At 40.2% G+C, this 228426-nt stretch overlaps 5 protein-coding genes across 30 annotated transcripts in view; 2 read left to right on the top strand and 3 right to left on the bottom strand.

The window, feature by feature from the left end:
* Positions 1-37206: 37206 nt before the first annotated feature.
* LOC128695799 (trichohyalin-like) lies at positions 37207-157053 on the top strand. 22 transcript variants are annotated; one of them, XM_070092937.1, is made up of 30 exons: positions 90307-90443; positions 90771-90968; positions 103461-103515; positions 110138-110360; positions 111344-111379; positions 113959-114000; positions 115119-115166; positions 118898-118948; positions 122484-124400; positions 125415-125459; positions 125819-125905; positions 126234-126284; positions 128561-128725; positions 130442-130492; positions 130946-131002; positions 132559-133404; positions 134066-134167; positions 135254-135301; positions 135527-135583; positions 137846-137902; positions 139313-139369; positions 140990-141037; positions 141491-141541; positions 141860-141904; positions 142549-142590; positions 142753-142794; positions 144799-145005; positions 152877-152966; positions 153541-153661; positions 154206-157053. In XM_070092937.1, the coding sequence occupies exons 3-30, from the start codon at positions 103469-103471 to the stop codon at positions 155777-155779; spliced, it is 6207 nt and encodes a 2068-aa protein (XP_069949038.1). In that variant the 5' UTR covers positions 90307-90443; positions 90771-90968; positions 103461-103468; the 3' UTR covers positions 155780-157053. The 22 variants fall into 22 exon arrangements, with proteins under 22 accessions (XP_069949041.1, XP_069949039.1, XP_069949038.1 ...); XM_070092940.1 differs by lacking the exons at positions 90307-90443; positions 90771-90968; positions 103461-103515 and adding exons at positions 37207-37419; positions 42272-42382; XM_070092938.1 differs by lacking the exons at positions 90307-90443; positions 90771-90968 and adding an exon at positions 42272-42382.
* Positions 90734-96753, bottom strand: LOC128695801 (uncharacterized). The gene is made up of 3 exons (XM_070092959.1): positions 96618-96753; positions 91376-91598; positions 90734-91068 (listed from the first exon to the last, which is right to left on the bottom strand). Exons 1-3 carry the CDS (start codon positions 96684-96686, stop codon positions 91037-91039), a joined length of 324 nt encoding a protein of 107 aa, XP_069949060.1. The 5' UTR covers positions 96687-96753; the 3' UTR covers positions 90734-91036.
* Positions 157054-158812: 1759 nt separating the features above from the next.
* On the bottom strand, positions 158813-180113 carry LOC128695803 (mitochondrial carrier homolog 2). Its single transcript, XM_053786660.2, has 7 exons — positions 179956-180113; positions 178159-178243; positions 176987-177108; positions 171491-171669; positions 167555-167741; positions 162652-162719; positions 158813-161579 (listed from the first exon to the last, which is right to left on the bottom strand). The coding sequence occupies exons 1-7, from the start codon at positions 180061-180063 to the stop codon at positions 161384-161386; spliced, it is 945 nt and encodes a 314-aa protein (XP_053642635.1). The 5' UTR covers positions 180064-180113; the 3' UTR covers positions 158813-161383.
* Positions 180114-192363: 12250 nt separating this feature from the next.
* SmE (Small ribonucleoprotein particle protein SmE) lies at positions 192364-203925 on the bottom strand. Its single transcript, XM_070092935.1, has 3 exons — positions 203746-203925; positions 199525-199693; positions 192364-192881 (listed from the first exon to the last, which is right to left on the bottom strand). The coding sequence occupies exons 1-3, from the start codon at positions 203794-203796 to the stop codon at positions 192811-192813; spliced, it is 291 nt and encodes a 96-aa protein (XP_069949036.1). The 5' UTR covers positions 203797-203925; the 3' UTR covers positions 192364-192810.
* A 14796-nt stretch (positions 203926-218721) lies between these two features.
* LOC128695760 (PDZ domain-containing protein 11-like) overlaps positions 218722-228426 on the top strand; it is a 15260-nt gene continuing 5555 nt past the window's right edge. Inside the window, exons 1-2 of one of the 5 annotated variants that reach the window (XM_070092931.1) lie at positions 218722-218785; positions 227061-227160. In XM_070092931.1, the coding sequence (XP_069949032.1) occupies positions 227092-227160 (69 nt within the window). In that variant the 5' untranslated portion in view covers positions 218722-218785; positions 227061-227091. Of the gene's footprint in view, positions 218949-227060; positions 227161-228426 lie in introns of all 5 variants that reach the window. The other 4 variants (XM_070092930.1, XM_070092934.1, XM_070092932.1 and 1 more) reach the window with 4 other exon arrangements.

Below are 228426 nucleotides of genomic sequence, written 5' to 3'. Positions count from 1 at the left end.
AGCCACATGGGGGTCCCGAAACATGGAGAGCCAAGATGATGGATGTGGTACTTGAAAACCTCATGCATCAACATGTCAGGGACACAACCAGAGAGAGAGGGGAGGATGAGCCAGCAAGACTGGATCTTGTGTTCACCCTGAGCAGTTCAGACATTGAGGACATCACTTACGAGAGGCCCCTTGGAGCTAGCGATCACATGGTTCTGAGTTTTGATTATATAGTAGAGTTACAAGTGGAGAAGGTAACAGGAACTGAAGGGGACAGGCCAAACTATAAAAGGGGGGACTACACAGGTATGAGAAACTTCCTGCAGGAGGTTCAGTGGGACAGAGAAATGGTAGGAAAATCAGTAAACGAGATGATGGAATATGTGGCAACAAAGTGCAAGGAGGCAGAGGAAAGTTTTGTTCCCAAGGGAAACAGAAATAATAGGAAGACCAAAACGAGTCCTTGGTTTACCCGAAGGTGTAGGGAGGCAAAAACTAAGTGCAACAGAGAATGGAAAAGGTACAGGAGGCATAGGACCCAGGAAAACAAGGAGATTAGTAGAAGAGCCAGAAACGAGTATGCACAGATAAGGAGGGAGGCCCAGCGACAGTATGAAAACGACATAGCATCGAAAGTCAAATCTGACCCGAAACTGCTGTATAGCCACATTAGGAGGAAGACAACAGTCAAGGACCAGGTGATAAGGCTGAGGAAAGAAGGTGGAGAACTCACAAGAAACGATCAAGAGGTATGTGAGGAGCTCAACATGAGATTTAAGGAAGTATTTACAGTAGAGACAGGAAGGACTCTGCAGGGACAGACCAGATGGGGACACCAGCAAGGAATACACCAACAAGTGTTGGACGACATACATACAGATGAGGAGGAGGTGAAGAAACTGCTAAGGGACATCGATACCTCAAAGGCAATGGGACCGGACAACATCTCCCCGTGGATCCTTAGAGAGGGAGCAGATATGTTGTGCGTGCCACTTACCACAATCTTCAACACGTCCCTGGAAACTGGGCAACTACCTGAGGTATGGAAGACGGCAAATGTTGTTCCCATTTTTAAAAAAGGAGAGAGAAAAGAGGCACTAAACTATAGACCTGTGTCATTGACGTGTATAGTATGCAAAGTTATGGAGAAGATTATCAGGAGGAGAGTGGTGGAGCACCTGGAACGGAACAAGAGTATAAATGCCAACCAGCACGGATTCATGGAAGGCAAATCCTGTGTCACAAACCTTCTGGAGTTTTATGATAAAATAACAGAAGTAAGACACGAGAGAGAGGGGTGGGTTGATTGCATCTTCTTGGACTGCAAGAAGGCCTTTGACACAGTTCCTCACAAGAGATTAGTGCAGAAGCTAGAGCATCAGGTGCATATAACAGGAAGGGCACTACAATGGATCAGAGAATACCTGACAGGGAGGCAACAACGAGTCATGGTACGTAATGATGTATCACAGTGGGCACCTGTGACGAGCGGGGTCCCACAGGGGTCGGTCCTAGGACCAGTGCTATTTTTGGTATATGTGAACGACATGATGGAAGGGTTAGACTCAGAAGTGTCCCTGTTTGCAGATGATGTGAAGTTAATGAGGAGAATTAAATCTGATGAGGACCAGGCAGGACTTCAAAGAGACCTGGACAGACTGGACACCTGGTCCAGCAAATGGCTTCTCGAATTTAATCCTGCCAAATGCAAAGTCATGAAGATAGGGGAAGGGCACAGAAGACCACAGACAGAGTATAGGCTAGGTGGCCAAAGACTGCAAACCTCACTCAAGGAGAAAGATCTTGGGGCGAGTATAACACCGAGCATGTCTCCGGAAGCACACATCAATCAGATAACTGCTGCAGCATATGGGCGCCTGGCAAACCTGAGAACAGCATTCCGATACCTTAGTAAGGAATCGTTCAAGACACTACACCGTGTATGTCAGGCCCACGCTGGAGTATGCAGCACCTGTTTGGAACCCGCACTTGATAAAGCACGTCAAGAAACTAGAGAAAGTACAAAGTTTTGTGACAAGGTTAGTTCCAGAGCTAAGGGGAATGTCGTACGAAGAAAGATTAAGGGAAATTGGCCTGACGACACTGGAGGACAGGAGGGTCAGGGGAGACATGATAACGACATATAAAATTCTGCGTGGAATAGACAAGGTGGACAAAGACAGGATGTTCCAGGGAGGGGACACAGAAACAAGAGGCCACAATTGGAAGTTAAAGACACAAATGAGTCAGAGAGATATTAGGAAGTATTTCTTCAGTCATAGAGTTGTCAGGCAGTGGAATAGCCTAGAAAATGAGGTAGTGGAGGCAGGAACCATACACAGTTTTAAGACGAGGTTTGATAAAGCTCATGGAGCGGGGAGAGAGAGAGGGCCCAGTAGCAACCGGTGAAGAGGCGGGGCCATGAGCTAAGACTCGACCCCTGCAACCACAAATAGGTGAGTACACCAGGGCCAGGAAACTGACCCAACCCCTGCAACCACATACACGTATAGGTGAGTGCACATGCTCACACACATGCAGGGGTACAACATTGATTTACCAGCAGCAGATTGTCTGGCACCTCTTTTAGACCAAATAAAATTACAAGACTATTTTTTTGTCAAAATGGTTTACTGGGCAGCCACAGATAGTATTTTATGCTCACTTATATTGTGTACACTGCTGTGGTGGTTGTGATCCCTTGATTTTGTGCAATTCTTAGCTAGGGTTAATTGTTAGTAAAATATGCAATGTCTTGGGTTAATAGTTATGGCTGTTGATAAGTTAATCAAGCTGTCAGGTGTGAATTAATCAAAGGGCTAGATTAATGTTCCTTTATGACGGAACGAGATGCGTAAAAAATTACACAGAAAAATCAAAGCACACGAAGGAAACAAACCTACCATGGGCGGGGTTAGAACCCGCGATCAGAAAGTCTCAAAAGTCATATTGACGGTTTTGAGGGGACTTGAGCTAGAGTTTGTCACAGCCGCGCTAGCTGGAGATTCGTCTGTAAAAACTTGCACTTGTGGTCACAGTGATGCCTATGCTAACCTTCCTATGGTGTATAAATATATGTAGTTGGATTAATCTTATTGTGGCTAGCTGGCCCAGTGGCTAACGCTGGAGTTTTGAGACACACTGATCGTGGGTTCTAACCCCGCCCTTGGTATGGTTTGTTGGCAATTGTGTCATTGCGATTTCGTGAGTCACATGAAGGATCTTTGCTTGGATGAAATATTTAAAATGATAACCAAGAAGAATGTGTCATAATATTAGCCTTTATCTAAAAATCCTGTGGCTTCAACTTCAGGTAGCCCAGATGTCCTCCCAGTAACATTACAGGTTCATTATGAAATAGTCAACTAGGAAACAGTAATCCTGACAACTCTCAACTTCCAGACCTTTGTGATTAGTTCAGTAGTTCCATTAAAATTCTAAAATTTACCACTATGAGCATGGTAGTACTGCAACATTTTAAGTACAGTAATAAACATGTTTCATTTATGCTGATATTTAAGTTTCCAGCAGACTATGGTGAGTCAGAGGTGTATTGTGTTGAACTATTGTGTGACCTCTGTTGGTCTGGCAAAATTTATATACTGTACCAACAAAGCTTAGTAACCAAGGGTACTGGAAAATCAATGTTGCACCTGTTGGTATATAACAGTTTGTTTGTGTGCTTTTATTTTGCAGAATTATATGTATGTTGCAAGACAAATTTATCCAAGACGTGGTTTAAACAGTTGCTAAAGGCCCAGAATATGACTTAATTTGAAATATTATTTAGTCTCCATTAAAGTATCATTTGCAGTTTAAAAGTTATGCAACTACATATAATGTACACCTTTGGAGTGATTAAAAAAGTAGCAGTTATTTTTTAAATTTAATCACATAACACATTTGTTTGAAAAGCAATGTTGTTTTAGTTTGAAAAGTTTTGATGTAACTGACAAGCTACAAGCTCTTGAAACCTACCAGCTACACAAATTTAAACTTATAGTGGTATTTTTCTTGTAAAGGGACTTATTTTAACGTCCGAGTAGAAATTTCAGACACCAGCTTTTTTTTATTAGTGTTGTGTTAAGAAATTTTCTTGTCATTGTAAGGTACAGTATGCCAAATCAAAGATCTTTTTGTCATCCTTTAACATCTGCATATAACAAAAAACAAGATAACTACTGTAATTTATACTTTGTGTATTTTGAGTCTTGTTTATGAGAGGTGAGGGCAATACTTTGGATACTTTTCGTAATAAATAGTATCCATGACTACCTCTAGGTAATGTGTTGCACAACCGAGTGAAAGGCTTATATGTATTCTTTAGCTTTCCACATTCCATTGCACTAATTTAATATAATTTGTATGCTCTTAAGGTACGAGTCTTTACACAGGCATTCCTCACTTTATGCAATAAATGTGAAATCACACAGTGGCTAATGTAATACAGTACATGAAATGTGGGGATTTGGTCCAAGACTTTGCAAGTTCCACATATTTTTACTAATGCTTCCCACTAAAACAATGCACTTACTACACATACATCGGATGGACATGTACAAGAAAATGAATTTGGTCAAAAAAGGAAAAAAATATTAAATAAGAACATAAGAAAGGAGGAACACTGCAACAGGCCTACTGATCCATGCAGAGCAGGTCCATGTCTCCCTCCCCCCCAGATTAGCCCAATGACCCACCCAGTCTGGTCACCTCCACTCAAGGAAGGAGCATGGCACCAGATCCAGCAGCACAAGCTAGTCAGGTCCAACTCACACCCCCTCATGTATTTATCTAACCTATTTTTAAAACTACACAACGTTTTAGCCTGAATAACTGTACTCGGGAGTTTGTTCCACTCATCCACAACTCTATTACCAAACCAGTGCTTTCCTATATCCTTCCTGAATTTGAATTTTTCCAACTTGAAACCATTGCTGCGAGTCCTGTCTTGGCTGGAAATTTTCAGCACGCTATTTACATCCCCTTTATTTATTCCTGTTTTCCGTTTATACACCTCGATCATATCCTCCCTAATTCTACGCCTTTCGAGAGAGTGCAGATTCAGGGCCCTCAGTCTATCCTCATAGGGAAGATTTCTGATACATGGGATCATCTTTGTCATCCTCCTCTGTACGTTTTCCAGAGCATTTATATCCATTCTGTAATACGGTGACCAGAACTGAACAGCATAGTCTAAATGAGGCCTAACCAAGGATACATAGAGTTGAAGAACAACCTGAGGACTTCTATTATTTATACTTCTAGATATGAAGCCAAGAATTCTGTTAGCTTTATTGCGAACACTAATGCACTGTTGTCTTGGTTTTAGATTACTGCTAACCAGAACTCCTAAATCCTTTTTGCAATCAGTAGTATTAAGATCTACATTATTTAGTTTATATGTGGGTTGGTTATTTACCTGTCCAACATTTAGAACTTTGCATTTGTCAATATTAAACTACATCTTCCACTTCTCCGATCATTGCATGTCTATTCAAATTATCCTGGAGTGCTCTAGTGTCCTCATTAGAACGAATTGGACGGCCTATTTTGGTGTCATCAGCAAATTTGCTTATGTCGCTATTTATTCCCTCATCTACGTTGTTTATGTAAATTGTGAACAACGGGCCCAACACTGACCCCTGAGGAACACGGCTTGTGACGTGCCCCCATTATGATTTCTCCCCATTTATGCAAACTCTCTGCTGCCTATTTGTCAGCCATGCCTCTACCCAGGAAAAAATTTCTCCTATTCCATGTGCCGTAAGTTTCCTGAATAGCCTCTGGTGTGGAACTCTATCGAAAGCCTTACTGAAGTCCATATGCACAATATCATATTCATTACCATGATCTACCTCCTCAAACACCTTAGTGAAAAAAGTTAGTAAATTCGTAAGACAGGAACGCCCCTTTGTTAAACTGTGTTGAGATTCATTAATCAATCTGTGCCTATCAAGATGGCTACGAATTGCTTTGGCAATTATTGATTCCATGAATTTTCCAACTATGGAGGTAAGGCTTATTGGTCTATAGTTCGAAGCCAAGGACCTGTCACCTGCCTTGTAAATGGGTATTACATTTGCCATTTTCCACTTATCAGGCACTATGCCAGTTTGTAGTGATATGTTAAAAAGATTAGCCAAAGGTATGCTAAGTTCCTCTTTACATTCCTTTAACACCCTTGCAAAGTTCATCAGGACCTGGGGATTTGTTAGGTTTTAGTTTCTCTATTTGTCTGAGGACCATGTCACTAGTTACCGCAATCATGCATAGTTTATCATCCTGTTCTACATAATCTATTATTTCAGGAATATCGCTAGTATTTTCCTGGGTGAAAACAGAGGAAGAAGGTATTGAGAATTTCACATATATCCTTATCACTGTCAGTGATCTGACCAGATCACTGACAGTGATAAGGATATCATCTGAAAGAACCCTTTTGGGTTAATCTTTGAATCCCTTGCAACCTTAGCCTCATAATCCTTTTTTGCTTTTCTTATTCCTTTCTTTATTTCTCTCTCTAATTGAATATATTGATTTCTTAACTGCCCATCCCTTCTTTTGATACGCCTATATATGCCTCTCTTTTGACCAATGAGATGTTTTAATCTATTGTTCATCCATTTGGGATAATTTTTGTTAGATCTAATTTCCCTACTTGGAACAAAAGTTGTCTGGGCAGTTAGAATTACACTCTGAAAAATGTCATATTGACAACCAAGATCACCTACCTGACCCATAGTCAGGACATCCCAATTTAGCCCACCCAGGTAATTTTTCAGTCCCATGAAGTCAGCCAAGCGAAAATCTGGGACAGAGATTTGATTGCAGTTATCTGGGTAATTCCATGATATATTGAAACTAAGTGATTTGTGATCACTTTCTCCAAGCTCATCATTAACCTCAAGATTATTAATTAGTGAATCTTTGTTGGCAAGAACCAAGTCAAGCAGATTGTTTCCTCTAGTTGGTTCTGTCACAACCTGTTCTAAAAAAGCAATCCTGAACCATATCAAGAAAGTCACTAGACTCAAGATGTCCTGTCATATTGTTCCAATCAATTTGTCTAAAGTTAAAATCTCCCATTATCACAACATTTTCATATCTCGATGCCTTATGAATTTCGTCCCATAACAGCTTACTGCACTCCCTATCAAGGTTTGGGGGCCTATAAATCACACCCAAAATTAATTTGCCGCATCCCTCGAGAAACTGTAGCCAAACAGATTCTGTGTTCAATGTTTCTAATCTTATATCATATCTAAGACAACAATTTAAATTTTCTCTGACATACATCACCACCCCACCATCCTTCCTGTTGACCCTATCAGTGTGGAATAGTTTATAACCCTGTATGTTGCATTCAGAAGGCATTTCTCTATCTTTCAGGTTGAACCAGGTCTCTGTTATACCAATAATATCTATACATGTATTACCTACACTTCCAAGTAATCTTAGCTCATTTATCTTATTTCTTAGACTCCTACTATTTATATAGTAAACCTTAAGGGAGCTAGTTGCTCGTTGCCCTCTACTATCTTTGTTTGTTGATCAATTGATTTGCCATTACTAGCAACTTTATTTTGAATATTATCTTTTAAACATATCCCTGAGGTATCCCGGTAATAACTGCTGTTTTTAACCCTAATGCTGCAGCCTGATTGTTTCTCACAAACACCTATACCTCTATAATCTATCATTTTAAATTCCTAGACAAGTCATCAATTACCCTCTCAATCAAATTGGCTAATGCAATCACTCCATCCCCAGAGAGATGAACCCCATCCCTTGCATACATATCACGTTTGCCAAAGAATAGGTCCCAGTTATCAATGAATGAGAATGCAAGTTCCTTGCAGTACCTGTCTAGCCAGCAATTTATACCAATTGCCCTAGACATCCATTCATTGCCCACTCCCTTTCTAGGCAAGATGCTACATATGACTGGGATCCCTCCCTTAGACCTAACTATTTCTATGGCTGACCTGTACTTATCCAGCAGCTCCTCTCTCCTGCCCTTCCCAATGCTATTACCCCCAGCACTAAGACAGATAATGGACTTGTTCCCATTACCTGCCATAATATTATCCAACCTGCTGACTGTCACCAACACCAGCTCCTGGAAGGCACACACACTGTCTGACCTTTCTGTCTCTGTTACAAAATGTACGGTCCATATATCTTACCTGAGAATCGCCTACTATTAAAATATTCTTACCTTGATTAGCAGGGGAATCAGTGGTACCTTCAACCTCACTAACCACTGAAGTACACTCGTCTTGGAGAACAGAGAATCGATTTCTTACCTTCACATCTTCTCTATGAACTCTCCTCATCTTCCTTCTTCCTGAACTGTGAACCACTTGCCACTTAAAGCGGCTGCCACCATCACTGCTGGTGACCATTTCCTCCTTACCAGCTAAATCCTTATCACGCTCACTCCCAAACTCATGTGTGCGAAGCTTCAGCCTCCTATTTTCCTCCTGAAGTAGAATCTCCTTCTTCAACACTTGAACCTGAGATTCTAAAACACTACAACAAGACATGGTGCTTGGTAACAGCCCACGCTAACTACCAAGAGCTTAGGCAGGTATGACCACACGTGACCACTGACCTCAGCGTACTGACCAATGATCTCGGTCACACTTCCTATACAATTCAAAATTAGGGACAAAATCTACATCTTTATTTAATTTTACCAAAAATACTGCCATATACCAAAAATAAATGCAGTTGAACAAATAAACGAGAAAAAATAAATCTAAAATTCAGTCATAATCCCGATCCCCTTTTATGTAAATTTCCCTCCATCAACCAACCAGCCTGTCTTTGTTTGGACTGAAATGCACATGTTATGAATATTCATCCCCTTATTACTACTAGTCTTTCCCCATCCCAAATTCTGACCTTGTCTGTGTAGTCCAACATCACTGCCTAGCTAGTTCATTTTCTTTCAACTTTGTGTAAGACTCTGAAAACCAACCATAGGATTGTGCTCAAAATATGTTCGGTAAATTTCCCAACCCTAACTCTATATACTTTCTCTTATTTCTTTCTTACTAATGTCAGTATAAACCAGTTTAAAGTGATATTTAAGGAGTTAAGATTAAAATATTAAGTGGTGTTTTGCTTAAAAGCAAAACTGCATAAAGTGAAGGAAACCTGTACTATACTCTATATTAATTTTGAAGAGAGTTGTAACATTTTGACTTCTATCCAGTATTGACTAATTAATTTGAGGTACTGTATGTATCATTGTTTACCAGTTCAGTATAAATTCCATATTACTGTACAATATATTTTACTTGAATAATGTTGAATACTGTATCTTGTTATTTAAGGAACAAACACTGCCAGTGTGCCAAATTACACGGTTTTTAAAGTTATTGGGCAAAATGAATCTTGATTTATTAACATTGTTATAAATATTTAAATGGTAATATGGCTTGATGACAAATTTCAGCGCGTTAGTTATTTTAATTAAAACAGAAGATTGATTTATAACATTATTTGATAGCAATGTATACAGGCACGAGTAATTAGCACTTGTTTTTGTCATGGTTGTCATTGGTGAAATATAATGTTAGTGATTTTCTTAAGAAAAAGCATAGGGTGCATCATTCAATGCTTTTATATAAAGCACTTTTTTTGTACTGGATAGTATAAATATCAGCGATTCATAGCTGTAGAGAATTTTATTCAAAATGGGAGAATTATGAATTGGTTATTCATAAAGCCTTTTTACCCTGTGGCTGCCTTTCTCCCTCTGGTAGTTTTCTCAGCAACAGCCTCACTGTGAAGGCCACATTCTATGTTCCATTTTCTCTACATTACTATATGTTTTCCTACAATTTTAATCTTGCTTTCCCCATATCTTAGTTATATCAAATGCTAGGTGTTTTAGTTATGTAAGCAAAATGTATCTTCAACCAAATACATGTACTTTAATAGTTGCTGTACTTTTTCCTGTAATATGCAGAAATATGCTTGGAATATATTACTTATATAAAAATGGAACTTATTTATATTTAATTGTGTAACATAATAGCTAGTCACCAAATACGTGAGTATGCCTATAATTCTCAAGGTAATTTGTTCACATAGTTGGAAATATCAAAGAAATTTTTAAATTAATATATTCATAATATTCCTGAAGAAGAGCTAAACCTGCACCTTGGTTTCTAAGGATGAGTAGGGTAGCTCCGGTTCCTAGGATCAGTAGCCCTTCTTTATTATTAAGGCACCCCTTGAAGGATTTGAATTGAAAAAAGTTCAATTACAGTATGTATATAATCTACAGCATATATAATCGTAAACCAATATTTGTATTCCAGATTTTGTACAACAGTTTTTTTGGGAGTAATGGTGTACATATACACTAATGAGAAAACTAATATACAGTAGTTAATCAAAAGGTTTACAATACTTTGTATTAAGACTCAAAAGCCTGTGGTGTTTGATGTTATATATAAAATTTTAATTAACTACTTCACCCATAAACAAATTGTCAAAGTAGGCTGTAGTTCTACATTATAATTCAAACTATTATTATTAATAATAATGAATTATATTTAAAATATATGCTATACCCTTATGGGTCCTACAGTGCTGCAGTATGTAAACTTGACAAGGCTTAGTGTTATTTGGGCTCAGAAGATGTATAAGGTTGTGCTGAACTTATTTCTGGTCCACTCCTTGTAGGAAAGCCCAAAACCATTTCATGAACTGACATTATTATCAATAGTAATTTGATATGACAGTACTTACAAGGGACATACTGGATCCAAAAAGGGGGCCTCTGTTATTATTATAAACAACTTGAATTCTAAATTTGTAAGGGTCATTCAGTGCTGCAGGGAGGGATGTGTGAAGGTTAAAAGTGAAGGATAGGGGTGTGTGAAGGTAGGGATTAAGGGAGGCTGGAGTTAGCGCAAAAAATTTAAATCAACATTGGTGCACTAGGTTCGTTTCTGTTAAAAAGTCAGAGTGCACACGTCATAGGTAGGAAGAGGCCCCAGTGTTGTTCTAAGCAAATCACAATGGTAATTATTTATTATAACAATTGTAACTATTATAATCAAGGCAAATGCTAAACCTGAAAGGATCATACAGCACAAACAAGTGGTAATGAAACAAGATACAGTGGAACCTCAGTATGCGATCTTAATTCATTCGAGAAGACTGTTCGAGTGCCACTCCGTTTGAGTATCGAACAAGTTCTTTCCAACGAATTTTCTGTTTGGTTGGTTGTTATCACTTATCTTCATAGGCCCCATGGTGACTTATTTATACAAATACAAAAATTGTGAAGAAACATGAAATAGTTTACAGCAAAGTTCTGGTAATTTGTATTTGTTTGGTTGAGTGCTGAGCTTTGTTCAAGTAGGGAGCTGGTTGTATACTGAGGTTCCACTGTACTTTGCTTTTTTCTTTTTAATACTGTTTTTATAACTGAAATATTGGGACATTTCTTGAACATTTTGGAAGAAATTTGCTTTATACTCTTGAATTTTCTCTTGCTCAAGTACATAATGATGCAAGCAAAAATAATTATGATGCTTACATATTTGTTATTCACATTAACTTGCAGTTCAGATGCCTAGTAACCTAACCAAAGGTAGATACTAGTAATCTTAGAACCTGCTGGTTCTGTTGGAGCCATAAACATGGGGCTCTTCTTGAATGATAGTAACTTATGTTGGGTTTCTTTGTTGCTTGTGGACAGCTCAGAATTATCTTCAACTTTCCTTGAGAGTATATACTTTCACCAAATTGTCAGTTCTGTAATTTCTTTGATGGCCAGGATAAAAAAAGAATACATATAAAATGGACAGATTCATACATACAGTGTATGTCTCTCTGACTTTCATTTAATGAGTTCTTTACAATTGCTTCCTTATGATTTCACTAGTCATACATTATATCTCAGAGTGGGCAACTTAATCCTTATTAGTGGATTTAAAAAATCTGTATACACATACTAATACAGTGGAACCTCGGCTTACAAATTTAATCTGTTCTGTGGACTTGTTCGTATCCTGATTTGTTCATATGCTGGGTCAATTTTCCTTATTTAAATTAATTGAAATGCAATTAATTTGTTCCAGCTGAATTCCTGTTCTCAGGAGGCATGACAAAATAACCCTATTATCAACTCTATGGTTTATTTGTCTGTCACAATTCATCTGAATTGACATAATAAACAATATAAATAACATAGAAACCTGATATACACACTAGAATGAATAAAATATGTCATTAAGTGGACAGCAGAGGGAGGAGGATTGTGGTCGCGAGAATGGACGCGCATTCTCACTATGAAAATGTCAGAGGTGTTATTATAAGAGAAAACGGAGTTTGTGAGGCTAACTGATTTAGATCTGGTGTACATACAACATTTACATACCTTGGAGAAGAAATGCAGAGTGGCATATCCTGTCAGGAATTCACACGTTTCTTAAGAACTGCTGTGTACAATTTTTATGTTTATCTCACTACACTACGTATTGCCTACGAGGTGTGTCTCCGTCAACCATGTCAACAGCAGCTTTTCCATCTTTTCATTGACAGAGGTCTGCTGCTTAGAAATTACTGTAACGCCCTTTGCTGGCGCTATAGCCTTTATAGACTCCTCCTGCTTCAGTATTGTACATATAGTAGAGGGGCTACTTTGTACTCACTTACCAAGTCCTTAACCCTCGTACCTAGTCTGTGCTTATCAATTTCTTGCTTTAATTCCATGCCAATCATCCTCTTTTTCTTCTCTTCATTGTCCTTTGCACTTACTTTCTTAGGACCCATGGTTAGAAAGAAATCTGGCAAATTAAAAAGTATTAGTCAGAGGGGTTGTTGAAGTGGTTTGGTCATTTAGAGAGAATAGATCAAAGTAGAATGACATGGAGAGCGTATAAATCTGTAAGGGGAAGGAAAGCGGGGTAGGGGTTGTCCTTGAAAAGGTTGGAGGGAGAGGGTAAAGGAGGGTTTGTGGGCGAGGGGATTGGACTTCCAGCAAGTGTGCGTGAGCGTGTTAGATAGGAGTGAATGGAGACAAATGGTTTTTGGGACCTGACAAGCTGTTGGAGTGTGAGCAGGGTAACATTTAGTGAAGGGATTCAGGGAAACCGGTTATCTTTATATAGCCGGACTTGAGTACTGGAAATGGGAAGTACAATGCCTGCACTTTAAAGGAAGGGTTTAGGATATTGGCAGTTTGGAGGGATATGTTATATATCTTTATATATGCTTCTAAACTGTTGTATCTGGGCACCTCTGCAATAACAGTGATTATGTATAAGTGAGGTGAGTGTTGAATGATGATGAAAGTATTTTCTTTTTGGGTCACCCTGGCTTGGTGGGAGATAGCCGACTTGTTGAAAAAATTTTTATTAGTATTTTATTATTATATAGTATTACAGTGGACCCTCGGCTAACGAACGCATCGCATAATGTTAAATCCGCCCAATGAAGCGTTTGAACATAAAAATTTTGGCCTGGCTAACGATAAAAAACTCGCCCAACCTGATTCGTCCAGTACACGTCCACTTGTGACCTGAGCGTGCCTCAGCTGTCCCGCGTGTGTCAGTGTTTACAAGCCAGTCAGTGAGGTCACATCTATGCATACATTTGGTACATTTCATATTATCAGTGTTTTTAGTGCTTGTGACTGCAAAATAAGTCACCATGGGCCCCAATAAAGCTTCTAGTGCCAACCCTGTGGTAAAAAGGGTGAGAATTAGTATGGAAATGAAGAAAGAGATAATTGCAAAGTACGAAAGTGGAGTGCATGTCACGGAGCTGGTCAGGTTGTATACCAAACCCCAATCAACCATTGCTACTATCTTGGCCACCAAAACGGCAATCAAGGAAGCTGTTCTTGCAAAAGGTGCAAGTATGTTTTCGAAACAGAGATCGCAAGTACTCGAAGATGTTGAGAGACTGTTATTGGTGTGGATAAACAAAAAACAGATATCAGGAGACAGCATCTCTCAAGCGATCATGTGTGAAAAGGCTAGGAAGTTGCATGATGATTTAATTAAATAATGCCTGCAACTAGTGGTGATGTGAGTGAATTTAAGGCCAGCAAAGGTTGGTTTGAGAGATTTAAGAATCGTAGTGGCATACATAGTGTGATAAGGTATGGTGAGGCTGCCAGTTCGGACCAAAACGCGGCTGAAAAATATGTGCAGGAATTCAAGGAGTACATAGAAGCTGAAGGATTGAAACCTGAAACAAGTGTTTGTGACGAAACAGGCCTGTTTTGGAAGAAAATGCCAAACAGGACCTACTTTATTCAGTAGGAAAAGGCACTCCCAGGACATAAGCCTATGAAAGACAGGCTTACTCTTTTGTTGTGTGGTAATGCTAGTGGTGATTGCAAAGTGAAGCCTTCATTGGTGTATCACTCTGAAACTCCCAGAGTATTCAGGAAAAACCATGTCCTCAAGGCTAATTTGTGTGTGATGTGGAGGGCAAACAGTAAGGCATGGGTCACTAGGGACTTTTTCTATGACTGGTTTCACCATGTGTTTGCCCCCACTGTGAAAAATTACCTCCTGGAAAATAAATTGGACCTTAATTTTCTTATGGGGAAAATTAATTCATTTAACGATAATTTCGTCTAACGATGAGCTCTCAGGAACGAATTAATATCGTTATCTGAGGGTCCACTGTATATTATGATTATATGTAATTATTATTACAAATCATTATTATTAGTATGTACATATAATTATTATTATTAATTAGGGACCTGGGGCACAGATCCACTTCCCTAGATCAAGACCCCCCCTCACCACGTACGTACTACTACTAATAATAATAATACGTAATAATAATTATTATAGCAATAATACAATATAATAGTAATAATAGTAAGGAGAAACTTCAGAAGGCTGCAAGTAGTTGGCACTACCATCAGCAAAACATTGGTAATCACTACTAGTACACTTTTCACTTGTCTAGACTTAAGTAGTCTATTAGTATTAGGGTAAGTCTGCCTGAAATGCCTCAGCATGATAGTGGCTTTCTTTGCTCCAATCATATTACAGTGGTTCCTCGTTTATCGTCGTTAATCCGTTTCTGGAAGTGCGACGATTATCGAAATAGACGATTTTTGAATCAATTTTCCCCATAAGAAATAATGTAAATGCAATTAATTCATTCCTGACACCCAGAAGTATTAAAAAAAAATTTTTTTTACATGAAATATAGATGTAGTACATAAACAATACAATGGGACATGATGAATGAAACATTAACAGCATAACACTCACCTTTATTGGCAATTCTTCTTAGTGTATGGAAGACTGGAGGAGAGAGATTGGATTAGTTACTGTTTGGAAGGGGAATCCCCTTCCATCAACACTTCAGGTACCAAGTCCTTTTCTGGGATTACATACTTCTCTTCTCTGTTTCTTAATGCCACTAGGACCAGCCTGAGAGTCACTGGAGTCCTGTCTCGCAAAAAAAGTGTCCAGAGAGCTCTGTTTCTGGCGTCTCTTTAAAACTTCCCAAAAATTGGCCAAGACTCTGTCACTGTACAAGTTGCCAATAAGGCTTGCAACATCCTTCTCAGGGTGATGTTTCTCCATAAATCTTTCCATCCTACCCCACATTTCAAAAATCTTAATTTCTGAAGAAGGCACCTTCTTCCATCTCTCTTCTTCCTCCTCTGCAGCAAGATTCTGAGCTGCGATCTGTTGCTGTTCCTGCGGAAGCTCTTGCAGCTCCTCAGTGGTTAGCTCTTCATTGTGGTCCTCCACCAACTCTTCCACATCCTCCAAACTCGCATCCAACCCCATGGAACTCCCCAATGTCACAATAGATTTCACAACTGACATAGGCTCATCAGGGTCAGCCACAAACCCTTCGAAATCCCTCTTGTGGACACAATCTGGCCACAATTTTCTCCAAGCAACAACAGCTTCCTTGATTTCCTTTTTCTTTGCCACGATGGAAGATATAGTTGTATGGGGTTTGTTATACATCCTGGCCAGTTCAGCCACACGTACGCCACTTTCATATTGTTCAATGATTTTTTTCTTAAATTCAATCGTATTTCTCACCTTCTTTACCAAAGGCTTGGCACTAGGAGCTTTCTTTGGAGCCATGGTAGCTTATTTAGCACTTGCAAGCACTAAAATGAATGGAATACAGTGGACCCCCGGTTCACAATGCCATCGATATCCGATAAATCCGGTAATCGATGCATTTTAATGCAAAAATTTTGCCTTAGTTCCTGTTAAAAAACCTGGTATACGATTCGTCTGAGACGTGTCCACGTGTGTGCCAGTGTTTACAAGCCAGCCAGTATGCTCGCATCTAAGGATACATTCGGTACATTCCATATTATCACAGTGTTTTTGGTGCTTGTTTCTGCAAAATAAGTCACCATGGGCCCCAAGAAAGCTTCTAGTGCCAACCCTTCAAGAAAAAGGGTGCTAATGACTATTGAAATGAAGAAAGATAATTGCAAAGTTCGAAAGTGGAGTGCGTGTGTCAGAGCTGGCCAGGTTGTATACAAAACCCCAATCAACCATCTCTACTATAGTGACCAGGAAAACGGCAATCAAGGAAGCTGTTGTTGCAAAAGGTGCAACTGTGATTACAAAACAGCGACCGCAAGTGATAGAAGATGTTGAGAGACTGTTATTGGTGTGGATAAATGAAAAACAGATAGCAGGAGATAGCATCTCTCAAGCAATCATTTGTGAAAAGGCTAGGCAGTTGCATGACGATTTGGTAAAGAAATTGCCTGCAACTGGTGGTGATGTGAGTGAATTTAAGGCCAGTAAAGGTTGGTTTGAAAGATTTGAGAATCATAGTGGCATACATAGTGTGATTAGGCATGGTGAGGCTGCCAGTGACTCTCAAGCTGGTCCTAGTGGCATTAAAAGAAGAAGGGAAGTAACCCCGGAAAAGGACTTGTTACCTCAAGTCCTATTGGGAGAGGATTCCCCTTCTAAACATTAAACAACTCTGACACTCTCCCCTCCTCCCATCCCATCAATCATCACCAGATCTTCATTAAAGCTAAGTGTCATGTATTCTATTGTCAGTAGAGTACTACAAACTGTACATGTCTTCTTCAGTTTATGTGCATTAAACTTAATATTTCATGTGGTAAATTTTTTTTTTTTCATACTTTTGGGTGTCTTGCACGGATTAATTTGATTTCCATTATTTCTTATGGGGAAAATTGATTCGCTTTCCGATATTTTTGGTTTACGATGAGCTCTCAGGAACGGATTAATATAGCGAACCGGGGGTCCACTGTATTATGAAATATTTCATATGAACAAGTGAGGGGCCCGTCGCTCACTGGTAAACAATGGCACACTGGCTGGGAAGGGAGGCCGAGGCGGCTCAGAGCCGTGAGTATGCGTCCAGGACGAACGACGATTAGCGAGTCAACCGACCATTTGCGAGCCAATGTTTGGACGGCAATAACGCGACGATTTCCGAAAAGGACGACTATCAAGCCCGACGATTATCGAGGGACCACTGTATATGTAAGCATGCATTGCAACCTTTGCAAAGAAATAAATATTTTATTTATTTATTTATTTATTTAAGGAGCCTCCCTCGAGGGGGAAGTTCGCATCCTGAAATTTCGTTCGTATCCGGAAGCAAAAAATTGACCGAACGACGGTTTGTATCATGAAAAATTCACATGGGGCATTCATAAGCCGAGGTTCCACTGTATATTTATAGAGGCAACGATATGTTTATGAGCTTCTGCAATGATAAAAAGGAAGAAAAAAATATGCCAATTACAGTGGAACCTCGGTTTTCATTTTCCCTTGATTTCATTTAATTCGGTTTTTGATGACTTTTCATCAAAATTTTGTCCCAGTTTTCGTTCAGCACCTCTGTTTTCATCGAGCTGACAGTGGTCCACAGTACTGAACATGGCCACCATACCGAACATGGTCGCCCGCACACACACAATGCATCCCACATGTTCCGAGTCAGTCTGGCTTTGTTTCTCGTTGGTAGAGGGTGGTAGCAATGGTAGTAGATAACCTCTCCTCCCTCTCCCCTCCTAGCCATCTTCCATACGCCAACGAGTCTTCAATGAAGGTAAAAGTGATGTTAAATTTTCATTTATCCATTTCATTAGTCTTTTATATTTCTCATTGTTTTCTGTATGTAAAACTATGGTTATTCTTTATAAAATGTATTTTTTGTTACTACTTTTGGATGTCTGGAATGGAGTAATTGGATTTTCATTATTTCTTATGGGAAATATTGCTTCAGTTTTCGTCAGACTTTCTGGAATGAATTAATGAAAACCGAGGTTCCACTGTATTAAGAATGTGAAATTTGTGGGGAAATTCAGTGGTGGTATGAAATGCACAAAATGATTAAGCAAAAAATATATCAGTTTATTAAAAAATGTCACCGACAGAAATGGAGTTGGGCAAGTGCTTATCATAAGATGCAAGGAGATTTACAATGTTTAGTTTGTAAGAGGGAACCTTGCATTGAAGAACAAAATTATATACTGTGCATATGGATGATACAGCACTGCTTCTGTTCATCTAGCAGTATTATTATTAAAACTAAGCACTAAACCCACAAGGGCCATACAGTTAGTAGTAAGTACAGAGATACATGGATGATAGCTTGTGGCTTGCATATTGGGACAGAAGACCAAATGTCCCTAATGGAGATAACTCATGCAAGCAGGTTGTGTGTGGTTTAAGTTACTGGTAATAGTCAAGCTCTCCCCTTCTATTCCTTATCTCTCCTTCCTTGTCCTTCCCTTCTCTTACCCTTTTCTCTCATTCCATTTCTGCCTTTTCTTTTTTGCCTCGCCTTCTTTCTCCTTAATCACCTTTACCCTCTTTAAATTTTATTTATGTTTAATACAGTAAATTTATTAGATATTTTGTGTGGTCATTGAAAATTCAGTCTTGTTGGTCTTGCTCTAATTAATGAGCTTGTGTAGATCTAAGTTGATGAAATAAGTACTGTACCCAAGTGTGTGCATCTTACATCTAGGGTTAATAATGCTCAATTTATGCCTTTTTAACGGAGGAACAGCTTTGGATAAACAAAAATTAAGCCTGTGGACCATACTAACCAGACTTGTACTTCTGAGTGAAACACTATTGTTAATTTTTCCATTATAACTTAGTATTTTAATTTTATAAATCCTGCTTTCTACTCACTAATCTACACTGGGTGCACAGTCATTTGCGACTTTGTACAAGTATATATCATACTTGTTATTTTAGCTTTTAGTTCCATCTGCTTATATCTGAGTTGCTGCATTGTTGTACATGTACAATACTGTAAATAAGCTTTAAAGACCTTCCTCATATCATACAAACCGTAATGCAAGTAGGATTGAGAATATAGGGTTAGTTGGAGCTTAATTTTTGAGTAGGATGAGCCTCATTCAAATATGTACTGATGTAATGGAGTATCACATATATGAAATTACAGGCACTCTGGTATAGAACAGAGTTGTCAAGTTATATAAATATAAAGAGTTTTCTTGAAGTCAGAAAGCCTAGGTAGGGAGTAATCTCTAAATATTCAACATACTCTCACCTTTTGTAGTTGGGAGCACATACAGTATATGAATACTGTATTGAAGTTCTTCATTAATGTACTGTTTAACAAAAATCTACACAAAGCTTTTTTAAGAATTTCTTTTTAATGTAACTTTTCAAAGAAAAAGTGCCACCTCTATTTGACAACCTGTATGAATGGACAGTATGTGTAAGGTGAATTTGGCTCGAATATAATCCTAGTACAAGTGCCAATTCCAAAAGCATTACATGTCCAAGCAATATATATTTAGAATTTTCTGTAAATAGCATTACCCATTTGTTGTAGAATATACATTGTGGTAAAGCTTATCTCTAATTTCCTTTGTATAAAACCATGAGATTGCCTTGTTTTGTATATTTTTATTACTGTATTGAAACCCATTAGCCATTTATAAAACCACCTATATAATGTTTTGAGCTTTATCCAAATTACAGATACGGTGTACAATATTGTTAGATTTAGTTACTGTATAAGCTATTTTATTAAGGTTAGGAATGGTAGGTGATGTAGCAGAAAAGTTCGAAATCATTTAGATGAAATTTCTTTTATTAGTACAGTTAGGTGGCAGTGTGGCATAGGTGCCACTTGATCTTAGAATACTTCATATGTTGGGGCCTTACTGTCAAAGAATATGGTCTTTTTTTTTTTTTTTTTTTTTTTTTTTCTTTTTTTTTCTTTTTTTTTGAATACTCGTGCCCTCTCCCAGTAAGGAAGGGCGACCTGACAAAAACAAAAAACAAAAAAAAAAACTTTGCACTGTTACTCATTCAACCACTATCTAGCCAGAAGGGCACTGAAATCACAATTCAGATGACCCACCAAACCTCAACATCCCCACCCCTTCTTCACAGTGCAGGCACTGTACTTCCCACCTCTAAGATTTAACTTCAGCTAACCAATTTCACAGACTCCCTTCATAAATGTTACCTTGCTCACACTCCAACAGCACATCAAATCCTAAAAGAATCACTTGCCTCTACTTGCTCCTATCTAACAGGTTAACACAAGCCTATTGGATATTCAAGCTCCTAGTACTCAAGACCTTTACCCCCCCCCCTCCAAATAGTGATTGTCAGATTATAATTCTTGCTAACAATATTTACAGATTGTCACACAAGATAAACTTATAACATTTAAAGAATATGGTGTATAGTGTTATAAATTAAAATTTGGCTCTAAATTAAAAAAATTCTAATTTTATTACTAAAAGTTAAAATTGTTGACAGTAAAATGATATCCAAAGCTTGAATATTTTGTGTACTGATATAATTATAATATAGTATATTTATTATAGTCATGAGGTAACAGTAAACCAGTAATGGCCATAGCGCGCCTGAGGAATGAAGGCATACCCTCGAGAGTTATCATTAAGAGTAGCATGGAGAAACTTTCAAGTAGCAGTGAACTTGTTAAGTGTTAATAGTATGGGTGTATCACAGTAAACAGAATGGTAGTAAAAAAATACAGTACAGGAGTATTTATTCTAAAACTGATGTACATTTAAGGTAGAGTACATTAAAACAATTACTGTACAGCCTCTCCTCACTTAACGACGGAGTTTCGTTCCTAAGACCTCGTTGGTAAACAAATTTGTCGCTAAGTGAGGAACATACTATAATGGTAGTGGGTTTGTGTCGACCATCATTGATAATGTTTTAATGTTGCCTTTGCACCATTTATAACATTTCTGGTATATTTTTAAATGTTTATAGAGGAGTGTACTGTATATTGTAATAAACAGAATAGAGGAAATCAGCTCTAATATACATTATTTAGGTATGCATACCGGTCAGAGAGCCCATCGTAAGTCCGAGTAGTCGGTAAAAGAGTACATTGCTAAGTGAGAAGAGGCTGTATTCACAAAAAAAGCACCAAGCCCATATGGGTCATTTAGTGCACTTTAAATTTATATACCAGCTCCTTGGAGCACTATACAAACAGAATGTCTGGTCGTGATAGATTTGTATTTTTTTTTTTTAAGTATTGAAGCTAAGTTGAGATTTATTTGTATATGTAAGGTTGCTTTCACTGTACCTTGCATTCAATGTTGCCCCTTAGAATCTGTACAACATTCTGTATTGAAAATTACAGAACAAACTTTAGATTTGAAATGCAATGTGTTCAGTGAACACAGAATAGTATAAGGCTACAGTTTTGCAAGTTGGGAAACTGTTCTCTCGTAATGCTGAGATTAAGCTCTCTTGAATGGAAATTCATGGAAGCTAATCTTAGCAGTTTTATTATAAAGGTTTTATATGCAAGTAATTACTTGCATCCAGTACCCAAATTTATTATGTTCTTGATGTTTTATTTTATGAGCTTAGAGTTGTACAGTCTTTATTCTATATGGTTTATGTAATTTCTCTGTGAAACTGCATATCTTCCAAGATAGATGTCATATCAAATTTAGGTTTTTAGTTTGACAGGCTTGATGTGCAATCTCTGTGCTTCATATTATTATATTCATGGAGAAAGTGCTAATTCCATAAAGGGTCTTACAGCATCTAGGGAATGGGAGGTAATCATGCTTAATCCAAGGAGAAGGGTTGCTCCAGTTCCTTGGATAAAGATAATTTTACCAGGATCAAGGCACCCACCTTGAAGAATCTGTGTTACATGTTCATGTGCTCTTCATGTACTTCAGTTATTTGCACCTACAAGTATTTTTTTTAAACCAAGTGGTTTTTCATTATACAATATTCATAAATGTTCACATGTAATTCTATAAAAAAAATTAAGCAAGGAATTTATATATGTAATGTTAAATAAATATCACATCCAGTAATCTGATTTGTTTTTGTTGGTAGAAGCTATAATTTATTTGGTAATGTGACTTTGGGATCACTTTTATCTTGCCTGCCTTCATATTTGTAGTACAGTATAATGGTACTCTGCAGAAGATTGTATAATTTAAAATTAGTTTGCATTTTACTGTCAGTTTTGAAATGTAGATATATAAAATGGCCATAATATATTGCCTTTGGTGTAAATATGTACATTGTGTATTCTATATATTGTAAAAAGATTGTAATATATGTAATTTATTAATAAAATATATCTAGCATTTGTCTTTACAATCCACAATACAGTATTGCAGCTGTATATATCACTTCCTACTTCCAATCTGATGTTCACTCCAAGCTTTTTTTGTGTGCACTTTAACTTTCCTTTTTTACACACCTTCCCGTTAGGCTCTACCCTTTCCCCTCTTCAAGGGGGGCTCCTTGGCGTGGTGAAGAGGCTCTTGGTCTGAGGAATTAGACCTGCCGGTCTCCTTCCTCAGACCGAACCTAATTACCCCCCAATCCCCCGTTCCCTATCCCATCCTCCCCTTTTTCCTTTCCTCCTCCCCACCCCTCCCTTTTGCCCTTTTTTTTTTTTTTTTTTTTTTTTTTACCCACAGGCACGCTAGTTCCTAGGTAGGGGAAAGGGTACCGGGGTCCATCCCATTCCGTTGAGGTTCTTGGCGGTTGCGTAGTTTGCCCTGGAATCTGGATTGCCTGGGGATGTCCCGATCCCTCTCCGGTATCCCGGAGGGTGGCTTTGGGTGTCTCTCTGGAAGCCACCTTTCGGATTCCGGGGGTGGTGGCTGAAGGAGGTATGCTTTGTGGCGGATTTCCGGCCGCCCTCTCTTTTGTCCACCAAGGTAGCTCAGCAGATGTGAGGTTGCTATCCCGGATTGCCGGTTTACTGGCATGATGGGTAGGGTATGGCACGGGTTCCATGCTGCATCTGCGCTACTTGCGGTGCTGAGGTCCTCTTGGGCGCGGAGGGAGATTTCTGGCCCTTTCATTCCTCCTAGGAACTATCCCTCCCCGGTCCCCCCTTTTTTTATTCTTTTTTTTATTTTTATTTTTTTTTCTTCTTTCTTTTTTTTTTTTCTTAAAAACAAAAAGAAAGAAGTAACCTAACCATGGCAGCCCTAGTCCATGAACCTGCTACCCCCGGGCCCCTTCTTGATACCGCACCCCGTTCTGACCCCGCCTCGTCTTTGGACCACTCTTCGGACACTCCTCATGCCTCTGTACCTCTTGGCGGTGCTGTTTCCTCACCCGCTTCAGGTACTGAGGCCTCGACTGACTCCTTCGATTTATCTGACCTTCGCTCTCCTCTGACTATGCTTCCGGCCTCTCCCTCTACGGTGCGGCAATTTTCGAATCGCCGACCCGTTCCACGTCCGACCAACTCTGGTCCCACGCCTAAATGCCAACGACAATTACCTGCTGATGATACTTCTCCACCTTCTCGTTCTTCTCAGAAAAGATCGACACGTCCTTCACTACCTTTCCACGCTCAGTTTCAGACTGCACAATGGACTAAATTCTTCACTTTACGACCAACTTCCTCTACCGCCTATCTTTCTGACCACAGTATTGCCAAGGCACTCCTACGCCATGTTGGTAAAGATATTTCTTTTCATGCTCTTAAGAGCGGTACGCGCATCATCACCGTACAGAATGCTACCCAGGCTCATGAGCTTTCTCGTCTTTCCCATATCAATACTGTTCCTGTCACTATTGAAAAACATCATTCCCTCAATTCTTGTAGTGGTACCGTCATTCTGCCCCATACCATAGTTCAACAAAATTTCCAGACATGTGGCACTGACATTCTTGAACAGCTGGAACTCCAAGATCTCCCAATCCTCAAGGTAGACACTTATGTTCTTCCTGCCCGTGGGCGGAGACGATACCCTAGCAATGTGGCTCGTTTAACTTTTGACAGCCGTGAACTCCCATCCTCAGTTTATGTAGCAGGACATCGGTTACAAGTTCGAAAGGTGATCCCTACACCGCAACAGTGTAGAAATTGCTGGCGATTTGGCCATCCAGCGAAATATTGCAGATCTATCGCCGAATGCCCAGTCTGTGGTGCCCATGACCATTCTAATATGTCTTGCAATCGACCTCCCTCTTGCCTTAATTGTCATGAGGCTCACCCTTCGTACTCTTGCTGTTGTCAAGTCTACTTAAACGAGCGGGAAATCCGTTACCTCAAAGAGGCAGAAGGTCTCCCTTATGCCATGGCAGTTTCTCATCTCCGCCTCCAAGGGAGACTACCTCGTGTTTCTTATTCCCGTGTTTCAAAACGTCCCCCCACTTCTGGTATCCCATCTTCTGCACCCACCTCTGTGGTTACCTCTCCCATAGTCACTCCTGTATCTAATTATTTTGCTGTCCTCGGCTCAGACGTCCCTACTTCAACGCCTCAGTCTGATCTCGCTTCTTCGTGTTCTCTCTCACAAGCCTCAGTAGCAACGAGATCTCGTATGACACCTCCTCCCAATCATCCGTCTACTTCTCAAAAGTCAAAAAAAGGTCCGTTAACACCTCCTACCCATCTTCCACCTCCTCATTTTACCTTCCCTGTCTCTGTACCTGGTTCTCCCCCTCTCACTGGCTCTGTTACAAGTGTAGAGGTTCACCCTCCTCCTCGTACTGTACCTTCCTCCCCTGTTCCCTCCCAAGTTTCTTCCTCTTCTGCCACATCCCAGGTTTCTGCCTCTTCTGTCCCCTTCCACGCTTCTCCAGTTCCCTCCACCCTTTCACCCCCCCCCTACCTTGGTAGAGTCCAATACAGTTCCAATCTTTACTCATCCTCCCGCTACCATTTCCAATATTGTCTCCCATACGACGTCTCTGAATTCTGAAACACTTGAAGCAATCTCTGAATATATTGCAGAGACCAAACCATCAATGGACACTGATCCACCCTCCGCTCCTTCTCTCTCCTCTGCTCCATCTGCGCAACTCCTTTCTTCACAACGCACCGTTCCTTCACTGCTTGAACGTTTTCCACTGCCTCCGCATGTGGACTTTTCTAACCCCTCTAGTCTGTAGGAACCCTTACCTGCGGATTTCAGGTATCTTTATCATTGCCAATCATGGCCTATTTACAGTGGAATATACGCGGCCTCAGGGGTAATTGGGGTGAGCTTCAGATGTTACTCCCAGTTTTCCCCTGTTGGTGTTTGCTTACAGGAACCAAAATTACACTCTGCTGTTATCTCTCCCATCTCAGGCTATAATTTATTGTATTCTTCAGATCCTTTCCCTGATGGGACCTTTAATGAAAGTGCCCTTCTTCTACGCACTGATATTCCGTACCATCAGCTATTTGTTCGTACTTCGCTGCATTACACAGCAGCCCGTATCCACTTGCATAGGTGGTATACACTCTGTTCTTTATATCTCTCTCCTTCTCGGGCATTATCTATTCCGGATATTGCCTTTCTTGTTTCGTCATTACCGCCACCGATTCTGTTACTTGGTGATTTTAATGCCCACCATTTCCTCTGGGGGGGTCTCACTGTGATTCCCGTGGCATTCAGTTAGAGGCTTTTCTTGCCACCCACCCCCTCCATGTTTTAAATACAGGTACTCACACCCATTTTGATCCTCCGACTCGCACTCTCTCTTGCATTGATCTCTCAGTCTGCTCTTCCTCCGCCGCATTAGACTTCACTTGGTCTGTTCTCCCGGACTTACATGACAGCGATCATTTCCCAATCATTCTTACTTCCCCTTCATATTCACCACCTCTTCGCATCCCACGCTGGCAATTTGATCAGGCAAATTGGAACCTTTACTCACACCTAACTGTTTTTAGAGAGGTTCCTTCTTCGTCCTCCATTGATGAGCTTTTACACCTCTTCTCGTCCTCCGTTTTAACTGCAGCTTCTCATTCTATACCCCAAACTTCGGGCAGGCATTCTCAGAAATGCGTGCCTTGGTGGTCTCCTGCTTGTGCTCGTGCAGTACGTTTGAAACGCGCTGCATGGGGCAGGTATCGGTACAATAGAACCACAGAGAGACTTCTTGATTTTAAGCAGAAGCGTGCGATAGCTCGCCGTGTCATCCGTGACGCTAAACGCACTTGCTTGCGAGATTGTCTCCACCATCACCTCTGCTTCCTCTATGAGTGCAGTCTGGAAAAAAGTACGAAAACTGAGTGGTAAATATTCTCCTGACCCGGCTCCTGTTCTGCGGGTTGCCGGTGTTGATACAGGAAACCCACTAGATGTTGCCAATGAAATTGGCAATCATCTGGTCTGCATTTCTCAGGGACTCCATCTATGCCCCTCATTTCTTTCCTCAAAGTCTGCCAGAAAGTTAGCACCCTTGGACTTCTCTTCTCTCAGAGAAGAACAGTATAATGTGCCTTTTACACTTCAAGAACTGGAGGCAACACACTCAGCTTGCCGATCATCGGCAGCTGGGCCCGACGACATTCATATTCGTATGCTACAACATTTACATCAGTCAGCCCTTGCAGTCCTATTACGCCTTTACAATCTTATTTGGTCACAAGGGGTTCTTCCACAGCTGTGGAAATCCGCCATTGTTCTCCCTTTCCTCAAACCAGGCACTACGGGACATGAAACCTCCCACTATCGTCCCATTGCTCTTACCAGTGCAGTTTGCAAAGTGATGGAACACCTAGTAAATAGAAGTTTAGTGTGGTATTTAGACACACAACAGTCTCTCCACTCGTCAATATGGCTTTCGTAAGGGACATACTACCATAGACCCCTTACTACGCTTGGATACGTATGTTCGTAATGCCTTTGCGAATAACCACTCAGTTATTGCCATATTTTTTGACCTTGAGAAGGCATATGACAACTTGGAGGTATAATATTTTAGCCCAAGCCCACTCCTTAGGCCTTCGAGGCAATCTACCATCCTTCCTTAAGAACTTTTTAACTGACAGGCATTTCCGTGTTCGGGTTAATAATGTGCTCTCCCCGGACTTTATCCAAGCTGAAGGTGTCCCCCAGGGATGTGTTCTGAGCACAACACTTTTTCTCCTTGCTATTAATGATTTGGCCTCTAGTCTTCCATCAAATATTTGGTCATCACTCTATGTTGATGACTTCGCTATTGCCTGTGCAGGCGCTGACTGTCACCTCATTACAGTTTCTCTCCAGCATGCAGTCGACCGTGTTTCCCATTGGGCCACCACACGTGGGTTTAAATTTTCCAGCACTAAAACCCACCAAATTACTTTCACTAGATGCTCTGTCATCTCCGATCATCCTTTGTACCTCTATGGCTCCCGTATCCCTGAACGTGATACAGTCAAGTTTCTGGGCCTTCTCTTTGATCGTAGGTTATCCTGGAAACCTCACATTACCTCTCTGAAGGCAACTTGTCACAGCCGGCTGAACCTTCTTAAAACCCTTGCTCATCTTTCATGGGGAGCTGATGGTCGAACCCTCCTTCGCCTACATTCCACCCTTATTTTATCGAAACTTGATTATGGTGACCAGATCTATTCAGCGGCATCTCCTGCTACTCTCTCTAGCCTTAACCCCATTCATCACCAAGGATTACGTTTATGCCTTGGTGCTTTTTGCTCTTCCCCTGTCGAGAGCCTCTATGCAGAAGCGAACGTTCCATCCTTATCCGATCGCCGTGATGCCCATTGCCTTCGCTACTATGTACGCTCTCATGATCTCCGCAATCCTTCCATTTATAGAATGGTCACTGATATTAGTAGACATTCTTTATTTGTTCGGCGCCCCTGTTTACTCCGTCCCTTCTCTCTTCGCCTTCATTCGCTCTTGTCTTCTCTTCAATTACCACCTTTCTATGTTCATGTAGCATCTCACTTTTCCCTACCCCCCTGGGAAGTTCCAGCTGTTCGAGTCTGTTCTTTCTCTCTCCCTTGCTTGAAAGCCCAACTGTCTACGGTCGCTTCCCGCTCTCTTTTTCTTGACCACTTTCACTCTCATTCTCATGCCATTGCTGTGTACACAGATGGCTCTAAGTCTTCTGACGGTGTAGGATTCGCAGCAGTGTTTCCGGACAGCGTCGTACGAGGGCATTTACTATCTTCGGCTAGTATTTTTACTGCTGAATTGTATGCCATCCTTGCAGCACTTACCTGTATTGCATCTATGCCTGTGTCATCATTTGTGGTTGTTTCAGACTCCCTTAGTGCTTTACAGGCTATACAGAAATTTGATACACCTCACCCCTTAGTCCTCCGTATCCAACTTTGGCTACGCCGCATCTTTACCAAGCATAAAGATATTGTTTTTTGTTGGGTCCCTGGTCATGTTGATGTACAGGGCAATGAACAGGCAGACACTGCTGCGCGGTCAGCAGTACATGACCTACCAGTTTCATATAGAGGTATTCCATTTATGGACTATTTTGCTGCAATATCTTCCCACCTTCACACCCGTTGGCAACACCGTTGGTCTACTATGCTCGGCAACAAATTTCAATCTATTAAACCAAGTATAGGTTACTGGCCGTCTTCTTATCACCAGTGTCGAGGTTGGGAGACTACTCTCTCCCGTCTTCGCATTGGCCATACTCGTCTTACTCATGGATATCTCATGGAGAGGCGCCCTGCTCCTCTTTGTGAGAATTGCCAAGCTCCATTATCAGTCAGCCACATTCTGTTGGACTGCCCACTTTATCAACGAGCACGCAGAATTTACCTCCGTCGTCGTCTTCGCTCCGCTGCTCTCTCTTTACCTTCCCTTCTCGCTGATGAACCCACCTTTTATCCAGACTCTCTCATTGACTTTTTGACAACAACTGACTTACTTCACAAATTCTGATACCTTCAGCCCTTTCTACTTCAATCTCTTGCTGCCCTCTACCCCCGTACTATCCCCTGCCCCGCTGTTTACTGTAACCTACTGATCATCCCTCCTCCCTTCTGCCATCCAATACCCTCGCTTCCTTCCCTACCCTGCAGCGCTGTATAGCCCTTGTGGCTTAGCGCTTCTTTTTGATTATTATAATAATAATCTACCCTTTCCAGTTAAGACTCCACCCCCCCCCTTCATGGTTACTCCCCACCTCTTTCCAGCAAAGCCCATCCTTTTGGTTTTACACATTGCCCCAATCCTTTTGAGAATATAAGAGAACATAATGGAAACTAAAAATGTGACAGATTTGTCACAATGCACTAGTTTCAGGGTAGTTAGGAAGTGCATTATGATCTGGATTAGGAAGTGGTGAATGTGAATTCTACATGCTGCTTCACTCACAAGTTTTCACCTATGCATGGTTTGTCTTGAGTTTGGTGTGGGTTCCAGGTACCACTAACTGTAAGTGAATGGTTCACTCTTAGTATGAACAAGGAATAGGCTAATAGGTACTCATTATCGAAGAGAAATTGGTAATTTAAAACAGTTGAGGGCAGGCAGACATGTGTCTATTAAGACTAGAACCTTTCGAAAGAAGAATAAGCATGGGTACAAGCTAGCAGGAAGCTGTTCAGTCAGCGTCTGGTCAGGAGATCACAGCACATGTAACGTGCGAAATGCACACACACCCATCCACTACTTTAGCGCTGTATAGCCCTTGTGGCTTAGCACTTCTTTTTTATTATAATAACTACTTTTCACACTCAGACCCCCACTCATACACACCCATGCTCATAGACACACAGTGAAGAGGCAGGGCCAGGAGCCATGAATCGACCCCTGCAACCACAATTAGGCGAGTAAACCCACACAATGTACATAAGCTTTACATTTTGGGGTAACTAGTGAAAAAAATGGGATCCTAGAGTAGGATGAAAAGTCAGGATCCAAGGAAGAATCTGGGAAGGATGGACAGCAGAGCTCATGAAAAGGGAACAAGAGTAGGAAAGGCTAGAGGAGCTTAGCAATAAAGATGGAAGAGAGGATGGCAGCAGAGAGCAAGAAGTTGGATCTATGTGCTGCAGCTGCAGAGGCTAGGTTACAGAGCTTAGAAGAACTGAAAATGCTGAAATGGGTTAAAGAAATGAGTAGAATGGGCATAACATCAGGAACAAAAACATCAAACAGAGAGGGGGACCAGATGAAAGGAAGAATACAAGTCATACAAAGAGGCCCTATCAGATCACTGGGGGGCCTGTTAAAAGTTGAGTGAAAATGGCAGGCCATTGGGTACAGGGACAGCAGACAGAGAGGGGGCTGAAGGAAAGAGATAGGTCCCCTGCAGAGGTTATATTAGACCATCGAGAGATCCAGGAAATGTTAAGGAAAGCAGTAACCGAGATACTTAAATTGGATCATGAGATATGAAGGGAAATGCAATGGGAGGATGAAAGAGAGGTCAACCTTTGTTCATGGGCTTCAGGAGGCCGAAGAGACAATTTACAAAGATGACAGAGGGAGGGAAAAAGGATTGAAAATATCATAAAAGAGATAGAGGAAGGCATGACCCAGGTCACAAATTTTCAGAGAACAGGGAAGGGGGGTTCTCAAGGGAAAGAAACCATCCAGTCATTGATTTTCAAGTCAAAAACGGTGCAAAACAGGATCCTATAGAAGAAAGTACGACTAGGGGTCTCTTCAAATTACCTGCCACAGACCAGGAGGCCAAGACAAGAATATGATGAGAGCAACAGAGCTGTGTCCAGAAGGGCCCATATGGTTAGGGCAAAGTTACTAGCTGTGGGTGGTTTCAATCACAAGGAGACTGGAAAAACCTGAAGCCACATGGGGAACCAGAAACGTGGAGATCTATGATGATGGACGTGGTACTGGAAAAACCATGAGGTTAGTGGAAAAGAGAACTGCTGGGAAAAACAGTAAATGAAATGATGGAATATGTGACCACAAAATACAAGGAAGCAGAGAGGTTCGCATTCAAGGGCAACAGAAACAATGGGAAAACCAAAACGAGCCCTTGGTTCACCCAAAGATGTAGAGAAGCCAAAACTAAGTGCACTAGAGAATGGAAAAAATATAGAAGACAAAGGACTCGGGAAAGTAAGATTAGCTGAAGAGCCAGAAGTGAACATGCATAGATAAGGAGGGAGGCCCAGTGGCAATATGCGAATGATATAACATTGAAGGCCAAATCTGACCCTAAGTCGCATCAGAAGGAAAACAATAGTCAAGAATCAGGTAATCAGAATGAGGGAGGAGGGGAGATCACAAGAAACAACAAAGAAGTATGTGAAGAGCTCAAAGCTCAACAAGAGATGCAAGGATCCAGCAAACCGGGATGAAAGGGTATACCAATGAGTGCTGGACACACTACACACAACTGAAGAACATAAGAACGAAGGAACACTGCAGAAGGCCTACTGGCCCATGCGAGGCAGGTCCAAGTCTCCTACCGGCTTAAGCCAATGCACCCAACCTAGTCAGGTCAGGTCACATTGACTTAAGGGAGGAACACGGCAACCGACCTGGTAGCACAAGCTATCAGGTCTAACTCACACCCACCCACATCTACTCATGTATTTATCCAACCTATTTTTAAAGCTACACAACGTTCTGGCCTCTATAACGGTACTTGGGAGTTTGTTCCACTCATCCACAACTCTATTACCAAACCAGTACTTTCCTATATCCCTCCTGAATCTGAATTTTTCCAACTTAAAACCATTGCTGCGAGTCCTGTCTAGGCTAGATATTTTCAGCACACTATATATATTTTCAGCACACTATAGATATTTTCAGCACACTATAAATATTTTCTGCTAAATAAGCTAGACACCTCTCAGGTGGTGGGAACGGACATCTCTCAGTCCCGAGAGAGGGAGCAGAGACAGTGTGTGCCGCTAACAATATTCTTCTATACAGCTATCGAAAAAGGGAAATTACCTGATGTGTGGAAGACGGCAAATGTAGTCCCAGTCTTTAAGAAAGGAGACAGGCAGGTGGTATTAAACTACAGACCAATGTCACTGATATGCATAATATGCAAGGTCATGAAGCTGATCAGGAAAAGACTGGTGGAGCACCTAGAAAGGAATGAAATTATACACGATAACCAATACAGTTTCAGGGAGGGGAAATCCTGCATCACAAACCAGGAGTTTTATGACAAAGTGACAGGAGAGAGACAGGGGTAAGTAGACTGCATTTTCTTGGGCTGCAAGAAAGCTTTCGACAAAGTTTCTCACAAAAGATTAGCGCAAAAGCTAGAGGAGCAGGCAGGAATAACTGGAAAGGCACTGTAATGGATCAGAGAATACCTGATAGGAAGGAAACGAGTGATAGTATTTGACGAGGTGTCAGGGTGGGTGCCTGTGACAGCAGAGCTCCACAAGGGTCAGTCCTAGGGCATGTGCTGTTTCTGGTACATGTGAATGACATGACAGAAGGGATAGATTCACAGGTGTCCCTGTTTGCAGACGATGTAAAGCTAATGCGGCGAATTCAAGTGGATGAGGATCAGGTGGGACTACAAGGGGATCTGGATAAGCTGCAAGCTTGGTCCTACAACTTGGCTCCTGGAGTTTAACCCTACTAAATGCAGTCATAAAGATTGGAGAAGGTGAAAGAAGACTGCAGACCGAGTACAGGCTAGGGAGCCAAAGACTGCAAACCTCACTCAAGGAAAAGGATCTTGGGGGGAGTATAATACCGAGCACATCTGAGGCACACATCATCCATATAACTGTTGCTGCATAGCAAAGGCAAACCTAAGAATAGCGTTTCGACACCTGAGTAAGGAATCATTCAAGACTGTACACCGTGTAATCTTCCGGGTTTGGCGCTTCCCCCTTGATTATTATAATAATAATGTACACCGTGTATGCCAGGCCCATATTAGAGTATGCGGCACCGGTATGGAACCCACACCTGGTCAAACACGTCAAGAAACTATAGAAAGGACAAAGGTTTGCAACAAGACTAGTTCAAAAGCTAAGTGGTATGTCCTACGAGGAGAGATTAAGGGAAATCAACCTGATGACACTGGAGGACAGAAGATAGGAGGACATGATAATAACATAAAATACTGAGAGGAATTGACAGGGTGGATAGGGTCAGGATGTTTCAGATGGGACACACCAAGGGGACACAACTAAAAGTTGAAAACTCAGATGTCACACGGATGTTAATAAGTGCTTCTTCAGCCACAGTTGTCAAGAAGTGGAACAATCTGGAGAGTGATGTAGTGGAGGCAGGATACATACATAGCTTTAAGAAGAGATACGACAAATTTCATGGAGCAGGGTGGGAGTGGACCTAATAGCGACCAGCGAAGAGGCGAGGCCAGGAGCTGTGAATCGACCCCTTCAACCACAAATAGGCGATTGCAGAGGCAGGCAAACTTAATTAAGATGACCAGGATCAAGGAGAGAAAAAGAATCTACAGACAATGAACAGGGTGGTTGAAAAGTGAAATGACTTGGATGAGGCACAGAGGCAATGTTAATACACAGCTTAGTGGATGTGATGGGGCCCTGACAGAAAATCAGTGATGCCAGTCAAAGTAGTCTGGGATATAGGAATAGGAGCAGCTTTGATCCTCATGAATATAAGGATGTGCGTATGCACATGTGCGCGCGCACAATTTTCTGTTAAGCCCATGTGTGGGTTTCTGACCATTTTCCCACCAGTCGGATTTGGGAGACTGAACTCTCCTGCTTACATATCAGTCACATGCGCCTCATAGACACCTCATTAGAAAAACACCAGCACCATACCACAGACTGTCAGGTTGCAATATCTTAACACTGTCCTGTCTATCAGCAGGCACACACAATTCACTTCTGATGTCTCCACCGCCCAACACCGCCTTGCTTAATGTTCCACTTTTGAGGCAGACAAACTTTTTAACAGAAACTAACTTATTGCACTATATTTTGTTTTACCTTAGGCACTCTGCTACCCCCACTAACCCTTACCTTTGCACACTCCTGCCCCTTACTCCCTCCTAACCTCCGCACATTTCTCCTTTACCACATCCCTCCCTGCATGCAGTCCTCTATGACCCTTTCAGGTTTCGCTCTTAATTTATTACACACACACACATACACACACAAACAAAATGTTCCAGAGATGGGACACAGCAACAAGGGGACACAGTTGGAAGTTGAAGACACGGATGAATCACAGGGATGTTAGGAAGTATTTCTTCAGCCACAGAGTAATCAGGAAGTGGAATATTTGGGAAGCGATGTAGTGGAGGCAGGATCCATTCATAGCTTAAAGCAGAGGTATGATAAAGCTCATGGTGCAGGGATAAGATAAGATTTCGTTCGGATTTTTAACCCCGGAGGGTTAGCCACCCAGGATAACCCAAGAAAGTAAGTGCGTCATCGAGGACTGTAACTTATTTCCATTGGGGTCCTTAATCTTGTCCCCCAGGATGCGACCCACACCAGTCGACTAACACCTAGGTACCTATTTGCTGCTATGTGAACAGGACAACAGGTGTAAGGAAACGTGTCGAAATGCTTCCACCCGCCGGGAATCGTTCCCGGGCCCTTCGTGTGTGAAGCGGGAGCTTTAGCCACCAGGCCACCGGTGACCCAGCAGCGGCCAGTGAAGAGGCGGGGCCAGGACCTATGACTCGACCCCTGCAACCACAACTAGGTGAGTATACACACACCTACCTCTATTTCTCCATCCACCTGCACACGAAAATCACTCCATATGAAAGCAAAAGACTCCGCAGGAGATGCAACATTCCCCCGATGAAAAGCAGGTGTGCCACGAGTACACAGAGACAATACAATAAGTGTCCAGGGCACAAGACTGTTCAATTGCCTCCCAGCATACATAAGGGGGATTACCAATAGACCCCTGGCTGTCTTCAAGAAGGCACTGGACAGGCACCTAAAGTCAGTACCTGACCAACCGGGCTGTGGTTCGTACGTCGGCTTGCGTGCGGCCAGCAGTAACAGCCTGACTGATCAGACCCTGATCCACCACGAGGCCTGATCTCAGACCGGGCAGCGGGAGCGTTGACCCCCGAAACCCTCTTTAGGTAAACCTTGGGGTTCAACAAATTGAGGTTTGCTCATAAAAACAATGGCCCCAGGACTAATAGATATATGCAAATGACCCACCTCAGTGGAGATGCCAGACCCACTCATTCACACATACCAGTCCTGAGTCTCCCACTTGACCAATATTCTCTCACCGAAAAAAAACATTGCCCACTCAAGGGTTTCATGTCCACTTTCAGGCTCAGTTTTCAGACAGTGGAAACATGGAATTAACGGGTCACACATAAGGTAATGTTCACTTCAGTCGACTTGTCATGGCCATCATGAGGAAACCTAAGGGTCAGTTGAAACCCACCCAGTACAGCCAAGACAGTGAAGACTAACCATCTCAATGGATATGTAAGGAATGTGCCACTTGGGGGTCCCACGAATGTAATAAAACATAACTTTTGATGAATCCAGCGCCTACAGAGAAGGAAAAAGGCATCACTCAGTATGCTTAGGTAGCTTCTGTTAATACTGCTGTGAAGTCATATAGTGCCTGTGAAATGGGAGGCATTCAAATTCGATCAAAGAGGAAGATAAATCCAGTCTCTTGGATTAAGAGCGTCACACCAGCATCAAGGTAATGCAATAATTTAAAATAATACTATACCATTTTGAGATTAAAAGGGACAAAATGGTATCTACATGCTACGTTAAATATACCAATCTTCTGGGTAAGATACGTGTTGAAATTTTGAAGCCTATCAGAGAAGCCTGTCTCCATCTATTGCACTAACAAAATTTGGGAATGGCCTATGTATCACTGTGCGTATATGCCCATGAATCTTGTCCAAGATACATTGTAGAAGCGTTTAAAATTTGAAGTCAACTGAATAAGAGATTCTTGAGTAATAAATTACAATTTGTGCGAAAGCAAATGAGAATGTTACCGAAAATGTCCTAAAAAAAAAGGAGTCTCCGTCATTAAACTTAAAAACACCATAAAACCACGGATTTTTATTGTTCCAGTTTATTTGTTGTATTTACACTTGAAATTCCTCTACAATCCCTCAAGAAAAAAATATTTGATTCTATTTAGAAAAAATCAATAAAACTGGCAAAGATTGGTGAGAAGTTTGAGTGAAGGGTTCTTGTTTGAGTGTATGTTCTATGTATGTAGTAAGCACAAGAATAAGTATGGATGTTCTTTACGGTGAGTAGTTTTAGACCCTTGAATATTGGTAGAGTATGCTGTCTGGAGTGGGAATTTATCATCATTCTGACTGCAGCCTTTAGCTGGGTTATTAGTGGTCCTAGGTGATTTAATGTTGATCCCATGCACAAATTCCATAGGGGTATATGAGTGAGTAATACAGTGCAAGGAGAGCTGATTGTGGAACATAGTGCCGTATCTTTGATAGTATACCTACTGTCTTAGAGATTTGCTTGGAAATTTGTTGTACTGGATCTACTTTGATTTCAGTTTTACTTTTGTACTAACTCCCTCCTCCACTTCTGCCTTCACACACCCTTACTTCTCAACCTTCGCACATTCCTACTTCAGTACATCCTTCCCGCAGCGTTGTACGATCCACATGATTCCCCATAACACAAAATTAGTATTAAGGAAAAAGGCCTACAGAGGTGTGTGCCTATCCGAGACTTCTGCGACTTCTACGTTTCTCAAAGTTTCTCACGTTATTAGTTTTTAAAGCATCAGAAAGCACAATGAGGCTTTTTATATTGCTGTCATGAATCAAATATCTATGGTGATGAGGCACCTCAGTGATGGGGAGGGGCCAGTTGGCCCTTCATACCTCACATATATTCTCCAACTTAATTAACCATTAGTCCTCGTGCTATTCAGAGTTGTAATGTTCAGGTCTGCAATTAGGCATACGTTTGTGAGGGTTGGGATGTGTGGTACAGAGTCGTGCCTAGGAGGTGACGCAGACCTTACAGAAATAGCGTGATAGTTGCTGGCAGTGTGCCCAGCCTGCTGACTCTTGCTGCCTGTTGCTGAAGCACTCACCCACCCATCCAAGCTTAGTCTCCACCACCACTATCACCGCCCCAACCACCATCACCACCACAATCCCCACCAGCGCCACCCCACGAGACGACGCCACCGCCCTGCGAAGCACCCCACACCTGGCTCAGTACCCCAGTAGCATACCTGTGACAGGGAAGTCCAATCGGAAGTCCACTTCAACACACCTACACCACCACCCAGTGAGTTTATTTTTTTTTTTTTAATATCTTTAGTAATCAAGGTCGGGTTCAACTGTGAAGGGGAGAGAAATGTGTTGGTGTTTCCCAGCCAGATAAACTAAATGTTTTAACAATTTAAGGAACTAGTATGGCAATGACTGTTGTGCTTGGAACGTGTTGTGACAGCGGAACAGAGACAACTTACTCACACTAACGGTAAACAAGAAGTATTAAGAAAACGAGAGATGCCGTAAGGAACCAATTGACCTGTGATGCATACTATTACAAGAAACACGATTTTCACGAACGTAGGACGGAGCCTCCACCATTAAACACCTCAATTACTGGGAGCGCTTGAAGTTCCTGAACCTGTACTCCCTGGAACGCAGGCGGGAGAGATACATGATTATATACACCTGGAAAATCCTAAAGGGACTAGTACCGAACTTGCACACGAAAATCACTCACAACGAAAGCAAAAGACTTGGCAAACGATGCAACATCCCCCCAATGAAAAGCAGGGGTGTCACTAGCACGTTAAGAGACAATACAATAAGTGTCAGGGGCCTGAGACTGTTCAACTGCCTCCCAGCATACATAAGGGTGATTACCAATAAACCCCTGGCTGTCTTCAAGCAGGCACTGGACAACCACCTAAAGTCGGTACCTGACCAGCCGGGCTGTGGCTCGTACGTTGGATTGCGTACAGCCAGCAGTAACAGCCTGGTTGATCAGGCTCTGATCCACCAGGAAGTCTGGTCACAGACCGGGCCGCGGGGGCGTTGACCCCCGGAACTCTCTCCAGGTAAACTCCAGGTAAGGACAGACGGAGATCTGCGATACAGTCAGAGGCTGATTATTCACGAAATCATTTGGCCCAATACGGGCTAAATTTCGGTAACTCTGAAAAAAATGGACACGATTAGTTTACTTGTAAGATCCAGATGCCGTTCAATCTCAATCTGACAGTTACTGTATGCTGGGGCGTTGGTGGCATCGCGCACGCGTTCATGCATTCAGTGCGTGCTTGGGTGAGCGTGGCTTTAGCAGTCAAGGAGTCGATTCACAGCTCCTGGCCCATATTGGTCGGTACTACGTCCATTCTCTCCCGGCTCCATGAGCCTTATCATACCTGTTCTTAAAGTTGTGTATGTTTGTGTGTGTGTGTACTCACCTAATTGTGGTTGCTGTGTGTGTGGGTGTATTCTTAGCAAGAATGTTCATCTGAGCGAATCTGCTGTGATCTCTTAATCATTTCTGCAACACTGCAAGCTCCTAATGTACTGATTTCTACACGAAAGGCCTAGAGCTATCATTCAACTCCCCAATGGTTGTTTTGCATCCTGTATCGCTGGTTCGCGATTCTTGTATATATATATACATATATTACCTCACAGGGAGAGTAAGCAAATGTATAAAAATAAGGTGTGGGTGAGGAGATGCATCAAGATTGGATGATGGAAGCAAAGGTGCAAACCCAAGTTTCAAGAGAAGGTATGATAAAATCAAAGTCAGAAACTAGTAATGCCAGCGGGTTTTACTCATAATCATAGAAATTTATTATTATTATAGCTATTGAAAGTGCTAGCCTGTAGTGGTCATACAGTCTCTGGGAAACAGAGGTAATCATTTTCGATTTATGGATGGGGAGAGCAGGTCCAATTCCTTAGATCAAGAGCCCTGACTCACACCAAGAAATTTCTTACGAGGAAACACAAAATACTGTCATCGGAAGGTTACACTAATGTAAGAGCGAGACACTCCTGCTACACTGGAAGACTTCAAAAGAGCGAAACAGTTGCTTTAAAAGGCACGTCAGGCCAAACCTAAAATATGCAAAGAAATTTTGTTGACAGTACGTGCACAGTAAGAAAGGTGTAGGTGGCTTAACGTACACAGCGTTCCACTACTACTGTAAACGTCAAGAGCCATCTTGATGCATGTGGCTCGGCAGTAACAAGTGTGCTTGCCAACAGACGAGTCACAGGACTCATCCTCACTAGGACTGAAGAAGCCCCTGGTGGCGAAACTTTTGCTTAATCTGTGCATAGGTTGCCTACGAGGCTCCTGATGTGCTGATTGCAACACGAAAGGCCTAGAACTATCATTCAACTCCCCATGTGGCTTTGTGTGTGTGTGTGTACTCACCTAGTTGTGGTTGCAGGGGTCGATTCACAGCTCCTGGCCCCACCTCTTCAACTGGCCGCTACTCACTCTTCCCGCTCCGTGAGCTTGATCATACCTCTTTTTAAAGCTATGTATGGATCCTGCCCCCACTACATCACTACCCACGCTATTCCACTTCCTGACACCTCTGACTGAAGAAATACTTCCTAACATCCCTGTGATTCATCTGAGTCTTCAACTTCCAACTGTGACCCCTTGTTGCTGTGTCCCATCTCTGGAACATCCTGTCTCTGTCCACCTTATCTATACCTCTCAGTATTTTATATGTCGTTATCATATCCCCCCTATCTCTCCTGCCTTCCAGTGTCGTCAGGTCGATTTCCCTTAACTTCTCCTCGTAGAACATACCCCTTAGCTCTGGGACTAGTCTTGTTGCAAACCTTTGCACTTTCTCTAGTTTCCTTACATGCTTGGCTAGGTGAGGGTTCCAAACTGGCACTGCATATTCCAATATGGGCCTAACGTAGTGTACAGGGTCCTGAATGAGTCCTTATTTAGATGTCAGAATGCTGTTCTTAGGTTTGCCAGGCGCCCGTATGCTGCAGCAGTTATTTGGCTGATATGAGCCTCAGGAGATGTGCCTGGTGTAATACACACATCAAGATCCTTTTCCTTGAGTGAGGTTTGTAGTCTCTGGCCCCCTAGACTGTACTCCGTCTGTGGCCTTTTTTTTTTTTTTTTTTTTTGGTGTGTGTGTGTATTCACCTAACTGTACTCACCTAATTGTAGTTGCAGGGGTCTCGAGACTCAGCTCCTGGCCCCGCCTCTTCACTGATCGCTACTGGGTCCTCTCCCTCTCTGCTTCCCGAGCTTTGTCATACCTCTTCTTAAAACTATGTATGGTTCCTGCCTCCACTATTTCACTTGCTAGGCTATTCCACTTCCTGACGACTCTATGACTGAAGAAATACTTCCTAACGTCCCTGTGACTCGTCTGAGTCTTCAGCTTCCAGTTGTGACCCCTTGTTTCTGTGTCCCCTCTCTGGAACATCCTATCTCTGTCCACCTTGTCTATTCCCCGCAGTATCTTGTATGTCGTTATCATGTCTCCCCTGACCCTTCTGTCCTCCAGTGTCGTCAGTCCGATTTCCCTCAACCTTTCCTCGTACGACATTCCCCTGAGCTCTGGGACTAGCCTTGTTGCAAACCTTTGTACTTTCTCTAACTTCTTGACGTGCTTGACCAGGTGTGGGTTCCAGACTGGTGCTGCATACTCCAGTATGGGCCTAACATACACAGTGTACAGTGTCTTGAACGATTCCTTATTAAGGTATCGGAACGCTATTCTCAGGTTTGCCAGGCGCCCGTATGCTGTAGCAGTTATTGTGTGTGTGTGTGTGTGTGTGTGTGTGTGTGTGTGTGTGTGTGTGTGTGTTTGTGATTTCTTTCTTTGGGGGTACGTAAAGAGCAGTTTACGTACCACCACTACCTGCAAAAATTGGAGGAGCTGAAAATTTCGATCACTGAAGCAGTTCGCCTAACACCAGATATGCTGCAGAGCGTCTGGACTCAACTGGACTATCACATGGATGTTTGCCGAGCAACCAGAGGGGCGCACATTGAGTTCCTTTAATGCTACCCTATACCACATGAAACTGAATGAAATCCTGCATCTGAAGCTAACTGTGAAAGATTATTACAATAAAGTTACATGTTATACCTGTTTGAAATCAGGGAAAGTTTTAATGGACACCCTGTATATATTATAATTATAGAAAGCGAAATACTGTTACGCTTTTCACAGTGTAACGTAAATAAAAGTCCTGGTTCCTAGGGGTAAACAGCCTGCCTAATCTAAAGGCATTTAAATTACTCTACATAAACCAACCTAGGGCCAGCCTGTACCTTCACATAAAGTGTGGAGTCAGTAGTTAATATTAAAAGTAAACCTACATATACAACATACTCTAGATACAAAATCACCATATACCTTTACTCAATGACATAAGCTCACTGCTACTAGTGGTTAAAATAAATATTTATAAACTGGGAGCCTCCATGACCCCCCACCCCCTTTTGCTAGCCTCTAAGCCTGCAGGCAACACACTACACGATTACTCTCTCCAAAACTAAACAGGCCTTTACTCACACTAGGGCCTTCCAGATAAACATGAGAGCACCAAAACCAACAAAATGCCCTATGGTATAAAATTACCCAAACTTACCAACCCTACTCACACCAACACAAAACCATGAAGACTTGCTCCAGCCGCCGCTGTTCTCCTACAGTAGTACTGACTCAAAAACACCTCACCTGCTCCTGTCTTGTCCTGTTCTGGCTACTCTTCAGGACTAATACGTGTCCGGTTTCAGAACAAATCCCGGAAACTGACATTATATATGGAGCGTTTTGTATACACATATTCAACAATACACTGTGCAATACTAACATTTGGGTATCCATTTGGTGTTAGGTGAGCAAAGATGTTGTCTATGTGTCAGCGTTAACTGGGAGGGGGAGGGGATCCAACACAAGTCCTTTTTATCGAGCCGAAGAATCTAACAGTTAAGTGGACAATAACGTCATTTGGAACATATTTAATATAACCAAATAGTAACATTTTTAAGGTGTTCTCGGAATGATAACATTTAATTAACGCCAATATTTAAATTCTTGTATCTCACGACGAATGTAGCATTCTTTGCATCCTATACTGAATTATAATTTTTTTATTTTTCCCTGCAGAAACAAGGATTGTAAACGTAGTAAACAGGAGGCACTAAAGAAGGCTCAGAGTGAATACGGACAGCAGCGAGAAGTGCACACAGATATGTTCCCCCACATGTACAAAGTCAGGTAAAATTAGTGTACCTAACAAATATTTGTGTGCATCATGGTTAACCATTTACAAGGTTACTTTACAGTGTCTGGTTGCTAGAGCTAGTTTTTTTTTCTTCCTAATTAGCCACTAATATTTGTATTACTGACAATTTCGAATCTGGCCTATTTTTTTTTTTATCCATGGACGACTAAGGAAATTATCATATGAAATAGATCAGTTTCGAATGATGGAATGCTGCAACTCATATCCTTAGCTAGTGCGTCAATGTGATTAAAATTCTCTTTGACGTAACGTCAGTACAAATCATTTTTTTATTTGCGAAACCAGAGCTCAAAAAATGACGAAAGAATACGTTAGCAACGAAAACACTGCGAGTAACATGTAATTTATGGTTATTACTCTTAAATCACTGGTCTATGACTAACCTGTTACAACACCGGCACTCTCAGATCGGGTAAACCAGCGGTCACTGCTGCCCTGGATCTCCACAGTGCCATTGGGTACACCACCTTTGTGCCGGCACAACTGAGAGGGTCATCTCATGACAACGACTCTCAGGATTTCTTCCTTGATAAATAAACTACCACGTTCATAACTTTCCACTGGCTAGGAGCATCAGAATCTGCCAGCTTCAGTTTTTTGTTCTGTTTTCCATCCAGTAACCAGAAAGCTTAATTAATTACATCAATAAGGGGTCACTGACCGGGCTGAAGCTGCGGCTGAATGTGCGAATGCTCATTATTATATTCCAGATATCCAACAGTCTCACCTTGTTGCTTGTCTTCCTCACTTGATACACCTCATCCCTGTAAGCTACCTTTGTCCTACCCCTCTTTGCCACCTCCTTATAATTATTATAATCGCGGGGAAGAACTAAACCCATAGGAGTCATACAGCACAATCAGACTGGAAGGCAATGAGGTTCGATCCAAGGATCAAAAGCCCTTCACAATAAGATACCATTTGCCCTACTTCAACAATCATTCACATTTAGCGAACTAAAGCTATAACGCCATCTTGAATGATCATCAGTGCCACACGAGAGCAAAATGGCTTGTAATAATGGCAAAATTACCGACAAAATGCTAGATAAATAGACAGAGATTCAACTAATGCGACATATTATGGCAACCTTTCGCTCTCCAGGGGCTCTGTCAAAGCTCCTGGAGAGCGAAACCTTGCCACAATAAAATGTCACATTAGTTGCATCTGTGTTCATTCACCTAACAAAATGGCTTGTGTTACGTGTAATTTTGGTGTAAGGTTGTGTGCTGTTAAGTCTTCGTATTAATGTCTTTCTATGAAAAAGGTTTACAAATTATAGGATAGTAGAACCAGATGGGACACGACAATGACGTACATAATACTCAGAAGACCTGACAGGATGGAGTGTGAAAGATTTTTGGAGGGGCAGGGAACGGGTACACGAGAGCACAGTTCCAAGTGACAGGCATATACGAGTCACAGGGATGTCAGAAGGTACTTCTTCAGCCTCAGGGTGTCAGAAAGTGGAATGACCTGGATGAAGGTGTAGGGAAGATAGCCTACATACATACGAAATTTTAAGACTAGGTATGATACGGTCCACTAAACTAGAAGGGAGTACGTATTCTGCAAATTAAGAAACAATGCCAAGGGCTGAGACTCGACCCCTGTAGCGACGAACAGGCGAGTACAAATAGGTGAGAACACAACACTACGTTATAACACTAATTATCAACCCTCCCCCCCCTCTCACTCGCTCTGTCTCGCAGTCTCCCTCGCAGTCTCCCTCGCGGTCACCCTCGCGGTCACCCTCGCGGTCACCCTCGCAGTCTCCCTCGCAGTCACCCTCGCGGTCACCCTCGCGGTCACCCTCGCAGTCCCCCTCGCAGTCTCCCTCGCAGTCTCCCTCGCAGTCACCCTCGCAGTCTCCCTCGCAGTCACCCTCGCAGTCACCCTCGTAGTCTCCCTCGCAGTCACCCTCGCAGTTTCCCTCGCAGTCACCCTCGCAGTTTCCCTCGCAGTCACCCTCGCAGTCACCCTCGCAGTCTCCGCAGTCCCCCCTCGCAGTCTATCTCGCAGTCTATCTCGCAGTCTCCCTCGCAGTCTCACTCGCAGTCACCCTCGCAGTCTCCCTCGCAGTCACCCTCGCAGTTTCCCTCGCAGTCTCCCTCGCAGTCACCCTCGCAGTCTCCCTCGCAGTCTCCCTCGCAGTCACCCTCGCAGTCACCCTCGCAGTCTCCCTCGCAGTCACCCTCGCAATTTCCCTCGCAGTTTCCCTCGCAGTCACCCTCGCAGTTTCCCTCGCAGTCACCCTCCCAGTCCCCGCAGTCCCCCCTCGCAGTCTATCTCGCAGTCTCCCTCGCAGTCTCCCTCGCAGTCACCCTCGCAGTCACCCTCGCAGTCACCCTCGCAGTTTCCCTCGCAGTCTCCCTCGCAGTCACCCTCGCAGTCACCCTCGCAGTCACCCACGCAGTCACCCTCGCAGTCTCCCTCGCAGTCTCCCTCGCGGTCACCCTCGCAGTCACCCTCGCAGTCCCCCTCGCAGTCACCCTCGCAGTCTCCCTCGCAGTCTCCCTCGCAGTCACCCTTGCAGTCACCCTCGTAGTTTCTAAACAAGCTAACACATCGTCCAGACGTCCAAGTAAATGTTTATTTACCAACTGATTACCCACGAGATAATTATTATGGACAGAGTGTGCAGGCGAGCAGGAAGCTCAGGCAATCAGGAGGAAGGTGGGCGCAGGTATGCACAACCTGCACTCATTATCACCTGGCAAAATTAACCTCGTGACTCAGGAGGGAAGCTGTGAGGGTAAGGAGGAACAGGTTTGAGAGGCAAAGAGACTGAAGATTCATACGAGGGGTAAATGTTGGGTATATCTGGTGGCTGGTGTGGAGGCTGACGAGCGCTTGTTTATCACGTTAAATATTACTGCTAGAGTGAAGGGAACAGCTGTTGCCTCAATACTGAGGCGCCCAAGGATTGTGTGTAAGAAGTAGGCGAAATTATTATATTAACTTGAAGCGTTAAACCCATAACGATTATGAAAAAACCTCATCTATAACTGCCCATCAGAATCATCATTAAATCAATGTATTGGCAGAATTAGACTATATAAACCCGTAACGATTATGGATCACCCTCATGTGTAACTGCCAGTCAAAATCATCAGTAAATTAATGTATTGACAGAATTAGACTATTTCGGTGTCCCGTCTCGCTGGTGTTTCTCTTCCTGCTAAGTGCGATATCAGTTGGTATTTTAATGATACCCAATGATAAACAACAGTCGGTATTTTTGGTGGACTTGGATTCATATTTACAATTTTACAGAACGTCGATGAACATGTTTGTCTCAATAAATAATTAGAGAATGTAAAAAGGCGGCATATATATATATATATATATATATATATATATATATATATATATATATATATATATATATATATATATATATATATATATATATATATATATATATATGATAGAGAGAGAGAGAGAGAGAGAGAGAGAGAGAGAGAGAGAGAGAGAGAGAGAGAGAGAGAGAGAGAGAGAGAGAGAGAGAGAGAGAGAGAGAGAGAGAGAGAGAGAGAATGAAATGCTTATAATCATAATGATAATTTTTAAATGGGTGGACCGGTAAGCTAGCGGAAGGCCTTGGTCAGATGACTAAAAGCTCCAGCGACGGGTCATCATATGAGCAAGTCCAGCGTCAGAAAACGCTTATCCTATTTCTTGACAAATCTTACCTAACCTAACCTTTTGTATTTCTCTTATTGGCGTTGTGGCATTGGAAACTACGTGAGGTTATGCTAAATTCATTCATACTAGAATGAAGCACTTGTGTAGAAATTTGTTGTTGCCCGAGATCAGTATAGGCAGGTTTGAGCACTGATAAAGTTATAGTGGTGGTAGGAATAACAAGCTCTGAAGTTAATTGTTTATTTGGCTGAGTGAAATTAACATGAAAGTGAATCACTTCACTAAGCACGTTATATATATTTATATATATATATATATATATATATATATATATATATATATATATATATATATATATATATATATATATATACGTATATATATATATATATATATATATATATATATATATATATATATATATATATATATATATATATATATATATATATATATATATAGATATAGCAGGCTTTGATGTCAGCTATTTTTGAAGCTTTGATGTCGGCTATTTTTGAAGCTTTGATGTCGGCTATTTTTGAAGCTTTGATGTCGGCTATTTTTGAAGCTTTGATGTCGGCTATTTTTGAAGCTTTGATGTCGGCTATTTTCAAAGCTTTGATGTCGGCTATTTTTGAAGCTTTGATGTCGGCTATTTTTAAAGCTTTGATGTCGGCTATTTTTGAAGCTTTGATGTCAGCTATTTTTGAAGCTTTGATGTCGGCTATTTTTGAAGCTTTGATGTCGGCTATTTTCAAAGCTTTGACGTCGGCTATTTTTGAAGCTTTGATGTCGGCTATTTTCAAAGCTTTGATGTCGGCTATTTTTGAAGCTTTGATGTCGGCTATTTTTGAAGCTTTGATGTCGGCTATTTTTGAAGCTTTGATGTCGGCTATTTTCAAAGCTTTGATGTCGGCTATTTTTGAAGATTTGATGTCGGCTATTTTTGAAGCTTTGATGTCGGCTATTTTTTGAAACTTTGATGTCAGCTATTTTTGAAGCTTGGATGTCGGCTATTTTCGAAGCTTAGATGTCGGCTATTTTTGAAGCTTTAATGTCGGTTATTTTTGAAGATTTGATGTCGGCTGTTTTTTGAAGCTTTGATGTCGGCTGTTTTTGAAGCTTGAATGTCGGCTGTTTTTTTGAAACTTTGATGTCAGCTATTTTTGAAGCTTGGATGTCGGCTGTTTTTTTTAAACTTTGATGTCAGCTATTTTTGAAGCTTGGATGTGCCCTGTGTTTAAGGCTTCCATATACACGGTGTTTTAGGCTTAATGCTGTTAATACCTGTCAGATATTCACTTCACGGCTCCCTAAAGAGTCATCCATTTGACTGTTCTGCCAACAGTGAAATCCTGTCTTATTATCATGGACTGTATTCCCTGAGGGGGGAAATTGTGATGCACTGAGTCAGGACTTCTGTGATGAATAACCTCAAGTATTCAGCCAAAATACTGCCTCTTTCATCCCGAACATTACCTGTTTCTTCATAATCCGAATGACAATGTTGCGGTAACTATTTTTAACCTGATATAGTAATGCGTGTATAATTTTTAAATTACAGGAATTGTGTATCAAAAGAGCATTTTTTAAATAGTAGTCACATTTTTCATGAGCACTGTCTCCAGTTGTTGTGCGATATTTAACTAACCTGAGTAAAACGCTGTCTGCTGTCCATGTTTGCACTGATTTGTTGGTTTATGGGGTTTAAAGTCTATCTAGTACAAGAGGGGGGTTGCGTGTAAACCATACACCCCAGTAAGGATATTTTAAACCGTAAAATATGGATGAAAGTAAACTTTTAAGTGTGTATACACAGAGCTCCACGCTTCTCCATGCATGTCCACAGATGCACACCTCTCCGTGCATGTCCACAGATGCACACCTCTCCGTGCATGTCCACAGATGCACATCTCTCCGTACACGTACACAGATACACACCTCCGTACATGTACACAGATGCACACCTCTCCGTACACGTATATAGATACATACCTCTCCGTGCATGTACACAGATGTACACTTCTCCGTGCATGTACACAGATGCACACCTCTCCGTACACGTACACAGATGCACAACTCTCGGTGTGCATACACAGATACAAAACTCGGTGTGTATACAACATTCTATAACTGTTCAGAGGAGGTTAAGTAATTGTTGGTGAATCTCGTCTATTTTCATGGTGGGTTATTTAGCAGATCAGGAAGAGAAGGCGACAATTTTTGGCTGAGTTAATATCTTCCATATTTAACTCTCACCATCATCACTCCCTCATTCCTGCATTCCTTCCACTGATATTCTGTGTGTGTGTGTGTTTACACAAGTGCACTTATGCACATACGTGCGTGTGTACGTAAGTACTTATGTGCTTATTACTTATTTGTATTATTATATTCAATAGAAAGCGATAAAGCCGTAAGGGTCATACAGCTCCTGAGGGGAAATGAGAGGCAATCAGGGATCGATAAAAGGGACAACAGATCCAATTCCCTGAATCAAGAGGGGACTGCCTATTGGTAATTGCCTGTTTGTACGTAACTTTAAAAAATCTTCAAAAAGCTTAAATTTTACTAAAAATAAACAGAAGCCAGGGGCAGTTTAAATATGTTCGACAGTCATCTGCATACCCCAAGTCACACGCACAGGAACATCCACAAGCATATGGCTGTGGGTTAGGTGCATCTTCCTGATCCCTCGTCTACAGAAAACCATCTCAAAGTGACAGTGCCTCTTGAAGGAGGACCAAGCATCTAAGTCTTGTCAAGCCTTTATAACTTGTTGCTCGTCTGTAGGACCCACTGAGCCCGACACTGACCATGTGGCCCTTGGAGTCACTGAGGCAGGTGTATCTTATAGAGTAAGCTCGAAACAGTAGCATTCACCTTCGCATCTACTCGTTCATTTCCAGAGATCCCAACATATCTCAAACACCAACAGAACTCTGTATCCTTGTGCTATGTGTGGACACAGACAAATCATGCCTGGAGCTTCGGGGCTAAAAGATGGGAAGCACACTGGGCCAGAGCCAACAGAGAGCATTTGGAATCTTGAGTTGAGAGTGAACCATGACCCACCAAAGCTGGCCACGAGGACGAGAGCAGCGAGAAACCCTTGAAGATCCGCAACTCTCACGGTAACTGCACAGTTTAAGTCTACATCGGTGTTCACTATAAAGCCAACATAACTCATGACCTTTAACCAGTCAGTAAAGTCATTGATCCTCGAAGCAGGAATCGAATCATGCTCGAGAGAAATAAAGGTAATTAATGGAGCCCAGTATTTTGTAGTCCCCCATCAACTTTCTACAAAGATGTACCTCATCACCATCCAGGATGAACCCGAAAGAAGTAGCCCAAAGCCCAGCTCCTCACAGGAGAGATTCAGGGAACTCTCACCAGGCTTGACATAACGGCTCTCAATATGGTAAGTACAGAATATCTCAGTACAAAGCAATATTCCTAGGTGATGAAATGGATCCAGCTGGCGCAGTACAGAAAGAGAGACCTGCCGTACTCCGGTTGGAACTGCACAAGCCACAGGCGGAAGACTGTCTACTAATCCGTAATAATGTACGGCGTGAGAGTGCCATCAGAATCTCAAGCGCTCGGGAGCACCCACACTGAGCTGCTTCAGATGAGGCATCGCCACTACTGAAATATCCACATAAAAAGAAAGATTCCTATCATGGTTCGTAGTTTCTTCTCAGTCTATCATCCACTGTATTTTATCTTTTATTCTTTCTATGCTTTGTAGTTTCCATATTCGTTTTTCGTGTGCGCACGTACGTACGCGTGTGTACGTGTGCGCGTGTGTCGCGCGCGCGTATATTTTTTTCCTTTTGTCTTCTTTCTTACGATTCCCTCACATTCTTTCCCTGTCGTTTTCCCATTTTCAAAGTTATCACTCTCAGCTAAACATATTTTATCACTCATTCACTATCATCACCTTATTAACGTCCTTCCACTATTCTCCCTTTACCACGCAGGAACTCGTTCCCTCCCCACCAAATGCTTCTATTCCTAAAGCCTAACTTCTCTTTAATCTTTCGCTCATTCCTTGCTCTCCCTTTCTCTCCCTCACATTCTTTCCCCCTCCCCCACCTTCTCGACCGTTCTTCCACCATGGAGAATGACGTAGAATTGGCTCTCTCCCAGGGCTCCCATTCACTCACTCTTAGCCAAGGACACACCATTGTAGTTCCCTGCATGCTCCCATACCTCACCACAAGTTTCCTCTACGTATTTTTTAAGCGTAGCACTAACTTTATTTGGGCTCTCTCAATGTATTTTTTTACGTTAGTTATTATTATTATGGGGGAGAGTTAAACCCGTAGGGATTATACAGCATTTGGGGTTGGGAGGGGGTTATGGAAGGCATTCAGTCTGAATTCGGGGAACTGGAGAAGATCCAATTTCCTAGATCAAGAGCCCCTCACCAGCATCAAGGAACCTCCCTTGGCGGGACGTTATAGTTATACAATGATTGCAATAAACAAGTTTTTGGAATACTTTACTGGTAAACTGTCGATTTATACAAGGATAATAAATAAATTTGTTTAAACCTTCAAAAATTCAAAATATTTTTTCTTTCAAATTTTTGTTAACTTCAGAATTCTGCTGTAAGAGTATTAAGAAAATATAACTGTAACTGTGTTAAGTCTCATCAAAATGAATTTGTTGTCAGTTTTAAAGTGTATCGACTGAACGTGGGATTATTAAGGTTGCAGTTTCCCTGTACATTAGTATTCAAGAACACTCGAAAGCCAAAAATTCGGATTAGGGTCAGCTGTCAATGTGCATACACCAAGAATTGAAAACCACACCTGATAATGCATTCCAAAAAATGGTTCAAAGTGCAAAAGTTCGCAACGAGCTAAAGGAAGTTGCATATTATTCACGGAAAAGCTTCAACCCATTAGGGTCAGAGTCCCTCAGGAATGGTAAGTAATTAGGTTTCATACGCGGCAGGAAAGGGTAATTCCATTACTTTGGATTAGAAGCCCTTCGTATAAAGGCACAACTTTCCCTCCTGTAAGTTAACCAGAAAAAAAAAACAGCACTAAGTATAACATATCTCCCCCTTTACTGCGAACATACGTTGTTTGTACATATATTCAGTAGATCTGGGTGTCAACACATATTTAAGACAACAAAACGTTAATCCCACTGAACTACTGTCAAGGTTGTGTAGTCGGATGAAACACACATACTTGACACTGTCTGGCACAGATACGTGAGGCGTACTGAGGACACAGTCGTCTTACTGGATATTGTTCTACTTACGAAGAAATATTGAAACCGTAGGAGTTATACATTATTATTAATATAATAAAAAAGAAGCGCTAAACTTACCAGGGTCACACAGCGCTGCAGGAGTTATACAGTCTCTGGGAGGAGAGGCCCATTCCTTAGATTCCTTGGGCCCTTGAGAGTTCCCCTTTGAAGCATGGACGAGGATTTGTTCACGTGGAGGAATTTTTTTTAGCTTCCGTTGCTGGCACTCTCGCCAGATTTTGAGGGATGGACGAATTCTAACACAACAGGATATTTTAACAATGAACCTTTCTCTTTGTCAAAAAAGCGAAACGTGATCAGAAACTCCACAGCATCACGATGATCCAAAGTACACACACAATTCTTTATTATTTTGTATTTGTTCTAGTGGTAGAAAACTACCTCACTGTTGACTATACTGTCAACAGTATGTACTATAAGCAAGCTATCCAACTGACTAAACACTGGCAGCTCAGCGGCTCTGACGTCAAAACAGATCTCTTCTCATCTTCTCGGGAGACAAGCTCTAGTTTCTGGATCCCACATCTTAAATACTCATGTACAGGGTATTACACCTCTCTCTCTCACCCCATTAATTCACAGTGGGCAACCCAACTTCATTTTACAGTGCTCGTTACCTTAACTCCCCGCGTCAATTACTGAACGTTCCCTGAACAGATTGTTTTTATAGGGTACGGTGTAGCGAGAGGCGGTGAAGGCTGAAGTTAGTTGGTCTGTGTTTAAAACCTGTGGTTCCATATGTTACCTGTACTTCACCAGTCAAGGATACTTTACCCTTGTGTGTGTGTGTGTGTGTGTGTGTGTGTGTGTGTGTGTGTGTGTGTGTTGCCGAATACGTAAAACTGGTCAATTAGCAAAAAACTCATTTAAAATTTTGTCCTTTCCACAATTTTTTCTTATAAGTTTAACATATTTTTTTTAATTTATGTTATTTTAATACTTAATAATTTTGTACCAAAAGAACCTTAGAAAACTTACCTAATCTTATTATAACAAGCCCAATTTACTTCAGCCTAATCCAACTAAATATATTTTAGATAAGTTTTCAATAATTTAATATTAAACAACACAATGAAATTATTTTTTTTCGTTTGGTTCTGAATGATTTTTGCGAAATTGTTGCATACACAAATTTTCGCTTGCCTTATTCGGCAAGAAAAATGTTGCTATTTAAGCCAAAATGGCAAGTTTTACCTATTTGGCACACACACACACATTATATATATATATATATATATATATATATATATATATATATATATATATATATATATATATATATATATATGTGTGTGTGTGTGTGTGTGTGTGTGTGTGTGTGTGTGTGTGTGTGTGTGTGTGTGTGTACTCACCTATTTGTACTCACCTATTTGTGGTTGCAGGGGTCGAGTCATAGCTCCTGGCCCCGCCTCTTCACTGATTGCTACTAGGTCCTCTCTCTCCCTGCTACATGAGCTTTATCATACCTCGCCTTAAAACTATGTATGGTTCCCGCCTCCACTACTTCACTTTCTAGACTATTCCATGACTTGACTACTCTATGACTGAAGAAATACTTCCTAACATCCCTTCGATTCATCTGAGTCTTCAACTTCCAATTGTGACCTCTTGTGTCTGTGTCCCATCTCTGGAACATCCTGTCTTTGTCCACCTTGTCTATTCCGCGCAGTATTTTATATGTCGTTATCATGTCTCCCCTGACCCTCCTGGCCTCCAGTGACGTCAGGCCGATTTCCCTCAACCTTTCTTCGTAGGACAATCCCCGTAGCTCTGGGACTAGTCTTGTTGCAAACCTTTGCACTTTCTCTAATTTCTTGACGTGCTTGACTAGGTGTGGATTCCAAACTGGTGCTGCATACTCCAGTATGGGCCTGACGTAAATGGTATACAGGGTCTTGAACGACTCCTTACTGAGGTATCGGAACGCTATCCGTAGGTTTGCCAGGCGCCCGTATGCTGCAGCAGTTATCTGATTTATGTGCGCCTCAGGAGATATGCTCGGTGTTATACTCACCCCCAGATCTTTTTTCTTGAGTGAGGTTTGCAGTCTTTGGCCATCTAAACTATATTGTGTCTGCGGTCTTCTTTGCCCTTCCCCAATCTTCATGACTTTGCATTTGGCAGGGTTAAACTCAAGGAGCCAGTTGCTGGACCAGGCTTGCAGCCTGTCCAGGTCTCTTTGTAGTCCTGCCTGATCCTCATCCGATTTGATTCTTCTCATTAACTTCACATCACCTGCAAACAAGGACACTTCTGAGTCTATCCCTTCCGTTATGTCGTTCACATATACCAAGAACAGCACAGGTCCTAGGACTGACCCCTGTGGAACCCCGCTTGTCACAAGCGCCCACTCTGACACCTCGTCACGTACCATTTATTTATTTATTTATTTATTTATTTATAATTTGAGCACACTTACAGAGGTACAAAAAAAAAATACAGATAAGAGCAGCATGCCAAAGCCACTTATACTATGCATAGCATTACGGGCTGGCTTAAAATTAACTTAAGATTAACTAAGCAATGATGAAATCAGTGAAAAACATTAATGTAAACTGATTACTATAAAGCACAAGTGAGTATTACAAAGACAGGTCATATGGTTGCATGCATTGTTGTAAATTCAGTAGAATGGAGTATTCTGTTAGGTAGTGAATTTAAAAAATAATAAAGTTAGATTGGGTTTTAGGTTTAACATGACTCGTTGTTGCCTCCCTGTCAGGTATTCTCTGATCCATTGCAGTGCCTTTCCTGTTATGTGTGCCTGATCTTCTAGCTTTTTCAGTAACCTCTTGTGAGGAACTGTGTCGAAGGCCTTTTTGCAGTCCAAAAAAATGCAGTCGATCCACCCCTCTCTCTCTTGTCTTACTTCTGTCACCTTGTCATAAAACTCTAGTAGGTTTGTGACACAGGATTTTCCTTCCCTGAAACCATGCTGGTTGTCAATTATACACTTGTTTCTTTCCAGGTGCTCCACCACTCTCCTCCTGATGATCTTCTCCATGACCTTGCATACTATACACGTTAGTGATACAGGTCTGTAGTTTAGTGCCTCATGTCTGTCTCCCTTTTTAAAAATTGGGACTACATTTGCCATCTTCCATACCTCAGGGAGTTGCCCAGTTTCAAATGATGTGTTGAAGATCTTTGTTAATGGCACACACAATATCTCTGCTCCCTCTTTAAGGACCCACGGAGAGATGTTGTCTGGTCCCACCGCCTTTGAGGTGTCAAGTTCGCATAGCAGCTTCTTCACTTCCTCCTTGGTTATATGTACCTCATCCAGCACTTGCTGGTGTACCCCCCTGTTCTGATTTCCTGGAGTCCTACTGGTTTCCACTGTAAATACTTCTTTTAATCTCGTGTTGAGCTCCTGACATACCTCTCGGTCGTTGCTTGTGAATTCCCCATCACCCTTCCTCAGTCTGATTACCTGGTCCTTGACTGTTGTTTTCCTCCTGATGTGGCTGTACAACAGCTTCGGGTCAGTCTTGACTTTCGATGCTATGTCATTTTCATATTGTCGCTGAGCCTCCCTTCTTATCTGTGCATATTCATTTCTGGCTCTTCGGCTAATCTCTTTATTTTCCTGAGTTCTCTGTCTTCTGTACCTTTTCCATTCTCTAGTACACCTAGTTTTTGCCTCCCTACACCTTTGGGTGAACCAAGGACTCGTTCTGTTCTTCCCATTATTTCTGTTTCCCTTGGGAACAAACCTCTCCTCTGCCTCCTTGCATTTTGTTGCCACATAGTCCATCATTTCTTGTACTGGTTTTCCTGTCAGTTCCCTCTCCCACTGAATGTTTTGAAGGAAGTTCCTCATGCCTGAGTAGTTCCCCCTTTTGTAGTTTGGTTTTTCCCATCAGTTGGTGGCCCGGTGGCCTGGTGGCTAAAGCTCCCGCTTCACACACGGAGGGCCCGGGTTCGATTCCCGGCGGGTGGAAACATTCGACACGTTTCCTTACACCTGTTGTCCTGTTCACCTAGCAGCAAATAGGTACCTGGGTGTTAGTCGACTGGTGTGGGTCGCATCCTGGGGGACAAGATTAAGGACCCCAATGGAAATAAGTTAGACAGTCCTCGATGACGCACTGACTTTCTTGGGTTATCCTGGGTGGCTAACCCTCCGGGGTTAAAAATCCAAACGAAATCTTATCTTATCTTATCCTGCTACTCTCTCCACTTGGAGCTCAACTATGTAGTCGAAGCACAGAACCACATGATCACTAGCTCCCAGGGGCCTTTCATACAAGATATCCTCGATGTCTGAACTACTCAAGGTGAATACAAGGTCCAGTCTTGCTGGTTCATCTTCTCCTCTCTCTCTGGTAGTGTCTCTAACATGTTGATGCATGAGGTTTTCCAGTACTACATCCATCATCTTGGCTCTCCATGTTTCGGAACCCCCATGGGGCTCCAGGTTTTCCCAGTCAATCTCCTTGTGATTGAAATCACCCATAACTAGTAACTTTGCTCCCCCCACGTGTGCTCTCCTGGCCACCTCGGCTAGTGTGTCGACCATGGCTCTGTTGCTCTCATCGTATTCTTCTCTTGGTCTCCTGCAGTTCTGTGGTGGGTTGTACATTACTGCAATTATCACCTTATGTCCCTCAGACTGGATTGTTCCTACTAAGTAGTCCCTTTCACCCGTGCCATCCATTCCTTCCATTTTCTCAAAACCCCACTGGCTTTTAATGAGCAGTGCAACTCCTCCTCCCCCTCTCCTCCCTCTGTCTTTCCTGAAGATTTGATATCCGGGTGGAAAGATTGAATCTGTTATTATTCTGGTGAGTTTTGTTTCTGTGAGTGCTATTATGTCTGGGGATGTCTCCTTGATTCTTTCGTGCCACTCCTCATACTTATTTGTTATTCCATCTGCATTTGTATACCATACCTTCAACTTCTTTTCTAAGACTGTGGTCTGGGAGGTGTATTGGGGTTGGGGAAGTGGGAGACCTGATAAGGAACTATGGGTGGTTGCTGTGGGGGTGGAGTTTGTAATGTAGTGGGTGGGGGCATTGGATATGGCATGGGTGTTGTGGTTTAGAGTGTTTGGCTGCACTGGGGTTGACCTGGTTGGGAGGCTTCTATAGGAAGCTGTGAGGAAGGTTGTATTTGATCTTCTTCCTGTGTCTGGGATCTCCTGTCTGTCTTCTCCATCCCCTCTCTTTCCTCCTTTCGCCTTTGTACCATCTCTCTCAGTTTCCGCCTTTCGTCTTGTGTTCTGTCGCGGTCGAGATACACCTTCCTGTATCCCGGCATGTCCCTTAATCGTGCTTTTTCCTGCAGTATCCTGTTCCGAGTCGATTCTGCCTTGAAGGTCACTTTCACTGGCCGGTTTCTTTTTTTTACAAACCCCCCTATTCTCCGAAAATTTTCCAGCTGGGTCATGTCGTCTTCTCCGATTACTTTCATGATGCTTTCAATTGCTTTTTTTTCCCCTTGTTTTCTTGCTTCATATGTTTCCCCTTCAACTTCCTGTAGCCCATACACAAAGACTGACCTCACCCTTTCATTCTCCCACTGCATATCCCTGTGTATCCCCTCATTCAATTTGATTTCCTCCATTGCAGCTTTCCTTTCTTCAGTTTCACTAGCTACTATACATGGGCTCAGTGGCCTGTCATTTTCCCTTCTCGGCTTTCCCTGGGCTCTGTTGTGGTCTTTCAGGACCTCCACATATAGCTTAGCTCTTTCATTTACTACAGTCTCCACTGATAGAGCTTCTACATGCAGTTTTGCTCCTCCTTTCCCTACAGTCCCCTTATTTGTGGCTGAGGTAGCGGTCTCTGTTGTCAATCCCATAATGTTCTTTAGTTCTTTAGGCTGTTTCAGATTTTCCAGTTCCTCTTCTAAACTCTGTATCCTGGCCTCTGCTGCTTTGACTTTCACCTCCCACTTCCTGCTTTCCATGTCTATCCTCTCTTCCATTCTCATGCTAAGTTCTTCTAGTTTCTTTTCCCATTCTTGTTCCCTTTTTGTGAGCTCTGCTGCCCAATCTTCCTTTGCAGTTTCCTCCTCCTGTCCCTTGGGTTTTCTTGTTGCTCTCTGGCAACCCATTTTTGTTTTATCCTGATTGCCTCAGAGTGGGAAACCTATGTAATTCTGTATGTTAGGTTAGTATTGTATATGTCAGAGTGTGGGGGGGGGGAGGTAGAAGAGGAACTGTGGCTATATGGGAGAGTAGTGGGGAAGGGGAGTGGGAAGGAGAGTGAAGCAAGTGGGTAAGTGGGTGAGGGAGAGGTGGGGAGGGGGAGGGTGAAAGAGGGAGGGGAGGGATCAGGTGAAGGAGTGAGATTTCGGTGGGGGAGGGGGGAGTGTATGTGTGAGTCTGGCAATATGTGTGTGTGTGTGTGTGTGTGTGTGTGTTGTGTGTGTTGTGTGTGTGTTGCGTGTGTGTGTGTGGGGAGGGGTGGGGGGGTGGGGGGGGGGGGTGTGGGTGGGTGTGTGGGTGGGTGTGTGTGGGTGTGTGTGGGTGTGTGTGGATGTGTGTTTGTGTGTGTGGGTGTGTGTGGCTGTGTGTGGGTGTGTGTGTGGGGGTGTGTGGGGGGGTGTGTGGGTGGGTGTGGGTGGGTGTGTGGGTGTGTGGGTGTGTGGGTGTGGGTGTGTGTGGGTGTGTGGGTGTATGTGGGTGTATGTGGGTGTTTGGGGGTGTGTGGGTGGGTGTGTGGGTGGGTGTGTGGGCGGGTGTGTGGGTGGGTGGGTGTGTGGTTGGGTGTGTGGGGGGGTGTGTGGGTGTGTGGGTGTGTGTGGGTGTGTGTGGGTGTGTGGGTGTGTGTGGGTGTGTGGGTGTGTGGGTGTGTGGGTGTGTGTGGGTGTGTGTGGGTGTGTGTGGGTGTGTGTGGGTGTGTGTGGGTGTGTGTGGGTGTGTGTGGGTGTGTGAGTGTGTGTGGGTGTGTGGGTGTGTGGGTGTGCGTGCGCACACTAGGCTACGCTACTCTTTTGAAGATTATAAAAAAATTTTCACAATCAATTCCTTATTATATGCACTAATATATACTATATAATATTAATTGCGTACACTTGTGTTTGTGTGTGTGTGTGTTTACTAGCTTGTCGTTCTTTGAAAAAGAGGGGGGGGGTCACGTTAACACTATTTGTTATTGTTGTTGGTTCACCGGTACTCTCCCGGCCCAGATCTCCGCACACTAGGCTACTTTACTTTTTGAAGATTATAGGATTATTTTTTCTCACTCAATTCCTTATTATTATATACTAATGTTTGTTATAACAATAATTACGGGTGCACACGTGTGTTTGTATGTGCGTACTTGTTTACTAGCTTGTCCCTCAGAAAAACGGGGGGGGGGGGTTCACTAGGCTACACAACTCTTCTGGAGTTTACCTGGCGATATTTAGATAATTTACTAACCACTATCTATCTCCTGGTACTGAAATAGGGAGAGAGAGATGGTATAGCATACAACCAGCAGGGCGAGACACTTGAGACTTTAGACACTAACCAAAATTAACCACAAATAGGCAAGTGATGTCGTCTGCACAACAATGGAGGTTCCTGCTGGTCGTCTATCAACTCCTTCAATTTTGTAACTCCTTCAGGAACTTTATCATGCATTCAAGTTTTTATTTTCTTTTTCTTTTAAGACTTGGTATTCCCTCTTTTTTCTTTAGTACAGTATTATGGTCATAACAAGTCTGATGATGTTAGCTACATTCACAACACCAACAGCTGGGGATTGACTAATTTTTCTTACTTTCAGTATTTACTTAATCACTCTTTTATGACCTTATCACTACACTGCTGCTATAATCAACCAACATATGTATTTGTTAATATTTCAGATCACACCGTTAACCCAATTAACTGTTTGGATATTTTGTGTCAACACTGCGGCCAGTAGCCTGATCAGCTGACTGCTACCCTCCCTCACTCAAATTTCATTCAAATTTAAATTGTAAAATTCTTGATCCTATCACATTATTCGCACTCTTGAAAGCTATTACACTCTTGTAGGTATGTTCACTGATTCACTCACGTACGATGACCGCTAATAATATCTTAGGACAGCCACTAGAACTCTAAATCCTGGGAGCACTATTTAGCGATACTGCTTCACGTGTGTGTGTGTGTGTGTGTGTGTGTGTGTGTGTGTGTGTGTGTGTCGTGCCGAATAGGCAGAACTTGCGATCTTGGCTTAAATAGCAACGCTCATTTTGCCATATAGGACAAGTGAAAATTTGTGTATGCAATAACTTCGCCAAAATCATTCTGAATCTAACGAAAAAAATATATTTCACTGTGTTTGTTTAGTATTAAATTACTGTAAACAAATCTAAAATATATTTAGTTGGGTTAGGCTAAAATAAATTGTGCTTGTTATAATAAGGGTAGGTAAGTTTTCTAAGATTCTTTTGGAGCAAAATTAAAATTTTTTACATTAACATTAATGAAAAAAATATATCTTTAAACGTATAAGAGAAAATTTTATTAAGGACTTAATTTTAAATGAGTTCTTGCTAATTGACCAGTTTTACCTATTAGGCACGACATATATATATACATGTATATATATATATATATATATATATATATATATATATATATATATATATATATATATATATATATATATATATATATCCTCCTTGGGCACTCGACTAGACCCACAGGCCATTCGGATTGGTGTTGCTCTTCGCCTAGCCGCCCCCATCCTCACCGAACACAGGTGTATTTGCGGCAGGGCGACAACTGATCAATTCGGACTTCATGGTCTCGTGTGTCACACAGCAGAAGGGAAGTATGCCAGGCATGAGGAGGTCAATGACATCATAAAGAGAAGCCTCGCCACAGCCCGTTGCCCAGCTCAACGGGAACCCCAAGTGCAGAGGTCTGACGGAAGTCAAAAGCGTCCTGATGGAGCCACTATGCTACCTTGGAAGGATGGAAAGCAGATTGCCTGGGACTACACATGTGCCGCCACATTAGCAGACACCTACTTGCCATACTCCGTAGTGGAAGGGGGTGGAGCTGCCAGCCACAGGGAGACCCAGAAGATCCGCAAATATGAAGACCTTCCCCCTTGCTATAACTTCATCCCAATAGGGTCGGAGACCCTTGAAGCATGGGGCAAGTGTGCTCTAAAGTTCCTAATAGAGCTGGGTGAAAAGCTCATCATAGAAACCAAGGACCACAGGGCGACCAGCTTCCTCTTTCAGAGACTCAGTGTTGCAATCCAGAGAGGAAATGCCTGCAGCATTCTGGGCACGCGGCCCACCACCGGGGAGCAGGACGAAGTATTCGAGATGTAGCTCTGAGTCACCTATGTTGTTTTACTTTCTATCGTATTTTTGTGAATGTTTTGTCTATATATATATATATATATATATATATATATATATATATATATATATATATATATATATATATATATATATATATATATATATATATATATCGTGCCGAATAGGCAGAACTTGCGATCTTGGCTTAAATAGCAACGCTCATCTTGCCATATAGGACATGCGAAAATTTGTGTTTGCAATAACTTCGCCAAAATCATTCTGAACCTAACGAAAAAAAATATATTTCACTGTGTTTGCTTAGTATTAAATTACTGTAAACAAATCTAAAATATATTTAGTTGGGTTAGGCTAAAATAAATTGCTCTTGTTATAATAAGGTTAGGTAAGTTTTCTAAGATTCTTTTGGTACAAAATTATAAATTTTTATATTAAGATTAATGAAAAATATATATGTTTAAACGTACACGAGAAAATTTTAGAAAGGACTTAATTTTAAATGAGTTCTTGCAAATTGACCAGTTTTACATATTCGGCACACATTATATATATATATATATATATATATATATATATATATATATATATATATATATATATATATATATATATATATATATATATATATATATATATATATTATATATTATTTGTGAGTTACCACCTAGCAGCCTCACAACCTTGCCAAAACTAACGCAAAATATTCCGGCTTAATCCGAAGCAACTTACCTTAGGTCAGCCTGAATTTAGTAAGAACCATAAAACAAAATAATAATTATAATAATAATAATAATAATAATAATAACTATTTCTACAGTTATATGATACAGCTTGTATACATTTATAATAGTTTCGTGGTATTCAGACTGATTTCTAATGTAATATTAAATTAACACGGGTAAAAAAAAAAAAATATGGTTTAAAAAAAGATTCAAGTTACAGAAAACCGTTTTCAAGGGACAGCCACACAAACTAAAACGTTGTCCCTAAACGAGTTTGCCCCGAAACGTTGTCTTTACCTTCACACTGACGAGCGATACGTTCATTCAAAACAATAGTCTGTTTACGAGCCAGAGCAGAGGGTGTAGCTAAAAGCAGGACATAACCAGCAACGAGAAAAAGAGAAATACCTGAGTTATGTGTCGGACGGCATAATATTAGCAGCGTGTGGCTATATCAACCCTGTGACCACTTCCTGGCTCCTGCTTGAGTGGCGGGGGGGGGGGGGTGAGAAGACAGTGGTGGGCGTGGGGAGGACAGCGGTGGGCGTGGGTAGGACAGTGGTGGGCGTGGGAGGACAGTGATGGGCGTGGGGAGGACAGTGGTGGGCGTGGGGAGGACAGTGATGGGCGTGGGAGGACAGTGATGGGCGTGGGGAGGACAGTGGTGGACGTGGGGAGGACAGTGGTGGGCGTTCGGAGGACAGTGGTGGGCGTGGGGAGGACAGTGGTGGGCGTGGGGAGGACAGTGATGGGCGTGGGGAGGACAGTGATGGGCGTGGGGTGGTGGGCGTGGGAGGAGTGATGGGCGGTGGGAGGACAGTGCTGGGCGTGGGGAGGACAGTGGTGGGCGTGGGGAGGACAGTGGTGGGCGTGGGGCGGACCGCGGTGGGCGTGGGGAGGACAGTGGTGGGCGTGGGGAGGACAGTGGTGGGCGTGGGGAGGACAGTGGTGGGCGTGGGGAGGACAGTGATGGGCGTGGGGAGGACAGTGGTGGGCGTGGGAGGACAGTGATGGGCGTGGGGAGGACAGTGGTGGGCGTGGGGAGGACAGTGGTGGGCGTGGGGAGGACAGTGGTGGGCGTGGGGAGGAGTGATGGGCGTGGGGAGGGCAGTGATGGGCGTGGGAGGACAGTGATGGGCGTGGGAGGACATTGGTGGGCGTGGGGAGCACAGTGGTGGGCGTGGGAGCACATTAATAAGTTAATAAATATTACTAAGATGTGTCAACATCAGAACGGCCAACAGACGTCACAAAGTTATATTGAGAGTCGGGGGATGGGAGGGGGAGGAAGTGGGCGAGACTGCGGAGGATGAGGGTGGGAGACACTATGGGAACAGGAGGTATTAAGGACCCTGGGGGGGGGAGAGCTGGGAGACACTGTGGGACGAGGAAGTAGGAAGGGCCGTGGGAGGGAGTGGTGTCAGGACGGGCTGTGAGGATGAGGCTGGAATTACTGAGGATAAATAAGTTTATTTAGGCACAGGTACACGTAAGTACAATCATCATACACAGGTACAATCATCATACATAGGTACAACCATCATGCATAAGTACAATCATCTAGGATAACCCAAAAAAGGTCAGTGTGTTTTATTTCCATTGTTGTCCTTGTGATTGCCATTGAGGGTTTTAATAAAATACTGGTTACCTCTACCGCGCACTATTATGCTAAGCGTATTTATGTTTCAATATTTAATAGTTAACACATTGGGCAATCATGGTTATAACTATTTTTTTAAAGGGTGGGGGGGTGGACCAGTAAGCCAGCGGAAGGCCCCGGTCAGATGACCAAAAGCTCCAGCTGCGGGTCATCATATGACTTAGACCCGCGTCAAGAAACAATGGTCTTGTTTCCTGACTTACCTAACCTAACCTGTCGTCTGCTATTGCTGGAGGGATCTACCTACCTGGAGGTAGTTCCAGGAGTCAACGCCCTCGCGACCCGGTCCCCGACCAGGACTACAGTTGAATCAGGGCTTGATCAACCAGGCTGTTACTGCTGAATAGGCCTCAGGGGCAGCAGAATGGATACCTAATGTATTTCTGGTTGGGGAAGTTCTAAACCCATGGGGTAATGCAGCGCCTGGGGAATGAGGAGCAATCATACTCGAGTGAAATGTTTTCTTCATAACCTGGCATGAATTAAATAATTAACTCTATATACTGGACTTTTCTATTTGACCCATCGTTCAGACCCTTACTTAGAAAAATCTCCTCCATCACTACCTGCTGGAGACCTGTACTATCAGCTGCTAGAGTCTCTCACTAACTGCTGGGAACCTGTACTATCAGCTAGGGTCTCTCACTACCTGCTAGACCTCCACTGTCAACCAGGGTCTCTCATTACCTGCTGGAGACCTGTACTATCAGCTAGGGTCTCTCACTACCTGCTAGACCTCCACTGCCAACCAGGGTCTCTCATTACCTGCTGGGGACCTGTACTATCAGTCAGGGGTCTCTCATTACCTGCTGGGACCTGTACTATCAGCCAGGGCTCTCTACCTGCTGGGGACCCACCACCTAGGCAGTATACACACACACACACACACACACAGACACACACACAGACATCATAGCAGTCACAGAAACAAAACTCGCTGAGACAATAACAGACACAATCTTCCCAACAGGATATCAGATCCTGAGGAAAGATAGAAGGAGTAGAGGGGGAGGAGGGGTTGCACTGCTCATAAAACACCGATGGGGATTTGAGGAAATGGAAGGCATGGACATGATTGGAGAAAGAGACTACATTGTAGGTACAATTCAGTCCGGAGAACATAAAGTAGTCATTGGAGTGATGTATAACCCACCACAGAACTGCAGGAGGCCAAGAGAGGAGTACGAAGAAAACAACAGGGTGATGGTGGACACACTGGCTGAGGTGGCAAGAAGAGCTCACTCGAGCAGAGCAAAGTTACTGGTAATGGGCGATTTCAACCACAGGGAGATCGACTGGGAAAACCTGGAGCCACATGGGGGTCCCGAAACATGGAGAGCCAAGATGATGGATGTGGTACTTGAAAACCTCATGCATCAACATGTCAGGGACACAACCAGAGAGAGAGGGGAGGATGAGCCAGCAAGACTGGATCTTGTGTTCACCCTGAGCAGTTCAGACATTGAGGACATCACTTACGAGAGGCCCCTTGGAGCTAGCGATCATGTGGTTCTGAGTTTTGACTATATAGTAGAGTTACAAGTGGAGAAGGTAACAGGAACTGAAGGGGACAGGCCAAACTATAAAAGGGGGGACTACACAGGTATGAGAAACTTCCTGCAGGAGGTTCAGTGGGACAGAGAAATGGTAGGAAAATCAGTAAACGAGATGATGGAATATGTGGCAACAAAGTGCAAGGAGGCAGAGGAAAGTTTTGTTCCCAAGGGAAACAGAAATAATAGGAAGACCAAAACGAGTCCTTGGTTTACCCGAAGGTGTAGGGAGGCAAAAACTAAGTGCAACAGAGAATGGAAAAGGTACAGGAGGCATAGGACCCAGGAAAACAAGGAGATTAGTAGAAGAGCCAGAAACTAGTATGCGCAGATAAGGAGGGAGGCCCAGCGACAGTATGAAAACGACATAGCATCGAAAGTCAAATCTGACCCGAAACTGCTGTATAGCCACATTAGGAGGAAGACAACAGTCAAGGACCAGGTGATAAGGCTGAGGAAAGAAGGTGGAGAACTCACAAGAAACGATCAAGAGGTATGTGAGGAGCTCAACACGAGATTTAAGGAAGTATTTACAGTAGAGACAGGAAGGACTCTGGGGGGACAGACCAGATGGGGACACCAACAAGGAATACACCAACAAGTGTTGGACGACATACATACAGATGAGGAGGAGGTGAAGAAACTGCTAAGGGACATCGATACCTCAAAGGCAATGGGACCGGACAACATCTCTCCGTGGGTCCTTAGAGAGGGAGCAGATATGTTGTGCATACCACTTACCACAATCTTCAACACATCCCTGGAAACTGGGCAACTACCTGAGGTATGGAAGACGGCAAATGTAGTTCCCATTTTCAAAAAAGGAGACAGAAAAGAGGCACTAAACTATAGACCTGTGTCATTGACGTGTATAGTATGCAAAATTATGGAGAAGATTATCAGGAGGAGAGTGGTGGAGCACCTGGAACGGAACAAGAGTATAAATGCCAACCAGCACGGATTCACGGAAGGCAAATCCTGTGTCACAAACCTTCTGGAGTTTTATGATAAAATAACAGAAGTAAGACAAGAGAGAGAGGGGTGGGTTGATTGCATCTTCTTGGACTGCAAGAAGGCCTTTGACACAGTTCCTCACAAGAGATTAGTGCAGAAGCTAGAGCATCAGGCGCATATAACAGGAAGGGCACTGCAATGGATCAGAGAATACCTGACAGGGAGGCAACAACGAGTCATGGTACGTAATGATGTATCACAGTGGGCACCTGTGACGAGCGGGGTCCCACAGGGGTCGGTCCTAGGACCAGTGCTATTTTTGGTATATGTGAACGACATGACGGAAGGGTTAGACTCAGAAGTGTCCCTGTTTGCAGATGATGTGAAGTTAATGAGGAGAATTAAATCTGATGAGGAACAGGCAGGACTTCAAAGAGACCTGGACAGACTGGACACCTGGTCCAGCAAATGGCTTCTCGAATTTAATCCTGCCAAATGCAAAGTCATGAAGATAGGGGAAGGGCACAGAAGACCACAGACAGAGTATAGGCTAGGTGGCCAAAGACTGCAAACCTCACTCAAGGAGAAAGATCTTGGGGTGAACAAGAGGCCACAATTGGAAGTTGAAGACACAAATGAGTCAGAGAGATAGTAGGAAGTATTTCTTTAGTCATAGAGTTGTAAGGCAGTGGAATAGCCTAGAAAATGACGTAGTGGAGGCAGGAACCATACACAGTTTTAAGACGAGGTTTGATAAAGCTCATGGAGCGGGGAGAGAGAGGGCCTAGTAGCAACCGGTGAAGAGGCGGGGCCAGGAGCTGGGACTCGACCCCTGCAACCACAAATAGGTGAGTACAAATAGGTGAGTACATACACACGCACGTAGTGTAGTGGGTCACAAGCGCCAGGCTCCGAGAATCTTAGTGCTTTTAGGGCGTGTTTTAGCAGCTAGAAGCAACCAGTGTTAGTGACAACGTCAGTGAACAACCCTACAAGTGATAACCAAAGTATTAGCAAAAATAAATAAAGTAAAGGCGAGAGAAAGCCTGAAATTATACAACAAAATTTCAAAGTGCCAGTTCGTTGAGGCCTAGTTGGCACTTGTTGCCACATTGTTACAAATATACAAAGTACAAAGCGAGTGACTAAAGAGTAAAGCCCGTAATGCTATGCATATAAGTGGCTTTGGCATGCTGCTCTTACCTGTATTTTTTGTACCTCTGTATGTATGCTTAAAAAAAAAAAAAAAAAAAAAAAAAAAAAAAAAAAAAAAAAAAAAAAGATCAAATAGAATTAAGAGAGGTTGGCTAACGACAAACTGTTATGTAGCACACAGCGTGAACAAGCTAGCCAGAAAGGGGATATATATATATATATATATATATATATATATATATATATATATATATATATATATATATATATATATATATATATATATATATATATATATACATACATATACATAAATATATATAAGCAGAGGTGGTGGCAGCAGTAGGCCTGAGGAAGTAGAGCCGCCATAACAGGTTGGGTGTCATCACAAATAAGAAGTGTACTTACCAAAAGTGAAGTGTAAATTATAAAAGTAGCAGTATACAAGTGATAAGTGTGGTAAATGAGGACTCAAAAGGGCAATGAGAAAAGAATAGGTGAAGAAGTCAGCGGCGGAAGGGCGAGGTGCACGAGTCATCGTACAGCGAGCATCGTACAGCGAGCATCGTACATCAGGCATCTGGATGGACGTCCCCTCTGAGGAGTAACGTACAAATCACCTGTTTGTGGTTGGCGGGAAGTTTTGAGTGGTAGAGCCGGCCCTACGATCACTGGTAACTGGCTATCACAAACCCTGCTCCAGAGCGATTATCATACACACAACACCTAGCAGTAGTAGGAAGATAAAATTTGTAGGAGCAAGGAATAGGCAGGAGGATTAAGTCGTGGCTAATGGGACTACAGCCCTGACAACAGTTTCGAGAGATAATGTTTTAGGACACAAAGACAGTACAATCTGAGAAGCAAGTATTGGGTACACATGTAGTAAAAGGTAGTACATAACTGGGTGAAAGAATGACTTGTTAACACACGCTAGTATTATAATTATTAGAATTACTCTCAGTGTTAATGGTATCTTATTAGTATTACGGATACACAGAGGTGAATTGTATTTCTGGGACATATAAACAACTGACGTGCTCACACACATATGCGCGCACACACATACACTCGGGGCCAGGAGCTGAGTCTCGACCCCTGAAACCACAACTAGGTGAGTACACAGAGCTGATCCTTGGAATTTGACCGCGTCCCCTCACCCCCACACACCTTTCCCTCCCCCACAGACCTTTCCCCTCCCCCGCTCTTGCCTTCACTCCCTCCTCCCTCCTATCTTTCCCTCTCCCCCTCCTTTGTGTTTCTCTCTCATAGCCTTTTTCCCTCCCCTTCCCCCTACTCTTTCTTTCTCTCTCTCCCTCTCTCTCTCTCTCTCTCTCTCTCTCTCTCTCTCTCTCTCTCTCTCCCTCACTCCCATAACCCTATCTCTCACCCTCCTCTCTCTCTATAGGCTTCTCTCTCCATCTCTCCATTTCTCTCTCTCATAGCCTTTTCCCTCACCCTCCTTTCTCCCTCTCTCTCTCTCTCTCCCTCTCTTTCTCCCTCTCTCTACCCTTTCTCTCCCCCTCACATTTCTCTCTCTCCGCCCCCTCTTATCCCTCTCCCCCATACTCTCTCCTCTCCCTCTTTCTACCCTTTCCCTCTCCTCTCTCTCCCTCTTTCTACCCTTTCTCTCTCCCCCTCGCACCCTCTCCCTCCTCTAGCCTTCTGTCTGTGGTAAAAAAAAAAAAAAAAACGGAAAACCAGAGATCTGGTAGACGAACCAGGGAGGAAAGACTGGGAGTTAGAGCTCCAAAAAAGGGAGGAAGAGTGGGGAAGGAAGATAGTAGAGCTTGGTAAGAAAATGGAGGAGCAGATAGCTGAAGAGTGCAGGAAGTGGGAAGTACAGGTCTTAGCAGCAGAAGCTAGGATACAGTGCTTAGAAGAGAAACAACAAAGCCTGAAACAGATTAGAGAGACAAATGACAATTCAGATGTGACATCAGGAAATTCAATGTCAGGTGCAGACAAGGGGACGGTAATCAACAACGGAGACATGCCGTACACGAAGGCCCTATCAGACCCACGTGGGGCCAGGGAAAAGACGAGGAGCACACTAAGATCAAATGACAGGTCCGAAGACAATGAAGGTATGCTATATGCAGAGATTCTAACAGCCAACTGCAGTAGAAAGGGACAGCTGGTCATGAAAGACAGTTCACTGAGAATAGAAGTTTCAGATATGACAGGGACTGAAGGCAAGAACATGTCAATGGAAGGAAATAAAATGCCTCAGAGGAAGCAGATGGAGACTCAGTGGGAGGAGGAAAGGGCGAGGTCAGTTTTTGTGTACGGGCTCCAAGAAGCCAAGGGGGACAACTTTGAAGAAATAAAACAGGAGGAGAAAAAAATGATTGAAGGCATCATGAAAACAATAGGTGAGGGCGATATGACCCAGGTGACAAATTTTCAGAGAATTGGGTGGTTTGCGAGTGGAAGGATACGGCCTGTCAGAGTAACTCTCAAGGAAGAATCAGTTCGAACCAGGATTCTGCAAGAGAAAGCAAGACTGAGGGACAAACAGGGGTACCAGAGAGTATACCTCGACCGCGACAGAACACAAGAAGAAAGGACTACACTGAAAGAGAGGGTACAGAGATGCAAGGAGGAACGAGAGGCAATGACGAAAATGAGCAGGACCCAGACACAGGAGGAAGGGCAAACACACCCCACAGAATCTCCCACCAAAAGACTCCAACCGCGACATTCCCAACGCAACTGAGCAACCTATACTACAACCCACTCACTGTTCCCTCTGCCACCAACCCCCATATCAAAAACCTCACCCCAACAGCTGTCCCTTATGGGCATTCTGACCCCACCCCCATCATCACAAACCCCACCAACACCACAGCCCCATATAGGCCCCCACCAAGGCTCTCGCTCCCCCAACCCCAATATTCTTGCATGACCACAATGATAGAAAAGAAACTGAAAGTTTGGTACACAAACGCGGATGGAATAACGAATAAACATGAGGAGTGGAACGAAAGAATCAGTGAAAAATCCCCAGACATCATAGCAGTCACAGAAACAAAACTCGCTGAGACAATAACAGACACAATCTTCCCAACGGGATATCAGATCCTGAGGAAAGATAGAAGGAGTAGAGGGGGAGGAGGGGTTGCACTGCTCATAAAACACCAATGGGGATTTGAGGAAATGGAAGGCATGGACATGATTGGAGAAAGAGACTACATTGTAGGTACAATTCAGTCCGGAGAACATAAAGTAGTCATTGGAGTGATGTATAACCCACCACAGAACTGCAGGAGGCCAAGAGAGGAGTACGAAGAAAACAACAGGGTGATGGTGGACACACTGGCTGAGGTGGCAAGAAGAGCTCACTCGAGCAGAGCAAAGTTACTGGTAATGGGCGATTTCAACCACAGGGAGATCGACTGGGAAAACCTGGAGCCACATGGGGGTTCCGAAACATGGAGAGCCAAGATGATGGATGTGGTACTTGAAAATCTCATGCATCAACATGTCAGGGACACAACCAGAGAGAGAGGGGAGGATGAGCCAGCAAGACTGGATCTTGTGTTCACCCTGAGCAGTTCAGACATTGAGGACATCACTTACGAGAGGCCCCTTGGAGCTAGCGATCACGTGGTTCTGAGTTTTGATTATATAGTAGAGTTACAAGTGGAGAAGGTAACAGGAACTGAAGGGGACAGGCCAAACTATAAAAGGGACTACACAGGTATGAGAAACTTCCTGCAGGAGGTTCAGTGGGACAGAGAAATGGTAGGAAAATCAGTAAACGAGATGATGGAATATGTGGCAACAAAGTGCAAGGAGGCAGAGGAAAGTTTTGTTCCCAAGGGAAACAGAAATAATAGGAAGACCAAAACGAGTCCTTGGTTTACCCGAAGGTGTAGGGAGGCAAAAACTAAGTGCAACAGAGAATGGAAAAGGTACAGGAGGCATAGGACCCAGGAAAACAAGGAGATTAGTAGAAGAGCCAGAAACGAGTATGCACAGATAAGGAGGGAGGCCCAGCGACAGTATGAAAACGACATAGCATCGAAAGTCAAATCTGACCCGAAACTGCTGTATAGCCACATTAGGAGGAAGACAACAGTCAAGGACCAGGTGATAAGGCTGAGGAAAGAAGGTGGAGAACTCACAAGAAACGATCAAGAGGTATGTGAGGAGCTCAACACGAGATTTAAGGAAGTATTTACAGTAGAGACAGGAAGGACTCTGGGGGGACAGACCAGATGGGGACACCAGCAAGGAATACACCAACAAGTGTTGGACGACATACATACAGATGAGGAGGAGGTGAAGAAACTGCTAAGGGACATCGATACCTCAAAGGCAATGGGACCGGACATCTCCCCGTGGGTCCTTAGAGAGGGAGCAGATATGTTGTGCGTGCCACTTACCACAATCTTCAACACGTCCCTGGAAACTGGGCAACTACCTGAGGTATGGAAGACAGCAAATGTTGTTCCCATTTTTAAAAAAGGAGACAGAAAAGAGGCACTAAACTATAGACCTGTGTCATTGACGTGTATAGTATGCAAAATTATGGAGAAGATTATCAGGAGGAGAGTGGTGGAGCACCTGGAACGGAACAAGAGTATAAATGCCAACTAGCACCGATTCATGGAAGGCAAATCCTGTGTCACAAACCTTCTGGAGTTTTATGATTAAATAACAGAAGTAAGACACGAGAGAGAGGGGTGGGTTGATTGCATCTTCTTGGACTGCAAGAAGGCCTTTGACACAGTTCCTCACAAGAGATTAGTGCAGAAGCTAGAGCATCAGGCGCATATAACAGGAAGGGCACTGCAATGGATCAGAGAATACCTGACAGGGAGGCAACAACGAGTCATGGTACGTAATGTATCACAGTGGGCACCTGTGACGAGCGGGGTCCCACAGGGGTCGGTCCTAGGACCAGTGCTATTTTTGGTATATGTGAACGACATGATGGAAGGGTTAGACTCAGAAGTGTCCCTGTTTGCAGATGATGTGAAGTTAATGAGAATTAAATCTGATGAGGACCAGGCAGGACTTCAAAGAGACCTGGACAGACTGGACACCTGGTCCAGCAAATGGCTTCTCGAATTTAATCCTGCCAAATGCAAAGTCATGAAGATAGGGGAAGGGCACAGAAGACCACAGATGGCTAGATGGCCAAAGACTGCAAACCTCACTCAAGGAGAAAGATCTTGGGGTGAGTATAACACCGAGCATGTCTCCGGAAGCACACATCAATCAGATAACTGCTGCAGCATATGGGCGCCTGGCAAACCTGAGAACAGCATTCCGATACCTTAGTAAGGAATCGTTCAAGACACTGTACACCGTGTATGTCAGGCCCATACTGGAGTATGCAGCACCTGTTTGGAACCCGCACTTGATAAAGCACGTCAAGAAACTAGAGAAAGTACAAAGGTTTGCGACAAGGTTAGTTCCAGAGCTAAGGGGAATGTGCTATGAAGAAAGATTAAGGGAAATCGGCCTGACGACACTGGAGGACAGGAGGGTCAGGGGAGACATGATAACGACATATAAAATACTGCGTGGAATAGACAAGGTGGACAAAGACAGGATGTTCCAGGGAGGGGACACACAAACAAGAGGCCACAATTGGAAGTTGAAGACACAAATGAGTCAGAGAGATATTAGGAAGTATTTCTTCAGTCATAGAGTTATCAGGCAGTGGAATAGCCTAGAAAATGACGTAGTGGAGGCAGGAACCATACACAGTTTTAAGACGAGGTTTGATTAAGCTCATGGAGCGGGGAGAGAGAGGGCCCAGTAGCAACCGGTGAAGAGGCGGGGCCAGGAGCTAAGACTCGACCCCTGCAACCACAAATAGGTGAGTACAAATAGGTGAGTACACACACACACACACTGCACCTGACGTGGGCAGCACATGGCTAAACTTTACCCAAATTATGTTTACTGCGGCGACCGCACGTTACCCTGCGCCACAGATTACCGCATTCCTTACTCTTCTTTTGCTCAGCTCTTGACACTGGCACCGCCACTGGCAGCTTGACGCACGCACGCACGCACGCACGCACGCACGCACGCACGCACGCACGCACGCACGCACGCACGCACGCACGCACGCACGCGCACACACACACACACACACACACACACACACACACACACACACACACACACACACACACACACATACACACACACACGGGCGGGCCAAGTGGAGCTTACTCAACCAGCCGTAACAGTCGAGGTTTCAAGGCTTCAAGTGCACAAGTGTGGGCGAGTGGATGGATGTGTGGTGGTACATGTAAGTGTGGGCGAGAATGGGTGGATGTTTTATCTTACATGTGAGTGTGGTTCATACGTATGTATGTGTTGATATGGTTCCTGCATATACGTTGCTGTATGTGGCTCCTACGTACGAATACGTTGCTGTGTGGCTCCTACGTATGAATACGTTGCCGTGTGTGGCTCCTAAATACGAATACGTTGCTGTGTGTGGTTCCTACGTATGAATACGTCGCTGTGTGTGGGTCCTACGTACGAATACGTCGCTGTGTGTGACGCCTACGTACGAATACGTCGCTCTGTGTAGTTCCTACGTATACCTCGCTGTGTGGCTCCTACGTACGAATACGTCGCTGTATGTGGCTCCTACGTATGAATACGTTGCTGTGTGTGGTTCCTAAGTATGAATTCGTTAGAGTGGGTCAAACATCTTCATAATCTAAATTCATCACCAGTATGTGCACTCATTTCCCAAGATGCTGTATGACCCGTATGGGTTTAGCGCTCCGCCATGAATGTAATAATAATTATAATAATTTTAACCATGTGGATTGGTTTGTGTCAGTGTCTTTGTTACTATGTTTGATCTTGGACAATGTTTATGAGGTGTGAAATTAAAATTCAGAGCTTTTGCTTTGTTAATGATAATGTCAGAAGTTGAGTTTTGAAAAGATTATTAAATATTTACTGTTTTAATCAGTGAAGAACAGTCGCTAGTCGATGAAGACCCTACTAGGGCCCCGCTAGGCAATATTGTCTTCTTTTGTTCTGCATTCATTTGCAACTTATTTTATGTTAGTTGCCAGTCATGTACATGCTAAATATACTTTTGGTACACAGTACTTTATAACATGTTCTAAACAGATACTGATTTAAAATATCTTCACCAGCATTGCTGAACGATCCTCTCCAAGGTTAACACCTGTAGCGATAGTACTACACCAAGAACTTAACAGATAAACACCGACTTCTGCTGCCATTATTATTATTTTAAGAGGGAAGTGTTAACCCGTGCGGCTCCTACAGAGCCTTGGGAATGGGAGGCACTCAAATTTGGTCCGGAGAAGGATAGTTTAACTTAAATTCTTTGTAAGGAGTCCTACACAACCGTAAAGGCTTGTGGTGGGAGTAGTTGTAGGATGACAAGTGGAAGGTGGAAGGACAAATTTCTACACATTAACTCTCCACCTTACCTACACACTACACCTGCCACTGAACAAGATAGTTTAAAAGAATTTTCACATTTTTTTGCTCGTCGTCATTGAGTGTAAACAAAAACTTCGTGGGATCACTTGTTTACTCATCTTTCTGTATCGGCGATGATTTTCCTACTAGTTTATCAACATGTTTTAGCTCCAAACAAGATAGCTTTTATTTAGGAAACATTTCACTACAACACGTTCTTTCCTCCCCAAGGAAGCCAATGAAAACCAGTCTTTTTTTTATGACCTGCCGTGTATAAACATCGCGCTCTCGTACGTGTGTACTGTACTATTTGTGGGTTACAGGGGGTCGAATCTCGGCTCCTGTCCCTGCCTCTTAATTTGCCGCATTCTCTAGCCTTAACTATGCATGAAGCCTGCCTCTACTACAAGGTCATTCCCCTTCCTGACTATCCAGTGACTTTGGTAGATTTTACCTTGTGGTTCAGTGTTACCATGGATTCTGCTGCTACTCGCAGAGTCCATGATAACACTGTTGAATCACACTGTCCTGGATGTATCCAGCTCACTTAAAAGTTTGTTCACTTCTGTCCCTGTTTTGTGTATGTCCAATATCCGCTAGTGTACCTTTTCCCTCTGACTCTAGGTTTGTTCCTGTTCCCTCCGAGAACACACTATATTTCTCAACTCCTCACATACTTCCTTGTCATTTCTCGTGAGCTCTCCTCCAGTTCTATTATATGGTATTTTATTGTAGACTTCTTTCTGATATGATAATGAAGCAATTTCGGTCCAGACTTGGCTATGTCATTCTCAAACTGTCACTCAGCTTCTCTCACCTATCACCACCTCCATCATCTTAGCCCTCCATGTTTCTGGTCCCCCATGTTGGTCTCAATTATCACAGTATATTTCTGTGTGGTTCAAATGTCCAATCATCAGCTGCTTTGCTGTTGCTATATTGGCTCTCCTCCTTCCTCTGTCATCCACTGCTTTATTGTTGTCTTCGTATTCTTATCTTGATCTCATATTTGGTACTGAGTTGTATAACACTACTACATTGAGTGCCCTGTGTTGTGTCCACTATGTAGTAGTCTGACTGATTTGTATGTATCTCTCCTGAAAAATCTGCTGGTTTCTGATTAGCAGTTTAACACCCCGTTTCCTCTTTCCAAGGAAGATTGTACTTTTTCATACATTGTTGAATTTACAGGCAGGGTGCTACTGTCTTTCCGTAAATCATAGTCCCCAGTTTACCACCCGCAACAATCGTTTAACACCCAGGTACCTATTAACTGCAAGGTGAATAAGAGCAACATATATAAGGATTTTACCCATGTATCTCAGCGCACCCGGAAATTGAACACAGATCCCTTCTGCTGTGAGTCGAGCACCCTAGCATTGAGCTACAGGTCAACTGTGTGCTAATGTATGTGAGGGCTTGTGTGCATGTTTACACACGCACACGTTCCAATACCAGTGGCAGCACTCCAGCAAAGCCCGCCTTGTACAAGTAAACAATTTGTCTAAATAATCACAAAATGACCATCACCTCAAGAAGGACCAAGTGTAACAGGTGGTGGTGGTGGTGATGCGAGGGAGGTGTCACCACCACAACTACCAATCATCCGTACCACCATCAGTCGCCATCTCCATCATGGTCCTGACGTTGACAACACTGACGCTTACCCCACCAGAAATACACCAGATGGGGAATCCCGCCTCGCAGTGCTGCCAATGTCTGTTTTCTTTTCTCTTACCCCTACCTTCTCTTCCCCTTTACTCCCCTTCCTTCTACCGTTTCCCCTTCTCCACTACTTTCTATCTCTACTAAGGAAATTATTGTCATATATTGGAGAGGAAGGGGAGAATGTGTTTTGGTAATGTATTATTACCTTTGATTCCCCACAATTCGCACCTATACTCACCCAATTGACTATAAACATAGAAATACGTAATACAACTATTACCTAACGAATCTTAACTAGTCATAAGTTTGCTTGTGATACTCCAATATAAGAGCTTCAATAGAAACTATGTACTGTACCAAAACAAAAGCATTCACATTGCTAAATTTACGAACTGTAATGTAGTTAATTAGCCTTAATTCCAATATGCTCCATAATCTGTACCAATATAGAGTTTTGAATTAATCTTAGTCTGCCCGAAATGCCTAGTCATGCTAGGTGTGATAGTGGCCCCCTCCGTAATTAGTTTTATATAATATGTAAACCACACAATATCCTATATGTAAACCACACAATATCCTATATTTAAACCACACAATATCCTATATGTAAACCACACAATATCCTATAATATGTAAACCCCACACTAATCTTTATAGAGAATAAACCTGATTTGATTTGACTGTGTTCTGTGTTGCTGCTATGTATGATATTCTATATAACTGTATTTGTGTATACCTGAATAAACTTACTGTAGGCTGACATCTGTGTTATTACATGCTAAGTTTCAGTGATGAGTTCCAGTTCTCGGGTCAGCCTCTGATGTAGAATTTAGGTTAGGTTATTTAAACTGGTCAGGAAACTGGACAAGCGTTTCCTGACGTGGGTCAAAGTCATATGATGACCTGTGCCACTGCAGCTATTGGTCCTGACAGAGGCTTTCCACTGGCTTACCGGTCAACCCCTTATAAAAGCAAGGTCATTAATAATCTAATAATGTAGAATTGGCTGACATGATCTTGATTTAGCAGACTTTACTTTTATATCAAATGTTTCTGCTTCCACAATGTTACTCTACGCTTGTATGTTTCCTAATGTATTTGCAAGTCTTCTAAGAATTCTGGTGCCATCTGCGTTCCTCGTTCTAATTCCTCTCATGCCTAGCAATCTATCTTAGTCTACCTTAAATATTTCTGAGCATATGTCACAATCGTGTATTGTACTTCTTTCACTGGTCTCCTAGTCACCATTCACCTTAATGCAAATCTTCGGAGAATTTTTTTTTCAACTTGGCTCCACGTAGGTGCCGCATTATTCAACGTAAGTCATATATTTGCAAGTTCTGTGCACACGTTTACTGTTATTCGTTTTGTGTGCTGTCTGTGATACGATAGTACTGACATCAGACCTGTCTCTCTATTTCTGGATTTTTCATTCGTGGCTTTGAAGTTTTTTTTTTATGCTGATATTGATACTGCAATTCTTACTCCATCCATTCAGCATCATGTTTACCAAAACGTGGTAATTTAATTTAATCTTTTCCTCTTTCATCCCTCTTGGCTGCTGCCATTTGTAAACAAACAGTGCTGGCAGCTGCACCAGATAATGTGAGTCACTAAAATCCCTCTTCCTTGATATCTACTAAATTACCATTTTAGCTAAGGGGACACCTTATGAATTACCCCTTTTAACTACGGGGCCATCTAAATTAACCTTTTAGTTAACGAGACATAATAAAAACACCATTCTAAATTATCATTTTAGCTAAATGGACGCGACTCAGGTAGGCTCTTCACATTATCAAAAAGATGCGCTAAACCAGCCTCTTCACAGATTGTACCCATCAAGATAGTTAATAAAATGTGTTGTCCTCTTGCATTTCGTACTATACACGTCAAATTAGTTACGTTTCTTTTCACACACGCAATGCAGCTTTGTAGTGCCGCATCATTAATTATTAATACAAAGCGTCTTGATGTTCAAAGACCTTTTACGATAATGGAGCAAGAGTCCAAGTGAATAAGATGACATTATTATTATTTTTATAATCATGGGGGAGCGCTAAACCCGTAGGATTATACAGCGCGTGGGGAGGGGATGGGAGGCATTCAGGATCAATTCAGGGAACTGGAGCACAGATCCAATTCCCTAGATCAAGAGCCCCTCACCAGCGTCAAGGAACCTCCCTTGAGGGGATGAGATGACAGAATTAACTAGACAAACATAAAATACTCTTCTTTAACTCACTTTCAAGAGTTATTTGCATGAAACTATTTAAAATTTTGGTCTGGGACAATATCCCGAGTCCACAGCTATGTAATTTAGTTACACAGTATCGTAGGTTAAATAAGTACGGCGTACGTTAGATAAATATAATTTCGTATACAAACTATTGTTCATTATGAAAAAGTATCGCACCTGTGGCAAACGTTCGGGAAGCAATACCGTACATTAGGTCAACAATATCAGAAAAGAATTATTCACACAACATAAGATGTGCCCTTGACTTAGCATAATAAGCAACACCTACTTGTACCCAGTGTATACTCACGTAAATAAAATATTTAAGTCGCACCCATATCCAACACATAACCAAAAAAGTATCCAAAACAGTTAGGATCCTCTCCAAGATACGATACTACGTGCCGCAAAATGCCCTTCTCACACTATACCACTCACTTATTTATCTATACCTCACCTATGCTATTAGTGCTTGGGGATCAACTGCAGCAACACACCTAAAGCCAATAATAACCCAACAAAAAAGCTGCAGTAAGAATAATCACTAAATCCCATCCCTGGCAACACCCCCCCCCACTCTTCATAGATATAAACTTACTCCCTATTCAGTACATCCACACTTACTACTGTGCAATCTACATCTACAGGATCTTAAACTCCAATATCAACCTTGACCTAAAACGCTTTCTTGATAGTTGTGACAGAACCCACAGGCATAACACCAGACACAAACATCTCTACGACATTCCCCGTGTCCGACTAAACCTTTACAAAAATTCAATGTATGTCAAAGGCCCTAAAATCTGGAACACCCTTCCTGAGAACTCTAGAACTACAGACACATTCATCACCTTCAAAACTACCATTAGAAAACATCTTATCTCCCTGATACACCCCATCAACTAACTACACGAATACCACCTGGTGGTTCACACTTACACTCACTCACCCATTTGACCATAAACAGAAATATTAATCTCAATCTTAAAATAATGAATCCTATGATACTCCAATACTGAAACTATGTACTGTGCCAAAACAAAAGCATTCACATTGCTAAACTCACAAACTAGTATTTAGTCACTTAGCCATAATACCAACTTATCTCATAATTTGTAATATTTTAAAATAAAGAATTAAACTAAGTCTGCCCGAAATGCCTAGCCATGCTAGGCGTTCTAGTGGTACACTCTGTAATTATTATTTAACTACATGTAAACCACACAACAACCAAATTCTGTAAATTTAACATTGTAATCTTTATAGAGAATAAACTTTGAATTTGAATTTGAATTAAAACTTCATCTGTGGAAAATTGCATTTTATCTGAATGTAACTAATTATGTACATAACAGTAAATGATAACAAAGATAATTATTATTTATCAATGTTACATAGACAAGTAGGAATTTGGGACACCTAGGTCGCAAAAAATGTCCCCCTTCGATACCTACCACTGTCATAACCACAAGTTGCTCTGGACCTATTAATTACCAATGAAATATGTATAACCAGGAATACTGGTAAATATATAAATTTTGTGGACTGTATATTAAAAATAATAAATGGTTATATATATATATATATATATATATATATATATATATATATATATATATATATATATATATATATATATATATATATATATATATATATATATATATACACACAGTTACATAACAGAAGGAAAATATATCTTAATATCACTCACCAATTTGACTGGAGATTAATGTGTATCATACTCAGAAAACCTCACTCTAAATCTATGAAAATAATGCTGGCCAGAATTACACACAAATCTAGAGAGCTTATCTGAGGTTCCTGGAGCTGTCTTGTCCAGTCGTCTGATATCTCAAGTTATGCAGAATTGCATATCCACCAATTTCGCCTCCTATTTGAGAGGTGTCAACACAATTTTAACCTCTAGAGCACGAAAAATTCTTCCCATTACACCAACGTTTGTACAAAATTCAAAACCAAGATGGCGAGTCTCGTCTGCGCAGACGCTGGCTCAGTTTTCGATAACATACTTCTTTTAAAAATACAATATAGGGCATCTATTTATCTATAAATTACCGTATTTCCGGAAAATATACAGTAATTTTCCACATCATCAACCATTTATCACCAGCTCGGTTTACTCCGAATTTCCTCCTGTCATTCACAGAATAAACTTTTACCATTGTTTATAAAACTTTTAAAATTTCTGGCAAATTGTTACATAAATGAACACCACGGAGGCCAGCACTGATGCCTGACGTACTCTGCATATATTTTATGTACAAACTTTGGAAAGTTACTGCAAATCTCCCAGATTATTAACACTATCCTATTTTTATCTTTCCCTGTTGTATCTGACAGCGAGAAATATATTAGTTTTCATATTATATTAATATTCATAGGAAACCGAGCCCTGCGTATTTAGCGCTTTGGTTGTATGACCCAAAAAGGTCACAGCTGTTAGTTTTCATAAAAGCGAGAAATATAAAAAAGGGGTGCTTTAAACGATACTTCACTAATTTTTATTACATTCATGGGTAAGAGCTAAAGGCGTAGGGGCTATACAGCATCTGGGTAATACGAGTTCCTCAAAGATCTTAAACCTTAGCTGTTAAATGAGGCTCCCTGCCCTCGTCTTCCTAGAAGGTGAAGCAGTTTATTACCCTCGTGTGACAGTTCATTTACGAAAAATAACCAATGCTATCTTACCTTGGGATAGAAGAAACATCATTAAATTGCTTTTGTTGCAAACTATAGTATATATGAAAATATTTATTCGTAGAATATTTTTTAAGTCTATTATAGGTTTGATTTGCGGTTGATGTAAAAACTCCGTGATACAACTACTTATAAAAATCATATTATCACCGGTACCCTATTTGAGGGACCTATATAAAAATAAAGGTATTAGTCTACCAGACTTCAAATTATTCGTCATTATTATCATAGGGAAAAGCTAAACCCTTGAATGGTCCCAAATTACTTTAATTCTATACAGCCCAGCACACCTGACCTGCTGCTTTGCTCTCCATGGGAAACAAGCAGATGGTTTCTAGACTAGAGGTAATAGTTTGTTGTGTAATATGTGTAGAATACTGGAGCAGCAGGTGTACACGTCTCGCTTCCGTCACCACTCACAAAACCACTGACAATATGGCGCAGCCGGAAATGATGTTTTTTATATTACAGTTGACTATTTTCTTGATTTATTGTGCCTCAACGAGTAGAGGTTATTAACATGGGTCTGCGTAAATTGAATACTATCAATTAAGAATATTTAATTCCCGAAAATGGGGGTCAAAGGTGTTTAAAGCCTATCGACTACACAAAGTGCCTTAAAAGCTATACATAACCTGGTCACCACAATCTAAAGATAATTAAGTGTCTAAAATAGAGAGTAAATGAATTCTTGGCATATATATAACGTGATATACATAAAACTCTGGGTGTACATAAATAACTCGGTTGTTTTTCCTGATGACACAATTTAAACTAAGGGCCCATACTGCTCAAGCCGTCATATACCTTATAATCGAATTAATAAACTTGTTAATAATTAAGCTCGTATTCTTTAAATAGGAGTTAAATATTTCTTAAACACTAGTCTAATGCTACTGCATTAGACTAATGTTTGTAAGTGATGAGCCACACAACCTCTACGCTAAACAACAAATACGTACTAGATTCAACTATCACCACTTTACTCAGCTACGTTCAAAAACTACCAAAGCACTAAACTGATCTACCACCACTCAAGTCAGCTACAAAAATAGCAATTGAAAACTTTTAGATTATACTGGAAAAAGCCTGCTGCACAGGCGGAAAGTTGTCAGAATAGTTACCAACTATTGCTCATAAATGGTCTAATGCTAAGAAAAAGTATTCTGGCATGTCTTTAGAGAAGGTACATTAAAGCTGCGTCAACCTTCGTCTCGAATTTAGACGTTGCCTCTCGTTTTGATGTGTTTATATGTGACAGTATAAATGGCTTACTCACCTTGGGATTAACTTCAGTAAATGCCTTAGATGACATGCTTTCCAACTGTTGTGGCGACTGATGACTGACTTGTAGTGATTGATATCTGCCTGCCGTGGCAAAAGATTGAAGTTATGACAATTGAAGTTTGACGGAAACTGTGGAAAATACTGTATATATTTTCCAGAAATACAGTAGTTATATGTAAACAGATGGCCATACTGTAATAAAAATTATATTATGAAAAATGGGAAACTGTGCCTGCACAGAAGAGACTTGCCATTGTATTTTAAATTGAGTAACAGACGTTAGTTAATATTGAGAAGAATTTTCGTGCTCTAGAGGTAAAATTGGGCTGACACCTCTCAAATAGGAGCCGAAATTGTTGGATGTGCAGTCCTGCATAACTTGAGATATCAGGCGACTGGACAAGACAGCTCCAGGAACCTCAGATAAGTCTGTTTGTTTAATTCTGGCCAGTATTTTCATAAATTTAGACAGTGAGGTTTTCTGAGTATGATACACCTTGATCTCCGGTCAAATTGGTGAGTGATTTTAAGATATTCTCCTTCTGTTATGTGTATGTGTATCTATAATCATTTTTTAATTTTAATATACAGTCCACAAATTTATATATTTACCAGCATTCCTGGTGATACATATTTCATTTGTAATTAATAGGTCCAGAGCAACTTGTGGATATGACAGTGGTAGGTATCGAAGGGGGACATTTTTTGCGACCTAGGTGTCCCAAATTCCTACTTGTCTAACTGATAAATAATAATTATCTTTGTTCATTTACTGTTATGTACATAATGATACATTCAGATAAATGTAATTTTCCACAGAAACCTTATGACCTATTGTTTTGTACTGTGAATGAAGAGAGAGGTTGGAAGTCGGATAAGAATTTATTGTAAGATTCGATCAACAGAAGGGGAGTACAGATCCAATTCCTTAGATCGAGAACACCTCACCGGCATCAAGAATCTCCCTTGAGGGAGGGGTCAGATCAAGAGAAGGAATTAAGTGACAGCTATAATCAGGTCGTGCCGAATAGGTAAAATTGGTCAGTTAACAAAAACTCACTTAAAATTAAGTCCTTTCTAAAACTTCCTCTTATACGTTTAAAGATATATATTTTTTTCATTTATGTTAATGTAAAAATTAATAATTTTGTACCAAAAGAACCTTAGAAAACTTACAAAACCTTATTATAACAAGCGCAATTTAATTTAGCCTAATCCAATTACATATATTTTAGATAAGTTTACAATAATTTAATAATAAACAAACACAATTAAATATATTTTTTGTTAGGTTCAGAATAATTTTTTGGAAAATTATTCCAAACACAAATTTTCGCTTGCCTTATTCGGCAAGAAGAACGTTGCTATTAAAGCCAAAATTGCAAGTTTTATCTATTCGGCACAATATATATATATATATATATATATATATATATATATATATATATATATATATATATATATATATATATATATATATATATATATACATACAGTGATGTCAATACACTGACGCTGCGTTTATATAGATGACACTGACATCACACTGATAGATGAAGACAGTGACGTAAGTTTACTTCCTGCCTGACTGATTGTGTGTCAAGCCCAACATTAACTCGAGAGCTCTGATTGATAGTCGCAATCAGGCCAAGCTCAAGGCCCCTAGGCTCATCAAGTGTGATAGTTCGCAGCTGAAGATCTGAGTGGGTGAGTAAATAGGTTAGAGTAAGAGTGAGAGAGTGATTTTAGCAAGCGAGTGATGACCACTTTCATAAAACCAAAAGCAATGGTGAAAAGAATGTGTAACAGAGACTTGCCTCGACACATCTTATTAAAAATAAGCACATACTTAATGGTAAAAATGAATAGTGGACTACATTACATATTAGTTGACTATGATAGTCGCAGTAAAGCATTTTATAAGATGGTGACACCTAATGTCCTGACGCTACCACATGTGATAGCTGTGAGGAAACTTTAAACCTTCAGGAATGGGAGGCACTCTGATTCTATCCAAGGAAAGGTAAGGTAATTCCAACTTTTTGAATCTGCCCTTAAATTGCGTGGGGGCTCATAATAGCACCTGGAGAATGAGAGGTAATCAGATTTGATTCGAGGAAGGGGAGGGTAGCTCCAATTAACTGGATCAGGAACCCATCATCAAGGCACCTCTCTTGAAGGATGTAATAGCGTGCATGGGGATACCAACGTTCTAATAAGTGATGGAATGTCCCGCGTTATTCCAAATCGCTATTTTATGCCGTTTCCTTATTGTGGGTTGACTATAAGTAAAATATTGCTTAATTAATGATAACCTATCTTAACCTAACCTAGAATAACAAACGTATAAGTATCAACGTTATATAGATCGAGATAATGTACACGAATTGCAACTCTGTAAAACACTGGCAATATCTGAAGGACAGATGTGACTAGTAACTGGTCAGTGTCAATGAAGTCAGTGTGGTAGCGTTATTATTCGAAAGACAAAAAAAAGTTAAAAGGCTGTGAGAAATGGCGATGCTGTTGTTGTTGCTGTTGTTAATGTTGTTGTTACTGCCGCTGTTGTTAATGTTGCTGCTTCTGCTGTTGTTACTGTTGTTGCTTCTACTGTTGTTGCTATCCTTTCTGCATCTCTTGCTCATGAAGATGTTGCTGCTGTTGTTTATGTTTTTGCTGTTGCTACTTCTAGTTCAGCGTTACAGCTGAAGATTTTTATATTATCCACTTGGGACAGTTTGTACGATAAGCTCTACAGTGCACCGCAATCATGTAGGTGTGAAATCTCTCTCTCTCTCTTTCTCTCTGCAGCCCTCTATATGCTTATTCATGGATAACCTGCACAACCTTGACATGAGTTTAAGGAAGAGATTACGCAACTGGAGAGCAAAATATAAGTGGTGGGAGTGGAGGCGTGTGTGAAAGGTGTGGGATGCTTGTGTTGTACCGCTGACTCACTTTCCTCACAACACCACATTCCTTCTCATCTCAGCACACCTGGGCACAGCCCCCCCTCTCTCTTTCTCTCACCCATACACCATCTTACATCACCCATAGAAGGCCGCTGTTCACTTAATCCCAAACACATTATAAACCACCCCCCCTCCCCCCTCACCTTATGAATCATTCACTGTAGACCTTAACATACATTCTTCTTAAGTAAAACACGCTAAACAATCGAACATGAATACAGTAGACAAGGGGGGCTTGGGCGGCCTTGTAATGAATAAAAATGTCAATGTTATGGCTGCAATATGACCCCCAACTGAGTATATGGAGGATTTAAGGCAACCAGGCCATGGCAGTTCATCCTTTTCTTTCCTTGTCATGGGTGAGGTACTGGTGGCCAGCACTAGTGGTTCACATGACCCACATGTGTGGATGGAGGTCAGGAAGTTGCTGCTGCTGCTGCCACCGCGGGACGGATATAGAGGTAAATGTACGAGGTATCTAAGTCAAGTGTTCCGCACTCAACCTGTTGCTTTATCGAATCCAGGTAAAAAAGTCACAGGAAAAAAAGTCACATTTGGTTGTAGTTATAATGTCGGCAAACCTAACTTAATCTAACGTAACCTAATGTAGTCTAATCTAACTTTTTTATGTGACTTCCTTGACTTTTATTTTTGTTCAAGGCTTTATCATGAGTGACAACCCTAATTTTTTTTTTTTTTGGCTAGTCCATATGTTCGATGACAAGAATGGGGATTAGAAAGAGTGGGCCAGGATACAGCAGTTAAAAAATGGCTGTGGATAGACAGAAAGAGAGAATTAAGACAGGTTAAAGGTTTCTGACCACTTGGGTTACTGTAGATTTTATTTTAATCAAAAGGAAATGTTAAACCCAGAGGGGTCATATAGCGTCTAGGGAACAGAAGATAATCAACTTCGATCCAAGAAAGGGGACAATATGTCTAATTACATGGATCAAGGGAGTAATTTTTGTCACATAGTGACAAGTTATGTTGTAAGGCCCTAGGCGACACGCCTCCAGCCTAGCTACTTCCACAAATTCATTTTGTTTTTTCTTATCATATCAGCCATTTTCCACCAAAGTAAGGTGACGCAAAGAAGGAAACATATTATACAAATAACCTGTACATAGGAGGATGAAACTTATGGACGACTAGTCAGACCGAAACGTCGTTATACTTTTCATTCTTCTATGTGTGTATTATTTGTGTATTGTTCCAGTCACGGTATTGTGCAGTTTTATTCTTTAAGGAAACATATTCGCCATCATTCACTTAATGATGATGCCAGAAGTGGACGATCATCACAGTTCTAATGCTCACCGATTGTCATAACATCCATGTTAAACACGTACGGGGTCTTAAAGCGCCTGGGGTAATGAAAGGCATCAGGCTTCATTCAAGGAATTGCAGCACAAGACAAACTCCTTAAATCAAGAACCCCTCACCAGCATCAAGGAGCTTCCCTTGACGGGATTTACTAAAAATGACTTAAAGCTGTACGTACGGGTTATATAATGCTGCTTCCTACCTCCAAAACTATTATTATTATTATTATTATTATTATTATTATTATTATTATTATTATTATTATTACATGGAAGTGGTAATCAGTTTTGATCCGGGGAAGTGGTCGCTCTACTTCCTTGAAACGAGTTTTTCACCAGCATCAAAATACCCCTCCTTGCTGAATGTAGGTTAATAACATGATTTAAAGTCAATTTTTCAGTGGTAATGTATCCGCGTACGAGCTTACCACTTCTCGCGGATTAAAATAATTCTCTCTCTCTCTCTCTCTCTCTCTCTCCCAAACAACAACATATCAGTGTTTCCAGTATCACAATGAAAATATAGACATATGAATTTAACGTTTACAAGGACAAATTACATAGTCTCCTCCAGCAGACTAGTGCAAAGATTTTACACAGATGGCAAAAGTCAGGGTTGGGAAGGTTCCAAAAACTTGATGTCAAGGCTAGAGTAAATATATCACACCTTCACGAAGGCTGAGAATTATATAAAGGTGGTAGTAAAGCATTCATCGTAGTAAACACAGAACACACCTTGCCCTCATTGCTATTGACACTGTCTCCCTATAATATCTCTGTAGTAAATTGGGAAAAAATTGCGAAACGTCTTCTTAGTAAAGATATCCAGGTGCTGCACACGTGTCTTATTAGTAAAGATACCCAGGTGTTGCACACGTGTATTAAGAAAGATACCCGGGTGTTGCACACGTATTAATAAAGATACCCAGGTGTTGTACACCTGTCTTATTTATCTGCTTGTCTGTATACTGCGGTATTATATTCATTATTATAAAGATTCTACCACCTCACAATGTCTGCCTCTTTATCTGCTTGCTCTATTGTTTGATATCCTGCCTACTTACACATATGAGTGCCTACCGGCTTGCTTGTCAGTCCTGTTTGCCTGCCTGCCTAATCTTCCCTTTGCCTGTCTGAACACCTGCCTGCCTTGTGTGTGCCTTCTTGTCCAACTGCCTGCCTGCTAGGCAACAGCCTTGGCGGTACCTCTCCTGCGGCTCAGAGCTGAGTCATTGTGTTGACTGCATTCGTTGCATTATATACTCTTAAGCCTAACCATTGCATCTCTGAAGTAATGAGCTGGTGCACTTAGTAAAGGGATATTCCTTTGCATCAAGAGGAATGCAGCTTTTTGCTTACATTAATATAGCTTTCTTGCTTAGGTCGCAAGACCGAAACGTCTTCAGTAAGCTGTCCTAAGTGAATGTATTTGTGTCCATTTTCCTCTGAGGTGCGTTCGATCCCACGGTAAGACAGCCATAAAAGTAACGAGCTTGAGTTGTTTACAATCGTTCATAAAATTTACTGGAAGCGTACAAGGATGAGCATAAAAGCAGCAAGCCCGTGAACCGCTCCAACATCCCTGAAACAAAGTGGGTCAAGACTAGGAAGAATCCTCAATTTGTTCATGTAAAATCCCTGGTTGGCCCAGGCCTCACTGGAATGAGAAATGTCATATTCTTCAGACGTTGTTTCCACTGAGCATTTTCTGCTTCCCTCACGCGCTGACATATTTATCTACCATTATCTCTAACGGTCCCATATCTGTAAATAGGTCATGTCCATAGGTTGGACGAGCGTTGAAGAATTCTTTGTATCAAGATCCCAAGATGTTGCAATGTCTGGCAATTGAGATAAATTGTTTAGAAAACCTACAACATTTGGGAATCTTCACCGAGGAAACGTTTTGCCACACAATGGCTTCATCACATCTGTCAGACACTGCAACACCTTGGGATCTTGATACAAGGAATTCTTCAACGCTTGTACAACCTATGGACTAGATCTACTTACACTGGTGGATGGTTCCACTGTGACTCCGCCTCCTCCTGGTCCCAACTTTCTTACAGACTCAGATTTGCCACCGACAGATTTTCTACGTCACCAGTGACCTCTCATCCGTTCAACCGGTATAGAATTCCACCCTCGTCTTCCCCACCAACACTTTCGCCTTTGTTCTGCAGCGCTGGATGACCCTTACGAATTTAGCGCTTTCTAAAAAAATATATAATAATAATTATGCTTAACTATATCAAGATGAATTTCATTATGATAACATAACTTCATTTCCCAAGACGATACATCCGATTTACAATAGTTGGCGACCCTTTTGGACGGGCGTTATCATTTTATTTTGAGACAGTCGGGAAAGGTGTGTTCTTCAAGAGATTTGTTGAAAAGTATTGAAATAGGTACAGATAACACTTAAGAATTAATCTCTTAGAAAATAGTGGGTATTTATTCTGTACTACTAGCTGATTTATTTTTGTGAATAACATGCAAACACCAAGTTTTCACAGTAGGATGAGATGCGTAATCATAACCAAAACGCCCTTCAAGGGGAGACGTTGACTTGACGGTGCAGAAGGGCTCTTTATCCAAGGTCTTAGAGATATTCTTTCCTTTCCATGGATCAAACCCGTTCCTCAGACACTGACTATTATGAGATTAATGCTCCTGTATGACAATAATTATATCAAGTACTGAGATGGGAGAGCAGTTGTGGGAGAGCAGCCACACTGCACCGTAACATGGGTGAGTGAGTCAGCCTGGTGGAACGATCTTCAGCAGTATTGGAATCTTTACAAGCATGTGTGTGTGTGTGTGTGTGTGTGTGTAAGTGGACAGGTGACAGCGCAACACTTTGTCTCTCGTGAGCACTGCAGGAACCTTCCTGTAATCCTCATACTTTGTGTCCATTTAATACCCACTCAAATACCTAACCACTGGAAGAAAATACATATATATTTTTTTTTCAACGAACGGGCCATATCCCACCGATACGAACGTGTTAGAAACATTATCTCTCAGTCCACAGCAGGATTCGAACCTGCACACGCTGTATCAAAGTGCACAATACTTTCGCTGGCATATGGGTGAATGGCGAAAGTACTGTGTACTTTGATACAGCGTGAGCAGGTTAGAATCCTGCTGTGAACTGAGAGATAATATACATGTCGTGCCGAATACGTAAAACTTGCTCTTTTGGCTTCAATAGAAACGCTCTTCTTGCCGATTAAGACAAGCGAAAATTTGTGTATGTAATAATTTCGCAAAAAGTCATTCTGGACCTAACGAAAAAAATATATTTCATTGTTTTGTTTATTTTTAAATTACTGTAAACTTATCTAAAATATATTTAGTGGGATTAGGCTAAATTAAATTGAGCTTGTTATAATAAGGTTGGGTAAGTTTTCTAAGGTTCTTTTGGTACAAAATTATTAATTTTTACATTCACACAAATGAAAAAATATATCTTTAAACGTATTAGAAAATTTTAGAAAGGACTTAATTTTAAATAAGTTCTTGTTAACTGACCAATTTTACCTATTCGGCACCACACACACACACACACACACACACACACACAGACACAGACACACACACACAAACACAGACACACACAGACACAGACACAGACACACACACAGACACAGACACAGACACAGACACAGACACACACACACACACACACACACACACACACACACACACACACACACACACACACACACACACACACACACACAAACACACACACACACACACACACACACATATATATATATATATATATATATATATATATATATATATATATATATATATATATATATATATATATATATATATATATATATATATAATACATGTATCACATACATATTGTTGAGTGTACGGGCGATCCTGCGGGGCGGTGTTATTGGTCAGCGGGGCTACATGTTGGCCACAATTAACCTGAGGATCGAGTTCCAAGTCTATTTCTGCATGGCAGTGAGGAGGACCTGGCGGTGTGGTGGGCGGCGGCCGCGGAGCTGTGTGAGACAGCTGGTCACAGTCTTACACTGACTCCCTTCTGGAGCCCTCCACTGCTCCCTCTACTGGGTACATTGCCCCACTTTCTCTACTAGGTATCTTCCCAGCACCCAGCTCGTTCTTTTAATACTATACTGATGAGGAATAAAAGTCACACTATCATCGAACTCGCGACTTGACAATGATTGACAACGTACCAAAATATCGTGCAGTTTTAATTTTCAGTTTATAGTTTTGTTGTTAACTGCACTTACGTGCTACATATCAGAGAATGATGTGATTATGACAATGTGAAGGGCAGCAGTGTTTGAATTTTTAACCACACGTGCGGTAGTGAAAACAGAATATAATGATAAGAGTTTCGGAAAATAATGAGTTCTCAATGTTCTGTGTTTTATCTTTTTTTTTTATTGAGCAAACAGGTAACAGTTCAATATTAGTCAACAAAACATTGCATGGAAAGTGTTCAAAGGAACTGTTTTGTACTGATGCACCGACCTACGAGCCTACATCGTGTGCTTACCAAGAGCGCCACTCACACACACTGCTAGACGAGCAAGTGCGTCCATCGTCAGTGTGAGTGTGTCCTCAGAAGCGGTACGTCGCTGCTAAATGTGAAGGTGAGGCGAGTGAACCTTGACTCCTCCGAACACACTCTTGCAGCCAGCTATACCACCTCGCAGGTGACTTAAGGTGAATCACCTACACTCTCGTCGTTATCTGCAACAAATCTTCAAAAAATAAGTAAAAATAGGATCTTGTTTGATCACACTTTCAGTGAGTATTCATATTAATTTATCATGAACTAATACTATAAATTTTGCATTGATGTTATTGAAACATTTAAATGAAAAACTGGCCGTATTACCTGTAATTATTTTAATTTTTATCCTCATTTTTTTAACTTAAATGTTAATCAACTCTGACTTTGGTAAAACTATTCAGATTATAGTGAATTCTATTTTTTAATGAGAAATATTATGCATTTGATTTACTACAGTTACTTCCTAAAACACAAGATAATTACGAATTAGGAATAGCACTAATCCATGTTGTGGGAAGTGGACCGTCCAAGCAGGGGAGAGGTACTGGCAAAGAGGAACAACCAGGTGGCCAGTAGATGATGTTCTGAGGTAGCAAAAATAGGCAGATTCACTAAGTAGATGTACCAAGCAGGGCTTGATCAAACCTGCCAGGCGGCAGGAGGTAGGTTCACCAAATATCAAAGTTACACAAGGAAGTGCAGGTATCTGAAATGATAGAATGAAAATGTATTAACTAGGTGAAACATGCAATTAGAGAGTAGCTAGCGTGGTAGAAGCTGTTGAAATATTTAAGAAGACATACGTGGATTAACACCTCTAAAAGATATTCATTCATCAAGTACGAGTACATAAGACAAAGATAAACAGAATAAAAGCAAACCAAAACAAAGAGAACGTAGACTTAAACAGATAAATTATTATTACATTTATATGAAGCAGCTAACTCGTGTGGGGCCTTTGGTGACTGGAATGGTGGAGACTCAATCCTCCGTCTGCTAACAATACAAAAAGTACTCTTGGAGTCAGGGGCAACTTTCAGAAGAAAAAGAAGTACTGAAGTTAGATCAGGTCGACTATACAAGCAGAGGTCAGCGAATAAGGTGTAATAAATTAGCCCAACTGAAAGTGAACAAAAATTTTGACTGGAGCAGGAAGAACAGAATGATAAACTGGTATCAAGGAATAAGCTGGGAATAAAGATTGTGGATAGAAAGATCAAAACAGAAAAAAAGGTTAACGATGAAGATGTTTGGGTGGTGTTTAAATGATGAGGGTGAAATGTTGCCTTCAGGATGATGAGGGTGAAATGTTGCCTTCAGGATGATGAGGGTGAAATGTTGCCTTCAGGATGATGAGGGTGAAATGTTGCCTTCAGGATGATGAGGGTGAAATGTTGCCTTCAGGATGATGAGGGTGAAATGTTGCCTTCAGGATGATGAGGGTGAAATGTTGCCTTCAGGATGATGAGGGTGAAATGTTGCCTTCAGGATGATGAGGATGGAATCTTGCCTTCAGGATGATGAGGGTGAAATGTTGCCTTCAGGATGATGAGGGTGGAATGTTGCCTTCAGGATGATGAGGATGGAATTTTGCCTTCAGGATGATGAGGGTGGAATGTTGCCTTCAGGATGATGAGGATGGAATCTTGCCTTCAGGATGATGAGGGTGGAATGTTGGCTTCAGGATGATGAGGGTGGAATGTTGCCTTCAGGATGATGAGGGTGAAATGTTGCCTTCAGGATGATGAGGGTGAAATGTTGCCTTCAGGATGATGAGGGTGAAATGTTGCCTTCAGGATGATGAGGTTGGAATGTTGCCTTCAGGATGATGAGGGTGGAATGTTGCCCTCAGGATGATGGGGGTGAAATGTTGCCTTCAGGATGATGAGGGTGAAATGTTGCCCTTAGGATGAGGGTGGAATGTTGCCATCAGGATGATGAGGGTGGAATGTTGCCTTCAGGATGATGAGGGTGGAATGTTGCCCTCAGGATGATGGGGGTGAAATGTTGCCTTCAGGATGATGAGGGTGGAATGTTGCCCTCAGGATGATGAGGGTGGAATGTTGCCTTCAGGATGATGAGGGTGGAATGTTGCCCTCAGGATGATGGGGGTGAAATGTTACCTTCAGGATGATGAGGGAGGAATGTTGCCCTTAGGATGATGAGGGTGGAATGTTGCCCTCAGGATGATGAGGGTGAAATGTTATCTTCAGGATGATGAGGTGGAATGTTGCCCTCAGGATGATGAGGGTGAAATGTTATCTTCAGGATGATGAGGGTGGAATGTTGCCCTCAGGATGATGAGGGTGGAATGTTGCCCTTAGGATGAGGGTGGAATGTTGCCATCAGGATGATGAGGGTGGAATGTTGCCTTCAGGATGATGAGGGTGGAATGTTGCCCTCAGGATGATGAGGGTGGAATGTTGCCTTCAGAATGATGAGGGTGGAATGTTGCCCTCAGGATGATGAGGGTGGAATGTTACCTTCAGGATGATCACGGTGGAATGTTACCTTCAGGATGATGAGGGTGGAATATTCCCTTCAGGATGATCAGGGTGAAATATTTCCGTTAGGTTAGGATGTACAACTGAAGCAGAGGAGTGACGCAACATAACTATTGTAAATGACATAAATGGTATCAACCACTGATAATATCCTGGTCAAGGATGGTGGCAGCCACTGTGATAATATCCTGATCAAGGATTGTGTGTGGATGGTGGCAGTCACTGTGATAATATCCTGATCAAGGATGGTGGGTAGATTGTGGCAGCCACTGTGATATCCTGGTCAAGGATGGTGGGTGGATGGTGGCAGCCGCTGTGATAATATCCTGATCAAGGATGCTGGGTGGATGGTGGCAGCCACTGTGATATCCTGGTCAAGGATGGTGGGTGGATGGTGGCAGCCGCTGTGATAATATCCTGATCAAGGATTGTGGGTGGATGGTGGCAGCCACTGTGATAATATCCTGATCAAGGATGGTGGGTAGATTGTGGCAGCCGCTGTGATAATATCCTGATCAAGGATGGTGGGTGGATGGTGGCGGCCACTGTGATAATATCCTGGTCAAGGATGATGGGTGGATGGTGGCAGCCACTGTGATAATATCCTGATCAAGGATGGTGGGTGGATTGTGGCAGCCGCTGTGATAATATCCTGATCAAGGATGGTGGGTGGATGGTGGCAGCCACTGTGATAATATCCTGATCAAGGATGGTGGGTGGATGGTGGCAGCCACTGTGATAATATCCTGATCAAGGATGGTGGGTGGATGGTGGCAGCCACTGTGATAATATCCTGATCAAGGATGGTGGCAGCCACTGTGATAATATCCTGGTCAAGGATGATGGGTGGATTGTGGCAGCCGCTGTGATAATATCCTGATCAAGGATGGTGGGTGGATTGTGGCAGCCGCTGTGATAATATCCTGATCAAGGATGGTGGGTGGATGGTGGCAGCCACTGTGATAATATCCTGATCAAGGATGGTGGCAGCCACTGTGATAATATCCTGATCAAGGATGGTGGGTGGATTGTGGCAGCCGCTGTGATAATATCCTGATCAAGGATGGTGGGTGGATGGTGGCAGCCACTGTGATAATATCCTGATCAAGGATGGTGGCAGCCACTGTGATAATATCCTGATCAAGGATGGTCGGTGTATAGTGACAGAGGCTTGAAGTTATTATCTTACTTCAAAGCACTAAGGACTACTAGGTGGCTTGCGCTATGTGTCGATTAGAAATTAAATACCAATTTACTGATGTAAGGAGCCATGCCCATACATCTAGACCTGCCTTTGATTTTTGGTTGGAATTAGGGGGAAGGTTAAAGTAAGTAGGTTAATAAAACAGAAAGTTAGGAAATAAAAGAAAACACGATAATTCAGTGAAAAAAAAACAGAGATAGAAGGTAAATATGGAAAAAGAATTGAGTAGTAAAGATGGAATAAATTAAAAACAAAGGCAAATAGGAATATATGATGAAATATTATTATATTCATGGGGAAGCGCTAAGCCCGTAAGGGCAATATTGCTTATAGGATGCAATATGACGATAAAAATTACTTAGAATAAAACGAATTTATATTATTAGCGACATAAGAGCTGGATGAACAGGGACAGTAAAGTTGATGTTACTGGTAGTATCAACAGTAAGGCTGGTATCACTGGTAGTATCAACAGTAAGGCTGGTATCACTGGTATTATCAACAGTAAGGCTGGTATCACTGGTAGTATCAACAGTAAGGCTGGTATCACTGGTAGTATCAACAGTAAGGCTGGTATCACTGGTAGTATCAACAGTAAGGCTGGTATCACTGGTAGTATCAACAGTAAGGCTGGTATCACTGGTAGTATCAACAGTAAGGCTGGTATCACTGGTAGTATCAACAGTAAGGCTGGTATCACTGGTAGTATCAACAGTAAGGCTGGTATCACTGGTAGTATGAACTACAGCAGTAGGCTAAATATGGGAAGAAGAATGATAAGAAATTAGTTTTTCAGATCTGATTCTCCCTTAAATTTAAATTTCCATAAGAGATTCTCACCGGCAAGTTTTATTGGCTCAGGTAATGCAGTTGAATACATTTAGGAAAACCAGTGTTGGTTTATACGCAGCAAGTAGATGGTGGGTAGAGAGCAAGTGCCCCAGCTGGCAGATGACTCGTGGCACCTTAAGGAAGTCATTAAGTGTGCCAACTGTCTGTCTGCCAATTGGTGAGAAAATATGGCACAAGGCAACACAGGCTTCGCCACAGTGCTCTGTCTTCACTACCACTGCTCTTACACTCCACTTAATTTACTAGTGACACTAATTGCAAGCAAACTGTTATAAGTGATGGCCTCGTCTGTGTAGCTACAGTCAAGGCTGACACAAACAGGCGAGAAAATCACTATTTCTATTAACCATCCACGCTGTGGGACGCAAAATATATGATATATTAAACGCCAAGGAAGAGACAACATAAGCATAACTTTGCTCGTGTAGCTGCAAATAGGTAATAACCAGCCCATAAAAGTTCATTATAGCTGATCGGTCTAGAACACCACAGTTCTCTTTACAAATTGCCCATGCGTCGTGGTAATTATATTTTCTAACTTAAAGATCCTTAAAAATATATTTGTTTACGTCTCAGTGAGCATTACTGATGTCCCTGACATTATTTTAAAGGTTATTAACGACGGATAAATACATGTTATCTACACTGCAAGGGTATAGTTTAAGGTAAAACTTGCATGTGTATGCTATGTCTGAGCAACGCTTGAGTATAGATGTCACTAAAACAAAATTAAAACAGAAGAGTAATGAAAATAAAATAAGTAAATAGAAGACAACTGTATACACAGCCACAGTATTGAATCATCGAAAAAGCACCACCCATACGTCAGTAGCAGAGCTCCAGTGATACATACTGTCTAGCTAGCTACACCAACACTGTCCTAGGCAATACCAACGCTGTGTCCAGTCCACCAACACCATCACAACACAAGCCACACCAACGCTGTGTTCAGCCACACCAGTACTACTCATCCATCTAAAATAACACCATCACAACACAAGCCACACCAACACTGTACCCATGCCACACCAACATTGTGCTCCTGCCATGTCAACACAGTCCAAACAACGCTTTTCTTACCTCCAAGAGTTTCAGACACAGTAATCGAGCCTCAGTTGTACCACTGACGACTACTCTTATAATGTACTAAATTTCAGTTACTTACCTCTTCAAGGGAAGCGGGGTACCTTGATACTGCTGAAGGATTCTTGATCCAGAGAATTAAAGCTTCCATTTCCGCGGACCAGACGGTGGCCTGGTGGCTAAAGCTCCCGCTTCACACACGGAGGGCCCGGGTTCGATTCCCGGCGGGTGGAAACATTTCGACACGTTTCCTTACACCTGTTGTCCTGTTCACCTAGCAGCAAATAGGTACCTGGGTGTTAGTCGACTGGTGTGGGTCGCATCCTGGGGGACAAGATTAAGGACCCCAATGGAAATAAGTTAGACAGTCCTCGATGACGCACTGACTTTCTTGGGTTATCCTGGGTGGCTAACCCTCCGGGGTTAAAAATCCGAACGAAATCTTATCTTATCTTATTCCCCAGGCTCTTCATGACTCCTACAAGTTAAGCACTTTCCTTGAATATAATGCTAGTAAATATACACATCGTTGCAACTGAAGAGGCCACGAAATATGTCATGTGATATGTGACATGTGATATATGGCATGTGATATGTGATATGACATGTGATATGTGACATATGATGTATGACATGTGATATGTGACATCTTATATGTGACATGTGATGTGACATGTGATATGGGTCCAAGTATTTCATACTACAATAGTGATTTTACTGACATATCCCCGTTAGTTTTACTCTCATATCCTCGTTAGTTTTACTCTCATATCCTCGTTAGTTTTACTCTCATGTCCTCGTTAGTTTTACTCTCATGTCCTCGTTAGTTTTACTCTCATATTCTCGTTAGTTTTACTCTCATATCCTCGTTAGTTTTACTTTCATATCTGGGCTAGATGAGATATATATTTATTTCCAACTCATAAACATTTTTCATTTATCCCAAAACTCAGCACTCTAATATAAAACTAATTATTTTAATGTCATTAAGCACTTTGCCTAGGAGATGAAAATAATGTATAGGACATTTATACCCCATCTCAGTACGACCATTGTTTTGAAAATGTGCAGGGAACACGTTCATGACATGAACCAGTCATTGTATTAATCCTCTGTCAGAAACGACAGATGCTTAATACACTACGAACCTGTGACTGCCAGCGAGATATAACACGACAGGTAATGAGTAACACATGGAAGGTAATGAGTGACACATGGCAGGTAATGAGTAACACATGGCAGGTAATGAGTAACACATGGCAGGTAATGAGTAAGACATGACAGGTAATGAGCAACACATGACAGGTAATAAGTAACACATGACAGGTAATGAGTACATGGCAGGTAATGAGTAACACATCAGATAATGATAATTAGCACGACAGGCAATGAGTAACACTTCAAGTAGAGAAGGCAGTAGGGGGAGATGTGGAGGGTAAACGTGTGGTTAGGCAAGTCAGCACACGAGAACATCTCTGGATCATTAGCAGAGTGAGCAAGTAATTGAAGAACACGTGTGATGGTTTATTTCTTTGATTTTAATTACAAAACACAGCACCGTTGGCTTATTCAGTGCCGTAAACATGTACTTTTACTAACATTATCAAATCTTCTTTTCTATTATCAACTTGCAAGTGTCGTGACTAACTTATAATACGTAATTCATAGTCACAAAGCAAGTAAAACTATTCAGTGACTATCTTCCACGTTCCGCAGTTTATGTCCATAATTTGTTTCGTATTAGCGGCCATATCAGCAAATTTAGAAGCGAAAATAACCCAGCCATTTATGGCGAAGTAGATGCTGGGTTCTTTGTTAGGCAAGCACCCTGCGGGAAGAGTGGCAACCCTCCCAGAGAAGAAGTGCCTACATCTAAGCACACACCACTCAAACTCTACCACCACGTTAAGGTGACCCAGTGTCTGGAGGACATGTCTGCTGGACCCAGCGTCAGGAGGACATGTCTGCTGGACCCAGATCAGGAGGACATGTCTGCTGGACCCAGCGTCAGGAGGACATGTTTGCTGGACCCAGCGTCAGGAGGACATGTCTGCTGGACCCAGCGTCAGGAGGACATGTCTGCTGGACTCAGCGTCAGGAGGACTTGTCTGCTGGACCCAGCGTCTGGAGGACATGTCTTCTGGACCCAGAGTCAGGAGGACATATCTGCTGGACCCAGCGTCAGGAGGACATGTCTTTTGGACCCAGCGTCAGGAGGACAAGTCTGCTGGACCCAACGTCTGGAGGACATGTCTGCTGGACCCAGCGTCAGGAGGACTTGTCTGCTGGACCCAGCGTCAGGAGGACATGTCTGTTGGACCCAGCGTCTGGAGGACATGTCTTCTGGACCCAGTGTCAGGAGGACATGTCTGGTGGACCCAGCATCTGGAGGACATGTCTACTGGACCCAGCGTCTGGAAGACATGTCTGTTGGACCCAGCCTTGCGACGACATGTCTGCTGGAAACTGGTAAGATACCAATTATAGTTAAAAAAAAGTGACAGTTAAGCCATAAAAAAACTGGACTCTGTGCAATGATAACGAAATAACAGCGAACTAATGAAGAACAGCGAACTACTGAAGGAGAGTGAGCTACTGAAGAAGAGATATGTGAAGAATCATGTATGTGTATGGAAGTGTTATGGCAGTAAAACATAAACAGTGCCTGGGTAATATGAGGCACTCAAGTTTGATCCGAAAAAGGGGAGGATACCTCTAATTCCTAGGATTAAGAACCCTTCACCAGCACCAAGGCACCCCCCCCAACTTCTTGGAATGATTGTGTACAGTAGTATCCGAACAGAGAGGAAAGGAATTTGTGGCACTTCCCGAATGAGTGTCGTGAAGTGTGCCACAGATAACACAAGTCTAGACCCTTTACAAGTTAGTCGTCTCATTTTCTATGAAAATAAAGTTTTTTAAATAAACACTAAAACTCACCTTAATGCAAAACTTTATGTAATAGAGTAAGCATATTTACCCAAGGTGGACACATCATTTCTTGAATTATTATTATTATTACTATCGCTGTTGTTGGTATTGTTCTTACTGTTATATAAATGGTGAAGCACAGAACGCAGGGAATGGTGGAAATCTAGTTTGCTCAAAGGTAAGGGAAAGTAATCCCACATTGTGTAAAGATGAAGCAATTTAGACGAAAAAAAGGTGCATAAACATTGTGAATGGAAGGTAGCGGACGTCCCCGGAAGGGCTGGAGGGAGTGACAGGATTTGAGTGGTAGAGTTGATGATCCAAGAGGTATGTGTGAGCATAGCATAATACTTGGGAGTGGAGACAACTAGTTTTTCGGGGTAGATATGACTTGCTTTTGGGTTGTAAGGAAGGTACAGCAGCATGCATGAAGGAATTCTTGAAAATTTGATATCTGGACATGAGATCTGGAGGAGGTGAGAAATGATGTGCCTTCACTCTGAGAGATGGGTGGTGATGTGTCTCTTAAAACAGGAAAAATGGTCATGTCAACTGATTTGATATATTTGGAGAGGTAGGTGACCTACAGGCTCATACATGAAGATTATCAATTACTTAATTCAGTTATGTTTAATTCAGTTACGGAGTAGTTTCACCGTATCATTTTACTGAGACATTCATTTGAAAAGTGATCCGCAGACGCCTGTGACCATAAGCAAGGGTATAGCCATTCAACTAGGTTGAACGGTATTTTCACTACAAGTAACTAATATTTTTATAGCTACAACTATTGTAAATGCTGTTTATAGTAGTTTTAGCAGAGAAAGTCATAGCAGCAGCAGTAACAGTGATTACAGTGCTATTATTAGCATGGATAACAGTATTATGTATTGCTGACATTAGATAGTTTACAGTATTTAATGATTATTGACATTTTTTTTGGACTGATGAGGTTATATTTGTCAAGTATACTCTGGTAGACGTTACTGGCAAACTAGGTTAAGTCTGGACCAACATTAATTCTTCGGATATCGCTCGACATGGTTCACTTACTCATCTCTCATTTTTTATAATAAAACTTACGATTTTACTTCTAAAGTTTATTATTTTTTATTAAAGTTATTATAATTTATAATAATTATTATTATTATCATACTGTTATTATTATATTAATATTAGCATATAATAATTATTATTAACATTATTTTTAATTTATATCAATAATAAACCTGCAGTTTATCTTTTATAAACATTAAAACATCATTATCATTAAAAGTATTGAATTTTATTATGCTTAAGATTATTATTACCGTATGATTATTATTATATCTTCATTTTTATTTAGTCTACATTTAAAAATTTGCTGAGAATACTTCATAATAAACAACCCGAGAAATAAATATTTCTCGAACAAAAAAAAAATATCGAAAAATGAATGGTTCCACTTCTCGTGAGAAGGAGAACGCGATCGCTCTCTTTATTACTAATTGTATTCGTGGGCAAGCACTAAACCCGTTGGAGTTATAGAGCGTCAACTCTCTTGAAACCTTTGAGATCTCAATCTTTACCGCAGGAGACATTAAGACAGGTAGAAACACTTGATCTTTCACGATGGCTAGATAAGCCAAGTTTGATCTCCGCCACTAACCGACCTCAGCGGAGCGTAAACATTATCAGAGGCAGTCTGGTGTGCAGGGAGACAGCTTTAATAAGTATGTGCATGTTGGATTGGGCTCCGAAAAATGTGTTTTAATCAAATAAGGACTATAAAGAATTAAAAGTCACAATACCGTGACTAAAACAATTCACCAAACATCCGCACTAAGCAAAGGAGCTCCAGGAGGCTCCGAGGCTTCGTCGTGAGGCTCCTCTCCAAAGTGCGAGATTTTGGTGAACTGTGGTGCTATTTTTATAACAAGAACTGTTTGCACCAAACCAGTTGTTGAGGCAAGCCAAATTGCACATATAACTGGAAACCCTAAAACTAACTTATTAAAATGTGGGCAGATTGTAGTGGGTGGCCCAAGAGTTAGAGGGGACCAGGAGCTGCACCCTGACACCCCCCCCTCGCTCCACACTCCTAAATAAGATCTGATCAATATATGTGTACAACTTTTAGGTACGTCCTTTTTTTCTAATTTTTTTAAATAATATTTTCGAGTGTTCGCAGATTTTGTTTGTGGCCTTGAAAATAATTTCTTAGGCACTTATGGATAATTTATGCATTGGGTGACGGACTGATATTTTCAAAACAAGAATACACGTGATAAACATCGCGTAGAGAGCTGTAGCGTGCAGAACCATAATAACGTGCAGCACCATAACAACGTGTAGGGAGATACAGTTTTACAAAGTGCAGCACCATAACAGCGTGTAGGGAGATACAGTTTTACAAAGTGCAGCACCATAACAGCGTGTAGGGAGATACAGTTTTACAAAGTGCAGCACCATAACAGCGTGTAGGGAGATACAGTTTTACAAAGTGCAGCACCATAACAGCGTGTAGGGAGATACAGTTTTACAAAGTGCAGCACCATAACAGCATGTAGGGAGATACAGTTTTACAAAGTGCAGCACCATAACAGCGTGTAGGGAGATACAGTTTTACAAAGTGCAGCACCATAACAGCGTGTAGGGAGATACAGTTTTACAAAGTGCAGCACCATAACAGCGTGTAGCGAGATACAGTTTTACAAAGTGCAGAACCATAACAGCTTGTACGGAGATACAGTTTTACAAAGTGCAACACCATAACAGCGTGTAGGGAGATACAGTTTTACAAAGTGCAGCACCATAACAGCGTGTAGGGAGATACAGTTTTACAAAGTGCAGCACCATAACAGCATGCAGATATTTTTTTTCTAGCAAGTTAAATATTGTGAGATAAACAGGTGTCTGTCTTTGAACTGATGTGGCCATGAGGTGGGCGTAAAGTGGGTGTGTGGTGGGCGTGAGGACGAGTTTAGGCGAGACTCTCACTATCAAATCCCAAAATATTGTGGTTGGTGTTGTTGAGATGGCAGATGGCCATGCTGGTGCCACTTGTCAAGTCGGAGATCATATCAACCTCACACTTACTAACCTGCAGGCTAACTAAACATTTTTTTTTCATACTCTAAAACGGTATTTCTGATTCCTTACCAAGGAAATAGGGTTATAACTCCCGTTTCTTTAGCCAAATTAGCGCCATTCAACAGTTTCCAAGCATTCATCGCTCGGGAGCTCTTAGAGGAAGTCCCACGTCTCAAGATTATCAATAATATTTTCTTTATATTATTATGCATATACACACAAATAACCCACACATAGGAGAGAAGAGTTTACCACGACGTTTCGGTCTGACTTGGACCATTTACAAAGTCCACTGTGACTTTGTAACTAGTCCAAGTCGGACCGAAACGTCGTCGTAAGCTCCTCTATACTACGTGCGGGTTATTTGTGTATTGTTGCAGTCACGGTATTGTCGCTTTTTGTTAATTATGCATATATCAAATTTGCTTAAAACATTTTTCTTTTAAGAGCCTCAAGCCGTCAACAACAAATTTAATAACTAAACAATATGCTGAAAGCTACACCATAGAAGACTGCAGCAACTCCTCACAACAACACTCTCTACCAACAGCACTCTTCCTACACTTCCCAATATTATAACACGCTTAAAGCTACACCACAAAACATCTCAGTAACATCTCACAACACTCTCCCCTACACATCACAACTCTCCCTACACCTGCCACCACAACACACTGAAGACTACACCACAGAAACCTGCTGCAACATTTCACAACACTTTCTCACTACACATCACAACACTCTCTCTCCCTACATATGCCAGCACAACACACCGAAGACTATATCACAGGAGAGTGCAGCAACATCTTAACAACAACACTCTCTCCCTACACCTCACAACAATTTCCTTACGCCTCACAACAACACTCTCCCTACACTCACCACCACAACTCCCATCTTAACTCGCCTCCACTGCTTCCAGAGGAAGACATGCCTTCGAAGAAGAAACTGAAGAGCTATTTAAAGAAATTGACAACGTAAATATAAAGTGTTAGTTAAACTCTGCATGGGTGTAGACCCATCACCACCCCATCACCCATGAGTTAAATTCTCCATTGGTTTTTATCAGAATTGGTTATGTTTACCTAGTACCATCCCCTGCATTTTGTTCCCTGTGTACTGCTCCCTCGCATCTTGTTGCCCGCATCTCGTTGCTCGCATCTTGTTCCCTTTACTGCCGTTCTCCATGTTGTTTCTTTCCAAAATATTATTCCTTGTGTACTGTTCCCGGTTTTTACTTTTCCTGTTGAGTTCAGCGGCGTGAGTGTCCTGGGGTGTCGCTTGTAGGTCCAGGTCCAGACATGTTACGTGTGGCTCCTGGTCCAGACCCACATGGTATTTCATGGTGGCTCCTGGTCCAGGAACCCACATGTTTCGTGTGGCTTATGGTCCAGAGGACACGGTGCTACGTATAGCTCCTGGTCCAGAGAACACAGTGCTACGTAGAGCGCCTGGTCCAGGGATCTACACGGTCCAGAGAACACTTGTGTTTCGTGTAGCGCCTGGACCAGGGACCCACGCGGTGTTTCGTGTGGCTCCTGGTCCAGAGAATGCTGTGCTACGTGTAGCTGCTGGTCCGGAGAGTCAACCATGCGTACCGTATAGCCTCTGTGAAGCCCTCAAAGTTATTCCTGTAAACCTGAATGAAAATCTTCACCACATTGACTTCCTGTGGGAAAAGAAGACATAAGTAGGACAACCTTTCGCTCTAAGGAGAGCGAAACGTTGCCCTAATAAAGACTTGGTCAGCATAATTGTGTCTTTGTCGTCATATCTGTCGACGTTACGGATTCCAACCACCACGTTTCTTCCTCCACAGCGACATCTTGTCACCAGAACGTCGATATGTCAATTAGACACTTCCCGGCTCCCTCGCCCCTGAGGTAATATACATAGTGTATGTATATATACACTTAATAAGTTTATATCTACATATACATATATTATGTATATATACTTATCTACTATCACTAATTTAAATCTTATTTCCTCCTTCTAACCCAAAATTTGGCATAACCTGTTCTGTTGTTTTTGTTTGTTGAAATTAACAGTCATTTGGAAGTTCTAGCAATCTGAGAAACAGTAACATTAAATTCACTATAATTGATCGGTGAGGTCATAGGCTTGTCTTCTCCTGGACTGGTCATTCAGAGAGGCCGTATGATTACTTTCACTATGACTGGTCATTCAGAGAGGCTGTATGATTACCTTCACTATGACTGGTCATTCAGAGAGGCTGTATGATTACCTTCACTATGACTGGTCATTCAGAGAGGCTGTATGATTACCTTCACTATGACTGGTCATTCAGAGAGGCCGTATGATTAATTTCACTATGACTGGTCACTCAGAGAGGCCGTCAGAGAGAGAGGCCGTATGATTAATTTCACTTCATCATTCATATGACTATGGTCATTCAGAAGTATGATCGCTGGTCATGATATGATAGCTTCTCCACTGAAGTCTATCACGTGTATCTTATGAGTCGGCCAAGTGACATTCATTGTTCACCTCTGGCTGTGCTTTACCCTTGATTTAACTTTAACAATTATCTTAAAACCAGTACTAAATATAACTCAAAGATAAATTATGAACTTTAATGATTAAAAAAAATCAGTGCTGATACATCTACGTTCATTCCCAAAGGGGCATTATTATTATTATTAATAAAATGACGTAAGAGAGTTTTTCATAAAAACCTTTTCAAAATGCGTGCGTGCGTGCGTGCGTGTGCGTGCGTGTGTGCGTGCGTGTGCGTGCGTGTGTGCGTGCGTGTGTGTGTGTGTGTGTGTGTGTGTGTGTGTGTGTGTGTGTGTGTGTGTGTGTGTGTGTGTGCGTGTGCGTGTGCGTGTGTGTGTGCGTGTGTGTGTGTGTGTGTGTGTACTCACCTAGTTGTACTCACCTAGTTGAGGTTGCGGGGGTCGAGTCCGAGCTCCTGGCCCCGCCTCTTCATTGATCGCTACTAGGTCACTCTCCCTGAGCCGTGAGCTTTATCATACCTCTGCTTAAAGCTATGTATGGATCCTGCCTCCACTACATCGCTTCCCAAACTATTCCACTTACTGACTACTCTGTGGCTGAAGAAATACTTCCTAACATCCCTGTGATTCATCTGTGTCTTCAGCTTCCAACTGTGTCCCCTTGTTACTGTGTCCAATCTCTGGAACATCCTGTCTTTGTCCACCTTGTCAATTCCTCTCAGTATTTTGTATGTCGTTATCATGTCCCCCCTATCTCTCCTGTCCTCCAGTGTCGTCAGGTTGATTTCCCTTAACCTCTCCTCGTAGGACATACCTCTTTGCACTTTCTCTAGTTTCTTCACGTGCTTGGCTAGGTGTGGGTTCCAAACTGGTGCCGCATACTCCAATATGGGCCTATCGTACACGGTGTACAGGGTCCTGAATGATTCCTTATTAAGATGTCGGAATGCTGTTCTGAGGTTTGCTAGTGTGTGTGTGTACTCCTCCAGTTGTACTCACCTAGTTGTGGTTGCAGGGGACGATTCACAGCTCCTGGCCCCGCCTCTTCACTGGTCGCTACTAGGTTACTCTTCCTGCTCCACGAGCTTTATCATACCTCTTCTTGAAGTTCTGTATGGATCCTGCTTCCACTACATCACTTCCCAGATTATTCCACTTCCTGACAACTTTGTGACTGAAGAAATACTTCGTAATATCCCTGTGATTCATCTTCAACTTCCAACTAGTCACAGTTGTTGCTGTGTCCCATCTCTGGAACATCCTGTCTCTGTCCACCTTGTCGATTCTTCAGTATTTTATATGTCGTTATCATATCCCCCACATCTCTCCTATCCTCCAGTGTCGTCAGGTCGATTTCCTTTAACCTCTCCTCCTCGAACATGTCCCTTAGCTCCGGGACTAGTCTTGTTGCAAATCTTTGCACTTTCTCTAGTTTCCTTACGTGCTTGGCTATGTGTGAGTTCCAAACTGTTGCTGCATACTCCAATATAGGCCTAACGTACACGGTGTACAGTGTCCTGAACGATTCCTTATTAATATGTCGGAATGTTGTTCTTAGGCTGACTAGGTGTCCGTATGCTGCAACAGTTCTTTGGTTGATATGCGCCTAAGGAGATGTGCCTGGTGTTATACTCACCACAAGATCCTTTTCCTTGAGTGAAGTTTGTAGTCTCTGGCCCCCTAAACTGTACTCCGTCTGCGGTCTTCTTTGCCCTTCCCCAATCTTCATGACATTGCACTTGGTGGGGTTGAACTCCAGGAGCCAGTTGCTGGACCAGGCCTGCAGCCTGTCCAGATCCCTTTGTAGTTCTGCCTGGTCCTTGTCCGATTGAATTCTTCTCATCAACTTCACATCATCTGCAAACAAGGACACTTCTGAGTCCATTCCTTCCGTCATGTCGTTCACAAATACCATATACAGCACCGGTCGTAGGACTGACCCCTATGGAACCACGCTCGTCACAGGCGCCCACTCTGACACCTCGTCACGTACCATGATTCGCTGCTATCTTGTGACAGGTATTCCCTGATCCATTGCAGTGCCTTCCCTGTTATCTCTGGCTGGTCCTCCAGCTTTTGCACTAATCTCTTGTGTGGAACTGTGTTAAACGCCTTCTTACAGTCCAAGAAATTGCAATCTACCCACCCCTCTCTCTCTTGTCGTACTGCTGCCACCCTTTCATAGAATTCCAACAGGTTTGTGACAAAGGATTATCCGTCCCTGAAACTGTGCTGGCTGATAATCTTCTCCATAACTTTGCGTACTATACATGTCAGGGACACTGTTCTGTAGTTTAATGCTTCGTGTCTGTCTCCTTTTTTTTTAAATTGGGACTACATTTCCCGTCTTCCATACCTAAGGTAGTCTCCCTGTTTCAATAGATGTGTTGAAGATTGTTGTTAGTGGTACACATAGCGCCTTTCCTCCCTCTCTCAGTGTGTGTGTGTCTGGGTGTGCGTGTGTTTTAATATGCCTCTCTCATGCCTAATAAGCCGAATTCGTCAATTAGGCCTAGCAGTACAAAAAATTTCTTTTATGGATTAATTGATATATTTTTCATTCAAAATAGTATAAAATGTTTTAGTTTTGCAACAAACCTAACTTCAGAGACCTCACCTAACCTAACCTAACTTCAGAGACCTCACCTAACCTAACCTAACTTCAGAGACCTCACCTAACCTAACCTAACTTCAGAGACCTCACCTAACCTAACCTAACTAAAGAGACCTCACCTAACCTAATCTAACTTCAGAGACCTCACCTAACCTAACCTAACTTCAGAGACCTCACCTAACCTAACCTAACTTCAGAGACCTCACCTAACCTAACCTAACTTCAGAGACCTCACCTAGCCTAACCTAACTTCAGAGACCTCACCTAACCTAACCTAACTTCAGAGACCTCACCTAACCTAACCTAACTTCAGAGACCTCACCTAACCTAACCTAACTTCAGAGACCTCACCTAACCTAACCTAACTTCAGAGACCTCACCTAACCTAACCTAACTTCAGAGATCTTACCTAACCTAAGCTAACTTCAGAGACCTCACCTAACCTAACCTAACTTCAGAGACCTCACCTAACCTAACCTAACTTCAGAGACCTCACCTAACCTAACCTAACTTCAGAGACCTCACCTAACCTAACCTAACTTCAGAGACCTCACCTAACCTAACCTAACTTCAGAGACCTCACCTAACCTAAGCTAACTTCAGAGACCTCACCTAAACTAACCTAACTTCAGAGACCTCACCTAACCTAACCTAACTTCAGAGACCTCACCTAACCTAAGCTAACTTCAGAGATCTTACCTAACCTAAGCTAACTTCAGAGACCTCACCTAACCTAACCTAACTTCAGAGACCTCACCTAACCTAACCTAACTTCAGAGACCTCACCTAACCTAAGCTAACTTCAGAGACCTCACCTAAACTAACCTAACTTCAGAGACCTCACCTAACCTAACCTAACTTCAGAGACCTCACCTAACTTAAGCTAACTTCAGAGATCTTACCTATCCTAAGCTAACTTCAGAGACCTCACCTTACCTAAGCTAACTTCAGAGATCTTACCTAACCTAACCTAACTTCAGAGATCTTACCTAAACTAACCTAACTTCAGAGACCTCACCTAACCTAACCTAACTTCAGAGACCTCACCTAACCTAACCTAACTTCAGAGACCTCACCTAACCTAACCTAACTTCAGAGACCTCACCTAACCTAACCTAACTTCAGAGACCTATCGTAATTTATTTTTATTTTATCCTACTTCTACTAAACATATAGTAGATCAGTATAAATTTATTTAATACTAATTAAAACCAGCAATATATATTTTTCTTAATTTCAGGCTGATCTTCCCAGATTTTTCTTGTATAAATAAATATTCACTCTACTTACCTGGCAGATAATGCCCTTGCATTCTAGGTCAAACTCGCCGATTCGGCTTATTAGACACGACAAATATATATGCAGAACACTAACTGTGAAAACAAGTGAAATTCCAAGCACTTTCGTGATTTTTCACATCAAGGAACTGTAAAAAAAGTTCCTTGACGATTTGAGAAATCATGAAAGTGCTTAGAATTTCACTATTTTTTCCACAGTGGTTGTTCTGTATATTGTGATATCACCTATTTACTGTGATCTTATTGTATGTATATATATATATATATATATATATATATATATATATATATATATATATATATATATATATATATATATATATATATATATGTCGTGCCGAATATGTAAAACTGGTCAATTAGCAAGAACTCATTTAAAATTAAGTCCTTTCTAAATACTTCTCTTATACGTTTAAAGATATATTTTTTTCATTAATGTTAATGTAAAAATTTTTAATTTTGCACTAAAAGAATCTTAGAAAACTTACCTAACCTTATTATAACAAGAACAATTTATTTTAGCCTAATCCTACTAAATATATTTTAAATACGTTTACAGTAATTTAATACTAAACAAACAATGAAACATATTTTTTTCGTTAGGTTCAGAATGATTTTGGCGAAATTATTGCATACACAAATTTTCACTTGTCCTTTATGGCAAGATGAGCGTTGCTATTTAAGCCAAGATCGCAAGTTCTGCCTATTCGGCACGACATATATATATATATATATATATATATATATATATATATATATATATATATATATATATATATATATATATTGTTATAAACAAGGATTAATGCTGTATAAACTATACGTATATGTATACACATTCAGATGTGTTACAGACTTGCATTTATACACAATGCATACAGCATGTATGCACAACCAAACACAAGCGTTAAAAAGACACTTGTCACTTGCCCAAAGGAACCAACACGGAAACTAAGATAGTAAATAAGTTCTGCATATAGATCGAAGCAACCACTGAGTCAGATGAAAAGGGTCGCAGTGGCAGGTCGAAATATTGTTTTTATTTGCTCAGTGTGGGTTCGTTTGTATTTTGAATACACATATACATATATACTTCTGTTATACATTGACACCTGTATACACCAATACTGTACAGCACAACGGGGTAACACCCCACGCACCAGCAACACTGCAGAATACCCACTAATGACCCGGCTAAACCCCACAGACCGCCCAAGGCCCAGGCGAGAAGGGAGTCGTCAGAGTCATCCAGCCCTGGCATCTTGGCCGCAGACTGTGAGTGGCAGGGCGACGGCTGGAGACGCCCAGGACGCTGGTCAGGTCAGTGGGACCAAGGCACGCCCTCCACACCCACCACGCCACAGTCAGTGCCTTCCACGCCTCCACCCATGCCCGCGCCTCCACCTGAGCCACAAACCAACCTCGTCAGGGTAAGTATCATCAAATATAGGAGTTACTTGGAATATAAGAGATCTTATGTTTAATTATGTTAGTTTTAATGGTAGCATTCACAGTACAAGTCGTCTTGATCAAAAGATTCAACGAAAAAGGAAATCTCGTGTGTGTCTATAAACAAAGGTTCTTCTGTTTTTTTAATATTTTTATTATAACCTGTCTTCTGTTATAATTCCATATACAAGTGGGTAATTCAAACTACAAGTCACTTATATATCGATAATAATTCAATCCATAAAATATGGTAACCGTGAACTCAAAGTTTATATAAAATTATATACATACCTCTCTCAGTATATACTCGCGAAATGTTCCTGAATACTTTAATAATCCTAGCGTATGTGATGTAATTGGTAAATGTTCATGAATAATTTAATAATCTTGATGTATATGACGTAACTGGTAAATATACTTATCCCAAAGAATTATGCAAATTAAACGTTAAAGTCGTTACTACAAATGTGAATTTATTTTCCTTATATGTCATTAATTTTAATATATGCGATAAGCTGCCTTTATGATGCCAGTGTAACAAAATCTTGCTTACGATTTTATCAAAATTAATATTATATATGAAGAACTTAAACTCCAGAGAATTCATCGTTAAAAGTATATCAATTTGAGTATAGTTTCCAGAATGAAAATAAAATGCATATATAATTCAGATGTATACTAATGTTAAACATATTGCAACTTCTGTGTTCGTCTTATTAATTTACTCTCTTTGGAATATACTGTAAGAAAGTATTGCTCTCGTCTTGTGTGTTTTCGGAGGTTCGCGTTAGCACAGCAGGTGTGATGAGTACTGAGGTCCCCGCTTTCTTAGGTATGTGGTGTACTCTCCCCACTCCTGTTGATAAACTCAATACTTCAGGTTCTATTCTCCTAACTCCATTATTTAACTCGTGAGTTACTATGTAACCTAATCTACTTAACATCGATCTCTTTCCTTGCACAGAATCCTTCAGATAACATCAGGAAGGACAGCCTCAAGGTAAGTTGCTGGCACCATCCTTTCCTACCTGAGGAGTAAGAAGACATTGCAGGTTAACTTGCTGGAAGATGAGGTTGATTGCTCCCAAAAGCTGCTGCTTATTTATTTAACATGCTGGCAGATATGCATTGGTTCCTTTGTTGCACTCCAACATGAAGTAGGATAAGACATTTAGCGTTGGATCTCACGTTAATGCTTTGCTGTTGCTAATAGAATAGTCAGATTCGAATCATTGCCCTGACACCGTCGTTGTCCCAGCTTGAAAGGTTGTGTATGGATATGAAGAGCATTTCACATTCCTTACTTATCTTCCACGTTATCCTCTACGTCTACTCATCAAGCATTTTCACATTTTACAAAAACTTTACTTTTCTAACAGTTAACCACCAATTCAGTCAAATATAAGTGACATCCCTTCAACCCTCAGAATACCCCCCAATCAAATCACGCCCAGTCACAAACGTCTCCAAAATCATTCACCCACAGTATATGTCCTGTCATCTACCATTAACTCGCAAGTTGCTCTCCATTTATTCTACTAGAGAACACTCTCAAATCCTAAACACAGACTCTATCAACTTTTCTTTACCAAACTACTCTACACACTTAACCACTCATCACATCCCCAAAAACCACACTCCCAAAAATCACTATACTCTTAAACCCAAGTATATCCCCCAACCTACACCACACGTCCAATAAACACTACACCCACAAGCCCAATCACCCCCCACAAGTCTCATCAACACTTACAATCCCTATCATCCCATAACCGCCATTACCCACATAAGTTATTCAGCCCTAAAATATGATAAAGGCTAGCAAAGAAATGTACACATAGAAAAAATACCCAGGAATTAAATAAGTAAAAAAGATAATACTGACCTCATTGCCATGAAAGAAACCAAGTTTACTGATATAATTACAGATGCATTTTCCCAAGAGGATACTGTAAACGAGAAAATATATAAGAGAGGTACCATTCATGGCCAGAAACATACTGAGATTCGAAGAAATGTCAGTCCCAGGTAGTCATAGTATCCACTTGGTGACTGTGTTACACACCTGTTGTTCCTTCGTAAACACCCATTGGTAGTGCACATCTGATGACTGCTTGTAGCAATATTTACTTCATCCAAACTAAAAACAGCAACCATTCATGTAGGTCCTACTGTCCTATCATGCGATGGAGAAACAGAAGCAGGTTAAATGTTTTGTACTCTGGCAGGATTATTGTGGTTTCCTGTCTATCTCATAAACTTGTAAAATGGCAGGTAAATCTTGTATAATACTACTTACATTCAGTATATAATTAGCTTTAATTTTAGTTGTGTTTCTTAGCAGTTCTTAATATTGTAATGTTTCCTCTCCTACTTCCCAGAAAAATGGGTTCACCTGCTTCACCAGTAGCCTTGAGTAGAAAGCTACTAAAATACCTGGAAAATGAGTTAGTTACCTTTTTTCTGAATGTAAATTGCTAAAAAGTTTTGAAGTTGGGTTGCTTAAACTTGCGTAGAGGTAGTATAGATAAGAGAGAATTATTTGTTAATACTGTGAATGAAAGGAAGCTGCTGGGTGTACTGGCACGGAATGAAACAAGCTAAAATGCGTGTAGCTTTACACGCAGATACAAAGAGGCTTAACCTGTCCTCTTCCAAGTCCGCATCAGTGACAACTATACTGAGAAGCATGACTGAGATGCTGATTAATAATCAAGAAGAAAAATTACACTTCCAGCATACTAGTGTCACATATGAGATAGGTGACATACCCTTTAGCATTAGTTTTAGGTCATACATTGATAGTGAGAGCATGGGACTAGCGCGGCTTTAATTAACGCCTATTTCTGATGTAGCCTCTTCAGCTCACTCAAAATTTAACTTTTTGCTATACGCTTCTTTGATGTTCTTGATCACACATAATGTATGTTGTATTCACGGGGTTCCTAAGCTTAGTATAAGTTCGTAATCCTTTTTCTGAAAGTCAAAATTCATAAATCGAAAATGCTATAAGAGAGACTCTTGGTATTGCAGTCAAATTCGCATTTACAAGTATTATGAGAACATCATAAAAGATATACTTGCATATAAATATTGGACACATTAGCAAATGAGTTTACAGATGCTTACTGATTCTGACAGCAAATAGTGACTAAACCCATAACCTGCATGATACTTAATACTGCACTTATTATTTAACTTAACATTTACAACCACTTACTACAATAACAAAAGGTCCACGGGGGTGTATAACATTGCACTCTAGTTATTTGGCGCTGTCTTATACACGCAACCTCATTTGGTAATATAACAAACATCACCGTCTTTGGCATAAACGAACCGAAAATCCTGAGAGCAAAACTTAATAATATATATACACTGCAGACTGCTGAAGAGAGCTTCAATGGTAGGCCCAAATATACAGTATTCATCTAACCTTGTGTTTTTTTTTAATGTGGTTTTGTTTGTGCCACTGACCAATGTTTTATTACACTTTTGCTTGCATCAACGTCTTTACATTTATAAAAACGTGAATTCAGTGTATTACATAAAAATCTGAAGAACGCTGTTGCCTTTCAGAATGAGAGCCCAGCCCCTTGGCGGAAAGACAGTCAATCTAGGGTAAGCTACTGGCCCCACATTAATTCTTGCGCTCCTGATTTCAGCCTTGCCGATGACTACAGCCTCTTGTGTACTCTCCCCCATAGCTTGATGAACCCTATGCGATGTGGCCAGGCCAAGTGTATGTGGTCTGTGGTGTGGCTTATGGTCAACCTTACCTTGCTGGATCACCTCTAAGCTCTCTTTGCCCACCAGTTCTTTCGCTTATGCTGATTCACCGCATTTTTACCATTTAAATTTTTTTTTATTCTTATCGTGGCGGACAATTTTGCACGATAACTGTTGTCTTTACAGATTATAGTGCCTCTGCATATACTTTGACTGACGTATTCTTATCTGGTTTTCTCATATGCTCCTCTGGGATGTTTGTGGCTTTCATGACCCATACATTACGCAAATATTACACTACTATTGATGGACATTAATGCACTCTTTGCCATTGTTTTGCAGGCTGCTTTGTCTATTTTACGTGTTTGCGACAGCTTGACATTTTTCCCTATTCCTTCATGGGCAGCAGTTTCCCATGCGGTGTGTTGAGGTTTTTGGCCATTCTTGCCGAACCATCACCACCAGCTAAGATGGAGGATAACTTTGGAGTTATTTGTATCATGCTTACCCTTTCTACATTGCGCATGTGCAGTAATGAACTATCCATAGCATATTTTTCTTATATTAGTAGCAATCTTTTAGTGCGAATGGTACCTAATCATGACAAGCATTGACAAATTGAATTTTCAACGCTTTGCATGATCAGCCTCACACATGCACTATCGATACCAACCAAACAAGTAAGTCTCTTTTAATTTAGTTGATTATCAATAATATTTATAAATTAATTGGCAACTTTTGTTTATATGTAATGGTGAAATTTATTTTCTATGTGTTGTCTTTATTTTTCACGTTCTGTAACAGCTTTATTACAATACTCAGAAACCTCTCTTGACACATCAGCTTCATTAAATATGTTTCTTATACGAACTAAAATCACTAGAACCTTTTCCTGTTACGTATTTCGAATTTCACTAATCAATTTGCCTTCTTTTCATATCATGACCTGTATGACGGCCTCTGATAACCTGAGATGACCTCAGATTATTTAAATTAACCTCACTTTACAGAAGGAAAGCCCTGGGCCAACTCACCAGCCCCTTCACACTTCTACACTTGTGAGTATCTAATGACCTCTTCTAATAGCACATACAAGGGCATTCTTATTCTCTTTCCTAATTAAATTATAACATCTCAGCCTTTGTAGATTTTGTTGTAGCTGCTTATAATGTTTAATACAATTAATATTAGCTATTGGTTATTCCCGTTGTAAACGAAATACCGTGTTTACTATACCTTGTTTTTGTGCGATATATTGAGAATGCCTTTAGGGGTTGACTTGAAACTTACAACCCAAATATAATATTACGTAAATGAAAGTAGAATGGTTAGTGAAGTTAAGTTGGTTAGCTGGGCTGCTAGTGCTGTGCTAGCGACCTCTACCGTGGTGTATCACATACACTCTTTCCCTGTCCCTGGCACGAAATATTTGCACACATGACACTAGGCATTTTTTCCTTAAAATTTATGGAAAAGTTAATCTTGGAGTATTATAGTTACACAATATTTAAAAATTCTGAGCGCCGTTCGATCGATCAAAATATATTCTCCTAATAACACTCGTCCTATATCCAAACATATTTCAGTAGAGTAGCAATTGTATTGTAAGGCTTAATCCTGTAAACAATATCCCCTATATCTTTCCTATCTCTACTAACAAATAAAAATAAAGGGAGTGCTGGACATTTTAAATATTATACTCAGAGGAAACATTGGCCATTGTCTCGGAAGGAGGTATAAAGATGCGGCATCTCCTTTAAATGGTATTGAAGCGACGATAAGTGAATGAATCTTCAACATAAATAACAAAAAGGCACAATACCGTGACTGGAACGATACACAAATAACCCGCACATAAAAGAGAGAAGCTTACGACGACGTTTCGGTCCGACTTGGACCATTGACAAAGTCAATGTGACTGTCAATGGTCCAAGTCGGACCGAAACGTCGTCGTAAGCTTCTCTCTTTTATGTGCGGGTTATTTGTGTAATCTTCAGCATACTCACTACACATATTCTATAATGCCAGGCGAAATGCAGGATGCTCTCAGCTGTACAGGACATTCCAAAAAAAAGTGACTTAGTGTCAATTTTCTTAATTTTTATAGGATTATCGGGATCCACTTCTAGAGAAATTGTAGGGACCCAAAGCCATAGAGAAGTAGATAAAAAAAAAGGCTTCGACAAAAACTATTTGGATTTCTCCTTACCCAGTCTGAGTATTTAACTTCACCTGCCACCCTAACTTTTTGTAATTTCACCAAAAAGTGCATTTTTATTACGTAATATGGTACGCAAGGCTTAAAAGATTATCAATATTTCAGAAATGTCAAAAAACTGGTAAACAATTCTAATTTAGTGTCTTGGAGTCATATTACACATTGTATAAATGTGTCCAATCTATGCGCCCACTGATTAGTCAGTGTTAAAGACAGTGTAAGCCAGTGGTATAAAGAAACGGTAGGTAAATTATAAAGAATTTCTTGTCTGGCCTTTTTTGAATTATCTATTAGATAAAAAAAAAACTCACCTGTGAGAAATCCAAAATTAAAAAAAAATAACTGCAAAATCAAAACCGTTTGTGGGTCAGGATGTTAACAAGACCATGGGAAACACGCGCCGGGGTTAATGAATGTATTAACTGTTGGTATTGTCCCACCAACTCCATGATGCTGCACTACCAACACTAGGCTCATTCTTCCCCTTCAAAAACAACAACCAGATATTAATTCCAAAATCATCCACTTTCTCTTATTAACGCACGGAAACCAGTGAGGCAGTATATGATACATACATGATGAGGTACACTATGATTCTTCTTTTCTTTAGTGAAAGCAATCAAAGCTCGAGAACAAACAGTAAGTACATCAAGAAGTAGTTCAGTGTATATTTGCAAGAAACAACTATGTGGTCCTACTGCTTAGTAATAATAACAATAAGAACAATAATAATATTAATATTATAATCATGAAGGGATGATAAACCTTAAGTAAACAATGACACTGATAATAAATATAGAATATGTAGCCTATCAATGTTTAAGAAAATTTTATTTCGTAAATAATTGCTTAAAAATATAAATTATCAAAAAATTAAATATATGCAAAATTTCCAAAAATAATAATAAACAGTACTGAAAAACTTAGAAACTTAATCAAATTTTCTAAAAACAAAGCTTCTCTAAGTGGAATGAATAATAATGTGTGATAGTACTGCTTGAAGATGAAGCTGTTAGTACTGCTTGTGGTAATTTCTGCTTGTATTACTAGTGATGTTTGTGGTAGTTTCTGCTTGTATTACCCATGACGCTTGTGGTAGTTTCTGCTTATATTACTAGTGATACTTGTGGTAGCTTGTGCTTGTCTTACTGATGTTTGTGGAAGCATCTGCTTATATTACCCGTGTTGCTTGTGGTAGCTGCTACTTGTATTACGACTGATGCTTGTGGTAACCTCTGCTTGTTTTACTAACACATTGACTCAAAACAGAAGCTAGACCACCACCACGACAACGTCGCCTCCAACCATCACAAGGTAACAGTACCGCTTACCTTCATTAAACAAAACTAAATTACAATACCGTAGCTTCAAGATTTCATCTGTTGTTATGGACCACTGACTCGTGACTTGATTATGGTCCAGCGACGGAGTCATTTACATCTCAAATTTATGAGTGATGAACCCTTCCCTAAACAAACCTTCACTCTCCATTAACATATTCAGGGATATTACTGGACGAAGAACTATTGAAAAAAAAAGTTGGTTTTAGAGCAGCCTATTAAAACACGAAAAAGTCATTATCCATATTACACCCTAGTTAGAGGGACAAATACACACATGGGGGTTTGAGTGATCTTTTTAGTTTTACATATTGGTGCATTGAGGTATATGTGGAGGCAAAAACTGTTATCTATGGAGGCAAAGAAGGGAATGTATGAAAGTATAGTAGTACCAACACTCTTATATGGGTGTGAAGCATGGGTTGTAAATGCTGCAGCGAGGAGGCGGTTGGAGGCAGTGGAGATGTCCTCTCTAAGGGAAATGTGTGGTGTAAATATTATGCAGAAAATTCGGAGTGTGGAAATAAGTAAAAGGTGTGGAGTTAATAAAAGTATTAGTCAGAGAGCTGAAGAGGGTTTGTTGAGGTGGTTTGGTCATTTAGAGAGAATGGATCAAAGTAGAATGACATGGAGAGCGTATAAATCTGTAGGGGAAGGAAGGCGGGGCAGGGGTCGTCCTAGAAAAGGTTGGAGGGAGGGGGTAAAGGAGGTGTTGTGGGCGAGGGGTTTGGACTTCCAGCAAGCGTGCGTGAACGTGTTAGATAGGAGTGAATGGAGACAAATGGTACTTGGGACCTGACGATCTGTTGGAGTGTGAGCAGGGTAATATTTAGTGAAGGGATTCTGGGAAATCGGTTATTTTATATAACCGGACTTGAGTCCTGGAAATGGGAAGTACAATGCCTGCACTCTAAAGGAGGGGTTCGGGATATTGGCAGTTTGGAGAGATATATTGTGTATTTTTATACGTATATACTTCTAAACTGTTGTATTCTGGGCACCTCTGCAAAAACAGTGATTATGTGTGAGTGAGGTGAAAGTGTTGAATGATGATGAAAGTATTTTCTTTTTGGAGATTTTCTTTTTCTTTGGGTCACCCTGCCTCGGTGGGAGACGGCCGACTTGTTGAAAAAAAAATGTATGGAAACGATCTTATTTATATAAATGGGATCCACATAAATTAATCGTGTCACTAGCCACACTAAAACAACTGGTTCCGTGTTCTTTGCAGACGTGGACACCAGCACCCCCGATGACACCTGAGCAGAGGCAGCAACAACAGGTAATCATTCTCATCGTTTATCACATGTTTTTTCTCTTGATTTATCGTATCTGTGTGTGTGTGTATATATATATATATATATATATATATATATATATATATATATATATATATATATATATATATATATATATATATATATATATATATATATACAGTTGACTTCTGTATATGTTTTAAGAATTTAAGTATCCTGCACCGGAGGTAAATAGGTTAAATGGAGCCTTGATAACCCTTTGTGTAGCCGATAGGCATTACACCTAATTAACAACCCTAACCTCGATATCTACCCTTTAAGGACACTGCTAGGTAGTGATCCTCTGTTTTTTAATGAAGTGTAAAATCTAGCAGGGGTAGACCAGTGAATGTTGAACTAGGTACGGGCTATATGCAAAGACCTGTGTCAGGAGACATGTGGACAGGATCCATACACCGAGACATGTTTGCCTCCCAGTAAATAAGCACGAAGACGTTAATCTGTGTACAGTATATACATCTATAGGTATTTATATATATATATATATATATATATATATATATATATATATATATATATATATATATTTATATATATATTCACTGAGACTTTTATATCAATGTACATACAAAATTGCGTTTATTTACAGGTCTAATTAGAAGTTTTCCATCAATATTAAAACATATTCACTTACGCGTTCACTGGTTTGCAGTTTTTGTAATTACAATTATGTTAATTCAACCTTAAAATAACCTATCAATGATGTAAATTTCATTTAAATACGAGAGATCTAACTGTAATATCATAATCAGAAATGTTATCAGAGGACATCATGGAAAACATACAAAAAAAAAAAATCCTACATATTTCTGTAAAAGTCCTTTCAGCTTTAATCTTAAGAGTAGCTACTACTTTTAACAGAAACAGACGTTGCCACAAACACAAAATGAGAAACTACTTAGGCAGACGATTGAAACAGGAAAATGTATATTTCGACCCCAGTTTAGAGGATCTCTGAGGACGAAACATCTTTTTGTGTTTCAATTCTCTACCTAAGCGGTTTCTTACTTTATGTAAATTAATGATACTTAAATGGAAGCATGTACTTACTATGAATGATGAAGGTCAGAACGATATTTTTATATTATTGCTGAATTTCGGAAGCGATTGTTATAAAAAAAATCGTATACTGAAAATAATTGTAAAACGATTTTGCAGACATCGTTAAGTGAATTAAGGTGACTAATAACATGTCTCTTTTACTATGATGCCAAGGTGTGTATATCTCAGTAAACACTGATATACACATCTTAATGTATATACCCAAATATATTTCTACTGCCCTAACCTTGAAGACTGGCTCCCACCACTACCTCAGTCAACGACGTAAAATACACTTAAAAAATTATGTAAATCATTATAATAATATTTTCATAAGGAAATAATGATTCTTTTTTAAATAGTTTTTGTACATACAGTGTTGGAAAATACGTACTAATAAAATTAATAACATTTAATTACTCCAATGGTTATAACATATTATTGTTAGTAGTAATATTTTATGATCAACATTTGTAGTAGCAGTATTTTATTAGTAGTAGTATACAAAATCAAGCGCTAAACCCGAATTGGTACTAGTGCTCTTTTTGCTACTGAGAAATAAGCATCGGAGAAAATATTACTGAATAAACTTGACCTTATTGTTTAGTCACTGATGCTGTGCTTTGGTTGAGATGAACTGTATCCAGGCTGTGCCCTCTATGTTTATCTAATTTGTAAAATATGCTAATAATCGTAAACTAATGTTAAAAAAATAATGAATAAACGTTTGTAACTAAAATAACATCATGTCAAGAGAGGAAGCCTATTGGTTGTATAGGCTTCCCCTCCGCCACCCCATAAATAACCTTATATATAACAGAGGAACAATGTAAACAAAGTAAATGATAGAGAAACATTCACTGTTGTATGTGCTCTGTGTACATTGTGATAACTGATTGTAAATAATATGGTTATATCGACAAGATGTGGAAAATGACACTGATGTACTCTTCAGGACATTTAATAACGTTTCGCTACGAATTGCTTCTTCAGTCCTAATGAAGGACTGAAGAAGGTACTCGTAGCGAAATGTTCCTCTAATAAATGTCCTCAACAGTACCTAAGTGTTATTTTCCACAATGTGATAATTATCTAGGTTAATACGTCTAGTTACTAGAGTCTAGTATGGTGATTATATTTTTAGCTGTAACTACAAACTAGACGAAACTGTAAACAAGTGGGAAGATAAGCATGTTATTGTTATTTAATCGTATATTTGTTTATACCGATCACATTGTCTTCTTTATTTGTTTTCATTGGTGATTATTAATATGTACATGAGGAGGCTCTAAAATTGTGAAGGATCATATAACGCCGGGAAATGGGAAGTTATAAGACTAGATCTGAGGAAGGATAGCTCTACCTACTCGGATCAAAAACCCTTCAACAGCATCAAGAGTGTGCCAATGTAAGCAACAGTCATAAAAGAGCACTGATTGGAAACAAGTCTTACCACAAGGAAATAATTATGGCACTATAGGTAGTAATTGGGTGATGTCAAAATAGAATTCAGAATATGTACCGTTAATAAAAAGTTGTCACATAGATTTTCAAAACTCGTAGCTGTGTCAGATAGTTGTATCGCCTGAGCGGCTAGTGTATTGTGCACCCCTTGCTCATCCTGTGGCGGTAGGGTAAATAATAAGTTTACAGAGGACACAAAGGGCCTTTGTCAGATCAACGAGCATTGTTACATCATTAGAAAGAAATTTTAGTTATTTCATATTTTTTTTCAATTACTTCATATAGGTGTACACACTACTACAATAAGGAATACAATCTCATAACTGTGTTGGTCTCTATAAAAACCATTCATTTAGTCGATGTAAACTGTGGCTACTACGCACGATTTCAGATGTTAACAATGAGGTGTTTTGTTATATCACACTGACTATCCACCTCCACATTTAAGAGCATTTACGTACAGGTGCACCTCTCACCTGCCTCAGATCGTACCTCTGTGTAAGTGCAATGAGACTTGCAACAACCATTTTATCACTGTTACATCTAACTTGTGAAAGATGTCATTAAATCGTTACTTGCTGAGTACTCTGAGTTCTCAAATGTCAGGTGTATAAAGGCATAGGGCAGATACACATTTATTAAGGGGTTAACTTAACGAGACATTGAGTCTCTAGATAGGCAACACTCTTCATTATCTTATTCACGTAAACTCAAGGCAAACAAAAACAAAGTTTTTCCCAAGTTTCCCTATGTTTCAAAACATTCTAAAGGACAACTCTTCAGAATGTTTTTTTTAAATATACACGAAAGCTAAGGAAAAACAGTATTTCATTTTTCCTGTGAAACTAAAAGAGCAAGTACCATTGTGTAATAAAAATGCAATAAAAAAAATATGTAGGTGTGTTCAGGGCGCTCAGAAGCCGATAGTGTGTGTTTGATATATTAGTTGAATTTTCTATTTATAAGGCGTAACCACTCCCCCCCCCCCAACAGTGCCCTCCTACCCCGCCTGTGACCTACCAACAAGCTAACCAACCAACACAAGCGGCGTTTAGGAAACTTTCCAAGGAAGATGGCCTACGCAACAACGAACCTCTCATCAGAAACGATAACCTCGGTAGACCCAGTGACGGAGACCCGAGAAACGCAGCAGGGAAGAAACTCGGACGAGAGAGACTCATTAAACTGGAAATCCCAAACATGGAGGAAAAAGGCGTGAGTGATAAGAGTAACACACGGGAAATGAGACAAGAGGCTGAAAGGAAGAGGCCAGAGCAGCCTCCCCAGAAGAAGGCGAGTAAGGAGGAGTCCCCATTTCTAAGGCAGGTGAATGAGGATATGCAAGAGAGACTCAAGAAAGTGCAAATGCAAAATCGACTAGAAAAGGAAAAGAGAGAGGAACTGCGGAATAAAAGAGATGAGCTTAGAAGGCAAGAAAGAGAAAGAGAAACTGAGAAGGATGATTGTCGAAAGAGGCAAGAGAAGGAAAGGGAAGAGGAGATGCTAAAGAAACGGCAGGAAAAAGAAAGGGAAGAATTACGAAAGAGGCGGGAAGAGCGGGAGAAAGAGGAATTGCAAAGGAAACAAGAAGAGAGAGAAAGGGAATTGAGATTGCGACAAGAAAGAGAAAAAGAGGAGATACGAAGGAGACAGCAAGCTAAAGAAAAAGAGGAAATGAGAATTAGACAAGAGAAGGAGAGAGAGGAACTACGAAAGAGAGCGGAAGAAAAGGAAAAAGAAGAATTACGAAAGAGACAACAAGAAAGAGAGAAAGAGGAATTGCGAAAAAGGCAACAAGAACGAGAGAGAGAGGAATTGCGAAAGAAACAGCAAGAGAAAGAGGAAGAAATGCGAAGGAGACAGGAAGAGAGAGACAAAGAGATACGAAAGCGACAGCAAGAGAGAGAAAAGGAAGAGTTGAGAAAGAGACAGCAAGAGAAAGAGCGAGAGGAATTACGGAAGAAACAGCAAGAGAAAGAAAGGGAGGAACTACGGAAGAAACAGCAAGAAAAAGAGAGGGAAGAATTACGAAAGAAACAGCAAGAAAAGGAGAAGGAAGAATTACGAAAGAAACAACAAGAGAAAGAAAAAGAAGAATTACGAAAGAAACAAGAGAAAGAAAAAGAAGAATTACGGAAGAAACAACAAGAAAAAGAAAAAGAAGAATTACGAAAGAAACAGCAAGAGAAAGAAAAAGAAGAATTACGAAAGAAAGATAGAGAGGAGGAGCTCCGGAAAAAGCAGCAGCTTAGAGAAACGGAGGAATTACGAAAGCAACAAGAGAAACGGGAGGAAGTGCTCAGGAAGAAGAGTGAAGAGGGGAGGAAGACAAGCACTGAGGCTGAAGACTCTCCACAAGACCGAGCAAGCGTCTTTGGCGTCCAGCTCAGGTCGAGGAAACAGTCTGACACGACACCCAAGGTGGTACCTAGAGACGATGAAGATCCATCGACCGATAAACTGAAATTGAACGATCTGCGAAACAAGTGGGAATCAAAAATCCAGGGTGAGAGCGAACAGAAGCAGAGGAGGCAGAGTCTAACTCTGAAACCCAAACAGGAAAAAGAAGAGACAACGAAGCCGGAGGCTGGAAAGCCTGAGTCAAAGGACGATGCACAACCCAAGCAGAAAACTCAAAACGAGGAGAAACCAGTTAAACGCGTGCGAATTGCCCCGAATGAGAAACAGATCATAGAACTCAAGACAGAGCCTGGACAGGGTTCTGGCAAAATCGACCCGCTAAAGCAGCAAATAGAAAACGCCAAATTAAAGCTACACCCAACTGACATGAAAGAAAGGGATGACAACGCTAAGAAAAAGGAAGAACCAGAATGGGCAGACAAAGCCAGAATCCGAGCATTAGATAAACAAGATAAGCAAAAGGATCAGAGACAAGAGGCCACTACTCGAGTATGTATCGTCTGAGTGTGCCAGCTAACGCTTCCTGACAACATGTTATATAACGCCACGCGAGAAACACTGTAGTACGCTCAATAACTTGTTCAGGATGGAACAAACACTAACGTTTTATGACTCTTTTAAGTTTTCGATTACTCCGACATTTGGTTTATCCGCTTTTTTATATTTTTGTTATCTTTAAACAAATGCTCTAAATAATTTTAATAACATTAATATGAAACTGGTAATAACAGCAACAATAACGATTCAACACTAAGAATAACAGACTGACTGAGGTGTCTTAACTAGTTCATTTGAACGTTGTTCCGTGAATTACTAATGGTAGTGAGGTTGACATGTGTCGGGGACTCTTCTACCTTCTGCTCTCCACTAGTCAACATAGTCTTACTAGCAGCCGCTACTGAGTAAAACACTGATCAGCTGAGATATTAATATATTTATAGTGATTAGGTTCTCAATATAAAATAAAATATTCTTGTGTAATAAATAAAGTTCTTGGGGTATGAGTATGAAGCTTTGTTATGGCAGTATAACTACTGAAGTTTAATCAGGAGTTCATGTAATTCCGACTAACCCATAATTATTTTATGGAAAACTGGACGACGTTCGGTCTAATCTGTATCCTTATCAAGTTGATATGGTCATGGATGAGCTGAAACGTCGTTCAAGTTTCATTACAAACTTGTGGGTTTCGTGTGAATAGCTACAGCCACAGTATTGCGATTTATTGTTCAAGTAGTCTTGTGTAGCGACAGTAACTCCATGCCTTAGTGGCTATCACTGCACCAGTCATTTACCTTAATACCTGTAATTCCGTCGCCTGGCAGACCTAACCTCTGCTATACAAACTCAGGGAGCTTTATAGAATTTTTATGTCTTTTGTTAACTATTAATAAACAGGTGTTTCAAAGCAGCAAGAAATACTGTATAGTATTTCCAAGAATGCGATGAAATATACTAAACTGTCATTATAATTATTAAATCTTAATTTACTTCGTCTTGCAGTACACGAACAAGCCGGCGACACCAAACAAAGACGATCCACGTAAGGTATGTTCTAACCACTGATACTAGAGGCTTTAGCTTTTAATGCAGATAGCGTTATAATATATATACTCTATATATACATAAATGTTCAGCTGAATATTTTGGCTTTAGTTTTCACACTGATCTCTTATTTATAACTTTTTCAGTGTATTTTTTTTTTTCCATTTCACATCTTCTCTTTTGACATTGTACCAAGAGTATGTTTACTTATCACTCTAACAACAAATATTAATATGTGTTAAGGCTCATCTAGGTTGCCTGTTGTTTCTTAATCCAAGCTATATTAAGTATCAGGCCCCTCACCCCTATTCTGCATGTGGATGACAAGGTCTTATCACTCCCTGCTGCTCCTTACCTCACAGGAGGAGCAGAATAACTTACTCATGGAGAGGGCGACTACACCTGCTGACCTGGCTGTGGCAAATCTGCAGAACGATGGCGCCTCTAGGGTCAGTACTCACTATTAACATGCCCACACACACTTGTATTAGGTGCGCATACGTAGGATACTATGTGAATAACTCTAACACAGGTTTTGAGATCTGGAGCAGGCATATTGTCTAGTTAGCGAAGCAAATCTTATCCTTCTTGTTTCAGGGTAGACTATGGAAACAACCATATCTCTCTGTATAACAAATATAATTTCTTATGTATCCACTTATCAGTACTTCCCTTACAGTCTCATTTTGCTCTAAAGATTTAGTAACATGCCAATAAATATATTAATCTTAACGCTATGTGATACATGTTTATGTTTTCCATATTTTCCCTCCATAGTCATCATCTCCGATGGTTGAGGAACAGTGGGGCACACCACAGGAGCACTGGGTAAGTTCTCCATCCTGTGACACCACTCTCCCTCTATTGACTACACCCTCGCTTCGCCCTGTGGCTCCACCCTCCCTCCTCGTAGTGACCTCACTTTCCCTCCACCAGAATATGTTATGTCCCAGTCCACCTCAGCCTCGTGTTTTAAATTCGAGTCTGTGGACATCGACGTGGGTGATGGCAACCCTTGGCATCCGCATTTACTTACTTTATTTCATTCACGGGGAAGAGTTAAATCCATAGAGGTCGTATAACGTCTGGAAAATGGAAGGCGATCAGATATGATCCAAGGAAAGAGAGGATAACTACAATTCCTTGAATCATGAGCCACTTCACCGACATCAATGAGCCCCATGGACGTGTTCCTGATGAACTTCTCACCACGTCGTGCTGCATCCACGTCATGCACGATGTGTGTTACAGCCACGTCATGCACGCTGTGTGTTGCAGCCACGTCATGCACGCTGTGCGTTGCAGCCACATCATGCACACTGTATTGAAGCCACGTTATGCACTGTGTTGCAGCCACGTCATGCACGCTGTGCGTTGCAGCCACGTCAGGCACACTGTGTGTTGCAGCCACATCATGCACGCTGTGTGTTGAAGCCAAGTCATGGACGCTGTGTGTTGCGGCCACATCATGCACGCTGTGTGCTGAAGCCACGTCATGCACGCTGTGTTGCAGCCATGTCATGCACACCATATGTTGCAGCCTTGTTCTGCACTCCTCTCAGTCTTTGCCTGCCTTATTTCCACCCTGCCGTCCCCTGAAGGGAGGTGACTCATGCCGGTGAATAACTTTTTATACTTGGAATTGAGAGTTACCTTCCCATTCCCCAGAACGCAGTAAGACCCCTACGGGTCTTAACACTTTTCTATAAATGCCCTAAAAACAATAATAGCAATAATGCAGTCTCTCATTCAGGGCCGCTTCGGGTCATTCCTGGTATTCCAGAGTCCGCGTCGTCGCGGCCATACAAAACTGAAGCCCATGTTAACCTAAATGTGTGCCTCGTTTTCCAGAGTAACTTGACGTGTTCCAGCTGTTTGTCCTGTTTAAACCTACTCTTTATCACACCGCCTCAGATCACTTCCCATTCCAGATAACTCCTTCGCCTGTGGCACAACAGTTTCTTTCAGGCGAGCCCAAAACAGTTCCGGTTGACCCTTAATAGTCTGGAGCCCTTGATAAATCCTTTTGTTTCAGTCACTCCCGATGTCATCTTTGCCCAAGTCTATCAGTGATCTTTACTTCGTTTGATAAACTTATTTAGCACATGTTGAAGTTTTACTAGATTTGACAAATCTAACCAAAGAACTTGATGAACTTTTCAGCATTTCAGATATCACTAGCCACAGTGTCATTTCAGAAGTCAGCGACCTCTTCAAATCCATTGGTGTCCGTATATCCCGGAGCTACTTTTTATACTATATTTAGATTTAAACTCTTAAGAGAGGAAGCTCAAATTTCACGTGGACTCTGAAGATTAACGTAACAACACTCCCTGGACCGTAGCTTACACCTTAGAGCGAGTACGTTTTTGTGCACTAGATAGTGTTTGTGGTAACACAGGTGACGAACTAATGTCTTGACCTTGTGAGTTGCTTATTATAAATAGAGGCATTTACAAATTAGGAATATAGTTGAAATTTCTGTTTGTCTTCACGGAAACGTGCAGTTATATTATTCGTGTAAATCCTATTATTTAGATAAATTTAAGTTAAAAGAATGTTATTTTCCTACTATAAACGAATAGATTTGTGTTCTCTAATCACTTATATTCGGTACAGCTGTCTGCAGTCAGTTATCCCTTACGACTAAACTTTAAAAGTTTATTTTGCTTAACTACCAAACCTGCCCCCCCCCAGTGGAACATACGATACATTCCTAATGAGAGACTACAGATGATGTCAGTTAAAGTACGGCCAGTCTCTTCATACGGCATCGACACAGTTGATAAAAAGACGTGCAGAGTTGACCTCAATGATAACAGTGTTTTTAAAGGATGAAATTGTCCTTAAGGAATAAACAGTCGACTTGAAATCTAAATAGTGAGTATTAAGGTAATAAATAGTGAGTATTAAGGTAATATAAACACACAAAGATCGAGGAAAATAATTTTCCTCGCCTCATGTCCCACAGGCCTAAACAAGCCTGTTTCTGTTAATAGATGAACGTTGTGCAAGCAGTGAAATACTGGCAAAAGGAATCGGTGTTCAACAACAGTGTATTCAGTTTGATATTCAAAGCATATAGTTCCTCTAATTTCTTGTAGATACCAAGTACTCCCAAGGCTGGGGTGAAAATAATTGAGAAGAAAGATGAGGAAGAAGAATCAGACGAAGGGTCTGAGGAAGAAGAGGAGGAGGAAGAAGAATCAGAAGAAGAAGAGTCTGAAGAAGATGATGAAGAAGATGAAGAGTCAGACGATGAGGAGTCTGTAAGTGGTCATCTTGCTCCACCACTGAAGCTTATGCTCAAGGCGCTCACACAATTTTATCTCACATAATCTTTTTTTTTTATGTGCATTTTCCTTTAAGTTTTCATTCGCTGCTAATACCGTAGAAAGATGGGCAGATTTCCATGGCGAATTGACTCTGGTAATAACACACTGTTGCTTAGTGGTCTAACTCACAGCTCAGTGAAATGGCTGGCACTTCTATACCCAGACCAGCTTGACTCCAGCAATCCGGCGACGTCCTTCAAGCTATACTCAAGGCGTCACGCTGACCAGCTTCGTAACAACACTGCTTCAGTACTCATCCCCTCATCTTCTTTATTGGTTCATAGGCGTGAAGTAAAATGTAAGAGTGATTAGATTTTTTATACAAGGAAATTATTGCTTTTAGTATAAATATTAGGGAATGACTCGCTTTACTTATGAGAAATTGAGCTGTTTTAGGGATATAAATGGAAATGGATCCATTTTTTCATAAACGAGTAAATCGCTTATAAATTATGAACTGAGTTACTAGGAATTTTTGTAACTTAAGTTCGCCTTAAGTCACCTGTAGTAAGCTGAATGATAATCGAGTCAGGCAACTTTCAACTACTTTTGACCGCTAAACTTTGACCTTTCACTCTTTGACTCTTGAAGCAACTTGCTTTTAGGTACTTGTCTGTGCCTATATGGTAGGTGACCCCTGTATGGTAGGTGATCTTTGATCCTTGTAACTGATTATTTCTCATCATTATGGAAGTTAATTTTTGACTGCTATAAAAGTTTTCCTTCCGCAAATCTGGAAGCTGATCGTTGTCCATTGTTTGAATTGACTTTCACGTTTCTGATAGTTCACTCGTACATTATCTGTTTAAATATTATTTAAATTTGCTTCTTAAATGATTCTCTAAACGAGAATTAATGCTAAACGTCTGGGTTAGTATATCAGATGACTGGGTTTGTATGATGGGTGTCTGGCTGAATGGGTTAGTTTGCCACATACGTGGGTTTACATGAGTGTCTAATGGCTGGGTTATTGTGTCAAGTGACAGAGTTAGTATGGCAGATGCCTGGGTTAATACGATGGGTGCTAACAAGCAATCCAGTCATCTAAACAAACACGGAGATTTTTACCCATCGGTTTGTTAACTCAATCAGTAAGCCTAGGTATCTGAAATGGTTTGTTGATTTGGTGGCTGCAATACCTTCAATTGCGCCTTCCTATCGCAGGAATTGCGGCCGAATGCTTTTCTCTTCATTTTGTTCTAAATATGCCAATTAATTTATTAATATGCTAATTAACAACTCAGTTGGGGTGTTCACTCATGAATAACAAAACTTTCACAAGTCATAACTTACACATTTTTGGGGATGAGGGAAGCGCAGTATCCGCAAATAACTTGCTGGGAGTGATGGATCTGTGATCAATTGTTCTCCTAATTTTTATGTAAAATTATAAATATAATTACATGTAGTTTGTATATACCTAAGTGCTGCTAATTACTTCTAGCTACCGGAACTTGGTGCCTAATTACTTAATTCAGTTCATCTAGATATCTTTATTACCTCCAATGGAGGAAAAGCGTAAGATATATAAAAATAAAAGAAAACTAATTTCTCCCAGATCCACCAGCTTCTAAACTTGATCAGTTGATCCAGTATCCTTATTTATGGCATTTGTTACTTGCTTGTACTAGCACGTCTTCGTTCCTGCAGGTTCCTCAGGAGGAGATCTCTGAAGTGTTCAGCATGGATGCTGAGGATCAGGTAAGATGCTCTTCGTATCTGAAGCTGGTGAGAGACAATATACAGGTCACCATTCTGTTAAGCTTTCTCAACCCAGAGTTTTCCAGAGCCTTCTCGTTTTCGATCAGTCATAGTCTGTACTGACCAAGGACAATACAGAGTTGGCCACCCTAAGCCAAGAAAGTTGTGCTTAATCAATTCTATTTAAATTGTCTTAACGTGAAATTTTGAGGCATAGCAACATCTAGCTTAGTTGAATACTCTAAAATAAGTGCCTAAAACTATAGATTCAGTATAATCGCCTGTAATTGTAGTACGCATTATGTATAATGAATATTTAACTTTAATAAAGTAGGGCGCTTTTAATGGGAAGCACAACGTAAAGTTGTGTTATGGATGTCTAATTTTGGAATCCACTGTACATTCCTGACAAGTAAAAAGCCAATTTTGAAGATAACTGTGAATCTCTTGCAGGAGGAGGAAGAGGTACCAGTAACTACAGGGAAGACCATCCCCAGAGCAAACACTCCGGTGAGTACTTCCACGGGGAAAGTAACTGTGTACTAGTGTTGTGGTGATACACTGATGATTGTGATGGTGGCTGTGGTGGTAAAGTGCTGGTTATAATAGTGAGTGCGGTGGTGTTGTGGTGATACAGTGCTGGATTAGCGGTATTGAGGTGGTTTTGGCGATACAGTATTATGGTTGTGGTGGAGGTACAGTGTTGGTTATAGTGGTGGTACAGTGCTACTTTAGGACGTAGTGATGGTTGTGCAGGTTATGTACTGGCTGTGGCAGTAAGAAAGACAAAAAGTGCAGGAAAAGAGAAGATAGTGTTGAAGTGTGAACGGAAAGAGACAATGGCGGGAAAAAAGAGATGAGTTAACGAGGTTTAAGGCAGAAAGTAATACACCCACCTTTTAATTACTAGCATTTATCTTTCAGTGTTGAGGTGGTCTCTGGGGTTCCTGCAACCTAATATTAAATACTCTCATCTTCTTAGGCATCTTTTAAATATTTTATGATTCATTTTCACTAATTTTTTTCTTCATTTCATGTGGATATTTTATTTGGCTTTCTTATTAATACATAGACTAGAATAAAGAACTCACATCTCCTAGAGAGCTCTTTATGCTCTTTTATGCTCTGTATTAGTTAATAAGTCGCACTTTCCCTCTTCGTTGAATAACAGTAATTTATGTCGTGAGCGAATGACGCCATGTTATCATTTATGTCAGGTAATTATCCAGAAGACAAAATTTATATCTAAAATCTTATTATAACAACATTTTTGAGAACTTTCAACACCTGGACAATAAATCCGTCTCGCACGGTGTTTCAAAAATATTACATTGGTGAAAATTGCATTAACTTTAAGATTCTCCGGATCAAATTAATTATTGGCAGCTTACATATAAAAATCGACTTTTACTTCGCCCTTGGCAGCACTCAGCATAAGAGATCCTCATCGGCGTCAAATTTACTTAACCTGCGTTCACCCGAAAGCCACGCTTCTCACAATTACGCTACATATATTGCAAAGGATTGTGAAACTCAGACTACTCTCAGTTTATGCATGTTTCTAAAAATTGTGAAAGCGACTACTATATTACGCCGTGTTGTTAACGTTGAATCATGTTTCTTGTTCTACTTAATTTTCTGAACAACCTCTTCGCATGAAAGTGATAGTAACTTTTTTGTGCTTTCATTTGTTGATTTTTATTTGCCTAATTACTATTTCAACTTGCAATTAAACACACATACATAATACATATACAAACGTGGTAACAGAGCACACAAACAGGTCAACTGTTTATATAACGAAAAGTGCCTTTGATAGACAGTAACTTACACGAATGTTCACACACACACACACACACACACACACACACATATATATATATATATATATATATATATATATATATATATATATATATATATATATATATATATATATATATATATATATATATATATCAGTGCACAGGATTTCGAATCTGCGTACCCTGCATCAAGGTACACAGTATTTTTTGCTACACAGATAGATATCAAAACTCTTTATTAACAACCAGGATTTCTTGCAGCCTCATACATCGAGGCTTCAGACTCGCCTGGACTCAGAATTCCCTAAAAGTGAAGCAGCCAGCAAGCCCCAGCCCCCAGTCCCTGCCCCCAGGTCCAAGCTACAAGAGCTGCTCAGTACTGCCTTTCCTCCCTTTGTGGAAAAATCTGTCGAGCCTCAGATATTAGCTTCACCCGCTGAGGCTTCTAAACCGCAAGAAACTGATGTTAATATTTCTCCTGAACTATCCGAAAAATCCCCTGAACAACTAACAAGCATTTCACCATTGAAGTCGCCATTCGTTCAAGAATTGTTAGATGCTGGATTTCCAAACGCTGAAAATCAGTCTGGAAAGACTGAAAATTCTATCGTCACCTTCGCAGAACAAGTGGATGATATTGTAAATAGCTTCGACACTCAGAGTAACGAGCAATGTTGCAGCAGCCTCGATCACCTGCCACAAGACTTGCAGTTAGACTTGTGTATAGGAGAGCAGCAAACTTCACAGCACCTGCAAGATGTAGTTACGGTGCCACAACCCGAGAAGGTCGTAAAAGTTGCGGTGCCACAATCCAAGGACACTGTAGAGGTCACGGTGCCACAATCCAAGGACACTGTAGAGGTCACGGTGCCACAACCCAAGGAAGTTGTAGAGGTTACAACGCTCCAATCCAAGGAGACTGTAGAGGTTACGACGCCACAATCCAAGGAGGCTACAGATGTTTCTTGTCTTCAGGAGACGTGCACTCTAGATATTCTGTCATGCGATCCAGAAACACAGCTGAACAAGTATAGCAATTATCCCAACTTCGAGTCCAAGGCCCTAGAAGTAAATCTAAATAATGACTGTAACCAGTATGCTCCTATGGTAAGATCACTGTGACAAAACTGCAGCTTGTGTGAGTCTTGAATTTGTTTTGGTAAGGCCCATAGACATGTGTCTCATTGGCGAACATGCCCTAAGAAACCCTCAGTTAAGATTTGTCTAGTGGATTTATTTCTACCCAAGCATGGAATTCCCATTTTCAGTCGTATTCCAAAAACTTTAGTGTCTCAGTTACACCTATCCCCAGCAAGTCATATCAATTAATCTACTATCCTCTGGTCGTTTATAAAAATTGGAATGTAAAAAAATAGCAAAAACTAGTTTGTCTTGAGAGTGAAACCCAAGCAAACATGTAGTCTGTACATGCATCCATTTTAGTTTTCCCTCAGGAATCCACCTGGCATGCCTATCCTATGAGCAACCAAAGATCTCAAGATATACCTTGTTGGTCAATAATACCAGTTACCCATCATCCAGCATGTTTTCTTCTTCAAGCGTGATCTAAGGAGTCATGACGCATTTACCAATCCTACAAATGTTCAATCTTTGTTTCGAACTTTTGGAATATTTGTTCAGGCATGTTCTTACACTCGCATGGAAAACTGTAATGACTTGGATCACTTCTTAAACAAGGTGTTGATATAAATCCCTCTTAAAGCAATTAAACCTATCTGGAAGTCGCAATTACGCTTAAAATTTCCAGATTTATGAATCAGATATCGAAGACAACGCTGACGAGAACGAGGACGATGGCAACGAGGAGGACGACGAAGCTGAGAAGGCTGACCAGATCACAGAGTTACCGGTACCCATGATGGCTCGGTCCTCACCCTTCTCTCTTTTTATAACACAACCACTGACCCTCCCGCAAGCCTCCTACCTTCTACATAGCACAAATAAGCCATTATCATCCCACAATTCCAGTCTCCGCTACCCACTTCATCATCCCCTGACCAACCCCGAACTCTTCCAGTGCACTACATGGGCCATCAACTATGCTGTACCTTCTCTTAACCCTTGTGCCCACTGCATATATCCCAATACACATCGTTGACTCCCTCACAGCTCTTCCATCCACATGTCTTAACAATCAAGCTGAACTCTACTCTCGTGATTTCTTACTGCAAGTGACTATTCCAAAACTACTTCTAAAACCTTATCATCTCCCTTGAGGATGACGCACTGAACATAACAAAAGTCTCTTGACAATTTGAAAGGTTTAGTGCCTTCCCAACACAAGACTAACAAAATATCTTCGCATGGATTAAAAACTTTATATTGTGCTAACGAAATAATATAATTAATTTGTGACTACTAAAATGTGATATAGTCTAAGTGCATATTTATTGTAAATGTTTGATTATTCGTTTCACCTTGAACACAGTTATTATTTGAAATTTGAGTACACATTTTATTCATAGGTCAGAGTTTAATAATATTAGTCTAGCTCTATTTTTTTTGTTTTATTTATTATACACACTTTAATTATATCAGCATATTATTTGTTTTTTAATTATTTTGTAAATTTGTTTTGCTGCTTCTGTTGATTGGGTGATTGTATTTACTAATTTATTTTATTGAGCTGCTGGAAGCAACTTGTTTCTCCTCACATATTCATCTAGATCTGTGATCGTACTGCTGTCATTTAAATTACGTGGTAAATGTGAAGAAGTAGCAGCCAGTGGTAAACGTACCTTCGTCTTGGGCAGCAAACAACTTATCGATTTACTGTACAAAAATAATACAGCGGAATATTTACTTGCATTATTTAAATTCGTTATTAATAAAGAAATATTGATAAAGATCCCAGGCAAAACAACTACATGGTTAAAAAAAAAATGTGTATTTTTACGTAATTTGCGATATTTAATGAAAGTTACATTATTTTCAGGAGACGGTTATGTGGTGGGACCGACCTGCTGCAGACTCTCAAAGCAAGGTGTTTCCTCTATGTATTATATAATGTAACGTTTCTAACACCCACATTCCCAGACCCATGAAGATAAACTGATCATTCTGCTCTGTGGTGCACAGTATAATGATGATATAACTTTTATATCTCCAAGTGTCTTCAAAAGTCACTAACACTGGAATATATATAATAATATTAAACTTTGCAGGAATGTATTTTATGATGTTCTGAGTTGCTTTGATCACCTTACAGAGTGACTCTGGTCTCATGTGGTGGGAAGAGCCAGCCAGCGATGAGCCGCGTTCTCAGGTGCTTCTCTCTTGGCTTATTTCACTAAGAGTTCCTTCCTCCTTGATGTTTTCTTAAAGTGCTCTCTCTCTCTCTCTCTCTCTTCTGGTTTATATTCGTAGTTTCAAATTCCTTTCTTAATCGTGTTTTCTCTCATTATTAGTGTGTATTTACTCTCGGTCTTTGTCAGTTTCTTTCCTCAGTGTGTTAAGTGTAACTTCCTAAAATTACTTTCGCCTTTAGCTAACGTTTCATTATTTATCTGTGACTATATCCCGTCCTGTTTTTATCTTATATTTTCTTATCTTCCTTTGTTCTCTAACGATGTTTTTTTATAGTTTTGCAATGCTTTGCCATCTTTTTATTTTCAAGTTCATATTTTTTAAATAAATTTCGCTTCTGCTATTCTTGCTTATTTAAATTTTGATTACTATTATTTCGCTAATTGTAGACTGTTGATTTATTATTATAATATTTAAATTGCTTCACACTAGAAATTTTACATTAATGAGCCTTGCATATAACTTTCCAAATATTTTCCATAATTATTTTGATTTTAAAATTTTATATAACCTGCATTTTATTCAATACAAAAGCTGCAATAACTCTAATTTAAGCACTTACAAACTGAACACACTAAACACCATAACTGTTGTTAGAATCCCTTTGTAATAATGTTGGTAGAATTACCGACAATATGTAAAGTAAAAGGACACAAGTGCAGCTAATGTGACATTTTATTGTGGCAACGTTTCATTCTCCAGGACTTGACAAAGCTCCTGGAGAGCGAAACGTTGCCACAATAAAATGTCACATTAGTTGCACTTGTGTCCTTTTACTTTATATAGAATCCCTTTGTTAAAATCCGTGTATCATTCCTACACGCCACAACCTCTGAATTCTGATGACAGCCTCAGATTAAGACCGAAATGTAATGCAATTATCATTTTTTATGTTGCCTCCCACTTAGTTGACATGTATCACTGACTAGTGTCGAAATTTTTGAATATTAATCGATAAATTGGATATAAAAGGTAAATGATATTTCGGTTCGTCCTGAACCATTATTAAGTTTTCGGCGGTTTATTTATCAGGTAAAAAAATCACCCTTTATTTCAACAAGTACAAGGTATACAGGCCTAGCTGACATACTATTACAAAGGAAACCGCTTCGTTATGCACGGCATTTCGGGCAAATTAGGTCAGTTTTGTCCTTGGATGCGACCCACACCTGTCGACTAACACCAAGGTACCCATTTTATACTGATGGGTGAGCATAGACAACCAGTGTCAGGAAACACGCCCAATATTTCCACCCTCGTCGGGAATCGAACGTGGACATCACCATGTGAAGCGAGAGCTTTAGCCACCAGGCCACGGGACACCAGTGGTGAAGAATCTGCGGCAAAACTGTGAGTCTTAGAGCACATGTGAAAATGAGGTAACAGTTGCCCCTGTTGGCTGGTGACGGCAGCAGTACCTACTGGTCAGTGTTAAGGGTGGAAAAGATATAGGAAAAAAGTCTAAAATCAGGCCAGGTCATTGTGAGGTGAGGATGTACCCAAGGTACACGTAAAGTCACACGTTCGGAAGATTACAAAGCCGAAGATAGGCTTCATGTTAAGGGTCGTAATAACAAAAAGGCGTCTAGAAAATCTAGAAGAGGCATAGGATGGCTATAGTCCATAACATGATACACAGCCATAGTAATATCGACTTTATAAAATTAATTAGAACCACTGAATAACATTTGCTTTCACCTTAATCCTGACTTCAAACCTAGCATTAACGTGAGAACAATTTATGTAATTAAGAGTACTTGTGGGATTCACACTTAGGTCCCTAGGATCCCAAAAGGGTTGTAGAAGGATCCTCATGACCTACAAACTACGTTCAACTTGTTCTCTTATCACTCGGGACCCTTGTTAAAAATAATTTGTATCCTCTTTAGTGCAGGAAGAGTTTGCATTCTGGTTTTACATACCTTTACCCCTGCACCACGAAGGCACACAGGTATTAAAACAACAATTTTTAAAAAATCGGATTAGATCCAGCTGTTACTTACTAATTAGCTTTTACTAAGTACTCCTGCCTCAGTCGAGATTCAGCGTTAAGTTTAATTATATACCTTTACGTCTGTCAATGCTGTCACAAGCAAAAACCCTACATGGAAATTTACAAAGCATTACCACATGCCATTCACAACAAAAAGTCGCAGCCAAATTTTACATGTGAATTAACAATTAGTGAGAGCTGTTTCTCTTCCTCCCCCTTACTGTGCAGGGTTCGAGCAGTCCTTTGCCGTGGTGGGAACAACCTGAGCCTGCTGAAGACACCAGGGTGAGACTCATTATAAGCCTAAATTCTCAATAATTCATTCCACCTCTACTCTGTTGCTCTCTCTTGAAACCACGTTACCAATTACAATGCTATTTTTCAGGTCCTTTTCCCTAGCTCTTACACAGGCTACACTTAAGATTCAGATCAGCTAATGCTGTCAGATTTGCCTCATCGACTGTTACATGTGTACAGTCCTAGACATCAAGCAGTTTATTAAAGTAAAAAAGACAGGTTAAAATATATACATTATATACTAGTGATATAACACTAGACTAGATTACAACCAGTGCTGCCTAACTACTTGCAATTCACCACATTTTCCTAAATCTCCCTTTTGAGTTTTCCTATTTATTGCCTTTTAATTATCATTTACTTTCTGTAACATTTCATATCATAATTCTTAATCATTTATTTTTTTAATTAACTGTGTTAGAATTTTAGATAGTTCAATACTTAAATAAATTGTACATCTTTTCTAATTCTAATGCAAGTACTGTACCATATTTATTTCGGTATATCTGAGCTCACTGTTTTATGTTGCTTCATTCTTTGCAATGGTGACTGCCATATTATTACTCAGTGAGACAGTATCTTATAGTTGCAACACATGCTAATTAAACGAAATTATTGTAAAGCTAAAGCAAAATGTTTCTCATTAAAAAATACAAAACCTCCTGCTTTTAACATAAGATTAACGCTAAGTGCATATATACCAACGTTACTCATAAGTAACTCTAGACGGGCAACTCACTGTATTAGCATAATAGTCTCTAGTTGAAACGTTCACTTCCACAAGTCTATCTCATGAATGATCACATCAGATAACACGTTCACATGTGGCCCGTTCCGTTCACATAAGAATGTCACATTCACATAAAGATTCACCTTCATCTAAAGTTTTCGTTTTTGTATAACATCATCTTCACTTGAAGTTATTTCACGATGACATGAGTTTATATGAATATTTTTCAGCGCCAGCGTATTATATAAGGATTCAATCTAAAGACTTCCACTAACCAAATACATAGCAGATCAAAAAATATCCGTACATGTTTTAAGTGTCATCCAACACTAGGAGACAAAAATAGAAAAACATTGCTACAGATTCACCTTCATCTAAAGTTTTCGTTTTTGTATAACATCATCTTCACTTGAAGTTATTTCACGATGACATGAGTTTATATGAATATTTTTCAGCGCCAGCGTATTATATAAGGATTCAATCTAAAGACTTCCACTAACCAAATACATAGCAGATCAAAAAATATCCGTACGTGTTTTAAGTGTCATCCAACACTAGGAGACAAAAATAGGAAAACATTGCTACAGAAACTTCACTAAATGGACTTGAAAGGCACTTTAAAATATATTTTATATGAAGTCATATATGTACTGCTTCCTGGAAAACAGGTGATCAAGCTCCCTCAGCCAGTCATACCGTGGTGGGAGAAGTCTGAGGAAACCACGGTAAGATTTCCCTCGTGCTGTGTGCACAGTCAACTTTACCGCCTGATATTTTGTTTTGTTTTTCTTCTGCTGATGCTTACAATTCAGATCTTCAAGCTCTTGTTTATTCACAAACAACAGATCGACTCTTATAGCTTATAAAGTGATATGTACTTGTTTTCACCTCGTGCTGCTATGAGACTTACTAACGTCCCACGATTTACTCTTTGATTTTAACTTTTAAGTAATGTGGTGATCCATTTACCTCACGATTTAAATTGTTGGGCACATGTGATAATCCTAAGTACATTCGGATACCCTCGAACCACCATCCTTCATCCCTTGCACAGCGTATTATTTTAACATTTCTGTAGTTCGTGTTTTGGTATGCTTCTCTAAAAATTTATTTTGTTGATTTATTGCAAGACACTGTTATTTAATGTTATGGCTTGTAACACCTGTGTGGCTGTCTAGTGCTCAACATAATTAACAAGTTATATTGTTTTCTTATGTTAATGTATTTGAATAAGTTTTAAATATACTATAATTATTTGTCTTGCTTTTGCCATTATGGTTACTTTTTTTAAGCTTTGCATTGAAGATAATTTAATTTTGCACTTTTCACAAAATAAATTATCACATACATTTATTTTGCAATGTAATGGCTTTTACTTCTGTGAACGCATATTTTATTTTGTTTTAGATATATAATAATTATATTACTTGCTTTACATGTTATTTTAACATGACATACATCACAGAAAAACTAAGCGAACCCCTGAAGTGTGGTAAACAGTGGCATAATACATTTATGCATTCAAATACAAACATCAACAGATGAGTTATTATTATTACATTCATGGGGAGCGTTAAACCCGAAGGAGTCACAGTGCTTGGGGAGGGATGGAAGGCATTCAGATGATGCAAGGAATTAGAGTAGTTTCAATTCAGCTAAGTTGCAGAAACTATTATTCTTGTTGAAACGGTATGATACTAATGAGTACGAATTCAAAAACTCTTCAGTTTTAGGTGTCATTGTCTTTGGCAACAACTGATACGCCATTCCAGTTCATCAGGTAGTTGTGGGAATTACGGTGCATTATGCAAGCGTTATTACTGTTGTCCAGTCTGCTGGCATATTTATGATTTGAGATGTGTTTTTAGAGTTCTCTAGATGTTTCACCTACGAAAATTTTCTCATAGATATCTGACAGACAAGGACTAGGACGAGGGGAAAAAATTAACGCAAATTCTGCTGCCAGAGTGATAAATGAAATATGTTCACATACGTAAATACAGTATAATTCCATTCTATAGCCATACAAGAACTGCAAACGGTGTTGAAAGTAAGCACAATGCATATATCATTTATTTACTATATATATACTAATATATATATATATATATATATATATATATATATATATATATATATATATATATATATATATATATATATATATATATATATATATATATATATACTAATAATGCCACGGACCTTAGAACAGTTTATTCTTTTATCAACTGAAAACAATTAATATGTCCACACAATTTTACAAGACAGTCACAAAGCAGTATCACTAGAATCACTAAAGTAACAATATGCAATACCAATCATGTGTTACTTCCTTCATGCAGACCAGCAAAAGTCCCCTGCCGTGGTGGGAACAACCTGAAGAATCTAGGGTGAGACTTTTCTTGCTCTTCTCATTCCCTAACTACCTTACACATCGTCTTTTTCACTGCCTTACACCGTCTTACTACATTTAACTCTCACTTCACACTTCCCTGTCGCAATAGCACAAAAAGAATATTTCTTAGCCTTCTCATTCTATTCGTATTAATTTTTCAATACCTCTTCCCAGTTCCATCCTACATAATGAAGCAGATTTAGATCCATAATACAATAACCCTCCATAATATCCTTTTATTGTTTTGTTGCTCATGCTTATTTTTTACGAAATATTATTTACTCCTCTGTTTTAGTAATCAACATTGCTAAATATATTTAACCTATGGATTATTTTCCTTTTTTTATATTGATTCGTGTATTGTAATTGCTAATTACTTAATACTTTTCTCACTATTTCCTTTACTTAACAGTGTTCTCTCTATGGTTATTATTTTCTTGGTTAACAGGCATGGAGTCCTGGTTCCCCAGTTTTCAAGAAAGATGTTATCGACCACATGGTAAGGCGTACGACAATACCATTTTAACTAAGTTGTATATTAAGTTTGAATATACAACATATCTTTGAGTATTGTATATTCACAATGAAATCTTGGAATTTCAAGTTTTAGTAGTTAGGAACTCCCTCTCTTGCCCCACAGGTTCATACCTGGAATTTGGCAAGAGTCTAGACTTAAACAATGATAGAGATAAAACTTGTTCTTTGTATATTTATAATGGTCGAAATTTCTGAGTGATGGTAATACTAATTGGCTGTAGACGTTTATGGTGTTCGAGTTTTTTCTGTAGTAAAATAGCGCTTAATTGTTGATTTTCAGGGCAAGAGCTCGTCGAACGAGGAGTGGTGGAAGAAGTGGGACACGGTACGGGAGTATAGCCCAACCTTATACACCATATTCCGTGTTTCCCTTCTTTGTATGACAGAGCCTTATGTTATCCTTAATCACTGTATTTACCATGGAGTATTCGTCGTAATATCTCTTTGTAGGTTTCCATCTCTCCGTGTCTTTCTAAGAAATATTCGTCCTGTTAATTCCTTTTTAATATATTTACTTTCGGCCTATATATGCCATTTGTAGTACTATTCCCTTAAAACATAATAAGCATCTGTTTTTTTTTTATTTTGTATATTTTCTAGTATGTAAATGCCTTTTTATTACCTCATGTCACATACCCTAGTTTTCTTGTTTGGAATATCAAGAAAATTTTGCCTACAGTTTTTATTCTTCATTAGTAACTTACCTAAACATATTATAAAACATTTTGTTGAAAGTAACCTTTCATAACTTTTCATAGACTGATGCTGCACTAAACATTACTTCTAAATTAGTTTTTATCTTTTCTTGTCTTAAAGCATTTAGGCTAAATCTAATTTTAACACCACTATTAATAACTAAAATTATTTCATAATTATTAGCGGAAGACTATGTAGGCCTGTCAGCTACAATTATTAGGGGAAGACTATGTAGGCCTATCATTTTTTTAATAAATGTTGTACATTACTCAGAGGGCCGACCCTGCACCCATCAGGCTGTCCAGAGTAAGACAGGTGAGATCACGCCCTATACCGCATCTCGTAAACTTTTTTAATTCATTATTTAAGAAATTGGTTACTGTAAATATATGTGAAATGTATTTTTTCTAACTTCGTGCTAATAACGCCATTTCAGCATTTTATATCTAATATGTTAAACCATATGGTGGTCTACAGGCAAGGCACGTTACACCATGGTGGGAGACAGCGATAAACTTGGTATGTCTTTGTCTTTGCTAGTGTCTTGCAGTTCCCTCATCCCAGAAGTTCACCCTGCAATGTTACTCTTGTGGACTGATTCTATGTTTACCCCACATTCGACAAAGGCCATGCTTCACATTAGTGCCGAATGCTTCCTTCCCGTCCATATCATATAGTGTATTCTGTCTCCCGGAGATGAATGCCATTAAATTCCCAGCACGAAAATTTACGTACAATAAACTAGGTTAGATTTTCGAAAACTAATGCATTTTCTACATTTCACAATTTCTCATGATTGTACCGCCTTGTGATCTCAAACACAGAAGGTTTGCACGTAATTTTTTTTAATGTTTTTCCTCTCTCCCGCTTCCATATTTATCGCCAGAATATATCCTCTTCGATATTCCTCTCATAACTGTTAAGAGTTATCCTGGACTGCAGTTTCCATTTCTACGCATGTGTATCTGTTGCCTCAGTCTCGGGCTGTTCCTCGGGATCAAGAATAATCTTAGAGTTCGTCCTGAGTGTACTGATTTCGTGTGTTATTTACAGAAGGTGACCATATCCAAACCACCACCACTGCCTCCTCCACCTCCACCTCCAAAAGTAAGAAAGAAGACTGCATCCTCTTGCATGAATATACCCATTAAGATCCTTAGTTAATTCCCACAGTATCCATGCGCACATAACCCTAGCAAGTACCGGAAGCTAATTTAGTCTAGCATTTACATTCTTGCTACCAACAAAACTAATTCTATAAAAAATATAATATTGTATTGAGATGCGTATGCTATATAAATTCATTTAAATGAATTAATGAGTTGCAAGCTACAACTACAAATTCCAGTTACATTTACCCTTTAGTATATTATGCAATAATTATAATGACACGTATAATAAAGACTATTAACTGTAACAAATAAACCCACATGAAGATAATAAAACAGAAGATAAGACGAGTACTGTATATTTTTCGGCTTATTACTGAAACCTCTTCAGTCAAGTGTGTTAAGTGTCACTGCCAATAAGCTTCATCTTTTGTACACGCTTTAGTTTCCTGAAGGTGGCCTACATACAGAGGCTAACCTGTTTTATTATCTCAATGTCAGTTCGTCTGTGCTATGCAATAACTTTTCAAAAGGTAAACTGTATCATGAAAACTTAGAAAAAATAAACTGCCTATGTTTAAATCTTGCATAAAAATATAGCATCTAATCGTGCTACTGATACTTGTTATTGTTTATAATAAAAATATATTACATTCATTAGGCTCTGTCCATCGTAGCATCATATACATATGAATAGTTATTAGGATTCATATGCACTTCTGCACACTCGGCTTCTTTGCGATATATTTAATCAGGCCTCACTTTTTGGTCGTCCATAATTCATTAAGATTCCAATAATTTTTTTTTTAAATAAATCCAGAATTCAAAAAATTATTAATTTAAAATCTACGGCTTGTAAACCAGTTTCAGTAATAATATTACCTGGGTCTAAAATTTGTTTTGTCTTGTATGTTTAGTTCATAAGCTAAAGCTTATCAACTCATCTGAGCTCACCTGTGTGATTCTGGCTAAGAATTAGTTATCTTTCTTTTGACTTTGTGGCTTAGCTTGAGACAGAGAGCAGAAAGTGCTAGTTATCAACTTATAGGACTCAGCCAAGTGACACTATGGTGGGAGCCAAGGACTACTGCATTGTAGGTACAAAATTATCTTCACTACACGTCACTAGAATGTTATCCCCATCAACCTTTTTGCTCTCAGATCGTTTTTATCATTATTTTTTTTTAATATTATTGAAAATATAATGTGAAAATCATAATATATGTTGTTGTCACAAAGCTAAAATTCAAGTTTATAAGCCTAAAATCTTATTATGATTCTCAGTCTGAAGTTTTACGTATACACGTATACACACATCATACATGTTTGTATATATATATATATAGCCTAAAAAAAAATGCGAACAGCATCACATAGTCTCAGCAAAACATCTATTTCCTCTTTCACTTCCCAGCGAGACAGCACTGGACCACCACCTCCACCCCCACCTATGCCAGGAGCGCCGCCCCCGCCACCTATGCCAGGAGCGCCGCCCCCGCCCCCCATGCCAGGAATGGGACCCCCAAAACCCATGTCAGAAGCCAGAAGGTGCATGTTAGAACAGATCAGGAAGGCAGCCCGAAGCCGGCCTGACTGGAACACACTCCTCAGGAACATTGAGGTGAGCCTCTTACTAACCTGTATGATATTTAACAAAATTTACAAAAACTTAATGGACATGATCTAAGTTTATACGCTCGTCTCCATTTCCCTCTAGTTGTCTGCGGTTATCATTCTTCTTACTGCACGCCCCTACAATGCCCACGATATGACCGATACTATTCATACTCAAAATTACTAGGAAAGTTAAATTATTTATATCAAATATGCGCACAGTATTCATTAACATATATCTGGATGTGAATTTTAATTAACGGATTTTACATTAATAAAAGTAGATATCGAACAATATGCAATGTGAGCAGAAATGATGTACTCTATATAATAAATAAATAAATAAATAAATAAATAAATAAATAAATATATATATATATATAATATATATATATATATATATATATATATATATATATATATATATATATATATATATATATATATATATATATATATATATATATATATATATATATATATATATATATATATATATATATATATATATATATATATATATATATATATATATATATATATATATATATATATATATATATATATATATATATATATATATATATGCAAAACAACCACTCTGAAAGAATAGAGAAATTCCAAGCGCTTTCGTGACTACTCACATTATCAAGGAACTATGAAAGTAAAGCATCCAAGGAAGCTATATAAGGGGTCTGGCCAGCACCTCACTATCAAATCCCACAACGGTTAAACACCTGACGCGCGCCGACCCAACTTGGATAGGTCCTTTGCACAACTTACCCACAAACTATTCTACCCAAGAAAATTTAAAAATTATTATTTGTCCAGTGTATTATGAAATTCTTCCCAAATTCTATTAATTATAAATGGATCTAATTTATATAGACCAAAGGAAATATTCATATTATTGTCAAAACTGCTTTTTATGAAACAAGATTCAATTATATTCCTGTCGACCATGGACTTGATACTACTTTCTCAACTTTTTGAAAATCAATTGGATGGCTAAAATCTCTTACATGAATAAATAGAGCATTAGAATCTTGTCCAGTTCTAATGCTATATTTATGTTGTTTTAATCTTAGTTCGAGATTTTTACCAGTTTGACCGTAATAAACTTTATCGCAAATTTTACAAGGAATCTTATAGACACATCCATCAGCATTTTGGGGGGAATTCTTATCAAAAGTTTTTTTACTGTATCAAGATTTTTGAATACAACTTTAATATTAAAAGTCTTAAGAAGAGAAGGCATATCAACCAAGTTTTCATGGAAAGGGAGAACCAACATATTTTTAGTTGAATAAGGCTGGTTGTCCCTTTTTGGATTGTAAAAAGTATTTCTAGCAACTTTAAAAGATTTATCAATTACATTTCTTGGGTATTTTAAATCATTACCTATTTCATAAATTTTGGATATTTCCTCATCTATGAACTCAGGACTACAAATTCGTAAAGCTCTCAAAAACATTGATGAGAAAACAGACAGTTTGACTCTATCTTGATGCGAGGAATAATAGTGGACATAGGAACAGTTATTTGTAGGTTTTCTGTAAATTTTAAATTTGAATTCATTATTACCCTTAATAATTAAAACATCTAGAAAAGGCAATGAGTTATTTTTTTCAAACTCAACAGTAAAGTTTATAGAATGGGCTAAGCTATTTAATTTTCCAAGGAAATGGTGTATATCTACATTTTTGGGCATAAGACACAAAATATCATCAACATATCTGAACCATTTAGCTCTATTAGGGAGGATTGTGTTAAGCAACCTTCAGATAAGAAACTTAATAAATCATCAACAGGAACTTTCGTAAACAAGGAAGTAACATCAAAACTAACCATGTTAAAATCATTTAAGTCAGTCAAGGAGCTTAATTTATCAACCAAGTCTATGTTGTTTTTAACATTAAAGTTAGAAATTTTGCCAACAATAGGGCTCAAAATATCAACAAGCCATTTGGATAATTTATATGAAACTGACCCTATGGAGCTAATAATTGGTCTGACTGGATATATATATATATATATATATATAATATATATATATATATATAATATATATATATAATATATATATTTATATAATATATATATATAATATATATATATATATATTATATATATATAATATATATATGTATATAATATATATATATATATATATATATATATATATATATATATATATAGATGTATATAATATATATATATATATATATATATATATATATATATATATATATATATATATATATATATATATATATATATATATATATATATATATATGTCGTGTCGAATAGGCAGAACTTGCGATCTTGGACTAAATAGCAACGCTCATCTTGCCATATAGGACAAGTGAAAATTTGTGTATGCAGTAATTTCGCCAAAATCATTCTGAACCTAACGAAAAAAATATGTTTCACTGTGTTTGTTTAGTATTAAATTATTGTAAACAAATCTAAAATATATTTAGTTGGGTTACATATAAGTGAACAGTATTTAGATAAGGCTAAAGAGGTCTTTGTGGCATTTATGGATTTGGAAAAGGCGTATGACAGGGTGGATAGGGGGGCAATGTGGCAGATGTTGCAAGTGTATGGTGTAGGAGGTAGGTTACTGAAAGCAGTGAAGAGTTTTTACGAGGATAGTGAGGCTCAAGTTAGAGTATGTAGAAAAGAGGGAAATTTTTTCCCAGTAAAAGTAGGCCTTAGACAGGGATGTGTGATGTCACCGTGGTTGTTTAATATATTTATAGATGGGGTTGTAAGAGAAGTAAATGCGAGGGTCTTGGCAAGAGGCGTGGAGTTAAAAGATAAAGAATCACACACAGGGTGGGAGTTGTCACAGCTGCTCTTTGCTGATGACACTGTGCTCTTGGGAGATTCTGAAGAGAAGCTGCAGAGATTGGTGGATGAATTTGGTAGGGTGTGCAAAAGAAGAAAATTAAAGGTGAATACAGGAAAGAGTAAGGTTATGAGGATAACAAAAAGATTAGGTGATGAAAGATTGAATATCAGATTGGAGGGAGAGAGTATGGAGGAGGTGAACGTATTCAGATATTTGGGAGTGGACGTGTCAGCGGATGGGTCTATGAAAGATGAGGTGAATCATAGAATTGATGAGGGAAAAAGAGTGAGTGGTGCACTTAGGAGTCTGTGGAGACAGAGAACTTTGTCCTTGGAGGCAAAGAGGGGAATGTATGAGAGTATAGTTTTACCAACGCTCTTATATGGGTGTGAAGCATGGGTGATGAATGTTGCAGCGAGGAGAAGGCTGGAGGCAGTGGAGATGTCATGTCTGAGGGCAATGTGTGGTGTGAATATAATGCAGAGAATTCGTAGTTTGGAAGTTAGGAGGAGGTGCGGGATTACCAAAACTGTTGTCCAGAGGGCTGAGGAAGGGTTGTTGAGGTGGTTCGGACACGTAGAGAGAATGGAGCGAAACAGAATAACTTCAAGAGTGTATCAGTCTGTAGTGGAAGGAAGGCGGGGTAGGGGTCGGCCTAGGAAGGGTTGGAGGGAGGGGGTAAAGGAGGTTTTGTGTGCGAGGGGCTTGGACTTCCAGCAGGCATGCGTGAGCGTGTTTGATAGGAGTGAATGGAGACAAATGGTTTTTAATACTTGACGTGCTGTTGGAGTGTGAGCAAAGTAACATTTATGAAGGGATTCAGGGAAACCGGCAGGGCGGACTTGAGTCCTGGAGATGGGAAGTACAGTGCCTGCACTCTGAAGGAGGGGTGTTAATGTTGCAGTTTAAAAACTGTAGTGTAAAGCACCCTTCTGGCAAGACAGTGATGGAGTGAATGATGGTGAAAGTTTTTCTTTTTCGGGCCACCCTGCCTTGGTGGGAATCGGCCAGTGTGATAATAAAATAATAAAAATAAAAAGTTTTCTAAGATTCTTTTGGTGCAAAATTATAATTTTTTACATCAACATTAATGAAAAAAATATATTTTTAAACGTATAAGAGAAAATTTTAGAAAGGACTTAATTTTAAATGAGTTCTTGCTAACTGACCAGTTTTACATATTCGGCACGACATATATATATATATATATACATATATATATTCATATATATATATATATATATATATATATATATATATATATATATATATATATATATATATATATATATATATATATATATAATATATATAATATATATATATATATATATATATATATATGTGTGTGTGTGTGTGTGTGTGTGTGTGTGTGTGTGTGTGTGTGTGTGTGTGTGTGTGTGTGTGTGTGTGTGTGTGTGTGTGTGTGTGTGTGTGTGTGTGTGTGTGTGTCGTGCCGAATAGGCAGAACTTGCGATCTTGGCCTAAATAGCAACGTTCATCTTGCCATATAGGACAAGTGAAAATTTGTGTTTGCAATAATTTCGCCAAAATCATTCTTAACTTAACGAAAAAAATATATTTCACAATGTTTGTTTAGTATTAAATTATTGTAAACAAATCTAAAATATATTTAGTTGGGTTAGGCTAAAATAAATTGCAGACGATGCACCATCCCCCCAATGAAAAGCAGGGGTGTCACTAGCACGTTAAGAGACCATACAATAAGTGTCAGGGGCCCGAGACTGTTCAACTGCCTCCCAGCACACATAAGGGGGATTACCAACAGACCCCTGGCAGTCTTCAAGCTGGCACTGGACAAGCACCTAAAGTCAGTTCCTGATCAGCCGGGCTGTGGCTCGTACGTTGGTTTGCGTGCAGCCAGCAGCAACAGCCTGGTTGATCAGGCGCTGATCCACCAGGAGGCCTGGTCACAGACCGGGCCGCGGGGGCGTTGACCCCCGAAACTCTCTCCAGGTAAACTCCAGGTAATAAGGTTAGGTAAGTTTTCTAAGATTCTTTTGGTGCAAAATAAAAACTTTTTACATTAACATTAATGAAAAAAATATATCTTTAAACGTATAAGAGAAAATTTCAGAAAGGACTTAGTTTTAAATAAGTTCTTGCTAATTGACCAGTTTTACATATTCGGCACGACATATATATATATATATATATATATATATATATATATATATATATATATATATATATATATATATATAATATACCGACACAGTCCTCAAGGACAAATTGAATGACCTGATGAGAATGGAGGAGAGAATAAGCAATCTTGATGCCCATGATGCTCTGTATCTCCTCACAAGGTGCCTTACTATTCCAAGACTCACTTACTTCCTGAGGTGTGCACCCTCTTTTGACAACCCAACACTCGACGAATATGACGCACACCTGAGGTCAACCCTTAAGAAGGCACTGAACCTGTCACTAAAGGATCAGCAATGGGATCAGGCAACCCTCCCAGTACGACTGGGAGGTATAGGGGTGCGCCAAGCAACGCATGTTGCTTTACCTGCTTTTCTGTCTTCGTGTTTGGCTTCCTGTGCATTAGTCAAGAAGATTGTTCCCAAACGCTTGAGAGACGTGGTAGGAGCTCGAGACCCCAGGTTTACTGAAGCAGCGATTCGGTGGGACACCCTTACAGATTCCTCCAGTGGACCAGCTCCTCCCAAAGAACACAAACAGTCCCACTGGGACAAACCGATCATGGAAAAAATCGCCAACACAATGCTCTCCAACGCCTCAGGAAAGGACAAAGCTCGTCTCCTGGCAGTGAAGGCACCACACTCAGGAAATTTCCTGTTAGCTATTCCCAATTCCTCCTTGGGCACTCGACTAGACCCACAGGCCATTCGGATTGGTGTTGCTCTTCGCCTAGCCGCCCCCATCCTCACCGAACATAGGTGTATTTGCGGCAGGGCGACAGCTGATCAATTCGGACTTCATGGTCTCGTGTGTCACACAGCAGAAGGGAAGTATGCCAGGCATGAGGAGGTCAATGATATCATAAAGAGAAGCCTCACCACAGCCCGTTGCCCAGCTCAACGGGAACCCCAAGTGCAGAGGTCTGACGGAAGTCTAAAGCGTCCTGATGGAGCCTAGTACTATGCTACCTTGGAAGGATGGAAAGCAGATTGCCTGGGACTACACATGTGCCGCCACATTGGCAGACACCTACTTGCCATACTCCGTAGTGAAAGGGGGTGGAGCTGCCAGCCACAGGGAGACCCAGAAGATCCGCAAATATGAAGACCTTCCCCCTTGCTATAACTTCATCCCAATAGGGTCGGAGACCCTTGGAGCATGGGGCAAGTGTGCTCTAAAGTTCCTAATAGAGCTGGGTGAAAAGCTCATCATAGAAACTAAGGACCACAGGGCGGCCAGCTTCCTCTTTCAGAGACTCAGTGTTGCGATCCAGAGAGGAAATGCCTGCAGCATTCTGGGCACGCGGCCCACCACCGGGGAGCGGGACGAAGTATTCGAGATGTAGCTCTGAGTTACCTATGTTGTTTTACTTTCTATCGTATTTTTGTGAATGTTTTGGCAATGTATTTTGTCTTTAAATAAAATATATATATATATAAAATATAGGGGGTGGTAGGAGAAAATTCTCAAACAGCCTCAGGGAGAACCTTGAGTTTTCCCTGAAGCAAGTTTATTCTTTTCTCTGAGGATGAGGGTCCCTATAACAGTTCCAGTGGTACCTCCCTATATTTATATATATATTCTATATTTTTTTTTTTTTTTTTTTTTTTTTCAACAAGTCGGCCGTCTCCCACCGAGTCCGGGTGACCCAAAAAAGAAAGAAAATCCCCAAAAAGAAAATACTTTCATCATCATTCAACACTTTCACCACACTCGCATATTATCACTATATTTATATATAACAGTATAAGCATATATAAAGATACATAACATATATATATATATATTTATGCATACTTCCCATATCATATATATATATATATATATTATGCTCACACTATATATATATATATATCAGGGAAATGGGGTAACAAATAAATACTTATTTTTAAGTTGAGTAATTTGAGGGATTTTTAACTTTTTTTTTTAACCTTGAAAGAAAAATTGATGGTGGATATTTCCTCTGGGTAGAACAATAGCTTTCTCCTATTTTCGTGAATATACTAGCTTTTTGAGAGGAAGCTGTGGTGTACATTAGTACCCAGAGGTGCTTTGTGATGAGGTGTGATAATACTCTCCATAAATTGGCATTTTTCCAGTATCACAAATGGAGTTGCACACAACTACTTATATTAGACTGAAGCAAGTCTCATCGATTAAGTAAATTTATTCCAGTATACACAAATACAGTTACATAGATTACCATACATAATAGCATGTGTAGAGAACCTAAGATAACCCAAAAAAAATCAGTGACTTATTTCCATTGAGGTTCCTACTTGTGCTATTATCACTACAAATGTTGATGAACTAAAAGTTTAAGCGTCTTATTATTTAAAATGTCTTGTGGTACTTACCCGTGTAATAATAATCCGTAAATTGACTTCGAATTCCACGAGCTATAACACGCACCACCACCACTGACGAAGCCGTTCGGCGGGACTGACTATTCTCTGTGGCATCTCTGTCTCGCTCCTCTCATGTCGGACAAATTTACCAACCAAAGGTTGGTTTCTAGTTCACGATTTAATATTTCATTTTTATATATAAATTATTTGCTATTCGGATAAAATTATTTTTTTGGGTTATTCTAGGTAATCTACACATCTGCTGATATATATGATAATTTATGTAACTATATATGTGTACCTGTACCTGAATAAACTTGACTGACACCGTCAGCACTTAACCCAGTCTAACTTTGTTGAAGGTTAGATTGATTTACATTAACTGTTGTATATATATATATATATATATATATATATATATATATATATATATATATATATATATATATATATATATATATATATATATATATATATTGCCACTACTAACGTATTTTTCTCTCAGGGTGGCACCAAGCTCAGACACTTGTCACCGTTCCAGAAGATGGACAGATCCAATCCCATGTTGCCCAAATCCAGGGGCAAGGGTGGCAAGGTGAGTGTTGTCAGTGAAAGGGTAGCAGGACGTTGTGTCAAAGGAAAGGTGGCAAGGGTAGTGTTGTCAGGGGAAAAGTGCTTGGGTTAAAACGAGGTATCACCACTCCTTGCTTATTTAGGTTCTTGGTCCAGGGAACCGGACCTGACCTTCCTTTCCATGGATCGACCTTGATTGTCTCACATTCCCCCAGGCTCTGTATGACCCCTTCGAGTTTGGTGCTCCCCAGCATATGGAAGAATTAATTATTTATATTCTTTCCCGATAACTGATGTTGAATATAAAAATCTAAAGACGAAATTATTTCTTCAGACATTACTTTCATGAGGGAGGGCTAAACCCGCATGGGTCCTGCAACACTTGAAGGATTGAAAGAGAATCCAGTTCAATCCAAGAAAAGGGAGGTAAGGTCCAATTTCTTGGATCAAGAGCCCCTCACCGGAATCAAAGTGCCTTCGTTGAGGGGTTTCAGGAAGTCAGATCAGTATGATAGAGATTCTGCCACTATAGACAGTCACTGCACTAAGTTAACCTCCCCCACCGCCTTCTGTAATAACTCAACTTATATCTTCAGTTCGTATATGAGTCAGAGAAGCCGTTGGCACACAATGAGCTGTTGGCAGAGATCCATCGAGGAGTGAGACTACGCAAGGCCAAGACCAATGACCGGAGTAAACCTGACTTCAAGGCTCTGGGTGAGTTTATGAGAGGGAGATATAGAGATGAGGTAGGGAGAGGTACTGGAGAGAGCAAAGGCTCAAGTAAACCAGGGAGAGAGAGTGTGTGTGTGTGTATAAAGTTACTCAAAAACAAAGCATTTGTGACGAAACTTGGGAAATGGCTGTGACTAAGAAATACTTGGTTTTGATTTTGAATAAATGGAAAAAAAAGGTCACTCATAAACTATTTACAAAATGATGAAGAATAGTTGTTAGTCCATTGGTAATCATTATTATATTCAAGAGGAAGCTCAAACTACATAATTGTGGCCTTCCAAATAGCGTGTACTTTCTGTAAATATATTTTTTAACTATTTGTATATGTAACTACAGTATTCATTTTCATTTTCATAATCAGGTTTGACTCTAGGAAGATAAGGGTAACTCCAGTTCCTTAGATAAAATGTTCATCAGCATCAGTGCACCCCTCTTGGAGGGAATATTTTGGTAAGAATTCGTCTGCATTTGAAAACATTTCTTTTGCTGTTTTGTTTACTTTTATCATATAAACCTTCCTCAGGTCTGCGTAAGTTGCGTCGCCAGCTCACAACGGAGGAGAAGTTGAAGAAGCCAGACACCATGGAGAACATGCCCTCTTCCTCGGATGAAGAGGAGGACATTGATAAAATGCGAGATGACCTTCAGGCCACCAAGGGACAGTTGGAGGATGAAATCAAAAAACGGAAAAAGATAGAGAGAGAAAATAAGATATTCAAAATTGACATCGAGGGTCTTCAGGCAGAGGTAAAGAAACTAAAACGGCAACTCAAGGAAGCAGGCATGACCGACCCTAAGCCCATGACCAATGGTGAGGCAGATGAAATTGTTCCAAAATTGGAAAAATCCATGAGCAAACTGCGTATGCGTGAGGATGACGTGCTTGACTTCTCTGAACTTGACACGCTGGAAACTGAAATCAATAACCTCAAAACTCAAGTAGATTTCCACAAGAAACAGGCTGATGATTATCTAAACAAGTATGATGAGGTCACTCAAAAGCTCATCGTATCTGAAAACTGTGCTGCAGAATGGGAACTGAGGGGCAATTATTATGAGAAAAAATATAAAGCACTACAGAAGGAGCAAGGCATCGAGCTGCCAGATATCGAGACGGTAGGGATTCAGACAGACCCCTGTGAGTTCACTGAGCCTCCGCCATCATCTCCAGTAGGAAATGAAGAAATAAAATCTTTCCCAATGCCCTCTAAGTCAGGCTCGAGGAGAAGTTTCTCCTCGTCCTTACACAAGATGGAGAGCTGCAAAGAGGAAGAGGAAGAGCAAGAATCTGAGGAGGAGGAAGAATCAGAAGAGGAGGAAGAGGAAGAGGATGAATTGGAGGAGGAGGAAGAAATAGAGGGTGAGGATGAAGAGACAGCAGCAGAAAGAAGAGCCGAGAATGCAGCAAAAAGGCAAGAAAGAGAACTGAAACACTGGATAAATAAACTTGATCACATGAAAGAAAAAGAAAAGAATGTACAAAATGAGAGAGAGAATCTGAGAGAAAGAATAAGGCAATATTTCCGAGACATGAAAATTGAACGACAAAATTATCTGAAAACAAAGGCGGAAGTAGACGAAATGGTTAAAGCACTTAAAGATGATTCAAATGGTGAAAATGAAGATGAAAGTGAGGATGAAGAAGTGGAGGAGGAGGAGGAGGAAGAAGAGGAGGAGGAGGAGGATGAAGAGGAAGAAAAGCCAAAAGAGAACCATGATGCCGGTTGGTGGTTCGATGAGCCAAACCAAAAACCTAAGAAACTTAAGAAGAGAAAGAAGAAGAAGCCCAATGACGATGGAGAGGAGGAAGAGGAAGAAGAAAATCTGGAGGATTTATCCACTCTTGATGAACCTGTATGGAACGATTCTGAACACGAGAAGAGTGAATCAGATGACGAAGAGACTGAATACGAGACCAGATTATCCAAACTTCAAGAACGAACACAGAAACATGAACTCCGCATGAATGCCATAAAAAAGGATAATTATATGTTAAAAGCTCAGTCAGAAAGATGTGAAGAGATGTATGCTGAGGAAAAGAGAAGACACAAGAGACTTGATGAAGAGTTACACATAATGTTGTCAGAGATCTCTTAGCTCTCCTCTCCCGTGTAAATGATGTGTATTAGTGCTAGGTGATACTGGTAAATGATATTTTATTATTTTTAGATTTATATTTAGGGGTAATGGGGGATACATGCTTCATTAGTCTCTAAAAGAGGTATTATGTACAAGCTGTGAAAGTGACTGGTGAAAAGCGCTAAGCTTGTAAGGATCATACAGTAGTGCTGGAGGAATGGGAGATAATCAAATCTGATCCGAGAAAGGAGAACAATTCTGATTCCTTGGATCAAGAGCCCTTCACCAGCATCACGGTACCCGCTTCTTGAAGGGAGTGAAAAGGAATAACTCTTCTGTATACCAAGTCTTACCTGTTCTGGTGAAATTTGTGCATGATATTTGTTATGCATTTCTTCTATAACCTGAAGACTGTTGGCCATTGATTTGTAAAACAGTCTTCCTCATGACCAATCAGATACTTGAGCTCTGCCTAATTCTGCTCTAGTGACTGTGATGTTGAAGCACTAGTGTAGACTAGTGGTAGAGGATAATGTCAGGCCTGCTGGCTCCAGGACCCGCTGCTTCATATCCTCTATATAGTATGTCTTCATACACAAATAAACCACACATAGGAGATTGAAACTTGTGACGACATTTCGATCCAATAAGGACCATTAACTGGTCCAAGTGAGACTGAAATGTCATCATAAGTTTCAGTCTATGTGTGGGTTATTTGTGTTTCGTTCCAGTCACAGTATTGTCTTTTTATTCAGTATGTCTTCATGTTGTGATCATTAAAAGTCACATTACTGTTGCTGGAACAATTCACGACTAACCCATAACTTAGGAATGGAAACTATAAGTTTTGGTTTATCCTAGACTGGCACTTTGTTGATGGTCCAGGAAGGACTGAAACATTGTATAGTTTACATTTTCAACAAGTGGTTTAGTTGTAAATATTGTGATTAAACATTATGTACAGTACATATATCCTTTAGAATGCTAACTATTCCTAAGCTACATTACTGTGCTCAATTCTTGTCTTATGAGTGCTTTGTTGGAGAAGACATAATAGCTGAGTAAATGGAGATTGCAAGATTTTGACTCTTAACATTCTCAAATGTACGTCATGGTACAATATACCAATGGGGAGTGCCTTGTAAGCACTTCTGAAATGCTTGTGACAAGCAGTTATTTAAACCAGATTTAATATGCATATGTTAAAAGCTAAATTAGATTATTATATTCATGGGGAAAGAGCTAAACAAAATCAAATTTTAAATCCAATAAAATGCCACCACAATAAACAATCCTTGGAGTTTCATTCTCATAAGCCACCCTGCCTCGGTGGGATACGGCCGGTTTATTGAAAGAAGCTATCATAAAATCAAATTTTGTAGATAATCACAGAGCAGGCATCATACAGTGCCAAATTATTATTATTATTATAATCATAACTAAGTACTAAATACATAAGTGCCAAAGAAGGTAGCAACAATTTCTTGGATCCAAAGCTCCTAACTTGCACTGAAGCACCTCTCTTGGGTCCTGGGGTAGAGCCCTTATACCCTGGACACAAACCACTTAAACTCCACAAGAGGTGAGAAGTGTTTGCTGGTTTGAATTTTCCATCATTATTTATTCTGTCATCAGTTTGGAATCATCAGTTTACACATGATAAAGCTGTGTAAACTGATGGCTCCAAATCATCCAGTAAAGTAGATTATGAATTACAATATTATTATATCCATGGAGAAGCAACTGAATCCATAAGGGCCATAGAGCACCTGCAGAATGGAAGGTAATTTGGTTTGATCCAAGAAAGGAAGGATAGCTCCAATATCCTCAATGAAACTTCCTTCACCAGTATCAAGGCACTTCCCTAGATGAGAGTAATAACATACTAGATTTATAAGAAAGTTCTGAATGTGCATGGATTGTAAAGGAGTATTACATTATTTACAAAAGAAAGAGTAAACCAGTGTGTGTCATTCAATGCTGCATGCCCAAGATGCACTGATGATAATTATTGTATTCATAAAAAAAGTCCTAAACTATAACAATATGAATTAGAAGAATAGATTCAATTTAATTTTAGAATTACATTCGTGAATGAGCACTCTGCCTGCAGGAGTCATACAGCACCTTGGGGAATCAGAGGCATTCAAGTTCAGTTCAAGGAAGGGGAGGACACGTCCAATTTCTTAGATCAAGAACCTCTCAGCTTCAGGAACCTCTCCCGAGGTATTATATTCATTGGAAAGCACTGAACTTGTAGGGGTCATACAGGGGATCGTCTGATCCAGGGGGTAGCTCAGATTCCTTGGATCATGAGCCCTCACTATTATCAAAGCACCTCCCTCAAGGGTAACGTCGTCATCATCATCTGCTCCAACAGTAACATCAACAGACATAGGATTGGGAGCAATGGTGTAAATGTTAGTGATAGTTGCACAGGTATGTATAAGCCTATTTGTCAAAGTACAAACAAAGTCACAGGCCATAAGCTGCAGTAAATTTTAATGAGAAAAAGTTCCTGCTATTTAGGCCAAATCATATTTTATACTCATGAGGCACTAAGCCTTACAAGGGTCATACAATGCCTACAGAATAGTAGGTAATAAAGTTTGATGCAAGGAAGAAGCAAGTAGCTCCAATTCTTTGAGTCAATCCCTTCAACCGTATCAAGGACTTTCCTTGAAAAGTATTTAATTAAAAAAATAGGAAAAGGATGGAGTTACTCAGGTTTGATCTGAGGAATGGGAAGATGTTATTCCTTGAACCTTGAGTCCTTACTTAATAAAATTATTACATTCATGTGTGGGGTAGGGGATGGCTAAATCTGTGTGTTATACAGTTCTTGGGGGGTGAGAGGCAATCACGGATCCAAGGAAGGGGAAGTCAGTTTCAATTGCTTAGATCAAGAACCTCTCGCCAGCATCCACCAACTTCCTATGAAGAGTCAAATAATCATAATTATACACAAAATTGATAAGGCATTGTCAAAAATGGATATAAATTAGTTTTACCAAGTACAGTTATCTATAATGGTAAATAAAAATACTTCACTTGTCAAAGAAATTTTTTTTTATTATTCAAGACAGACTACAGGTTTTAAGACTAGGACCAATTGTCTGATCATACTGATTACAGTATAAATCAATATATTAATAATTCCGAGAATATTGAAGGCTCCATTACTGTACTCAAGTCATTTACTGTATGGCCTACAAAAATCACCATATATTCCCAATGAATTAAATGCACATTTCTAATACAGTACTTGCATATTAAAAAGCAGTCATTAATTACAATATTGAACACTCATGTAATTAATGCAAACTACTTGGTGACAAAGTATGACAATCTTAAAACTACATGATCACAAAATCTTTCAAGATACGTAATATTGTGTAACTTTTGATGATAATCTTTACTACCAATACTAAAACCTGATATACAGTATTCTACATCAGAATAATTTACTTTCCACATTTATATTACAGAACATCTGGACCAACTAGTTGTGGGCATTTAATTTTTATTCGGTGAAAAAATTATGTAACAAATTACTGCCCAAAACTCCTAACTTGTCACTTCCAATATGCAAATGTGCCTAACTAAATAAAATTATAATAATTAACTTGTTAATGGTTACATATTGATTAGTGAGCCCTTATTTATAATATATGTACAGTCTATAGCACATTTATGTAACAAGGCAACTATATATATTACAAATACTGTGGGAATAAGTGCATTCTACTTCGACAAAAATGCCAACTTTCAAGTACAGTACTAATTTCCCAATAATGCCCCACTATATTCTATATAAGTGTTATGAATTATTTTTGCTTGCCCAATTCACTTCTTTAAAAAACTGGATTGAAGTCGTTGATTTTTTTCAGCGAGGCAGAACAAAAAAAAAAAAAAAAAAAAAAAAAAATACAGTATTAATAGAGGTGTTTGATATAACATATTCCACATACCTGAGACTAAGGTAAAAGATTAAGGTGTTAAATTAGAATTCATATGTTCTAACTCATATTACATCAAATGGCAACAGTAAAGAAAAAATAAAAAGCAGAGCCCAGTTTTTCAAATACAATGAAGTTTTAGACAAATAAAGCCATGAGTACTTGATACACATCAATACATTCACTCTAACAGTAGAAACTAAAATTTCAATTATACCATATAATTTTCTAAAAAATAAAAAAAAAACTTCAATAATGCTTTCTAATATTCACAGCAGCAGCTTCAGTACTGCCTTCTAACACAGACTTTTCTGAAATGAATGTTCCTGAAAACTATTCTCTGTGAGTTTATTTTTCTCAATGGATTAACTGGCCACAAAATGCACTGACAATTATACTGCCAATGATTAGCAATATATCTATTTGAAATTTCCTACCCATGACATCTAATCAAATTTTATAAAAAAAGAAAAGTTAAGAGACGGAACCAAGAGTTGGCACACTTTCCATTTAATTTAAAAAAGGGTACTGCCAGTGCACACACACAATAAACAGAAAAAAAGGTGAATAAACAAAATTATAATGTAATTACACATGCAAAGAGGTATAAAAATAAAGAAAATTTAGTAGCACTAATAGGAAGTACAAGATGGTGTATTTGTCAATAGACAAGTGATGCCAAAACAGATACAAAATACTTCCACAGTGATAGAACAATGGAATGAGTTACAAGCAGCATAAGTGCTATAACCACAAGACCTTCAATAAAAAATGTACAACAGGTTAAACCCTGAAGACAGGACATAAGCATGTTCTGCTCCTGTAGCTACAAATAGGTACATAATTACACACTACACCCAAAATATATCCGACATCGTAAGAATATGCTGCACCAGCACAGACGCCATGCCTAAACAGAGACTATAGTAATCAAACCTAATGATCTTAGAGGAAAGAACAAGGGAAGACATGATCATGATATACAAAACACTGTACTCATACGATAAGATGAATGGGGAGAAGAGCAATGGAGAGCAATGGCAAGAACAGACACAAATATCACGAATCACAAGGATGCTAGTACTCCTTGGGTTACAGGAATACATACATGTTACTTGATCTCGATCAGTACTACTCAAAAGAAAAGCAATAAGAACTCTTAGAGACATGGCAGTTATTAGTATCATTTAAGGTATCAATAGCTTGGATACACTGAGATAAACTTCAGATAACAGTTTCCTACATTACTAAATAGTGACATCATAGTATCGAGTAGAAAAGTTTTATGCTTTACCACAGTAGAAACACTTATGTTGCCTGAAATCATTACAAGTTACAAAATCAAAGCAATGGTAATTTATGCAAAAATGCTAATTTATGAAAAACACCTGAACACATTCTTAAATTTTGGGCAAAACTCTTACAAAATATGTACAAACTAAAGTTAACAGTAATGAAAGAGTTCTTTTTCAAAGAAAAATGTATGAAAGTTATTTCAGGTTCACCTGGTAAACACCAGTCTCTTTACTGGCATGAGTTAGAACACTTACCTTCTTTTTGCAGGCATTATCATCAACTATTTGAAATAAATACCCTGATGTATCAATTGTATCATGACAATTTTAAGAATCATTCTAATAATAACCAAAAAATAAAAAGAGAGCTAAGATAATAAAGGTGCTGCGAACATATTTGACGAAGGAATACTGAGACTGCCATCAAGCATAATTGTGGGACCAGTATAAGCACGCCATAACATAGAAGATCCTCTCTTCAATCCTCGAACTTGCCGCAAATGACGGTAACAGTCTAACCAACCATTGAAGATGGGCATATTTGGTGGTGAACCAGCAACCAATCTGTCAGAGAAAAGCAGTTATAATTTTAATTATGATACCTGAAATTCTTAGAAATGGGCAGTCATAATTCTAAATTCATAATGCTGTACTACAAATTCACAAAATTCAACTATCCAATATTTTTTATCAAGTCTCACACAAATAACTTCAATTACTCTTATACCTTTTTGAGGTGCATATTCCATTTCAGCTTGGTACAAGACTACTAAATTGAAAACTGACCAAAGAATTTTGTTCATAAATGGGTTCAAGTATTTCCTAGTCTCAATGAATTTCTTTTCTTTATGAACGAAAATATTAATGGGGATGGAGTAACATTTAACCCTTAAACTGTCCAAACGTAGATCTACGTTTGCTCTTGTACTGCTCCGAACATAGATCTAAGTTTCTTTTACATGCCTTAAAATGGAGAAAATCTAAGTCGGAGCGTTACGCGCGTAAATGTAGATCTACGTTTGGACAGTTCAAGGGTTAAATAAACAGGGTTTTGGAACCATAAACAAGAGACCAAATCTGAAACAAAATTCATTATACTGTCAAAACTTAAGTGTTATTTCAGGATTCTGTATTCACGAGGTTCTCTTAGAACGAAACCTCCAAGAATTTAGAGGGCTCACCTGATCTGTGTTCATATTTTACAATATGCTGAAACAAATCCAAACACATTCAAAGCACTTTGATAAGTACACCAAATACATGTAAGCACACTACAGACATTACATTACTGGTAATTCAAAACTAATTAAGCTTGTAGGTATTACAGACTGAAAAACAACTATAAAAGCAGAGCAGGAAGGAGGGTACAAAAAACAAATTTTTTGGATATGATGGGAGAGAGGAAGGGAAATCAAGAGTACACACACACACCACACATGCACACACACACACACACCTACTCGCATGCACACCCCACACACAGTTTTGTCTTCTGGCAAGGAAGTGATTCATTGAGTAATGATGAATGTGCTTCCTCTCTTCTGAGTCACCCCCTACCTCAGTGGGACATGCCCAGTGTTAAAAAAAATTTAATGCTAAAAGTAAAGATGTAAACTGAAAAACACACACAACTTACCCACTGCCTGACACAGCCATACAGTTTGACACCACCTGGAGTGGATAGGTCATTGCAGAAGCCAGGAACTGTAAATGAAGCAATAAAATTAGCTATTACAACAAATTATACATTTATAGTATGAAAAATTTTATTCTTCAATGACTCTCTCCAGACTCATTTTACAATGAGTAATAATATTGTTTTGGGACCTTACTGCACTTATATCTATATATGAGGTGATACCAAAGAGTTCCCAGACTCTAATTTTCATGTGCTTCCTGGATGAAATATGGCAGCGGCAAAAATCATGCTGCAAAGTTAACTCCTTTGTGAAGTATCATGGCAGGTTTCAGAGTGGTTGGTCATTCCAATTAGGTCAAATAGGTAAAAGTAGGTCTTAGACAGGGATGTGTAATGTCACCATGGTTGTTTAATATATTTATAGATGGGGTTGTAAAAGAAGTAAATGCTAGGGTGTTCGGGAGAGGGGTGGGATTAAATTATGGGGAATCAAATTCAAAATGGGAATTGACACAGTTACTTTTTGCTGATGATACTGTGCTTATGGGAGATTCTAAAGAAAAATTGCAAAGGTTAGTGGATGAGTTTGGGAATGTGTGTAAAGGTACAAAGTTGAAAGTGAACATAGAAAAGAGTAAGGTGATGAGGGTATCAAATGATTTAGATAAAGAAAAATTGGATATTAAATTGGGGAGGAGTAGTATGGAAGAAGTGAATGTTTTCAGATACTTGGGAGTTGATGTGTCGGCGGATGGATTTATGAAGAATGAGGTTAATCATACAACTGATGAGGGAAAAAAGGTGAGTGGTGCGTTGAGGTTTATGTGGAGTCAAAAAACGTTATCTATGGAGGCAAAGAAGGGAATGTATGAAAGTATAGTAGTACCAACACTCTTATATGGATGTGAAGCTTGGGTGGTAAATGCAGCAGTGAGGAGACGGTTGGAGGCAGTGGAGATGTCCTGTCTAAGGGCAATGTGTGGTGTAAACATTATGCAGAAAATTCGGAGTGTGGAAATTAGGAAAAGGTGTGGAGTTAATAAAAGTATTAATCAGAGGGCAGAAGAGGGGTTGTTGAGGTGGTTTGGTCATTTAGAGAGAATGGATCAAAGTAGAATGACATGGAAAGCATATAAATCTATGGGGAAAGGAAGGCGGGGTAGGGGTCATCCTCGAAAGGGTTGGAGAGAGGGGGTAAAGGAGGTTTTGTGGGCGAGGGGCTTGGACTTCCAGCAAGCATGCGTGAGCGTATTAGATAGGAGTGAATGGAGACAAATGGTACTTGGGACCTGACGATCTGTTGGAGTGTGAGCAGGGTAATATTTAGTGAAGGGATTCAGGGAAACCGGTTATTTTCATATAGTCGGACTTGAGTCCTGGAAATGGGAAGTACAATGCCTGCACTTTAAAGGAGGGGTTTGGGATATTGGCAGTTTGGAGGGATATGTTGTGTATCTTTATACGTATATGCTTCTAAACTGCTGTATCCTGAGCACCTCTGCAAAAACAGTGATAATGTGTGAGTGTGGTGAAAGTGTTGAATGATGATGAAAGTATTTTCTTTTTGGGGATTTTCTTTCTTTTTTGGGTCACCTGCCTCGGTGGGAGACGGCCGACTTGTTAAAAAAAAAAAAAAAGGTACTTTTTGTCGAGTTGTCAGTATATTGTTGTGATTCTGTGTAACAGGATGGAATCTTTTAAAAGAAAACAGCGTGTATGTGAGAAATTAAGTTTTTAGCTCGGTAAAACATCTAGTGAAATACTCAAAATGCTTCAGCAAGCGTCTGGCGACAAAGCAATGGGTTGGACAGTGTTCTGAATGGTTTTTTCTTAATTCAAAGCAGGATGAAAAGCAATGAAGGCTATTCTTAAAGATTGTCATCTTAGTATCCAGGACACTGCCAGTGCTGTGGGAATTTCTTTTGTGTAGTCAAAGCACTCTAACAAAATTTGCACATGTGGGAAGTGGCTGCAAAATCTGTACCCCAACTACTGACTCAAGACCAAACACCATCATTTTCTGGTCAAAAGCATGGTGGCTGTCTCCCACCCTTCCTACTCCCCAGATCTAGCTCCCTGTGACTTCTTTCTCTCCCCAAAAATGAAAATGACTCAAAGGAAAGCATTTAATGACATGGAGGTTATTCAAGCATAATTGTAGGCCGAGCCAGGTGACATTTGGAAAGAAGAGTTCCAGAAATGTTTCTAGAAGTGGCAGAGGCACTAAGATCTGTGTATAGCCTCTTATGGAGAGTACTTCAAGGAAGACAACTTCAACTAGGTGATTAGGTAAGTCTGGACATTTTTTTCCCTGGCAGTCCAGAAACATTTTGACAGCACCTAGTAAGCTTAGTTTTTTTTTTTTTTTTTTTTCAACAAGTCGGCCGTCTCCCACCGAGGCAGGGTGACCCAAAAGGGAAAGAAAATCCCCAAAAAGAAAATACTTTCATCATCATTCAACACTTTCACCACACTCGCACATTATCACTGTTTTTGCAGAGGTGCTCAGAATACAACAGTTTAGAAGCATACACATATAAAGATACACAACATATTCCTCCAAACTGCCAATATCCCAAACCCCTCCTTTAAAGTGCAGGCATTGTACTTCCCATTTCCAGGACTCAAGTCCGACTATATGAAAATAACCGGTTTCCCTGAATCCCTTCACTAAATATTACCCTGCTCACACTCCAACAGATCGTCAGGTCCCAAGTACCATTCGTCTCCATTCACTCCTATCTAACACGCTCACGCACGCTTGCTGGAAGTCCAAGCCCCTTGCCCACAGAACCTCCTTTACCCCCTCTCTCCAACCCTTTCGAGGACGACCCCTACCCCGCCTTCCTTCCCCTACAGATTTATATGCTTTCCATGTCATTCTACTTTGATCCATTCTCTCTAAATGACCAAACCACCTCAACAACCCCTTTTCTGCCCTCTGACTAATACTTTTATTAACTCCACACCTTTTCCTAATTTCCACACTCCGAATTTTCTGCATAATATTTACACCACACATTGCCCTTAAACAGGACATCTCCACTGCCTCCAACCGTCTCCTCGCTGCTGCATTTACCACCCAAGCTTCACACCCATATAAGAGTGTTGGTACTACTATACTTTCATACAATCCCTTCTTTGCCTCCATAGATAACGTTTTTTGACTCCACATATACCTCAACGCACCACTCACCTTTTTTCCCTCATCAATTCTATGATTAACCTCATCCTTCATAAATCCATCAGCCGACACGTCAACTCCCAAGTATCTGAAAACATTCACTTCTTCCATACTCCTCCTCCCCAATTTGATATCCAATTTTTCTTTATCTAAATCATTTGACACCCTCATCACCTTACTCTTTTCTATGTTTACTTTCAACTTTCTACCTTTACACACATTCCCAAACTCATCCACTAACCTTTGCAATTTTTCTTTAGAATCTCCCATAAGCACAGTATCATCAGCAAAAAGTAACTGTGTCGATTCCCATTTTGAATTTGATTCCCCAAAATTTAATCCCACCCCTCTCCCAAACACCCTAGCGTTTACTTCCTTTACAACCCCATCTATAAATATATTAAACAACCATGGTGACATTACACATCCCTGTCTAAGACCTACTTTTACCGGGAAGTAGTCTCCCTCTCTTCTACACACCCTAACCTGAGCCTCACTATCCTCATAAAAACTCTTTACAGCATTTAATAACTTACCACCTATTCCATACTCTTGCAACATCTGCCACATTGCTCCTCTATCCATTCTATCATATGTCTTTTCTAAATCCATAAATGCAATAAAAACTTCCCTACCTTTATCTAAATACTGTTCACATATATGTTTCAATGTAAACACTTGATCTACACATCCCCTACCCACTCTGAAACCTCCTTGCTCATCCGCAATCCTACATTCTGTCTTACCTCTAATTCTTTCAATTATAACCCTACCGTACACTTTTCCTGGTATACTCAGTAAACTTATTCCTCTATAATTTTTACAGTCTCTTTTGTCCCCTTTCCCTTTATATAAAGGGACTATACATGCTCTCCGCCAATCCCTAGGTACCTTCCCCTCTTTCATACATTTATTAAACAAAAGTACCAACCACTCCAACACTATATCCCCCCCCTGCTTTTAACATTTCTGTCATGATCCCATCAGTTCCAGCTGCTTTACCCCCTTTCATTTTACGTAATGCCTCACGTACCTCCCCCACACTTACATTCTGCTCTTCCTCACTCCTAAAAGATGGTATACCTCCCTGACCAGTGCATGAAATTACTGCCTCTGTTTCTTCCTTAACATTTAAAAGTTCCTCAAAATATTCTCGCCATCTACCTAATACCTCCATCTCCCCATCTACTAACTCCCCTACTCTGTTTTTAACTGACAAATCCATACTTTCCCTAGGCTTTCTTAACTTGTTTAACTCACTCCAAAATTTTTTCTTATTTTCATTAAAATTTCTTGACAGTAAGCTTAGTATTTTGATTTAATAAATTTCAAAAATATATATATCTTCAGGTAGTATTCTAAGGCTATAGTAAAAGTATAAAATAAAACAATTTTTTTTTTTCAACAAGTCGGCCGTCTCCCACCGAGGCAGGGTGACCCAAAAAGAAAGAAAATCCCCAAAAAGAAAATACTTTCATCATCATTCAACACTTTCACCTCACTCACACATAATCACTGTTTTTGCAGAGGTACTCAGAACACAACAGTTTAAAAGCATATACGTATAAAGATACACAACATATCCCTCCAAACTGCTAATATCCTGAAACCCCTCCTTTAGAGTGCAGGCACTGTACTTCCCATTTCCAGAACTCGAGTCCGGCTATATAAAAATAACCGGTTTCCCTGAATCCCTTCACTAAATATTGTACTTACATTCATTGATGCAGACACATATTGCTTAAGATCCTTATCCTCCACCAGATAGTTGTTAATCACATGGGCAAGAGTCTTGCCGAGCCACAATGCTGCCAGGTCACAAAGGAGACGTGGAATCAAGCCACAGAAAAAGCCTTTTATTCCTTGTTCTCTATAGATGATCCCCACAGCAGTAAACACACCTCTATAATGAGAACAAAAACAACTAAAAATAATAATATAATAGTAATAAAAATAATAATAATAAGGTAGTAGGTTGGTAGACAGTAACAACCCAGGGAGGTATTACCGTCCTGCCAAATGAGTGCTAAACAGAGACCTGTAATTGTTTTACACAATGGTAGGACTGCTGGTGTCTTTTCTTGGTCTCGTAACCACACAAGATAACAGGTACATCTTGCTATTTCTGCTTACACTTAGGTCACACTACACATGTATGTAGTACATGTATATATATGAATACACACCCATCAGTTTTTTTTCTATTTTCTTAACAGTTCTTGTTCTTATTAAGTGGAAAAGAATCCTTCCTCTGTAAGCATGGGTGTCATAAAAGGTGACTAAAATGCCAGGAGCAAGGGGCTAGTAACCCCTTCTCTTGTATAAATTACTATAAATAAAAACTTCAGCATTCAAGCATACTGGACCTTAAACGAACTGGATTCTGAACAATTTTGTATAGAAAAATTGACCCAGTCTTTGAACGTTTTACTGGAGTCCAAACGTGCCGGCTTGTTTAAAATTCAATTGTAAAAAAACTTTATATGAAAGCCTTCTTTCAAAAGTGCTTTGAAGTGACCTAACACTGACCTAACTCGAAGAGACTTTTCGAAGAGTCAGTTCAACATCCTCCAGTGTGAGCCTGATAATTAAAGCCTGGGAAATACTGTTTTGGACATCAAACTTTTCACAGTTTGACCACCACCTAGGAACCAATTAAGTTCAAGCACCAAAGTTCCACTGTAATAATAAAATGAGCTGAAAAGGTTAAAATAATTCAAAAATTTAAAATTAAGACTCAAAGAATGAAATAAAGCAATCTCTCTTATCCACAACTTAACTATAATCCTCAAATATCTGCATTCTTCTGATGGCAAAAAAAAAAAAAAAAAAAAAAAAACTGTGACAAATCCCACTCTGCACCAAATTCACTATCTTTCAATCTCATGCATCTCCCTAGCACTCTAGCATTCACTTCTTTTATGACCCCATCTATAACAACCATGGTGACATCACCTCCAGATGTTCAGCATATTCTCACAATGTATTATATGCCTTTTTATAGTTGAATGTACAACTTTTGCCTGTTGCAAAATTGTACAAAGGTATGGTAAAACCTCTCATTAACAGACGAATAGGAGGAAGGGGGAGTATAATAATGCTGAATGTCTGCATGTCACAAATTATGAAATTAATATTTCACGATTGTCCAATTGTTTTCTGAAATAGAGGACTTTGTCCGCTCATGCAGAAAACACCAGACACAATGTGGGTACTGTAACCTGTAGTACTACAGTACTGTGCTGTATAGTAATTTTATAGTACTGTATGTAATTTACAGCAATTTTGCTTACTTTTTTGTGATGGAGATGAGTTGTAAACTGCTGTGAATGACCGTGGTGACTCAAAATAACTTTTATTATTCTGAGTCAGAAGAGCTGTAAAGATCTACTAGTGGAAGTAATGTAGAGGCTGAGAAGATGTAGATAGCCAAGTTGTAGATTTCTGAGAACCACATGTTTTTCCTTGACACCACCACTTGCTTTAGAAGCCATTGTTAACTGCACTTAACAAGGTTACACAAAATACTCTAAATCCAGGGAAAATTATACTACTGAATGACAAGTGTATAGGGGAGTGAACATAAACAAACTGGAGTGAGTGACCTACAATTCGGGAAACAATGAAAACGGACAGGTACTGGATGTGGGCACTTTGACCTGTACCAGACAAACGTTGGAATTACCAGACTTGGCCCAATGCTTCAGAAGATGACCAGACACTATGAAGGAGGGGTGCAATTTTATAACTGTAGTGTAAGTGCGCCTCTGGCAAGACAATGATGATGAAAGTTTGGGCCACCCTGCATTAGTGGGAGATGGCCAGTGTTAATAAAAAAATAACTTCTGTCCATTTACAGTTAGTGTGTTTTTCCAGCCAATTTTTATGTCCAAAATTACCAAGTTCTGTTAATAAGAGGTTCCACTGTATATTTTTAACCCTTTCATTGTCGGTCCCATTGTATCACGGCTTTGATGCCAGTGTCGGACCCGTAGTATGACACCATAAGCTCAGCTCACTCAGATAAGCTGTAAGCATTAAATTTGGGCCTAGATACTAGAGAATGGGTTTATGCGGTAAGTGTGCACCACATAAAAAAATCCTGCAGCATGCAGTGCATAATGAGAAAAAATTATGACTGTGTTTTTGGTGTATTATGTGGTGTATTTTTGTATGGTTTTTTATGGCTGTATTCTCGGTTTCTAGGTCTCATTTGATAAAATGGAAGATATTTCACAGAAATTGAGATGATTTTGATTAGTTTCAGAGCTAAAAGTAGCTTGGAATTGAGCTCAAAGTAGCAGAAATGTTCAATTTTTGCCAATATTCCAGAGTACACAAATGATGTCACTTGTCCAATACACATTATGGTGGCCCATGGCCTGATGGCAAAAGCTCTTACTACACATGGAGAAGGTCCAGGTTCAATTCCTGGTGAGGTTTGAAACATTGGGAATGTTTCCTTACACTGGTTGTCCATGTTCACCCATCAGTAAAAAATGGTTACCTGGGTGTTAGTCGACTGGTGTGGGTTGTATCCCTGGACAAAACTGACCTAATTTGCCCGAAATGCTCTGCATAACAAGCAGCTTTCTATATACATAGTAGTATGTCACTGATATCTGATAGGCCCATGTACCTTGTACATGTACTTGTAGAAATAAAGATATATAACAGACCAGTCTAATATGCATTTAGGAATGCACTGACATTATTTATACAATTATTACAATAATGCAGTAGTCTGCATAACAGTAAATCTTCCATTTTTTGTGTGAATAAAAATTCAAAATGAAAAGCAAGGGTAATATAAGAGGGGCCTGGAGTCGTGACTAAGGAACACAGGAAATGTTTATTTAGTGCCAGGAATTTCTACATTGTTTATTCTGGACCCTGTTTTCAAATTGGCAATTGTTGAATTTTGTATAAAATTGGTCAAATTACCAATTTCTGATTCTTTTATTGGGTAGCTGAAATAGGTAAATGGGCAGTTTCTTGTACTCAATCGGAGGAAGGAATACTAGAGAAATAGCTATGAGTTTGGTGGACTGGAACAATGGAATTGGCCAAAAACAGAGTGCAAATTGGGGGAAATTACTGATACATAAATATCGCTGAAACATTAACTTTACGAGAGTGTAATTCCATAAGTTTACCATCAAATATCGTACTTTTGGTGTCATTACTTTCGGAAAGATTCTCAATCATTTCACAAATTTTTTTTTTTTTAAATTCTTTGACACTGAGAGCAAGTTTGAGAGCAGGGGTCTTGACAGTGAAAGGGTTAAAATGGATTTATATTAGAACAAAGATTAATGATATCAATTACTGTACATAAACTTTTTCACTGATATCTTAAACTCAGGAATACAGAATAAGTGCTTTCCTATAGTATGTGAGCATTCGTAACAAGACAGTAAAGGAAACTATAACACTCAAATGGAGAGGTTGCCACTAACAAGAAAATTAAGGTATGTGATTTCAATTTTGAATTGTAAATAAAGAAATATATAAATACAGTTGGAGAGAAATCTGCATTATCTGAGATACAGTGCAGTATATTACGTAAATTATAAAGGAGACAGTTCCATAATAGTTTAGTTACTGCTGCAAACATTTACTGTTATTTACACAGAAATATAACAAACTTACGTATATTGTCCATCCTCACCCACAAATTCTGCCATGCAGCGCACAGCTATGACGTGGAAAGGCTGAGAGGCAAGAATAGCTGCTGCTCTACCAGCCGATTCCCGGGTGGTATTCTGAAGGAACCGCTGAGTTCGCTCCTTAACTGTCAATTCTTCAACATTGATATCACCATCAAGTTCCTGGTAAATGTATTGGAAATTATAAAATATATTTTTTAATATAGAATAAGAATAAGAATAAGAATAAGAAGAAGAAAATTGTCAAAGTGGGAAGTCTGAATGTGTGTGGATGTTGTGCAAATGATAAGAAAGAGATGATTGTGGATGTTATGAATGAGAAGAAACTGGATGTCCTGGCTTTAAGTGAAACAAAGCTGAAGGGGGTGGGAGAGTTTCAATGGAGAGGAATAAATGGGATTAGGTCAGGGGTTTCAAATAGAGTTAGAGCTAAAGAAGGAGTAGCAATAATGTTGAAGGATAAGCTATGGCAGGAAAAGAGGGACTACAAATGCATAAATTCAAGGATTATGTGGAGTAAAATAAAGATTGGAAGTGAAAAGTGGGTTATAGTAAGCGTGTATGCACCTGGAGAAGAGAGAAGTGTAGAGGAGAGAGAGAGATTCTGGGAAATGTTGAGTGAATGCGTGGGGAGTTTTGAATCAAGTGTGAGAGTAATGGTGGTTGGGGATTTCAATGCTAAAGTGGGTAAAAATGTTATAGAGGGAGTAGTAGGTAAATTTGGGGTGCCAGGGGTAAATGTAAATGGGGAGCCTTTAATTGAGCTATGTGTAGAAAGAAATTTGGTAATAAGTAATACATATTTTATGAAAAAGAGGATAAATAAATATACAAGGTATGATGTAGCACGTAATGAAAGTAGTTTGTTAGATTATGTATTGGTGGATAAAAGGTTGATGGGTAGGCTCCAGGATGTACATGTTTATAGAGGGGCAACTGATATATCAGATCATTATTTAGTTGTAGCTACAGTTAGAGTAAGAGGTAGATGGGAAAAGAGGAAGGTGGCAACAACAAGTAAGAGGGAGGTGAAAGTGTATAAACTAAGGGAGGAGGAAGTTCGGGCGAGATATAAGCGACTATTGGCAGAAAGGTGGGCTAGTGCAAAGATGAGTAGTGGGGGGGGTTGAAGAGGGTTGGAATAGTTTTAAAAATGCAGTATTAGAATGTGGGGCAGAAGTTTGTGGTTATAGGAGGGTGGGGGCAGGAGGAAAGAGGAGTGATTGGTGGAATGATGAAGTAAAGGGTGTGATAAAAGAGAAAAAGGTAGCTTACGAGAGGTTTTTACAAAGCAGAAGTATTATAAGAAGAGCAGAGTATATGGAGAGTAAAAGAAAGGTGAAGAGAGTGGTGAGAGAGTGCAAAAGGAGAGCAGATGAAAGAGTGGGAGAGGCACTGTCAAGAAATTTTAATGAAAATAAGAAAAAATTTTGGAGTGAGTTAAACAAGTTAAGAAAGCCTAGGGAAAGTATGGATTTGTCCGTTAAAAACAGAGTAGGGGAGTTAGTAGATGGGGAGAGGGAGGTATTAGGTAGATGGCGAGAATATTTTGAGGAACTTTTAAATGTTGAGGAAGAAAGGGAGGCGGTAATTTCATGCACTGGCCAGGGAGGTATACCATCTTTTAGGAGTGAAGAAGAGCAGAATGTAAGTGTGGTGGAGATACGTGAGGCATTACGTAGAATGAAAGGGGGTAAAGCAGCTGGAACTGATGGGATCATGACAGAAATGTTAAAAGCAGGGGGGGGATATAGTGTTGGAGTGGTTGGTACTTTTGTTTAATAAATGTATGAAAGAGGGGAAGGTACCTAGGGATTGGCGGAGAGCGTGTATAGTTCCTTTATATAAAGGGAAAGGGGACAAAAGAGATTGTAAAAATTATAGAGGAATAAGTTTACTGAGTATACCAGGAAAAGTATACGGTAGAGTTATAATTGAAAGAATTAGAGGTAAGACAGAATGTAGAATTGCGGATGAGCAAGGAGGCTTCAGAGTGGGTAGGGGATGTGTAGATCAAGTGTTTACATTGAAGCATATATGTGAACAGTATTTAGATAAAGGTAGGGAAGTTTTTATTGCATTTATGGATTTAGAAAAGGCATATGATAGAGTGGATAGAGGAGCAATGTGGCAGATGTTGCAAGTTTATGGAATAGGTGGTAAGTTACTAAATGCTGTAAAGAGCTTTTATGAGGATAGTGAGGCTCAGGTTAGGGTGTGTAGAAGAGAGGGAGACTACTTCCCGGTAAAAGTAGGTCTTAGACAGGGATGTGTAATGTCACCATGGTTGTTTAATATATTTATAGATGGGGTTGTAAAAGAAGTAAATGCTAGGGTGTTCGGGAGAGGGGTGGGATTAAATTATGGGGAATCAAATTCAAAATGGGAATTGACACAGTTACTTTTTGCTGATGATACTGTGCTTATGGGAGATTCTAAAAAAAAATTGCAAAGGTTAGTGGATGAGTTTGAGAATGTGTGTAAAGGTAGAAAGTTGAAAGTGAACATAGAAAAGAGTAAGGTGATGAGGGTATCAAATGATTTAGATAAAGAAAAATTGGATATCAAATTGGGGAGGAGGAGTATGGAAGAAGTGAATGTTTTCAGATACTTGGGAGTTGACGTGTCGGCGGATGGATTTATGAAGGATGAGGTTAATCATAGAATTGATAAGGGAAAAAAGGTGAGTGGTGCGTTGAGGTATATGTGGAGTCAAAAAACGTTATCTATGGAGGCAAAGAAGGGAATGTATGAAAGTATAGTAGTACCAACACTCTTATATGGATGTGAAGCTTGGGTGGTAAATGCAGCAGCGAGGAGACGGTTGGAGGCAGTGGAGATGTCCTGTCTAAGGGCAATGTGTGGTGTAAATATTATGCAGAAAATTCGGAGTGTGGAAATTAGGAGAAGGTGTGGAGTTAATAAAAGCATTAGTCAGAGGGCAGAAGAGGGGTTGTTGAGGTGGTTTGGTCATTTAGAGAGAATGGATCAAAGTAGAATGACATGGAAAGCATATAAATCTATAGGGGAAGGAAAGAGGGGTAGGGGTCGTCCTCGAAAGGGTTGGAAAGAGGGGGTAAAGGAGGTTTTGTGGGCGAGGGGCTTGGACTTCCAGCAAGCGTGCATGAGCGTGTTAGATAGGAGTGAATGGAGACGAATGATACTTGGGACCTGACGATCTGTTGGAGTGTGAGCAGGGTAATATTTAGTGAAGGGATTCAGGGAAACCGGTTATTTTCTTATAGTCGGACTTGAGTCCTGGAAATGGGAAGTACAATGCCTGCACTTTAAAGGAGGGGTTTTGGGATATTGGCAGTTTGGAGGGATATGTTGTGTATCTTTATACATATATGCTTCTAAACTGTTGTATTCTGAGCACCTCTGCAAAAGCAGTGATAATGTGTGAGTGTGGTGAAAGTGTTGAATGATGATGAAAGTATTTTCTTTTTGGGGATTTTCTTTCTTTTTTGGGTCACCCTGCCTCGGTGGGAGACGACCAACTTGTTGAAAAAAAAAAAAAAAAAAAATTTTAATATTACAGCAAAAGTGCAGAATATTTTTTTAGGTATTGAAAATAATTAATGTATATCTATAGTTTCTACTTTAGCAATGTAAACTTCACAAACATTCCATGCAGTCTGATGTACCAATATGTAAATCAAAAGTGACTAAAATAATTACCTCTTTACTACTTTTGCCTCTCCCAGCAATAACTCTACCCATCTACCACTTACCAGTAATTAGTTACAGTATGAGGAATCACTAATTCTTGGGAACTTCAAACTTTTCTATCATGATTGTATATAGTGCTGTTAGTCAGGAACTGAGAATGTGACAATAACAGGAAAATACGATAATTGCTGTAGCATCTTTCCATGTTTACACAGACTACAGCATGAGACAAATATTTTATGGACTTCCCTAACTTCCTTCCCTCTACATTACATAATAACTATGACTCTTAAAAATGGTTGCTAGCAATATTAGATGGCAGTTGACAAATCAACACAACATCAACTATATTACTAGTAGTACAAGTGATACTAGAGTAGGGAAAGAATACCAAATGTTTTGCCGATACCAATACCCAATTTTAGGCCGACACCGATACTACAAAAATTGGCCAATACCCACCGATACCATCAAAATTAGCCAATACACAATGCTGGTACTGATACCATCAAAATTAGGCAATATACAATTCTAGTACTGATACCATCAAAATTAGCCAATGACAACAATACATTCAGTTTAGAAGCTACCAACACCATCAAAATTAGCTGAAACCCGCCAATATAGGGGTGTGCCAAAGTTTCGATATCTGAGCAATGGGTTTGCAACTGCTAAGCTATGGGTTTGAATCCTAGCACTCACTCTCAATTGTTACATTTGTTTAGAATGAATTTTTAGCCCATTTATTACTCTGCCAAAATTTTTCACATATTTTGTTTAACCTGAGCTTAATTTTCAAATGTTCTACATATAATGTAGCACATATTTAGGTAGCATGCCAATATTCTAGAAAATATTTATTATAGTAATAGTTTTTTCTGTGCACATTTTCCCATTACTATTAACTATATGGTGACTATCTGTACACTACTAAATGTTAGAAGATTAGGTTATATGTAGTGTGTGTTCATTCCAAGCCAAAATTTATTGGTATTAAGATTATCCAGCATTATGAAAAATAAAAATTTTATAAAATAACTACAACAGTGATTGTGTGTGAGTGAGGTGAAAGTGTTGAATGATGATTAAAGTATTTTCTTTTTGGGGATTTCCTTTCTTTTTGGGTCACCCTGCCTCGGTGGGAGACAGCCGACTTGTTAAAAAAAACTTGTAGGTAGTAGGTTGGTAGACAGCAACCGCCCAGGGAGGTACTACCGTCCTGCCAAGTGAGTATGAAACGGAAGCCTGTAATTGTTTTACATGATGGTAGGATTGCTGGTGTCCTTTTTTTCTGTCTCAAACATGCAAGGTTTCAGGTACGTCTTGCTACTTCTACTTACACTTAGGTCACACTACATGTACATGTACAAACATATATATACACACACCCATCTGGGTTTTCTTCTATTTTCTTTCTAGTTCTTGTTCTTGTTTATTTCCTCTTACCTCCATGGGGGAGGGGAACAGAATTCTTCCTCAGTAAGCCATGCGTATTGTAAGAGGCGACTAAAATGCCAGGAGCAAGGGGCTAGTAACCTCTTTTCCTGTATATATTACTAAATGTAAAAGGAGAAACTTTCGTTTTTCCTTTTGGGCCACCCTGCCTCGGTGGGATACGGCCACTTTGTTGTAATTCTGAATATAATTTTACAACATAACTTTACAAGTATGGTCACCCACTAGCCATGTACAAACTTATTAATCAAAAACTCTTGTTATACTTAACGTGTCTAAAAATGAAAGCAAGGAAAATAAATTTATTAGAGCAACATTTAGCCAAACCCTTACAAGAAAAAGAAACACCTACCTTAAACTTAATACTTTCTGTGACTCTCTGAAAGGCCACACCACTCACAATGTTGGCTGCCAATTTTGGAGTCAGCCCACGGTAGCATCCGGTGAATCCATCACGTTTCTTAATGTAAGAAACTGTAACACGATTACAAAACTATAAATTTAAGGTGTAACATTTGTTTCTGACACTGTTTTGCAATACACTGGGGAAAAGAAAAAATTGGACAGAAAAAATGAATGACTGCATAAAATACCAAGGACTGTATGTATGAAGAGTGATCATATAAAGCCAAAAATAATTTTAACTGGGGATTTAAACTATAAAGAAAGATCAAAGGTGGCCTAGACAGTTAACAATTATCAATGAAATTCCTCAATATACTAACTTTATTGTATTTGTGTAAAAGTATATAAGGACAAGATTTTAGATTTTGCCACAGAAGTGGCTAGTTTATTGTGCACCCCATATCCATCCTGTGGATGGTAGTGCAAGAGCATATGGATACACAAAAGGCCTAGGAACTAGGCCCCAAAAAGGGTTATAGGTGTACATTTGGATTTATAGCTACAGTTCACTTATCTGGTACAAGCAAGTTTAGGAAATCTGCTTAGTATATCTGGTATCTTATAATCATTAATAAGATATCTTGACATGTCACATAGGTTATTATACTGTCTATCTCTATATTCTTCAATAAGTGGACAATTAAGCACATAGTGTTCAAGGCAGTGACCATATGGCTCACCAAATAATTTGCATTTAAGTCTGATCATCATCTGCCAGAAGTCATCAAACTGCCAGAAGTATCTGTATAAGTACAAGTGACAAGAAATGCTAAAACAAGTAAAAAATAACTATTACAGTGGATGAAAGGTTTTACTTGAAATAAAAATGCAAACACTGATACAAGGCAAAATTACCCTTGTGGGGAAATGTTACCAACAGTGTGTGCTGTGAAGAATGATGCTTGCCTTAATAACATAGCTTACATTTTTTGTGTAACATTACCAATTAAATTTTTAACCACTGCCCAAAATCCTACAAGTAAAGGGGGCTTCCCAAAATTAATTGCATAAAGTCCATCAAATGAAGTGATACTGCATAATATACAATATCTTATTACTCAATTTACATAGCATACTCATATAATGATTTCTGCAACTAAGGACTGCATTATAACTTACTGTAACTGAAGACACTGGGATAATAGAATGCTTCTCGCCCAAAGATCGTTCTTGACTTGTATGGTTCCAATGGTTCATGACCCAGCTGTTGAGATTAAAAACAAATTAACCCTTTCACTGTCCAAACTCCTGAAATTAATATTGCTCCCAGTGTCCACTTAAAAATATATATATATTTTCTTTCTGTAGAGAATATTTTTCTAAAGGCAATAACACCAAAAGAACAAAATTTCATGGAAAGCTTATGAATTATGCAAACACAAAGTTAATGGTTTTGGCAATTTACACATGAGCAGCTTCACCTACTTTGAGTCCTATTTTAAGTTGATTCCATTGCTCCTTTTGACCAAATTCTTAACTATTTCACTAGTATATCTTCTATTCTATCAACCAAACACAAGAAACTGCTCATTCAACTATTACAACTACCATGTAAAGTGCACAAAAGTAGGTAATTTGGCCAATTTTACACAAAATCCAATAAATGCACAAAATTCCACTAGTACCTTTGTTAGCTGGTAACTCCACCTACCACTGCTCTATCTTGCCTCTCATCAGTATATAAGCCCCATCTCTGTGAATATGCTGCACTTTTGTAAAGACTGATGGACTGAACACATCAATTCAAGGCTGAGGGACTGATTACCGCAAACTCCTCCTCTTATTCCACCTTTCTCTGCACTGGACTGAAGAAGCCAGTGTGGTAAAATGTTTCCAGAATAAAGATACCCAAATGTTGCAAAAGTGTCTCAGAAATAAGTAATTTTTTCTGACTTCTTTTTAGGTTATCCTAGGTAATTTACACTATGTATGATAACTGTACTTACGTGTAGCTGTACCTAAATAAACTTGACCCGAGTCCTTCAGGTGCAAGCCAAAGGTGCCACCACTAGAGCCACAAGTACAGTACAGTATAGACTGATAATTGGGTTCGAAGTTTATCAACTACACGAGGCTCATGTAACTCTGTTCACATTAAATATACCTAAAGTAGAATACAGTAAACTCTCTGTATATATATGTATACACAAAGCCATGCACTCCACTGTGGATATACATGTATTACATTTATATAGTATACTTCCACTATTCTGTTTGAGTCAATTTGAATTTTATCTACATACACTACTAGAAATTTACCCTCATTTTTACTTAATATCAAATTTATTTTTTGGCTATTGTCTGGCTAACCCCGACAAGGCTCTGGATAAAATATTATTTATTATTGCATCAGTCATATCTGACCCCATAAGGGTTATACAGCACTGCCTTGATAAAACTAATTAGACTTATCTTGCCTTTCCTTGGATCAAACCTGATTGCCTACCATTCATACTTTGACCCCTACAGGTTTAGCACTTCCAGTGAATAAATAATAGTACAGTAATGCACTTTTCTTTAAATGAGTCATACTGTCACGGTAGAAGGTACCATGTCTTCAATACATGTGCCCTCAAGACCAGTGTAAAAACAAATTATGTTAGTGTATAAAACGTAAATAAAACCTTGGGCGTTTTCCTGGTTTATGGTTTGTCATCCATGAAATATTTGCTGTTTTAATTTACTATGTCGTATAGGGTACTAAGGTTGATAAGCAGTAGTGCCAGTTGTACATATATAACATGTTGTTACTTTTAAGTTATTATTCCATAACAATAAGGCTACATATTAATTAATAACCTTTTATCTAATGAAATCAGCTAACTATATAATGCCGGGACCCACCACCACCATTTATCCCCCCTAAAATACCAGACAGACACACACAGTTCTCTTGACAAGCAAACAACAGATTACCTGGATGAGAACTTTGGCATATTCAATGGGGTGTGTAGTGGAATTAAGGAAAACTCTGACAATAACGTGCATCCAAGTGAGCTCGTCCTTCTTGGCCTGCGCCGCCATGATCCTCCAACACGCACTCGCTCCAGCACCTCTTTCTTGTTACCACAAATAATATATAAATAACATCAACAATACAGACTTACATATTTATTATTATTATCTCATATGATCAAGTCATTCTGTATATTTTTTTTCCTGTGTTTAAAACGTCAATATATATAATATATAGTTACGACATTACACTAGGAATTCAAATGGAAATAAATAACTACGACTTTTTTTTAATTATGTTATGTAATTTACACTATGTATGATGGTTGTACTTATGTGTAACTGGGCCTAAATGAAATTACTTACTATGATAACTGTAATTATGCGTAGGTGTGCCTAATAACTTAATTATATAAATTATTATAATTAATCATGGGGAGCGCTAAACCCATAGGATTATACAGCGTACGTGGGGGGGGATGGAAGGTATTTAGGCTCAATTCAGGGAACCGGAGCACAGATCCAGTTCCCTAGATCAAGAGCCCCTCACCAGTGTCAAGAAACCTCCCTTGAGGAGGCATACTTATATCAAGATTATATAAAAGCAAGGACCCCAATGGAAATAAGTCACCTTGTCCGCTTTTTTCGGGGTTATCCTAGGTAATCTACACATATGCTGCTATGTATGATAATTTATGCAACTAATAATGTGTACCTGAATAAACTTACAGTACAGCGTGGTATCAAATTGAAAAAATATACATGTATATATGGAGAAAAAGAGAGAGGTTAAGAGAGTGGTGAAGCAATGTAAAAAGAGAGCAAATGAGAGAGTGGGTGAGATGTTATCAACAAATTTTGTTGAAAATAAGAAAAAGTTTTGGAGTGAGATTAACAAGTTAAGAAAGCCTAGAGAACAAATGGATTTGTCAGTTAAAAATAGGAGAGGAGAGTTATTAAATGGAGAGTTAGAGGTATTGGGAAGATGGAGGGAATATTTTGAGGAATTGTTAAATGTTGATGAAGATAGGGAAGCTGTGATTTCGTGTATAGGGCAAGGAGGAATAACATCTTGTAGGAGTGAGGAAGAGCCAGTTGTGAGTGTGGGGGAAGTTCGTGAGGCAGTAGGTAAAATGAAAGGGGGTAAGGCAGCCGGGATTGATGGGATAAAGATAGAAATGTTAAAAGCAGGTGGGGATATAGTTTTGGAGTGGTTGGTGCAATTATTTAATAAATGTATGGAAGAGGGTAAGGTACCTAGGGATTGGCAGAGAGCATGCATAGTTCCTTTGTATAAAGGCAAAGGGGATAAAAGAGAGTGCAAAAATTATAGGGGGATAAGTCTGTTGAGTGTACCTGGTAAAGTGTATGGTAGAGTTATAATTGAAAGAATTAAGAGTAAGACGGAGAATAGGATAGCAGATGAACAAGGAGGCTTTAGGAAAGGTAGGGGGTGTGTGGACCAGGTGTTTACAGTGAAACATATAAGTGAACAGTATTTAGATAAGGCTAAAGAGGTCTTTGTGGCATTTATGGATTTGGAAAAGGCGTATGACAGGGTGGATAGGGGGGCAATGTGGCAGATGTTGCAAGTGTATGGTGTAGGAGGTAGGTTACTGAAAGCAGTGAAGAGTTTTTACGAGGATAGTGAGGCTCAAGTTAGAGTATGTAGGAAAGAGGGAAATTATTTCCCAGTAAAAGTAGGCCTTAGACAAGGATGTGTGATGTCACCGTGGTTGTTTAATATATTTATAGATGGGGTTGTAAGAGAAGTAAATGCGAGGGTCTTGGCAAGAGGCGTGGAGTTAAAAGATAAAGAATCACACACAAAGTGGGAGTTGTCACAGCTGCTCTTTGCTGATGACACTGTGCTCTTGGGAGATTCTGAAGAGAAGCTGCAGAGATTGGTGGATGAATTTGGTAGGGTGTGCAAAAGAAGAAAATTAAAGGTGAATACAGGAAAGAGTAAGGTTATGAGGATAACAAAAAGATTAGGTGATGAAAGATTGAATATCAGATTGGAGGGAGAGAGTATGGAGGAGGTGAATGTATTCAGATATTTGGGAGTGGACGTGTCAGCGGATGGGTCTATGAAAGATGAGGTGAATCATAGAATTGATGAGGGAAAAAGAGTGAGTGGTGCACTTAGGAGTCTGTGGAGACAAAGAACTTTGTCCTTGGAGGCAAAGAGGGGAATGTATGAGAGTATAGTTTTACCAACGCTCTTATATGGGTGTGAAGCGTGGGTGATGAATGTTGCAGCGAAGAGAAGGCTGGAGGCAGTGGAGATGTCATGTCTGAGGGCAATGTGTGGTGTGAATATAATGCAGAGAATTCGTAGTTTGGAAGTTAGGAGGAGGTGCGGGATTACCAAAACTGTTGTCCAGAGGGCTGAGGAAGGGTTGTTGAGGTGGTTCGGACATGTAGAGAGAATGGAGCGAAACAGAATGACTTCAAGAGTGTATCAGTCTGTAGTGGAAGGAAGGCGGGGTAGGGGTCGGCCTAGGAAGGGTTGGAAGGAGGGGGTAAAGGAGGTTTTGTGTGCGAGGGGCTTGGACTTCCAGCAGGCATGCGTGAGCGTGTTTGATAGGAGTGAATGGAGACAAATGGTTTTTAATACTTGACGTGCTGTTGGAGTGTGAGCAAAGTAACATTTATGAAGGGGTTCAGGGAAACCGGCAGGCCGGACTTGAGTTCTGGAGATGGGAAGTACAGTGCCTGCACTCTGAAGGAGGGGTGTTAATGTTGCAGTTTAAAAACTGTAGTGTAAAGCACCCTTCTGGCAAGACAGTGATGGAGTGAATGATGGTGAAAGTTTTTCTTTTTCGGGCCACCCTGCCTTGGTGGGAATCGGCCAGTGTGATAATAAAAAAAAAAAAATATAATTATTTATCTAAGAGGCATATAAATACAGTTATACATTCGAAATGATTACATTTAGCATTTGATCAAATTATATTATTATTATTATTATTATAATCAAAAAGAAGCGCTAAGTCACAAGGGCTATACAGCGCTGCTGATCAAATTATAATAGATATAATTTAATACAATCTAAGGCTCAGATTATTATTATTATAATCAAGGGGGAAGCGCTAAACCCGGAGGATTATACAGCGCCTAGGGGGGGGGATGTGGAAGGCATTCAGGCTTAATTCGGGGAACTGGAGCACAGATCCAATTCCCTAAATCAAGAGCCCCTCACCAACATCAAGGAACCTTCCTTGAGGGGTTGAAGGCTCAGAAGAAAGCCATTGCAAAATAATTATACGGTTTACTTCCTGCTGTGATCAAGACCTAAATATTTTTTTTAAGTCAGTACAACTCGCGGAAATCGTTACACTCGAAAATACAGTGAGTCAGGTTACATTATTATAATCAAAAAGAAGCGCTAAACAGTCAGGTTACAAATAAATAATTTTTCTATTACAAATATATTATCTTATATTAAAATCATATCTGTTCGATGACATGCATGTTCTGGAGTGGTTGAATTAGTATTGAAAGCAAGCTCAAGAATTGTCAATTGATAAAACGTTTACGTGAAATATTTAATAGGTTTTTCAACAGCATTAGTAAAGATGCTGGTATTATTATAAAAGGGAGAGCTAAACCCGTAGGATTATTCAGCGCCTGTGGTAGGTATTCAGGCTTAATTCAAGGATAATTATTATAATAAAAAAGAAGCGCTAAACCATTAATCCAGGAAACTGGATTATTATTATTATAATCAAAAAGAAGCGCTAAGCCACAAGGACTATACATTATTATTATTATTATTATAATCAAAAAGAAGCGCTAAGCCACAAGGACTATACAGACAAGGACTATACAGCCCAGGAAACTGGAGCACAGATCCAGTTCCCTAAATCAAGAGCCCCCACCGTCTAGGAAAATTCCTTGAAGGGATTATTATTATTATAATCAAGGGGGAAGCGCTAAACCCGGAGGATTATACAGCGCCTGGGGGGGGGATGTGGAAGGCATTCAGGCTTAATTCGGGGAACTGGAGCACAGATCCAATTCCCTAAATCAAGAGCCCCTCACCAGCATCAAGGAACCTTCCTTGAGGGGTCCTTGAAGGGAAAGATATTGGTTGATGGGTTTTATTATCCAAACTAAACGTTAAACCCACAAGTCATACAGCGCTGCTGGCAGATGAGGAACTTCGCATTTTCAGGAAGCGTTATAAATTTTTTGGGACTTTTATATACTTGGAATTTTTGAATGGGCATACTCGCGTTTCATCAATTAACCTAATCCTGACCAGATACATAGCTAGGCTAAAAAAAAAAAAAAAAAAAAAAAAAAAAAAAAAAAAAAAAACGCAGACGGAGTATAGGCTCTGGGGGTAGAGAGGAGAAGTTGCAAACTTAATTCAAGAACCTTGAGGAGAGCATCGTACCAAGCATATCCTGAGGCACTCATCAGCCAAATAACTGCTGCCATGGCAGCAAATGCCCATTTGGCAAATCTAAGAATAGCTTTTAGACATAAGTAGGTATGATTGCACCAGTGTTAACGCTCTATAGAACTTGCCTATTACATTGTGCACTCCGCCCCCCCCTCCCAACACCGGGATCACATGCCCAGCAACACCCCCCATGCTGGCATAGGAGGTAATCAGGATTTATCCGAGAAAGTGGATTATTATTATTATAATCAAAAAGAAGCGCTAAGCCACAAGGACTATACAGCCCGAGAAAGTGGAAAGTAGCTCCAATTCTTTGGGTCAAGAGCCCCACACCAGCATCAAGGAATCTCATGGTTACTACAACTAGCCATTTTATGGGCTAAATACCCTTTGAGTTTTAGTGCTTTATTATTACAACATAAGGAGCTCAACCCTACTGGTCTTACTCATATGGCACCTGGAGAAATGAATTTATCATGGGGGAGCGCTTAACCCATAGGGATTATACAGCGTCCGTTTGAAGGAGTTCAGGTTCAATTCAGGGAACTGGAACAGATCCATTTCCCTAGATCAAGAGCCCCTCACCAGCATCAAGGAATGAAGCCCCCCCTCAAAGGAAAATCTCATTAATGGGAGGAAGCACTAAAACGAGTCATACAGCACCTGGAAAATTGGAGACACTCAAGTCCAACTCAAGGAAGAGGCCAGGTACAATTCCTCAGACAGGAATTCTTTGAGGTGTTTTGACCTAAGGGAGGCCAAATAGTTCCTTGAATTATTTTAATTAAAACTAAGCACTAAACCCACAAGGGTCATACAGCACTCCTTGAATTAAAAGACCACACAAGCATCAAGGAACGTTCCATGTGGGGATTACAAAATACTTATTGCCAGTTTTATAGTGCTCTCGTACCTGAAAGATCGATTCAACACTAAATGCGGCTTTTTAGGACATGGTTACCAACTGCAATGCTTCCAACTTGGATCGAGTTAAGCCAGTAATTTGGCACACTCACAGGAGAGCATTAGTTCTACAGGGGTCATACAATGCCTGTTTAGAATCAATGCTCCTGCAATAGCCTGTTGTTTGTTGAAGTGACCCATCACGGTATTCAACCGGTCCCAGCACAGCTGCTGATTATATTCGTGGAGAATTATTACTACTATGATGGGGGAAGCACTAAATGCATAGTAGACATACAGCACATGGGGATATGGGAAGCAACTAGGCTCAATGGTTAATTAATAGGATAGGACAAGCACCTAAAGTAGGTACCTGACCAGCCGGGCTGTGGCTCGTACATTGGATTGCGTGCAGCCAGCAGTAACAGCTTGGTTGATCAGGCTCTGATCCACCAGGAGGCCTGGTCACAGACTAGGTCGCGGGGGCGTTGACCCCCGGAACTCTCTCCAGGTAAACTCCACTAAGGTCATTAAGGTTGCACGGTCACTTTTTCCATCACCAGACAAGAATACTTTCAACCATCAAATAAGGAGAAATACACCTGTGCAAATATCCTCAATCGAGTTTGATCCCAGGAAAGGCATGTCTGATTCCTTAGATCAAGGCACCTTGCTTGAAGGGAATGATATGCATGGAAAGGTGTCATAATTTGGGCAAAATATATTTGTATGTGATCTCCCATGAATAATAATACATTAGGATTCAAGCGCAATGCCATTAGGATAATATTTAAAATATGCACTAAACCCATGTGGATCATTAAACAATTATACATACAGTAGGACCCCCTAATCCACGGGTCTGCTTTCAGTGGTTTCGGTCATCTGCAGTTTACCATGGCCCCAAAATAATCCGTAATTTGGCTTAATAACGGTCCTAACATGCAGTAGTAGTGATGCTGGCAGTTCTTCAAACCCTAAAAGAAACTGAAGTGCTTCCTATCAGTGAAAAAGTGCTAATTCTTGACTTAGTGTATAGTTTATCAATTAAAATTTATCATAGGTATGTATGTGGATACCCAAAACCAATGATAGTAACGGTTCTGGGTATCCACGGTAGGCCTTGGAATGTATCCCTTGCAGATATGGGGGTACTATTGTGTACATGTATATATTTTTTTTTTTAATAAGTCGGCCATCTCCCACCGAGGCAGGGTGACCCAGAAAGAAAAAACTTTCATCATTCAACACTAACACACTTGCTGAAAGTCCAAGCCCCTTGCCCACAAAACCTCCTTTACCCCCTCCCTCCAACCTTTCTAAGGACAACCCCTACCCCACTTTCCTTTCCCTACAGATTTATAAGCTCTCCAAGTCATTCCACTTTGATCCATTCTCTCTAAATGACCAAACCACTTCAACAACCTCTCTTCAGCCCTCTAATACTTTTATTAACTCCACACCACCTCCAATTTCCACACTCCGAATTCTCTGCATATTTACACATTCCCCTTAGACGTGACATCTCCACACCCTCCAGCTGCCTCCCTGATGCAGCATTTACAACCTATGCTTCACACCCATATAAGTGTTGGTACCACTATACTCTCGTGCATTCCTTTCTTTGCCTCCATGGGTAATGTTTTTTGTTTCCACAGATACCCCAATGGACCACTTGCCTTTCTTCCTTCATCAATTCTATGGTCAACCTCATCCTTCATAAACCCATCCACTGACAAATCAACTCCCAGATATCTGAAAACATTCACTTCTTTCATACTCCCTCCCTCCGATGTGATATCCAATTTTTCTTTATCTAAATCGTTTGATACTCTTGTCACCTTACTCTTATCTATGTTCACTTTCAACTGTCTACCTTTACACACCCTCTCAAACTCATCCACTAACCTTTGCAACTTTTCTTAATATTATAATATATATATATATATATACACACACTTATAAACATACATATAAATATTATACAAGTTCTAAACTTAGCATGTCCTCAGATTGTTCCTACAAATCCATTCGATAAAGAAGTGTTATCATAACAATGGAGAACCACTTGACAGTTTATAAGATAATTACATTCATGGGGGAGGAGGGCGCAAGTGTCAAATCCACAGGAAACCTACAGTGACAGGATAAAGGGAGGCAATCAGATTACAGCCAAGGAAAGAGAGGGGAGTTCCAGTCTTTGGATTCATGAGTTCTTCACTTGTATTATGGCATCTCCAAGGGTTATATTCACCGTGAGTGCTGAACCCATAATGGTCATGCAGCAACTGAGAATGGGACATAACTGGATTTGACCCAAGGGAAGTCAGGTCAGATTCCTTAGATCAAGATGACTATATATAGAGGAAGTGCTAAACCTGTAAGGGTCATACAACACCAAAGGAAATAAGAGGAAATTAGGTTCTATCCAGGGTAAGGAAGAGCAGATCCAATTCCTTATATCAGGAGGATATTGCCAATATTCAGGAGCCTCCCTCAAAGGGCTTAGATCAAGAACCCATCAACATAAAGGTACACCCCATCTTTTTGAAGGAATGGGGCACACCTCGAATCAGCTATCTGGGTAGGAAATGGCTGGTTAAACAAAATATGGGACAATGTTGCAATGCCATGTAATGTCAAACTCTTTTAGATCAATTTAAGCACTAAACCCAAAAGAGAAAACTTGCAATAACCGACTGGTTATCAGCAAACACATTAAAGACCTTACTGTAAGGCAGAACAGCATTTTCTAAAACAAAACAGAAAGGGGGATTTTGGGTTTTAAAGTACTGTACCATATTTTTTTTTTTTTCAACAAGTCGGCCATCTCCCACCGAGGCAGGGTGACCCAAAAAAGAAAGAAAATCCCCAAAAAGAAAATGCTTTCATTATCATTCAACACTTTCACCACACTCACATATAATCACTGTTTTTGCAGAGGTGCTCAGAATACAACAGTTTAGAAGCATATACATATAAAGATACACAACATATCCCTCCAAACTGCCAATATCCCAAACCCCTCCTTTAAAGTGCAGGCATTGTACTTACCATTTCCAGGACTCAAGTCCGACTATATGAAAATAACTGTACCATATGTTCATTAAAAAAGGGGTTAGCAACATACTAACAGCTCTTAATAAGAACAATGGTTCTATTATGTCTCGTAACAGTAGCCCAAAGTATGTGGCCTTCAAAGAGGTAGGACTACTGCATTCTTCCACTCCAGGTGGACTGACAATGTGACATGGCAGTCCTCGCAGAGCAATGTTGGTCACTTTTCATGTGGTAGAAAATGAGTTGTGTATCTCATGAATCAGCATGAAAGTGCAGTCTCCCAAACCTGATATGTGGAAAGATGGCCAGAATCCCCAACATGGTTTGACAGAAAACAGCTTCTTGTGGTCCAATTCAAATTAACATTGTTGTAAGCAGTTGCAGAATTATTTGAGAGAGCACTGAAAAATATTCCAGAAAGGAATACCCTTCTGAAAATTTGGTAGAGTAGGTCATGAATAGCCAATTCAGCAACCTTGTCTACCTGTTCAATGCCCTGAACGTAAATGTGTCCAGGTTCCCTGCATAAAACTTTTGTTTACACTAGAAATGTGACACAACCAAGTTTGTATATGAAGGATGAGGAATCTAATTTTTGGCTACCCTGAAGGCACTGTGCAAGACGGGAACAAATGACGAGGCTGGCATGGTTGCAATGTTTATGACAGTGCTGAAAGTAGCTTACAACTCTGCTAAATACTGGCCAGCACTAATAAATGTCCCAAGATGATTATTTCTGGAAAAACAGCTGCATACCCAACACCATCTAATTATTCAGAGCCATCAGAGCACACAACCATAGCATGAGAACATGACCAAGTGTTCAAGAGTGAGTAAGATGCAGCAGGCAATGAGTGTTTGGGCACGGAAGTGGGGAGGAGCAAACTTTAATCATCCCAACTTCGAGAGAAGGGAAGGAAAAGTAAAAGGTACGGACAAAACGGGTGGTAAATAAAGGGATGTACATATTTAGGGCTTGAATAGAGAGGAAAAGGGTGCAATAAATGGGGATGGTGATTAATAAAGTACATACTTACAAACTTAATAATTCCATAAGTGGAAGGATCATGGTCATCAACACAAACAAGATACCAGACAATATGAACAGTGTCAGTCTGGCAAAGATGAGGCAGTTGCCTCTTATACAGGATGTGTATAAACCCTCGTTTTCCACTTAAGTGAAAATTTGGAGCCAAACACAAAGACAGCTTGTTTTTTCTGGTGTATGATAAGATGTACTTTATATTGATTTTTTTTTTTTCAACAAGTCGGCCGTCTCCCACCGAGGCAGGGTGACCCAAAAAGAAAGAAAATCCCCAAAAAGAAAATACTTTCATCATCATTCAACACTTTCACCTCATTCACATATAATCACTGTTTTTGCAGAGGTGCCCAGAATACAACAGTTTAGAAGTATATACGTATAAAAATACACAATATATCCCTCCAAACTGCCAATATCCCAAACCCCTCCTTTAGAGTGCAAGCATTGTACTTCCCATTTCCAGGACTCAAGTCCGGTTATGTAAAATAACCGGTTTCCCTGAATCCCTTCACTAAATATTACCCTGCTCACACTCCAACAGCTCGTCAGGTCCCAAATACCATTTGTCTCCATTCACTATCTAACACGCTCGTGCACGCTTGCTGGAAGTCCAAACCCCTCACCCACACCTCCTAATCTACCCCCTCCCTCCAACCTTTTCGAGGACGACCCCTAACCCGCCTTCCTTCTCCTACAGATTTATACGCTCTCCATGTCATTCTACTTTGATCCATTCTCTCTAAATGACCAAACCACCTCAACAAACCCTCTTCAGCCCTCTGACTAATACTTTTATTAACTCCACACCTTCTCCTAATTTCCACACTCCGAATTTTCTCCATAATATTTACACCACATATTGCCCTTAGGACATCTCCACTGCCTCCAACTGCCTCCTCACTGCAGCATTTACAACCCAAGCTTCACACCCATATAAGTGTGTTGGTACTACTATACTTTCATACATTCCCTTCTTTGCCTCCATAGATAACATTTTTTGCCTCCACATATACCTCAATGCACCACTCACCTTTTTTCCTTCATCAATTCATCCTTCATAAATCCATCCGCTGATACGTCAACTCCCAAATATCTGAAAACATTCACTTCTTCCATACTCCTCCTCCCCAATTTGATATCCAATTTTTCTTTATCTAAATCAATTGATACTCTCATCACCTTACTCTTTTCTTTGTTCACTTTCAACTTTCTACCTTTACACACACTCCCAAATTCGTCCACTAACCTTTGCAATTTTTCTTTAGAATCTCCCATAAGCACAGTATCACCAGCAAAAAGTAACTGTCACTTCCCATTTTGTATTTAATTCCCCATAATTTAATCCCACTCCTCTCCCAAACACCCCAGCATTTACTTCTTTTACAACCCTGTCTATAAATATATTAAACAACCATGGTGACATTACACATCCCTGTCTAAGACCTACTTTTACCGGGAAGTAGTCTCCCTCTCTTCTACACACCCTAACCTGAGCCTCACTATCCTCATAAAAGCTCTTTACAGCATTTAGTAACTTACCACCTATTCCATATACTTGCAACATCTGCCACATTGCTCCCCTATCCACTATCATATGCCTTTTCTAAATCCATAAATGCAATAAAAACTTCCCTACCTTTATCTAAATACTGCTCACATATATGTTTCAATGTAAACACTTGATCTACACATCCCCTACCCACTCTAAAACCTCCTTGCTCATCCGCAATTCTATATTCTGTCTTACCTCTAATTCTTTCAATAATAACCCTACCGTACCCTTTTCCTGGTATACTCAGTAAACTTATTCCTCTATCATTTTTACAATCTTTTTTGTCCCCCTTCCCTTTATATAAAGGGACTATACACACTCTCTGCCAATCCCTAAGTACCTTCCCCTCTTTCATACATTTATTAAACAAAAATACCAACCACTCCAACACTATGTCCCCCCCTGCTTTTAACATTTGTCATGATCCCATCAGTTCCAGCTGCTTTACCCCCTTTCATTTTACGTAATGCCTCACACACCTCCCCCACACTCACATCCTGCTCTTCTTCACTCTTAAAAGATGGTATACCTCCCTGGCCAGTGCATGAAATTACCGCCTCCCTTTCTTCGTCGACATTTAGAAGTTCCTCAAAATATTCTCGCCATCTACCCAATACCTCCATCTCCCCATCTACTAACTTCCCTACTCTGCTTTTATTGACAAATCCATTTGTTCCCTAGGCTTTCTTAACTTGTTTAACTCGCTCCAAAAATTTTTCTTATTTTCATTAAGATTTCTTGACAGTGCCTCTCCCACTTTATCATCTGCTCTCCTTTTGCACTCTCTCACCACTCTCTTCACCTTTCTTTTACTCTCCATATATTCTACTCTTCTTATAACACTTCTGCTTTGTAAATACTTCTCATAAGCTACCTTTTTCTCCTATCACACCCTTTACTTCATCATTCCACCAATCACTCCTTTCCTCCTGCACCCACCCTCCTAAAACCACAAACTTCTGCCCATTCTAATACTGCATTTTTAAAACTATTTCAACCCTAAAAATGTCTTATAATTATACTCAATTACCTTATAATAATGCTCATTCAACACCGCTATGTACTTTTCTATTAAATTATGGAAGCCAGGTATATTCCATTTTTGCAGCTCCTCTTTCTGGCATATTCATTAGATATTCAAGAGGCTTAATTTGGGGGATTTTTTTGGGGGCAGTCAAAATTATTATACTTATGAGGATGTTAAAAAAAAAATAAAAACTGATTCATCAAAGGGTACATCAAATTCCTTTGATCAAGAACCCTTCAACACCATGACCCATTTTCCCACAAAGGGATACTCAGTAATTAAACATGCATCAAACAGCATACTTGTAACAAATGCTTAATAAGCATTACAATATAGAAACACCATATAATTAAGACTAATAGATGGCATACTTTTATATTTTTATTACAAAACTCACTTTACACCTAATATTAAAAAAAAAATGGACTATGTATGGCCTCACAAATTGGAATATTTTACCTAGTGAAGAATATACTTTACATATAAAAGTAAAATTAATAACACTTAAATTTCATTAGACAGACCAGACCTGTCTTCCCCCCCCCAAGTATAAGATTCCTGTTTTAACACATAGCATTATGTATAAACTAGCACAATGTAAAATTGAAATTCCTCTATTCATAAAATTCTGAGAATGATAAAAATTTAAACTAGATATAATTATGGGAAATTAAGCACATATCCAATCAATGAAACTTGCACTGTACTCCTTTCGATTCAGTGCCTTATGATAGAACTGCCTCACGACTGGTTGACCTGAGATCTGAACTGCCTTCACAGCAGTCAATAAATCTCGATGTCGACATATCCATGTACTACATGTTCGTGCCATCTGGTTGAGTATTCTGGATCAGTGTGATATTATCGCCCTTCAACAGAATGCGACCTGAAATAAAATAAACTAACTTTACTGATTTATAAAAATGTTTTCTGTTGGCTAAAAGACATCTTTTCATTTGTACATATGAAGTGTTATAATGAAACATTCCAATAATAAAGCTGCACAATTTTTTGTAACACTGGCCTCACCCCTCCTTAAAAGTGCAGGCATTGTACTTCTCACTTCCAGGACAGAAGTCCATCTAAGTGGTTTCCCTAAATCTCTTCATAAATTTTGCCCTGCTCACACTCCAACAGTTTGTAAAGTCATAAAAACCACTTGCCTCCACTCATTCCTATTTAACACACTCACAGCCTGTTGGATTTTTAAGCCCCTTGCATACAAAACCTCCTTTACCCCCCCCCCCCCCATCTCCAACCTTTCCTAGGACAACCCCTACACTGCCTTCCCTTCACTATAGATTTATATATTTTTCAACTCTCATTACTCTTGCCCAAAAGAGCAATTCTGGTTGCTCTTAACATTTTCACAGGAGAGAAAACTGGAATTCCCATCTTAAGGGGGTGAAAGTTTGAGGTCTAAGTGAACCCCAAGAACTTCGAAACTCGGCACAAATTTTTTCATTTCAGCGGAACATAATGGAGTGAAACAAGTTGGTTTTAGGGGCTTTATGTGGTGCTAGAGTGAAGGCATGGTAACATTTGTGAAAGGGTTCTAGTACAGTGCATGCACAGAGATGCTGCAGTTTAAACGGTCATCTGAACTGTCATATCCATGCACTTCTGCTAAGAAAGATTAAATAAATTATGAATGTGTTTCTTTTGATTCAATGTACCTTGCTGGAAGATGGCAAATTTGGAAAAAAAAAAAAACTTGTACGACTTAGTACATGTGGATGTATTCTCGGTTTAACCTTATTAAAGCTAGTCTGTCGCACAATGGCAAACAAGTAAATCACACAGTAAAATCAGTCCAAAATTTGGCATGCTATGAAGGAAAATTTTAATTAAAAATAAAATTTAACTCTCATTAAGGTGTTTGGACACATTAATTATAGTTATGATATCCAAACAAAGTTACTATTTTACTGAATACATTATAGCTAATGTTCAATGAGTGATTGATATTATTATTATTATTATTATTATTATTAACACACTGGCCGATTCCCACCAAGGCAGGGTGGCCCGAAAAAGAAAAGCTTTCACCATCATTCACTCCATCACTGTCTTGCCAGAAGGGTGCTTTACACTACAGTTTTTAAACTGCAACATTAACACCCCTCCTTCAGAGTGCAGGCACTGTACTTCCCATCTCCAGGACTCAAGTCTGGCCTGCCGGTTTCCCTGAATCTCTTCATAAATGTTACTTTGCTCACACTCCAACAGCACGTCAAGTATTAAAAACCATTTGTCTCCATTCACTCCTATCAACATGCTCACGCATGCCCACTGGAAGTCCAAGCCCCTTGCACACAAAACCTCCTTTACCCCCTCCCTCCAACCTTTCCTAGGCCGACCCCTACCCCGCCTTCCTTCCACTACAGACTGATACACTCTTGAAGTCATTCTGTTTCGCTCCATTCTCTCTACATATCCGAACCACCTCAACAACCCTTCCTCAGCCCTCTGGACAAGTTTTGGCAATCCCGCACCTCCTCCTAACTTCCAAACTACAAATTCTCTGCATTATATTCACACCACACAGTGCCCTCAGACATGACATCTCCACTGCCTCCAGCCTTCTCCTTGCTGCAACATTCATCACCCATGCAATGCTTCACACCCATATAAGAGCACTGGTAAAACTATACTCTCATACATTCCCCTCTTTGCTTCCAAGGACAAAGTTCTTTGTCTCCACAGACTCCTAAGTGCACCGCTCACCCTTTTCCCCTCATCAATTCTATGATTCACCTCATCTTTCATAGACCCATCCGCTGACATGTCCACTCCCAAATATCTGAATACATTCACCTCCTCCATACTCTCTCCCTCCAATCTGATATCCAATCTTTCATCACTTAATCTTTTTATCCTCATAACCTTACTCTTTCCTATATTCACTTTTAATTTTCTTCTTTTACATACCCTACCAAATTCATCCACCAACCTCTGCAACTTCTCTTCAGAACCTCCAAAGAGCACAGTGTCATCAGCAAAGAGCAACTGTGACAACTCCTACTTATATGTGATTCTTTATCTTAACTCCACGCCTCTTGCCAAGACCCCTTGCATTTACTTCTCTTACAACCCCATTTATAAATATGTTGAACAACCACGTTCTTTCTTGCTCTCCCTACGATTCCCGTTGGGGAGGGGAACCTCTACCTGTTTGACAATGTTCGCACATCGTGTTAAAATCAAACCAGCCAGTGGTGTTATAAATGATTCCACTGAACTATTATTTGCTGCCGCTATAAGGACCTGCCTACATCTCAAATTCACAGCGATCCACTCGCTCAAGGACTCCTTTATTGTCGTCTGCACCGACAACAATGAAGCAGCTAAACTTATGGACGACACTGCAATGAATACATTACGAGACCGACAATTCATCATATCACCGTCTCCCTCCTTGCTGGCGAAACGTTCAGTTTTTGTTAAACAATTGGATAAGATAATCACATCCATACCAACGGATGAACTGAAGACCTCTATCGAAGACCAAAACACCTGGGCCTCTGTAGACACCATCACACGAATTCCCAATGCCTCATCTAAGATCAAAATCACCTTTTCAAACATAGATATGGCTACCCAAGCGCTCTCTAATGGACTAGCTATCTCATATTACCACATACATCCACGCCAGATTGAACCTGAACGCTTTGCCCATGTCTCTCCCTGTTGGAACTGTTACTCTTATCAACATTCAACCATTAAAGACAAAAAGTTCTGTTCTACCTGTGGAAAAGGTCATGACTTCAAAGCCTGCACCACCACCAATGCCACTCCAACATGTCTTAACTGCAAGGGTACTCATCATACCCTTGCAGCTAAATGCCCACTATGAAAAGAAGTAATGTCGAAAAAATTAAAGAAGAAACCAAGAAGAATAGTCCCAAATCGTCGACATATGCCGCCATTTCAAAACTCCAGTCGGACACCACCAGAATTCTACAAGCCACACAGCAGTCATCTCTATCCAGCAATTCCCTTTCTGCACTCCCTAATGCTGCTCCCGCTAAGGTGTTGTACTGCATGATGTATGCACACCTTGCAACTGCAGCAAACCCAGGCACATTCAACACTACAATTAACGAACTATTCCATCTTAACAACATGCCGTCATTCAACTTTCCTGACTCGCCAACATCGCAGGACTTCAAGATTATCCCAAACATCGCTAACTTCACATCAACTTCAGGTTCAAATCCTGACTCTGCCCCAAAAAACACTCACACTCCTGAACCGCCCCCAGTGACCACTACCACTTCTCAACAACCACCAACAACCAGCCAGACCGCAAATACTCTAGACTCCCAGCCTCCTCGACACAATCACTGTAGAAACAATTGAACAAGAATTTTCTGACAAATCCCCCGACGAAGCAGATAGCAACGACTCCAGCACACCCTCTTGGGAAAACCTTACTTCCTACACCTCTCCCTCGAATACTGACACCATGACCTGCTCTGAACTCTACAAAGGCCTTGGTGATGGAACAGTCAAGTATGCCTGCGAATCACCTCTTCACTTCACACTCACGCAAGTTCTTGAGTTCATCAAGCCTCTTCGTTTCACTTTTTCCAACAAGACCGCTATACCACCTCTCCAGGAGCAGCTTCAAGAAGTTTGCAAATGGCTCCACTGCAAACCTGCCTCAACTACTAAAATAACCTCCCACATGTCTGCTGCCCTCTGATGGTCCTACCTGCCTGCCCTCTCCTGCAACCTGGAAACTTCCAGCTCTCAAGACTCAAAGACCTCACCTACCACGACTGTTGCATACACAGCTTGCTCTCTTCCCGTTTTTTCTCCAAGTCTGTCCCACGATTGCCTTAGCTGCTGGGTCAAGCCCTGGCTCTATTTCTACGACTAAGAACACTCCTCTCTAGCGCTATTCTTCGTCTGTCCCGTCTTTCCCGCTCATCCCATTGTGATCTTACCTGCACTTGTTCGTTCGTTCGTTCGGTGACATCACACATCCTTGTCTAAGACCTACTTTTACTGGGAAATAATCTCCCTTTCCTACATACTCCAACTTGAGCCTCACTATCCTCCTATTACTGCTTTCAGTAACCTACCTCCTATACCATATACCTGCAACATCTGCCACATTGCCCCCCTATCCACCCTGTCATACGCCTTTTCCAAATCCATAAATGCCACAAAAACCTCTTTAGCCTTATCTAAATACTGTTCACTTATACGTTTCACTGTAAACACCTGGTCCACACACCCCATACCTTTCCTAAAGCCTCCCTGTTCAGCTATCCTATTCTCTGTCTTACTCTTAATTCTTTCAATAATAACTACCATACACTTTACCAGGTATACTCAACAGATTTTTTTTTTTTTTTCAACAAGTTGGCCGTCTCCCACCGAGGCAGGGCGACCCAAAACAGAAAAAAATCCCCAAAAAGAAAATACTTTCATCATCAATCAACACTTTCACCACACTCACACATTATCACTGTTTTTGCAGAGGTGCTCAGAATACAACAGTTTAGAAGCATATACGTGTGAAGATACACAACATATCCCTCCAAACTGCCAATATCCCAAACCCTTCCTTTAAAGTGCAGGCATTGTACTTCCCATTTCCAGGACTCAAGTCCGACTATATGAAAATAACCGGTTTCCCTGAATCCCTTCACTAAATATTACCCTGCTCACACTCCAACAGATCGTCAGGTCCCAAGTACCATTCGTCTCCATTCACTCCTACCTAACACGCTCACGCACACTTGCTGGAAGTCCAAGCCCCTCGCCCACAAAACCTCCTTTGCCCCCTCTCTCCAACCCTTTCGAGGACGACTCCTACCCCGCCTTCCTTCCCCTATAGATTTATATGCTTTCCATGTCATTCTACTTTGATCCATTCTCTCTGAATGACCAAACCACCTCAACAACCCCTCTTCTGCCCTCTTAACTAATACTTTTATTAACTCCACACCTTTTCCTAATTTCCACACTCCGAATTTTCTGCATAATATTTACACCACACATTGCCCTTAGACAGGACATCTCCACTGCCTCCAACCATCTCCTCGCTGCTGCATTTACCATCCAAGCTTCACACCCATTTAAGAGTGTTGGTACTACTATACTTTCATACATTCCCTTCTTTGCCTCCATAGACAACGCTTTTTGACTCCACATATACCTCAACGCACCCCTCACCTTTTTTCCCTCATCAATTCTATGATTAACCTCATCCTTCATAAATCCATCCGCCGACACGTCAACTCCCAAGTATCTGAAAACATTCACTTCTTCCATACTCCTCCTCCCCAATTTGATATCCAATTTTTCTTTATCTAAATCATTTGATACCCTCATCACCTTACTCTTTTCTATGTTCACTTTCAACTTTCTACCTTTACACACATTCCCAAACTCATCCACTAACCTTTGCAATTTTTCTTTAGAATCTCCCATAAGCACAGTATCATCAGCAAAAAGTAACTGTGTCAATTCCCATTTTGAATTTGATTCCCCATAATTTAATCCCACCCCTCTCCCGAACACCCTAGCATTTACTTCTTTTACAACCCCATCTATAAATATATTAAACAACCATGGTGACATTACACATCCCTGTCTAAGACCTACTTTTACCGGGAAGTAGTCTCCCTCTCTTCTATACAACAGACTTATCCCCCTATAATTTTTGCACTCTCTTTTGTCCCCTTTGCCTTTATACAAAGGAACTATGCATGCTCTCTGCCAATCCCTAGGTACCTTACCCTCTTCCATACATTTATTAAATAATAGCACCAACCACTCCAAAACTATATCCCCACCTGCTTTTAACATTTCTATCTTGATCCCATCAATCCCAGCTGCCTTACCCCCTTTCATTTTACCTACTGCCTCACAAACTTCCCCCCACACTCACAACTGGCTCTTCCTCACTCCTACAAGATGTTATCCCTCCTTGCCCTATACACGAAATCACAGCTTCCCTATCTTCATCAATATTTAACAATTCCTCAAAATATTCCCTCCATCTTCCCAATACCTCTAACTCTCCATTTAATAACTCTCCTCTCCTACTTTTAACTGACAAATCCATTTGTTCTCTAGGCTTCCTTAACTTGTTAATCTCACTCCAAAACTTTTTCTTATTTTCAACAAAATTTGTTGATAACATCTCACCCCCTCTCTCATTTGCTCTATTTTTACATTGCTTCACCACTCTCTTAACCTCTCTCTTTTTCTCCATATACTCTTCCCTCCTTGCATCATTTCTACTTTGTAAAACCTTCTTATATATATGTATACATATACTATATATATATACATATATATTTTTAAATATTTATTTATAAATTAATGCACCTCATCTAGACTGGTAATAAACATGTCACTACACTGATAAGTCACCGAGCATAATTCCTGAACAACTAGCGTTCAGTGACAAAAATTTGGTGACTTTCTTGGATAATGAATAGTATACTGTAACACTGCTTTGTACGTATTACCATTAACGTGATAGAACTATATTATCTACAACTTACCAATAGTTTTCCGAGTTTCTTTCTTCATGTGTACTTCTTCTGCCTGGTCCAGCATTACGTTCATATATTCATCGAAGCCAATAATGTGGCCTTCGATCCTTAAATTTTGGTTTTCATAGAGCCAAACCTGTACTCTGGCTCGGGACTGCAGGTACCTAAAGATAAGGTTCTGAAGACTGGGTTAAGGAAAAGTGCAGTAGAATTTTAGTGAACTATGCTAAAACATTTAAAAAAATCTAACAAATATACAAAACATCAAGTTACTCCAAAAGGTATACAAGATGAACTCAAGGTATGTCACAAATGGAAGGAAAAAGTATGTGGCCAACAGCCAGATAGTGTTAAAAGCCTATTTACAAACATGGCAGTGGGGTAGTAACCACCTTATAGGAGTTTCGGCTGGCCCAAGTTTTGGCCTTTTCGAGTTTTGGTCACTTTTTTCGGCTGAATTTTGTCTCGAGTTTCAAACAGTAACTTGAGTTGCGGCTGTTATACAAGACCTGTCCGCCTACACGCACACAAAGCCTCCCACGCGCACCCACGCAAAGCCTCTCACACGTGTTGAGAGTCAGTCTGGCTTTGCTTCTCCTCGAGTGTGAACATTACCCTGCGAGTTCATCCAAACAATTCACAATAATCCTTTTTTTTTTTTGTTGATTGAGCGAGACTGCTACATAATTAACCATGGGCCCAAAGAAACTTTCTAGTGCCTGCCCTGTGGTAAAGAAGGCGAGAAACATAATAGAATTGAAGAGAGAGATTATCGAAAAATATGAAAGTGGTATGCGCATGCTGAAGCTTGCCAGGGTGTATAGCAAAAACAAATCAACCATCAGTTCCATCCTGGCGAAGAATAAAAGAAATCAAGGAAGCTGATGTTACGACAGGGGTAGATATGCTAATGAAAAATAGATCACAGACAATCGAAGATGTTGAGAAGTTGTTGTTGGTGTGGATCAATGATGAACAATTAGTGAGTGTTTCGGAGACAATCATTTGTGAAAAGGCGAGGCAGTTGCACTCGGATCTTGTACAGAAAATGCCTTGAACGAGTGTTGTTGTTAGTGAATTTAAGCCCAGCAGAGGCTGGTTTGACAACTTCAAGATGCGTAGTGGTATACACAGTGTTGCAAGGCATGGCGAGGCTGGAAGTTCAGACAAACATGCCGCTGAAAAATTTGTGCATGAATTAAAGGACTATGTTGAGGAAGAAGGATTCATCCCCGAACAAGTGCTCAGTTGTGACGAAATAGGCCTCTCTTGGAAGAAAATGCCAAAGAGGACCTACATCACGCAGGAGGAAAAGGCACTGCCAGGACACAAGCCAATGAAAGACAGGCTAATTCTCTTGTTCTGTGGTAATGCTAGTTGGGATTTCAAAGTGAAGCATTTATGGGTGTACCACTCTGAAAATCCCAGTGTTTTCAAGAAAAACAACATCGTCAAGAGTAGACTGTGTGTGATGTAGAGGGCTAACAATAAGGCATGGGTCACAAGGCAAATTTTCATCGACTGGGTCCATGAAAAGTTTGGCCAGTGTGTGAAAAAAATACCTCCAGGAAAATAAATTGCCACTCAAGTGCCTCCTGGTACTGGACAATGCTCCTGCTCATCCTCCAAACTTGGTAGACCAATTGTCTAGGGATTTCAGTTTTATAACAGTGAAGTTCTTGCCTCCTAACACCACTCCTGTCATACAGCCCATGGACCAGCAGGTCATTTCAAACTTCAAAAAACTCTACACAAAAGCACTGTTTCAAAGGTACTTTGAAGTGACCTCAGACACTGAACTGACCCTAAGAGTGTTCTTTAGGAATCACTTCAATATCTACAGCTGCATAAGCCTTATAAGAAACGCTTGACAGGAAGTGACTTCCAGGACTCTGAACTCTGCTTTGGAGAAAATTTTGGCCAGAATGTGTCCAAAAGAAGGATTCTGAAGAGTATGAGGTTGACCCTGTCAACCTATGCATGGTGTGGAATGTATTGTGGCATTGGGGAATTCCTTGGGGTTGGATGAGTGGCCAGGATGTGGAAGAGTTGGAGGAAGACCATAATGAAGAGCTAACCACTGAAGAGCAGCAAGAGCTTCATCTGGAAAAGCAACAAACCACAGCTGAGGAACTTGCTTCAGAGGAGGAGGGAAGGAAGGAGGTGCCTTCTTCAGAGATTTAGAAGACATGTGCAATGTGGAGTAGGGTGCAAGTTTTTGCTGAGAAATATTACCCTGAGCAAGCTGAAACAAGCTATCACTGCAACATGTTCAGTGACAAAACCACGTCCCATTTCAGACAAATGCTAAAGATGCCAGAAACAGACCTCTCTGGGCAGTTTTTTTGAGCGACAGGGGTCCAGTGACTCAAGGTGGTTCTAGTGACATTAAAAAACAAAGAAAGTAACCCCAGATTAGGACTTGTTACCTAGTCTTTATGGAAGGGGATTCCCCTTCCAAACAATAATAAAGTCCTCCTCCTCTCCTGTCTTCCATAACTCAACAAGTTTTCAGTAAAGGTATGTAAATACGATTTTAAATATTTATTTATGTATTTCATTAGTCATTTAAGTACTATATGTATTTATAATTGTTTTGTGTTTGTAAAACTACAATTATTCTTTATAAAATGTATTTTTTTTTTTAAGATAAGATAAGATTTCGTTCGGATTTTTAACCCCGGAGGGTTAGCCACCCAGGATAACCCAAGAAAGTCAGTGCGTCATCGAGGACTGTCTAACTTATTTCCATTGGGGTCCTTAATCTTGTCCCCCAGGATGCGACCCACACTAGTCGACTAACACCCAGGTACCTATTTGCTGCTAGGTGAACAGGACAATAGGTGTAAGGAAACGTGTCGGAATTTCCACCCGCCGGGAATCGAACCCGGGCCCTCCGTGTGTGAAGCGGGAGCTTTAGCCTGGAATGGATTAATTGGATTTACATTATTTCTTAAGGGAAATATTGCTTTGACTTTCGAACAATTTGAGTTTCGGCTGAGCTTCTGGGACGGATTACAGGTGAAACTCAAGGTTCCACTGTATTTACATTTGAGCAAGCAGCTGCCAGTGAAATAAGAACATGGTAGTAAACACCATAGTAAAACTTAGGTCATTTCTTTTTACTTTTTAATACATACAACCTCTGCATATTATAGAATAAGTACTCTTTTCTTGTGCAAATTGTTACTTTAGGAAATTCAGAGTAAATTAATCCATTTAGGCATCTAGAAATGCAAAATAATGTTGCAGTTGTCAGTAACTATAGCCTATTATTATTATAATCATGGGGGAAGCACTAAAACCATAGGGATTATACAGCACCTGTGGTGGGGGGGGGGGAGAAAAAAGGTATTCTGACTCAATTCAGGGAACTGGAGCACAGATCCAATTCCCTATAACAAGAGCTCCTCACCACCATCAAGGACCCTCTATTGAGTGGGACTAAAGCCTAACATAAAACACAAGAAGGCCTATAAGACCATGCTAGACAGAGCCATGTCACACCCAACCACACCTGCTCATGTACCTGTCCAACCTATATTTAAAGCTACCCAAGTTCTCACTTCGGTGTCATGACCCAGGAGTTCGTTCCACTGTTTAAGGATCCCTGTTCTGATTTCTCATTTATGCAAACCCTCTGCTGTCCATTGGTTAACATGCCTCGACACAATATAATTTAATTTCAGTCTGCTTTGGCTTTCCTTGTGCCTTATTTCTCTTAAATTGAATGATACCCTTTGAAAATGACTATGAGAACGAGTAAGATATAAGCAATATTTAGATTATTTTGTCAAAATGTTTTATACTGGTATCATGTTCTATATATCAATTAACTCAAAAAATATATATATAAAGTTTAGGGAAACAGGAAAGTCCTAGTTTTGTTTGTAGTGTTGCTACCTGAGAAAAAGAGGGTTAGAAAGTCTATAGGTATTAAACAGTCCCCAAAAAAATTTGTAATAAATTACCGGCGTTTTCTCTGGGAACTTTATACAGCAATCACATATATTAACGAAAAAAAAAAATACTAATTATACTGTTATCCTGCACCTAATATCTAATGGTTACATGGTACAATGAAACGTTAAAAATATAGTCCGAGGCATAAAATCCATTAAAATAAGCTTTTCAGGATTACCATGAGCCAACATGACGCCGCCTTCACCTGCTATTCTGGCGCCAACTCATAAACCCACAAAATAAATCAGTCTTCACTCAAAAGGATACAATGGGCAGCACCATGACCTTCTGCACCTTAGATTTGGGAGCGTAGGACATCTTGATGGTTATTTGCAAGGGTCAATTTCCCTCCAAAATACAAAAAAAACAGGGCTGGGAGCACTAAGACGACGCCAAGCCCAGTGAGGATGTAAATACTGGAGGAGGAACACCACGTGTGATTGGTCGACGCCGCTGCTAGACACACCAACATCACTTTGCGTCAATAACGTTTTATTACGCTTTTCGGTAAGTAAGTATGTTCATTTACGTGCAGGTTTACGCCATGTTCAGTGATCACGGTTTTCTTACAGAGTAACGTGTTTAAATTACCTAGAATAACCCATAAAAAGTCACACCTTCAAGTATTTTTTCAAGGACCCCTAATGGAAATCAGTCACTTTGTCTATCGTTTTTGGGCTATCATAGGTAATTTACACTATTTATGACAATTGTACTTATGTATACCTGTGACTAAATAAACTTACTTGCCCGAAATCCTGTGCATCTTATGGGCTTTCAATTACTGTTTATTTTGTACCTGGAGTTTACCTGGAGAGAGTTCCGGGGGTCAACGCCCCCGCGGCCCGGTCTGTGACCAGGCCTCCTGGTGGATCAGAGCCTGATCAACCAGGCTGTTGCTGCTGGCTGCACGCAAACCAACGTACGAGCCACAGCCCGGCTGGTCAGGAACCGACTTTAGGTGCTTGTCCAGTGCCAGCTTGAAGACTGCCAGGGGTCTGTTGGTAATCCCCCTTATGTATGCTGGGAGGCAGTTGAACAGTCTCGGGCCCCTGACACTTATTGTATGGTCTCTTAACGTGTTAGTGACACCCCTGCTTTTCATTGGGGGGATGTTGCATCGTCTGCCAAGTCTTTTGCTTTCGTAGTGAGTGATTTCCGTGTGCAAGTTCGGTACTAGTCCCTCTAGGATTTTCCAGGTGTATATAAACATGTATCTCTCCCGCCTGCGTTCCAGGGAATACAGGTTCAGGAACCTCAAGCGCTCCCAGTAATTGAGGTGTTTTATCTCCGTTATGCGCGCCGTGAAGGTTCTCTGTACATTTTCTAGGTCAGCAATTTCACCTGCCTTGAAAGGTGCTGTTAGTGTGCAGCAATATTCCAGCCTAGATAGAACAAGTGACCTGAAGAGTGTCATCATGGGCTTGGCCTCCCTAGTTTTGAAGGTTCTCATTATCCATGTTGTCATTTTTCTAGCAGATGCGATTGATACAATGTTATGGTCCTTGAAGGTGAGATCCTCCGACACGATCACTCCCAGGTCTTTGACGTTGGTGTTTCGCTCTATTTTGTGGCCAGAATTTGTTTTGTACTCTGATGAAGATTTAATTTCCTCGTGTTTACCATATCTGAGTAATTGAAATTTCTCATCGTTGAACTTCATATTGTTTTCTGCAGCCCACTGAAAGATTCGGTTGATGTCCGCCTGGAGCCTTGCAGTGTCTGCAATGGAAGACACTGTCATGCAGATTCGGGTGTCATCTGCAAAGGAAGACACGGTGCTGTGGCTGACATCCTTGTCTATGTCGGATATGAGGATGAGGAACAAGATGGGAGCGAGTACTGTGCCTTGTGGAACAGAGCTTTTCACCGTAACTGCCTCGGACTTTACTCTGTTGACGACTACTCTCTGTGTTCTGTTAGTGAGGAAATTATAGATCCATCGACCGACTTTTCCTGTTATTCCTTTAGCACGCATTTTGTGCGCTATTACGCCATGGTCACACTTGTCGAAGGCTTTTGCAAAGTCTGTATATATTACATCTGCATTCTTTTTGTCTTCTAGTGCATTTAGGACCTTGTCGTAGTGATCCAATAGTTGAGACAGACAGGAGCGACCTGTTCTAAACCCATGTTGCCCTGGGTTGTGTAACTGATGGGTTTCTAGATGGGTGGTGATCTTGCTTCTTAGGACCCTTTCAAAGATTTTTATGATATGGGATGTTAGTGCTATCGGTCTGTAGTTCTTTGCTGTTGCTTTACTGCCCCCTTTGTGGAGTGGGGCTATGTCTGTTGTTTTTAGTAACTGTGGGACGACCCCCGTGTCCATGCTCCCTCTCCATAGGATGGAAAAGGCTCGTGATAGGGGCTTCTTGCAGTTCTTGATGAACACGGAGTTCCATGAGTCTGGCCCTGGGGCAGAGTGCATGGGCATATCATTTATCGCCTGTTCGAAGTCATTTGGCGTCAGAATAACATCGGATAGTCTTGTGTTAACCAAATTCTGTGGCTCTCTCATAAAAATTTCATTTTGATCTTCGACTCTCAGTCTGGTTAGCGGCTTGCTAAAAACTGAGTCATATTGGGACTTGAGTAGCTCACTCATTTCCTTGCTGTCATCTGTGTAGGACCCATCTTGTTTAAGTAGGGGCCCAATACTGGACGTTGTTCTCGACTTTGATTTGGCATAGGAGAAGAAATACTTTGGGTTTCTTTCGATTTCATTTATGGCTTTTAGTTCTTCCCGCGATTCCTGACTCCTATAAGATTCCTTTAGCTTAAATTCGATGCTTGCTATTTCTCTGACCAGTGTCTCCCTGCGCATTCCAGATATATTGACCTCTTTTAGCCGCACTGCTATTCTTTTCCGTCGCCTGTAAAGGGAGCGCCTGTCTCTTTCTATTTTACATCTACTCCTTTTTCTTAGAGGAATAAGCCTTGTGCATACATCGAGTGCCACCAAGTTAATCTGTTGTTACCTGGAGGTTACCTGGAGGTTATTCCGGGGATCAACGCCCCCGCGGCCCGGTCCACGACCAGGCCTCTGGTCTGCCATCTGCCCCGCCCCAAAGGGGCTCGTGGGGATGGCAGTCTTGTGAGCTGCAGGTGGTAGCAAGCTCAGGCCTTTCCAAAAAAAAAAAAAAAAAATCTGCCGTTGTTCGCCTCAGATGTCATCTCATTTCTTAATATATTTCTCGCATTCTATATAACTTGTATATAATTCTTATTTGCTTGAAACCCAGAAATATCAGTCGTCCAGTCCCTTAGTGAATATTTTCATCTTTCGAATTTAAATTAGAATTTAAATTCTATCTTCTCTAAGAAATGAAAATTGCATGTTGCATACGTAGAAAATTTTAATTGCAAACTCTTTTTTTTCGGCATAAAGGATCACAGGATAAAATGTTTGATGAAAAAGATATATGTAACATCTAATATATATATGTATATATATATATATATATATATATATATATATATATATATATATATATATACATATATATATATATATATATATATATATATACATATATATATACAATATATATATATACACATATACAGATATAAATATATATATATACACACACATAATAAACATACACACACATATATATATATATATATATATATATATACATACACCTTATATATATATAAATATATATATATATATATATATATATATATATATATATATATATATATATATATATATATTTAAAAGAAGTTTGGCCAACTTGTGGCTTTAATAGTTCAATTCGGAGACTACTAAAATCTGTGTTAAACTGCTAAGCCACTTTGTGTTGTTTTTGTGTTGCTCGGGTGTTGCTCGGGTGTTGCTCGGGTGTTGCTCGGGTGTTGCTCGGGTGTTGCTCGGGTGTTGCTCGGGTGTTGCAGTCATCATCAGCTCCTCGGTGTTGTGTACCATTACTTCTCGGGAATGGGAGGTAAGCAGGTTTGATCCAGGACACAGGAGTGTAGCTCGACTTCCTTGGATCAAGAGCCTTTCACCAGTATGAAGGCAACACTTTTGAAGGGCCTCGAACTTCCAGGCATGCTGGAGTTTACCTGGAGAGAGTTTCGGGGGTCAACGCCCCCGCGGCCCGGTCTGTGACCAGGCCTCCTGGTGGATCAGCCCCTGATCAACCAGGCTGTTGCTGCTGGCTGCACGCAAACCAGCGTACGAGCCACAGCCCGGCTGATCAGGAACTGACTTTAGGTGCTTGTCCAGTGCCAGCTTGAAGACTGCCAGGGGTCTGTTGGTAATCCCCCTTATGTGTGCTGGGAGGCAGTTGAACAGTCTCGGGCCCCTGACACTTATTGTATGGTCTCTTAACGTGCTAGTGACACCCCTGCTTTTCATTGGGGGGATGGTGCATCGTCTGCCAAGTCTTTTGCTTTCGTAGTGAGTGATTTTCGTGTGCAAGTTCGGTACTAGTCCCTCTAGGATTTTCCAGGTGTATATAATCATGTATCTCTCCCTCCTGCGTTCCAGGGAATACAGGTTTAGAAACCTCAAGCGCTCCCAGTAATTGAGGTGTTTTATCTCCGTTATGCGCGCCGTGAAAGTTCTCTGTACATTTTCTAGGTCGGCAATTTCACCTGCCTTGAAAGGTGCTGTTAGAGTGCAGCAATATTCCAGCCTAGATAGAACAAGTGACCTGAAGAGTGTCATCATGGGCTTGGCCTCCCTAGTTTTGAAGGTTCTCATTATCCATCCTGTCATTTTTCTAGCAGATGTGATTGATACAATGTTATGGTCCTTGAAGGTGAGATCCTCCGACATAATCACTCCCAGGTCTTTGACGTTGGTGTTTCGCTCTATTTTGTGGCCAGAATTTGTTTTGTACTCTGATGAAGATTTAATTTCCTCATGTTTACCATATCTGAGTAATTGAAATTTCTCATCGTTGAACTTCATATTGTTTTCTGCAGCCCACTGAAAGATTTGGTTGATGTCCGCCTGGAGCCTTGCAGTGTCTGCAATGGAAGACACTGTCATGCAGATTCGGGTGTCATCTGCAAAGGAAGACACGGTGCTGTGGCTGACATCCTTGTCTATGTCGGATATGAGGATGAGGAACAAGATGGGAGCTAGTACTGTGCCTTGTGGAACAGAGCTTTTCACCGTAGCTGCTTCGGACTTTACTCTGTTGACGACTACTCTCTGTGTTCTGTTAGTGAGGAAATTATAGATCCATCGACCGACTTTTCCTGTTATTCCTTTAGCACGCATTTTGTGCGCTATTACGCCATGGTCACACTTGTCGAAGGCTTTTGCAAAGTCTGTATATATTACATCTGCATTCTTTTTGTCTTCTAGTGCATTTAGGACCTTGTCGTAGTGATCCAATAGTTGAGACAGACAGGAGCGACCTGTTCTAAACCCATGTTGCCCTGGGTTGTGTAACTGATGGGTTTCTAGATGGGTGGTGATCTTGCTTCTTAGGACCCTTTCAAAGATTTTTATGATATGGGATGTTAGTGCTATCGGTCTGTAGTTCTTTGCTGTTGCTTTACTGCCCCCTTTGTGGAGTGGGGCTATGTCTGTTGTTTTTAGTAACTGTGGGACGACCCCCGTGTCCATGCTCCCTCTCCATAGGATGGAAAAGGCTCGTGATAGGGGCTTCTTGCAGTTCTTGATGAACACGGAGTTCCATGAGTCTGGCCCTGGGGCAGAGTGCATGGGCATATCATTTATCGCCTGTTCGAAGTCATTTGGCGTCAGAATAACATCGGATAGTCTTGTGTTAACCAAATTCTGTGGCTCTCTCATAAAAATTTCATTTTGATCTTCGACTCTCAGTCTGGTTAGCGGCTTGCTAAAAACTGAGTCATATTGGGACTTGAGTAGCTCACTCATTTCCTTGCTGTCATCTGTGTAGGACCCATCTTGTTTAAGTAGGGGCCCAATACTGGACGTTGTTCTCGACTTTGATTTGGCATAGGAGAAGAAATACTTTGGGTTTCTTTCGATTTCATTTATGGCTTTTAGTTCTTCCCGCGATTCCTGACTCCTATAAGATTCCTTTAGCTTAAATTCGATGCTTGCTATTTCTCTGACCAGTGTCTCCCTGCGCATTCCAGATATATTGACCTCTTTTAGCCGCACTGCTATTCTTTTCCGTCGCCTGTAAAGGGAGCGCCTGTCTCTTTCTATTTTACATCTACTCCTTTTTCTTAGAGGAATAAGCCTTGTGCATACATCGAGTGCCACCAAGTTAATCTGTTGTTACCTGGAGGTTACCTGGAGGTTATTCCGGGGATCAACGCCCCCGCGGCCCGGTCCACGACCAGGCCTCTGGTCTGCCATCTGCCCCGCCCCAAAGGGGCTCGTGGGGATGGCAGTCTTGTGAGCTGCAGGTGGTAGCAAGCTCAGGCCTTTCCAAAAAAAAAAAAAAAAAAATCTGCCGTTGTTCGCCTCAGATGTCATCTCATTTCTTAATATATTTCTCGCATTCTATATAACTTGTATATAATTCTTATTTGCTTGAAACCCAGAAATATCAGTCGTCCAGTCCCTTAGTGAATATTTTCATCTTTCGAATTTAAATTAGAATTTAAATTCTATCTTCTCTAAGAAATGAAAATTGCATGTTGCATACGTAGAAAATTTTAATTGCAAACTCTTTTTTTTCGGCATAAAGGATCACAGGATAAAATGTTTGATGAAAAAGATATATGTAACATCTAATATATATATGTATATATATATATATATATATATATATATATACATATATATATATATATATATATATATATATATATATATATATATATATATATATATATATATATATATATATATATATATATATACATATATATATATATATATACATACACACACATATACATACACACATATATATATATATATATATATATATATATATATATATATATATATATATATATATATATATATATATATATATATATATATATATATATATATATATATATATTTAAAAGAAGTTTGGCCAACTTGTGGCTTTAATAGTTCAATTCGGAGACTACTAAAATCTGTGTTAAACTGCTAAGCCACTTTGTGTTGTTTTTGTGTTGCTCGGGTGTTGCTCGGGTGTTGCAGTCATCATCAGCTCCTCGGTGTTGTGTACCATTACTTCTCGGGAATGGGAGGTAAGCAGGTTTGATCCAGGACACAGGAGTGTAGCTCGACTTCCTTGGATCAAGAGCCTTTCACCAGTATGAAGGCAACACTTTTGAAGGGCCTCGAACTTCCAGGCATGCTGGAGTTTACCTGGAGAGAGTTTCGGGGGTCAACGCCCCCGCGGCCCGGTCTGTGACCAGGCCTCCTGGTGGATCAGCCCCTGATCAACCAGGCTGTTGCTGCTGGCTGCACGCAAACCAGCGTACGAGCCACAGCCCGGCTGATCAGGAACTGACTTTAGGTGCTTGTCCAGTGCCAGCTTGAAGACTGCCAGGGGTCTGTTGGTAATCCCCCTTATGTGTGCTGGGAGGCAGTTGAACAGTCTCGGGCCCCTGACACTTATTGTATGGTCTCTTAACGTGCTAGTGACACCCCTGCTTTTCATTGGGGGGATGGTGCATCGTCTGCCAAGTCTTTTGCTTTCGTAGTGAGTGATTTTCGTGTGCAAGTTCGGTACTAGTCCCTCTAGGATTTTCCAGGTGTATATAATCATGTATCTCTCCCTCCTGCGTTCCAGGGAATACAGGTTTAGAAACCTCAAGCGCTCCCAGTAATTGAGGTGTTTTATCTCCGTTATGCGCGCCGTGAAAGTTCTCTGTACATTTTCTAGGTCGGCAATTTCACCTGCCTTGAAAGGTGCTGTTAGAGTGCAGCAATATTCCAGCCTAGATAGAACAAGTGACCTGAAGAGTGTCATCATGGGCTTGGCCTCCCTAGTTTTGAAGGTTCTCATTATCCATCCTGTCATTTTTCTAGCAGATGTGATTGATACAATGTTATGGTCCTTGAAGGTGAGATCCTCCGACATAATCACTCCCAGGTCTTTGACGTTGGTGTTTCGCTCTATTTTGTGGCCAGAATTTGTTTTGTACTCTGATGAAGATTTAATTTCCTCATGTTTACCATATCTGAGTAATTGAAATTTCTCATCGTTGAACTTCATATTGTTTTCTGCAGCCCACTGAAAGATTTGGTTGATGTCCGCCTGGAGCCTTGCAGTGTCTGCAATGGAAGACACTGTCATGCAGATTCGGGTGTCATCTGCAAAGGAAGACACGGTGCTGTGGCTGACATCCTTGTCTATGTCGGATATGAGGATGAGGAACAAGATGGGAGCTAGTACTGTGCCTTGTGGAACAGAGCTTTTCACCGTAGCTGCTTCGGACTTTACTCTGTTGACGACTACTCTCTGTGTTCTGTTAGTGAGGAAATTATAGATCCATCGACCGACTTTTCCTGTTATTCCTTTAGCGCGCATTTTGTGCGCTATTACGCCATGGTCACACTTGTCGAAGGCTTTTGCAAAGTCTGTATATATTACATCTGCATTCTTTTTGTCTTCTAGTGCATTTAGGACCTTGTCGTAGTGATCCAGTAGTTGAGACAGACAGGAGCGACCTGTTCTAAACCCATGTTGCCCTGGGTTGTGTAACTGATGGGTTTCTAGATGGGTGGTGATCTTGCTTCTTAGGACCCTTTCAAAGATTTTTATGATATGGGATGTTAGTGCTATTGGTCTGTAGTTCTTTGCTGTTGCTTTACTGCCCCCTTTGTGGAGTGGGGCTATGTCTGTTGTTTTTAGTAACTGAGGGACGACCCCCGTGTCCATGCTCCCTCTCCATAGGATGGAAAAGGCTCGTGATAGGGGCTTCTTGCAGTTCTTGATGAACACAGAGTTCCATGAGTCTGGCCCTGGGGCAGAGTGCATGGGCATGTCATTTATCGCCTGTTCGAAGTCATTTGGCGTCAGGATAACATCGGATAGGCTTGTGTTAATCAAATTTTGTGGCTCTCTCATAAAAAATTCATTTTGATCTTCGACTCTCAGTCTGGTTAGCGGCTTGCTAAAAACTGAGTCATATTGGGACTTGAGTAGCTCACTCATTTCCTTGCTGTCATCTGTGTAGGACCCATCTTGTTTAAGTAGGGGCCCAATACTGGGCGTTGTTCTCGATTTTGATTTGGCATAGGAGAAGAAATACTTTGGGTTTCTTTCGATTTCATTTATAGCTTTTAGTTCTTCCCGCGATTCCTGACTCCTAAAGGATTTTTTTTAGCTTAAGTTCGATGCTTGCTATTTCTCTGACCAGTGTCTCCCTGCGCATTTCAGATATATTGACCTCTTTTAGCCGCTCTGTTATTCTTTTCCGTCGCCTGTAAAGGGAGCGCCTGTCTCTTACTATTTTACATCTACTCCTCCTTTTTCTAAGAGGAATAAGCCTTGTGCATACATCGAGTGCCACCGAGTTAATCTGTTCTAGGCATAAGTTTGGGTCTGTGTTGCTTAGTATATCTTCCCAGCTTATATCGGTTAGGACTTGGTTTACTTGGTCCCACTTTATGTTTTTGTTATTGAAGTTGAATTTGGTGAATGCTCCCTCGTGACTAGTCTCATTTTGTCGGTCTGGGGCTCCTCGCATACATGTCTGAACCTCAATTATGTTGTGATCTGAGTATATTGTTTTTGATATGGTGACATTTCTTATCAGATCATCATTGTTAGTGAATATGAGGTCTAGTGTATTCTCCAGTCTAGTAGGCTCTATTATTTGCTGGTTTAAATTGAATTTTGTGCAGAGATTTAAAAGCTCGTGTGAGTGTGAGTTTTCATCAGAGCTGCCTCCTGGTGTTATTACTGCAACAATATTATTTGCTATATTCCTCCATTTTAGGTGCCTTAAGTTGAAATCCCCCAGGAGCAAGATGTTGGGTGCAGGAGCTGGAAGATTTTCCAGACAGTGGTCAATTTTTAACAGCTGTTCCTGGAATTGCTGGGATGTTGCATCCGGAGGCTTGTAGACTACCACAATGACTAGGTTTTGGTTCTCGACCTTTACTGCTAAAACTTCCACTACGTCATTTGAGGCATTAAGCAGTTCTGTGCAAACAAGTGACTCTGCAATGTACAGGCCAACCCCCCCCCCTTTTGCCTGTTCACTCTGTCACATCTGTATAGGTTGTAACCTGGGATCCATATTTCATTGTCCAAGTGATCCTTTATGTGGGTCTCAGTGAAAGCCGCGAACATTGCCTTTGCCTCTGCAAGCAGTCCACGGATGAAAGGTATTTTGTTGTTTGTTGCTGGCTTTAGACCCTGTATATTTGCAAAGAAGAATGTTATCGGATTGGTGGTATTGTTGGTACTGGGGGGGGGATTTTTTTCCGGCATTAGTATCTGTATCTGTTGGTTTGGAGTGGAGGCCATCGACTGTGGTTCCACTCCAGGAATGACTGGATTTGGTGTACGATTTCTGCCATTTCCTGCCAGTTTTTTTTCCTTCCTGGCACTAAAAAACCTCTCCCTCTTGAGTGGCTGTGGCTACCCAGGTTTTCCCATGGCCTGGATGTTTTGTATCTTTTTGTCCCCTTTAGATGGTATGCCTGGCAATTTAAGTTATAGCACAGTCTTTCCTGTACTGAAGAGGTACACATTTCAGGGTGAAAAAGCTTACAGGAAGGGAGTTTGCATTTTCCTGTTGTCATATGGGCATGGCATTTTCTAGGGTGGTCATAGTTGCACGTCCCATCTGTTTTTCCAGATTTCCCATGCCAGCAGATACCAAGTGCATAGTATGTGCACAGGCTTGGTTTCCGCTTGCCTTGGGTTTCTGTGACTGTATTCCCTGTTGGTGCATGTTTCCCTGTCTTACTTCTATCCTCCCTAGCACCAACAATGGAGCTCCCACCAGTTGTTTTTGGTAATTTATCCTCACTATTGCTATTGGAGTCCTCTTGTTTGCTATTTCCTGCGGTATTTCTCGTTTGCAATATTGGTTTTATCTTATCTTTGACTACACTTGTTTCCCTACTATGGCTCCTGTCCCCTATGAGGTCATTTATATGTATTCCTTCCTGCGTATAATTCCCGACTACCTGGACAAAATCTCCAGCTTCACCATTACTGTCTCCCAGGACAGTATCTCCAGCTTCACTATTTCTGTCTCCCAGGACAGCACCTCCAGCTTCACCATTACTGTCTCCCAGGACAGCACCTCCAGCTTTACTATTACTGTCTCCCAGGACATCACCTCCAGCCTTACAGTTTGTGACTACATGGCCAGTATCAAGGGCAGTACCATTCAGCCCAGACGTTTTATGTTCCCATCTGTTGTAGAAAGCTTCCAGGTTTTCTATGAAAGCAGCTTTGATGTTGTCCTCTTTTAATACCCTTGTGATTTTAGTCCACAGATTTTCCTCATTTGGGCATACCCAGAAACACTTCTCTGTTTTAATACTGCTTGTAGCTAGTTCTGGGATATCTGCACAAGGGGCATGACACCAATTTCCACAAAAATGACAATTTATCCATGTGGAAGCCCGTTTGTTTGACTGCAGGAGGCATAAGTTGGGGTCTGTGTTGCTTAGTATATCTTCCCAGCTTATATCGGTTAGGACTTGGTTTACTTGGTCCCACTTTATGTTTTTGTTATTGAAGTTGAATTTGGTGAATGCTCCCTCGTGACTAATCTCATTATGTCGGTCTGGGGCTCCACGCATACATGTCTGAACCTCAATTACGTTGTGATCTGAGTATATTGTTTTTGATATGGTGACATTTCTTATCAGATCATCATTGTTAGTGAAGATGAGGTCTAGTGTATTCTCCAGTCTCGTAGGCTCTATTATTTGCTGGTTTAAATTGAATTTTGTGCAGAGATTTAAAAGCTCGTGTGAGTGTGAGTTTTCATCAGAGCTGCCTCCTGGTGTTATTACTGCAACAATATTATTTGCTATATTCCTCCATTTTAGGTGCCTTAAGTTGAAATCCCCCAGGAGCAAGATGTTGGGTGCAGGAGCTGGAAGATTTTCCAGACAGTGGTAAATTTTTAACAGCTGTTCCTGGAATTGCTGGGATGTTGCATCTGGAGGCTTGTAGACTACCACAATGACTAGGTTTTGGTTCTCGACTTTTACTGCTAAAACTTCCACTACAACTGTAATAATAATGTAGACCTAAGACCTTAACATAGGTAGTAATAGGTCGATAATGTAGGCAAACACTAGGTTAAGTTAGCTAGGGAGAACTGGCAGCCCTAGCTTGAATGACGAGGCGCAGGTCTCAAAGACACAATAGCGTCCTTCTTAAGACAGACACCAACTGGACGAGACGTGCCATGATCAGCAGACGGCGCCCCCCACGTGTCTTCACATTCGAGACCTTGGGAAATCTGGTAGAGGCACCTCGATGTACTGTAGATGACCTCCGTCAGGCCCATACAGTAAGACAAGACCTCCACTTTATCTCGTAGATTTCTGGCCAGTGTCTGGGGAGAATTGTGAGTGCGTTGATCTGTAGGCCCTTTGTGCAGCAGGCAGTGCATGCCCAGTAAGTACCAGTGTCTCTTGTCAGTCTGGAAGCTAGTGTCCGTGTCTGCATAATTATACTAGGGGATACATACCCTCTTGGATATAGGAATTTCTGAGGTGCAGGCAGGTCACTAATAACGATTGAATATTGCAGGAATTAAGGCTCCCGGCTGCACGTGGTTTCTGAGGGGAAGTCCAAAGGGGCTAAGCTTAGGGAAGTTGAAGATAAGGATATATGCTGCAACACCAAGTAAGTTAGTCCTTTATACGTGCATGCAGGAGAGTTTCTTGCAACATCTGTGAAAATCTGTCCTATAAGCCACTTGTGAGGCTGATGTACCCACCTCAGAGCTCGGTGTCAACAGAGTTTGCCAGGGTAGGCGACTCACTTGGAGGCAGTCCACACAAATTTTCACATTGATGCTGGTGAGGGGCTTTTGATTTAGGGAATTGGATCTGATCTCCAATTCCCCGAATTAAGCCTGAATGCCTTCCACATCCCTCCAGGCGCTTTAGCCTGGTGGCTAAAGCTCCCGCTTCACACACGGAGGGCCCGGGTTCGATTCCCGGCGGGTGGAAACATTTCGACACGTTTCCTTACACCTGTTGTCCTGTTCACCTAGCAGCAAATAGGTACCTGGGTGTTAGTCGACTGGTGTGGGTCGCATCCTGGGGGACAAGATTAAGGACCCCAATGGAAATAAGTTAGACAGTCCTCGATGACGCACTGACTTTCTTGGGTTATCCTGGGTGGCTAACCCTCCGGGGTTAAAAATCCGAACGAAATCTTATCTTATCTTCTCTCCCCTTGATTATAATAATAATAATTTTCCCAGGACTACGGGAAATAGGGTTCAATAAAGCGTCAGAGTTGGTGGCCCTGAATAACCCCCAGCTCTACGGATGTTTTTAATGGTTTTAGTGTGAAACCGGTTACTAAACACAGATTGGGCTTTGGGAGCCCCGCTCTACTGGGGTTTGACAAGGAAGGTCCGCCTGGTAAGTAAGTAAGTATGTAAGCTTATTCAGGTATACACAAATACAGTTACATAGAATTATCATACATAGCAGCATATGTGTAGAGAACCTAGGATAACCCAAAAAAAGTCAGACAGAGTGACTTATTTCCATTTGGTTCCTTTGGTGTAATAGGTATGTTTTTTTATTCCTATTTCTAGATGCAAAAAAAAAAACTCTTATTTCCTTTTCTTTCATCGTATAGTTTTAGGCACTATTTCTTCCCCGTACCCCTCAAGGAAGGTTCCTTGATGTTGGTGAGGGGCTCTTGATTTAGGGAATTGGATCTGTGCTCCAGTTCCCCAAATTAAGCCTGAATGCCTTCCACATCCCCCCCCCAGGCGCTGTATAATCCTATGGGTTTAGCGCTTCCCCTTGATTATAATAATAATAATCCCCGTACATCGTCGGGAAGCAGGGATCGAAACGGCATTAGCTGTAATTAGCCTTAACAAGCCATCAAGAAGACGAACTCACCAGAGTTAGTAAGTAAGTAAGTTTATTCAGGTATACACAAATACAGTTACATAGAATTATCATACATAGCAGCATATGTATAGAGAACCTGGGATAACCCAAAAAAGTCAGACAGAGTGACTTATTTCCAGTCTTTGTTGAGTATGGACGCCGCACTCTTGCCTGAATATCAGTGATGAATGTCCCCATTCTCTCTGGCACGCTTGTCCTCGTCTACTTGCCCACTGGGCACAGTACAGGAGGGACACCTGTCATCGGCTCTGTTTTAGTAAACTCCGTTTTTCCGCTCTCCGGAGAATCCTTTGACGGTTTTAGTGGGAAGCCGGTTACTACACTCGGCTGAGGGGGTGTGGACGTTCTACTCTGCTGAGTCTTGACTTAAGAAATCGTAATGACACGATTGCAAATAAACCATACCCCCGGCCGGGATTGAACCCGCGGTCATAGAGTCTCAAAACTCCAGCCCGTCGCGCTAGCCACTAGACCAGCTAGCCACAATAAGATTCATCCAACTAGGTATATTTCTACACCATAGGAAAGTTAGCACAGGCACCTCTGTGACCACAAATGCAAGTTTTTACAGACGAATCTCCAGCTAGCGTGGCCACGCTAGCTGGAGATTCGTCTGTAAAAACTTGCATTTGTGGTCACAGAGGTGCCTGTGCTAACTTTCCTATGGTGTAGAAATATACCTAGTTGGATGAATCTTATTGTGGCTAGCTGGTCTAGTGGCTAGCGCGACGGGCTGGAGTTTTGAGACTCTATGACCGCGGGTTCAATCCCGGCCGGGGGTATGGTCTGCTGAGTCTTGTCGAGGTAGGGGGGTCCACCTGGTCTGTTTGGGAACTTAGTTTCTTTTTCTATTTACAAAGGAACTCTGATTCCCATTCCCGTTGGTGTCCCGTAGCTCGATCGTTAGCGCACTCGGCTCACACACCGAGGTCCGAGGTTCTAATCTCTTCCGGTACGGCTGGAAAATATTAGGGACGTGTTTCCATGAGACACCTGCTGTTCCTATCCCTGGTCACCCATACCGCCCGTGGTATGGTTTCGTCAGTTTAAAATGGGTACCTGGGTGTTAGTCGACTGATGAGGGTCGCATCCTGGGACAAAACTGACCTAACTTGCCCGAAACGCTCAGCATAACAAGGGGCTTTCTGTATAGTATTATATCATCATTGATATCAGCTATACCTGTATACCTTGTACATGTACTTGTAGTAAATAAAGATATATTTCTATCATCGAATAACTTCGGGAGGCAGGACAGGATACAGCGTAAGCCGTTAACAGCTCTTACAAACCCAACAAGACGAAGACCCGGTAGTCATTATGTTCAAATTTATTTAATGAGGTTCATTGATTTTCTTCGCTAGTGTACCACCCACAACAGTCGAGTAACACCAAGGTACCATGGGTCAGAACTACAACTGCAGTGTTCAGTCTTATTTATTTACTGCTAGGTGAACAAAGGGATCGAGTTAAGGTCTGGATGTGAACAAAATGTCTTAGTATAATTCTCGTTTAGATTTTTAAGAGTTGTGAAAGCTTTTATAATTACCCAGCGCTGTATGACCTTAGTAGGTTTAGCGCTTTTTAATTATAATGAATTTTATAATTACCAATTTACTTATTGTATTTGTAATTACCTGTTTGTAGCTACAGGAGCTAGTGTTCCGTCTTCAATAATTTGTTCATAATTTTTTTTTGGTTCAGTTTCCAATGGTAATTTATTCCGTGTAGGTAGTAGGTTGGTAGACAGCAACCACCCAGGGAAGTACTACCGTCCTGCCAGATGACTGTGAAACAAAAACCTGTAACTGTTTTGCATGATGGTAGGATTGCTGGTTTCTTTTTCTGTCTCTTAAACACGCTAAGATAACAGGGATATCTTGCTACTCCTACTTACACTTTGGTCACACTTCACAGACACGCACATGCATATATATATATACATACATCTAGGTTTTTCTCCTTTTTCTAAATAGCTCTTGTTCTTTTTTATTTCTTCTATTGTCCATGGGGAAGTGGAAAAGAATCTTTCCTCCGTAAGCCATGCGTGTCGTATGAGGCGACTAAAATGCCGGGAGCAATGGGCTAGTAACCCCTTCTCCTGTATACAATTACTAAAAAAGAGAAGAAGAAAAACTTTATAAAACTGGGTTGCTTAAATGTGCGTGGATGTAGTGCGGATGACAAGAAACAGATGATTGCTGATGTTATGAATGAAAAGAAGTTGGATGTCCTGGCCCTAAGCGAAACAAAGCTGAAGGGGGTAGGAGAGTTTCAGTGGGGGGAAATAAATGGGATTAAATCTGGAGTATCTGAGAGAGTTAGAGCAAAGGAAGGGGTAGCAGTAATGTTAAATGATCAGTTATGGAAGGAGAAAAGAGAATATGAATGTGTAAATTCAAGAATTATGTGGATTAAAGTAAAGGTTGGATGCGAGAAGTGGGTCATAATAAGCGTGTATGCACCTGGAGAAGAGAGGAATGCAGAGGAGAGAGAGAGATTTTGGGAGATGTTAAGTGAATGTATAGGAGCCTTTGAACCAAGTGAGAGAGTAATTGTGGTAGGGGACTTGAATGCTAAAGTAGGAGAAACTTTTAGAGAGGGTGTGGTAGGTAAGTTTGGGGTGCCAGGTGTAAATGATAATGGGAGCCCTTTGATTGAACTTTGTATAGAAAGGGGTTTAGTTATAGGTAATACATATTTTAAGAAAAAGAGGATAAATAAGTATACACGATATGATGTAGGGCGAAATGACAGTAGTTTGTTGGATTATGTATTGGTAGAAAAAAGACTGTTGAGTAGACTTCAGGATGTACATGTTTATAGAGGGGCCACAGATATATCAGATCACTTTCTAGTTGTAGCTACACTGAGAGTAAAAGGTAGATGGGATACAAGGAGAATAGAAGCATCAGGAAAGAGAGAGGTGAAGGTTTATAAACTAAAAGAGGAGGCAGTTAGGGTAAGATATAAACAGCTATTGGAGGATAGATGGGCTAATGAGAGCATAGGCAATGGGGTCGAAGAGGTATGGGGTAGGTTTAAAAATGTAGTGTTAGAGTGTTCAGCAGAAGTTTGTGGTTACAGGAAAGTGGGTGCAGGAGGGAAGAGGAGCGATTGGTGGAATGATGATGTAAAGAGAGTAGTAAGGGAGAAAAAGTTAGCATATGAGAAGTTTTTACAAAGTAGAAGTGATGCAAGGAGGGAAGAGTATATGGAGAAAAAGAGAGAAGTTAAGAGAGTGGTGAAGCAATGTAAAAAGAGAGCAAATGAGAGAGTGGGTGAGATGTTATCAACAAATTTTGTTGAAAATAAGAAAAAGTTTTGGAGTGAGATTAACAAGTTAAGAAAGCCTAGAGAACAAATGGATTTGTCAGTTAAAAATAGGAGAGGAGAGTTATTAAATGGAGAGTTAGAGGTATTGGGAAGGTGGAAGGAATATTTTGAGGAATTGTTAAATGTTGATGAAGATAGGGAAGCTGTGATTTCGTGTATAGGGCAAGGAGGAATAACATCTTGTAGGAGTGAGGAAGAGCCAGTTGTGAGTGTGGGGGAAGTTCGTGAGGCAGTAGGTAAAATGAAAGGGGGTAAGGCAGCCGGGATTGATGGGATAAAGATAGAAATGTTAAAAGCAGGTGGGGATATAGTTTTGGAGTGGTTGGTGCAATTATTTAATAAATGTATGGAAGAGGGTAAGGTACCTAGGGATTGGCAGAGAGCATGCATAGTTCCTTTGTATAAAGGCAAAGGGGATAAAAGAGAGTGCAAAAATTATAGGGGGATAAGTCTGTTGAGTGTACCTGGTAAAGTGTATGGTAGAGTTATAATTGAAAGAATTAAGAGTAAGACGGAGAATAGGATAGCAGATGAACAAGGAAGCTTTAGGAAAGGTAGGGGGTGTGTGGACCAGGTGTTTACAGTGAAACATATAAGTGAACAGTATTTAGATAAGGCTAAAGAGGTCTTTGTGGCATTTATGGATTTGGAAAAGGCGTATGACAGGGTGGATAGGGGGGCAATGTGGCAGATGTTGCAAGTGTATGGTGTAGGAGGTAGGTTACTGAAAGCAGTGAAGAGTTTTTACGAGGATAGTGAGGCTCAAGTTAGAGTATGTAGGAAAGAGGGAAATTTTTTCCCAGTAAAAGTAGGCCTTAGACAAGGATGTGTGATGTCACCGTGGTTGTTTAATATATTTATAGATGGGGTTGTAAGAGAAGTAAATGCGAGGGTCTTGGCAAGAGGCGTGGAGTTAAAAGATAAAGAATCACACACAAAGTGGGAGTTGTCACAGCTGCTCTTTGCTGATGACACTGTGCTCTTGGGAGATTCTGAAGAGAAGTTGCAGAGATTGGTGGATGAATTTGGTAGGGTGTGCAAAAGAAGAAAATTAAAGGTGAATACAGGAAAGAGTAAGGTTATGAGGATAACAAAAAGATTAGGTGATGAAAGATTGAATATCAGATTGGAGGGAGAGAGTATGGAGGAGGTGAACGTATTCAGATATTTGGGAGTGGACGTGTCAGCGGATGGGTCTATGAAAGATGAGGTGAATCATAGAATTGATGAGGGAAAAAGAGTGAGTGGTGCACTTAGGAGTCTGTGGAAACAAAGAACTTTGTCCTTGGAGGCAAAGAGGGGAATGTATGAGAGTATAGTTTTACCAACGCTCTTATATGGGTGTGAAGCGTGGGTGATGAATGTTGCAGCGAGGAGAAGGCTGGAGGCAGTGGAGATGTCATGTCTGAGGGCAATGTGTGGTGTGAATATAATGCAGAGAATTCGTAGTTTGGAAGTTAGGAGGAGGTGCGGGATTACCAAAACTGTTGTCCAGAGGGCTGAGGAAGGGTTGTTGAGGTGGTTCGGACATGTAGAGAGAATGGAGCGAAACAGAATGACTTCAAGAGTGTATCAGTCTGTAGTGGAAGGAAGGCGGGGTAGGGGTCGGCCTAGGAAGGGTTGGAGGGCGGGGGTAAAGGAGGTTTTGTGTGCGAGGGGCTTGGACTTCCAGCAGGCATGCGTGAACGTGTTTGGTAGGAGTGAATAGAGACAAATGGTTTTTAATACTTGACGTGCTGTTGGAGTGTGAGCAAAGTAACATTTATGAAGGGATTCAGGGAAACCGGCAGGCCGGACTTGAGTCCTGGAGATGGGAAGTACAGTGCCTGCACTCTGAAGGAGGGGTGTTAATGTTGCAGTTTAAAAACTGTAGTGTAAAGCACCCTTCTGGCAAGACAGTGATGGAGTGAATGATGGTGAAAGTTTTTCTTTTTCGGGCCACCCTGAATTGGTGGGAATCGGCCGGTGTGATAATAAAAAAAAAAAATATCTGATATATCGAAGAAAAATTCCATAATATCCCTTTGGTTCCACTTTTTTTTCTCTCAATTTGCATTGCAACTGTGTCCTCTTGTTACCTGGAGGTTACCCGGTGGTCTGGTGGCTAAAGCTCCCACTTCACACACGGAGGGCCCGGGTTCGATTCCCGGCGGGTGGAAATTTCGACACGTTTCCTTACACCTATTGTCCTGTTCACCTAGCAGCAAATAGGTACCTGGGTGTTAGTCGACTGGTGTGGGTCGCATCCTGGGGGACAAGATTAAGGACCCCAATGGAAATAAGTTAGACAGTCCTCGATGACGAACTGACTTTCTTGGGTTATCCTGGGTGGCTAACCCTCCGGGGTTAAAAATCCGAACGAAATCTCTTAAATCTTCTCTTACCTGGAGGTTATTCCGGGCATCAACGCCCCCGCGGCCCGGTCCATGACCAGGCCTCCTGATAGATCAGGGCCTGATCAACTAGGCTGTTACTGCTGGCCGCACACAGTCCGACGTACGAGCCACAGCCCGGCTGATCCGGCACTGACTTTAGGTATCTGTCCAGCTCTCTCTTGAAGGCAGCCAGAGGTTTATTGGCAATTTCCCTAATGCTTGATGGGAGGCTGTTGAACAGTTTTGGGCCCCGGACACTTATGGTGTTTTCTCTTAGTGTACCAATGGCGCCCCTACTTTTTATTGGCGGCATTTTGCATCGCCTGCCCAGTCTTTTACTTTCGTAGGGAGTGATTTCTGTGTGCAGATTTGGGACCATTCCTTCCAAGATTTTCCAAGTGTAGATTATGATATATCTCTCCCTCCTGCGTTCCAACAAGTACAAGTCAAGTGCTTCCAAGCGTTCCCAGTAGTTAAGGTGCTTGACAGAATTTATACGTGCAGTAAAGGATCTCTGTACACTCTCTAGATCTGCGATTTCACCTGCTTTGTATGGAGATGTTAATGTACAGCAGTATTCCAGCCTAGAGAGAACAAGTGATTTGAAAAGGATCATCATGGGCTTGGCATCTCTCGTTTTGAAAGTTCTCATTATCCATCCTATCATTTTCTTTGCACGTGTGATCGTGGCACTGTTGTGATCCTTGAAAGTGAGATCCTCAGACATTACTACTCCCAGGTCCCTTACATTATTTTTCTGCTCTATTGTATGGCCGGAGTCAGTAGTATACTTTGTTCTAGTTATTATCTCCTCCAGTTTTCCATAACGGAGTAGTTGGAATTTGTCCTCATTGAACATCATATTGTTTACCGTTGCAGGTACACAATATCTATTTAATGTTTCATGTTTTTTTTTATGCCTTCATATGTGGTTATCATGTCCTTTGTCATCCTTCTATCAGCCAGTGTGGGCATCTTTAGTACTTTCAACCTTTTATCATAACTCATATATTTAAATTGGTGGCCCCGTGGCCTGGCTGGCAAATCTCTCACTTCACACACAGAAGGCCCGTGTTCGGTTCCCGGTGGGGTAGAAACATTTCGACATGTTTCCTTACACCTGTTGTTCTGTTCACCTAGCAGCAAGTAGGTACCTGGGCATTAGTTGACTGGTGTGGGTCGCATCCTGGGGGACAAGATTGAGGACCCCATTGGAAATAAGACAGTCCTCGATGACGCACTGACTTTCTTGGGTTATCTTGGGTGGCTAACCCTCCAGGATTAAAAATCCGAACAAAATCTTATTTTATCTTATCTTAACCAATTTGTAGCTCTTCTTTGGACTTTTTATAACTTATCCAGAGGCTCTGTGCTGCAAACCAGAGGAGTAGTGCCTGTTGTATCCCGGTTACATGTCCCAGCTCTGAGGGGCTGAATGAGAATTTTACAATGTGATTTTTTAACAAAATCAATGCTACATATAGATTCAGATTCATATTCAGTTTTCTTATTTCCTTGCAAGTTTACAATGTGATTGATATATTGTAGGAAGTATATATTCAAAGGTAGTTTACAGTCAGGGTTTACAATGATTTGTAGTGCAAAGAGAGCCACTATCATGTCTTGGCATTACATTACTTGTATGTATCCCTCAAACCTTATGTATTGTATACTTCATCTCTGTACCATCACTTAATCATTTTTTTAATCTTTGTGTACCTACCATATTATCAGTTGGAGAAATTACAGAAAGATGGGGTAGTAGGATAAGTGGAATATTCACATGGCTTCATGAAGAAATCCAAATACTTTTCCTAGAAGCCTTTTCATAATTTGTATTAGAGGTGGATGCTATAACATTAGCAACTTAAACGTGTTTTTTTAGAGTATGGGCACCACGCTAGTTGGGACATAGTTGAAGCATGAGTTGAGATGAATTAAAACACTGGTTGAGATAAAAATTGAATCACTAGTTGAGACATGAGTTATGCACAGGTACACAAGTACAATTGTCATACATAGTGTAAATTACCTAGGATAACTCAAAACAGTCAAACAAAATGACTTAGGGCACAAGTTGAGACAAGTTGGGATGCATTACATAGTCTAATTTGCCCAGTTAAATGTTATAAGCAGTTTATTTTAGCATTTCTCCACACATATACCATTTTTAACCCTATTTTACTATATGCCAGAGTAGGTTATTAACTCAAAATTTCATTTACTGTATATGATCTGGTGACAGTTTATTAATAAATCCTATATACCTTTCTCTGTGTCACTTTCATTCGTTTATCACAGTCTGTATTCTGTGTGTGGCCTAATTTCACTCTTTTATTTTTATTACATGGCATCTATATACTGGTACATTAAATTCCATCATTAATCTATTACTCCATTTACTCAATTTATTCAAGTCATCCTGAAGAGATTTAGTCTTTTTTATTATTTATTGGACCTGCTACTTTTGCATCATCAGTAAACATATTCAGTCTTATTCTTTCTGGTAAATCATTTGTATAAATTAAAAACATTACTCAGGTGAGCACAGATCTTTGCAGAACCCAGTATGTGACATCTCTCCATGAGGATTTTTTTCATCTTGCAACTGTGTGTGCGTATTTTTTCTCTCGAACATAAAGTCTCTCATCCATTTTAATAATTTATATTTTAAATCCTTTCAGGTTTTGAAGTTTCAGTATTTTCAAAAGTTTCAATATTTTCAAAAGTTTTTTTCAAAATTCGGTAAATACAATCTGCCCATCCATTCTGTTCTTGAGCAACTTCTGTAAATGTGGCTTATTTGATTTAGTATGCAGTCCAACATTTTCCAGACTGTAAGCTAGTGTTTTCTCATCAGTAAGTTGTTTTTCTGCAATGTTTTATCCACTTTTTTTTCTAATGGCTTTTGCCAACATTTTTACAGCAACACTTGTCAATGAAACTGGCTTAATGTTTAAAGGGTCTTTGCCTTTACTTTTTAAAATATTGGCACATTGTGTGCCAGTTTCATTTGTCTGCCAATTTTTCTTCTTGAACCAAAATTATAAAAAAAAATTCAAAGAGGACAGCTTATTACTTCTGCACATTCTTTTAAAGCCCATGGTGCTATCTCATTTGATTTTTTTTTTTTTAACATTCAGAAATAATTTACTTACTACTTCTTCAATTAAATATTTTATTATCTAACTCAATTATTTGTTTGGACTTTTAATCTGCTACACATAAAATATCCTAGGAAAATTCCTATCTAATATCTCACATTTCATCCTCCACTGCAGTGATTGTGTATCTGCCCCTAATTCTTTGTATTTTGTTTTTATCATTTAGTTTACTTTTTACAAACCTAAAAAAAAAAAAAAAATGGTTCCATCTTCATCTTGTCCATCATTTCTTTTTCAAAGAGCCTTTTTTCTTCCCGTTTTACATGTGTGTGTTCATTTTTGGCTTGTTTATCTTTGAAATTTCTCAGGATTGATCTACTTCCTATATTGTTTCCAAGCCTGTTCTTTATTTTTCATATCTCATCACCACCTTCCACTGTACCAATTTTTAATATTTCTTCTTATACTCATTTTGCAGAACTCTATGCAATATTTATAATTGGCTTGGGTAATATTTGATCCCATTTAGCTTCTCTAAAATACTGTTTTAAAGTTATGAAGTTTCCTTTCTTGTAATCCATTTGCTCCCGTTTGTGTGCCTCGATTCTGTTGAAGGGTTCTTGATCTAAGGAACTGTAGTTACCTTATCATTCTTTCGATGCTGCATGACCCATTTGAGTTCAGTGCTTCCCAATGAATAAAAATAATAATTATGATATTGCAGTTTTTTTTTAAGGTTATTACCTCTTGTAAATCATTCCATTGTTCTAGGTAGTGTAAAATCAAATGGTGCCAAAGAGAAATGGAGCTGTCATCAATGGTTGAGCTTCCTGCTTATGAATATGCCCCTCCATGGATACCACTATCAGAGGTGATGCCAAAGTAGTTATTTTTACTTAAAAGTACAAATTACAGATCTAATACAATATTGCAAGAGCTACACATTTCATAATTTACTGAAGAGAGAATGGATGCATTTAGGCAGTGGCCCAGTCAAGAGTCAACATGCCCACACACCCACCATGTAGTAACCTGCACCTGGAAACTAGACACAACCCACAATACTGGCTGCAAGACACAACCAGAAGAAGAATAGACTTGATCCTAGTATCTATGCTTCCTATTAAGCAACAGGAGCTTCTTCAGTTTGCAATTTATTTTTGTTAATTTGTTTTAATTCAACTGCCATCTCCTGCCCTGGCAATGCAACCCAAAGAAAATGTATTCATAATCACTCATTCAATCACCATCTTTTCAAAAGTGCACTAACTTCACAGTTTATATACCCCCTGATTGCAACATACCCCACCCCTCCTTCAAAGTGCAGACTGTCATTTCTTCCTAAAGGACTCGCTTCTATCTAAATGAATTTCCTGAATACTTCCATAAAAGTTACCTTGCTCACGCTTCAACATCACTTCCATTAAAAAGCACTTGTCTTCATTCACTATTTAACAGGCTCACACAAACCTGTTGGATTCTCAAGCCCCTAAAACTGACAGCCTCTTTCACCCCCATCCCTCCAACCGTTCCTGGGATGATCCTTTCCCTTCCTACCTTCCACCCTAGATTTATACACCCTCTTTGTCAGTCTATCCCTCTCCATCTTTCATAATTATTGGAACTACAGTATTTTTTAAGCATCTTTAGACATTTTCATGTTTTCTCTGATTTTATGTAAGTATGAAAGATGGTCTCAAAATGTAGCAGCAAAGACAAGGTTAGAAGTAGTGAAAATGTTGTGCCTGGCATTAATGTACGCTATGAATGTTATACACAGAATATGGAATGAAGAAAAAGAAAAGTGAAGTAATATGAAAGGTATACTTCAAAGATAAAAAAGGATTATTGAGATTTTTGGTCATATAGAAAAAAAGATGCAAAATAGATTAATTAAGAGAGTGTATAGAGTATGTTGTAAACTTTTTTATACATATATGTGTATAGCATTCTACCCATCACTGATGTGAAGACTCTACTGAAAATTGCCATTGCAGTACAGTATATTAGTTTCTCACTACAGTAAAGTACTGCATTTGTGATCTCATGAAAATCTTTTGTCTAGAATCACTTTCAGATCTCTTTCTGTCTTGCCCAAAATGCAAAGGAAAAATGTATACATTCTTTTACCAAGCTA

This window comes from Cherax quadricarinatus, chromosome 41, assembly GCF_038502225.1.
Source record: "Cherax quadricarinatus isolate ZL_2023a chromosome 41, ASM3850222v1, whole genome shotgun sequence".
Taxonomy (NCBI): Eukaryota; Metazoa; Arthropoda; class Malacostraca; order Decapoda; family Parastacidae; genus Cherax; species Cherax quadricarinatus.
The sequence above is the reverse complement of the archived record's forward strand: the minus strand, read 5'-3'. Positions and strand labels throughout refer to the sequence as shown.

Excerpts from the sequence above, each read along its gene's own strand:
- LOC128695801 (XM_070092959.1), bottom strand. The coding sequence starts at position 96,686 with ATGGAAGCTTTAATTCTCTGGATCAAGAATCCTTCAGCAGTATCAAGG. Across the intron at positions 91,599-96,617 it reads ACCCCGCTTCCCTTGAAGAG|ATACCTGCACTTCCTTGTGT; the intron begins GTAAGTAACTGA and ends CTATCATTTCAG. Across the intron at positions 91,069-91,375 it reads ATTAGTGCTATTCCTAATTC|ATAACGACGAGAGTGTAGGT; the intron begins GTAATTATCTTG and ends GATTTGTTGCAG.
- LOC128695799 (XM_070092938.1), top strand. The coding sequence starts at position 103,469 with ATGCCTTCGAAGAAGAAACTGAAGAGCTATTTAAAGAAATTGACAAC. Across the intron at positions 125,906-126,233 it reads AGAACGATGGCGCCTCTAGG|TCATCATCTCCGATGGTTGA; the intron begins GTCAGTACTCAC and ends TTCCCTCCATAG. Across the intron at positions 134,168-135,253 it reads ACCAGATCACAGAGTTACCG|GAGACGGTTATGTGGTGGGA; the intron begins GTACCCATGATG and ends CATTATTTTCAG.
- LOC128695803 (XM_053786660.2), bottom strand. The coding sequence starts at position 180,063 with ATGGCGGCGCAGGCCAAGAAGGACGAGCTCACTTGGATGCACGTTATT. Across the intron at positions 178,244-179,955 it reads ATGCCAAAGTTCTCATCCAG|CTGGGTCATGAACCATTGGA; the intron begins GTAATCTGTTGT and ends TAATCTCAACAG. Across the intron at positions 177,109-178,158 it reads TCCCAGTGTCTTCAGTTACA|TTTCTTACATTAAGAAACGT; the intron begins GTAAGTTATAAT and ends ATCGTGTTACAG.
- SmE (XM_070092935.1), bottom strand. The coding sequence starts at position 203,796 with ATGTCCTACGCTCCCAAATCTAAGGTGCAGAAGGTCATGGTGCTGCCC. Across the intron at positions 199,694-203,745 it reads AGGTCATGGTGCTGCCCATT|AACCTTATCTTTAGGTACCT; the intron begins GTATCCTTTTGA and ends CCCAGTCTTCAG. Across the intron at positions 192,882-199,524 it reads AGAAACTCGGAAAACTATTG|GTCGCATTCTGTTGAAGGGC; the intron begins GTAAGTTGTAGA and ends ATTTTATTTCAG.